This window comes from Larus michahellis, chromosome 5 (genome assembly GCF_964199755.1).
Source record: "Larus michahellis chromosome 5, bLarMic1.1, whole genome shotgun sequence".
Taxonomy (NCBI): Eukaryota; Metazoa; Chordata; class Aves; order Charadriiformes; family Laridae; genus Larus; species Larus michahellis.
The window spans coordinates 45,646,054-45,903,630 of NC_133900.1; the positions used below are offsets into that span (position 1 = coordinate 45,646,054).

The following is a 257,577-nucleotide window of genomic DNA, read 5'->3' on the forward strand; positions in this document are numbered from 1 at the left end:
AGCGGCGGAGGCCTGGAAGGGCCCCACGTTACCACCGGCAAGATGCTGCCAAGCCGCCCGCTCCCGCCCGCTCCCCCCCGTAATCTCATTACCGCTGGACGTCCCCTTCTTCCTCCTGCTTCCCCCCAAACCCGCTGGCAAACTGTAGGGACAGTCAGCTCCTCTCTGGCTGCTGGGTTAATTCTGGGCTAATTAGATGAAGCCAGCCCAGATTGGATTACTTTAGCCTGCATTTGGTCCTCCAGTCCTTGGCTTGCGGCTCCCGGGGGAGCTGCTGGCGCCTCCTGCCTCAATCAGACACTTCTTAACCGCATGAAACACTCCCGGTGCCCCCCGCCGCCCGCCCCGGGGTGGGCGCCGGCACCCGGCCGGGGTGCGCGGGGTGAGGCGGGTGGGGCCGGGACGGGGCCGGGACGGGGCCGGTGCAGCTGCCGGGGCAGAGCGCGGGCAGCACCGCGCAGGGCGAGAGGCGGCCCCGCCGGCCGGACCGCGGGCTCCCGGGGCCCCGACGGCCGGAGCCGCCCCGGCCGCACGTCACGGTGGCCGTCGGCGTCTGCGCGGCCTCCTCGGGGAGGAGGAGCCGGGTGCCACGGGGACGCGCAGGTGGCTGCGGGGTGACGCCGGCCCCGAGCTGCTTGGGAGGGGGGTTGCTCCCCGCCGGGTGTCCGCAGGCCGCAGCCCCCCCGAGGTGGGGGACAGCGGAGCCGGGGGTCCGGGCAGCCCCCTTGGCCCGGAGAGCGCTGGGAGCCCGGGCTGGGGGTGCAGCGTGAGCCCCCCCTGCAAACCCACCCACCGATCCTGGTTCTGGCAGCTCCCCTGGGCTGCGAGCAAGGGGACGGGGAGGCTGGGGAGGGGCGCAGGCAGGGGTTGTTGCGCGGGCTGGGGGAGCCCTGTGGGTGGGGGGCACCCGCCATGGTCAGCTCTTACAGCAGGGTGACAGCCGAGTCCCCGGGCCTTCACAGGAGCGACAGGAGTGGGGAGCGGGAGGGGGTCCTGCAGGAGAGGGGAGCACACACGGTCCCCGTGCCCCTTTGGCTGCAGGTAGCTGGGCAGGCACGGGGGCTGGCAGGGCGGGATGCTCCGACCCCACTGCCTGACTCGGCTCCTCTGCCCTGGTCCTGCAGCACAGCAGGGCCGGTGCACGGGAACTGCGGGAGCTTCGGGCAAACGCACTGAGCTGGGCCAGGGCAGCTCCATCCTGGACCTAGTGTCCCGCCGGGATCCTCTCCCACCCTCCAGCCTCCTCAGCCGGGACAGGTGGCCCTTGGGGTGCCCACGCCCCCAGTCCCAGCCCCATCTCCCCTGGGGCCTGGTGCTGGCCAGGGGGCTGCTGGGGGGTCCTGCCCGGCACGGGGCTGCAGGTGCCGGTGCTGCCCATCCCCGCGGGCTGGGGTGCCAGCGGGTGCCGGTGGCCACGGCTGTGGCTGCCACAGGGCCGTTGACAGAAGCCGTCGCTCAGAACCTCGTTATCAAAGGCCGAGGGCAGGTAATTGGATTCTGCAAATCCAATCAGGTGCATTAGGCAGGAGTTCAGTCCATAACCGCCCAGCCCCCCGGCCTCCCGCACCGCAGCCCACCCTGCCCGGCCCCAGCACCCGCTGACACCAGTCCTGCCCTGGTCCCACTGGCCCTGGAGCCACCGTGGGGCCAGGACCCTGCGCGTGGGGCTGTGACAGCAGCTCCAGCCATGGGGACTCCCCCGTGGGGACGCCAGGGTGAGATCCTGGCTCTGGCTGCGGTGCACCCTCCCCGATGCCCTGAGCCGGGTCTGGCTGCGGTCCCCACTTTGCCTGGCCTGGGAGTGGGGGCTGGTGCGCTGCTGCCCTGCACCACTGTGGTCACGAGTGCGTCCGGCCTGAGCCCCAGCCTCGCTCGGCCCCGATGAGGGGCTCGGCCGGGAAAGCCCCCAGCAGGCGCTTACCAGAAGGAGCCGCCCAGGCCCCACGCAGCTCTGCAGCGGAAATGGAGCTGAATATTTGAGCAGGTCTTTGCTAAAAGCACCGGCCTGCCCAGCCCCGGAGCTTCTCTGAGGCTGGAAGAAGTGCCGGCTGCCGCCCAGGCATTAATTATTTACGGAGAGATGGAGCTGCGTGGCCTCACGTGTGCCAGGCTGGCAAGCATGGCCCTGGGGAGTGCCAGCTGCCAGGCTGCCCGGCCACCATGCCTGGCACCAGCAGGGAGCACGGTTGGGCACCCTGCCTCAGCGTTGTGGGACCCCCAGCCCCTCTGCAGCCCCCCATTCCTGTGGGTCCTGGGCCCAGATGGTGCTAGAGCTGCCCCACAGCCTGGGGGGCTCACAACACTGGTGTCAGGCTGGTGTGACCGTGCAGGGGGCACAAGCAGGGGCAGCATGCGGGTGGCACTTGTGCTTGTGCACACAAATGGGTCCTTTGTGCAGGGAGTGTCAGTGCAGGTGACAGTGGGTGCAGATGTGCAGGGACCCGCTGCCATGAGCGTGGGGGTGTGCATGAGGGGGGTCATGCAAGGAGACGGCATGCAGGGAGCCCCGTGCCGGCATGAGCAGGTCCTGCAGTGACGTGCACCAGCAGGCGTGACTGCCAAGGGTCACTGGCCACGTGTGTTGCCTGGCACACGCTCATGCCCATCCCTGCCCCAGTGCCACCTCAGCAGGGATCGGTCCTTCCTTCCCAGCAGCGCTGCCTCACTCTGCCATCACCACCACAACCAGCCCGTCCTGCTGGTCTGGGACGAGCGGGGGACACGGGGGTGGCACAGGGCGTGCGCAGGGCATGCACGGGGCTGGCAGCGGGCAGGCTGCGCTGGCTGCGGTGCCCGTGCTCACAGCTTTCAGTAGTGCCGGTGTCCAGTGCAGCGCCAGTGCCGGTGCCGTGCTTGACGGGGTGCTGGTGCCAGTGCTTGCTGTGGTGCCAGTGCCCAGCGTGGTGCCAATGGTCAATATGGTGGGGTGCTGGTGCTTGGTGCAGTGCTGGTGCTGCTGCTCGATGGGATGCTGGTGCCAATGCTTGGCGCAGTGCTGGTGCTCCACTGCGGTGCCAGTGCTCAGTGCGGTGCCGGTACATGGTGACAGTGGTCAATACGGTGCAGTGCTGGTGCTCAGTGCGGTGCCGGTGCAGAGTGCGGTGCCGGTGCGGGGTGCGGCACGGCGCTGGCAGTGAGCAATGCTGCCCTGCCCCAGGGCTGCACTGGCCTGGCTGTGACCCCCACAGCCCCCAACCCGGCCGTCCCTCCCAGGAACTGCTGCTGGCAGGTACAAATGGGGCCGGGCCCTCCCTAGACACGGGGGTCACCCTGGCCCCAGCCTCATTTCTCACCTGCCGGCAAGGATGGGATGGAGGGGCGGGCAGGCTCCGGCCGGCAGTGGGTGGGCAAGTTGCAGGGGCCGCGGCCCCCCCCAGGGTAGGGGGGCTGGTCCTGCCCCCCCCCACCCACGGGCACCCCAGCACTGGGGAGGGGGCCAGTGCAGCTCCTAGTGGGGTCCCCTCCGTGGATGCAGGGGGTGCAGGTGCTGGAGCCCAGCCATGCACCACGCCTGGCCCCAAGCAGGAGGCAGGGACAGAGGGACTGTCACTGTGGGGACACACTGGAGGACGCCGGGGCTCAGCTGGTGACGGCTGCACCGCACAAGGCCAAGCTGAACTATTCTGGTTAGTCGTGGGGGGCTGAACCAGCCTGGCCAGCTGGACTGGGCCACACTGGGCTGACCAGGACCAGGAGGAGCTGAGGTGACAGGGGCTGGGACACAGATGCTCTGACCAGGACCAGGAGGAGCTGAGCTGACCGGAACCAGGATTGGGACCGGGGTCCGGGACCAGGACCCACCCAGGAGCACAGGAGCCGAGGGGTCAGGCTGCCTCCGGCTGGTTGGTGTGCCGGGGAGGCTGGCGGTGACAGTGACAGTGCCGCCTCACCCCGGCCTCCCACACTCGATCGAGGGGAGCGGAGGTCGCATCCCCGGCGTGGCCACGATGAGCCAGGCTGCTCCTGCGGGCAGTGCTGGGATGGAGCCCCGCGGGGGACCAGACCCCCCCCGTTAGTTCTGCCCCTGCCCGGATGGGTCCGGTGCCCGTGCCGGAGCGCAGCTGCCTGCCGAGGAGCACCGTGCCGGGGGTTTGCCCGGGCCAGGCCGGTGGGACGGCGGCATTTCGGCTTCGCCGGCATTTTATCACTTCCCGGGAGCCCCCCCCCGGGAGCGCGGAGCGACAGCTCGGCCCCTCGGCCGATGAAAGCCGGGTCGCCGGGGGGGGAAGGGGCGGATATTATCATCCGGGCAGGGGGTGCCAGCCCCCGCCCGGGGGTCCCGCCGTGCGCCCCCACTCCGCGCCCGGCAGCAGCCCCCACCCCGCGCCCGGCCGGCCCCGGGGTCCCGGCGGGGGCCGCGCGGTCTCGCCCGCGCCGGCTGCCCCCGCCGTCTCCCCAGACGGCACTTGTTGCTCGGGATTGGAGCAATAATCGTAACCATAACGAGCCATTACGGCCTTTAACGGCTTCTGCTTTGCATTAGCGGGGCCGCTCCTTCCCCTCCAGAGCCCTGATCCAATCACCCCCCCATTAGCGCGGCTCCAGGCTCCGGCGGGCTGCGCCAGGGAGACCGCCCGCCCGCCCCGCCGGCACCCCCCGCCCCGCCAAGCGCCGCCGGCACCCCCAGCCTGGGACCCTGCACCCCCCCCGCCCCCAGCACTGCCCCTGCACCCACCGCCCTCTAGCCCGGGGCCCCCGTCCTCCAACCCAGCCCTCTGTCCCCCGCCGAGCCCCCTCCACCCACTGCCCCCAGCACAGCCCCTTCCACCTCCCGTCCCCCTCGCATCCACCCGCCCCAGTAGAACCCCCCCGCGCCCGCCATCCCCCAGCTCGCCCCCCGACGTGTCCCCCCCGCCTCACCCCCGCGCCCCCCACGGTTCCGTGCGGACCCTGCAGCCCCCGGGGTCACTGCTCGGGGGGACTCGCCCCTCGGCACAGCGGGGCCCCCCCTAGTCGCCCGCACCGGGGTGGAGGCGAAACGGGACCCCCCCCACTGCCGACCCCCCCGCCCTCGGTGCCCCCGCGGTGCTCTGCTGCCCCCTGGCGGCGTCCCGTGGCACCACGCCCGCGCAAGGGCCTCTGTGATTGGCGGCGGCTGCTGTCTGTCAAGAGAGAGCTCCCCCCACCATTGGCCACCAATTGGGGGTGCCCACCCTCCCCCCAAAGCGGCTCCGGGCAGTTCCGCGGCCGTTGCCCGCAGACGGACGGCACCCCGCCGGTCCAGACCGGGCCGGTCGGGGGTCCCCTCCCGCCGAGCGCCCCGGACGGGCCCTGCGGGTCGGGGTCAGGGTCAGCACCGGGGTCAAGGTCAGCGCCCGTGCCAGCAGCGGGCCGCGCTCCCCGCCGCGCCCGGCAGAGGGCGGCCGCGCTCCGCGCCGGCCCGGCCGTTCCCGGCATGCCTTGCGGCGCGCGGGGCGTGGCGGGAGCTGTAGTCGGCGGCGCGGGCGGTGCCGGCCGCGCCCCGCCCCGAACCCGGAAGTGCGCGGGGAGGCGGAGGAGGTTCTAAGATGGCGTCGCCTCCTCAGGGGGGCCCGATGGCGATCGCCATGCGGCTGCGGAACCAGCTCCAGGCCGTCTACAAGATGGATCCGCTCCGGAACGAGGCGAGCGGCGGCGGGCGGCGGGCGGCGGGCACGGGGCTGGCGCATGCGTGGGCGGAAGAGGGCGCCGCGCCGCCGCTCGGGGGGCGCCGGGGCCGCGCAGGCGCCGTGCGGGCCGGGCCTGCGCATGCGCGGGGGGGACGCCCACGCCGCGGGAGGGCGGAGCCGCGGGGGGGCGGGGCCGGGACACATACGAGGGGGCGTGGTCAGTTGGGAGGGGCGGGGCCAGGCGCGGGGAAGGGGGGCAGGGGGCGGGGCCAGGCGCTGGAGGGGCGGGGCCAGGGCTGGGGTGTGGCACAGGTAATTTACGCCCAGCCCCGGCCGGGGGTGGGACCGGCGACGGTGGGTGCCAGGTGGCCCCGTCCCTGCAGGTGCTTGGCCCCGCAGCTGGAGAGAGGGGCCAGCCCCAGCCCCGTCCCCCCACCCTGTCACAGTGGCAGCTCCGTTACGGGCTCCGAGGCCGGGCCGTGGGGCAAAGCCATGGGTGAGCTGGGCCACGGGGTGAGGCTGGGGACAGGGTGGCTCTCAGGGCTGCTGACCCAGGAGCCAGGTCCCTTTGCATCGACCTGGGGGGATCCCTCCACCCGTGCAGGGGTGGGAGCTGCCCACAGTCCTGTGTGCCCCCCACCCTGCTGTCTCTGCGGGACCTGCCCCTGTGTCCCAGGGGGTTCCTGCTGACCGTGGGGCAGGCAGGGGCTTCTGCGGAGGGCAAAAGCCTGGGGTGGTGTGGCCCGCCGGTGCAGGGTGCCCCTCAGGGTGCCAGCCCCGTGGGCCAGGTGACGATGGTGCATCTCTGCAGGAGGAGGTGAAGGTGAAGATGAAGGAGCTGAACGAGCACATCGTGTGCTGCCTGTGCGCTGGGTATTTCATCGACGCCACCACCATCACCGAGTGCCTGCACACGTGTGAGTCTCCATGGGGCGGCAGCAGCTGCTTGTGTGGCTCTGGCAGTGTGGGGTCCCCCTCCAGGCGGGGGCCAGCAGAGCCTCCCCTACCTGCTGGTGGGTCCAGCGCTGCCCCGGGACCGTGGCTCCTGCCTGGAGGGCCAAGGGGGACATATCCTCCTGGTCAACACAGGGTGTCTGGGGGTGTGGGGCTGTGCCACCGCCCTGACTTCCCCGACACCCCCTCCCTCTGGCCACAGTCTGCAAGAGCTGCATCGTGAAGTACCTGCAGACCAGCAAGTACTGCCCCATGTGCAACACCAAGATCCACGAGACGCAGCCGCTGCTCAACCTCAAGTTGGACCGCGTCATGCAGGACATAGTCTACAAACTGGTGCCTGGCCTGCAGGAGAGTGAGTGTCCTGGCATGTGAGGGGAACAGGATCTGGTGTCCCTGGCACGGGTGTCCTGTGGAGGCTGGGGAGGAGCTGTGAGGGGAAGGGCCCAGGGCAGGGAGAGGAACGGGACTTTTGGGAGGTGCTTCTTTGCTGGCTGTGGGACACTCTGTCCGTGGGTCAAGGTCTTCAAAATGCTGCTGACTGTATCTGTGGTGGCTGCTGCAGCCTGGCTGGAGAGGTGGGGCCGAGTGGGGGCATCTTACTATGTAAAAATAGCCCTAGAGTGATGGAGAAGGCATGACAAATGGCCCCCACTCACAGAGGCGGCTGTCAGGGGGCTATGGGTACCGTGCCCAGGAAGCATGCCGGATTTCTCAGGGATGGGGAGCGGAGCAAGGCGGATGCTCAGCGCTGGCACTGCGCGGTTTGGGAGGTTCAGGTGCAGGGACCGGGGCTCTGCACCGTTCCCTTGGCCGTGCTGGTGGGTGGAGCAGCTGCAGAGCTCAGTGGGGAACGGAGCAGGGAGGTGGGTGCTTCGTCAGGGTGTGTTTAACCGGCTCTGGTCCCTGCTGTCAGTGCTCGGGTTCCAGCAGCCGGCCGTGCTCGGCACAGCGGGGCTGGGCTGTGGGGACGGGAGCTGCGTGAGTCGGAGCTGTCTCCACAAGCAGTGTCCCTGGGGCCAGACGCTGAGTGACGGCGCGATGAACCGACAGTCAGTGGTGGTGAATGTAAAGCAGCATGCAGGGAGGGCAGCCCCTGCACCGCAGGCGCAGCGGTGGGCTTGAGATTAGCCACTGTCACTCAGGACGGGGATGGGGACGGCGCTGGGGACACCTCTCTAGAAATCTCAGCCTGCTGTGTGGCCGCGGGGTGCTGGGCACTGCCACGGAGGGATGGAGGCCTGGGCTGGATGGAGGGGACACAGGGGCACAGCAAACACAGCGTGGGTCCTGGTGCCCTGCCCCACAGCAGAGAGGGGAAAAATGGGGAAACGTGTGAGGGACAATGACAGCAGAGACATGTCTGCATGGGCAGGGACAGGGACAGGGCTTGCTGGCCTGTAGTGGGTGTTGGTGGAGACCCCCGGGGACACAGAGGAGGCAAATGAAGAAGGGTCTGGCCACAAGAGCCGCTGGCTGTTGGCTGTGTTGCCAAGCTGAGGTCAGAGCAGCAGGATGGGACGGGGACAGCCTCGGAACCCCTACATCTGGGCACTATGGTGCGGGAAGTCCTACTGGGCTGGGGGGGACATGGGGCAAGGGGGTGTCCCTGAGCAGCACTCGCCTCTCGTCCACAGGTGAAGAGAAGAGGATCCGGGAATTCTACCAGTCCCGCGGCCTCGACCGGGTGACGCAGCCCAGCGGCGAGGGTGGGCACGCTCGGGGGGTGGCGTGGAGGGGTCTGGGGGCAACCGGCTGCAGGGGGAGAGCGGGGTTGGAGCAGGGGGGGTCACACTGCAGCGTCTCCGGGAGCCAGCCATGGCAGTCAGGCAGTGCCGTGGTGCCGGCGGGGCAGAGGCGGGCTGACTCCTGCCCCCTCCCCACATCTCCCCAGACACGGTTGGGGGCGACCCCATGGGGCTCCCCTACAGCACCTTCGATCACTCCCGCGCCCACTACTTCCGCTACGACGAGCACGTCTCGCTCTGCCTGGAGAAGCAGAGGTGAGTGCTGGCAGCGCAGGCAGGGCTGTGGGGACGCCGGCAGAGCCGCTGCCCCTTGGCGTGGTGGGGAGGGGGGCCGGGGGTGGCATCGGGAGCTGGCCTGCGCTTGGGGCGTTGCAGCATCCTATGCCCCCACCTCTGTGGCACTGGTAGAAGGGGGACCCGCCTGAGCCAGGGAGGGTCCTGCCACCCCCCTGGAGCTGCCCAAACTGTGTGTCGTCCCCCCCCCCGAGGCCACAGCCCTGCCTGGCGGCTGCCAGTGTTAATAGCTGTCGGAGCGGGCGCTGCACAGCTGCCTGTCGGCTCCGACAGCAAAGTCAATAAGCAACAGCTCTGGGGGCTGTAATGGGATCGATGGCTGCAGCTCAGCTGCCAGTCCCGGCCGCCGTGCCGGCCTCGTGCCGCCCAGCCGGCCTCAGCTCTGTGCGTGCGTGACGGGCTGGCAGGGGGAGCACCATGGTGGGTGGGGGGCACCCAGCCCGGGGCAGCCCACACCTCTGCACCAGGCTGTGCCCAGGGAAGGGGCAGGGGGGTATGTCCCGCCGCCCCCCGCCTCCCTGCGCCGTTGCTGGCAGGCTGCCCCTTCTCTTCCCTCCACAGCTCCAGTAAGGACAAGAGCAAGGCCGTGCTGCAGGTGAGCGGGGGTCCATGTGGCTGCCCTGCCGGTTTACCGGGCCCCGAGCCCCCAGGCTCTGCCCAGACCTGGCCCCACAGCCCTTGCTCTGGCCTCGGCTTGGTGCGTGGGGTCCCAGGTGGGGTGGGCAGAGGGGAGCTGGGACCTCGCCGCCCGTCGGCGCTGGTCCCACGGGGCTGGGGGCACCCACACCCCCCTGACCCTCTCTGCCTCTTGCAGCAGAAGTACGTGAGATGCTCCGTGCGGGCACAGATCCGGCACCTGCGGAAGGTCCTGTGCCACCGCCTGGGGCTGCAGCTGCAGCATGTGAGTGGGGTGGGGAACGGGTGGGGGGGTCACGGGCCCTGGGTGGGAATCATGGGCCCCCCCCCCCGACACAGCCTCCCCATGTGTAGGTGCAGATCCTGTTCAACAACGAGGCCCTCCCCGACCACATGACGATGAAGCAGCTCTGGCTCTCACGCTGGTTTGGCAAGGTGGGTGTCCTTCCATGGGACGTGTGTGACTGCTACCCGTGCTGCTGTGGCCCTGCCACAGGGGGAATTTGCTCCTAGAGGCCCTATCCCGGGCTGGGGGGCTCAATGGCATCCGGCAGGGGGGAAGCCTCCCCGAGAGGCGGCTTGGGGCAGCGCTGTGCTGGGGACACGGCGGCGGAGCGAGGAATCGGTGACTCAAGGATGATTAATGTCGCTCGCTGGAGCGGCGACACAGGGCGCCCACGGCCATGCCGCAGCCATCCCTGCCCATGGTTCCCGCACGGGTCAGGAGGGTGACGGGTCCCAGAAGGGGTTGGACAAGTTCATGGCGCAGCCCCAGGCCTCTCCATGCTGCATGCCCTGTGGGGAGGGGTCGCTCCTGCCCCCCACCCCGGGATTCTGGCCTGGGGTAGGGGGTGTCTGCCCTGGGGTGAGGGTGCTGGCAGCCCTGACCCTCTTCCTTGCTTTGCAGCCCGCGCCCCTCCTGCTGCACTACAGCATCAAGGACAAGAGGAGGTAGGGGCTGGGGGCAGGCGCTGCCCCCCCGGAGCGCAGCCCTGCTCCTGCACCCCCTGCCCCGCTCCCCCTAACTTAATACACCTCCTCCTCGAGTTTATTTTTTGAATAAAACTGTGGAAAATCCCCCCCGCGTCCTTCCTCTGTCCTGGGGGCGATGTGCTGGGGGGTTGCTATGGGGTCTTTCGAGGGAGGTGGCTGGGCTGGGGGACCTGCTGAGTCCCCCTGACCCCCAGCAGCGGGGCTGTATGGGGGGAGGACAGTGCCCCCCCTGCAGGGCTGCTGCTGGGGGTGGTGTAGGGTGCATCTGCAGGGTTGGGGGGGGGACACCCACACTGGGTGAGGAAGAGCTATGGGGTGCACTATGGGGGTGTGCAATGCGGGGGGGGCCCTGGACAGTGGGTGCAGCTTTCTGGGGGTGGGCGGCTGGGCTGTTGGGGGGTGCACCAAGGGCAGCGGGTGCAGCGCTTGGGGGGGTATTGGGGCCGTGGTTTGAGGCAGGGGTGGGATGCAGCCCCCTCCCCCGTTCCTCTGCAGCGTGGGGGCGCGCAGCCCCTCGGCCGAGCGCAGTTGTGCGGGCGCTCGGCACAGATTAATCACCGTCACGGCTGCCTGGCGCATGTCCCGGCCCCCCCCTCGCTCCTAGCCCCCCGCCCCCTCCCGCCGCCGCCGGTGCCAGAATCCCAATGAGGAGTGATGGGGAAATAACACGCCTGTCGCCTCGGCGCAGGCTGCGCGCCCCCCCGCCGCCCGCACATAATGAGCCGTAATAAAGTCATGGGCCCTTTGATTGCCTGAGCGGAGGGGGGGGGACGGGGGACGCGCCCCCCCCACCCAGCTCCCCAGCGCTCGCCTAATTAGCCCGCTATTGTGGGGACAATATCGCAGCCATCTGGGCCGCTGCCGGAGCGCGGCGGGGTCGGGCGTGCGGCGGCCCCGGGCCCAGCTGCCGGCGCGGGGCGGCTCCGGGGTCCCCTGGTGCGGGGGTCCCCCGGTGCGGGGCCGGAGCCGGCGCCGTGCTCCTCCTCGCCCGGGCGCCGCAAACACGATCCGGCGGCTGCGTCCCTATTCCCGGAGGAGGAACAGGTGCCGGCTCCCGCTTGTCCCGGGTTCTCCCTGGAAAGCGGCTACGGAGGGGCCCTGAACACCGGCAACGGGTGCCCTTGGAGCGGTGTCCTGGAGCTGGGCCGGACGTCCCCGCGGTCCTGCTGGGGAGCCCCGCACCGTGTTGTCCCCTACAGGCGCCCCGCGCCCCCCCCCCGCAACCCCCCACCCCGGGGGTCCCCAGCCCCGCGGCCGTGGCCCGTCCCTCACCCCCAGCCCCGCACCGGCGCTGACCCCGCGCCCGGGACCCCGCGAGCCGCCGCCGCCGCCGCTGGGGGATCCGGTTACCGGCCCCTCTCCCCGGCCCAGCTGTCGGCCATCCCTCACTCGGGGGCGGCCACGGCCCCCCCGTGCCGAAAGCCGCTGCTAAGTACGTGGTGAAACGCGGGCAGAGGCCAAGGGTCAGCGGGACACTCGTCCCGGGACGGGGATCCCTGGCCGGCCGGGGGTCCCCGGGCCGGTGGGGAGCGGGGGAGGGCTTTGTGCCCCCACCCGGCCCCACAAACGCCCCGCGGTGCCGGGGGCCTCCCCAGGACGGGTGCCGCCCGTCGGCACCCAGGTACGGCTTGGCCGGGCATAGCCGCCGCCCTGTCCCGCAGCACAGGCGATGGCCGGGCTCCGCGACACCACCCTCCGACGCCCACCGGGGCTCCAAACCCCCCTCCCCGGGGCAGCCGGAGGGGCGCGGGGTGGGGGTGCAGGCGGGGGTCGCAAGCTGGGGAGCGGGGAGGGCAGCGCGGGCGTGGGAGCGGGCGAGTGGGTGGACGGACGGATGGATGGATGGATGGCGGGACGGCGGGGGCGGCGGGCGGCCAGGCGGGGGCCATCCCCGTGTCTTTCAGCAGCGGCTCTGGCAGCCGGTTACAGACGGCAGAGCAGGAAGCGGGAGCGGGGCCGGGGAGCCCCCCGCACCCCCCCCCCGAGCTCCGCGCCCCCCTCACTTATCAGCGCCGGCCGCGGAGGAGCCTAATTCAAACCAACTGCGGGGCTGACGTTGGTAAATGAGCCCCTGCCGGGACGGGAGCAGGGGCTAGTGCGGGGGTCGGTGCCAGCGGGCCCCTGCCCGCAGCCCGGCCTGGCCCCATCGCCTGCCGGGGCCTGGGGCTGCACCGTGCCCGTCCCCCCCCCCCCGCCCCCCGCCGCCGTGGGGTGCCAGAGTCCAGCAGGGGCTGGGGGCAGCTGGTGGTGGTGGGGCACCCCCGAGTGCAGGGTTTGCAAGGGGAGCAAGGGGAGATGGGGGGTTCGGGGAAGCCCAGGGGGCAGGGAGAGGCTGGGGATGCAGGGGGAGCCCCAGGCAGCCGTGGAGATTGGGGTTCACAGGGGGAACGCAGTGGGGGGGGCAGGAAGAGCTTGGCTGAGGGATGCATGATGAGCCCAGGGGAGCAGAGGAAGCCCGGGGGTGAGGATGGACTCGGGGGTGTGGGGAGCCCCCGGTCCCTGATGCTTGTCCCCGGCACAGGCTGAGGCCATGGGCAGTGCCAGGGGGCAGCGGTACATGGACAGGTGCCAGGATGGGGTCCCACACCCCTGGTCTGGCCGTGGGGTCGGTGGGGGCCAGCTGCGAGCCATGGTCACGCCGCTTAGCACGGGGTGAAGGCACTTTGATATCCCGTCCCCCGTCATGCTCCGAGGGGGCTAATGGCCCCAGGCTCCAGCCCGGCAGAGAGGGAAACCTGAGCCCCTCGTTCCACCGGCCCTAACCTGGGGGGCGGCACAGGCTGCGCAGCCTTGCTCGGGAGGACCTGGGCAGGGCCCGGTCACAGCACAGCCCCCAGCATGGCTCCCGATGGCCAGGGGGCTGGCACCCTTGGGGCTTCCGCTCGCCTGCCCTCAGGTCCCTGGGGCGACCCTGGCTCTGCAATGGGGACACTGGCATCCCCCAGCCCAGAGGGTCCTGGGTCCAGTGAAGGGATTGGAGCCGGGTGAAGGGACAAATGGCCCCACCTCAGCCCCTGGGGTGACGCCAGGGCAGGGATGTGCTGCCATGGGTTGCCCACCATGCTGCAGGGATGCTCCAGCCGTGCCAGGAGCCTGTGGGTGCAGACAGGTCCTGCAGCCCCCGTCCTGGGCGAGCAGCAACAGGGCAGCTCAGCAGGAGGACTAACTCATCACAGGGCTGCCAGAAGGACGTGAGGGACCCCTCGGAGGGACCCCTCACCCCCACGGCCCCCACAGCCCTGCAGCCTGTGTGGCTGGGGGCCACTATGGAGTGCCAGGGTAGGGGGCACTGGGGGCATGGCAAACCCCAGGGGAATGGCATCACCACTACCATCGCCTATGCCAAGGTCCCCAAGCACCCCATCCTGCTGCCCCCCTCCTGCCCCACGGCCTCTCCCCACCACCCTTTGCTGGGACTCATCCCCCCTTTCCTGCTGCCCCTTGGCATAGACAATGGGTGGGACAGTGGGACCTTGGGGAGCTGGTCCCCACGGGGAGGCTGTGGGGTGGTGACCCCCACAAGACTCTGTAGGTGCCCAGCAGAGGGGCACAGCACAGCCCCCTCCAAAGGGCTCATGTAAAGCAGCTGCCCCATGAGTGCTCACCCCAGGGGTCCCACGGGTGGGCACAGGGGCCAGACTCCCAATGCCACCTGGGCAGCTGGCACATGGTGCTGGCACCGGCCGTGCCACAGGCGAGTGGGGCTGCCACAGGCATGCTGAGCATCCCCGGCTCCACGGTCCCCACCACGCTCTGGCAGCACTGTCTCCCGTGCGCTGCCTCCTGACAGAGACAAATGAGCTGCCCGCGCCTGCCACCACCTTCACACCCCATTGCCGGGGTGAGTGGGGCAGCACCCGGGGACCCGGTGCATGGGGCCAGCCCCGTGACCCCCACACACGGCATCACCATGGCCTCCCGGCTCCAGCCCAGGCACTGCCGGCATGGCAGCACCGTGCTGCCAGGCCAGCTGCCGGGCCGCACGGCAGGGCCCCGCTCATCTGCCAGCCCGCGGCACAGCGGGACCTGCCAGTGCCTCTCTGCGGGGCGCAGGATGGATGGGCACCGTGGGGACACATGTGACAGGGCCCAGACAGCATCACCCCACACCCTGACCCCCGTCCCATGCTGCAGCCCACCCTGGGAGCGCCCACCGGACCCATCGGGGGACATGGCCGTCCTTGCCGGGCACCCCGGTGACCACCAACGCATGGCACGGGCATGCTGGCATATGGCTGTCATGGTGGGAATGAGCTGTCATGTCGGCACGGGGAAATTACCCTGTAACGAGGCACGCTGGAGATTAGGCTAATGAGAAAATCAAAACACAATTTAATTCCTGTCACCGCCTGATCGTCTTTAAACGACGCCGTGCGGTTCTGACGGGCCGGCATGCTGTGCCCGCACGCCCTCCGGCACCGTGCCGGCACCGACTGGCCCCCACCATGCCCAGCGCGGAGGCAGCGGGACCGGGGCGGGCGGAACAGCAGTACCCGGCTTCCTGCCGGCTTCCCGCGGATATGGGCACCGGCGCTGGCACCGGGACGCCCCACTACCGTGGGAACGTGGAGCAGGGGGGCACCTTCCTGTGGACGGAGTAGCTGCAGCTGGTCCTGTCCTGGCCCTGGGGGATGTGGCTGTGGGCATCTGGGAAAGTGGCGTTAGCCACAGGGAGCCCCTTCACCACTTGGCAGCCCCCACCAGCCCCCAAGACCCTGACACCGCCCGCAGCCATGCTGTCCCCACCATGGGACAGGGGGCTGGGACTGGTGTAGTACCCAGGGGAGCTCGGGCCAGCCTGGGCTGGTGATGGGAGCAGCCATGGCACCCAGACCCAGCAACCAGCTCTGCCAGTGTCCCCTTTGGCGTCCCCAGCCCCGGCTGCAAGGAAGAGCCCGGGCCCGGCATCCTCCAGGTGCTGGGTGGCGACAGGGCGGGTGCCCCCAGCAATCTCCAGGCGCGGACGCGCGGCAGGGCCGTGGGAGCGGGGGCGGGAGGGCACCCCCTCACCTTTCCCGGTTTATCTTGGACGGCGGCGTTTCCTCCGGCCCTTTGTCTGCGAGGCTGCGGCTGCCCGCGCCCCCCCCGGCCTTCCTGCGTGCCGTCGGGCACAGTGCGGAGGGGATGCACGCTGGGGCTGTGCTCACACCACGGGACCACCGCCCCGGCACGCCCCACCGGGCTCTGTGGGATGGGACCACCATGGAGGGGGGGTCTCAACGCCCACAGGGGGGCCCCACAGCCAGCCCCGTGCCCTGACCGTCTGTGCGCATGGGATGCACACGGGATGCACACGGGATGCACACATGGGAGGCACAGGGTGGGCACAGGGTGCAGGTGTGGGGTGCTGGCAGACAGGGAGGTGCCACCCAGGTCCCCAGGGCTGGGACAGCATCGGTGCCATGGCGTGGGTGCCATGGTGTGGGTGCCACGGCACGGTGCTCACTGGCCCCGCTATTGTTGCGGCCGCAGCCCCGCGCAGCCTTTGAAGTTGGGCGACTTCCTGCCCCGGTTTTATGGCCCGATCTGTCTGCGCCGCGCGCTTCCCCCGGCCATAAATCACTTGGCGCTGGGAGGCTCGGGGGAGCTCGGCGCGGCCGACCGCACGCCCACGGCCACGGCCCTAGTGAGGGGCACCGGCCGAGCCCATGTTCACCTGGGACCTGCCCGGGGCAGGAGAGGACCCCAGCCTGAACCTTACGGCACTGCCGAGACAGTGCATGGACACACACCGTGGGATGGCATCTGGTGCCCTCGGCTCCAACCGGCCACACTTCGCCCCCAGCAAAGGAGCCGTGGGCACGGGCAGCCGGCTGCCCTGGAGCCATCCCAGCCAGGGATGCTCCCCTCTCCCCTGCAGGGTCCCAGGGCATGGCTGGGCGGGGGGCGTTCCACAGCCCCAGGCAGGGTGGGAGACGCAGGATGGGTGCTCCTGCCTCCCTGCCCCCTGGCCCCGTGCATACTCCCATACGTGGGGCTGCGCACCCCCGGTGCCGGCACCCTGCCCCGGCACTGCGGGAACAGACAACACCAGCCATGGTCTTTCCCCACAGCCCCACTGGACCCCCCTCCTCCACACTGACCCCCTGCCAGTAAAACATGCTGCAGTTCAACGGGAGAGACCCACGGTCAGGGTTTTTAGGGCAAATCACGGCAAATTTGGGAACACGGGCAGCCAGTGAGGGCTCAGCCCAGCCCAATGCACCGCGCAGTGCGGCCGGTGCTGGGGTTGCCAGAGGGTCCCTGCTGCCCCGCTCCCTGTCTGGCCGCCCCCAGCACCCCGAGGCTTCCGGCTGGGCTCAGTGCCGGCGGCGCGGGCCCGGCGCAGCGGTTACCTTGGCTATTCAGAGCATTTCCTGGGTTTTATTGTCTTCCCCTCCTTGTCCCACCTTCCTCGCAGGAAGCCCTCGGTCCCGGTGGAGCCAGCGGCTCCGTGCCCAGCAGGACGATGCTCCCGTCCTGCTCCCTGCTGCGCCACAGGCAGAATCATGGTCGGCTCCCCGGCATTCCCACTCCTGGCCGGCAGCTACCAGCAGCAGCGCCCACCTGGGGGGATGGGGCACTGGGATGTGCCATGAGACCCCCAGCCCTGCCAGGGCATCACCGGGCTTAGTGATCACGGATGCTCCATGCACACACCAGGCTGAGGCCCCACTGCAGCCGTGCTGGCATCAATGCCCTCCCCAGTGTGCCGGCATCATGGCATGCTGGGGCCCAGCAGCATCCATGTGCCCTTTCCCGGTCCAGCCAAGGCTCTGCCAGGCCGTGACAGGGCTGCAGGCAGGGTCCAGGCTCACTCCCACCACAACAGCTCCATCGTCACCGTCCAACTGGGAAGGCAGGAGCGGGATCCCTGGCAGTGGGTAGGGGATGCTGAGCAGGCAGATCCCTGCCTTGCCACGGCGCATCCCTAGGCGGGGGGGGTGTGAGGGATGCCCGACCCCCATGGGGCAGAAAGACCCCTGGGCGATGCCAGGCTGAGGGTACCACGGGAGGGCAGCGAGCCCCACCTCCAGCCCCCCATTAATGCTGCCCCTTGCCCATGCTGGGCTCCAGGCCCCCCCGCACCCATCTGCAGCCCATCCCCAGCCAGGGCAGGGGGTCCTGCTGCCCACGGGGCGGGCAGGGTCCGGTGGGTGTCCCCGGAGACCCGTTCCCAGTGGGGACAAGGCTCATCTTGCGGCGGCTGCCACCCGCCCGGTCCCGCTCTCCCTAAATCAATTCAGTGGGTTATTGAAACGCCGCGTCTCCGTCTGGCGGCTAATTGCATGTGATCCCCAATCACGCGGGCGGCGCGGGCCCCTCTCCCGCTCCACGATTACACAGCACCCGCACCCGGTGGTTCTGCCAGCAGCTCGGTGGCACCACGCACCCGCTGCAGTGCAGGGGCTGGGGGGGCAGGGAGGGTCCCCAGCGCGGCCGAGGGGTCCTCCCAGCGAGCTGAACTGGTGAGCCCTGTCACCATCCTCATCCCCATCCCTGTCCTTGTCCCCATCCCCAGCTCAGGCAGGCACATGCCCATGCCACCTGCCCTGGCCAGGCTGCCATCACCCCACCAGCGCCAGGAACGGTGCGGGGGCTGAGGGGATCGCACCAGTCCCCATCCATCATCCTGCTCTCCTGGCCCACTCCTGCTCCCGTGCCGGGCTAGCCACTGGTCCCTGCACCACCGCCCCAGCCTGTGTCCAACTGAACCCCCCACACCCCGTGGGGCCTTGGGCGGCAAATTCCAAAGGGCACCCGGGAAGATTAATCGCGGGGCTGACAGCCGGGCCAGCCAGTAACCAGATCGCCCCGCTGGGAGCAGGAATGCGGTGCTGCCGTGCTGACCCCACCACCCCTGCCATGGCCCAGGGACTGCCCCACCACACGGGGGTCACCGCGGACCATCGTGGACAGACAGGCCACCGTAGACCTGGTCATGGTGGGTGCCCTGCCCCACAGCCCCTGCCCCAGGCTGGGGAACAGCCCCCTGGCCCCCAAACCCACTGAGGCAGCGTTCCCAGGTCCCCAAACCCACAGCAGCACATCGCCAGGATGCCTGGACAAGCAGGGTCCCCAGTGTCCCCATGACAGGAGTGACGCTGTCACCACAGTCCCCATACGGGCATAGGTGCCATCCCCTGTCCCCACATAAGGAGGGACACCATCCCTGGATGTGCCTTCCCCCCCACCACATGCTTCCTTTCCCGCCGCCCCAGGGGCTCTGCCTCCCTCCCCATGCCCCCAGCTCTGGGGAACAGAGGACCCCCCCATCCCCCCACAGCCAGCCCACAGGACGGGGACAGGCCAGGGGACATCTGGCAATGCTGGGGTCTGTGCAAGGGTAGATACCAGTGGGCAGGAGGGTCCGATCCTGCACCGGCATACTGGACGGCTGGCCCCCACCTCCGTGCCATGCCATGCCGTGTGGTGCCATGCCGTGGGGGCTGTGGGACAGCTGCCGGGTCTAGAGTTACGGTGGTGGCTGGGGGCAGGGAGCGGGGAGGAATGGGGTCCTTGCAGTGGGGTCCCCCCCAGCCTCCCTCCCGGAGGGTCCCGCTGGAGCGCAGGGCCAGACCCTGCCTGGGCAGGGAGGATGCAGGACAGACCGGGGCTAAGAATAGAGCTGGGCTGGGATGGGAGGAGGAGGAAGGATGGGGCTTCCTCTGCGACGGCTCTTCTTCCTCCCACATGGCGTGGCATGGCGTGGCACGGCCCTCACCATGTCCCTCACCAGGATGGCTGGGTCCCCCTGGCTCTGGGGCACACAGGTGTCCCCATGCCCATGTGTGTCAAGTACCCAAATGCGTACACTGATGGTCACACACACGCACGCACACACACACAGACACACAGCCCCCCACACTATCCCACCTGGGCACCCCACACACGTGGGACAGGGCCAGCCTGGGTGTCACCTGCTCCCCCCACAAGGTCCCGCACCCCCAACCCCCTACGTGACAGCCTGTGCTGGGACATGCAATCAGCGTCAGCCCCAGCAGCACCGTGCCCGCTGCCCGCACCAGTGCCGCCGCGTCGCACCCCCCCTCCCCGCCCCCCCCGCCACCGCTGCCGCGTTTCATTGCACTTTTCTTTTTAATTAACCTCTGAGCGGCGCGGCCGGGCTGCCTCCCTGAGGTTAATGATATCAGTGACCCAACCCGCCGCAGCCCATCGATCCCCCCAGTCCCGTGCGCTGCCAGCTCGACGGCCAATGGATGGGTCTGGGGGCGCAGGCTGGGATGCTCTCACGGTGGGCACCCCAGTCGGCCCCAGACAGGGGTCCCTGCTCCCACAGGGTGACACGTGCCAGAGGAATGGCAGCCCTGCCAATGGCTGCTGCAGCCCTGCCATCCCTGTGTGTCACCCTGCGCGGGACGCTGCCAAGGGTGCCCTGCTCACCCTCATCCTCGCCCACCCATCGCCTGGTCCCGTGAGGCCATGGGTGCCCATCCCCGGTGTCACATCCCCCTACCCCTTGGGCCATCCAGGATCCTCCTCCCGGCCTCTCAGCGGCCCCTCGGCAGTGCCGGGGCTGGGGTGTCCCCCCGCCCCCGCGTCCGCCCCGTCCGTGCTCCTCGCTCAGGTGCGCCCTGTCAGCGTGCGGAGCTTTAATCCGGCGGTCGTTCATCTTGGGCGCGGGGCCGGGCTGTCAGCGGCTCAGACGAGCCATTTCCTCACCGCGCTGCCCGGCGCGGGGCCGAGCCGAGCCCCCCGCGCTCATGCCCTAATTGAATCCGCATGGCCTGGCCGCATGGTCATGCCGGCCCCGTCACCCTACGCCCACCCCCAAGGCCAGGGACGTGCCCACTCCCCATGGAGGCTGGGTTCCCCCAGGTGTCCTGGTGCCATGAGGCCATCAGGGGGACAGGGTGTCCCACACGCAGACACCCCTCGGACCACATCCAGACCCCCCCTACCCCGCTCCAGTTGTGCCCAGTGAGAGCAGGCCAGGGTCTCCAGGGGCTGCCAGGGGTGGCACAGCAGGAGAGTGGTCCCTCGGTGTCCCCCTGCCCCGCGCAGCCCCTGCTCCGGCCGCCCCATCCCGGCTATTTGCGGCACGGGGAAGGAAGCGGCGGCGGTGAGACGGTGCTGCCTGCCCGCTTCCTGCCACAAACAGCCCCCCTGCCTTCGTGGCCAGCGGGCGCACGGCCCCACACAATGGCTCTGCCCCGTGGCGGGATGGGGTTCCCACGGCCCACCACCCCAGCCTGCTCCCCCCGCCAACACCCGGCGTGTCCCCCCGCAGCTCCTCTCCCCTGGCCAGCACAGCCGCGAGCCCCAGATCAACACCGGGAGGAAGCCTGACCCCTGCGGGGGTCCCAGTGTGGGGCCACGCAGGGGTCCCCGGCTTCTGCCCCAGGACTCCTGGTGGGGGCTGTTCCCATCACCCCTGGGGAAGGGGGACAGGACCGTCCCCATCAGCCCTGGGGAAGGGGATGGGACGGTCCCCGCCAACCCTGCCGTGCCGGGGTCAGGGGGCGCAGGCGGGCGACAGCCCGGCGGGGGGGCAGCAGCGTTTGCTCCAGCCGGAGGCTTTGAAATGCAACCCCCCCCACTGGCCCATTTGGCTGGAGTTTGTCCCAGGCCCATATGGAGGCCCTGGAGTGGGGAGGGGGTCCTGCAGGGTGGGGGCGGGTGGCAGCTGGGGATGGGGACGGCGGGACCCCCTGACCCTGGCACAGTGCTGGGTGGGGGTCCCCGCGGTATCCTCCATTGTCCCTGCACGAATGCCCCCCCAAGGCCTGTGTCTTGCTCTTGCCCCCGGTGTGGCCAGTCTCTGGCGCCTCGGCACTGGCGTGTGTGCCACCACACGTGTGCGTGTGCCTGCACTGGCATGTGACAGCTCTGCACGTGAGCTGGCGTCTTGGTGCTCTCTGAGCACCTCCCTGCATGGCCGCTGCACGCCTGCGCACGCCTGTGCATGGCTGTGCCCACACACGCAGCTGGGGGGGTGTCTGCTGGGGGGGGGGGATGGTGGTTGTGCACACACAACACAGCAGGCACACGGGTGTGAGCACCCGCCTCCACCTGCACTCGCCGGCACACGCGTGTGGGAGCAGCTGAGACGCGTGCTGTGCCCCGCATGTCATGTGTCCCCAGCCCCACCACCACCCCGGCACTCCCGGGGGGCACAAGCCCCCGACACTCCTCACCCCAGGCCATCCCTGTCACCATCCCCATCCCCGTTCCCACCCCCGCCACCGCTCCCCTCCGTGCTCGCTGCGTAATGAAGCCGGGGTCAGCCCCGCTCTGGTGCGCACGGTGAGGCCGGTGCGTGTTAATGAATAGATCATTTGCCAACAACCCCTGGCGGGGGATCCCCGGCGTCCCCCAGCTCCCGGCACATTAATCCCCGTTTACCGGGGCGAGGTGTAATCCCATTAGTCGTGGCTTCGCCCGCGGCCGCCGGCCCTGCGAGCGGGGTCAGGATTTATTGCCAATAATTGGCCGGGTCTCCTCCCCCGGCACGGGATGCGGCACTGCCGGCGGCTCCCCCGGTGATGCCCCGCTTGCCTGCTCTACTGACGGTTTAATTTTGCACCGAGTTATTCGCCTTATTAAAGGAAAATTCATTTGCAAGCAATTTCCATGTGCAAACTGCTCTGCAGCTCCAGCTCCGGCGCGGGGCTGGGAGCGCCCCTAATCGAGTTACTGCCAGGCGCTTCGGCACGGAGCTGCGTTATTGAAATGGATCCGCTAAATAATAGATCAGGGGCAGAGCACGGTACTGGGGCATAAGCGTATTAGCAGGCTGAGCCGCCGCCTCCCGCCCCTAATCATGTTACCCCGGCATGGGGAATTGCAGGCACGGCACAGGCACCCCAGCGCGGTGTGAGGTGTCCCGCCAGCCTGCTCCGGGGCTGGCTGCAGTGGGGCTGTGGGCACACAGGGCTGGGTGGCCCCTGTGCCACCAGCGTGGGTGCCTGTGAGCTGGGGCACATGGAGCTGTCGGTGCCTGGAGCCGTGGGTGCCCCTGAGACGGGGTGTCCTGTGTGGGGGGACAGGGCAGCCTCAGCCACTGGCAGGGACGGTCTCCAGAGCATGGACACCCTCCTCTGTGCCTCATCCAGGTGCTGCCACCTACCCCCCTCAGCTCACGCAGCCATGGCAGGCTGGGGGATGGCCAGGGAGCCAAGGGCCTTGGCCTTACATGCAGTCCCAGACCCTCAGAGGACCCACAGGGACCACCCCCGGGGGACCTGAGCCCCAGCAGGATGGAGGTCTGGGAGCCAAGGTGGGGGCTGGCAGTGCCATGCCGGGGTGCACAGCCCTGCAGTGCCCCCGGCTCCTTCCAAGCAACTGTGCCCGTCGCCGTCCCTGCTGTCTGCGGGCGCCCGGCCAGCGCAGGGCGCTCTGCCCCGCTCCGCAGGAAGCTCCAGTGTTCCTGCAAAAAGTCAGAGCGCTCTTTTTGTTTTCCACCATGTGTCCTGCTTTAGGGGTGAAAAGCGTTTCCCATCCTGTGTTCCCGGCAGCTGGAGCTGACGCTTCCCCTGCCCGGCGGCGAGCTGGGGGCCGAGGCTCACCCCGCACTGGGGCTGGGGGCCAGGGGGTGGCTGCGGCAACTGGGGTGACAAACCTGCCACAGGGGTGGGGAGCACTGCTTTGGTGGGGGGCACGCCTGCACTGTGTCCCTCCAGCTGTGCCTGTGCCTGTGCCTGTGCCCTCGCCCTGCCCATAGTGGCTGCCGGGGGCTCAGTGCTGGCTGGGGGCCGGGCGGGATCCGTGCTGCTCAGCCCACCCTGGCACTGCCCTGGGCTGCCTCACTGGGCAGCTCAGGGGGCATGAGTGGGGGTCAAGGAGCGTCTGGTCCCCTGGAACATCCCTGGGCACCTAGCTGCTGCGCAGGGGGTTCACCCCAACTGCTGTGGAGAGATGGGCAGGGGAGATGGGGCGGGGGAGATGGGGCAGTGGTGGTGTCACATCCCATCAGGGTGAGCACTGCAGCTGGAGATCCACCTGGGTCCCAGCCCGGCTCCTGCCTGCCCTGCCCGGTGCCCAGGGCCCAGCCCGGCTGGAATGCTCCAGGCAATGCCGGCCCAGGACACTACAGCAAAGCTCCCTCTGGTCCCCGAGCAGCTGGAGTTGCAGGGGGGGTTTGCTCCGTGGGGCAGGATGGCTGGGAGTCCTGATCAGCGCGAGAACAAGGAATTAGCCTGAGCGGCAATTTCCTGGTGCGTGTCACAGGGCATTAGGCTGGATGGAGCCCAGGGCGCGTGCGCCAGCCAGGGCTGGGACCAGGGGGAGAAGGGCTGTGCACGGGCTGTGCCCCTTCCCTGCCCCTGCCTGCTGGGTGCCAGGGGCCTCGTGTCTGGCACGGTGCCCTCATGTCGTGCGGTGCTGCCTCAGGGAACCACGGCTCATAGGGGTCCAGCTGAGCCTGGGTCCACTGGCAGCTCCTGTGGGGCCGGCAGCCGGGACGGGAGCAGTGGATGTGGCTTTCCTGCACCCCAGGACACGCACCGACTCAGACAAGCGGTGGGAGTCGGACACATGTGCAGCAGCGGCAGCTCCACCATCTTCCCTCGCCTCCCCGCATCGTGTTGCCACCGGCCATGCGAGCAAGCCCTCCGGAGAGGACAAAAGCCGCATGCGAGGCAGCCGTGCAACCGCCACCGTGTCGGCCTGCTGTGACCCACACGCCAGCGAGCGAGGGGCCCTGTGTGCCCGTGGGAGCATGGCCCGTCTGGTGACACCACATCGGGACAACCGCGCTCCCTGGCTGGCACTTCCCGGGTGCCTCTCCCAAATCAGTTCAATCCTGGGCTGCCGGAGCCCCCTCCCCACCCCCGCCCGCCACCCGCTCCGGCATTTAATTGCTCCGGCTGCTGGGAAATTTCAAGGTTGAATTTGTCTAACTCCAATTTCCAGCCGGGGGATCGCGTTCTGCCTTTGTCAGCAAGATTGGAAGCCCCCAACCCCTCCCGGCACCGGCACTGCCGGGTCCCCCTGCACCTGCTCCCCCAGCCCGGCACGATTCTCCCACCGCCCCCCACCCACAGGTTCATTTTCTCTCATTACTGCCATGACCCCTGCGCCCTCCACACCGTCACTGTGTCCCCCCCCGCGCCCGGTATCCTCTTGCCAGGCCCAGAGCATCCCAGCAGCAGACCCATGGGGGCCCTGGGCGGGATCACCCCCCTGGGGCGATTTGGCATCCCCCGGACCCGATCCCACCAGAGGATACGGACCCAGTGTCGACAGCCGGGGCTCACCTGCGTGTGCGGGCGTCCCCAGGATTTTTACGAGCGATTGGGATCCCGGAGCTATTTGTACCGGGGAGGGCAGTGCGAGGGGGGGGGATTTATGACCGGGCCGCGCTCTGAAACCCAAAACCCACCCGAAGCGGCCTAATCACTCCCAGACGCAGCGGCCCCTGCGCTTTTATGGGGCATTTTAGAGCAGGGGAGCTAATAAATTTTTCGCGACGGTAAAAGCCCCGCTGAGGACGCGGGGGCTGGGGGGGGGCGGCCGGGAGGGGGCAGCGGGCACCCACCGTCCGCCCCCCGCGAGGGGGGGATTAAAATCGCTGTACAAGGGTGAGGCGCCCCGTCTACATCCCGGTAGCGGCGGCGGAGAGGGAGCAGTGCCCCCCCTCTCACCCCCTAACTCCCCCCCCCCCGTCGGTGGCTCCTCCTCCTCCCGGTGCCCAATTTGCCGCCCCGGCCCCGGGTCTTTAAGGCTGCGGCACCGGGGCCGCGGTGGGGCTGGGGGGGGCGGGGAGCGGCGGCGGGCGCGGAGCTGCCCAGCCCCGCCGAGCGGCTCCCGGCGCCGGGAGGCCGAGCGCTCCCCGCCGCCGCCGCCGCCGCCGCCGCCGGGCCCCCGCCGAGGGGGCGGGCTGCGCCCGCGGGGTTTAAGTGCGGCCGCGGCTTGATGCGCGGGCGGGACGGCGGCGGCGAGAGGGGGGGGGACCCCGGCGGGATGAGGCGGACGCGGTGCTGAGGCGGGTGCTCCCGGTGCGGGAGCGGGGACGCGCCATGACCTCGGCGCGGGAGGCGGCCGGTTCCCCCCCGCTGCACCCCCCGGGCGGCGGCCGCCGGCGGAGCGCCCTGGACCAGCTCCCGCCGCCCGCCAACTCCAACAAGCCGCTGACCCCCTTCGGCATCGAGGACATCTTGGGGCGGCCCCGCGGCGGGAGCCCCCCCGGCCCCGGCCCCGCCGCGCCCCCCGCCCGGCTCCCCGAGAAGGCGGCCGGGCCCCGCGGCGGCGGCTGCGCCCCGTCCTCGCCGCTCTGCGCGCTGGAGGAGCTCGCCAGCAAAACCTTCCAGGGGCTGGAGCTGGGCGTGCTGCAGGCGGCCGAAGGTACCGGGCGGCGCGGGGCGGCGGGGTCTCCGCCGGGACCGGGGGGACACGGGAACGGGGCAGGGGCAGGTGCCGGTGGCGGTGGCGGCGGGCGGGGAGGGGGCGAGGCTGCGCCGCCACCGGGCCCCTGGCGGGGCCGGGGTCTCTCCTCGCCCTCAGCCCGGCGCGGTCCCGGTAAGTTTCCTTCGTGTCCCGGAGGGGCGAGGTCGGCCGAGAGACCCGGCGGCCGCAGGCCGGGAAGGGGCCGGTGCTCGCCCGGGGCCGCGGGTACACGGCAGCCCAGCCGGGGCAGCCCCGGCACCGCTCCCCGGAGCCGTACCGACGGCCGAGGCCCGCAGGGAGGCAAGGCCCGGGGCCGGGCACCGGGAGCCCGAGCGAGCCCCGGCCGAGCCCGCTCCCCGGCCTGCAGCGGCGGGTGAGCTGCCACCAGGACCGAGACAACGGGGCGAGCAGCCGGGAGCTCCGGGAGGACCGGCCGGCCCAGGCCCGGCAGCTTTACCGGGAGGCGCGGGGACCGACCCGGCCTCGGGCCGCGAGAGCCGCGGTACCGGGCGGTGGATCAGTCCCGCGGCGGCGGCCGGGCTGCACCGAGCACAGCGGGGCACCCGGCCCCGCCGAGCCGTGACCGTGACCGTGACCGAGCGCAGGGGCAGAGCTGCTGATCGGTCCCGTCGGCAACGAAAACCCGTTACCGGCGCCGGCGTCCCCGAGCCCCGGCGGGCTCCGGCGCTGGGAACGGCGGATACGGACGGGCCTCGGTTCTTGGGCAGAAACCCGTTACCGGCGGGCCCGGGGAACCGGCGCGGTTCTCGGCGGGATCGGGCAGCCGCTCCCCGTTCACGGACGTTGCGGCGGCTTCCCCGGGGCACCGGGCCCGGCAGAGCGGCGGGTCGCTGTCCCCGCGGGAACGAACTGGCCTCACCGGTCCCCGGCTCGACCCCAGCGGGGAAACACGCCGTGAGGGCGGACGGACGGACGGACGGACCGAGCGGCAACCGGGCGCCTGCCGCCCGCCCCAGACAAAAGTCCTCCATCGACCGGACAGACGGACACAGTCGGGCGGAGCGCGGTGACCGCGATTAACGAAAAATCCCTTACACGGACAGACAGAGCGGAGCCCCCGCCGTTAACGAAAAAAAAACTTATCAGGACGGACAGACAAAAACGGACAGACAGGACGGGGCTCCGTAATTACCGAAGAAACCCCCACCACCTTAGCCGGCCGGACAGACGGGCACGGACGGGCACAGCGCGGCTCTCGCCGTTAACGAAAAAACCTTTGCCCCGCCGGACAGATGACACGGATAGACAGAGCGGGGCTCCCGTTATAAGCCAAAAAATCCCTTACCTAGACGGAGAGGGACGAGCAGAGCACTGCTCTCACGGTTAACGAAAAAACCCTTGCCCGCCCAGACAGACGGACACGGACAGATATAGCCGGGCTCTTGTAATTAACGAAAAAAAAAAATCCCTTCCCCGGCCGGGCAGGAGCGGGCCGAGCGGCGCTCCGGTAATTAAAGAAACCCCCTTACCGGAAGGACAGACGGACACGGACGGAGTAGGGCTCCCGTGATTAACGAAAAAAAAAATGCCCTTACCCGGCCGGACAGATGGACACGGCCGAGCGGATCATCGCTCCTGTAATTAACGAAAAGAAGCCGTTACACGGACGGACAGACGGACAGACGGACAGAAAGGGGACAGCTCGGGGCTCACGGAATTATGGTAAAGAAAAAAAACGTTATCCGGACGGACACACGGACACGGCCGGGCGGAGCTGGGCTGCGGTAATTAACGAAAAGAGCCGTTGTCCGGCCAGACAGACGGACAGGGACGGGAGGACCGGGGCTTCTGCGATCAACGAAAAAATTCCCTTACCCGGCCGGACAGACGGACAGAAACGGGACAGAGCAGGGCTCCCGGAATGGAGGTAAAACCCCCGATACCCAGCCGGACAGACGGACACGGCCGGACAGAACGGGCTTCTCGTGATTAGCGAAAAAAAAATAAAATCCCTTCCCCGGCCGGGCAGGGCAGGGGGCCCGCGGCTAACGGCGAAATGAACCGGGAGCCACGGACACACGGACAGAAAGAGAACAGATCGAGGTTCCCGTAATTAAGGTAAAAAATCCCGTTACCCGGACGGACAGACGGACACGGCCGGGCACAGCGGGGCTCCCGTGATAAACGAGAAAAAAAACACCTCTTTGCCCCGACGGACAGAAACGGGGCAGCGCGGGTTCCGTGAGTGAGGCAAAGCCCCGTTACACGGCGGACCCACGGACACGGCCGCCGGTAACGAACGACCCAGGCCGCTGCACGGACGGACCCACTCGCAGCCCCCGGCGGGTCGGGGCGGCGGCCGGGGGTCCCCGGGATGCGGAGCCCCCGCCGCGGGCAGAGGGACGGGCTGGGCGGTCCTGGGACCCCTCAGCGGCGGAGGGAGCTGGAGCCGTAACAGGGGACGCACGGACCGACCGGGTCCCGTCGTAACGGGAGCCGCGTTACCGAGCGGCGGATCGGTCCCGCCGGCAGCAGAGAGGTTCTAACGGGCTGGGACCGGGAGCCTGCGGCCGCTGTGGAGCGTTACCGACGCCGCGGGCGGAGACGATCCGCGTCTAACCGGAGCTTTCTCTTCTTCTCCACCGGCAGTAGCGCCGGAGCGCGGCCGGATCGGGGCCTCGGTGCTGCGACGCGGCCGTGCCGAGAGCGGCGGCGGGGACCGGGCCCCGGGGGACCCGCACGGACCCGGGTCCGCCGGCACCAGGGCTCCTGAAAATCGTTGAGCCGAAAGCACAGGCGGCGGCCCCCGCTTCGTGCTGCCGGTCCGGCCCCGCCGCCCGGGGCTCCGCTCCCGGCTCCTCTACCGGCTCCCGGTGCGGGCCGCGGGGCAGCGGGCCGGGATCACGGACCGATCCGGCGCCCGGGTCTTGGGGAGCCGCCGGCGGGGAGGAGCCGGACTGGAGCCCCGGGAGCCCCGGACGGCGCCGCCGGCGGGACACGGGTGGGCTCAGCCCCGCGGCGCAGCGGGCGGCGGCTCCGGCGGGACCGGGGCCGCTGCGGAACGGGGCGGGGGCGGCGGGCCGGGAGGGAGGGAGCGGCGCCGGGCCGGGCCGGGCCGGGCTGGGCCGGGCGGCTCGCGGCTCCCGGTACCAGGCCCCGGGCGGCGTCAAGGGCAGTGCCGGGGCTCGGCTCGGCTGGGGTCGGTTCGACCCGGCTCGGCGTTTCGCGGCTGGGAAGGGGCCGTCGCCGGGCGGCCGTGGGTTGACGGGGCGGGACGGGCCCGGCTGGGCTCGGTGCCGGGTGCCGGTGCCGGTTCCGCCGCGCTGAGCCCGCTGTCCCCGCAGGTCGGGAGCCGCTGGGCGCCTTGGGGCAGCGCCCGGCCTGCAAGAAACGGCGCAAATCGCGGACGGCGTTCACCAACCAGCAGATCTACGAGCTGGAGCAGCGGTTCCTGCGACAGAAGTACCTGTCCCCGGCGGACCGGGACCAGCTGGCGGCGCGGCTGGCGCTCAGCACGGCCCAGGTCATCACCTGGTTCCAGAACCGCCGGGCCAAACTCAAGCGGGACCTGGAGGAGCTGCGGGCCGACGTGGCCTCCCTGCAGGCGCTGCCCCCCGCCGCCCTCCAGCAGCTGGCGGCGATGCCCGAACCCCCGCCGCCCCCCGGACCCGGTCCCGGTCCCGCTCCCGGTCCTGGTCCCGGACCCGGACCCGCACCGCCGCCGCCCGCCGCCGCCGCCGAGCTCTCGGAGGAGGAGATCGACGTCGGGGACTGAGGCGGCGACGGTGAAGGCCGGGGGGGCTACCGAGACTGACCGAGTCCCCGAGCTGGACGGGGCGGCCGCGCTGCCCCCGCCCCGGGGGCAATTGGTGCAATTTTTCGCTTTTTTTTTTTTTTTGTCCGTCTTTCCTTTTTTTTTTTTTTTTTAAATTTTATTTTCTATCGTGTCTGTCCCGCCGGCTCGTCCGCGGCCCCGCCGCCCCGAGAGCCCGGGGCACGGAGTTGGGGCCCGGCCCGGCCCGCCCGGGTGTAAATATTTGGAATAAAGGCGACACCTTATTAAGGACAGCGGAGGGGCTCTGGCGGCGGGCGGGACGGACGCACGGACGGGACGGACGCACGGACGGACGAACGGTAATCCCCGCATCCCCCAGACTGTGAGCACACACCGGGGGGCTGCTCTGCTCTGCCGGCTTACCCGGGCCGGGGGGGGCCTCGCCGGAGGACGGGGCACCAGAGACTCCCCCCGGCACGCTGCCCCGGCTCGGCTGCGCCCGTCCCCCGCCCCGGGCTGCAGACCCCCGTGCACCCGCGCTGCCCCGTGTCCCCCGCTACCGAGAGCCGAAGGGGCCCCTCATCGGGTCCGGAATGGCCGGGGGGGTCACTTGATACGGGCCCGGGCGAGGGGAGGGGATGAAGGGTGCCGGCCCCGCGGAGCGGGAGCAGCCGGGCCGGGGTGGGGGGGAGAGGGGGGCGCTGCTGGCAGCTGCCCCCAAACGTGCTCCGTGTGTACCGAGCCGGCGCTGCACCCCGGCTGCGGGTGGGGAGTGGGGGGCGGGTGTGTATGGGGTGTCTGTGGGTGGGTGGGGGTGTGTCTGTGTGTGTTGGTGCGTGTCCGTGTCTCCGGCCCTACGTGGAGACCCTCACGCCGGCTGCAGGGGGGGCGCAGGACCCGCGGGGACGCCGGGGGGAGTATGAGGGGAGGACACACTCCAGAGGCGGGGAGCAGCACTTGCCCCGCCGTGACGGATCCACTCCCGCGCCGCTGCCCCACGCGTAACCCGAGTGGGGCCCGGGCAGCGCCGGGTGTCAGTACCTCGCTTCCCTCACCCCCCCCGCACCTGCCCCGGCCCGTGGAATCCACACCGCCCCTCGTGACGTCATGCCCCGGTGACGTCACTGCGCGAAGCGGTGATGTCACTCTCTGATAAGCGGGGCGGTCCGGGGAGGGGTGGGGGGTGGGGAGGGGACCCGCGCGGGGGATGGCGGGGTGCGGGCAGCCCCGGGGGGGATGGGGGGTCGGCCCCACATCCCCCCCCCCCCCGCCCCCCGATGAGCCGCTCCATCGCGGGCAGCGCCCCCCGCCCTCCCCACGGTGCCCCATCGAGGCGCCCGGAGTCCGCGGTGACGGGCGGCCGCTGGAGGTGTCGGGCAGCTGCCTGCTCCCTGCCCTTGGCGAGGGGGGTGGGGGGGGTGGGGGTGTCCCCCGAGGCCCCTTGTCACCGCAGCTATGCGTGTGTCGCGGCTGCCAGTCCCTCCAGCATCCATATGAGCCCTCGCTGATCTAATTACGCCGGTGCAAACTTCCGAAGGCAGAGCTTCCCCCCGCCTCCCCTCCTTCCCCGTGTCCCGTCCCCCCCCCCCCCGGTATTTTCTCCGGTTTTAATTGCATTGTCTCGCCCCTCCCCCCCGCGTCGCAGCCGCCCGGCTGAGGGGGGGGGTGGGGGAGAAATGAGATTTAGCCTGAAAGTGCCTTTGAGCATCACCCGGGGGGAATTGCTTTTAATTTGACAGGTAGGAGCGGCGGCCCGGGGGCGACACGCGTGGGGCATGCGCGGCTGCAACGCCCGGTGCGGGCAGCGGAGCCGGGGGGGAGGGGGGGCGACCCCCCCTCCCCCCCGGCTCCGCTGCCCGCACCGGGCGTTGCAGCCGCAGCCGTGGGGTTTGCAGACAGAATGACAGCGAGTGACACCCCCCCCCCCCCCCCCGGGAGCCCTTGCTCCCTGCAACCGTGTCACCCCACGGCCTTGTCACCCCGTAGCTCCTGGCCTTGGCAGAAACAATGGCCCCGGTCCCCGCAGCAGAGCTGAGCGTGGGGCTGCCGGCCCCACATACATGTGTGTGCACGCACACGCGTGAGGGGCTGTACGTGCGTGCGTCCCCAGGCGTGTTTGCGCGCCGCCGGGGGCGGACGGGGCCAGCCCCGGAGATGAGCTCACGGCTCCGGGCCCGTTTCCATCAGGCTGATGCGAGGGAACAGCTGGCGGGATCACACCTCCGCGCTACGGGATGGACCCGACCCCACACTGCTGCCTCGGCCCCCACCACACTGTATAGAGCTGGGCAGCCCAGACCCCTTAACCGCACCCCCCAGGCCTGCTCAAGTGTAGTCAGGACCCCTCAGCCCCACACCCCTGCACCCCACAGGCTGTGTGAGCAGTGTGGGGCAGGGATAGGGGGAACTGTCTCAGAGGAGGGGGCTCAAACCCCTGGGATCTCATCCCGTCCCCACAGTGCGAGCCGGTCCCAGCACCTCCAGGTGCCTCTCGGTGTAGGGCGGCTGAGGGACATCAAGTTACCCAGAGCAGGACCCTCACCATGGCCTTTGGGCTGCTGCCTCCCCAGCCCCGGCTCCACCACCCCCTCCTGCCCCACGCCAGGCCACCCCCGTGCCAGCCTCCCCCGGGGCAGCTAATCGCGGGCGGAATCATCGGCCAGGGCAGGCAGCGTCTGGCGTCGCCCCTGGCTGCCCCACGGGACGTTTTACTGTGGGACACGGTGCAGGCACTGGGCACGCTGCCACCGCCAGCCCTGCGCCCCGCCAGTTCCCACCGCTCTGCGCAGCCGCACAGCCAGGCCCACTGGCCTGCTGGGACCACCATTGGCATGGCCAGCCAGCCCGCCCGCACCGCCAGCATGGGCACAGCGTGGGGAACACACGCACACACACATATGGACAGACACAGGGACAGGCACACAGGAGCTGTGTGCCCAGCGTGCACACACCACAGCACAGGGACCTGGAGCTGCCACCGTGTCACAGCCATGACCAGGCATACGCTGGTGGCGGTGCGTGCAGCAGCACACGCGTGTCCTGTCACACGCATGAGCACGTGGCCTGAGCAGGGACCCCTCCACAGGGCTGCAAGACACTGCATGCATGTGTGGAAGCGCCCATGGTGGGACAACCTGCCCAGCACCCACCGCAGACGCGTGTGTGTGTCCCCAGCCAGCAGCCCCCACGGCTCCCTGGAGACCTGCCGGGCCCCAGAGCAGACCGTGCCCGTCACCGGGGCCTCGGGGCAGCAACCTGCCGTGCCCCAGGGCAGGCCGTGCCCGCCACCGGGGCCTCAGGGCAGCTCTTGCGGCAGTGGGCGCTGCCACCGGGGACTGTGTCAGGCTCAGCCCCCCGCTTCTCCCCTCCCCACGCACGCTCGTCTTTTTCCTCTTCCAATTTTCCGGATGATTAACTCGACTGCTGTTTCCTGACAACCTCTGCTGTTGGTATTAATTTCTTTTAACTAGTGATTAATTACTCGCTGTCTCCCGCACTCCTTCTCCCTGTTGCCTATTTGCATATTAATCAAATTCTACTTGATGGCCTGCCTGTCACCTCCCTGCCACGGCCCCTGCGACTTCCGTCACCTGCAAATGACATTACAGCGGGGCCGGGGGCGCAGGGCTCGCACGGCGTGTCCCCGTTGCGACAGCCCCCGCCTCCCGCCAGACCCCCACGCCCCCCCGCTGCCGGGGACCCCGGGAACGCGCGGGCCGGTGGGGGAGAGGAGGCGCTGGGGTCCCCCCGCCCCGGGTCCGCGGCAGAGGGCGGCAGGAAGGATGCGCCGCGGCCATCACCGCTGCCTCGGGGCCGGCCCAGCCCTGCAGCCCGGGTGCCGGGGCTGGGGCGGTCCCTGGGAGCGCTCCCGGCTGCAGGAGCTGGGGGTCCCCGTTAGCTCCCGGGCTAAGGCAGCACCCCGGGGTCCCCGTGCAGGACCGGGTGGTCCCGGTCTCCGGGCAGACCCGTTCCCCCCGGAAAGGCCGGGGAGCTGCGGGGCTGCCGCGGCCCGGTGTGGAGGGGTCGTCCGGTGGAGAGGGCTCGGGGGACGTGTCCCGGGGGGCTCTGCAGCGGGGGGTGCTGCACACCCGGTGCTGGGTCTCCGGTACCCGCGCCCGGGTACGCCCCAGGCCGGGGCACGGCGCGGAGCCGTATCGGGGCGGGGGCCGCCGCCGCCCAGCGCCGCCCCACACGGGGCCGGGACGGATCCGGTTCCCGGAGCCGCCGCCCGGGCCGAGGCCGCCCCCTGCTGGCCGCCGGTGGGACCGGGACCGGCCGGAGCGGCGGGCGGGCAGCGCAGCCGTAGCCCCAGGAGAGTGTTCCGGTGAGCGGCCGGGGGGGAAGCAGCCAGGGGCCCGCCCCAGGCACCGGCAGCTCCCGGCACTGATCCTCCCCCCCGAGCCCCAGCGGATGCAGAACCAGAGCCCGGGGCGGGGAAGAGCAGCTTCACCGACACCGGGAGAGGAGCCGTCAGGCACCCGGGCAGCGGAGGTCTGCGTCCCCGAGCCCCTGGGGCCAGGGTGGCAGCTCTGCCTGCAGGAGGCTGGCTCTGTCAGGCAACAAGGCTGGAGGGAAAGGGAAGGACTAGACGGCTGCCGCTGACTCGCAGTTTTATTCAGAAAAACCCAAATCAGGTACAAAATCCCTGAAGGAGGTGAGGGTGATGGCTGTCCCCAGACACAGCCCCATGCTGCTGCCTGCGGCCCAACTCCCCCTGGCATGAGGCGCTCCAGGGTGGGCACCGACCCACTGTGGCCTCCAGCCCCACGGGACTTGGGAGGAGGCAGGACGCAGGTGTCCCCTGGGTAGGGCTGGGACAGGAGGGGAGGGGGGGTGACAGGACAGGGGGGGTGTGACAGCACAGCCCCCTGCCAGGGGCAGCCCCACAAGGCGCAGCCCCTTGAGGCACTAGGAGCAGGGGGGACCCCCACCCACAGAGGGGGCAGGAGGGGGGCAGGTCCCCCAAGGGCAAGGCACAGGCAGGGCAAAAGCAGGCTCAGGCCCCTGCAGAGCCCCCAGGAGCCATGGTAGCGGGGGAGGCGGGGGGCAGGGTGGGGGTCCCGCTGCCAGCCCCCACCCCAAGACCCCCTGTCCAGCAGAAGGCACCTGGCAGCGGGTGCCCCGGCTCCTCCTTCGCTGGGCACCAAAGCCCAGGGTGGGGCCAGGAGCCACCGCTCATGGTCCAGGCCCCTGGGGGGGCAGAGCAGGCAGGCCCCAGGCTCGGGCAGGAAGGAGCAGGCTCCTCTGCTTGGGGGTCAATGTCCACAGTGGCTGATAACTCCATGGCAGGAGGGCTGTGCAGCTGGCAGGCACCATGCCAGCACACCCAACCCAGCATGGGACAGGCAGGGAGCCACACTGCCCCATCTCAGCCATCCAAGGTGCAGCGAGGGGGCCCAGCTCCTCCACAGCATGCAGGCAGGAAGGCACCACGCGGGGTCCGGCTGCACTGCAGTTTAGCTGGGGAGACCCCCTGGCTACAGGAGCCCCCTGGGGAGGGCACCCACCTCACCGCGGGGCTCCGAGTGCCACCGGGGGGACGGGGTGGCGTGGGAGGGGTGCTTGAGCTGCAGCACCAGCCTGCTTCCTTCCACCTCGGCATCCTGAGGGGAGGTGAAGGGGGAGCTGAGCTGGCAGCAACAACCCCCCAAGGCAGGGACGGGGAAAGGGCAGGAGGGAGCTGAGGAAAGGGCAGGAGGGAGCCGAGCCCAGGACAGGCATGCCCATGTCCCATGCCCGGCACTGCCTGACCCCCTCCTCCGGCCCCGAGGGGCTGTGGGGCTCCATGGCACGGTGCCCACCACTGGCTCACCTGCATGGCCACGTAGGCTGCTTCCGCTGCCACTTTCCGTGTGTAGTTGATGAAGGCACAACGTCTCTCTGGCAGCATCCGGATGAAGCGGATCTCCCCAAACCTGCGGGGCAGAGCGCTAGAGACCCTCCTGTGGCCCCCTTGCAGGGCTCGCCTCCCAGGCCAGAAGCACTGGGAATGGGGACAGGCACAGCACTGGGGGCACGTGGGGGCTGGGGGAGCTCAGCATGGAGACACACTCACGGGCTGAAGGAGCTCTGCAGCACCTTCTTGCTGATCCTGGGGGTGATGTTCCCCACCCAGAGGGGATAGCAGTCCCTGCCAAACCGCATCAGCGTCACCGTCAGCCAGCTCTGTCCTGCACCAGCTCAAGGACCCCTCCAGCACTGCCAGCTCCATGGGAGCTCTGCAATCCACCCGCTGCTGCCCACCACCCCCACTAGGGCACAAGCCCCTGTCCCAGCCAGGCATGGGGCCACCCTGTCCCCACCAGCCCCAGCCCTACCTGGCAGGATGGGTCCGAGGCAGTGTCTGCTGGCTACTGCTCGGGGCCTGGCCCTGGCCCTTCGCCTGGCTCCTGGAGCTCACAACGGTCACAAAGCCACTTGTGTCTGTGTCCTGGCAGCTCCCACTCGCCCACTCCCCTGATGAGAGGCAGGGACAGGCTCAGTGGGCTCCATGGGCTGGTGTGGCACCCACTGTGGGCCAGCCCCAGTCCCAGCATCGCCCTGAGACATTCCCCAGCTCCGAGATCACAGCCCAAGTCACCCCACACCCCCCAGCTGCCAGCTCTGCCAACAGCCCCAGAGTGAAACCGTCAACGAGGTCCCTTACCGGAGGGAGACAGTGGTGGCTCCCCAGCCTCCAGCAGGGACGGGGACACAGGGACCCCCCCTGAGCTGCTCTGGCTGCGGGGGCTGCTCTGCTGCAGGAGGAGAGAAGGTCAGGCTCTGTGGGGCAGCAGCCAGGGATAGTGGGGCCATAGATGGCAGGGCCAGGGACTCACCCGCAGCAGGGCCCGGCAGGCTTCCAGCTGGGCAGCCGCCTCGGCGTTGGCACCATCCAGGCGCAGCAGCTCCTCGAAAGTGCTGGCGGCCTCAGCATAGCGCTGGGAACCAGCAAGAGAGGGGCTGAGCTCTTGCTACCCACGCTGGCCCCTTGCCTGGCCAGCGTCGACACTCTGCCCCTCGTCCACTCCACGCCCGGCTCTGCCCAGCCCCTCTAGCACCCTGCAGCCCCCCCACCCAGCTCACCCATCTCCAGCACCCCACAGCCCCGCTGGCATCCTGAAGCCCTCCTACCCAGCTCACCCAGCTCTGGCACCCTGCAGCCCCCCTGGCACCCTGCAGCCCTTCCCCAACCCCCCTGGCACCTTGCAGCCCCTCCCCAGCCCCAGCACCCTGCAGCTCCCCACCCAGTACCACCAGCACCCCACAGCTCCCCTCCTGCCCACCCCTGGCACCTTGCACCCCCCACCCAGCCCCAGTACCTTCAGCCCCTGCAGAGCCTTGCCCTTGCGGAAGAAGCCTTTGGGCCACCCAGGCTGGAGCCCCAGCGACACCTGCGCATCCCTGAGGGCCTCCTTGTAGCGCTGAAGCTTCTCGTAGCAGTAGGAACGGTTCCCAAAGAGCCTGCAAGGAAAGCAGGGTCACTGCTGACCGCAGCCAGCCAGAATCCAGAGCCCCCTGGAAATGTGTCTCCCCAGCCCCATCGCTCACCGGTGCTCCCTGGGGTTCAGCTTCACGGCCTCCGTGAAGGCCTGCACCGCCTCAGCGTAGTGGCCCTTCTGGGCTGCCTCGTTGCCACGGCCTGTGGGGAGAGCGTTGCTTGCCGCTGACCCCCCAGCCCAGCTGGGGAGCAGAGCTGTGTCCCCTGCCTGCAGTGAGGACATAAGCGTCTGCTGGGTACAAGCAGTGGGGGCTGCAGAGGAGACAGTGGCTATGCCGTCACCCAGCCTCAAGGGAAAGGCACCTTGTGGACAGCCCAGGGCCACAATGGCCTGCAAAGAGCCATAATGGCAAAGCGCCCTGGCACAAACCCTCCTGGGGCAGAGCTACCCATGGAGCTGGGAAGCAGCAAGGCAGAGCCCCCATGTGCCCACCCACTTCTCTCACTGCCTGGGCGGGACTAAGACACTGACCTGCGAGAATCAGGCTCTGCTGCACCACATTCGTGTCCAGGGGTACAGGCTCGGGCTCGGGTGCCTGCAGGGTGGGCAGGCAGGGCAGCAAGGGCTTGGGTGCCACAGGGCAGGCAGGTTCCTCCCCAGGGCCTTGTAGGCTCTAACTTACCTTCCCCGGTACCCTCTTGCCTGGCTCTGTGTTGTCTGTCCTAGCTGGCTTCTCCTTCCCAGGTGCCGGCACCTTCACGCCCGCTTTCTGACGGGCTTTGAAGACGAAGGTGCAGCTCAGGTCCAGCTCATCCTGGGAGAGGCAGAGTGGGTAAGGCGGGCAGAGTCCCAGGCCTGTCCACAGGGCAGACCCTGTGCCAGGCTGGAACCTGCACCAAGAGTCCTCACCTCCATCTCCCCCGCCTTAGCCTCCTGGCCTCTTCCCTCCTCTCCCGAGGAAGCTGCACTGTCCCCAAGGCATGGGGAGGGGCTGGGGCTCAGCCAACCCTCCCCTTCCTCAGCATTGCTGTTTTGTGGGTGCCCAGCTCCCACAGCGCTGTTCAAGGATGAGGTGTTCTGGAAGGAGAGGGCAGGAGATGGCAGCCAGGGCTGTGGGGTTCTGCCTGCCTGCCCCTCTCCCCACAGCGTCCCACCTTCAGAGACCTACAGGACCCCCGAAGGCCACGTGGCCTGGCTGCCGTAGCACCCATGGCTGGGCAGGGACTGAAGCAAGGGCCCGGCACAGTCACTCACTGACTCGTCCTCCTGCTTGCTTTTCAGCTCTTGTTCCAGTTTCTCTTGTTTCTTCCGGTCTTTCTGCTTCTGGAAATGGGAAAGCGAGCTGTGAGCAGGCACCAGCCAGAACAGCGCAGACCTGCACCCAGCCTGATCTAGTTAAAGATGTCCCTGCTTACTGCAGGAGAGTTGGACTAGGTCATCGTTAAAGGTGCCTTCCAACCCAACAGATTCTATGATTCTATGATGCTGCAGCTCTGCCTCGGTGCTGCTGGGGGTAGGAGGGAGCAAGCTCCAGACTGGCCCCAAGATGAGCTTCCCCGCCCAGGGCAACAATGAGGCTCAGGAGGAAGGGAAATGCAGGCAGCTGCCCACACGCTGCAGGCTGGCAAGGTGAACTCCCTGTGGGGCGCACCCACCTTCTTCTTTAGCTTCTTCTTCTCCGCCTTCCTCTTCATCCGCTCCTCCTCTGCCACCAGCTCCTGTGCGTTCTTCTCTGCTTCCTGGGGGAGAAATTCTGTGAGCGCCAGCAGCCGGCACTGTGCCGTGGCCGAGAGAGTGAGATGGCCCCGGGCACGCCAGGCCCCAGCCCCCTGCTTCCCCGAGGAGGCGGGAAGGACTGGAAAACGTGACTTGGCTTAAGTAACAGTCTCGTGGGGAGCAGAAACAGGCAGGAGACCGGCAGCCCGTGGGCAGGGAGGGTGCCCCTCACCTCAGCTGTAAGCTGGTGCCTCCAGGGTGCAGGCAGCCTGCGCATCTTCACCTCAAGAGCGCTTGGAAGCGGATGAGCGGGCAGAGGCTCCTGACACAAGAAGGACTTCTTGAACCCACAGAAGTTGTAGGGGGCGTCGCTGTTCTCACTCGACGCGTCCCAGTGCTGGCTGAAGCCAATCCATTCCTCCTCCTCTTCATACTGCTCTTCCTCCTCGCTGGACTCCTCCAGCCGGCTGGGGGAGTACCAGAAGCCCGGGCCTGCACAGGGAGAACTGGGATCGTCAGCGACAGCTCCCGAGTATCGGGACCCCTAACAGACACCTCAGCCCGGCGACTCCCCGACTCACCGTGGCCGAAGTCGTCCCCGGTCCCGGACGCTTCCCTACTCGCGCCGCGGTTCACAATGCGGAAGGCTGTCTGCGGCGGCACCGGGAGCTGCAGCGGCGGCACCGGGAGCTGCAGCGGCGGCACCGGGCCGGGGGAGGCGGCACTGCCCCCCGCGGGGCTCCCGGCCCCAGCCCCCGCTGCCCCCAGCTCCCCACGTACCTGCCGCCCGCTACTCTCGGCCTCGGCGGCGCCGGGCAGGCAATGCCGGGGACAGAAGGGCGCTGCGGGAAGCGGAGCCAGCTCTGAGCCATCGGAAACGAAACCGAAACGCAGCGGCGGGGCGGGGCCGGACTCTCCCCACCCCCGGCACCCCCCCCCCCCCCCCCCCCCGCCCCACCGAGCACCGGCCTCGGCCCCCCAGGAGTCCCCAGCGCCGGCGGGCCAGCTCACAGTCGCCGGCCTGGCCGCACCGGGACCCTCCGGCCCTACCCGGGGACACCCCCCCACTCCGTGATCCTCCGCTTCCCGGCCCCCTCTCGCCCCGTACCGACGCTCCAGCCATTCGGGTAGAGCACACAGCCCCAGGGGCACACAAAGGGGTCAGCCCAGAGCCTAGAGGCGCCCAAGCCCGGCCCGGCCGGGTCCCGCGTCCCACCAGCCCCCCTCATCGCCCCGGGCCACCACCTCCGGACTCGCCGGAAGTGGGGCACAGCGCGAGCCGGAAGTGGGGCAAGGCGCGGACCGAGGCTGCCCGGGCGTCATGTTGGGTGTGGGCAGGACGGCGGCCCGCAAGGCCCGCACCAAGCAGGGACCGGGGCTCCGCGTCCCCTCCCGCCGTCCCCTTGAAGCCGCTGGGCCCGGCCGCCTCCCGCTCCTCCCGGGAACCCCTCCCTCCACCAGGCGCGGCGGGACTGTCCTCCCAGCGGGTCAGCCCTGCCCGTTCCTCCGGATTAGGGCGGGCGCGGCCTAAGCCTATTTCCTCCCGCCGCCCCCGGGGATGGCCCAGCATGGAGGACGGCGGCCCTGAGCGTCGCGCCGGGGAGCCCTGCCTGCAGGTGAGGCCGCGCACGGACGAGGAGACCCCCGGGCTCTGACACCTCCCCGGGGACAACGGCTGGGCCTCGGGCCCGGTGCCGCCAAACGGCCGGGAGCCGCCGTTCGGCGGTACCGGGCCCAAGGCCGCTCTAGGCTTCTCCTTGACAACGCCCCCCTCCCATCAGAGAGGGCGTGGTCTGACGGGGGGCGTGGCCTAGACGGGGCCACTCCGCGATTACCAATAGAAGGGGCGGGGGCAACACAGATAGACCACGCCCCCTCGCCTCTAGCCCCGCCCATTCGCTGGTAGCCACGCCCCCCGCCTCGACGTGGGGGTCCTGAGCCGTCCGCGGCCCCTCGTAGGTGGGTGAAGGCGATGGCGCCGGTCTGAGCGACCTCATCCTCCTCCTCCTGACGGCCCGCCCGCCCCTGCCTGCCCCGGGGGATGGAGCTACCGGCAGGGAGCCCGCCGAGACAGGTGAGGGGTTGGACCAGGCTGGGGGGTGGGGCATCCTGGGAGGGGTGGGTGGCTGCAGGGGGCAGGACAGGTGACAAATGAGCAAGTAACATGTAATTAGCATGTAACAAGTATGTTACATGCAGCCTGCTGGGACAGATCCTGCGCCAGGAGGGGTTGGGGGCTCCCTGGGCGCCCATGGGGGCAGTGGGTCTCAAGGTATAGGAGGTGGCTGTCCTGTTGTCCCCTGTGGGTGCCAGGGCAGAGCTGGGGTAGCCCTGGGCAGAGGCTGCCCCAGCGTTGCCCTACACCCAGGGTCCTCGCCCCTGCAGGCAGCAGCTCCCTGGGGGGCCTGGCCCGCTCCCTGCAGAAGGCGGAGGCCATGCTGCGCAGCTGCGTCAGCCCCGGCCTGCGGCGCCTGCTGCCCTCATGGCCCCGCGAGCGCAGCTACGGCAGCAGCGAGGAGGAGGAGGAGGAGGAGGAGGAGGAAATGCCGGCCCTCCTGACCCTGCTGGAGCAGAGCTTCCCAGGCCTGCACCGCTGCCTCTGCGTCTGGGAGAACCCCCGCACCGAGACCTTCCGGGGCCATGTACGGCCCCAGCCCGGTGACAGCGCCGCCGCCACTGCCTTCTCCTACCACCCCGTCCACCCACGTGTGGCTGAGCGCGGCGCTGCCCTGCACGCCCTGCTGCAGCACCGCCACCACCTCCGCCTCGTCCGCGACTACAGCCGCCGGCTGAAGGCTGCCTCCGACTTCCTCCGCCGGCTCCTGGTGCTGGTGGAGCGGCCGGAGCTGCCGGCAGGGGAGCTGGGGGCCACCCAGCCGCTGAGGGGGCTCTGCCAGGAGCTGCGGACGCACGCTGGCCACTGGAGCGGGCTGCGGCGGCGGATGCGCAGCGACCCGTGGCTGCGGCCGCTGCTGCTGCGCCGGCACGAGTCGGTGGCGCACATGCGGCGGGTGTTGCTGCTGCTGGCACTGCACGCTGCGCGGCTGGCTGAGCGCCATGTCGAGGCACGGCTGCGGGGGCTGGCGCGGGCCAGCCCCGCCACTGCTGCTCCCCCGGCGCTGCTCTCCGACCTCTTTCAGGGCCTGGAGATCTACAATCAAGTGGTGGGCAACCTGGCCCTGGAGCTGGACATCGCCAGATGCTTGCCCACTGGCATCGCCGGCTGCCACGGGGCTACTGGGGACCGCTCCAATGCCTTCCCCGTGGCCAGGGTGCTGGGGATACTGGCGGCTGAGCGGGGGCAGCTGGTGGCCGAGCGGCTCCAGCCCCTCCTGCAGCTGCGGGATGGTGGCAGTGGGGCAGAACATGTCTGCTGGGAGGACGCCACAGTGCCTTCGCCCCCAGAGCATGGCACCACAGCAGCGGATGCAGGACCCTCTGGACGGGAGGAGTCGCTGGGCCTCGCTAGGGAGCTGCAGGCACTATGCAGGGAGGACGAGGAGCTGATGGGCCTTGTCCTGGGGGCGCTGGTGGCCTCCGCCGACAGCCTTTGGCACCACATCCTCCATGGGCCCAAGCAGGAGAAGCTGGCGGTGGCAGATAGCCCGGAGTCCCTGGAGCCACCGGCCGCCAGCTTGGGCATGGCCACCAGGCCAAGCTCTGCTGGCTGGAAGTCGGTGCGGTGGCTGGACGCCTCCCGTGCACCGGCGGCCGAGGCCCTGCACGCCCAGTACCGTCCGCTCTTCTGGGGGGCCACCAGCACCGTGCTGGGGCACCGCCTGGGGCCACCGCACTACGGGGCCAGTGGGGCCACGGCCGCCGCATGGGAGCTGAGCCGTGCTCTCGCCCAGGGTAGGTGGGGGCCAGGGCTGGGGGATGGTGGTGCAGGGGAGTGGCTCCCTGGTGCCTCTGTGGGGTGAGCTGGCTCTGACACCCTTTCCCCCCACAGCCCGTGTCCCCCGGGAGTGCGAGGAGGAGCTGGGGCGACTCTGCCTGCGCCTGCTCTGCCGGGGCGTCCTCCGGAGCTGGGAGCAAGGTACGGGGTGCGGGGCGTGGGGTGTGGGCTACCACCAGGAGGGTGTCACGGGGCTGCTGACCAGTGTTGGCCCCCGCAGACTTTGCCCGCACCCTGGGCTCGGGTCTGTCCGACAAGTGCTCGGGGGAGCCGGTGCCGGCAGCAGGGCCGGTGTGGAGCAGGACGGCACGATGCCTGCAGCGGCTCTACCCAGCCCTGGCCTTCGCCCTGCGCTGCCTGCGACCCCTGCCCGCCCGCCTGCCCGGTGAGTGGGGCCTCGGCGGACGGGGACTGGCACCCTGGGGGTCCGCTCTGGGTGGACCCCCGCCTGCCAGGTGCCGCTCCCCTCACTGACCCCAGTGACACCTCTCATCGCCTGCCTCCCCCAGGCCACCCCCCCGGCTCGCCCTGCCTGCGCCTGCAGGTGCTGGGCTGCTGCCTGGCCACGGCACAGGCTGCCTGCTCCTGGCTGATGGGCAGAGCCTGCCGGTACCTGGCTGCCTGGGCCCTGCCCCAGTTCCTGCTCGTCACCCAGGGGGACCTGCAGGTACGCAGCGGGCAGGGCTTGGGGACCCATGTGTGGGGCTGGGTCCTGCCCCGGGGGGTCAGCCAGCTCCCTGTGGGGGCTGTGGGGCTGGGGCTGGCCACCGGGCAGGATTTCTCTCACCCCTCTTCCCTGTAGCTGCTGAAGACAGAGACAGACAGGCTGGTGGTGCTGGTCAGTGGGACCTTCCCGGAGCCTGGGGATGCCCCCCCACACCTGCTCCCTGCCCTGCTGTCCCACCAGGAGCACCAGCTGTGCCAGCAGATTCGCTCCATGGCTGCCAGCATCCAGGTACAGCCCAACCACGGCAGGTGGACCTTTGGGAGCCAGCTAGAGCTGTGCCGTGCTGTGCCAGGAGAGACCCCGTGGTTCTGCTCCAGCTGGGCACGGCCTGGGGAACCACACAGTGCTGTGGCCTCAGCGTGCCATCCCCACCTCCCCTCACTTTGTCCCCCAGCTCTTCTCAGGGGACGTGCTGAAGATGTTCTCCACCAACTGCAAGCGGATGTCGGCGGAGATCTTCGACCAGACCATGCCGCTGGGCAAGCACTGGAGGGTCGGCCTCCGCGCCGGTGGGTAGGGGTGCCTCGGTGCTGGGCTGGCCTGTGGGCAAGGCTGCGGGCAGGGCTGACTGGGTGTCCCCCCGCACCTCCGCAGACCTGCCCAGTTCCCCCAGTGAGTACGCGGCGGCGGCGGCCCAGGCGGTGCTGGGCCAGGTGCTGCAGGGCGCCCAGCTCCTGCCCCGGGATGCCCAAGCACCCGCCCTGGCCCGGGTGACCACGGCCTTCCTGGAGGCATGGATGGACCACATCCTGGCCCAGAGGATCAAGTTCAGGTAGCAGGCAGTGGCGGTGGGGCTGGGCTAGTGCGGACAGTGCTGGGGTAGCCAGGCTAAGTGCCACCGGTGCCCGCCCCAGCCTGCAGGGAGCCTTGCAGCTGCGGCAGGACTTCGAGCTGGTGCGGGAGCTGGTGGGCTCCGAGCGCTATGGGCTGGCCCCCGAGACCCGGCAGTCGCTGCTGTCCCTCCGCGTCTTCCAGCAGATGGACGGGGCGATCCTCTGCCTCCTGCAGCAGCCCGGCGGGTTGGCCGGTGTGCCCCCCCGCCCCTGGCACTCCCTGCGCCACTGCTGTGAGTCACTGCGAGGGGGGGGAAAGGGGATGGCCGCGCTTGGCTGTCCCATGGGCTGTGGCCATCCCAGGCTCCGGCAGATGGCAGGGCTGGTGTCGGGAAGCGTAGGGTGGGGGCAAGAGCTACCTCTCAGGGTGGCCGCCACCAGCAGGAGGGTCTGGAATCCCCATCATGGACCCTGACTCCTGTCTCCTCTCCCTGCCCAGGCTCGGACAACGGTGCCCAGCCGCAGGAGCCGGCCGCGGGCAGCCTGCATGGCCTGGAGACCCTGGAAGTACCGGGGGCAGCAGCGGGGACCCCTCCGTCCACCCCCGACGCCGAGGTGCCGGGGCGGCTGCGAAGCGGCGTCCCCGAATCCTACCTCTCGGGCAGCCAGCAGCAATGGCTGTCGCTGCGGCTGCACCGGGCCCGGCGCTGGCGTGTGCCCGGTTTGCCCTGCGTCGGTAACAGCCCCGAGACCTGACCGGCAATAAAACGGTTGCAGACGGTGTCACCGTGTCCGTCTCCATCCCTGTTCCCCCCCAAGAGAAGCAGGGGGGGAGCGAGCCCTGGGGGGGCTCCAGCATCCCCAGCACGGCCAGAGCATCGCTCCCACCTTCCTGCCTGTTGCTGCCTGCACCCGCTCCTGCCTGCAGCACGCTCTAACAGGCCCCGGTTCCTGGTGGGGTGGCCTCTGCCCGACCCCCCCCACCCCCACCCCGCGGTCCGGGCCACCGGGGTTCGGCAGCGGCCCGGTGGCCCGGGCCGGGGGAAGTGGGGGTCGTGGGCTACCGGAGCCCCTGGTGTGACTACGGCTCCCATGATGCCGCCGCGCCCGGTCACTTCCGGCGCGGGGCGGGGTCGGGCCGAGCCGAGCGCCCCTTCCCGGTCCCGGTCCCGGTCCCGGTGCGGCCCCGGTGCCGCCCGCCATGGCCGTCCCCGCCGCCGAACTGGGCGCCGCCGACCGCGCCCCCTTCTCCACGGCAAGTAACGGCACCGGACCGAGCCCCGAACCCAGCGGCCCCCCACCCCACCGGGAGGGACCGGGGAGGGGGCGGAACCGGCGGGGGCGGGGCGGGTCGGGGGTCCTTGGTGGGGCTGGGCGGGGGGTCCCGGGGGAAGCCAGGGGGCGCTTGGGGGGGTCCATCGGGGTCCCGGGGTGCATGGCGGGGGTCCCTCGGGAGGACGGGGATCCCGGGAGAGGCTGGGAGGACATGGTGGGGGTCCCATGGGTGTCATGTGGGAGGCCAGGGGTACGCGGTGGGGGTCCCAGGGGTGCGTGGTGGGGGTCCCATGGGGGTCCTGGGGGAGGCCACGTCGCATCACGATGATGGTGCCCGCGTTGCGCAGGGCCCCTGCCTGGTGGGCACGGAGGAGGAGGAGGACGGGGACGAGGAGCTGCTGGGGGCCGGGGGTCCCCGCACCTGGACCCCCCAGGAGAAGCTGCTGCACGAGGCGCGGCTGAAGGCCAAGGCCAAGCGGCGGCTGCGGCGCACCTCGTCCCGGGACTCGACCCGCGAGTCGCTCTCCGAGGGGGGCGAACCCGGCCCCGAGCCCGGCAGCCCCAAGGGCAGGGCCCACGACCGCAGGTCCCGCATGGGCAAGGGCCGAGGGCTGCCCAAGAAAGGTGAGCCCCCCTACCACCACCGTGGGGCTGGGACCCTGCGTCATGCCACCACTCCCCATGGACCTGGGACCTCTCCTGAGTCCCCCATGGGGCTGGAACCCTGCATGGCTCCATCACTCCCCGTAGGGCTGAGACCCCTTCTGTGTCCCCGTCACTCCCCATGGACCTGGGACCCCTCCTGCATCCTCCATGGGGCTGAGACCCTGCATGGCTCCATCACTCCCCGTGGGGCTGGGACCCCTCCTGCATCCCCTGTGGGGCTGAGCTCCCTCCCCGTGCCCCAGGCTTAGTCCCTGCCCGGCAGGGGCCCACTGGACCCTCAGTGACCCCCACCGCCAAGCCCCCACTCACCCTGTGTGTGTCCGGTGCAGGTGGTGCCGGGGGCAAGGGTGTGTGGGGTGCCCCTGGTGTGGTCTACGGCTACCAGGAGCCCGATGCCCGTGACCCCAACTATGATGAGGCGGCTCAGGTATGGATCTGTCCCCTCCACCCCAGCCCCACACCATCCCCTGCCCTCACAGGCAGCCCCTGCCGGGGTCTGGCTGGCAGCGGTGCAGGCAGGGGTGGCATCATTCCGTCCCCGTAGGGCGACACTGTCTACGCCACTGTGGTCCCCGAGCTGGAGGAGGGGGAGCTGGAGAAGAACGTTCAGCCCATGGTGATGGAGTACTTTGAGCATGGGGACACCAGCGAGGTCATGGTGCGTCAGGGTGGGGGTCTGCAGGATGGGGTGGGCTCGCATGGGCTGGGGTCCTCGGGGAAGGGACAGGGGTCCTTCGGTGACATGGACCCTCAGGAATGGCACAGGCAGGGCTGGGGTTCCTAGGGAGAAAACAGGGGGGTCTTGGGAACAGGACAGGCTGCTGTGGGGCAGGGTCCCTTGCTGGGGGGGACAGGGGACCCTCAGTGACAAGGACCCTCAGGGATGGGGCAGGCTGGGATGGGGAAGGGTCCCTTGGGGAGGGGATGGGGGTCCATTGCTGATGGCGACCCTTCGGGAAGGGGCAGGGTCCCCTGGGGAGGGAGGTCACTTGGTGGTGGGGACCTTCAGGGGTGTCAGGCTGGTGTGGAGGAGACAAAGGGGGTCCCTTGGGGTGGGGAGTGTTCCTGGGGGAGGGAAGAGGTCCCTCAGTGACAGGGACAGACTGGGATGGGGAAGGGTCCCGTGGGGAGGAGCTGGGCATCCCATGGTTGTGGGGATCTTTATGGGGGCCAGGCTGGTGTGGGGCAGGATCCTGGGGGAGACAAAGGGGGTCCCTTGGGGATGCGATGGTGTCCCTGGGGGAGGTCAGGGGTCCCCTGAGGAGGGGCTGGGGGTCCTTGGGTGACAGGGGGTGACGTGCCGGGTGCAGGAGCTGCTGCGGGGGCTGAACCTGGGCAGCCGGCGGCACGCGGTGCCCTCGCTGGCGGTGGCCTTGGCGCTGGAGGGCAAGGCCAGCCACCGCGAGCTGACCTCCCGCCTGCTCTCCGACCTGGTGGGCCACATCGTCACCCCGGAGGACATCGCCTGGGCCTTCGACAAGATGCTGCGGGACCTGCCCGACCTCATCCTCGACACCCCCGAGGCTCCCCAGGTGTCAGCAGGGGACGCGGGGATGGGGATGTGCCGGTGGGGGAGGACATGGCTGTGCTGCGGGATGCTCTGAGGGGATGTGGATGTGCCGGGGGGATGCTCGGAGGGGACACGATGGTTCTGGGGGCAGCATGGCTGTGCTGGGGGATGCTCTGAGGGGATGTGGCTGTGCTGGGGCGATGCTTGGAGGGGGACACGGTTGTGCTGGGGAGGCCATTGCCACACTGGAGGATGCTCTGAGGGGACACGGCCGTGCCATGAGGGGCCATGGCCATGCCGGGGGATGTTCTGAGGGGACACGTCTGTGCTGGGAGGAGCCATGGCCACTTCGGGGGATGCTTTAGGGAATGTGGCCATGCTGGGGGGATGCTCTGAGGGGATGTGGTTGTGCTGGGGAGGCCATGGCCATGCTGGAGGATGCTCTAAGAGGATGTGGCGGTGCGGGGGGGATGTTCTCAGGGAACACCACCGTGCCAGAGGGGCCATGGCTGTGCCAGGGGATGGTCTGAGGGAAGACGGCTGTGCCGGAGGGGCCATGGCCATGGCAAGGAATGCTCTGGGGTGACATGGCCGTGCCAGGGGATGCCTGGTGGCTGCGGGGCACGGACGGGCGGTGGGGCCAGGCGCTGACGCTCTGTCCCCAGATGCTGGGGCAGTTCATCGCCCGGGCAGTGGCCGACCACGCGCTGCCCCTGGACTTCCTGGAGCGCTACAAGGGGCGCGTGGACTGCGAGCACGCCAGGTAAGCGCCGCCCCAGCCCCTGCCACCTTTCCGGCCCGCCGCCCTCACCCGCCTCTCCCGCAGGGCTGCCCTGGACCGCGCCGCTGTCTTGCTCCGCATCAAGCGCGACGTCAACCGGCTGGACAATGTTTGGGGCGTGGGGGGCGGCCAGCGCCCTGTCAAGCACCTCGTCAAGGAGGTCGGTGCCCGGCCACCCACCGGTCCTGTCCTGTGCCTCATCCCTGCAGCCCGCCCCCCCCCCCGCCAAGATGTGCCCCCAGATGTCCCACGGAGACCCCCTTGCCATGTCCCTCTGGATGTGACCCTGGACGTGGTGTCCCCCTCATGTCCCCGTGCCTACTTGGGGCAGTGGCAACTGCTGGCTGTCCCTGTGCCCCCCCATGCCGTGTCCCCACGCTGTCCCCCCTGTGCCACCCTTGTGTCCCTGCTGTCCCCACCCCAGCTCCCTCTGTCCCCAGATGAACCTGCTGCTGCGGGAGTACCTGCTCTCCGGGGAGGTGTCGGAGGCCGAGCACTGCCTGCGGGAGCTGGAGGTGCCCCACTTTCACCACGAGCTGGTGTACGAGGTGAGGGCTGGGGGTCCCGAGTGTCCTGGGGAGGCGGGGACGGGGGGGGCCCACCATGTCCCCACTGATGCCCACGGCCCACAGGCAGTGGTGATGGTGCTGGAGGGCTCTGGAGAGGGGCCGGTGGCCATGATGGTGACGCTGCTGAAGGTGCTCTGGGAAACGGGGCTGGTGACGCTGGACCAGATGAACCGGGTGAGTGTGGGGCACGTGGAGGGGGGGGTATGTGTGTCAGTGGGCAGCCCGCCCTTGGGGCTGACACTGCCGTGTGTCCCCCCAACACCGTCCCCCTCTCCCAGGGCTTCCAGCGGGTGTACGAGGAGCTGGGGGACATCAGCCTGGACGTGCCGCTGGCCCACAGCCTCCTGGAGCGGCTGGTGGAGCTCTGCTTCGACCGCGGCATCATCACCAAGGCACTGCGGGATGCCTGCCCCGCCAGGTACCGGGGAAGGGGGGGGGACCAGAAGAGGGGGCTGGGGGGGTGGCTTCCCCCCTTCATCCTCATCCTCATCCTCCTCTGCAGGGGCCGGAAGCGCTTCGTGAGCGAGGGCGATGGGGGACAGGTCAAGCAGTGAATGGAGCCAACCCGGGGCATTGCCGGCCATCGACCCCACAGCGGGGTGGCGGCTGGGGGGGACAGGGCCTGCTGCCCCCTCCCCGTGAGGCAGGGGCAGCCCCGGCCCCTCCGCGGGACCCCCGCCCGGCCGTGGGGCTGCCCTGGGACCCCCCCCGGCTGTGGGGCGAGAGCAAGGAACACAATAAAGCGGCTTCTGAGGACGTGCTGAGTCTGGCCTGTGTGTGTGGGGTGGGACTCGGCGGGGGTCCTTGTCCCCTCGGGGCCGGGTTTGGGGTGGGGGTCGGGGGGGGCGGTTCCGTGGAGGACGGACCCAGCAGTTTGCCCTCCCACCCGCCAGGGGGCGCCACAGCGCGGCGCCGCGTTCCCCACCCGCCGTCGCGCCGTGATGACGCAAGCGGCGCGGCCGGGCCATGGCGGGCGAGCGGCGGCGACGCGTCGGGGATGGGCTGCGGGAACGGACCCGGGAGCGCGGATCCCGGCGGGAACGGGAACAGCAGCGGGGCCCGGGTCGGGGTCGGACGGCGCTGGTGGTAACGGCGGCGGCGGCAGCGCTGGCGCTGGGCCTGGCGGCGGCGGCGGCTGAGTGGAACCGGTGGAGCGCGGCCGCCCGCCTCGTTACCCCTCACCCCGCTCCCCCCGCCCTCCCCCCCGGTTCGACCGGGCCCCTCGCCTCGCCCCACCGTTTCTGGGGGACTTACCGGCCTCACGTCTACTTCGGGATGAAGACGCGCAGCCCGCGGGCTCTCGTTACCGGTGAGGGATAGGGGCGGGAGCGGGGGCAGGCCGAGCCCCGGGGCAGGGCTTTGCCCTGCCCCGGGGCCTCGGCCTGCCCCGCTCCCGCCCGGAGAACCGAGGCTGACCCGCCTCCCCCCGACCTTCCCCGGTGTCCCCAGGGCTGATGTGGCTTCAGCAAGGTGAGGGGGGAGGCAGTTTACGTCACACCTGCGAGCAGGGCGACGGTCTGTCGCGATACGGTTGGCTGATGCACGACGGGGAGAATTTCGGGGTGCAGGAGATCCACGACGGGGGTTTGTTCCTGAAAACCGAATTCGTTAAGCGACCGGGAGGCGAACACGGAGGGGATTGGAGTTGGCGCGTCACCGCACGGATGGAGGTGAGCGGCGGCGGGGGGGGGGGGGGGGGGGGGGCTATGTTTGCCGGGAAGACAGCCGGAGCGCTGGGCAGCCCCCCCTTCCTCACATCTCCTCCCCCTCCTCTTCCTCCGCAGGGCACGGGCGGCCCGGCCCCCCTCCTCTCCCTCTTCTTCTACGTCGCCACGGATGGGCAGGGAACGCTGGAGCCGCACCTGGAGAACAAGTCGCGGCTGGCTGCTGTGACGGGGACGTCGGAGGAACTGGGAGACTTCACCCTCACCTTCCTCCGCCCCACAGCGGAGAACGGGGAGGACCCCAAATATGCCAGGTGCCTCACCGCAACAGCCCCTGCTGCTCCCCACCGGTTCCTTGTCCCTCATCCCCTGACGCTGTCTGTCCATTTGCAGCTACAACTACCTGGATGCAGCGAGCCCGGGGCTGCACCGCCTGACCGAGGTGGTGCGCAGCAGCCTGAGCAACCGCTTCGTCTTCGCCCCGCCGGGGAAACCCCGCCGCCGCTTCTTTGCCGTCGACACCTTTCGGGGGCTGCCGGGGGCGGTGGGAGAGCCCCCGCGCGGGCGCCTGCTGCTGCACCAGGTGACGCTGGAACCTTCCGGGACAGTGGAGGTGACCTTCGAGTCGGGCAGCGTGGCAGATCGGCCTGGGCGGCTGGCAGGGGGAGCACTATCTGCGGCACTGGCGCAGCACACGGCTGCCTTCGAGCAGCGCTTCGAGGAGACTTTCGGGCTGGGACGCAAGGGCTTCCCTGCCTCGCAGCGGCGCTTCGCCCAGGCTGCCCTCAGCGACATGCTGGGTGGGATGGGCTACTTCCACGGGCGCTCGTTGGTGCAGTCCCCGCTGCAGGAGCACCCCGTGCCCGCCCCCGAGGCCGCCCTCTTCACCGCCGTCCCCTCCCGCTCCTTCTTCCCTCGCGGCTTCCTCTGGGACGAGGGCTTCCACCAGCTGCTGTTGGCCCGCTGGGACCCGGCCCTGAGCCGCGAGGTGATCGCCCACTGGCTGGACCTCATGAATGCCGAGGGCTGGATCCCGCGGGAGCAGATCCTGGGCGAGGAGGCGCGGGCCAAGGTGCCCCCCGAGTTCCTCCTGCAGCACAGCGAGACGGCCAACCCCCCCACCCTGCTGCTGGCGCTGCAGCGGCTGCTGCCGGACGCCCCCCTGCCCTACCTGCGCCGTCTCTTCCCCCGCCTGCGCGCCTGGTACGACTGGTACAACCGAACGCAGGCTGGACCCCTGCCCCTCACCTTCCGCTGGCGTGGCCGCGACCCCCACCCCGAGCGTTTCCTCAACCCCAAGACGCTGGCCTCGGGGCTGGATGACTACCCCCGTGCCTCCCACCCCTCACCTGACGAGCGGCACCTGGACCTGCGCTGCTGGATGGCACTGGCCTCCCGAGTGCTGGGGGAGGTGGCCGAGCGACTGGGGGAGCCGTCCGGGCCCTACCGGGAGATGGAGCAGGCACTGAGTGACAACAGGCTGCTGGAGCAGCTGCACTGGGCACAGGAACTGGGCGCCTTCGCTGACTACGGCAACCACAGCTCGGCGGTGGGGCTGCGCTGGCAGCGGGTGGTCCCGGCAGCTCCAGGGCGGCCCCCTCCGGACCCCCAGCTGGTACGGGAGGTGCGGGAGGCCCCACGGCCCCGCTTCGTGGGAGCCCTGGGCTATGTCAGCCTCTTCCCGCTGCTGCTGCAGCTGCTGCGCCCTGACTCGCCGCGGTTGCCCACCGTGCTGGCCACCATGCGCAATGAGCGGCAACTCTGGACGCCCTTCGGGCTGCGCTCCCTGGCCCGCGACAGCCCACTCTACATGCAGCGCAACACCCAGCACGACCCCCCGTACTGGCGTGGCCCCGTTTGGGTCAACATCAACTACCTGGCGCTGCGGGCGCTGCACGGCTACGCCAGCACCAATGGGCCGCAGCGGGAGCGGGCGGCGGAGCTTTACCGGGAGCTGCGCCACAACCTCGTGGCCAACCTGTACCGGCAGTACACCGAGAGCGGCTTCCTCTGGGAGCAGTACAGCGACAGCACCGGCCGTGGCCAGGGCTGCCACCCCTTTGCTGGCTGGTCCGCACTGGTCGTGCTGGTGATGGCCGAGGACTACTAGGGTGGCTGGCCAGCCGAAGTGTGGGCAGTTGCCTGCAGGGCCGGCCCTGCCTATCTTTCTCAGGTGCGGGTGGAGGTGATGAGCCCACCTCCTCCCCCAAAATAAACCTCCACCACCATAGCCTGTTGCTGCCTGTGTTGGGGACGGACTTTGTGGCTCTGTCCTGCCCCAGCCGCCCCCTTCCTCCCCCCTGTGCTGTGCACTGGGACAGGGCACTGCCCCCCACGCCATAGCAGGTCCTTGTCCCCCTCCCTCCCTGTGGAGGCCCAGCTCAGCCCCAGTAACCATGTCCCCCCAGGATCCGCCCCCCCAGCATGCACAGAGCTGCTGTACTTCCACATCTCTTTAATGGTGAGAGAACGCTACGTGAACTGCCCGTCCCCCAGCAGAGATGGGGACCCCCCCACAGGCAGTGGCCCCAGTCCCAGGGCCTGCGGCACTGGCAGCGCAGGGGTGGGGACGGGGCAGGCGTGGGGGCCCAGTAGCTGCGGACCCTGGAAGCAGTTCAGAAGGGAGGGGGCTCCAGCAGGACCACACTGAGAGCAGGGCCACCACGGGGCCCAGCCGTGCCACATGAGGTACTGGACATGGTGGGACACAGGGGAGGGGGGTCTGTTGGGGCAAGGGGCCCCCGGGGGCTCCACAGCTTTGAGTCCAGACCCCAGGGACGCTGCCCCAAGCCCCCAGCAGCGGGGCAGCACCAGGAGCGGGAGGGAAGAGGCAGCCCCCCACTGAAGCACTGCCTGTCCCGCTCTGCCCCGCACCAGGCGCCCTCTGAGCAGGGGGGGGGTCACACCCATTGCACCCCCCACAGCTGCTCCAAGGCCGGGGGGGGACAGAACGGGCTGGAACGGCACAGCCGTGGCTCATGGCCCTTGGCACAGCCACCTGCCCCCACCCCGGGTACAGGCAGGGGGAGCAGGCAGCGGGACAGGGCCAGGCAAGCTAGCAGGCAGCGGGGAGGGCAGGGCTTGACTGGTGGGCACAGGCTCAGACAGGCAGTGCGGGCGAGCCAGGCCCCTCGCTGTCCCCCTGGCCCGGCAGCCCACAGCGCGGCGGGTGTGTGGGACCGGCCTTGCCCAGGAGGTGGGTGCCCTCACCCTCGCCCTCCTCCTCCTCCTGGCAGCGCCCCACCTCGATGCCTGAGTCCCCCGTCAGGCGCCGGTGCCGGAAATGCTCGCTGCTGCTGCCTTCCTCCTGGGCTGCGCTGCCCTCCTCTTCCTCACCCTCCTCGATGTCGGAGCAGGGGTGGCAGTCAGCCTCAAAGAAGTCCACGGTGGAGGAGAAGAGGGCGTGCTTGTGCGGGGCCCCGCGGGCCGGCGCCTCCTCGGGGGGCAGCTCCCAGCTGGCGCCGGTGCCGGTGCTGCTGGTACCTCCCTCCTCACTGGGTGTGCTGGCCCGGCTGTGCTCCGTCTCATCCGTCACCTGCACCGAGAGCGAGGTGCTGCTGGGGGAGGTGGCGCAGCTCGACTCGCAGGAGCAGCTGGTGTAGTTCTCTGAGCTGGGCGAGAGGGTGAGGCTGCTGGAGCCCAGGCGGCTGCGGGGCCCGCTCAGTTGGGCCAGGATGGAGCTGTAGGGCGGCGGTGGCGTGCTGGGGCGGTGGGCCACCTCCTCGTAGGCAGGCAGCTTGAAGGAAGCCAGCATCCCTGTGGAAGAGGGGGAACACGGGTCAGGGTGGCTCCCCAGGCCCTGGGCTGCCACTGGGACCTGGAGTGTGCAGCCTGGCACAGGGCTCAGGAGCAGAGCAGACACACACAAGGGACTGGGGTCCCCCTCACTCACTGAGGTCCATCATGGAGGTGGGGTAGTTGCAGGCACCGTGGTAGGCGATGAGGTTGATCTCCCGCTGCCGCTGCTGCTGCTGCAGGCGCAGCTTGGCCCGGCGGTGCCGGTAGGCGCAGCAGCAGCTGAAGAGGATGAGGATGGTCCAGAGGAGCCAGAACCCTGCGGGGAGCAGAGCAGGGTCACCCTCCCCTCAAACCCCCCTCCCACGGGGGAGGAGGCCACAGCCCCCAACCTCCCTAGAGCCCAGCTCCCCCCTGCCCCTCAGCACTCACACCACAGCTCGTAGTAGTAGGTGCAGCAGCCAGTCTCCCCGCAGCAGTGCCCGGTCTCGCAGACGTAGGGCTGGTTGTTCACCCCCGGGCAGTACTCCCGGGCCTGCGGGTACAGCCATACCATCACCCCAGCCCGGTAAGGGGGGCTGCCACCCCGGCCCCGGAGGACCACGTCCCAGCACGCTGGCAGCGGCTCCTGCCCGTCGCCGGGCCCGGTCCCCCGGCCGCCCCCCGCACTGCTCGTACCTGCTGGTGCTGCCGGCCCAGCAGCGCGGCCCAGGCCCCCTCGGCGGCGCCGCCACTCCCGGGCCGCTCCATGGCGCCGCCTACAGCCCGCCGCGGCCCCGCGCCGGCTCCGCCCGTTCGGCCGCCCCGGCCCCGGCCCCCGCCGCCCGCAGCAGCAGCCGCTGCCCCACCGCCGCCGCCGCCGCCCCCATTCCGGCCGCCCGGCCCGCCGCCGCCGCCCGGGCCGCAGCCTCCTCCGCCGCCATCACGCCCGGGCCAAAGATCCCGCCCCCCACCGCCGCCGCCGCCCAATCCGCCACTGCCCCGCCGCCGCCCGCCAATCGGCGCCGCCGCCGCCGCCCTGGCCCCACCAATCGGACGCCGTCTGCCCGCGCCTCACGCCCAACAACAGAGACAAAGGGACCGAGCCCCGCCCCCGACAGGATTGGCGGTCGCCGCCACCAACCGGAGGCGTAGCCCCGCCCTCCCGGCCGTGACTGACGAGCTCGCCGGCCAACGGCCACCTCGCCCCGGCGCTACCGCTCCTGCCTGGCCGGGGCCCCGCCCCTGGGGCGGGCGTTGGGGATAGCCTGGCCAACGCGCGACGCAGGCACATGATTAGCGGAGCGGCCGACCAACCAGCGCCGCCGCCCTGTGCCGGGCAGCGCCCCAGCCAATGGGCGCTGCGGCTGGGCTCTGCGCGGTGCCCCGCCCCCGGCATCGGCGGGTCGTACCATAACGCACAGGTTCGGGGGAGCGCGGACTGTACCACAGCGCTCCCCGGTGTGTCTGTCGGTCTGTCCCCACGTCCCGGCGGACCCACACACGGCTCCTTTCCCAACAGCCTTTAATCAGCTCCGCAGCACCGGGCGGCGGCACCACCGCGGGACCAGCCCCGGCATCACCCGGGACACCCCCACTCCCCCAGAACCCCCCCTCAGTCCCTGCTGGGGCCACCCCACAGCCCCCGGCCCCCTCTGTCCATGGCGGAGGGGCTGGTCCCCGCCTCACGTCCCGTCCATCCCCCCGGCCTAGGCCGCGGCCTCCTGCAGCTGGAGGTTCCTCCTGTAGCAGGCCAGGCTGCAGAGGGGCAGGCCGGTGCGGGAGCAGGAGTAGCGCTTGTGGTTGGAGCAGCCGGTGACGCCGCAGAGGACGACGGGGGGTGGCAGGGCCGGGGCCGGGGTGGGCAGCAGCGGCAGGGCCACGCCGGCCGGGAAGGAGACGGTGATGCGGTCGATGGCGTTGCAGTAGTGGACAACGGGGCAGGGGGCCTGCTTGGCCTTGCGCTCCCGCAGCGTCTTCACCTTGGCCTTGTTGGTCTTGGTCAGGCGCTCGATGGTCTGGTTCTTGTTCTCCTCCGCCTTCTTGGCCGCCTGCAGGCGCCGCTTGCGGGCCCGCTCCTCCCGCTTCACCAGCATCTCCTCCGTCAGCTCCTTCGCCTTGTAGCCCATGGGCAGCTCCAGCAGCGGCTGGCTCTGCTGCTTGTGCAGGAGGGCTTTCTGCAGGGACGTGGGAGACACTGTCAACCCTGGCCCTTCCTTTCCTCCAAGGCCTCCAACCTGGCCCCCCTCTCACCAGTTCTGGGGCCTCTGCAGCACCCCATCTCACCTGAGCGGGCAGCAGAGCCAGGTCAGTGTTGGGGCCACCAGCCCCATGGCTCCAGCAGGCCAGGCTGCATCCCTCAGCCCTGCCCCAGTTGGCTCCGTGGACCCCCCACCTGCCCCCGTCACCTGTCGGGCCGTCAGCAGGGACTCGTCCACCTCCTTCTTGAGCTCCCCGTTATCGTCCAGCTCGCCCTTCTCCAGGGCGTCGAGCCAGCGCTCTTCCTCCTCCTCCTCTTCCTCGCGGGCAGGAAAGCAGCTCTCCGAATCCAAGTCTGGCAGGGGTGAGGGGTCTAGGTTGCTGTCCTCATCTGGGCCGGGCAGCAGGGGAGAGAAGAGTCACTGGGGGCAAGGGGGGAAGGTCACCCCATCCTGGGGTCAGGCCGCCCTCGAAGCCCTGATGGGGCGACTCACGCTGCCCTGGGCAGCAGGGCCAGGACAGCATAACTGTCCCTAGCTCCTCTGCAAGGCACTGGGTGCTGCCCAGCCTGCCCTGGCATGGGGGGCACAGCCACACTCACAGCCTCTTTAGAAGGGACCAGAGCATCCCTGCAGGCTCCCCCTCCTGCTCCAGCTTTCCAGTGCTCCCCACCACCCTCCCCCTTGGAGCGCCCCCATCCCGGCACTGCCCCCTGTATCCCTTGCGCTGCCCCCAGGGCTCACCCAGCCAGGCCCGGTACTGCTCGATGGGCACCCCCTCCGTGGGCTCCTCCTCCTCGTCCACCACCATCAGCGGGGAGGGCGAGCGTGGCGCCTCGGGGACCACCGTGAAGGTCGGCACGCTGTGGAGAGAGAGCACGGGGCAGCCCGTGAGGCCGGGACGGGGCCAACTGGGGCCTGGGGGACACAGCCCGGCCCCAGCGAGGCTGAGACGTGGGGACAGGTGTCCAAGCGAGGGGTGGGGGAAAGAGACCGGCCGCCCCCCCGCCCCTCACCTCTTGGTGCCCAGGATCTGCCCCCCCAGCTTGATCTTGAGCTTGAGCTGGGGCTTGCGCAGGCCGGCGGCGGGCTCGGGGGCCGCGGGGGGCGGCGGCGGCCCCGCCGCCTCATGGTGGTGCTTCTTCTTGTGCTTCTTCTTGTGCTTCTTGTGCTTCTTCTTGTGGGAGCCGTGCCCGCCGCCCGCCTCGGCCTCCTCCCCTGCGGGGGACACACACACAACCATCAGCCCGGCCCGGCGACGCGCCACCGACCCCGGCGGGGCCGGAGCTGCGAGTCCCGGACTCCCCCAACCCCTACCCCGGGGATCGCCACCCTCCTCACCGTGCTCGCCTCCCTCCATCCTGCCGCGCCGCCAGGCCTTGCTCATCCGGCGATGCCGCTGCTGGCGTCCCGCCGTGAAGGCGGCGGGGGGGAACCAATTCCAGGGAGGACCCACTTCCTCCCGGCGCGGCGGAACGCACCCAGTGTGGGCGAGGTGACGCCGGCGCCGCCATCTTTGAAGTGGGCAAAGTGGTGGTTGCTGGGAGCGCTGCCCGCGCGGAAACCGCCGCCGCGGGCCCTAAGGGCCCGCGGCGGCGGTTTCCGCGCGGGCAGCGCGTGCCACCGGGGCATGCAGACAGCTGCACTGGCACGTGCACCCCCCCCCCATGTTCCCCCACGCCATGTCCCCCCCCCCCCAACACCATGTCGCCACAGCTGCCTGCGCTGAGTCAGGCCATTGTCCTGCCCGTGCCAGGAGCCACCCGGTACTGGCCCCGCTGCCAGCCCCATTCCTGCTCCGGCTGCCGCCAGGCATCCCAGTGCTCCCCGCAGCCACTCGGGTCGGGATCGGTGCTTCCCGGTGCCTCCCGGTGCGTCCCGCCCCCCTGCCAGGTGCGGCAGTACCGGGGAGGGGTTTGCTCCGGGCTGGGAGCCCAGGAACATTCCTGTGGGAGCCAGAGCGTTCCCGGGACCAGCCACCAGCACTGGCACCGACACCAGCACACAATGTTTTGCCGTAACCAGCGGAGCCGGGTGACGGTGGCCCGTGGCTCGGCGCTGGAGATGGAGATCCGACGTGGCCGATGCCGGCTCAGCCTCCTGGCCGACTCCCCGCAGGTACGGCACCGGCACCGGCATCGGCACCGGTACCGGCAGCCAGGCCGCGCAGGCAGGGCGCCGGCAGCCGCTCCCCGCCTCCCCCTGTCTTGGAACCCGCCGCCCTCGTCCTGCCCGTCCTGCCCGTCCCGCCAGCAGCACCGGCCGCCACCGGCCCAGCCGGGATTTCCCGCCACGCCAGCCAGCTCTCGCCCCGGCAGAGCGGGAAGCGCCCGCGCCCCCGGCATGGCCGCCCTCGCCACCGGCAGCGTGCCAGGCCGGCGCGGCGGGACCGTGGCCCCGGCACCCCATGGCTCCCACTGCTGCCTGGGGAGGCCCGGTGCTGGGGGCCGGTGTGGGGCAGGGGGACACCGGCACCGGGCAAGGGCCGGATCCACACCGGGACCCCTGGTGGGCTCTGTCGTGGCGGGGGCCACTGGACAAGGAAGGACCCTCGCCCCTGCTGGGCACGTGGCCCCCGGCCAGGCACGAGGCACAGGGGGGGCTGGTGCACCCGAAGGGGGTCCCGGTGTGCTCTGTGGGGGCCCTGGTTGCCCCAGTACCGTCTGCACATGGTGGGGGGGTCACCGGTGCACACGGGGGGTCTGGGTGCACTCAAGGGGAGGGTCCCAGTTTCCCCAGTACTGGCTGCACACGGGGAGGGGGGCTACAGTGCACTTGGGGGGGGGGTGTCCCGGTGTACTCGGGGGGGTGGGGGGTCCCGGTGCACATGAGGCTTCCTGGTGCACCCGGGGGGGGGGTGTGTTGTAGTGTACGCACAGGGGTCCCGGTGAGCACGGGGGGGGGGGGTGTCCCGGTGCGCTCGAAGGGGGGTCCCGTTGCACGGGGGGAATCCCGGTGTTCTCAGGGGGGGCGCTTCCCAGTGCACGCACAAGGCTGCCGGTGCACTCGGGGGGGGGGGGTCCGTATGCACTCAGTGCAGGGGGTCCCGGTGCACGGAGGGATGGGGGGGTCCGGATACACTCGTGGCAGGGGCGGTCCCGGTTTCTCCGGTACGAGCTGCCACATATAAGGGGGGTCCCCAGTTCCCCCAGTACCGTCTACACATTGCGGGGGGGCCGGTGCATACGTGGAGGGGGCCCGGTGCACAGACGGCGGGGGGGGGGGGGGGGGATATCTCGCCGCTAGGGGGCGCCCCCCCGCCGCTCCCCCCCCCCGCCATCCTTCCCCACCCCGGTATCCCGGAGCCGCCGTTGCCGCCGGTCCCGCCGTGGGTGGGGGCGGGCGGGGGGGCGGCCCCTGTAAGCGGAGCCGGCGGAGGAATGGCCGGGGGGGGGTGGCGGTGAAAGGCGGCGGGAGGGAGCCGGGGGGGGGGGGAGAGGCGGGCCGGGGGCGGGCGGGCGGGCGGGCGGGCGGCCGCCGCCTTCCTGTACGCGCCGCGGCGGAGCAACGGAGCGGGAGCGGCGGAAGGTACCGGAGGCGGTGTATGTGTGGGGGGTGTTGTTTCGCGCTGCTGCGCCCACCGGGGCCGGTAGGGGGCGGCGGCGGCTGGCACCGGGACCGGCGGGGGGACGGATGGGGGGGGGGGGGACCGGGGGCCCGGTCCCCCCCCCCCCCTCCATCCGTCCCCCCGCCGGTCCCGGTGCTCCGTCGCCTCCCTGCACCCCGATCCGATCTCCTCCGTCTCAGCCCGAACCGGTCCCGGTCCCCGGCACCCCCCGTCCCATGCACCCCTTGTCCTGTCCCCTGCACCCCTTTCTCTTGTCCTCGCACCCTTCGTCCCATCCGTGCACCCCATCTCCCGTCCCCGGCCCCCCCATCCCGCACCCCGTGCCCCATCCCTGCACCCCCAACCCTGCCCCCCCTTGTCCTCCTCCCGTCCCCTGCGCCCCGTCTCCTGTCCCCTCCGCCCCATCCTGTCCCTGCACCCCGTGTCCCCTCCCTCCTGCGCCCCAGTCCCTGCACCCCTTGTCCCGTCCCCCCCCATCCTCAGCACCCCTTATCCCATCCCTGCACCCCCCCATCCCCCTTCCTCGCCCCCCCCCCCCCCAAGCCGCCCCCGCTGCCCTTTCCCGCACAGTGTCCGGTTGTTCGGCGGGAGGGGGCGGTTGGTACCCGGTGGGGAGGGAGTCGGGGGGGGGGGGGGGGGGGGAAGCAGCCGGTACCCGCGGGGGGGCCGATGAAAGGGCCCTTTTCTCTCCGCAGGCGTGGGGTTGGGGGGGGGGGACGCAGAAAGACCCGACTCCTGACCGGCGCTGGATGCGGTGGGGTCTACGAGTGGGGAGCCGGGGTGGATGCGGGAAAGTCCCCCCACCCCCCCCAGCCCCCCCAGAATAACCGGGGGGGTCCCGGTGGTCCCCATGGAGGTGGCGGGGAGGGGGCAACGCCTTCAGATGCAGGAGAAGCTGCGGATCCTGGAAGATCTCAACATGCTCTATATCCGGCAGATCGCCATTAGCCTCCAGGTAGGAATTGGAGGACACCCCCCCCCCCCCCCCAACCAGGACCCCCCGGAACCTCCCGGACCCCGCGGAACCCAGGGTCCGGGTAGTGGCGGGGGGGTCCCAGGAAGGTGGAGAGTGCTCCCCACCGATCCTCTCCTTGGGGGGAGCATCCCCCCATATCCCACTGGTGGTGGTGGTGGGGGGTCTCTCCAGGAGGATGGGGGGGTGGTCTTGACGCGGGGGGGGGGGGGGGCAGTTCCTGGTTGCCACCCCCCCCTCGCCCGCTGCTCGGGGTTATTTATAGCAGGCGGTGACGTCACTGCGGCTCCATGGGCAAGGGGCCCGGGGGGTGCAGGCAGCGCGGGGGGTGCAGGCAGCAGCCGGTACCGGAATGGAGCAGCAACCGGTACCGGCAGTGAGTTGGGGGGGTGTGGGGGGGTGTATGTCTGGGGGTGTCCGTGGTGCCTGGGGTGCATGGCACGTCTTGCAGGGGGGGGGAGCGTGGTGCATCCGTGGGGGCACGTGGTCCCCCTGTGGGGTGCATGATGGATCCGTGGGGCGCGGGGCACGTCTGGGGGATGCATGGCACATGTGTGGGGTGCGTGGCACATCCGGGGGGGGGCATGGTGTATCGGTGGGGCGTGCCATTCCCCCGTGGGGTACACGACGTATCCGTGGGGTACGGGGTTCCCCTGGGGGTATATGACATATTTGTGGGGCGCGTGGCACGTCCGGGGGATGCGTGGCATATCCATGGGGCGCATGGTGTATTTGGGGGGGGTATTGTCATTTCCTCGTGGGGTACACAATGTACCCCACGTTGGGGATGTGGGGTACACGCAAGTGGGGTGTGTGACACATTTGTGGGACGCGTGGTGTGTCTCTGGGGCGCGTGGCACATCCATGGGGGGCAAGGAGTATCTGTGGGGTGTGTGGCTGTGTTGTGGGGCACATGATGCATCTGTGGGGTGCATGTCAAATCTGTGGGGCACATGATATATCTGTGGGGTGCATGGTTGGCCCGTAGGACACGTTATGTATCTGGGGGGCGCATGGCACATCTGTGGGATACATGGCAAATCCGTGGGGTGTGTGGCACGTCTGTGGGGCACATGGTGTATCTGTGGGGTATGTCATTCCCTCGTGGGGTACATGATGTACCCCACATTGGGGATATGGGGTACACGCATGTGGCGTGCATGACACATTTGTGGGATGCGTGGTGTGTCTGTGGGGCACGTCGCACATCCATGGGGTATTTGTGGGGTGCGTGGCTCTCTTGTGCGGCACATGATGTGTCTGTGGGGTGTATGGCAAATCTGTGGGGTACATGATATATCTGTGGGGTGTGTGGTTGCCCTGTGGGACTCATTATCTCTGGGGTGTGTGGCACACCTGGGGGATGCACGGCAAACCTGTGGGGTGCGTGGCGCATCCGTGGGGTGCATGGTGTATTTGTGGGGTGTGCCGTTCCGCTGTGGGGTACATGATGCATCCGTGGGGTACGTGGTTCCTCTGTGGGGTACATGATGTATTCGTGGAGCGCATGGCACATTTGTGGCATGCATGGTGTATCTGTGGGGTGCGTGGCACATCCATGGGGTGCATGGAGTATCTGTGGGGTACAAGGCTCCCCCGTGGGGTACATGATGCATCTGTGGGTTGTGTGGCGCATCTGTGGGGCTGTATCTGTGGGGTGGGGTGGTTCTCCCATGGGGTACATGATGTATCTGTGGGGTGCATGGCTTCGCTGTGGGGTACATGATGTATCTGTGGGGTGCATGGCTTCGCTGTGGGGTACATGATATATCTGTGGGGTGCATGGTTTATCTGTGGGGTGCATGGTTGCCCCATGGGACACATGTATCAGTGGGGCATATGGCACAACTGGGGGATGCGTGGCAAATCCGTGGGGTGTGTGGCACATCTGTGGGGCGTGTGGTTCCCCTGTGGGGTAGATGATGTATTTGTGGGGTACGTGGCACATCTGGGGGATGCATGGCACATCCGTGGGGCGCATGGTGTGTCTGTGGGGTGTCTTTCCCTTGTTGGGTACACGACATGTCTGGGGTACGCGGCACATTTGTGGGGCGCGTGGTGTATCTCTGGGGTGCACGGGATGGGGGACCCCGGCGGGCAGCTGTGGGGGGCCCGGGAGGGTGACCCCAAGGAGCCGGCAGCTACGTGGCCCTGGGGGGGGCACAGGGTGTTGACTTGGTGGCTGCAGCAAAAGCTGGTTTGGGATGGGGGGGTGACAGAGGTGGCCATGGGGACCGTCCCCTGCTGCGTGTCTCTGGTGTCGTCCCCCCCTTGCTGGGCGCCCCGAGCTGCGCTGAGCCAGGGGTGCGTGGCTGGGGACCCCCCGAAATGTGTGCGTGGCTGGGACACCCCCCCCCCCCCCCCCCTCAAGGGGTGCAGAGCTGGGGGTGGCCGTGATCCGTGGAGCCGGTGACAGCCCCCATCCCCGTGTTGTCCCCCGGTCTTTTTGCCTTGCCAGGACACGGAGATCCAGCGGAAGATGGAGCGGGAGCTGCGGCTGCGGGAGGGGGCCTGCAAGCTGCTGGCCGCCTGTAGCCGGCGGGAGCAGGCGCTGGAGGCCGCCAAGAGCCTCCTGGTCTGCAACAGCCGCGTCCTGGCTTACATGGCCGAGCTGCAGCGCAGGAAGGAGGCGCAGGTGTTGCGGCGGACGGCCAGGCGGTGAGCACCCCCCCCCCCCGGGCTTGGGGCTGGTGGGGCGGAAGATGGGGGGGGGCGGAAGATGGCGGGGCAGCCGTCGCAGCCCCCCCATCCATCCTTGCTTCCCCCCCCCCCCCCCGCCTTCGCCCCCGCAGCCCTTCGGATGCCGGCCCCACGGACGAGCGCCTGCCCTGCCGGGGAACCGTCTGCATCTCAGGTATGGTGGTGGCGGTGGTGGTGGTGATGGGGGGGGTGTGTGTGTGTCCCACCACGTTTCCCACTGCAACCCATCATGGTGGGGGGGGCTGGTGGGGGGGGTTTCCCCGCGGTTGCGGGGTGGGGGGATGCTCAGCCCCCCTCGCCGCCCGCTTCCCCCCGCTTTCCCAGACCTGCGCATCCCGCTGATGTGGAAGGACACGGAGTATTTCAGGAATAAGGGAGGTGAGTGAGGGTGCGGGGGGCGGGTGCGGAGGCGGGGAGCGCGGGGTGGGGGAGGGCTGCGCTTCACCCCCCCACCGCCCTGACACCCCATCCCCGCAGAGCTGCACCGCTGCGCCGTCTTCTGCCTGCTGCAGCTCGGGGCGGAGATCCACGACACCCCCATGGTGCTGGTGGACCGGACCCTCACCGACATCTGCTTCGAGAGCGCCGTCCTCTTGTGAGCCCCCCACCCTGGGGGGGGACGACCCCTGCCCTCCTCTGCCTCCCCCCGGGGGGACCCCTGCCTCCCCCCGGGGGGAGATCCTGTGGGGGTGGCCCAGAGGGTCCTGAGGTGAGATGTCACCCCGTCATGGCCACCCCACTCATCCCGTGTTTTGTCCCCCCCCAACCCCCCCCCACCCTCCACCAGCTCGGAGGCCGGTCCCGACTTTGAGTTGAAGGTGGAGCTGTACAGCGCGGGGTTGGCAGGGGGGTCGGCGCAGGGCAGCACCCCCAGGAAGCTGGCCACCCGCCTCAGCACCTCCCTGGGACGTTCCTCCGGCAAACGGGTGCGCGCCGCCATGGACGGGGCTCCTGGCAGCCCCCCGGGCAACGGGGGCACCAGCCCCCTCCTCCTGCCGGCCCCCAGCGTGCCGTGAGTACCCCCATCCCCACCCCCCTCCCTTCCATGTCTCCATCATCCTTTCTCCCCTCACCTGCCGTCCCCCCAGGGGTCCCAAATTCCACCTGCTGGCACATGCCGTCCTCTCCCTGGCTGAGGTGCAGGATGGCTTCCGCACCCACGACCTCGCCATCGCCAGCAACGGTGAGCCCACGTGGCACGGCACGGCACGGCGCGGGTGGTGGGGCTGGGGGCCGGGCAGGGTGGGGAGAGAGGGGTCTGGGGACTGGTGAGGTGCGAGGACAGGGGTCTGGTGGGGTGGAGGTCAGATGGGTCCGGGGTCCTGGCTAGGCTGGGGGGTCTGGTGGGATGGAAGTCAGATGGGTCTGGGGTCCTGAGGGGTCTGGGGGGTCTGGTGGGATGAAAGACAGATGGATCTGGGATCCCGGGGGGTCTGGTGGGATGAAGGACAGGTGGGTCTGGGGTCCTGGCTGGTCTTGGGGGTCTGGTGGGATGGAGGTCAGATGGATCTGGGGTCCTGGGTGGTCTAGTGGGACGGAGGTCAGATGGGTCTGGGGTCCTAGAGGGGTCTGGTGGGATGGAGGTCAGATGGGCCTGGGGTCCTGGCTGGTCTGGGGGCAAGATGTGTGCGGGGTGGGGGGGGGGTGGGGAGCTGGTGAGCTGGGGACAGGGGACTGGGATGGGGTGGAGTGGGGAGAAAAAGGCACGGTGTCCTGGTGGGGCGGTGGGAGAGGGGGGGTTGGGGGGCTAGCAGGGTGGGAGGGAGGGATCTGGGGGACTTGATGGGGTGAGGAGAAAGGAGTCTGGGGGGGGTCCTGGCTGGTTTGGAGGGGAGAGATGAGCCTGGGGGCCCGGTGGGGTGGGGAGAGGGGTCTGGGGTCCTGCCAGGGCAGGGAACGGGGAAGCGGGGCGCAGGTGGGGGTCCATGCCAGGGCACCCCAGGCGACTGTGCCCCCCCAGAGGAGAGCTCCTTCTGGCTGCCCCTCTACGGCAGCATGTGCTGCCGCCTGGCTGCACAGCCCCGCTGCATGGCCGCCCCCGTGACCAGCGGCTTCCTCCGGCTGCAGGTGAGCGCGGGCTGGGGACGGAGATGGGATGGGACAGGGATGGGAATGAAGATGGGGACATGGACGGGGATGGGACAGGGACGAGGACGGTGATGGGACAGGGATGGGGACAGAGAGGGGGACAGGGATGGAGATGGGGATGGGATGGGTGGGTGATGGGGACAAGGACAGGTGGTGGCACGAGCCCGCTGGGTCTCGGCAGTCCCTGCCAGTGGGCTCTGGACTGCGGTGGGGATGGAGACCAGGGGATCCCCATTCTGGGGAGGGGGCTGCCCCCATCCCCCCACACTGGGCAGGGATGGGGTGCGGTGGGGCTGGGGATGACCCCAGGGGTCCGGGGTCAGCCGCACTGATGGTGCCGGTTCCATGGGCAGCAGCCGGGGGCCGAGGCGCAGAGCGGGGCCCGTCTGTACTGCGTCCTGCGCGGCACCGACCTCCTCTGCTACCACGACCCCGGCGAGGCCGAGGCCGGGCTGGAGCCGGCCCTCACCATCGCCGTCAACAAGGTACAGCCGAGGTGGGGGGGCTGTGGGGGCTTTGGGGGGCTGCAGAGGGCTGAGGGCTTCTGCCGCCGCCGCAGGAGACCCGCATCCGCGCGGCGGAGCGGGAGGGGCGCGGGCAGCCCCACGGCATGGCCGTCACCAACCGGTACGGCGGCGAGGAGGTGACCCACACGCTGCTGGCCGAGAGCCGGGCCGAGGCGCAGCGATGGATGGAAGCCTTCTGGCAGCACTTCTACGACATGAGTGAGCGTGGGCGGCACGGCAGGACCCCCATCCCTGTGGTGTCCCCATCTCTGGTGGGACCCCATCCCTGTGGAACCGCAGCCCAGTAGGAGCCCCCCATCCCGGTAGCACTCCCCAGTGTGGTGGGACCCCTAGCCCTCTAGGACCCCATCCCGGCAGGACCCCCATCCCAGCAAGACCCCAGCCCAGCAGAAGCTCATCCAGGTGGGACCCCCAGTCCAGCAGGACCTCATCCAGGCAGGACCCCCATCCCAGCACGACCCCTGTCCTGGGTGCATCCCTATCCTGGCAGGAACCCCATCCTAGGGGGACCCCCATCCTGGCAAGACCCCAGCCCAGCAGAACCTCATCCAGGTGGGACCCCCATCCCAGCACGACCCCTATCCTGGGTGCATCCCTATCCTGGCAGGAACCCCATCCCAGTGGGACCCCCATCCCGGTGGGATCCCATCCTTGGGGTGCTGACCCCGCCTTGTGCCCCCAGGCCAGTGGAAGCAGTGCTGTGACGAGCTGATGAGGATCGAGGTGCCACCACCGCGCCGGCCACCCGCCATGCTGCCCCGGCAGGGCTCGCTCTACCACGAGATGGGTGAGCACTGAGGCTGCTGGGGGGGAACACTGGGGGGGGCTCTGCCTCTGTCTCCCTCCTCTCTGCTCTCCGCTATCTTGCCGCCGGGTGGCCCTGTCTCTGCCCCCCCGGCACTTCCCTAACACTGCTGTTCTCTCCACTGCCCTTCTGCCCCTTCTCTGTCCTCTCTCTGTCCCCCCCCACCTTTTTCTGTCCCCTCACCTGCCTTTCTCTGTCCCCTCTTGCTCCTCTCTGTCCCCTCCCTGTCTCTCTGTCCTCCCTGTCCCTGTCCTTCCCCCCATCTCTGGCGGCTGCAGCCCTGCCTGGCCCGGCTGTGCCCCCCTCCGCCTGCGAAGGGCTCCTGCTGCAGGATAACGCCGTCTCGGAGGAGATCCGGGCTCTGCTCTCCTCCTATTACAGTGACAGGTGACGGGCGGGGGGCCGGCGGGGCGAGCCCACCGCGCCACAGCCCACGGCACCACTGGGATGGCCGTGGGGATGGCTCGGACACAGGGCTCATCCCGGCTGCCCTGGCTCCGGGGCACATCCCAGCTCCGGGGCACGTCCCAGCCACCTTGGCCATGGGGCACATCCCAGGAACCCCAGCCACAGGACACGTCCCAGCTGCCCTGGCTTTGGGGCACGTCCCAGCTCCAGGGCACATCCCAGCCACCTTGGCCATAGGGCACATCCCGGCTGCTCTGGCTCTAGGGCACATCCCGGCTGTCCCAGCCATGGGCCATGTCCCACCTGCCCTGGCTCCGGTGCGCATCCCAGCCGTGGGTCACATCCCAGCCACGGGGCACATCCCGGCTGCCTCGGCCACGGAGCGTGTCCCAGCCACAGCCTGGTCCTTGGCTGGTCCCGTCCCCCTGGTGCAGGAGCAGGGTGGTGGTCCGGGGGGGGTCTGGCTGACCCCCGCTCTTCCCCACAGCTATTGATCCATCCGACGACATCGAGGCGGTGACAGACATCCTCACGCAGCGGGCGGGGGGCCGGGTGCCGGGGACCCCCCCGTGGCTCTCCCTCTTCGAGGAGCCCCCCCTGCACGCCAACCCCTCTGGCCGGGCAACCAGCCCCAGCCCCCCCGCCCGCCGCCCCTGGGGCCGCCCCCGCACCCTCTCCCTGGACGCCAAGCTCAGCACCCTGAAGGGGCGGGGGGCCCGGCGGGCGGCCCCCCCCCAGCACCCCTTGCCCCACGGCTCCAGCTCCTCCAGCAGCGGCAGCAGCAGCCCGGCCATGGAGCACGACCACCCCGGCCCTCTCCAGTCCCAGGTCTGAGCCTCAGGACCCTCGGGGGGGGACATGGCACCCTCCAGCCCCCAGGGTGGCTGTGGAGGGGTGACACGGCAAGGGGTCCTGCCCCAGGGCGGGGTGGGGGGGGAGGGGGTGCTGAGCCCAGGGAGGGCGGGGGGCTCCCAGCTTCTTTTCTTGGGGAGAAACTGGAATTTCTGCCACCCTGTGCCTGGGGGGAGGGGGGAGGCGTGGGGACAGGGTAGGCTCAGGGCAGACCCCTGCCAAAGGGGTAGGGGGGGCTGTTGCACCCCCCAGGGTGTGTGCTGGGGGTTGACACTCCCCCACCCCCACCCCCCAGTTGCAAGGTGGGTTCTGGGGGCTGAACCCCCCGCTCCATTGGAAGGTGGGTGCTGGGGTCCCCCCCAGGGTGGGTGCTCAGGGCAAACCCCCACATACAGTGGGTGTGGGTCTAACCCCGGGGGGTGCGCAGGGCCCCCCCTAGCTCTGCTTTACCTCTCTTCTAACCCTGGGGGTTGCCTGCCTCAGCCCCCACTGCAGCCCCCCCACCTGCCACCCTTCCCGGGGGGGGCAGCGCCCCCCGGCAGGGACCAGCCCTGGCCCCCTCCCCGGGGCCGGGGACCCAAAGCTGCCACCTCATTAATATGCATTAAAAATTTATTTAACAGCCACTGTGTCTGATTAGGGGGAGGCTTGGGGTAGTGGGGGGGTCCCTGGCCTGGCCTCCCTGGGGTGGGGGTCCATGCCCCCCACACCCTGTGCCACCACCAGTGAGGCGGGGGCTGGGGGCCTCCCAAAGCTGCTTATTGGGGTGCAAACGGGGGGCTGTGGGGGGGCTGCAGCCGCAGCCCCGGGGCTGAGAGTGAGTGCGTGTGTGGGGCTGTGCTGGGGGGAGGCCATGGGAAGGGTCTGTTGTGTGTGGGGCAGGGTTGTCGGGGGGGAGACAGGACTGGCAGCTAAGGTGCCATCCAGGTGCCCCCCAAGAGGGGCTGCTGCGTCCCCCCCGGCTACACGGCGTGGGGGGAGAGGTCCTCGTCCTCGGCGGGGGGGCTGGTGCCCCCGGGCAGCTGCGGGTGGGGGGCGTCACGGGCCAGCAGCAGGGCAAAGCCTGGGCAGAGAGAGAGGGTCAGGGGCTGAGCCCGGAGGGGGAAAATGGGGGGGGTTAGAGAGGTGGGGGGGGGTACGGGGGTGGGGGCGTTTGGGGGGTACCTGGCTTGTCTTTGTGCAGGGGCTGTGGCAGGAGGATGCTGTCGCTGGGCTCATCCCCCTGCAAGACAGAGCCCTGAGGGGTCCCCACCGCCCCCAGCCGTACCCGGCCCCCCACCCTGGGGACTCCCCAGCCCCTTTGCCTCCAGCCCCCCCAGCCTTGTCCCCTGCCCTGTCCCCCCCCCAACCTGAGCCTCCAGCCCTGTCCTGTCATGCCCAGACCCATCCCGTCCCCCAGCCCCAAAACCACTCCCAAGTCTTGTCCCCTACCCAACCACTTGACCCAGTCCCAAAATCATCCTTCCCCCCTACCGCGCCCTCCCAGCCCCATCTCGTCCCCCACCCCCAGCCCCAAAAACACCCTTCGGTCTTGTCCCCCAGCTTTCCCCACCCCAACCATGGCCCCCTGTCCCAAAATCATCCTCCCCCAGCCCCATCCCATTGCCCCAAACCCCACACTGCCCCAACTCAGTGCTGTACCTGCCCCGGGAGGGTGTCCTGCTCCCAGGGGGCCGGCCAGCCCCCCTCCTCATGGCCCTTGATGCCGTTGTGCCCCAGGTTGCCCAGGGCTGGCTCCTGCCCCGCCTGCCCCACAGACCCTATGGGGAGAGGGGCAGGCTGAGCCCCACGCCAGCCCCAGCGCCCAGGCAGGGGTCTGGGGTGTGGGACCCCCCCCACAAGCCCCCGACAGAGGAGTCCTGGCCACGCACCTGTCTGTGGTTCCTGGTGGGGAAGGGCCGGATCCCGCGGCAGGCTGGGGGGGCTGGGGCTGCGCGGGGGAGTCCTGGCCTGAGGCATCAGGGCAGGTGTCAGCCCGGGCAGGGGGGACCCCCCCTGGGAGGCTGGGACCCCCTTGTCCGGCCCCACCAGCAGTCCTGGAGACTCCCATGCCGGGGGGCTGGGGAGTGGGAAGGTATCCAGGGGGGGCCCGTCCTCATCCTGGGGGGTGCCAGAGGGGCTGGGGGGAGGCAGAGTTATGGCCTCCTTGGTGCCCAGGGGGGGCTGACAAGGGGGGCTGCTGGGGGGCCCCAGCCCAGGAGTGCTGCAGGGGGGCAGGGGCTCTGCCCCACAAGTGCTATCAGGGGAGCCTGACCCGGGGGGGCCGGGGGGACACCCCATCCTTGGGGGACTGGCAGGGGGCAGGGGCCCTGGCCCAGGCATGGGGGGTGGGGACCCTGCCCCTGCCAGGCTGGGGGGACTCCAGGTGGCAGAGGGAGGGGGGGAGCCTGTCCCTAAGGGGCTGGACAGAGGGGGGGGCCCTGTACCCACAGGGCTGGGGGGGCTCCCCGTGCTGGCACAGGAAGGGGGTCTTGTCCCTATGGGGCTGGCAGCAGGGGATGCCCCTCTCCCCGTGGGGCTGGTGGAGGCACAGGGAGGGGTCCCTGTCCCCGTGGGGCTGGTGGGGGTCCCGGTGGGAGCACAGGGAGGGGTCCCCCTCCCCGTGGGGCTGGTGGGGAGGGGAGGCTGGGGTCGGCGGGGGCTGGGGGGGGGTGCAGCCCTGAAAGCCCCAGGGTGGAGGGGTCCAGGTGAGGGTGGAGGGTCCGGCCGGCGGAAGATGAATGCCGACTCCGTCAGGCTGCGCTGGTACCGCAGGAATGGCCGCCGGGCACCTGGGACACAAGGAGGGGGTCGGTAGCTATCCCTGCCCACCCGGGGGGCAGCAACCCCCACCGCTGCCCCATGTCCCGTGACAGGCAGCACCCGCACCCCCAGACCCGGCATCGTCACCCCCTGCCGTGGGGGCACCTACCGGGCCTGGTGCCGAGGGGGGAGGCAGGCAGCGGGGTGCCAGAGGTGGACCCCGAGCGCTCCCGCTGCCGGAAGAAATCCCGTGGGTTCTGCGAGCGCTGGGAGACCAGGACAGCCGCCTCCTGCCGGCACCCAGAGACCCATCAGTGGGGCCACGCCATGGCCATGTGGCCCCACGGTGTGGCCACGGCCACCCGGGGCAGGACAGGTCGCACGACCCCGGCACTCACGGCCGCCTTCTCGATGGACTCGCTGCGCCGGCTGCGTTCCCGCATGGCCTCCTCGTGCTCCCGCTGCTGCTGCTCCTGCGGGGACAGAGCACGGCCGGGCAGCCTGACACCGGGGTGCTCCCATTCACGAAATGCGGCCCCTCCCAGACCCCCAGCCCGGCCGCCCCACTCACCCATCGCGCCTTCTCCTTCCTCCGCTCCTCCGCCTCCAGCCGCGCCTGCTCCTTCCTGCGAGGGCAGGGAGCGTCACGGGGGTGTGGGGGACATGGGGGCACAGGAGCTCTCGGAGCCATGTGGGACAGGGAGTGATGGGGATGGGGAAGCTGAGGGTGCAGGGAGCTGGGGGTCCCATCACAGGAACCCATGGCAAGGGTGCTGATGGGGATGCTGGCACTGTGGGGTGCAGGGGGCTGTGGGGCCCACGGTCAGAGCACTGATGGGGCTAGGGGCACTGGGGGGTGCAGGGGGCTGTGGGTCCCACCATGGGCACCCATGGTTAGAGCACCAATAGGGCTGGGGGCATTGAGGGGGTGCAGGGGGCTGCGGGTCCCATCGTAGGAAGCCATGGTGAGAGAATTGATGGGGGTGGTGGCACTGTGGGGTGCAGGGGCCGTGGGTCCCACTGTGGGCACCCATGGTCAGCACCGATGGGGCTGGGGTCACTGTGGGGTGCAGGGGGCTGTGGGTCCCACCACGGGCACACATGGTCAGAGTCCTGATGGGGGTGGCACTGTGGGGTGCAGGGCGCTGCAGGTCGCACCATGGGCACCCGTGTGGTGGCCGGGCTCACGTGTCCCGTCCCGCGCCCCTGCCCTCACCGCTGCTCCTCGATCATCCGCTCCTTCTCCCTGAAGCGGAGCTCGCGCTCGGCCGCCTCCCGCCTCTCCTCCTCCATCCGCTCCCGCTCCCAGCGCTTGCGCTCCTCCAGTGCCCGCCGCCGCTCCTCCTCCTTGCGCTGCTCCTCCTCGCGCTGCGGCCGCACCACGCTCAGCATCGGGACCCTCACCGGCCTCGGCACCGGGACCCCCACCAGGCTCAGCCCATGGCAGCCCCTCGAGGCCAAGCCAGCAGCCATGATCCCGGTCCCGGGGATGCCGGGGGGGTCGTTGGGGATGCAGTCAGCACCCATGCCCACCCATGCCCCCCACCCCTCACCTCGGCCTGGGCCCAGAAGGAATCCCGCTTGGTCCGGCGTATCTCCAGCGCCGGGTTGGTCTTGCGGTAGTTGGTGCCCTGCGGGGACCGAGCTGGGGTCTCAGGGCAGGACCCCCGGGGGTCGGGTCGTGTGTGTCCCCCCCCCCCAGTCAGGGACCCCCAGGATGGCACTGGGAAGGGTGGGCGAGAGCCTCATCACCCCACCGGGTGCCCTCCTGGCTGGTCGCCATCCCTGCCTGCATGTCACCCACCAGGACCCCCCACTCACCACCAGCTCCTGGGCATCCGGGGGGGGCATCCTCCTGGTGAGGGCGGGAGCGGCGGTGGGAGCCAGCTTCGCCAGTGCTCGGCTCAGTCCCTCCTGCGTCACCTCCTCGGCACGGCGGGCGCTCAGCACCACGCTGGCCTCCTGCCGCCAGAGACGGGATGGCGTCACCCCCCCACCTCCCCCCCCCACACCCGCCCCGAGCACCCACAGCCCCCCCATGGGACAGATTTGCAGCCTCCCCAGGGAATCCTGGCGCCATTCCCTCGCACGCGCTCGCCATGCTTCAGATGTGGGGCCGGATCCAGATGTGGGTGCCAAATCCAGATGGGGAGCCGGATCCAGATATAGGACCCAGCTGGATCTCCAGGGGCTGGGACATGGGAGCGGAGGGAGGGAGGCCGGGGCGGGGGGGGGGGTGGGGGGGGCAGGATCCCACCAAGCAAGGGCAGGATCCGGCTGGGGAGGGCAGGGAGCCCAACCACAACCCCGGCTCGTCGGCCAAGGCTGGGAACTGGGAACGGCAGCGTCTGAGTCAGCAGAGCCAGGAATGCACCCGGCGCAGCAAGCAAAGGTCGGGGCTGGCCGGGATGAGGTGGGGGACACAGGAGGGCGCACGGGACCCAGTCCCCAGCTCCCCCCGCCCCCTGGGGCGGGGGGGGCTGGGGACTGGGTCCCGTGCCCCCCAGAAACTCACCCTAAAGAAGGCTCTGATGGCGGGCAGATGCCCGGCACACGCCTCGCGTTGGGACTCCGGTGCCTTCTCCCCGACCTGGCACCGGCACACACCGCTTAGGCTGGCACCCCGTGCCATGTCCCTGTCCCCCGGGACCCCGGGTGGAGGGGTAGGATGCTCAGAGCCCCCCTCCCGCCCAGCCAAGCCCTGTGCTCACCCAGTTGATGAGGACGACGCGGTGAGCGCTGGTGCCGGGGTCTTGGATGCGGCACAGCCCGTACATGATGCTGGCGGTGGAGAATTTTTCGGCCAGCTCATCCGGACCCCCAGCTACAAGGAGGATGTTGGTCGGCAAGGGGGGGGGAGTGAGCACAGTGGGACCCCCCCCGGCACCCCCCCCCCTCCTTCAGCATTGCTCCCCTGTTACCTCCAGAGTCCAGGAGCTTGAGGTCATGGTGCTTCTCATAGCCAAAGACAGCCCTGGGGGGGGAGAAGGGGAGGGGGGGTCAGGATTGGAGGGGCAGCAGAGCAGCACGGGCAGCTGCCCTCGTCCCTACAAGGTCACCCGTGACAGGCAACGTGGCCACTCGGACGTCCCCGGCTGCGGCAGGCGGTGGCCACCGACCCGCTCCGGGCAGAGCTGGCCGGCGGGTAATCCCCCCAAGGGCAGTGGGGCCAGTGGCAGTCGCTTTCCTGGGGGAGTCAGGAATTGCCCTGGGGAGAATCCGGGGGCGGGGAGGACGGGGGGAGGCAGCCTGGAGACCTGCCAGCCCGGGGGCACCCTCTGTGCCCCCTGCCGTGCCCCCCCTGTGCCGTCTGCCTGGGCTGAATTCGTGGAAGTGCCGCCGGCAGCATCCGCCCTGGGGACAATGGGGCCGCGGGAAGCGCCACAGCAGCACGGCCCACCCCCGGCCCCCCGGGCTGTCCCCAGCCCAAGCCCCTCGGGGCAGTGGTGGCATCTCCCAGCACCGGGGCTGGCACCGCACACAGTGTCCGGGACCCCTCACACAGACCCTGACCCCGTGGCCCCCACTGGCCCCGTCTTCCCCCTGCCTGCCCAGAGATGGGGAACAGCCCTGGCCCCCTGGCTGTGCCGGGACCCCCTGCCTGGGGCTGGGGGGCCGAGAGGGGGCTGGGGACGCCTCGCTGGCAGAGGCCCTGGCTGGGCATTCCCCGCCGGCTCTGCTGCCTCTTTGTCTCCGCATGGCTCCGATTACAGGCGCATGTGGCGGCATGCTGTGTTCCACGCCGGCTGGGACACGGCATGGCACGGCACGGCTCCGGGAGCAGGCGTGCAGCGTGGCACGGCACGGCACGGCACGGCATGGCAGGACATGGCATGGCACAGCAAGGCGTGACATGGCATGGCGCGGCATGGCAGGGCACGACATGGCACAGCCAGGCATGGTATGGCATGGCATGGCGTGACACGGCACAACATGGCACAGCACGTCATGCTGGCTGCACGCGGCAGGCCTGGCCGGCAGCAGGAACAGGCCCTGGCCCCGGGCCAGCCAAGTTCCGGCACGCTGGCCGGGACAGGGGACAGAGGGCATTGCCCGGGCGGCCGGTGGCCTCGGGGCCAAGCCCTGCATGCTGCCGCAGGGCTGCGAGGCGAGGGGTGGCCGTGGGGGATGGCGCAGCTCCGGTGCCATCGCCCCCAGCACCGGCGTGGCACCGTCCCGGGACCCCCACACCCCGGGGCAGGGCAGGACCCCACTTTCCCACCACGGTGCGGCCCGGGGAGGGTGGGGGGCACAGCCGCACACCCCCCTCAAGCCATAGGGCGCAGCCGGGCAGGGCGCCCCGATCACCCGGGGCACCTCCGGCCCCTTCCCCATCCCCGGCCCACCCGGTGACCGGCAGCAGGAGCCGGTGCCGGGGCTCGACTGCTCCCCCCGGCCCCGGCACTGTCCCCCCGGTGCAGCCCCCCCAGGCCGTGCCGTGCCCCGGGCGGCGGCGCCGCTCCCAGCCCGGCGGCGGCGGGACCGGGCGGGGCGGGGCGGGACCGGGCGCCCGGTTCCCAGCGCGGCTCGGCGGGCGCAGCGACGGGCGGGGCTCAGCCCCGGGACGTCGGGCCCGTCTCGGCACCCCCCTGCCCCAGCACCCCGCGGCCCGCGTTCCGTCCGGGACCCCGGTGCGCCCCGGACCCCCCCCGTCCCGCTGCCGGTGCGTTTCGGACCCCCCCGCCCGCGTCCCGCCGAGCCCGCAGCCACCGCCCGCACTGTCCATGCCGGTGCCCGGTGCCGATGCCCGTTCCCGGTACTAGTTCCCGGTGCCGATGCCCATGCCCGGTGCCTATGCCCGGTCCGGCGCTAGTACCCGGTGCCCCTTCCCATTCCTGGTGCCGGCGCCCCGTTCCCTGGTATCCAACCGTGTTCCCGGTCCCGGTGCCCGTTCCCGCTCCCGTTCCCAGCCTCACCAGTTGGTCCCGGCCCGGGGGTTGCCCACGTCCTCCTTGGCCGCCAGCAGCGCCAGCCGGTGCCTCTCCAGCCCCGGGGCCGCCATCCCGCGCCCGCCGCCCCGCAGCCCCTGCGCCCGCCCCGCCCCCGCCGCCCACGGGCGGGACCGGGCGGCACCGGGCGGGGCGCGGGGCGGCGGCGGCGCCAGCCGGGCGGGGCGGGGGGACGCGGGGCGCTGCCGGGGCCCGCTGGCCGGGAGCAACCGGGACACCCGGCACCGGGACGCGCCGGGTCCCACTGGGACGCGGGTGGGGTGCGGGGTCCCACACCGGGATGCGGGTGCCGTGCGGGGTCCTGTGCTGGGACATGGGTGCAGCGTAAGGATCCTGCACCGGGATGTGGGTGCAGGGCAAGGTCCCACTGGGATGTGTGTGCACGTCCCAGGGTCCCAATGGCTCGTGGGCGCTGTACACAGGGTCCTACACTGGGACATGGGTCCTGTGCCAGGATCCAGCACTGGGAAGTGCGTCCCACACCGGGATGTGGGTGCTGTGGAGGGTCCCGCTGGATTGTGGGTGCACATCCCAGGGTCATGAGCGTCGTACAGAGGGTCCTGCACTGGGATGCGGGTGTTGTACTAGTGTCCCGTGGTGGGACATGGGTGCTGTGCCAGGATCTAGCACTGGGAAGTGGATCCCACACCAGGATAGGGGTGCTGTGCCAGGATCCAGCACTGGGAAGTGGGTCTCACACTGGGATGTGGGTGCTGTGCAGGGTCCCACTGGACTGTGGGTGCAGGATCCCACTGGGAGGTGGGTGCAGGTGCCAGGGTTCCAATGGCTCATGGACGCTGAACAGAGGGTCCTGCACTGGGACATGGGTGCTGTACTAGTGTCCCACGGTGGAACATGGGTGCTGTGCCAGGATCCAGTACTGGGAAGTGGGTCCCGTGCTGTGAAGTGGGTCCCACACTGGGACGCAGGTGCTGTGCAGGGTCCCACTGGGATGTGGGTGCAGGTCCCAAGGTCCCGATGGCTCGTGGGCACTAAACACAGGGTCCTGCGCTGGGATGTGGGTGCTGTACTGGGGTCCCGTGCTGGGACATGGGTGCTTTGCAAGGATCCAGCACTGGGAAGTGCATCCCACATCGGGATGTGGGTGCTGTGGCAGGATCAAGCACCGGGAAGTGGGTCTCGCACTGGGATGTGGGTGCTGTGCAGGGTCCCACTGGATTGTGGGTGCAGGTTCCAGTGTCCCCATGGCTCGTGGGCACCGTACCCAGCGTCCTCCACTGGGACGTGGGTGCTGTGCATGTCCCAGGGGAGCAGCACCCGGGACTGCGGGCAGGATACGGGAGAGGGATGCAGGATGCTCAGCTCGGGCTGGGGCTGGCGTGGGGGGGGGGGGGTCCCGTCCCCCCGTCCCCCGTCGGGCGCCAGCTGCCCTGTCCCGGCGGAGCCGCGCTCGGCCCGTTCCCTTATTTGGTCACCGCGGCCTCCAAATCCCAAAGCCCCAGAGAGGGAAAATATTTGCAGCAGCTGGAAAATGGGGCCTTGGGGCTGGGGACGTCCCCGGGCCCCCCCTGCCCAGGGTGGGCAGGGGGGGCCCGGGGACGTCCCCAGCCCAGGGCCAGGTGCCACATGCCACCCTCCATGGGGGTCCTGGGGGTCCCAGAGGAGGGCCACGGGTGCTGGTGTGCCAGGGGTGGGGACACAGTGCTGGCGCAGTGGGTGTGGGGGGAGTCCTGGGACCTGGCAGCATGTCACGGGGTGGGGGGGGGGGACAGGATGGGACCCACGGTGGGCACAGCCCGCTCCTGCCCTGGGACCTGGGCGTGGGGCCATGGGGCTGGGAGCAGTGCTGGGGGACACAGGGGAGGGCTGGGGACATGGGGCAGTGCTGGGGGACACAGGGCTGGGGACGTGGGGCAGTGCCGGGGGGTACAGGGCAGTGCTGGGGACATGGGGCAGGGCTGGGGGACATGGGGCAGTGCCGCAGGCTGACGGTGCTACTGGTGTCACTGGTTAGTACTGGAGCGCTCTGATGTCACTGTTTTCACCCGCGCGTACTGGTACTGGTGGTTCATACTGGTGTGCACTGGTGTCCCTGGCGTCACCGTGGTGAGTGAGAGGCGGGCGCTGGCTGCGCCGGTAGTCCGGTCTGCGGGGGGTGAACGGTGTCACAGCTGTCGCTGGTGTCACAGTTGTCGCTGGTGTCACTGGGGTTGCTGGTGCCGCTGGTGTCACAGCTGTCACTGGTGTCACTGGTGCCGCTGGTGTCGCCGGTGTCGCCGGTGTCCCCGGTGCCGCCGGTCCCTGCCCACCCCGCTCCCCGCTCCCGGTCCCCCCGTTCCCCCCCGCCCCGTCCCCGTCGGGGGTGGGCGGGGCGCGGAAGAGAGGCGTGTCCCAGAGACCCCGCCCCTCCCGAGGGGCGTGGCCTCCGCGCGCGGCCGGCCGCGAGGGGTGGGGTAGGGTGGTGGTGGAGGGGGGGTGGGGGCCCGGTCACGTGGCGCGCGGCGCCCCCTGGCGGCGCTCCTTTGTCCGCGCGCGGGCGGGGCCGCGGCGGGGCGGGCGCGGATTGGCGGGGGGGTGGCGGGGCGGGGCGGGGCGAGGCCGGCGGCGCGGTCGCGGATTGGCGGGCGGGGCGGCGGGGCGGTGCCGGCGGGGCGGGGCGGGGCGGCGGGACGGGCGCGGATTGGCGGCGGGGCGGGGCGGGCGGGGTAACGGGCCCGGGCGGCGGCGGCGGCGGCGGAGCGGGCATGGGCGGGGGGCGGCGCTGAGCGCGGCCGCTCCCTGCGGGGCCGCTGCCCGGGGGCCCGGTGTGTCCCCGCCGGTGCCCGGTGTCCACGCCGGTGCCCCCGGTGTCGCCGCCGGCGCCGATGGACCTGGACGTGGACTACGAGCGCCCCAACGTCGAGACCATCAAGTGCGTGGTGGTGGGCGACAACGCGGTGGGGAAGACGCGGCTGATCTGCGCCCGCGCCTGCAACGCCACGCTCAGCCAGTACCAGCTGCTGGCCACGCACGTCCCCACCGTATGGGCCATCGACCAGTACCGCGTCTGCCAGGAGGTGCGGGGCACCGGCGGCACCGGGGGGGGCGGCAGGCACCGGGGGGGAGGGGAGGGGGGGGCGGGAGCGCCGAGCAGCCTGAGCGGGGGTCGCCGGGGCCGGCGGCTGTGGAGCGCTCCGGGGGGTGCCCGGGGGCGGGGGGCGGCTCTGGGGGGGTCGGGACCGGGGCGGTGACGGCGGCGCTGCCTTGTCCGGGCAGGTGCTGGAGCGCTCCCGGGATGTGGTGGACGAGGTCAGCGTCTCTCTCCGCCTCTGGGACACCTTCGGGGACCACCACAAGGACCGGCGCTTCGCCTACGGCAGGTGGGACCGCGGGTGCCCCGACTCCCTTCACCGGCACCCCGAGCCCTGCCACCGGCACCCCAGTCCCTGTAATTGACACCCCGACCCGCCTCTGGCACCCTGATCCCTGTCACCGGCACCCCCACCCACCATTGTCACCCCGATCTGCCACTGGCACCCCCACCCCATAGCCCTGCCCCAGCCCTGCCCGTCCTGGGGGACATGGAGCCGAAGGGGCCCTTTGGGCTCTTGCCAGCGCCCAGAGAGCAGCTCTGGCACCCCAAACCCTCGGGGGGGGCTGTGAGTGCCCCCACCCCCCCAGCTGGGGGGGCTGCTTTCGGCACCCTGGGGGCATCATGGCTTCAGCTCGGGCAGCAGCGGGGCTGTGCGCCCCAACAGCCCCCTGCCCCGGGTGCTCATGGCTTCCTGGGAGGACCCGGCACCACCCATGCCAGGGCTGCCTTTTGGGGTAGGGGGAGGCTCTGGGGTGCTGATTGGGGTGCCTGAGGCCCCCACCTCCCTGGGGGCTGGGGGGGGGGGGCAGACCCTGGGTGAGGGTCCCATCCCTGCAGGGGCTGAGCCCCCTATGCCGTGGGGCAGAGCCAGGGGCCCTTTCAGCTCGATAAGTCACCCCACAGAGGGTCCTCAGGGCTGGGTCCCTCCGTGGGGGCTGCTGGCACGGCAGTGGGAGAAGCCTCCGGGCTGTGGCCGAGCGGTCACTGGCCCTCTGGCCCCCCCTGCTCCCTGGGCTGTAAACACCCCTGTTCCCCGTGGCCGCTGACACGTCCGGGCTCTTATCACCCGCTGCACTGTGCCAGCGCGGCTCGGTGCGCTCTAATCTCCCCTCAACACTGCTCCGGGGCCAGGGGCCACAGTGGCCCCACAGGCTGGGGGCACCCCTCGCTGGGGGATATGGAGGGCTGCCCCTTCCTGGGCAGCCCAAGGTGCTTGGTGCTGCCCGCCCCACCGAGGCTGCTGGTTCCCACCCTGCAGGGTGGTGGGTGCCACGTCCCGGCCCTGGCTGGCATCGCCTGTGGGTGACCGGCAGCTCCTGTGCTGGCCGGGGGCCCGCGGGAGGCGGCGGGTGGCGTCTATCTTGGTCCCTGACACGGGCCCGTCTCCAAACGCGCCTCCTGGTCACGTCTCGGCAAGGCGCAGACTAAAAACAAACCAGGTCTGGGGACACGTGGCTGCTCCCGGCCGCCTTATAAGGCGCCGGGGGTGGTGGGGACCTGGGCGCTGCTGGCACCTCCCGCACGTCCCCTGTCACCTTGCCCAGGGAAGCTCCCCTGAGCCACTGGCAGTGCCGGCGCAGGGCTGGGATGATGGGGACAGCGCGACAGCCCCACGCCGGGTGCTGGGAAGGGGTTTGGGGTGGCCGGGCAGGGTCCCTGCAGCCCTGTCCATGCCGGTGGCTGGCACCTACTCCAGCCCTCACCCAGTCGCTCTCTGTGGGCTTCTCCTTGCACCCACTTGTGCTCGGCCACTGCCCCAGCACTCTGTGGGGTGTTTCTGGGGCCAGCACAAGCCCCATGCCGTGCTGAGACAGTCCTGTGCTGTACCCAAGCCGGGGCAGCCCTTTGCTTGGCTGACCATGGTGACTCAGAACCCTCAGCTGCCTCCCTAGTCCCAGCTGCCCCTGTGCGTGGCCGTGGGGCTCCCCATGGCCGTGGGGCAGAGGGGTGGGGGTGTGGGGTCCTGGAGTGGGGGCAGCTGGCTCCAGCGATGGGTGTCCCTGGACAGGGATGGGACCTCAGTACTGTTTCTTGAGCCAGAGGAGGTGCAGGGGGTGGCCTGGGGACACAGAGTGACAGCAAGTCACGCAGGGGCAGGGCTGCCCTCACCCTCCTCCTCCTCCTCTTCCTCCTCCCGGCCGCAGGTCGGATGTGGTTGTGCTCTGCTTCTCGCTGGCAAACCCCAACTCCCTGCGCCACGTAAAGACGATGTGGTACCCTGAGATCAAACACTTCTGTCCCCGGACGCCCATCGTGCTGGTGGGCTGCCAGCTGGACCTGCGCTACGCCGACCTGGAGGCTGTCAACCGAGCCCGCCGCCCCTTGGCCAAGTGAGGCTGCTGTTCTGGGTGGTTGGGGGGTGGTGGGACCAGGGGGCTGGCTGGAGACCGGGCCCCTCCGCATGGTGACATGGCCCTGCTCTGTCCCCCCCAGGCCCATCAAGCCCACGGACATCCTGCCCCCGGAGCGGGGCCACGAGGTGGCCAAGGAGCTGGGTGTGCCCTACTACGAGACCAGCGTGGTGGCCCAGTTCGGCATCAAGGACGTCTTTGACAACGCCATCCGGGCCGCCCTCATCTCCCGCCGGCACCTCCAGTTCTGGAAGTCCCACCTGAAGAAGATGCAGCGGCCGCTGCTGCAGGCACCCTTCCTGCCCCCCAAGCCCCCACCACCCGTCATCCAGATCCCCGACCCGCCGGCCAGCCGCAGCTGGGGCCCCGCCGCCCTCTTCTGCACCCCGCTCTGCGCCGATGTCGTCTTCCAGCTGCAGGGCGGTCAGCGGGTCTTCGCCCACCGCGTCTACCTGGCCACCTCCTGCTCCAAGTTCTACGACCTCTTCACCCTGGAGGGGCCGCGGGGGGGGTCCAAGGAACCAGCTGCCCGCACCAAGAGCCTGGACGGGGAGCGGGGGGTCCTGGCCGAGGGGGCGCACACCCCGCTGCGGACTTCCCAGAGCGATGACACCCTGCGGCCGGTGGCGGGGGACGGCGCGGTGCCCAGTGGTGGTGGCAGCCGTGACCTGTCGGCCTGGGGCCGCGGCTTTGTCAGCATGCGCTGGGAGCTGGTGGCTGACCCGGTGGCTGGGCGGGAGAAGCGGATGGCAGTGGTGTGCATGGACCAGCGGGTGCAAGCGGAGCCCTTCCGTGCCGTGCTGGAGTACCTCTACACCGGGCGGCTGGACCAGGCCCGCAACGACCTCATGCAGGTGGCCACCATTGCTGAGCTGCTGGAGGTCTTCGACCTGCGCATGATGGTGGCCAACGTGCTCAACAAGGAGAGCTTCATGAACCAGGAGATCACCAAGGCCTTCCATGTCCGCCGTGCCAACCGCATCAAGGAGTGCCTGGGGAAGGGGGTCTTCGCAGGTAGGGTGGTTCCTGGCTTGGGATGGGGGCAGAGGGAGGGTCACAGGGGCTGCCCGGGCTGGGGACATCACCCAGTTCCTTCCTCCCCCTCCAGCCAGGAGTCCTGGCTCCCACGGTGTCCTGTGGGTACCCAGAGTCCCAGACACTGTAATCCCCCTCCCACCACTGAGACCATTGTGCTCTGGGGTCCCAGACCCCTCATCCCTTTCCCGTGATGTCCCTGGCAGCCATGTGGCAGTGACACGCTCCCTGGCATGGGTCAGCCATGGGGGGGGCTGCAGGTGGTGCCTGGGGTGTGTGTCCCTGGACCAGCCGTGACAGGGGCTGGGGTGGCCGAGGGGCGCCTGTCCCCACACTGAGGCCATCCCCTTGCCGTTCCAGATGTGGTTTTCCGCGTGGACGACGGGGCTGTGCCGGCACACAAGCCCCTGCTCATCGCCGGCTGCGACTGGATGATGGCTATGTTCCGGGGGGCTTTCCGGGAGAGCTACGCTGCCGAGGTGAGGGGCTACAGGAGGGGGACAGGGACGGTGACGGTGGGAGGGGTGTCCCCGACGCTGTGCCATGAGACTGCTGGGAGAATGGGAGTCCCTTGGCAGCGCCAGCTCTGCCCAGCTGGCTCGGACCCCCTGGGCTTGGCACGCATGAGTCCTGCTTTCCCTCTTCTTGCTGGAGAGAAAGCGGGGAGCCGTGTGGGGCGGGAGGGCTGTGCCAGGGCAGGCGCTGCCGGTGGCCGGGCACAGTCGGTTCTCCCGCAGGCTCTGTGTGCCGGCCCCCCCCGCTACACCCAACACCCCCTGTCCTGCAGGTCTCCCTGCCCGGCACCAACTGTGCCTGCCTGCGCGCCGTCCTCGACTTCCTCTACACCGGCGTCTTCACCCCCACGCCCGACCTGGATGCCATGGAGCTCCTCATCCTCACCAACCGCCTCTGCCTGCCCCGGCTGCAGGCGCTCACAGGTGAGGCCCAGCTGCCCCCACCCCGCCCTCCCCCAGCCCCTGTTGACGTCACCTGTCAATACGATTACGTCACTGCGGGGATGGGGATCGATGTGTCCCCAGTGAGTTATTAACGGGGTGCTTATGTAAGAGCCGGAGGAGCACGGCTTACCCCTGGGGCGCAGCCCGGCTTGCCGGGGTGCACGTCCCCAGCGTGCGCAGCCCCCCCCGCCCCAGGGCACTGATGTCCCCCGTGTCATGTCCCCCCCCCCAGAGCAGTACGCTGTGGACGAGCTGCTGCGAGCCTTCATGCAGCGGGTGGAGATCGATGAGCAGGTCATCATCTACCTGGAGATGACGCAGGTAGGTGGGGGGTGTGAGCCCTGCGGCTGGAGGGGAGGGGGGACCCACAGATCCCCACGGGGCAGGCGGTGGCGGGGCTGGGGGGTGTCGGTGGTGGGGTGTGTTTGTCCGGGGGGGGACATGACACTGCCATGCACCGCTCTGCCCACAGTTCCACAACGCCCGGCAGCTGGCCGCATGGTGCCTGCACTACATCTGCACCAACTACAACAGCGTCTGCCGCCGCTTCCCCCGGGAGATGAAGTTCATGTCCCCAGGTACGGGGCTGGGGGGATGAGGGCAGGGACACGGGACGCGGTGGGGGTGCCGTGACAGGCTCTGATGCCGTGTCCCCGCAGAGAACCAGGCGCACTTTGAGCGGCACCGCTGGCCGCCGGTCTGGTACCTGAAGGAGGAGGACCTGTACCTGCGCTCCAAGAAGGAGCGGGAGCGGGAGGAGCAGCTGCAGCGCAAGCAGCACACCCGCAGCAAGTGGTGCTTCTGGCGGCCATCGCCCCACGTCTCCTGAGCTGGGGGGGTACGGCTGGGCTGGGGGCCGCCTGCTTGGCCCCTCTCCCTGCCAAGGGCTGCCTCCCCCCCGGCTGCGGCCCGTTTACACCCCCTCAACCCCGGCTTGTTTACAGGCGCTGCCGGACGTCGCTCGCTGGGTCACGGCCTGTCCTCCCCGCTGTCCCACCGTGCCTTTCCCCGGCGCGGGAGCGGGGCCGGCCATGCCGAGCCGTGCTGTGCCGGCAGGGCCCCCTCCGCCCCGGCCAACGCTGGTGCTACCTCTGACCGAGCAGTATTGTGGGGCTGGGGGCAGGCAAGGAGCTGGGGGGGGGCTCTGCCGGCCTCGTCCTCCTCCTGGGGACTCCCCCACCCCGTGCCGGGTGCTCCCCCGGGAAGGGCTCTCTGGTGCTGTATTTCCCCCCTCTCCAACAGAGGCGGGTGGGGGGCCAAGCTGTGAGTGGGGTGCAGGGCAGGAGGGTGGGGTGGGCGTGGGGGTCCCTGGGTGCTTGTATGGCTGTAGGAGCTGCTCCTGCCTGGGGGGAGGGCAGCCTGCCCCCCCCCCGCAAGCTCATCTCTGTGCCTTGGACGTGCCCCTGCAGGGCTACGGGCTGTGTCCCGGTGTTTGAGGGCTATCGTCCCCGGCCTGGGGGTCCCGGGGTCCCCGGGCTGAACTGCACAACTGTTTTTACACTTTTTTACCCCCATCCCATGAGCACACCGGCCCTCGGGCCCCCCTCCCTGCCCCCAGGGCCCCCCCCAGCTGCCCCAGCACTGTGAGGGGGACTGCCCATGCCTCTCAGCATCGGCTGTTTTAACCTTTAATAAAGCCTTTTGTAACGGGCCTGGACTCTGCTCTTCTCCCCCCCCAGCCCATGGTGCTCAGCCATTAACCCCCCCTCCCCGCCACCGCGCAGTAAGGAGCAACACAGGGTGGGGCTTCATTCAGGTGTTTTTATCATGGGTGGGGTGGGGAGTACACGGCCGATGAGGGTGGGAAACAGGAGTGTGGGGTCCTGACCCACAGCTGAGGGGGGAGATATAGCACGTGGCGGGGGTATAGCATGGGGTGACTGACGCTTACGTGGCGGGGAGCAGGGGCCCTAGCTCATAGGGGGGATATGTTTTGAGGGGGGGAATGATAGTGGGGCACACAAGGTGGAGGTGGGTCTGTGCCCCATAGCTTGGGGTTGGGCAGCAGAGGGGGAGCTGGATCCCTGGCTGCAGCCTTTGCCCCAGTGTAGCAGGAGGGGCTGGGAGTGGGGGAAGCCCCCTGGCCAGCATCTCTCCTCCCTTCCCCCAGGGCCTGTCCTGCGCTGAGCTCACCCTATGGCACAGGGCTGGGGCCCTCTGTGCACCCCTGGTCCCGCAGGGCCCTCGGAGCGGAGCCAGAGGCCGAGCTCATCCCTGGGGACACATCAGCTCCTGGCTGCGGGAAGGGATGGGGACAGGAGGGCTGGGGCAGGGCAGCCCCTGGGGGAAGGGGCCAAGGCAGAGCCAGGGGGAAGCCCAGGCACAGCATCTGCTCCAGCAGAGCTGGTCTGGGCAGGAGGTAGTGTGAAAGCCAGCTGAGGAGGGGCGCAGGGCGAGAACAGGGGGACAACATGGCAGCAGCGTGGCTCTGCTGCAGTGACCTGGGGGACTATCCTTGGCAGAGAGCACAGTGCAGCTGCCTCTGCCTTTTCCAGCCCAGGAGCACAGCTGTGGCCCCACACATCTGGCCAGCAGCCTTGGGGATGCTAGGTCCCACGGGGACCTGTGTGTCCCCACGGCTCCCTGGGGAAGAGGCTCCTCTCCTCCTCCCAGGTAACTCTGCTGCCCCAGGGTAGGGTGGCTCCATGGGTGCTGCACCCACGAGGCGCCGCCACACCGGCTGGGACCAACTCCTGAGGCTCTCCTGGCCGGAGCAGCGTGTAACACAGGTTCGCCCTGGAACCTCTCCCGTCTGAACCAGAGCTGCCGCTGGGAAGAGGGGAGCCGGTTCTGTTCCCAGCCACGCTGCCTCTGCTGCCTCCTTCCCTCCAGGAAGGGCTGGGGGGGCGGGTGGGAGGACAGCACCTGGCCCAGGGACCCGCAGGGCTGCGGAGTCGGGTCCTGTGTAGCCAGAGCAGCTCCAAGCCCATGTTCCCTGTGCACGGATGTGCCACGCTGAGGGCAGGTTTGCTTTGGGAGTGAGGGGATCCTGGCTCAGCTCCACCTTCACACAGATTTCCACCCTGTTGGGGATACAGCCCTGTGTCGCTGCCAACAGGCCCCATGGAGCAGAAGTCGGGGGGGCTGTGCTGAACCCCCTTTGCTTACGGTGGCTTGGTGCCGATGCACTGTGGTGCAGGGGTAGCCCGGCTCTCCCTGCGTGGCCTCAGCCCTGCCCCTGGACAGACCTCACGGCTTGCAGCCTACACCCGGCCGTAGCGGAAGATCTCGTTCAGGTCGTAGCCGGTCACGGCGAAGGAGTTTCCCTCGGGGTCACAGAAGCGGGCACCGCAGACCTGGGTGTCGGTCACACACTCACCGTGGCAGTGCTCGATCTGCAGCGGGGAGAAGAGCCAGAATGGTGGCACAGGCTGAGTAAAGTACAACCCACCACAGCCAGAAGCCCAAGGACCTGCCTCGGGTCCCTGCCCGCCTGTAGAGGCATTACCTTAGGGCAATAGGCAGGCAAGGGACCATGGGCATGTGGCTGGGCCAGTGGGCCATGGCTCGAGCTTGCCATTTCAGGAGCACAGGAACCATATCCTGGTCAGACAGAGCAGCCTTCCCGGCTTGTACCTCCACCAGTCCAGGACAGGACCGGGGATCACAAGCAGGAGGAAGGAGGACAGCTGTGCCGCCCCATGGCGGCTAAGACTGGGCCCAGCTGGGCTTCCACCGAGCAGCAAGCCCCTCTCTGTGGCCATGGTGCCTCACTGGAGGCTGCAGGACAGAGCAGCACCTGTGCCACGGCCCCACGGGGCAGCGACAGCTTGGAGTGCCATGTATTTGCCATATGCTCCCCACTGAGGGCTGCCGCTGCCCTGACTCACCTCGACATCGTCGGTGTCCGGGTTCCTGCTGAGCTTCCAGACGTGAACAAAGGAGTCCTCTGCGCCCGACAGCAGCTGCAAAGGGAGTGGGACAGAGGCTGTGGGACCAGGAGGATGGAGGGACGCCACGGGGACGGCAGCACCGTGTCCTGGGGCAATGGAGCAGCTCCTGCCTGGCCATCCACAGGCTGCCATGCTCCAGGCTAGTGGGATGCCGGGGCAGGATGCTGCACACAGGCCGGGTTGCCCTACCACAGCCAGCCATACCTTTCCTGTCTCCGGCGCCAGGTCCAGTGCGTAGATCCATCGAGCGTGAGCGTTGACCTCGGCACGCAGGAGGCCTGTTGCTGCCTCATACAGCCGAATCTGCCCGTTTCCATAGCCAGCAGCCACGACCCCGTTCCACAGCTTCACGGAGGAGCAGGTGCAGCTGGGAATAGGGCCACGTTTCACCTCCTCCCCTCTCAGCTGCAGACCCGCACACCAGGGGCTGGCGCCGGGTGTCCCATTCCTGCCACCCTCCCATCCCTCGTGAGACACCGACCAGGGTTGTCCGACACCACCCGTCGATGGGACCGCACTGTGTCATTCCATTTGCCCCCCGGACTTACCCAAAGGCCGGGATTTTGCTGAGCAGGGTGAACTCCTCTCCTGTGCTCCAGACACACAGGGCCCCAGCGTCATCAGCTGTCACCAGGTCACCAGCCCCATCCTGTGAAGCAGAGGTGGGTCAGCCTCCACCCTGGCACCACTCATGGGGCAGCCTGCTCCGCCGCCGGCAGTGAGCAGCTGATTCACACCAGGCAGAAGGATTTTGCTGCCCCAATTGCCTGTGCCGCTAAAGTTGCTGCAAAGCAAAGCCAGAGCCCGCAGCAGAACAAGCTTAAAGTTTAACAGCTCACAGAAACTGCTGACACGTTTTGTGAACAAGCAAGGCTTGGCTGGGATCACACATGGGCATTTCAGTTTAAACATGTTCGTGTTTGGCAATGCTAATTACACATAGGATAAAAAATTTCTAGGAAGAATTACTGCATTCCCTCCCTCTACACCCAAGTCCCGACACTCTTCTCCTTACAGGCACCTGGGATTTCACACGCCAGGCCCCGTCTCTCGCTCGCTAGAAAGCCTTTAACAAACCACGGTGCAGAGTCCAAGAGAGGCGCATTAGAGGACAGTCACTGCAGACAGGGGTAGATGACAGAACAGCTTTCACGTAAACAAGCTCCATATCCAGGCTAATTGGGAACCAGTTCTAAGCAATTAATTGTTCAGGGGAGTCCCAAACGCAGAGAAAGTTAAACGTAACTAATTAGAGAAAGTATAAGAAAGTGTCCTCGTTATGAAGGAAGCAGCCAATAATGAAGAAGCCAATTAGTGTGTCTGCAGAGATGTTGACCAGAGTGAGCTGAACTGAAGGAAGACCCATCCCGGGCCCAGACTGTGTTCTGTAATCAGGTGAAGTTATCTCGTCTGCCACGAGAAAGGTCACTGGTAGCGCTGACATCTTGGGTCGGTTACCTCCCTCCACTGGCAAGGGGAAAAGGTTTGTCCCTTCAGCTAGTGCCCAGGCATGGCTCTGCCCTTGGCTTCCTCATCCCCCTGGGCGCCAGCACCCTGGGCCTGGCCTGGGGAGGAGAAGCAGGTCCTGTACCAGCAGCCAGCACCTTGGGATGGCTCTGGAGACACCAGCAGGACATGTTCTGTGCCCTCTTCTCGCTGCATTCCCACAGGGAGGGTCTGCTGCAGTAACTCACTGCTCTAATGGCAGCAACTTTAATTTTAGAGTGGGCTTATTCGTGACCAGTTTTGCTCATTTTTTCTTGTACCACAACTGGACTTTAGCTTCAATAGCTCTTCTGTGCTCCAGCACGCACCCCGACAGATCACGGGATACTCTGGGCTGGGAATGAGCTGCGTTCCCACAGCCACGCTGTGTTGGGGGATCAGCTCCTTCACCTTTGTTGCCCCTCTCTGCTTTAGCATTTGTGTTCCCAGAGCCTGGGTAACCAGGACTGAGAGTCAGCTGAAAAACATGGAGACTAAGGTGCTAAGAAGGCAGAGACTGGCTGAACGCCAACGGAAACTGGGACGGTGGAATAACTGATGGGGTGGCTGCTCCCAACTGCTGGGGAATCAAAGGGAATAGCCCTGAAATACCAGTGTTCAAGTGCAGAATTCTGAACTATACTTGACTCCAGTTTGCCTTGCCTCGAGGTGCCACACTAAGCCACAGTAGGATGGCCTGCAGGGTCTTTGGAGTGTGGGCTGAGGAAGTGGCCATCCCAAGCCACCTCTTCCCCCAGATGTATCCCAGCTTGACAGGGTAGATCCCCTTCAGGCAGAGACAGCCACAAAAGCCAATGTCCCTGGTGAAGGGAGGGAAAGCAAAGCCACCCTCCAGTCTCCTGCACCGTGGAGAGCAGCCAGCTCTGGGGCAGCTCTGCCACATCACAGCCTCTCCAGACCTTGCCTGCAGCAGGGATTGGGATGGCCACGGAGAGCACTGTCTTCCAGGGTGAGGGGCTGCACCCTGGAATTGGCTCAGCCACAGCTAGGACCTGTGTAAACCTCAGCTTCCCAGAGCTGACACCTGCAAGGCGTTCCTGAGACAGCTGTGGGGCTGAGGGAACAGCTGGAGTCCGTACTGCTCATCCACCCGCCACCAGGGACCCCACCAGCTCCTCTGGCCCAGGTGGCTGCCAAGAGCGCTGACCCCACACATACCGGAGCCTGGCCCAGCTCTGCTGCAATGTCGGTGATGGCATCGCGGTGCTGCTCCAGGATCTCGCTCACTGTGATGTTCGTCCCTTTAGGGGGGATGTCAAACACCAGCACCAGACCAGAGGATGTCCCTGCGGATGGAGCAGAGGAGGCATCAGCTGAGGCTCATTCCTCTCCATCCTGGGAGTGAGCCTCCAGCTCTCACCATGCCTACAGCCATGCCCCTCGCACCCCCTGAGACCTGCTGCCTACGTGAGGCTGCTCCTGATAGACACTGCTCGCAGGCCTGCCCCTCTCCTCAGCACAGATGCTCCCACAGAGCAGCTCCAAGGCCAACCCAGCCCCTTCAGCTGATCCCGCGTCATTACACCATCCCTGGGTCCCACTGACGTCCCCCCTCAGCACCACCCTCCCTTCTCATCCTTCCTCAAACTCCCGGATTTGGCTCACCCACGCAGATGAAGTGTCCGCCAGCTGCAGCAATCCCTCGAGCAAACACTGCTTGTCCTGAAAGGAAACCAAGAGCCGGGCATGACCTGCGGCAGTTTTCAGGAACCGGGACACTGGTGCAGCAGTGTGACGCACCAGGGTGCCCATTCGAGTTTCATCTTTAGGGCTAGTCCTATAGCTGCCACACTGGGTCCCTTCCAAGCCCCTTCGCAGCTGCCTCGGGCCCCTGTCAAGCCAGGATCAAGGAGACAGGGTGACACTATGACCTCTTCCAGACCCTTCTGCTAAGCTGCTTTGAAGGACTGTCCTGGCTCAATCCTAACCAGACCCAGCAGCAAGGCTGCTGGGGGTCTCTAGACCACGAGGAATCAAGCTGCACTACAGGAATCACACACGTCTGGGGAAGGAGAGCAGGCAGAGGGGCTGGGGAGCTCCTCGCTGTGCTCCCACCATAGGATTTACCTGGAGGATGCTCCGTGACATCCAGTGCGTGCCAATAAACCATGATGGAGCCATCGGACTCATACATCTGGAGAGAGAAAGCAGCAGGGTGAGGCCCAAGAGGCTCATCCTCCCAGCATCGTGACTTCGCTTCTCACCCTCAGCAGAAAACCATCTCACCTGAATCCCTTTCTGAGAGGTCAGCACCAGCAGGACCCGTGACGGCAGGACACACCAAGCAGCCTGGAAGGAAAGGCAGCTCAGTAGAAGTCCAGCAAGGGGGAAGATGGGGCAAAAGCTCTCCCTGCCTTCCAGGGGAGGGACAGTCTGAACTTATCCACAGAGGTGTTTGGGTTTCCAGCCCCTCTCATGAGTTACAGGAGGTGGCTCCCTATTGTCCTCAGGGACCTCTCCAAGGTCTCACAAACCTTTCTGGTAGGCTCCTTCCCTCTCCCCATCCCTGTAATTAGGACACTGCAGGCTCCTGCTTCTGTCCCAGCAGCTCTACAGCCATGCACACTCATCTGGGAAGGCCCTTTCTCCCCTCTCTGTAGCTCTACTGCCTCCTCCCGTTTGGGCCTTGTGGTCAATGGGTCTCATCTGCTCAGGTTAGAGCAAGTTTGCATTAAAGTGCAGACCTCTTCTTACACCAACACACCCTGCTGAGGTGAGCATCATCCTCATCAGGGCACAGAAAGCAAAAGCAAAGACCAAGAGACAATGTCATGGCAAACCCCGGGTGCCCCTTGTCATGCTGCACTCCCCTGTCCAGCTCCCACTGGCCCTGGTGAACCCACCGCCAGCACTGTGCTCCCTCCACCCAGCACCAGCACTCTATGCAGCTGCCCCTCCCTGTCACCTCCTCTGCAATCATGCTGGGAGCTGTTTATCGGTTTACAGCGTTACTCTGGCTCCATTTCGGAGGCAGCACGGCACTCCTTATGGCCTAGGCTATGGAGCCTGCTTCCCATTAGGGGAGCAGGGCTGTCTAAACAGCTGCTGCATGTCACAGCCCTCCTGGCGTTGGAAAGGTGGCAGCAAGAAGACAGCAACTAATGAGCCTGCCAGCTCGCTCTCCCCGTGGGAGGCTCTGTCAGGCAGGGCCTGAGCTGTACAAGCCAGCACGGAGGACACCGTGGCCCAAGAAGGGGTGCGGGCACACTGCCTCTACCTGGGTGAGGACGGAGGTGCTGACGGCCATCCCGCCCTCCTTCGCCTGCAGCTGGCGGTGGGAGAAGCCGAGCCCGTCGGTGGCGGCGCTGACCACGTTGACGCTGGGGCCGTGCACGGCGCTGAAGCAGGCGAGCTGCCGGCCGGGCAGGCGCAGCACGCTCAGGTTGTTGTACAGCGCCGCGCTGCTGCTCTTCAGCTGGATGCTCTTCTCCTTGCGGTACATCCTGCGGGAGACGGGGCAGCTCCAGGGACACGACACCGGGGCAGCCCCTGGGACACCGGCCGCGCACCGCCCCCCCCAGCAGAGGCCCAAGGCTGCCCCTGCCCCAGCGCCCTCCCCGTACCCCCGCCAGGGCCCCCCGTCCTTGGGCTCCTCCCCGTCTTTGGATTCCCCTTCAGGGACGCCCCTCCGTGCCCCCATCCCGCCCTCCCGGGACCCCCGCCATCCCCGCTCCTTCCCCGCTCACTCGGTGTCCGCTGCAGCCATGGAGACGGCGTCGCGGCGTGATGACGCACGGGCGCCGCGCCGCGCCGGGGGCGGGGCCGGCGTTGCCGTGGAGACCGGGACGCCTCCCGCCCCGGCGCGGGGATGGCCGAGGTAGGGGGGCGGGTAGTATACGGCCGGGAGTGGGGGGTTTACGGCCGGGGGGAGCGAGGGGGCACCCCGGGACGGGCCGGGGAGCGGGGGAGCCGGGGGGGGTGGTTGTGAGGAGCTGGGGTGTACTGGGGTGTGGTGAGTTGGGGTGTGCTGGGGCATGCTGGGGTGTACCGGGGTGTGCTGGGTCATGCTGGCGTGTATTGGGGTGTCCTGGGGTGTATTGGGGTGTGCTGGGATGAGTTGGGGTACATTGGGGTGTGGTGGGGTGGGTTGAGATGAGTTGTGAGGAGCTGGGGTGTACTGGGGTGTGGTGAGTTGGGGTGTACTGGAGCATGCTGGGGTGTATTGGGGTGTGCTGGCATGAGCTGGGGTGTATTCGGGCATGCTGAGGTGTATTGGGGTGGATTGGAGTGTACTGGCGTATGTTGGGGTGTACTGGCGTATGCTGGGGTGTACTGGGATGAGCTGGGGTACATTGGGGTGTGCTGGGGGTGGATTAGGGTGATTTGGGCTGTACTGGGGTGTACTGGGGTGTGCTGGGCTATATTGGGGTATACTGGGAGGAGCTGGGGCACGCTGGGGCGTGCTGGGATGTGCAGGGGTATATTTGTGTGTGCTGGCTTGTATTTGGGCACGCTGGGGTGTATTGGGATGTACTGGGGTGTATCAGGGCATGCTGGGAATAGCTGAAGTACACGGGGGGTGCCATGGGTAGCACCGGGATGCCGTGTTAGAGATGCCCCCACCGTGGGATGGGACACGGAGGATCTCCCCGCTCCCCCCATACCCCGGTGTTGCTGCCAGTAGCCTGGGAAAGCAGAAACCTCTGGGGTCATGTGTGAGGGGGATCTTGTCTCTGGTCCCTCTCAAGCTGAGAGGGACCTCGGGCTATATCCATCCCAGTAACAGCATGGTCCTGGGGCCATTCTGGCGTTCCCCTGCCTCAGGCTGCAGGAGAAGCAGGAGCTTCAAGGGTTGTCACGTCTCCCTGCAGAAAATGACCCCCCGGGAGCGGGCGGCCACCTCCAAGTCACGCGGGGAGAGATCCCGGCCACCCACTGTCACCGCTGCCCGAGCCGACATTGTCCCTGGGCGCCTGCCTGAGGAGGAATGGCTCTCCCTGCTCAGGGCTGAGCAAAGTGACGAGGACGTTGGGGACATCCTCGCAGAGCTCTTGGGCCGTGTGATGGATGAGTGCTCCAAAGCCTATGCGGCTCAGCAGGTGAGCGCACCTAGACCCTGCTTTTGGGGGGGATCTGGGTGCCTGGGGTGATCGTGGGTCCCTTGCAGCTCTCGCTCCGTGGTGTGGAAGAGGGTGGAGGGCACAGAGTGTCGAGCGGGGCGGGGGGGACTCAGCCCTGTCTCTGTCTGCAGTGCGTGCCCTTCACCGTGGGCCAGGCGCGGGACGCCCTCCTGCAGATCGCCCAGTGGCGCTTCCTGGCACGGGACGAGGGGGAGTCAGACACCGAGGGAGATGGCTCCTGGCAGGAGGACGAGGAACCCGAGCCCTGCACTGCAGACTCCTGGGCGCAGGGCTCCGTTCCTGTCCTGTGTACCCGTCTGTCCCCATGCCCTGGAGAGGTGAGATGGCCCACAAAACCATGCCGTGGCCCCCAGGTGGCCGAGCTTTTCCCGTTGCCTGCATGTGAGACTGGGGCGAGTCAGCCTCATGGCGAAGGGTTGTGCTGTGGGATATCCACTGAGACCCTCGTCCCGGTGAGGGGGGGTCCTCTGGGTGCTGTTGCACAGCCCCTGGCAGGGCACAGCCTCCCCTGAACACCCCCTGAGGAGCCGGGGTGTCGCCCACACCAAGTCACCCCCATCAGGCACCTCGACACCCCCGGCCCACACCAGGTCCCCCTTTGTCCCCTCCTGGGCAGGTCTCCGGTGCACAGCCCCCACGCCAGCATGGAAGGCAGGACCCTCCAGCGACTGCCGAGCCTGGAGCTCCCCCCACGCAGCCCCTGTGTCCTGGCCAGGTCACCACCACCAGCACCGTCCTGCCTGTGCCAGGGCCATCCCGCCCGGAGCTGCTGCGGGACAAGGCGGTCATCGCTACCCAGCCCCCTGAGGGAAAACATCCCCAGGCCTGGCCCCCGCTACGTCGGCCAGCCCTGCTCTGCCCAGCCAGGCCACCGGCTCCCTGCCCACCCTGGGTCCCTGCTGAGCCCCTGGGTCAGCCGGAGCAGGGATCTCACGGGGACATGGAGGGGAGAGGCATGGTGGGGTCCAGCAGCCACAGGCCACCGCTGTTGCCTCCCTCCTGCACCAGCGTGGAAACAATTCAGCCAGGGAGGCCCTGGCGCAGTGTGGGGGTGAAGCAAGAGGGGACTGGCACCATCCTGGGGGTCCCCAGGCTGGGCCCCGGCCGCCGGCCTGAGCGCTGGATCAGGCCCCAGGTGGAGGTGCTGGACCCAGGTGCAGAGGCCAAGCCACCGGCGTGTTCCCGGGGTGCCCGCTGGCACAGCCGGGGACAGGAGCCGGGCAACTCACCGCTGTCCCAGGGGCTGGCTGCTGCAGGGGGGCGACGGCTCCAGCCGTGCCCCCCAGGGTCCCCACAGCCCCGCAGCTCCCTGCCCCGGCAGCTCGGCTCCTTGCTGGACTCTGCTCAGCTGGCCCCCGGCGTGACCATCAGATGGGGCGGCAGCGTGAAGCGTGGGCTCTGCATCCCTGTCCATGGCGAGGAGGAGGAGGAGGAGGAGACGGGGTATCTGAGACCCATCTGCCCCACCGTGCCCTTCCCGGCCATTGCATCCAGGGAGGTCACGGGTGATGGCGAGCATTGAAAGCAGCACACCCGCACACAGCCCCAGCACCCCTGGGGTGCCAGCCCCCCCCCCGGTCCCTTCCCGGGCAGTCCTGCCTGGGTCCCTGCCATGTCCCACACATTTCCCACAACTGTCCCCACTGCTCATGGCAGCTCCAGCACGACAGCATAGCCGGGCTGTGTCCTCTGGGCTCCCGATGTGCCATGTCCCTGCTCCGCAGGGCAGCCACCACCCTGGGCAGGAGCCGCGGCACTGCGGGAGGCTGGTGGTGCCCTGTGGGCTTCCTCCCCCTTGCACTCCGGTGAGCAGACCCGCCTGTTTGGCCCCTGATCCCAGAGCTCCTCTGTTGGGAAACTGGCTCCAGCAGCTCCGTGGCTGGGTGCCCGGCTGGGTGCTGCCCTTGCTCTGCAGCTCAGCGCAGCCTCTGGATGCCCGAGCTCCTGGAGGAACCCCCTGACCTGGGTGGGCTCCCTGCTCATGGCTTTCGGCATGTTTCCGCCTGACCTTGCATCCCCACGAGTTACGGCAGCCAGGGCCAGGTCCGGCGCAGGGCAGGGCACCGATGCGGCGCCACAGGGCAGTGCAGGCTCCTCGGCTTCTCCGTGAGGCCGGGAGCTCGGTGCCCTTTGCAAGCTCTGCTAGTGAAAAGAGAAGTAAAATAAAGAAGTTTCTGTCACTCAGCTCTCGTCCCCTGCCGAAGACCAGCCCTGTGGTTGTCGCACCACCAAGCTGGTGAGTTCCTGCACCAGAATGTGGGGCTGGGAGCAAAGTCCGCAGCAGCCCACGGAGCCACCATCCCTGCCACTGCCCAGTGCTGCCCACGGGGACGTACTGGAGTGGCTGAAGGGCCGCTGCTTCCTCATCCTTCACAGATCCCTGCTGCTGATGGAGAGGAGGTGAGGAAGAAACGGTCGCCAGCAAGACAGGAAGGAAAACTCAGGGAAGCCAGGGCACCCTGTGCCTTGGGGCTGCCCACCGCCTGGGCAGGGGACACCCAGGGTGGTCACATGCCACACCACAGCCTGCAGGACATTTTTCAGCGTGTAACCACACGCAGCTGCGTACCCTGCAGCTCATTTGCCACCAAACAAGAAATGAAAGGGATTTAGCGGGGTGAAATACCTGTGTGTGGCTTTAACGCATGAGCTCTCCCTGGGGTTTTGCCACCGTCCTGTGTCCCCGGGGCTGCGCTGCTGGCCCAGGTCCCTGCCCTCGGAGGCGCGGCCACCTCCAAGCCACTCTGCCTGTGCGGAGCAGCCTGGCTGCCTCCCTGGCAGGTGGCCCCAACTCTGCTCCCTGCACCCAAAGCCACCAGGGCTGGCAGGGCTGAGCCACCAGAGAGCTGTTCGCCAGCTCCAGCAGTGCTCTGGCTGTGCAAGCCCCCCATTTTTTTTTTCTATAAAGAACCCATTTTTGGCTGTGGCGATGCTCAGGGACAGCTGAGCTTGGGGACGGCTCAGCCGGGGCAGGAGCCAGGGAAACACTGGAGGATTTTGAGGCTACGCGGCCAGGGAATGGCAGCAGCTTAGAATCATAGAATGATTTAGGTTAGAAAAGGCCCTTCAGATCATCAACTCCAACCATCGCTTGGGGCCAGTGCTGCCCATCCAGCGCCAGAGGCTCAGAGGCTGCAGGAGCACTGGAAAAGCTGGTCCCATTCCTGGGTTGAGCTACTAAAATCCCCAGAAGGGGCTGACCGGGAGCATGTCTGGGGAAGGGCCATCCATACCTGCTGCCAGCCCAGTCGGGAGGATGGAGACCTTGAGTCAGGGCTGCTCCGGTGGGACAGTGTGTGCAGGGGTCTGCCTGGACACCCACCCCACTGTGTGGCCACCCCCAGGCTGCAACCTCCATCTCCCCATGTGCTCTGGGTGCAGCTTGGCACCCCGGGGCCCCTCGATGGTGCCCCCCCCCCGCCTTGGCAAACCCCTCCAGCAGGTCACTTCTCCTGCAGAGCCATGTCTCCAGCCCTGGCTCGTGGCCGAGTGTCCCCATGCAGCAGGACAGGGACCTTGGGTCTGCCTAGTGGACATTGCCCCTTCTGCAGCAGCTGGCCTTGGGGCTGGTGGGGGCCACCCCAGCCAGCGTGGGCAAGCAGCCCCGGGTTGGCACAAGGGAGGCAGAGCTCAGCCTCCTGCCTGCTCTGTCCCTCCTGAGGTACGAGCCCGGTGAACCACTTTCCTGCTGGCTGTCCCTCCGCTCCCGGAGGGTTGGGGGGCAGGAGGGAACCGTGGGGGGCAGGAGGGGACCGTGCCATGCCAGGGCTGCCGGGCTGGGTGAAGGTCCTTGGCTGACCTCCAGCCCCATCTGGACTCTGTCCCCCAGACACACCCAGTGCCCCAGCCGGACCCCGCGCCCCAGCCATGGAGCTGCCGAGCGTCTGCAGCCACCCGTGCTGGTTCCTGCTCACGCTGCTCCTGGGGCTGCTCCTCTGGGCCAAGAGGAGACGCACCTGGGACCCTCGCAAGTGTCCCACTGACCTGACTGGCAAGACGGTGATTGTCACCGGAGCCAACAGTGGTGAGCGGGGACTGGTGGCACGGGCTGCTGGGGTCGGGGTGGGGCTGGGGGATGTGTGTGAAGGACCATGGTGCCGGGGAGATGCAGAACACGGGTGCCAGGCTGTGGGTCCTGCCTGGACATGGGACCCAGCCACTCTCCTTTTGTGCTGGAGCAGGTGGTAGATCCCTGCTTCCCAGGCATGGAGAAGGGGTCGGGGGCATGTGTGTGGGTGACGGTATGATGGCATGGTGCTGTGGGGCAGCCCACAGGGAATGCGGGTCCCCCTTCTCCATCTGCCGGACCACAGCCCCTGTGTTAGTGGTGCAAATGGCTGCAGGAGTGGCTGGTGGCCGGTCCCTGGGCGTGTACGATGCGCTTCCAGTACCCGGTGCCCACAGCACGCTTTCACCGGGTGCCCTCCGACATCCTCTGCACCCTGCTGACCGCCAGCCGCTGCACTGCATGCCCAGGAGCCGGCTCCCGGCAAGCCACATCGGCCGGCATCCTCTACCCACGAGCAGCTCTGCCTCGCTGGGCTCTCAGCAGCCCCATGCCTGCAGCCCCAGCCCAGCCTCTGCGGCTGGACTCTGCCCTGGCTGGATTAATGGCTGACAGCCCAGGCCACCGCGCTGCCAGCCACCCGGGGCACCACACTGTGCCGGAGACGGAGCTGCGCGCTGGGGACGGGGTCGCTGCTCCCACCTGTATCCCGCTGCAAAGCACGGGATTGGGGCTGGCACAGCCGGGGGCAGTGGGACACATGCAGCTAGGGGTGCAGCAGGGTCCGTGTGTCAGGGCTGGGGTGTCCCCTTTTGTGCCCAGGGACAGGATGTCCCCACCTGGTGCCTGTCTTTTCCCACCATGTGGGAGCACTGATGTGGAGCGGTGCTGGCACAGCGGATCCGGGTGGGTTCGGTGGCCGTGGCAGCCATCCCGCCCATGTGGCCTGGGTTAAGCCACCGACTGAGCTACAGTGACGTGCCACTGCCAGCTCCTTCCCGCACCGCCGCAGTGGCTGTCCTGCCTTGTCCCCATCTTCACCCCCACATTGCCTGGCCCCGGGGTACCTGCCCCACTCTGTCCCCTGCTGACACCCCCTGCTCCAGCGCTGGGCTCCTTGCAGTGACTGAGCTGCCCGGGATGGGGTCCCCCTCCATCACCTTGCCCTGTTCCCAGAGCTGCCCGGACCCTGAGGACGGGAGCATGGACCCCCAGGGACCCCTCACTGTTGGGACCCGTCAGGTACCAGCCCACTCTGTGTGCTGCAGGGATTGGCAAGTGTGTGGCCCTGGACCTGGCCCGCAGGAATGCTCGCACCATCCTGGCATGTCGTAACCGTGAGCGGGGCCAGGTGGCAGTGGAGGAGATCCGTGCGGCCACCGGCAACCCCGCGGTGCTGCTGCGGCTGCTGGACACCAGCTCACTGGCCTCTGTGCGTGCCTTCGCCCAGGCCGTGCTGCGGGAGGAGAAGCGGCTGGACGTGCTGGTGAACAACGCCGGCCTCACCGGTATGCACCGGGGTCAGGGTCAGGCATCTGCCGCTCTCGTCCTTGCCCCGGTCGGGGTCAACCTCCCTGTCCCGCTGTGGTGGACGATGCCTGCCCTGCTCCTGGCCCCACGGTGCCTTGTGCTCCCCTCTTCCAGGGCTGCCCTTCACCATCACACCGGAGGGGCTGGAGAAGACCTTTGCCACCAACTACCTGGGCCCGTTCCTGCTCACCAACCTGCTGCTGGGTGAGCGCCAGGGCTCACGGGGCTGGGGGGGTCCAAGGGACCTTTCCCCTCTCACCCTCTGCTCCATGCAGATCTCCTGAAGGCATCGGCGCCCGCCCGCATCGTCAACGTCTCGTCCTTCCGGCACAGCGCGGGCACCGCTGATGGCCGCTACCTCACCGGGCAGGAGCGGCTCAGAGGCTTCGATGCCACCTACAACAGCACCAAGCTGATGAACGTCCTCTTCACCGCCGAGCTGGCGCGGCGCCTGCAGGGCACAGGTGGGTGCCTTGCCGTGCTGAGATGCGCTTTGCCATGCCGTGCTGTGCCAAGAGGTGCCACACCATGCCTGGCTGTTCTGTGCCATGCATGGCCATACCATGTCTTGCTGTGCTGAGCCGTGCTGTGCCATGCCACATGGTGCTGTGCCATGCCACGCCATGCGATGCTATGCCACGCCATGCGATGCTGTGCCATGCCATTCAACACCCAGCTGTACCCTGCTGAGCCATGCCGTACTACGCCACGTGGCTCTCAGGGATGATTGCACGCTGGTGACATCGGCCTGTCCCAACCACCCCACGCTGCTTTACCCTGGTAAAAACTCCTCGGGACCACCCCATGGGTGGGAGAGCCCTGGCCAGGGAAGGCTGCATCCCTTGGAGTGGCTCTGGTGCCAAGAGCAGGCTCCGAGGCCAGGCTTGGGGCTGCTCCTGCTGCTCCAGGTGGAATGGCAACCAGGGATTTGGGCCCTGGAGGCAGGGACTGGGGCAGGAGCAGGGCCCTGCCCATGCTGGGGTCCCTGCAGCCTCCAGCCCCATCTCCCGGCGCGGTGCTGATGGTGTGGCTTGGCAGGGGTGATCGCCAACACCCTGAGCCCCGGCGTGGTGAGCACCAGCATCATGCGCCACTTCAGCTGGGCTGTCCGGATGCTCTTCAAACTCATCCGCCCCTTCATAAAGGTGAGCGGGGGCAGGTGACGGGGCCCGATCCTGCACGGACCCCTGCCCCACGACCCCAGAGGTGGCGGGGTGGGTGGCTGGGCCCCCTCCTCACCCCTCTTTGCCCGGCAGTCGGCAGAGCAGGGGGCCGTCAGCACAATTTACTGCGCCGTCTCAGAAGAGGTCTCAGGCATCACGGGCAAGTACTTTGACAGCAACTGTGGGCTGGCGTTACCCTCCATGGCCGCCCGCGACGCCGGCCTCGCTCGCAAGCTCTGGGAGGAGTCGGAGCGGCTGACGGGGCTCACTGATGGTCCCCGGCACTGAGCCAGCAGCAGCTCTGCGTGGGGACATGGCAGCAGCTATGCCACGTGGCGCTTGCAGCCACCATGTTGATGTCCCCATGGCTTCCCGGGACACATAGACAGATGCTGTCAGCGGGATGCCAGGGTGGGCGCCATGCTGGCGGCAGCCAGTGCCGGGAGCTGCGCCAACCCCAGCAGTGCCAGCACCCCAAAGCGCAGCAGAGGGGCATCACCCTACATGTGCCAGCCCCTGCAGCCCCTTCCAAAAGGGGAGAGTGGCCACAGGGCCCAGCCATGCTGGGACAGCTGGCGTGCTGGGGCATAGACGGTGCCACTGCCCATGATGTAACTCCTTTATTAAAGAGCCTTGTACAACCAGTGCCGGCTACTCCCAGGTGATGTCCAGGTCCAGCCGCTGCTTCCGCACAGCCTGCAGGAAGCCGTCATAGTCCCGCCGGTGGATGTCCCGGCAGTGGGACAGATCCAGGCGGCACAGGCAGCTGTCAGAGGCCAGCAGCAGCCGCACGGTGCGGCTGGACACCCAGCTCTCGGCCAGCGAGAGCTCCTGCAGCTCCAGCAGGGGCGGCCCCGGTGCCGCCAGCACCGTCTCGAACACCGAGTCCAATGGGAAGGGGACGCTGAGCAGGCGGAGGGTCCGCAGGCGTGGGGCATGGCACAGCAGCGAGGCCAGCGTGGCACGCAGCCCCAGCCCGTGCCGGGCCAGGAAGGTGCCCGTGGTGCTGGCCAGGGTCAGGGAGAAGCTCTGGAGCTGGGGGAGGCTGCGGGGCAGCAGGTTGGTGTCCCAGTGGGACGGCTCGTCCGGGATCTCCCCATCGGGGTCAGTGTCTGTCGGGGGGTGCAGCTCAGCGCTGAAGGCCTGAAGGTTGGGGCAGCTGGCGAGCAGGGCAGCCAGGGAGAGCTCGTCCTGGCAGCAGAAGCCATGCAGGGCCAGGGTCTGCAAGCGGGGGCCTAGGCTCTGTGCCAGCGGCAACACCTCCGCCAGCACCCGGCCCTGCCACCCGGCACAGCCCAGGGTCAGCCGGGCCAGGTGGCCCCAGCACAGCAGCTCCCAGCCACCTGCTGGACCTGGGTTGTCCCCGAGCCATACGCAGGCCTCCTCGACCTGGGGACAGATGGCGTGGATGGTGGCCAGGGCAGGCTCCTCCACCTCCTCCACCCGCCGCAGGGGCAGGGTGAGCTGGGGACCCCCCAGGGCAGCCCCCCGCCCCCGTGCCAGCTCCTCTAGCGAGGGGAAGCCCTCGGCGTCCCCTGTGCTGTGCAGCTGCCACCCGTGGAGGAGGTGGAGGGCGTCCGGCACAGCACTGTGGGCCAGGAATTCCAGGCGCGGCAGGGCCAGCAGCAAGAAGGCCAGTGCTGCCACCATGCCACTGTCTCCCGAAGGCTCCAGACCACGGGCCAGCAGGATGCGGAGCATGGGGCAGCACAGGGACTGTGCCAGTGGGTCATAGGCCAGGTACCACAGGGCACGCGGGGACACCTTCTTGCAGTGGGACACGTCCAGCTCCTGCAGGCGCCGGCAGCAGGAGCCCACGGCCGACAGCACCTGGACGTTGGCCTGTGTCTCCGCCAGCCCCAGCCGGCTCAGCTGCGGCAGCCCCTCCGCCAGGTCCACCAGCACATCCACCGACAGCCGGCTGCAGCCGTGCAGGTCCAGGGAGCTCAGGTTCTGCCATCAGTACATGGAGCCACCTCAGCAGGGGGGGGTGGAGGGGACACTGATGCCCCTCTGCCCCCCCTGCACCCACCCATGGAGGGTGGGCATCCCCTGCCCCCCTTACCCCAGCCCCACGGAGGTTGGGCATCCCCTTTTCTGCTCTCCCAGTCCCATGGAGGGTGGGCATCCCCGTTCCTGCTCACCCAGCCCCGTGGAGGGTGGGCATGACCTGCCCCGCTTCTCAACCCCATGGAGAGGGGGTATCCCTGTTCCTGCTCACCCAGCCCCACGGAGGGTGGGCATCCTCAGCCTGCTGACCTTGCAGCGCAGGGTGACGAGCTGGCCGATGGCGTTGCTGGCGAGGCTGGGGCAGGGCTGCAGGCTCAGCTCCCGCAGGTGAGGCAGCAGGAGCAGGTGCAGCGCTGCCCGCGTCAGGCGCCGGCTCTCGCCCAGCAGCCGGATCAGGTCCTGCACCAAGCTGCCGGCTGTGGGGGGACCACCGTTACAGGGGTCAGCGAGACAGTCCCGGCACCGCTCGCCCATCCTCCTCTTTGCCCGCACAGAGCGGGTCCCCGCACCCCACGTCTCACCCAGGTCATTAAAGGGGCCCATGACGAAGCGGAACTGGTACTCGTCCAGGTAGTTCTCGCTGTAGTCCTTCACCCAGATGCTCTGCATGTGCCGGGCAAGACTCTGCAGGCAGAGGCTGCCCAGCGCTGGCACCTCCTTCCTCCTGGGCATCTGGCTGCTGCGGGGGAAAGGGATGATTGGGCACGGTCGGAGCTGCCCACGGGCCCCAGCAGGCACCGTGACTTCTCAGGGCCCAACTTTATTTTGGGTGCACTTTAACCATTTCTACAAAATTGGTTAAGAAAGTCCTGCCTCAGTGCGCGTGGCCTCACCCAGCCCGGCTGCACTGCGGCACGGCCCATGGCTGGGCGTCTGCTCTGCCCAGGGCTTGTCTGGGGTCAGCGAGCTGCATGCTGCTGGTTTCGGTTTTGTTTGGCTTTGTGCACCGGCACGGTGATTTCCCTCCGGCGGGAAATCCCACTGCGACCAGAGAGGACTAACCGGCACGGTTCCCTGTGGCACAGCATACCCCGAACCCGGCGGCAGAGCAGAGGAGGGAGCACGACAAACAAACTACCATAGCAGCCCCTCGCCAACAGGGACACTTCAAACCTCACCACCTCCTGGCAGGCAGCTCGGGCACCAGCAGCCGGCCGTGGCAGCACCAAGGATGAGGACGAGAGAGCACAGTGCTGGGAAGCTGGGGAGAAGTGTTAATCATGGTGTTAATTGGGGCTGGCAACACTTAGGTAATTGCACTGTGTTAGTGTCCCTGCAATTAGGCAAGAAATGAGGGGCTGCATCTCAATGAGGTGACTAAAGCATCAGACAGACTAACACTGAATCCCAGTTCCTGGTTCCGTAAACTCAGGAAACACCCCAGTGCAGCCAGCAGGGCTGCTGGGGAGGGGTTAATTGGGATGGGGAAGGCTTCAGAAATCCCAGCAACTGGAGAAAGGCAAACATCAGCCCTGCCTCCAAGGGGGCCAGGGACTGTGGGCAGGTCAGACCCTGGGGTCTGGGAAAAGACCCTCCTGGAAGCCGCCTCTGGGCACACGGTGGGTGAAAACGTGGCAGCCGTCACGGATGGACCACGGGCAAACTGTGCCCCTCCAGCCGGGTGGACGGATGAGATAAGCAATGTGGGGATGGGACGTGGACTTCAGCAGGGCCCTGGACACAGCCTCCTGGCTGGCAAACCGAGCCAGCTTCGTGGGCAACTGGGGGTGGAAAACTGGCCGCGCTGGAGGGTTCAGCGTTGCAACCAGCGGGACACAGGCCGTCACCGCAGGGATCGATACCGGGGCCGGTCGCCGCCAGCCCAACGCCCGTTCCAGGCGGCGGCGTGGCTCTGCCCGGCGGCACAGACCCCCGAGACCCTGCCACACCACGGGGGTCGCCTACTCCCGGCCTGCCCCCCCCCCCCCCCGCGGTGGGGACGGGGAGCCGCTCCCGGCCCCGCGCTGCCCTAAGGACCGGGGCTGGGCCCCGACCCACCGGAAGGCCGGGGGGGAGGCGGGGCGGGGTGGGGGGAGCGGCGTTTCTGTGGCAACGGGCCCAGGCCGCTCCCGGGACCTGCTCCCCGCCATGTCGGTGGGGTCCGGGCAGCACTTACCGACGGCTCCACGTCCCGTCCCGCTTCTTCCTCCTCGTTCTCCCACCCGGCCCAGCCCCACCTCCCCGGCGGGCGGGACCCGGCTCCACCGTTATAGGCGCCGGCGGCCTCCGCCCTGCCGTGCCCTATGCTACCGGGAACAAGGCGCCCTACCCCTCCTCTGGGCCGCCCCGCTCGCTGCGGCCCGGCCCGGCCCGGTCCGGTCCCGCCCGCCGCCGGGCAGAGCCGCTCCGCCGCCCGTCGGGGGCCCGGCCTGGCCCGCCGCCCTCTTGTCCTTTCTCCCCCGCCATAGCGTGCTCTCCCGCCCGCACCCGGCCGGCTTCACTCCCCTCATTACGCATGCGCGCCCCCCGGAAGCCCCTTCCGCCCTTCTGACCCCTGAGGGCTGCCCCATGTCATGCCTGACGCCAAGCTCGGCCGGCGGCGTGGCCGGGCGGTGCGGCGGCGCGGAGGGCAGCCCGAAGGGGCCTAGCGGGGGGGCCTCGCTGGCGGGCGGGGGCCGCTGGCTTCCGAGAGCGGGATCCGGTGAGCGGCGCTGGGGAGCGGTCGGGCGGCAGGTACCGGGCGCGGCCTTGGCCGGGCGGGGAGGGGATTCCCCCCCCAGGGTATGTTGGGATGGGAGGCGGGGGGCGTTGTGTCGTGTCGGCGCTGGGGTGCGGAGCGTCCGCCCCTCGGTGCTCGGGTGGCGGCGGGGGGAGGGGGGGGCGGCGGCGGCCACCTTCTCCCCCCATGGGAGGTGTGTGCTTGGGAGGGGAGGCATTCCCTCCTGTGGGCTGGGGCCTCGGCGTTGGGGTGGGGGCGCTCCCCCCAGTGGAGCGGAGGTCGAAGGTCGGTGCCGAGGGACCCCAACCCCCGTGGGGTGTCTGTCGGGGGGAGGGGGGAGGCAACGGTGGGGGACCGCAACGCCCGTGGGATGTCTTTGGGGAGGGGGAGGCAGTAATGGGGGACCCCAAACCCCATGGGGTGTCTTTGGAGGGGCAGAGGCAGTGCTGGGGGACACCAACCCCCATGGGGGGTCAATGATGGGTGGGAGCAGTTGCAGGTGCAGAACAGGGTTTGGTCCAGGGTCTGTGGTTCCCCCCCGTGGGAGCTCGAGGTTCCCTGCCCCCCCCCCCCCCCCCCAGCAGTTTCGTGACAGACTGCTGTGGGATGAGGGAATCTGCACTGTAGGAAAAAAACAACGCAGTCGCTCTGCCTGTGGAAACTCCCCTGCTAGTGCAGTAAAGATAGAACTCCTTTTGCAGTCGTAATCCTTAACGTTCACTTTAAATGTTTGCAGAAGCAGGGAGCGGTTCTGTAGGGAGAGGGAACTCCCGTCCTGGTGGGCGCTGAGCCCCCCCACCTTGGGGTCCCTGCTGCCAGCACCGTGTTCGCACAGGTGGTGCGGGGCTCGCAGTGGCGCTGCCTCTGCTCTCGCTGCAGGCAGTGCCTGTGCTGCAAACAGAATCTGTGTCCCCCTCCTCTGCTCTGGAGGCCCCCAGCCCCCTTGGCGGGGCTGCAACACAGGTGGGGAATGCTGAGCAGTCATTTCTTGTGGCACAAGCATCTACGGCCGTGACAGCATTACCCAGCTCTGGGGGGGGCTGGTCATTTGGAAGAAGGAAACCTTTGCAGGTAGTGGTAGCGGTTGCCTTGAGACCAGTAACTAATACATGAGCCCTCTGTAGAAAGAAAGATTCTGTTTTATGCAGATATTTCCAGCAGCAATTGTGAAAACAGATGAGAGCAGGTCCGAGAGACCAGCGTGCCTTGAGGAATGTTACAGAAGCAGAGCTGTCTGTGTTCAGAGACACTCACATTAAACTCTTTTTTTTTTTTTAGAAAAAAAGCAGTAAGTGTTGTCTTTCACTTTAATCAGCTGTTGTCTGTAGCTGCAGTTTTTTGGATTTGTTTCCAGTGTAATTCACCTTTTTCCTCAGTGTGGTGCTGGAAACCTTCAGTCCATCTGAGAAATGGTGGCTGGCTTTCTTGCGTGGGGTGTGGCAGAACAGTTCCATGACAGAGTCCTATGGGATGAGGGAATCTGCACCGTAGGAAAATAATAATGCACTCTGCCTGTGGAAACTCCTCTGCTAGTATGATAAAGATAGAACTTGTTCTGCAGTTGTAACCCTTAATGTTAACTTTAAATGTTTGCTGAGCTGTAGGTTCTTATTTGTGAAACAGGAGAAAATCTTGTTTCCGAGCAGAGCATAATTTCCAACTCTTCCCAGTAGTGTGTACCACGCACAGAGCTGTTCTGATCTGTGAAGGTTTCTGTGCTGGGGAACGAGAAATTCGTACAGAAAACCTGCATCTTCCCCATCCGGATGAAATTTTGGTTCTAAATTTAAGATTGAGGCAAAACGTTGTTAGAAATGAAGAGAAGATTTAAGAAATAGCATTTAGGAAGGACCGTGAGTTGCACAAGCCGAAGGGGTTAGCTATTGGATTGGAATAATTTGGATTTGGAGGAGGGGCAGGAACGACTCAGCGTTTGGATAATTGATAAATGGACTAATTAGCCTGTGTGCGTTATGGCTGTTTAGTGACCAAGAAGGAAAGCAGATTTGTTATGGCCAAATATTTTTTTTTCCATATAGTCTAGTAAAGATACAGTATAGCTGTTCTAGCTAAGAATTCTGCCTGTTGGGTGCATGAGAGTACAAACTGGAACCCTCATTAGTCAGCAGAATATTTGAATAATTGACTGATCAAATTAAGACTGGGCCACGTCCCTCAGTTTGTGGTCCACGAGGTTGTAGGGTGCGCGTCAAAAGCTGCGTGTCTGCCCACGTATAACACTGATAGTTAGCATTGCTGTGTTTAATCAGTGTCTTGAACTTTTCTGAAGGAATTAATTTTCTCCTCTGCAATGCGAGGGGCACAAGCCCCGTGTTTGAACCGTGTCACGGAGCATCCCTTGCTCTCAGCTGTGGTGGTACTGCCTGGCTCCGTGCCGCTGGCACTGCCACTGTGTCACCCCACGTCTGCGGTGGCCTTGTGCTGGGGAGGTGGAAGGGCCAGTCCCGTGCCCTGGCAGTGCAGAGAGGTGAATTTGTAAAGGGAGAGAGCTGTGTCTTTGCTCCAGGGGCAAAGCCATGCTCCAAGAGGGTGCGAACCCTTGGGAGAGGAGGCTGGCCCCAGCGCTGCCGTGTTCCCCTCCCAGAGACGCCAGCATAATCCCTCTTCCCCACTCACCAGCGCCGCTCTCCCCTCTGCCAGCCTTCCCCAGAGGAGTTTCCCAAAACATTTGCCCGGTGTGTGTGAGCTGAGCGCCTGCACCAGGCTTTCCTTGTTAAATGGGTCTTTTACTGCGTTGAGGCAGTAAGTTTTGGGTGAGAGTGGAGAAACAGGGTGGTGACGTGCTGCTGTCCTGTTGTGGCTGAGCTATCGGGGGGCTGTCTTCTCCAGCTGCACCCAGCGGCTCTGCCAGATAAGAGCCTCTACAGATTCTAAGCCTCTGGATAAATAAAATCTTTCTTTGTGGCTTTGCTGACAATACAGTGTTTCAGTAAATCACGGCTGGTTTCACAGACAGGATAAGCTCCTGCAAGTGAAACCTCTCTGCCCATGGACTCATTGCATCCTGCAGTATTGCAGAGATGAGCTCAAAACTCAGCATGGTGCTTTTTGTTTTTCATTTTTGTTGACAAAAACTCCCGGTCCGTTCCTCTTCGGCACAAGAGGTTCCCTGAGCATGCCTGGTGGAGCTCTCTGACATTAGCCATTGACTTCACCAGGAAGGGCTGGTCTTTAAATAGGATGTGGGTGTTATGTTTCGGTTTTTTTAAGATCCTGACAAGGTCTTGCTGCGTGACCTTGGACCAGTTTCTTCTTTTCCTTTTCTTTCTCCCTCAGTTCCCAAACAAGAAGATGAGACAGTGACTGTGACCTACTTCACAGGCGCTCAGGAGGGTGTCTTGCTAAATTAAATGCAAGGCACTTTTAAGTTCCTTCAAAATGCTTGAGAGGGGGCAATGAGCAATTTTTATTTGTTTATTTTTAATAGAAGGGAGGCTTCAGGAGCTACAGCATTGGGAGCTGAGGCTTTTCTTTGGGTGGTTGTGTTGTACTAATGCGCCATAACGCATGTATGCTCATAATGGCATATGGCACGCCTAAGGCACGCTTGGGAGACCTTATCGCTCTCTACAACTACTTGAAAGGAGGTTGTAGCGAGGTGGGGGGTCAGTCTCTTCTCCCAAGTAACAGGTGATAGGACAAGAGGAAATGTCCTCAAGTTGCGCCAGGGGAGGTTTAGGCTGGATATTAGGAAAAATTATTAGGTTAAATAAGCATTGGAACAGGCTGCCCTGGGAAATGGCTGAGGCACCATCCCTGGAAGTATTTAAAAGCCGGGTAGACATAGTGCTTAGAGATATGATTTGGTGATGGTTTTTGTCAGGGTTAGGCTGATGGCCGGACTAGATGATCTGAAAGGTCCTTTCCAACCTAGGTGATTCTATGATTCTATAAAGCCTCAAATCCCAAGGGGGACTTGTGGAAGCTGAATTGTGGGGGAGTTTTGCACCCGTTCCTAAAGAGTTTGCAAGTCTGTCTTGTTTGTTTGAAAAATACCTAAAGAATGTAAGACAGTAAGGAAGAAAATGGACTGTAAACATGCAGGGACTGTTTTAGCTAGGCATGCAGCTCTTCAGCTACATCTTCCCCTTGGCACAATGAGGAGTGTTCTTCTACTGGGTTTTTCATTGATTATTTTTTATGGCTTGTAAAATGACTCCCAGCCCCAGATAACGCAACCACAGACTGGTGAGAGGTGGCGTCGTGCCTTGCTGCAGGTGCCCTCAGTTACCTGCCCCCTGAGGGAAAGGGGGCGTGCTGGCCAGGAATTCCGTAACGAGTGCAGAAGTTTGTTAAGGATGATAATTGCTCAGAAAAGAAAGCAAAGGCAGTTGTATAAATGCTGAAATGCACCAGCTGCTTTTCCAGCAGTTGATCAAAGTCTCGCAAGGAGTAAACAGTTTTGATTGTTCTAAATCTTGGAGCAATAAAGCAGATCACGCATATATTTAAATCGGCTTTTCTTGGTATAATTAAACCCAGTGAAGGCTAAAAGACATAGACACGCTGATGGCTGGGACTCGATGGCCATGGAAGGGTGCTCAGCTGTGAAATAATGGATGAATACTTTTGATGGAGATGAGCTAAAATCGACTGACCTCCTCCTGCTACCAGGGAGCCGGGGCTGGTCCGCAGCATCCTTTGCTTTTCGGTCCGTTGCCGTGGTTACCATCTCCCGGCAGCACTGCTGGCTGTATCGATTGCGATCCCGTGAGTTTCGGCTTTAGCTAAAAAGAAGATCATTACATTTATGGTAGAGGGAACACCAACTGGAGCCTGCCGCCGCGTCCTTCAGCGGTGGCTGCCTGGTGCGGCTGCGGCGCGGCTGCGGCTGAAGCTGTGCAGTGGTGCAGCTGTGCAGGGCGCAGGCTCGCAGCGCCCGCCCTCCGGGTCCTAGTGCCTTGGATCGATTCTCCCTCAGAAATTAGGGTGGGTGCCCTGCGGCGAGCATGGGGTTGGGCTGGGTCGACAGCTGCGTCCCCCTCTTCCAGCAGCCTGGATACAGCCAGTAGCCCCACCTGTTCGGTAGCATTGCAGGAGACACCCAGTTCTGACAGTTTGTTTTTTAAATAGGCAAGGAGTCCTGAAAAAATCTTCTCTCGGTGCTTGGGTGTCAGCGTGGCCTTCAGTGGGCAAGCTACTGTCATGTCCCAGGTGCTGTGCCAAGCGCTGGGGTGCGGGGACATAAGGCTTGGGTGTTTTCTGCTTTCTCTTCAAAGGTGTTGCTCACCCCTGCAAGCCCTGTCTCTTATCATCAGGCAGTGTCGGTTCAAACGCCTTGGTTTATGTTGTTTACAAGCGACACAGGCTAAAATGCTTAATTTTAGGCGGTGAATGCCTCTAATACCTGGAGTACCGTATCCAGTTCTGGGCTCCCTGGCTCAAGAGGGACAGGGAACTGCTGGAAAGGGTGCAGCAGAGAGCTACCAAGATGATGAGGGGACTCGAACACCTCTCTTATGAAGAAAGGCTGAGCGATTTGGGTCTCTTCAGTCTGGAAAAAAGGCGACAGAGGGGGGACCTTATCAACACTTATAAATACTTAAAGGGTGGGTGTCAGGAGGATGGGGCCAGGCTCTTTTCAGTGGTGCCCGGCGACAGGACAAGAGGTAATGGGCACAAACTTGAACATAGGAAGTTCCACTTAAGCATGAGGAGGAACTTCTTTCCTTTGAGGGTGGCAGAGCACTGGAACAGGCTGCCCAGAGAGGTGGTGGAGTCTCTGTCTCTGGAGACATTCAAAACTTGCCTGGATGCGTTCCTGTGCAACCTGCTGTAGGTGACCCTGCTCTGGCCGGGGGGTTGGACTAGATGATCTCCAGAGGTCCCTTCCAACCCTATGATTCTATGAATAGAGGGAGGGTCAAGTGCCTGCATTACTGTGGTTTGCAGCAGCCCAAGCTGCAGACAAGAACGTTCCTGTGCCATAGGTGTACGGGGACAGGACGAGCAATACTCTGTGTTCCAAAAAGATCACAGTCTAAATATAAAATAGGACACGCTGGGATAAAGACGCATGGAAAGCACAAAGAATTTGTGGGGCTGCACTGGTTGGTGTGGTGGGCCTCAGTCTCACTGTAACAGCACGGTATCTGTCGTTCATTACTGGATGTCATTGCAAAGGAGAACTTCAATTAAGGTTTTTAATGGCTCAGCAGATTTTTCTCTATGTTATTGGCCTCATATAGGTGGCTCTTGGGAGACAGAAATAAGATTGTGCTCCTGCTAGCAGTGGCAGGACAGGAGCTGGAGCTGAGTTTTGCCTCTAGCTCTTGCACCAGCTACGGGGCTAAAATTGGCCTTTCGTATACTGCCCGTCGTGCTGAACAGTGTTGAGTTTCATCACCGAGACGAAACTTCAAAGATGAAGGGGCTTGTGCAGGTGGAACTGAGCAGATAGAGTTCTCCTTGCAATCTTTCCGCTTCTCAGGAAAGAACAGAAAAGCACCCAGGCTGACTTTCAGGTCACCTGGGGGGAGTATGCATAGCTTAGAGTTTAATTAAAAAAAGTCCTAAACTGAGCAGTCCCACTCTGGATTTATATTGCCACACTAAAGGCAGAACCCTGAAGTGCCGTCTTTAGAAATTCTTTTCTGAACACAAGTTTGTTGGAAAACTAAGCTGATTATAAATCAAAAAGCAGCTTTGCTGAAGCAATTTCATGGGGAGATGTGTGTGTATATATAAAATATATACATATTTTGCTCTTCCAATGAGGTGGAATTTCGCTCTTCCTAAATAAATAGTGGGGAGTTTTTAAGCTTCCTGCTCAGTTTGCTTAAACTGAATAAGCTCTTAGTGTTCGAGTTACTCAGAGTGTGGGCTGTTTCTTATCCCAGTTTTCAGCAAAAAGTCTGAATGTTCTAACCTGACTATTCTTTGGCCATTTTACGATAGTTTGTCTCTAGTGACGTGTGTTGCATTGAGAGTTTGAGCAGCTGCCAATCATTGTGGGTCCTAACAAAGCTATGGCTGTGAACAGCATGCAGGATGGCACCTGGATGGCGTGCATGATGTGTCCCTGGGATGGCAGGGTGGTGCGACACCGGTATGTTACCCATAAAGTGTTATGTGTGGAGACTTATAACGTTTGCTACCTTTTTTGCAGGTGAATGAAGATTGCCCCAAACTTGGGCAAGAACGATCTTGATGTGTGAATTATGCCCCAAGCTGATCTAGTTCGGTCTCCCATGCGAATACACCTCTCCTGAGATCATCTCAATTGGATTTGTGAACAAACACACAGGCAGCTTTTACGGTACGTGTTATTGCCTAGTAAATGCCTCGATGCCTGAGAAGGGGCTGGGATGCAAGCGCTGAGGAGTGAGTGCCCTGGCGTTATTGCTGACTGCGCTGGCCCCTTCCCTGGTGTCCCAGCCCCTGCTCAGCGCACTGCCTTTGCCTGCCCTTGCTCTTGAGACTTTTTCTTTTCATCACCAAGACGTGCTAGAACTGTCCCTGCTTGGGGCACACAGTGCCCTTTTATGACAAGACATTTTCTTGTCGGTACTCTAAAAGGTACAGTTGGGTCCGGAGGCAGGTAATCTGCTTGCCAAGTAGGTGATGTGGCTTGGGAATAAACTATGCCAGGGATCCATCAGAGGCTTGGGGTTTATTGTGTGTAGTTGTGAGACAAAACTGGGCGGGAGCTGCCTTGAGCACAGCTGGGGATCAGGCAGTAAGAGGTGAGACCGTAGCCTTTATTAAGGTTGCGGTTTCCTATGAATTGCTAAACTAAATTTATTAAAGGATGTTTAAACAGTAAATTTATTTCAAAGTTTTAACATGAATCAGAAAATTGGGTGTGCTTTTGTGGAAAAGGGGATGTTGTAGTTTCTGGTAGCTGCGGCAGCCTCTGTAAGTGCCAGAAAGATTTATTCATTGTAGTTATTTTGTTTGGTTGAAACAGCAGTTCGTACAGAAATTACAGTGTCTGAGTTTTGGGAGGAAAAAAATAAATAGTTTTCCTCTCTATAGAGCAGGCTTTGGGCTGAAATCTACTGGTTCTACAGGGGCTTTAGCAGCCAACAGCCAGCTTCATCTTACGGGTACTTTTGTTTGCACTGATTGCCTAAGACTGTTTCGAAGTGTTTTAATTACAGAAAGCTTTACACATCCTCATGTAACGCAGTTTCAGTTAACTAATAAAACTACTGTGTAAACTTGGCTTCTTGTCTTTCTGTAAAGTTTTAATTTTCATCCAAAGATCATGTAGTAAATGGGAAGTGAAAACAGAAAATGGTGCGTGGTGCTACGTAACTTTGTTACGTTAAGAAATGGTATCTCCTTGAAGTGTTGATATTGTATCCTCCTGGTTGGCAAAACAGTGATTTTAATGTTTCAGCCTACATCTGTTTGCAAACTCATTTTCAAAGACTCTTGCTTTTTTGTTTGTACTTATTTCAGTATGGGTTTAGGAAATAATGCAAAGGGTTGGAGTTGGTACGTTTCATGTCCTCCTTGTGGTCTGGGGCTGTAAAGACCCTCCAGCGCTGCAGCCAAGCAGCCTCCACGCATCCCCCACCTGCTGACCACAGCGCTACGGCTGTGGGGGTGGGAGGAGGAGGATGGGTAGGCACTGTGCCTTTTGGCAGACAACAGACCTGCTGATAGAGTTGGGAAAAGCCAGGGCTCTGGGCTCGGAGATGTGTCCTCCATCGTCGTGTGGGTATGGGAAGCTGGGATGCCGGAACGGGAGGGAGTGCAGAGCTCTCGAGTGCTGTGGGGACAGTGGTCCCCAGCTAGGCTGGGCTCCTGGCAAGCCTGCTCCGGCAGCGTGCTTTGGCTCCAGTGTGGCGCTTCCAGTGGCAGTGGCTGCTCCCCTGGGGCTCAGGGCGCTTATCAGGGCCCCCCACGCTCTGGGTGCTGGGCTCCAGCTCTTTCAGGCACTGCTGTTGGGATCCCTTTCCTCTGCCTTGCTCTTGGAGGGAACGAGTGTTTCTTGCTGCTGTTGCAGCTTTTCCCTGGCTGCCGCCTGGCCAGTGGCTTGGGGGATGCTGAAGTTTGGCATCTCTCGAGGGCAGGTGTCTTCAGGGGGCAGAAGTGCTCCATCAGCACGCGGTGCAGGTGGCTCTGCCCTCATTCTTGACCTATTTCAGCAGCTGTAGGGTTTCTGCGTTCCGTGGGAAGCTTTCATTCAGTGGGATGCTCTGGTGGAGCATCACTGGCAGTCACTACTGTCTGCCGTAGCTCCAGTCCTTCTGCGTATTTTAACAGGCTCTTTGGAAAATGAAGGCAGGCTCCAGCCTTGGCATTGTAGTCACAAGGGGAGAGTGTGCTTTGATTGCTGTGAGCCTGCCCATGCTACAGCAAGTACCTTGAACATTCTCTAATATTTTAATTTAGCTTTCAGTGACCTGAAATTGAGGCTTCTTCCCCTTTCTTTGTTGGCAGCTTTTGTATAGACTGCAGAGGCTTAAAATTGCCAATAACTTACTGTCCTTCTTGGGGTTAATCGTAGGCTTGTTTTAAATTAAAAAATTTTTGAGTTTTGCATAACTGTTTTTAGCTTTCCAGTGAAACTGTAACGAGTCCCTAGTTGGATATTAGAACCTCAGTATGTGTTCTTCCCGGAAATATCTTCATTGCCAACTCCTTCATGTTGCTTCATTCACCCAGGTTTGATTTCCATCACTGCTGCGTTTGTGGGGAAATTGGGCAATTTGATGTAAGTTCATTCATTGATGCTGGCCATGGGAGCTCGGGGCGGGTTTGCGGTGCCCCACCGCCTGCTGCTTGGTTGTCAGTCATTAGAGTGCCGGCTGCTGAGCTGTTTGGTAGAGTGGGCTCCGTGGGGGTGCTTCAGGGGGAAAAATGGTGTGTACGTGTTGGGGGAAAAAGTCCCTTGTGCTTCAGGTTTAATGTGGAAAACTAGGATTGGGAAAGAAGGAGAAATTAGCTGTGCAGCCTTTGTAGTTTTCTTTTTAAATGGAAAAAAAACACTCTTCCAGCTACAGCTGGTCTCGCTGTGAGGAAGGCCTTCCTGATATTGACTAGTATTTTGCTTGTTTCTGACTATATCCTGTTATTCCAAGGGCTCTGCGGGAAGAACGGCGGTAAGTTCCCGTCCCGTGAGAGGGGAAAGTGTCCCATGTCACCCGTTCCCAGGCTGCTGCAGCACCGTTCACCCTTCCGCGCTTTCTAAACTCCCTGTGAAATTCTGTGGCCGTTTCCCAGTTTCCTTTGTACTTGCAGGAAGGGTTTCTTTAACTTGATTCCCCTGCTTGTCGTTCCAGCCTCTCCTTCGAGTGTAAACAGCCCTGTCGCTCTGCTGGGGTTAACGCCCGTCAGATATTTGTGCAAGATGGCCATGCCCTCTCGTTAGCCAAGGGCTGTGTCCACAGTTCTCATACGTCTCATGCTGCAGCTGGCTGTTCCTCTGGCTCTGCTCCAGCCTCCGCGGCCCAGAGGTCACACAGGAAAACACGAAAAAAAACTTTGGTATTTAGAATCCAGATTTCCTGAGTCTGTTCCGCGCCTTGATCACAAGAACCTTTTTCCTCTGGTATTAAACTAAATGTGTGAAAGCAGCCGGAATCAGTGCTTCCCGCGGGCCTCCTCCCATCCCCAAACACCATTAACGGGTTTCTCTTGATACCGGGGGCACAGCTCCAAGTCACCCTGTGATTGTCTGATCCCACGTGCCTGCTGAGCCCTGAGGTGGGCAGCCCCCATGGTGGGCAGCCCGTGCCTTGCATGAGCACAGTTGTTCCCACGTGCCCCAGCAGCCCTGCCAGCTTCCCTCCTGCCCATCCAGGAGTTTCCTGTCCCTGTGGCCCTGGCTGGGCAGGAGGGACAGTTCGCCGTGGGACAACTTGTTGGAAGACCTCTTGAGCTTCTTTGCTGCTGTTGCTCTGGGGCAGGCAAGTGGCAACCTCTGTTCCTGAGCCAGGGCTGAAGCCAAGCTGTGCGTGGGGCTCTGCGGTCAGGTGTGTGCCAGACTTCCAGTCTCCTGGAAACTTGGAAGTGCACTGCTGCATGTCCCGGTATGAGGGAAGTGCTCCGGGCTTGCCTGGTTCTGCAGAGATGCAGCCTGTGGATAGCTCACTCATTGGTAAAATTCACTGGACCTTTGCTAAAAAAGGGAAAAAAAAAACCCAAAAAAAACCCAAACCCCCAAAAAAACCAAAAAACTCCCCACAATAAATTGAGCAGAGGTAGTTTGTGCTGGAGATGAGCACGGCGCAGTGTCTGTTCTGGGTCAGTCAAAAGTCCATCTTGGCCAGGAGCCCGTCTTAATAGTGGCCGGTAGTGGCTGCAGAGAAGAAAAATATTAGAAAAAGGCAAAATATGGTGGTTTCCTCCAATGTAACCTCTCAGATTCTGGCAGTGAGTTGCTGGAGACATCCAAAGCCGGAAGTGATACTTCCGTCTGTAGTTAAATGCACTTGATGGATTTTCTAAAAGGGAAAAATTTGTGTTTTGTATTTGTTAGAGAGGAACCAGAAGATCCCTGTCTTGTGAGCCTGAGCAGAGCAGGGAGCCCTAACGCGTGCACGCTCCTTGTAGAGGAATGAGGGAAAGTTTGACAGAAGGCGTGTTTTTAGTCTGGGGATTTCTTTGTCCCGCAACTGTTGGATTTGTCTGCAATGTGAAGGGGAGACACCCCCCCACACACACACACTTCATGCTCAAAACCAACCTTCATGGCCGGGGGGCTGCTGCAGTGATGCCTCCTGCCCCTCCTTTTTGTTTATGGATCAGTGCAGGGGGAAGTACCGTGATCCCCCTCCCAAAGTGGTCAGCTTTGTTCATACGACGGTGGGTAGAGAAAGACAGAGTGACCAGATCCGGGACAAACTGCCTGTTTCTGATCAGCCAACACATCTCCCTCTGGTATTTCCAGCCCTCTCTGGTGTTGCTTTGCATTCCTCTCTTCTAGTGAATTGCTCTTCTAGTTAATCCTTCTCCAGACTGGAGGTTTTTCTGAAGAGCTTTGGGAACCTTCACCTGACCGGTTGCACAGGTGCAAAATATATTTATAATGCGTGGGAAGGCTGAGAGAGGCTGGAAATCGGGTTCCTCCTGCTGCACTGGCTCAGCCGCACGGGCGCAGGGCTAGCTGAGGTGATGCTTGTCTCGCTTTTCCACAATTTCATTGTGTTTGACTGGTTTTGCTCATGTTTGACAAGGGTTTTGTTCAAGTGATACAGGTTTTGGCATCTAATATCCTTGATCTCTCTGAGAGCTGACGGGAATGGGAAGATACTCGTGCCTTTTTGTAACTCTCGGGAATTTTGGGGTTGGATTTCTGTATGTGCAACCGTTTCCTTTAAAACAGCATAGAGAAGGGGAAAAATGACTTCAGCTGAGACATTCACGTCTCTGCAGAAGGCTGCTTAGGAAGTGACGGACAGGTTTTAACTTTCCCTTTGTGCTGGCTGCCCAGAGTAAGGCGGAGTAGGTTTGTTGACTGCAGTGTGCTTACCTGATGGATAATTCAACCTGTGCTTTGCATGAGAAACGTAATTGTGCTTCGACAAAACCCCTGTAGCTTTTCACAGTGGTCTGGTGGAGCTCCTGGAGCAGCGGCAGGGTTTTCTTGCCTGGTGGGTGCAGTTATTTGTCTGTTTGCTCACCGTGGGCAGTTTGTAGCTCTGGTGATCAGCCAGCGTCCGGGACTTGCTCTGGTTGAGTTCTTGGTTGTTTCTGTGATAAAGGCCTAGTTTTTAGCTAAGTTTTTTTTTTTTTTTTAATGTTCGTCCCCATCATACGTCTTTAAAGTTTGTTCCTTTCAAAGCAATTGCTGTAGCCTTGAAGGGCCGCCTAGTTCATTCTGTGAGATGTCTGGTCTTGCTCTATCTGAACGTGCCATCCCTTGTTCAGTGCCGTGCTTGGCTTTTTTGTTGTATGTCTGTGGTTTTCAAACTTTTCTGCCTGACTTACAGTTCCTAAAGCAAAATTTTAGCACAGGTACGGGCATTAAGACAGCTGATGAGAAACTCTCATTTCTTGTTTACCTTTCATAGAATACTTAGGAGTCATCTGCAGCTGGGATAAAAGTATTGGTCTCATTCATTAATACAAGTATTTTGATAAATTTGGCCCCATATTGACCCATCAAGAACTTCCTGAACTGGTTCCTCTTCCCCTTTTTAAAAACTACGTGATGACATTGGTTTTTCCCTTCAGATAGTTCATTGCCTTCATTATGGTCACTGCAATCCGGTGCTAAAATAGGATGTAAACAATTATAAAAATTCATGGTGTGACGCCTGTTTTGGAGATGGCCCTGTGTGTTGGTGTCCTGGTGCGGGACAGCTGAGCGCAGGGTCCCGGGCTGCTGGTGGGTGCTGGTGTCTCGCAGCCAGGGAGGAAGCCGCAGCAGGAGGCGGCTGGGCACGGTGGCTTGCCAAAGCCCCTGCGTTGTTAGACCTGCTTGCCATTTCACAGGCAGCAATTAACGCCGCAGACAGCTCTGAGAAGAGGGGCTTGATGACTTTAATTAGACATCTATTCAGATCAACCAGGGAAAGAACAATTATTGATTTTTTTTTTTTTTTTTAAATGCCCCACGATTAACTGTTTGGTCTCCGTGCCTCCCGTCTGCCTGTGCCGCGGTTGTGTGCACACCTTTACCCCGCGGTGCCATACGTGGCCGCGGGGGCATTGGGGAGAGAAGGTGCACGGCGGCCTTGTTTCTCCTCAGACTTTGCCATGGAGGGATGTGGTGCCAGAGGCGATGGGGAAAAGCAAGGCATGGCTGATGGGGACAAACCTTGGCGCCATGCGAGGGGGACGGGAGAGAGCGCGGGAGGCATGCCGAGCGCTGCTATGGTTGGCAGTCCAGGGGCATCTCGGTTGGCTTCTGGCGGGAGGACATGAGGGTGGTGGCCCCTGCCCGGCACCCAGCAGTGGGTGCTGCCGGCACAGCAGGACGAGCAGGAGGAGGTTTTGCCTTCCTTGTTGCCCCAGTGAGCGGTGGCCGTGCCGGGGCCTTACGGTGGCTGAGCCGAGGCCGGTTGCCTTTCCTCCTGCGGCTCCATGAGGAGCCGGGTAGCGTTAGGACCCAGCGAGCTGGCAGCGCCGGTGACAAGTCTGGAGCAGCACTAGCGCAGAGTAGTCTCCATCAGCCGGGCTGGATTTTTGTATATCCCTGTATTAAAGAATCCTCTGCCGGAAAAGGGCTTTTTTTCCCCTTTCTGTGTGACCCAGAGGAACGTCGCCGGGGGGGACAACAGGGATGGTTAGATCGGCTGAAAAGTGAAAAACCTGCTGGCCATGAACTGAGACCGTTATCTGAAAATAATAAATCTTCAAAATAAAGAGAAAAGCCAGCGGCAGCATGGCCCAGAGCAAGAGACACACATACAGCCGGGTAAGTTGGGGGGAGGGAAACTTATTTACAAACTCCTGGCTATGCTGTTAGATAATATTGTAATGTATCTTAATGCTATCTGTTGCAATGAAAAATATATCTATTTTTATACTGAAATCTAGATTGTGTTTCCTCTGTTTTCACATTTCTGGAATTTGATATCTTCATCACCGACAATGTCTGTTATGATATACGGTGGGTGGATAAATAGTCTGAATTATATTAGCGGACGTGTCCTTTTGATGTAAGTTAGTCTGTCTTTGCTGTTAATTATCACTGATAATGCAATGAGGTGTCAGCTGAGCCTCCGGTGATGACAGAATCTTTCTAGGGCTTTGCAGCACCAAGATTCAGGGTTGTTTTCCTTTCTGCATGGTGTTTTTTCCTTCCTCTTTGCTTATTTTCCAGGTTGCATGGTGAGATACTGAGCTTCCGAGTGCCTGAAAATCATTTCCAGGTTTTACCATATTGCAGTTAACCCTGGCCTGTGCGGTGGGCAGCAGAACCGGAGCCAGGCACCGGCCCTACAGCAAAGGCCTTTCTTTGGGAGTTTCTTTCTTTGTCATTTTGTTCTTCCTCGCCAGCATGGTGACATTGTGTCCCAGACACTCGCTGTTTTGGGGACCGGGCAGTGCGTTTTCGGCATCTCTGTCACTTGGTGTGCTTGCCAACTTGGCAGAGTGCTTTATAACTCCGGGGCTGGTTGCAGGGGTGGGAGGGCTGTGCTTCGGCAGAGCGGGGGAGGACAGACCCCTTCCCACCTCCCCGCTTACGCCCCAATCCATGTCCAGCCCGGGGGCTGCCCGAAAAAAACCCTATGCAGGAGCGTGACCTGCGACTGCTTTGCCTGCCTGGGCAAGGGCGTTTTGTGAGAGCACCGAGCCCAGAGCCGCCCGTCACCAGTGGGGCGTACGTGTGTGATTTGGTCTCTGGCCGAAATGATTTGCTTGCGTAGTCACAGGCTGCTGAACGGAGCAGCTGCCATTCAGAAAAAAGGCTCAGGGCTGCCGGCGATAACGTGCGGCTGGAAAAGTTGCTTTACCCACCCTGTGCAGGGTCAAAGTATGTTTCCGTGTGGGGATGCGACTGCGGAGCCCTCCCCTGGGCTGGGAAATGATGTCTGTGGGTGTACCGAGGCAGACTGCTCTAGCTTCCAGGACTCTGTGTTTGCTAAATGTTGCTGTTTTCAGTGGGTAAGAGTGGGGCGAAGGAGGTGAAATTTCAAACTGAGCCTTGAGAGTTCTGTTCTGATAACTGCATTGCATTTCGGTCAGGCAGGATGGCAGCTGTATCTCATGGATGCGAGCAGGCTTATCTGCGTTTTACTCAAATTGCATTTTGAAATCGGTACCGCGGGGACCGAAGCTGTGCCAGCCCTTCTGGCTGGGCTGGACTGGACTGGACTGACTGGCTGTCCTGGCGGTGTCCATACGAGGGTTTTAGGGACGTGTGGTCACACATCAGTGCCGTGGCCGATGTTGTTGCAGTTGGAAACCTCCAAACTGTCCACATTTGACTTCTTGCTTCCCAGCGTTGAGCAGGATGAATCCAGTGCCACAGCGGTGTTTGCACAGTGGGGGCTTCATCCTGGTGATGCCTTGCTGGCTCATCTGCAAGTCTGACAGCAGCAGACCCGCGCTGCTCCGGCTTCTGCTGGGTGAGATGGCAGCTACCCCCACCGTGTCACCGGCTGACGGGTCTGCTCTTAATCCTGGGGTAATCCCCTCCTTTCAATAGGGATGGTATGGCAGCACCACACACTATCTATTCGGTAATAACTAAGCAGAAACTAGAGTTATTTCCAAGTCTTTCCTTATTCCAGCCATGTTGGGTCACGTCTTGAATTTGAGGCTAAGAGCATTTTAACCCAGAGTCGTGAATCTCATCATGGGAGCTTTTCAGCGCTGGTTGCTGTGTTCAGGGTTCGCCTGAAACTTTTGATCTGTACTTTGAATGACAGTTTGAGGTTCAATTAGTCATATCTGCACGGAGGGAGGCGTCTCTGTGTGCCGGCGTAATGATGTGAGTCTGGCTTCTGGAAGGAATACAATAAATATTCCTTGGGTTATCCACTATAATGGAGCGAAACGCTGAAACCGTCATGCTCAGATGAAACACAGTAGTGACCCAAATCATGCTCAAATCACAAGTCAAGTCACTTGGAATTGCATCCATTTTTCAGTGACTGATAACCACCGTCTTCAAATAACTGAGTAAATGGTCTGGAAATGTGTGTAATAGTTTGAATGGGGGTAGAAAAGGGAAAACGTAGTGCCAGGTAGGCAGCTGCGCAGATGGAGCAGGTGGGCAGTCAAAGTGCAGCCTGTGTGGCTCACTCCACCTGGAGGAGGTTTCTTCTCCAGGCCTGTCCCTGTCTGCCTGGTGAGCAGGAGGAGCAGCTCCTCCTGGGGTGTGTGTGACCTGCTCCTCCTGGGATGGTGGCTTACTCCGAGCCACCTGTGTAGGGACTGTTCTGACGGAGACCGGTCTGGTGGCGCGTGGGTAGTGACAGCCGCTCCGGTGGGTCAGCGTTCCTGGTTGCTTCTCTGGCTGCCTGATCCCCACCGCCTCCCCTGTCCCCCTTCTCGGGGCTCCCAACTTGGCCATCGGTACTCTGTGCTGTAGGTTTGGGAGAGTGGGGGGAAGGAATGCCGCCTCCGCTATCAGAGTACACTAATTTCTCATTTAATGTAATTTAGCAGCTTATTCACCCTTTAGATCACCGCTGCATGGGAGTGATGATTGAGCTGTTACGAATTGTCCACACTGATGCTTACACAGATCTCCTGAGGGCTCCTGCCTGATTCACTCTGTCGGCGGGTGAGTGGCCCCAGGGAGTGACTCTGGCCTTGTGCACATACCCCTTCTCCCCACCCATGGTCTATGGGAGCTTCCTACAGTTCTCTGCTCCTCCATCCTCTTTACTCACTGTCAGTGTATCACCACCTTGCTCTCTGTGCCCAAAACTCGGGTATCCAGAGCACTGGTGTGGCCTGCTGGAAGAGGTGATGTGACCAGAGAGGATGCTTATGCCTCCTTTGTTCATTTGGCACTGGCAGAAGATGACCTTTTCGTCACTGGTGGCAGGGGAAGAGTTCCCGAAGCTCAGCCCCACCTGAAGTTTTGTCTGTTGGTTTTCCTGAAGACGGAGCCCGCCAAGAGCCAACGGCAGACTCTGCAGCGTGTGAGGCGCACCTCTCGAGACGCGCTCTGCCTGTTAGGATGAGATCAGCGAGGAGCTGGCACGTTGCGCTGTGTCTGGAGACCTGAGGAAGTTCTGGGTTGTGTCACCGGCTGCTGTGTCGGGCTGTTGTGCCCTGGTGTCCCCAAGGATGACAGTGCCCAAGTTTGTGGTGTCTCTCACCTCTGCCTCCTTCCTCTGCAGCTGGCAAGGGACCATGGCTGCATCTGACAGGAACGGCTGCAGGCGGGCACCAGCCTCCCTGGCCCGTTGCTGCCATGTCTCTGCCCTTCCACCTCCACTCAGGAAGGCCATCGGGTCTCCATCCCGTGGTCATCTGGCTGGGAAGGTAAATGAGGATGCACTATTTCCAGCTTGGACAGTTTCCTTTTAAAACCCGAAATTGTGGTAGTTAATGTTGTTTTGAATCTTCATGAGAATATCAGTCTTGAGTTGAGCCAGGGAGATTAGCCCCTGGCTTGTCCGGCAACACTGGAGAGCTGAAGCAAGACAGTCATCAGCGAAATCAGGTTGATCCTTGCTTCAGTCTGATGTACTGACAGCAGCGTGGGTCACGGCAAGCTGCAACACGAGAAAAAGAAAATATTGATCCTGGTGCGTTGTCCCAAGGCAAGGACAGTGGCAATCCATGGCTGGGGAGCTGGCCCTGTGGCACACCTGGATCTGCAGCTCTGGGTCTGAGTTACTGCTTAGGATTTTGGTTAAAGCAAAGCTGTGTGTGTTACCCAAACTGTGCTCCCCGGCACTGGGGGAGGAGCGTGGTGAGCTCCTGAATTTAAGACCGTGGAGATGTCAGTGAACGGCATGCACTGTCATCCTCACGTTGGAGAAGTGTAACTTGTCCCACAGTCTTATTTCTAATTAGTTAGAAACAAAAGTTAGAGAGCCATCACCTTGTCTTAAGGGCATGAATATGTTAGAGGCTTATTCTGTGCTCTCCCGTGTCTCCTGAATGTTAAGGATTCAGGAAATATTTCTATTAAAATTAGTGCTGGTTGACAAATGGACCTTCAGTATATAAGTTTGGGTGGGTTTTTGCATTGGCCAGACTTACTTTTAGAACATACAGCACTACCTTAGTGTTACCTCTGCTCTTCAGAGGCATGGTTTCACGTTAACATCAAGAACAGTTCTTGAATTTGAGAGTGGATATTGCAGCAATGACCCAATTATCAGGGTATCTGAGTGGGGTAGTTGGTGTGGGATCCGCTTTGATGCGGAGGAGCGTGGTGCTTCTCAGTTTGAACTGCAGCGAGTGGTGCTGGGAGAAGCAGGTGAAGCCCCTGCTGTGACACTAATGATCTTGTGGGGTGATGGTTGAGATCCTGCCTTAAAAAAAGACCTGTGAGTGAAGGTCTGTGGACGTTTTGTGTGAGTGTGCTGTGATAGCGTTATACACGGTACGCTTGAGCTTTCTGCTTGAGCTCTGTGGTCATGCAAAGAGCACTTCCCAGGAGTGGGAGGTGTTTTGGTGTTGGTGTGAGCTGGGGCAAATGTTCTATTTTTTTCCCTTTGTAATGGCTGTGACTGTACCTGTTACCCCAGTGTGATCTGAACCTTTCTGCTCCTAGTCTGTCCTTCCCGCTGAGAGGCAGGTGGACTTGGGATGGTCCTGTTTCTGGTGGGTCCTGGGAAGCTGCAGCTGTGGTGCAGAGCTCCAAGGGGCTCGGTGAGGTCCACCCTAAAGTCCTTTTCTACCCCTCATGCTGTGTCAGCAGGTTCAGGGAGTACAGAATACTTATATACCTTCACAGGCATTGTAAAGTAGAGAAACAGACCTTTCTTTTCCAGTTTTTTTCCACGTCCACCCATTGACCCACCAGATCTCCCTCCATTACTGCCGAAGGGCCTTTTGTGTGACCACAGTGACAGAAAGGTGTTTCATCATTGCATCGAGTTGACCGCATAAGGATGTGTGAGCAGAGGCTTCTACACCCTTATTTATGCACCGTGGGATTTGGAGAAGATCATAAAACTTGTAAAAACTGCTCGTAGAAGGTGGGGAGCCAAGGCGGTCTTGTGCAAGGGCCACTCACTCGCTTTGCGTTGACCAACTTGGCTGCTGGCTGGGGGAGCTTGCCGGCTCCTGCTGAGGAGGAGGAGGACAAGGTGCTGCCGTACATTGCCTGGATTCTCCAGAGCACCATCAACCCCCTGCCCAGCCCGGGGCTCACATTAATCGTCTGTACGCAGAATCGGAGCTTTCTGTGGGGTGGAGGTGGAAGCATGTTTGATCTGGCAGAGGTTTCCTCCAAACAGTTTCAGGGAGCTGCACCCATCCGTGTGTCTCGTGCACGTGGGTTTACAGAGGCCAGGTTGTGTCCCTCGTGTGTGCCCATCTGGGAATTTCCTACTCCCCAGTGAAAATTATGCCTTATTTTACAGGTAAACCTCTGTTCTTAAGCTCCCGGACTGCCCTTAACTTCTCTTCTCTAACTATTCTTAGCAAATTTATTTTTTTGTTCTTTTTTCTTAAGTTGGGCTGAGCACTGACTTGCATCGGGAAATCCTTGCTCTGGGTCAATATGCACCTTAAGGATTTTCCTTTTTAATCGGTCTTATTGTTGCCATTTCATTCATGCTGAGTTTTGTATTGGTAGAAGTTGTCTTCTAGATGCCCAAAAATCATGCTGTGCCAGTGGAGAAGCAGCTTCTGGACTTCAGAAGTGTGATTTGTGCCCTCTCAATTTTGTCAATAGTGAGGTCCCATTTAGGAAGAGGAACGGGGGAGAAGGGTCGGGGCAGGACACCCATCTGGGGCAGGATGCTACTCCAGAAATTCCTTGGTGAGACATTGTAAGCAGAGTGTGTTTGGTAAGAGTTAATCTGAAATGGTTTTTTGCCAATATTACAAAATACAGCCTTTCTTGGGAAGGGAGAATACTGTGGATTTACTAAGCTTTGTGTTTGTTTTTTAAAATGAAACCTTATTTGATTGATTAAAAAAAATATAATAATTTTATATGTGTCTGAAAACTTTTGCCATATTTAATTGCATTAATTTTTGTCATTCAGCACTAATGAGATCACAAGCATGCGAGAAACATGTGAACGATTTGGTTTATTACTTTCTTGTGGTGATGCATATGTTATTAATTGGCTGCTGTGTTAATTGTAACATCTAACTAATGACTTGAGTTACAAATAAACCCTGAGACTGACCCGTGTTCATAGGCGCTGAGGGGAGCTGCGAGGCAAATGAAGACAAAACTTTTTTGAGATGTCACTATCGTTAATGAAATCCATTACCTGGAGGTGAAATATTGTTAAATAAATCTGTTATTTGGAGGTGGAAAGTGGCTTGTGGAGCGGAGGGGCCTCGCTCCAGTGGTGGAGCTGCAGGTCCCGCAGCCTTTCTGACAGCAGGACTTGGGTGAAGTTTTGCATGGCACGTTCATGTCTTTCCCGGAGTATGGAAAGCACTTGGATCCGTCAGCTCTGCCTCTGCACGAGCCTCCCCAGCCCGTCCCTGGGCTCAGCACAAGCGGCCATCGCTCTGCTCAGTTGAGGGAGTGTGCCCACGCTGCCGGTGTGACTGCGGCTGCCGGCATCGCTGGCTTTAAATCCAGGGAGTATGGGCACCGTTAGCAGCAGAGACGATGTGCACCAACAGCCGGGCAGCTGAGGTCCTGGCTGGGCTTATACAGACCCGGTGAAGTCCCTGTTCGCTGCTGGCCCCACTTGAGTAGGTGGGAGAGCAGCGTTGCTTTACAAGTGCTCTCACCATGTTGGGGTACGGATGGGCAGCGTCCTCAGGGAAACGCTCTCTTTGGTCTGGGCAGGGCTTTGGTGGGAAAGGAGGAGGTAAGTGAGGGAAAGGAGCTAAGAAACAGCTAACGCTAGTCTGGCTGTTGGTTTTGACTTACACAGTGTTTCAGCCCTAGAATATGTTCTTAAGATTATTATTTCTTTTTTTAAAAAGCGGTTTAATAGTGCTTTGCAGACTTTAGTTCTCTCCTTCTGAAGTGTGCAAATGTTAGAGATGGGAACGGATGCCAAAGGCTGAATTTCTACTGACCAGCAGCTTTGGGTGAAGTTCTTTTGTTCCCGGGACGGAAGCACAGCGATGCGCCAAAGCCAGCAGACAACGCTGCAGGAGCAGGCAGTATGATGGAAAAAAGTGTCCTTTGTCCAGGATCGGACACATCGCGCTCATTGCAGCGAAGCGCCTACCGGGATTTCCCGGGACGCAGCAGCTGGGACAGCTATCTCTATATGCATGTGTTTGTTTTTTAAGTGAACACCCCCGGTAATTTAAAGCCTTTTTCTGTTTATGACTCGGAGGCTTAGTCTGAACCTAATGCTGCAGCGATAAATTACCTGCCAGAGCATACCGAAGCCATTTATTTACCCAGTTCATGTCTCTGCCAGTGGAGATGAGTTGGAGGGCTCAGCTCGCCTGTGGGCGCCAGGGTGGCCACATTCACTGCCCCGTGGTGAGGAGGGGCTGATTGCCTGGGGTATTGCCCCCCAAAAAAGGGCAGAAAATATCCACAGCCCCTTCTCTTGGCTCTCCGTGGGTGCCTCCGGAGAGAAAACTGGGGTTTTATGTCACCTAGGGGATTTTCAGTTGTTTTAGCGTGTGAAAAGTAACCTTCAAATGCTTTGCCTGTGTGACTTGGGTACGTAGAGAAGAAATAAAGCCCTCTGTCTTACTTGCTTATGAAAATGCTAGAACTCCTTTAAAATGAATCTTTAAAAGGGAACGCTACCTGAGTTGACAGTTTTTTCAGACTACTCAGCAGGTTTACAGTAATTTGCATAATTTTGTGTTTTGCTGTGGTAATGCAAATTATTTTGGTCTACCCTTTCGTACCGCTACAGAGAAAAATCCTGAGCTGGGTATCTATTCATAGTCGGGAAAACTGCACATCCTGGAGGCTTTTACCTGCATTTTGATTTTTCCAGTTGCTTGACTGCAGAGCAGAGGCTCTCCGGTGCCAGGACAGCTGGGATGTGAAGGGCTTGCCAGGAGCTGATCTGCATGATGGTTGTTTTACGCTCCTTTTCAGTAAAGTCTGGTGTTAGTTTTCTTTCTGCTGCACTAATTGGGTAGCTCGCTGCAATCTCAGGGTGGTTTGATGCAGGGAAAAGGTCTTTTCTTTCTGTTAAAGGACTGCTCGCTCCTCCGTAGGCATGGAAAGGAGCCGCTGTGGCAGAAAATCGGTGCCGGAGCATATTGCAAGTGAAATGTGGTGGAACTTCCAAATAGGCTGATGAGGTGATTCACTCGTTTTGAGCCTGCTGCTAATTCTTAGGGGATGGTCTCTGGAGATGGTTTTGCAAGGAACAAAGCTGTGCTTCTTTCTTTATTATGCATCTCTGCTTCATAATTTGTAAAACAGGCCCTGAAGAGGTTTTGCGGTTTAAAAAAAAAATAATCAGGAAATTCTTTTTCCATGTGAAGTCCCAGTTTTTCTTCCCTGGAGAATTTATGCGACTGCTGACGAGGAGGAGAGCAGCCCTGAGAAACTGGTGGTGTGATCTTCTGCTGCGGCTCTGCCGGTAATTGCCCCAGACTGGCAAATCTGGCTTACAAGACTCCTCGCCTCCGCCTCTGCTGCCTGTCCTTTCCTTGTGGCGGGCGTCTGTCTGTGGCCACACTGAAACCTGCTCGAGAGATGGTGTTTTTAAAATCAGTTAGGGCAGCGCACTTGGTGGGTTCATCCGTGACAGAGAATGGGCAAGGAGCTGGAGGGAAGGATGTCAGGAGCCTCCTAAATTGTCTTTGCTGTCAGAGAAGCTGTAACGTGGAGCCTTGCTGTATCCTGTATCCGACTGCTTAAACGTCGAGGTGTTTTGGTTACCGTTAATGTGTGCTTTTTCTCTGATTATGCTTTGGAAAGGGAGCAGGGAGCTCTCCCACAGAAGGCGTTCCCCAGACACCCATGTACCGCCCACACCACCAAATGTGATGTTGTTGCAGCAGAGATGGTGAAATAGTTGATTTTCGAGGCCAGTTTACCTGCTACCGCTCTATAGACTGATGCTATAGAAAAATAAAAATGAAATTATTTGTGAGGTTGTCTGGTGAAAGCCTGGCTGGGTTGTCTCTGCTCCGAGGCTCTTGTCGCGTCCTGTTCAAGGCACCTGAGAGGCTGGTTCCTGCAAATCGTGAAGCTTGTGCTCTGCTCCTCCTGAAACATCTCCCTGGGCTTTTGTCTGACAGTTCCTGCCCCCGGCTGCCTCCTTGGTCGTGCTTCTGCTGGCACAGGTGTTTCTGAGTTTGTCCTGCTTTGCCATCCGTGCTTCTGTCCCAGCAGTGGAGCTGCGAGAGGATGTCTGGAAGCATCTCCAGAAGTTACCTGAGAAACATCCCAATCTTGTGATTTGGAAAGTCACCGGTGCAAGCTGAGCCTAAGATGGAATATGTTATCATTAAAATAACGAAAATCTAAACGCTGGATTCGAATAAAAGGGTCTGCATGCCTGGAGCTGAACTTTGCCGCAGGAAGACAGCGTGATGGTTTTACCTTATGAATTAGCAGTAAACCTGCCCGCTTCCGGTAACTAGGTACATTATTTATCAATTTATCAAATTGGCCGGAGACAACGCTGTGATGGTGCAAGTCTGATATCTTCAGTTTATAATCTTGCCTCCTTATTTCCTCTGTAAGCACGTTCTCTGTTTTAACCTTAGCCAACACATGTTGAAGCCGTGTGTGAACACTCGTAGAATGGATTTTCCACCACGATTTAACCGCTTGGACAAGTGTAAGACCCCTTAACCCTGGGGATCCGTGCCCTGTTCCGGGCGGGTGGTACCCGCAGCTCTGATTCCCAGCTCATGGCGTTTCACGCACCTATAGATCTTACCTGCACTGCAGCTGCCCACAGCTGCCAGAAACTAAACTGGCCAATATAAACCAGGGTGGATAAAAAGGGAAACGATTGTTTTTTAAACTTGCTGAGCAGGAAGCCATCTATTTGAATGGTGAATCTTGCTTTTCCGCTAGGATTCTTGTTTTCTTGCAGTTTTGCTGTCTTTTTTTTTTTTTTTTTTTTTTTTTTAATACCAAGCGGGACACGTTGATTTTACATCTGCAAGTATTTTGCAGAATATTGTTGCTAGTCCTTCTGACAACTGAAAGGATCCAATATTTTGGCTGATATTTGTTTGAGTCTGTAAGCATAAGTTTCTAGATTTGAAGTCTTGTTTTTGTCTATTTGCTAGAAAGCAGTGATTGATTTTGTGTTGTGTTTTTTTTTTATTAAAAGATTATTCTGTGCTTTTGATTTCTGCCAATTGTTTTTGGATGAAAAGTGGAATTCAGCTTTGTGGGGAAAACTGGCATCACAGTTCTTAGTCACAAAACCTCCTGAGCATGATGGGTATATTCTGCATTCAAACCCAGTACATCAGTATGCAAAGGAAGGCAATAATTTGTTGCTTTGTCTGCTAACCGTGGTGATTTGGGTTTCTGCGTCTGCCAGCCAGAAGCTTTCAGAATACGCTGGGTTCTTCGTCCAGGCTGAGGTCTACCTGCTGCTGCAGAAAACCCCGCTTAGCGCCTGGCTGCTGCTGAAACTTGTCTTCGCATCCATCAGCTTGAGAGTGCCCTTTCTCGGCTGTTTTCTGTGTCGTGGTTTGGGGGAGTGAAAGCAGCCTTCTGTTCTCATCTGAATAAAGAGTATATTCTTTCACTTAAGCCAGCCCCAGCAGCAATCAAAACAAAATATTTTCTACACAATAAACAGAACTACTGACAAATGGGGTGATGTAAATGCCAAGCGTTCTTCATTTTAGAGACCGCTGTAAGGACAACGCCGCAGTGTCGGGCTGAACGATGGAGCTTCAGCCGAGCAAGACAGTCAAACATCCCCCTCCCATCTTCATCATATTTAAAAGTGGTCGCCTTCTGAAGGCGTCAAAATTTGCGGAGGCACTATTAGTATAGCATTACTTTTTAAACAATTAAAAATATGGAATTAATTTAGCTTTATGGCAAAATAGTATAAATTTCATCTATTTCACTCAGGCCTCTTTCAGAGGAGGAGGTGTTGGGGTTGGGGGGAAAGATCCCAATGCCTTCCTTGTCTGGCTTCCCATTACAAACTCTGTTACAGTTAAACTAAGACTGAGGGTCTCAAGTGCCTTTAGTGTGGAGTTCCTCACACCTATTGCCTTACGGATGGTCTAAAAGAGTTGATTGATGTGTTAATTTTACCTAAACAGAGGGGTGCGCGTCAGGGATGGCAAGCTTGAAATCTGACGATGCGCCCTGAAATTTAAATGCGGATTAATGTTCATGGTGATAATGACTTGAAAGCCTAGTGCATTTACCAACAATATTTTCTGCTCATCCAGTATCCTGATAGGAAGTGCTGTTAGAATGGGTACCCTGGAGTCCTGGTGCAGAGGGGGGTCCCATGAATCCAGTGGGAGACTCATGTGGGTGGTCGGTCTAACTCTGCAGCCAGTGGAGGGCCACCAGGTCCTCTTAACCCCTGACAATAAGGAGGGGTAGGAAAGTAAACTAGCTCAGAAATGGGGTTTCTGTTCCTCAGCGTGTAACGCAAGAGGCTGGAAAGCTGTAGGCAGTTTCTGCTATAATGAAAGAAGGACAGAGGAAGTGTCGATTAAGGCAAATATGACTGTGCTAACATCTGCCGCTTCACAGCTGTGGTTTTTTTTTTTCCCAAAGCTTATAAAAAAACTTATAAATTTGGTTTATGGGCCCGGTGTGTCTATTAAACACTGAAGCGTAGTAGTTAATGGTGATTTTGCCATTGTTTGTGATGCCTGTTTGGCAGCTATAGTGGAAGGAATTACCTTTTGTTGGCTCCCAAAAAGAAAGGGTGGCGGAGGTGAGCGGGGACCAACCCCTCGGGCTGTGGGTGGCCCCGTGCAGTGTCAGGGATGAAGGGTGCTGGAGGGGAATGAGACACCGATGTCCGAACTGTGGCTCCGTCTAGTTGCACCAGCTGTGTTTAACTTGCTGTGCTTCTCCTCTCTGTCATCAGGCATCCAGCACCGGCACCAGGATGAGCGTGGAAGCGGGCAGCAAGCCCCTCAAGGTGGGCTCCAGAGTTGAAGTCATCGGGAAAGGGCACCGCGGTACCGTGGCTTATGTCGGTGCCACCCTCTTCGCCACGGGAAAGTGGGTCGGTGTCATCCTGGATGAAGCAAAGGGCAAGAATGATGGGACCGTGCAGGGCAGGAAATACTTCACCTGTGAAGAAAACCACGGCATTTTTGTGCGGCAGTCACAGGTATGGTTTTCTCTGCTTGCTGGGCTTGTCTGGGGTGTGCGTTGCTTGGTTAAATAGAGGAAAATGGCCCTTTGCACCCAGGTGGGGAGAGATAAAGTAAGTTTCCTTCTCTCACAGAGAGAGAGTGTGATGTTTCTGGGGCTTTCCATGTTCCATTGTAAGAGGGAACAGAAACAGCTCGGAGCTCAGACAGAAGCCTCGCCTGGAGGCTGGGCTCCTACCAGACCTGGGGTTTGTTCCAATCTGACACGCAGCTTCTCTGCGCCTTTCGTGGAGTGTCTTGATTAGCCCAGTTTATGGGATCATCATGAAATATGTTCAGATGAACTGGGTGAAAAAAAGCGTGGTGAATTCCAGAGAGCATGGAATGGTTTGATTTTGCCTCCAAGATGAAAAGTAAAGTCTGCCGGTTCTCTGCTGCCTCAGAGTTACCGGCTGCATCATCTGTAGCCGATGAAGTTTGGGACCAATATCTGTGTGTTTACCTGGAAGTAAAGTCAGAGAATTTTAATTGAAGAATGTTTACCTTGAAGTATATAAAAAGCGTGACTTGGGTTTAATTGTTGAGATTTTGCTCTTGATGGGTTGTAGGTAGGAACTAGGAGCTTGGCTACGTACAAACAAGTCTCTTGCATTTTAATTTCTCCTGTGTAATCTTCATCAGCGCAAGCGTAGCAAAGTGACGCTTCTCTTGAGTCCCACAGGTCGATGTGCTCCAAGCAGGATATCATGGTGAGAGGCACTCAGCTGCTTTTCTCCTTCCTTGGCACAAAATGACTGGTTTAAGTTCCACCCTGCAGCATCTCGGCAGCAGAGTGTGTAGAGCGCTCTGTTCCACTCCTGCACACCCTCCTGCTGCCCCACCGGCCGTGGTGACTGGCTTCCCAGGCATTGGCAGTGGGTGACTGAGGAAGGATGGGGGAAGCTGAACATGAAATAAGGGGTTTTAGGAGTGGGAGTCCTGGGGTGGATCTCAGCATCCTCTGTCCTGGCCATCAGAAGGGCCTTTAGTTCCCACGTGGTCAGGGAGTGCATTAACAGTTCACCGATGAGAGGTGATGGTCCATCGCTCAGCCTGGCCTGCCAGATGGAAGAGCGAGCGCAGAAGTTTACAATTGAAAGTTCTGATCTGCGGGACCGGAATGCTCCGCTCCCAGAGTGGGTAGCTGGAGAGGAGCTCAGCACACAGGGCAGCCTCTTGGCAGGTCTCTGCCCATCAAGCACTTGTGAAATAAAATGGCAGCGCTGGCAGACCAAGGGAGGAATACGCAGGCAGTTACTGTGCTCCAGGCGTAGCATGGCCCTCTGCACCCGTCGGACATCTGGTGATGTGCAGTGGTACATGTGTCCCACGGTGCTGGCGTGGGCAGGTCAGTGTTGATGTGCTCACTCGGGGCCTTTCAGACGAGTTTCCATCTCGTCTGCTGGCGACGGCAGGGTGGTGGTGCAGAGGTTCCTGTGTATGGCTTTGCACTGGGGTATTTGGAGGTCCAACTGAAGGGTGGTCTGTAGCGTCTTCTGCTTGAACTCAAAACCTGCTGGGTTGCAGGAGCTGTGTGCGGGAGGGCTGAGGCTCATTGAAGGGGCCAACAGCCGCCTCTCGCTGCGTTTCCCCTTCCTCATTTCGGTTTTGAAACGGTTTGGGTCTTTCTCACGTGTCCTCAACTGAGGAGCACACAGTTTGCTTAAAAATAAGCCGCTTTTCCACGGTGATGGTAAGTAGTTTCTCTGCCCACTCTTCCCTGTGAAGAGCAAACCCCTGGTGTGCGTGTACAGAGAAGATGCACCAGTGCCGGTAGCACTCACTGTCCCTCTGAAACTGTGAAAGGTGAACTTGGTGAGCACAGGGCAGTGCAATCTTTGAGGAGTATATCCAGCACGGATTGCGGCAATTCCTGTGCCTGCCTTGTTCAGCAGCTGCCGAACAGGCGCAGGGCCACAGCTCTGTCTTCTTCGGCCTTTTTCTCAAGCTCTTATTGCAGAGCATAGCTTCCCAGAGGGCTTCCAACACGAGAGCTTAGTGAGCCGGTGAGTCAGCCTGCACCAAAACAGAAGACCAGTAGAGGCAGTGGAGAAAGCTGCTAAAGGGTATCAGCGGCCGGTCACCTAAGTGATCATTACAGTTTACGCATTAATTTTTCAAGAACTGGGTTTAAGATAGAAATGGAAAATGGCAGGATTCCGTTTCAGCGGAGTTAATGCTCTGCTTGTGCTCTCTGCTGTAAATCTGTCTGCTGCTTCCTCCCATATTTCATTTCTAGGTCTCCCCAGCATAGCGGGTGGCTTTCCTGCGGTTACACAGGACCACTGAATGGCAATAATAAATCATTTTTCTCAGGGGAAAATGATTTGTAAACAAGAAATGTTTTTCTCCTTGCTTATGAAGCAGATCACCTGCATCAATACAAGCACATCTCCTTAAACACACGTAAAGTGTTTTTTAAGAATTTCCAAGATAAGTAACTTTCTGTTCTCCCCTCCGCTTAAAAACCTATCTCAAAAAATAAGCACCAGTCATACCAGCATCAACAAAGCCTAGCAGTATTCTTTTAATTTATTGCGGAGCTTTAAAAATGCACTGACGGGAACATTTCAAAGATTGAAAGATTTGAGCGGGGGGCGCATTGACTCGCTGCGTGGAGGGCGGGTGTCACGCCAGGAGCGGGCTGTGGAGGGGCTGTTGTGTCTCTGCTTCTGACCATCCCCTCCCTGCTTGTTTTCCAGTTGGCAGAGGGCTGGAGCGCTGTTTCCAGCAGCTGGGTCAACACAGACAGGCATTTCCGAGCAAGTGTTTGCTTGTTATCTTTTGGCAACCTTAACATTTTGCCTGCCTGGGACTTGTATTTGGGCTAGTGATTTTGAACATGAGTATTCTTTTATGGTTTGTGGAAACATTATCATTGATTTTGACACCAAGCGGAGCTGCCTTTCTGCTGCTGCTTGTCGGAGGAGCTCATCAGCTTAAATCTGCTTCTGCAGCACATCTTGTATGTTGTCGCACTTCCCCAGTCTAACCCAAAAGCAAGCCCTGTTCTGTTTTCCTGCCGCCTTCTTGTCATTAGCCATCTCCCAGTAAGTCTGAGTCGTACCTGGTGGAAAACCCCAAGACCTCTCAAAATCCCGCCCTCGGTTTGGATAAACCCCTCTGCACGACCTGGTGCAGCAGATCCTCCGGGATCCCGTTTCCATAGTCCTTGGGTCTGGTTTTGTCATTCCGCTGTATTTAGCAAACATTATGAAAATCTGTTTGTTGCCAAGTTACTCTGAAGATCGGGTGCTGCTGTGTCAGAGACGCACTTCCAGCATGATCCGAGGGGCCACTTGCCTTGTCCTCACTTTTAAAGCTGTGGTTTGAGTGTTCTCAGTGTTGGTGCAGCTGTCATGATTTCTGTGGCGTAATTTTGCTCAGTCTCTCTCTTCTTTTAGCTTAAGAATATGTTTCTGGTACGTGGGCATCTTCCCAAAATAGAAACCTGTGAGTGACAGGTTTACAGATTATTTTTATTTTTAAACCGAACTCCCAGGTTTTCATGGAAGGGACAGGGCAAATACCTGTCAGGAAGAACTCAGGTGGTGTTGATCTTCTAAGGTGAAGGGACAGTTCTCAAGAGCTAATCTAATCCTTTCCAGCGTTATTTTCTGTATTTATCAGGCAAAAATGTGTGCAAAAATAGTTAACAAAGAGATAGCTTTAAACCCTTCAACTCTTAGATAGCTTAACATGGCTCAGACCTGAAGGTATTCCTGCGTTCCCCTTCCTGGGGTTCCCTAGAGAGCCGGGCAGCTTTCAGATTAAAAAACCAAAACAAACCCTCCTCTGTTGGCTGTGTTACATTTTGAGTCACTGAAGTTCTCTGTTTCAGAGAAAAGCACTTTCCCTTATGAAGAGAAAGAAGACTTTTGAAATGACTTTTCCTAAGACAACACACAGAAAAATAAAAAATGAGTTTTCTGTCAAGTGTCGGTAACTTAAGATAACTGTCAGGCCAAGGTTCATGAGCTGATTGCTGTGTAGAGTGATCGTGGGACTGTTCAAGGTGTTCTGGGCTGCCAGATCCTGAATTTTGACTTTCTTTATTCCTTACTTGAATATTCTTTATTCCTTATGCGAATAAAGAATATTTTGCTGTTTTCAGGAAGCCTGTGGAAGGGAGGATGGTTGGATAGCTGAGCTTGGATGACTAAATTAAAAATCTTTGCCAAAAAAAAAAAAAAGCAGTCTGTATTGTTTAAATCTGCTGCCAAAAATGGACCTGTTTTCTCATCACATTCTGTTTATGGTTTGGGTTTGTTTGTTTTTTTTTTTTTTTTTTTTTTTTTTTGGTAATAATAGTTGTTATACTTTTTCCCAGATCCAGGTCTTTGAAGATGGAGCTGATACAACGTCCCCAGAAACACCAGAATCTGCTGCCTTGAAAGTCCCCAAAAGAGGTACGGCTTGTCCGTTTAGCCCCAAAACCTCGCCTGTCCCTTGGTCTGGACCAGGCGAGGTTCCACTACTGAACGTGTGTCGGGGGTCCACGTGCTGGGGAGGTGGGCGCCAGCTGCCAAGGGGTGATAGCAGGTATTCCCAGGGCTCTGTCCCGGCTTCGGGTACACGGTCACCCCACCCCAGCTCATCCACCTCTCCCATTGTCCTCTCTGCAAGGTCCTATGTAGTCTTTGGGGATCACAGAAGGAAGAACGGCACGGAAAAGTTGCTCCAGGCAGCTCTGTCCTTACCATGAACATCTGTCTGGTGGGAAATCCTTCCTGGAGGGGTGGGCACATGGAATTAAGACTTGAACTGCTCTGATGCTGTGAAATTGCAGCTTACAGGTCCGCTAGCCGCTCGAGGCTGTGCCTCTTTCCCACCGCTCTGGCAGTGAAAGCTTTCTGCTCGGCGTTGAGCATTTTTTCTGCTTTTCCCCTTGTCAGGCCGCTCCGCAATACCTCGTTTTGTTTTGTACCTCGTGGGTTGCTCTTTTTTTCCTTCTGACAGGCTTGCCTCCCATTGAGGTCTGTTTTTGTTGGGTAATTATTTAGCAGTACACTTAGGGATCCTAGGAGCTTGCGGAAAAAGCTCTGATAGCTTCCTGTCCTGGATGGCCTGTCGGCGATGTCTGCCAAGTTGGGGATTTCTTGTGAGTGAAGCGTTTGTTGAATGCTTAGCGGTTCAGAATAGAGTTGGGTTTTTTGTTGTTGTTTTTTCCCCTCTTCTGGCCAGTAGAAATTAAAATTCCCCTTCACTTGGCAAAATGAAATCTACCCTTCAGCTGCATGAAACGTGCCCGAAGGCGTCAGAAGGGGGGTGAGATGATTAGCCCGAGGCGGGGGGGGGATGTTCCCGTGAGACGTTAATTTTGCCCGTCCCACGAGTGGAAGGGCAATTTGAATTGGCATTCAAGTCCCTTGGCGTTCTGCCTTCACCTTCTCCTGAAGGGAGCTCCAGGCTCCAACAGCTCACTGCCGCTGCGGAGAGCTTGACTTTGGCACAGCCCAGCCACTTTAATTCATCTCTGCTTTGGATCCTCCAATTAGCATGTGCAACTGCACAGAGGAGCATTTAAAGCAAGCCAGTTTTAATTTAGGGGTGAGGGTTTAATGCAAAAAAAATGGAAACTTTTCTGCTTAGTATACTAGTCCAAATGTTGGGGTTTTTTTTCCGGAGTGCAAGAAAGCCCAGTCCTTCGTGTGCAACTTCAGCCTCCTCTTTTTATGTGCTTGATATTCGTAGTCATTGAAAATATTCCTTAATGTTTATATGATCTTTTCACTCTTTCTCAATTGAGACTTTACAGCTGAAAATTTAGTTTTCCTTGTTAGGATTCGGTACTTGTTTAGGGTAAGGTGCTTGTGTGGAGCCGTGCAAGGATTTTTTGCCCACTGCTTTTGTAGGTCTGGGCTTTCTGAATGTGTGTTCACGGACACAGTGCTGAGCCTGTGCAAAAGCCACAAGCCTGCCAGCGCTGTGAGTTTGCTGTCATTTTCCGCCTCCCTCAGTTATTAGGAGCTAGGAAGAAAAGACAAGTGCTCTTTAGACCCTTACTTAAAGTCTTGAGAATTCAATAGCAACTGATGCTTCCTTGAGCCGGCAGACAGGAACTTAGGGACCAGAAATACATTAACTACATGGAGGCAAGGTAGCTTTAGAAAAAAGCAAGAAACCAAACCTCCGTGTCTAGCACGGCTCTTCAGCAAATGCTGCTGCCTTTTAATTTCACTACATCTCTGTGTGTCCATCCGAAGAATCTTTAAATCCTGTGCCATCTCCCCTCGCATTATGTGGAAGTCTTTCCAAGCCTCTAATCTCTGCTGTCTACTTCAGAGTTGTCTCTGGTTCTTTTAAAACCTTTGTCTGGGGCAACCAGCAGTGACTGCGGCATCCGGAGGTGTACGGCTGCTTACTCACGGCACACCGCTGTGATATTTTCAGCGCTGTCTCTCCTTTCTCAGTACACTCTGAAGTTTGTTGTTGCTGCCCAGCAGTGTTCACTGAACTTCTGCGGTGATGCTCTGGCCCCTTTTCCCCACCTGCTAGCTCTTCCGCTCAAATAGGGAAATGAATAAAACACAAGCAGTTCAGGTTTCCCCTCCTGGTGTGCAGCATCAGCGTTGATTCCTCTGCCTTTTGCTCTCAGAGCCCATTTCGGGGCAGGAGCCCATGAACACCGTGCAGGAGGGGAAACGAATGCATTTAGCTCAAGTTTGGGCGTTGCAGGATGGGTGTCACCAGCGTTTTCCACTTCTGTCTGCCGGCAACAGCGCGGCTGGCCTTGAGTACGGCGAAGTGACACTTGTACTGTGGGGGGGAGCGTTGCCTGCGGGGGCAGAGTGCACACACGAGCTGGAGTCCGGTCGTTGATGGTTGAACTGGTGAGCCAAGGGGCCGAGCCAGAGCAGCACCAGGTCGGGACAGGCAGCAGGGGCACTGGCCAGGTCCCTGGGGTGCCAGCTCCCTCGAGGTCCCGCAGCGGGAGGAGAGGGAGCCCGGGCACGCAGGTTCGCTTGTTGGCTGCGATGCTCCTTGGCAGGGATGCAGGCGCTCGGATGCGGCTGCTTGCCAGGAGTTTCCATGGAAACGGCAGTGCCGGCTGCTGCAGTCTGACTGCGGTGGGTGATGCAGATTGCTTTTCCCATAGATCCAGCACCTTCCTCTCCCAGACTAGCAGAGGTGTGAGGTACAAGGTGGAGGTGGCTCCTGTTTTTTTTTTATTCATGAGGCGCTTCTGCAGCGTTTGCTGTTGGGGTGATCAGTGCTACAGATGGAGAATTTCCCTGGTGGAGTTGCAGCTGGGAGAGGAGGGGGGCAAGAAGCTCCCATGGCCGTGAGCGGCTTGTGGACCTACCACATCTCCAGAAATGGAGCAAAGGATGTAATTTAGCCAAACCTGCTAAATGCAGTGGTTACCTTCATTTCTGATGCACATAAGCCAAGATCTGTTTCCTCCACACTCACATAGGTGGCACTCGTTGTGCTGTCCAACTGTGCACACCGATAACCCAGAGAACGAGGGAGGAATCCCGAATTTGGGGGGTGGGGGTGAGTTTGTTTGAGCAGTGGGGTTTAGCTGGGTGCTGACATCTGACATCCTGCTGTAATGGCCAGGCTCTGTGATGGTGTGCTCCATCAGCCCTCTGTTAGGATGATAAAATGGGAGCACCTCGTAACAGCCGGCACCCCACGAGTTTAGCGATCCGGGGAAGGCCAGCGGCTGAATCATCGGCAAATGCTCCTGGTGGCCGCCTGTGCTGCGGGAGGTTTGCTCTCGGAGAAGCAGGAAGGACCGTCTGCTGAGCTTGAGGACACTTAGGGCTGTGGATGCCCCGCTCGGGGAGGGGACACGCAGGATTCCCTGGGCTGAGGCGGAGAGCGGAGGGAGCAGAGCTGCAGCCAGTCGGTTTGGGAGTGTCTCTGAGTGGTCCCTTGTACGTAAACTTCATGCGCATTCAGGTTCCTGACCGCATACGCACCGGGATGGAAACCTTTTATTTTGCTGTGTGAAGTAAATGGTCTCTGGACCTGTATTTCTGTTGATACTTGCATTAGATTCTCATTTGGAATCCGGCTGATTAGATGTTGTGGTACGAACCGCTAGACTGCCTTGTGTTTCCAATAGGGAGAGTGCTCTGAAGGCGACTCAGGATTCTCTGAATTGCAGTAATTTGACTCAAGAAAAGCAGCATAGCCTGACCTAGTTCTGACAGGTGTGTCTGAATACGTGGCTTTCTCAAACTGTGCCAACGGGTCTAATAAGGGAGTCCCTGTTCCTCCAAACCCGTACCCCATTGTACCACCGTTTCCTGGTTTATCCTCGTCTCTGCTTCACGCCCACTTCCCTAAGAACACCCGTAAATGGTCCTTTCAGCATGCCTCGATGCTTGCTGGACTGAAGAGGTACTCAGTATGCGGGTCAGGCCAGAGGCGTCCTTTGGGCCAAAGCTCATGGTTCTCTTTCTGTTTTGTTTTTTTTTCACAGATTCCCTGGATGCCGCCAAAGCCAGCAAACTGGTGAGTGCTGAGCCCGTGACTCTGCAAGCTGCTGAAACAAATTCCCTTTGCAGCGTGTGATTAGTGGAAGAGGCAGACTTGCACATGCCGCTCTTACTGACTTTTCATTAACTTATATCACCTCTCTAAAAGCTCCATTTTTCAACCCTGCAGGAGCAGCACATGGAAACACACACATACACAAAAGACACGGAAAGGACAGAGTTTTGCCTGTCTTAGTTAGCCCTTTTCAGTTCAGTGCTCTATAATGAAAATGCCTGTGGTAAAGTGCATTTCTTCTGGAACCCATGGGAAACAGGGCCGTATAAAAAGTAATTTTCAAGTAATGACCAGAAATCAGTAAGTTACTGAGGAATAAAACCCCAGTACAGTTTCCTGTATTACACGTTTTAATCTAATTTCAATCAGTGTTACAACATTCACGCCCTGCATGCCTCTTGGCTGTGTTCCTTTAAGTAATGACCCTTACATCCCGCAGGAAGAGCATATTCCTTGAGGTAATTGAAGTTAGCTTCCTCTGGCTTACACGTTTGGCTTACAGAGAAACAGCGTAAACTTCTGAGTAACTTTATTCAGGAATCTCAATGGCTCTTGAGGTATAAATGGGTACATGCTGTATCCAAATGTGATGGGTATTTTCTAAGGAACAGAAAGTAGGAGCGGGTACTTACCTTCAAATACTTTTGACCCCCACACAAGCACAATTAAATAGATAAAACCACAAAAATGGCCATGCACGTATATAGATACTGAGGAATCTGTGGTGGTGCTGGGGACACAGTGAGTTTGGTTTATGTGTGCTTTGGGATAGAAGCTGGATGTTTCTCAGGGACGGACTGGTTCGTCTTGGGTGTAGGCAGCTGTGGAAAAGAAAACAGCTTCTCTGGAGATAAGGGGCTTTTCCATATTGCCCTCTTGTATGCGTGACACCTGCGGTTCTGTGTTAGGGCAGCTTGCAAGCCCAGTCTCATGCGTTGAAGTTTCACGTAATTACTGAGGTGGGAAAACTTTCCCCCACCTCGATGCAGAGCCGTATGCGGGTCCTGGTCAGACTGTGCGGTGTCAGAATCTGGCCGCAGCCGGAAATGGGTGATGGACAGGCGCTTTGAGGTGCTCCGGGGGTTAATCGGGCTCAGATGCCTGGGAGGTTGTGCCTTGACTGCACTCTGTGTCAAGCTGAGTGCCAGAGTAGAGGGTGGAAAAGAAACCCCCCACCTCATGTTAAAGGGATTTAGCAGATTTTGCAGGGGGTGCCTTTTTCTGCTGAGGGGGGGCACGACTTACCTACCGGTGCGTCTGGTCTGATTGGCCTTTTCCATTCCAGGGCCCCTGGCACTGGCGGCATCTTTTCCCCTTGTGTTCTCTGCCTGTGATGCATAACATTTAGTTTCCTGCTTTAATTATGCACTGGAATTAATGTGTGAGTTGCTAGGTGAAACCGAGCAGCGCGCCTTGTAAAGGAGGTCAGACCAGACTACCCTTCCTCAAAATAAAGGCTGCAAAAGGGAGTCGTGAAGCATTGCAAGAAAAATTTCAAAATTGTTTCAGAACATTTGTAATGAAAGACAAATAAAATATTTATGAAGTGGAAAAAAAAAAAATCTTAGAGTTCATGAAATCAGGATGCTAAAATAGTAATTGTTCTCTAAATTCTTTATGCTGCTCACATTCTGAGAAGGTTGCAGGAAAGGAGATGAACCAAAAGGGTTTGCACCCGGAAGGTTTAAGAAACCCCAGGCTAAATATCTAATGGTACCTTCTGGCTGCAAGAGTCACAATTTTTTTTTTGTTTTTTCTTTTGCGTAAGAGGTTGAGAATTTGGTGCTGGCCACTGTTGGAAGCAAAATGTTTTGGCCGATGGAGGTCCATGCTGTTCTGGGCTGGGGATGCTGCTGCTTGATGCGCTGCTGTGCTCTGGGGCGTTTGGTCTGATTTGTCACTATGGAAAATGCTAGAGTTCAAAATTAACATCCTGCCACCTTTTAAATACCAGTGGTGGTGTGACAGGCTCCCGAAGGTAACTTGAGTGATGCCACTGTGATGGGCATACGCAGATTTGTCTTCTGCCTTGTGTGTTAGAAACAGGCGAATTTGGGCTTTGCTGTTTGCCTTCCTGGATTACACAGCTCCTCCCAGGAGCTGCTGCGGCTGGGAAACATGGAAATTAGGTGAAAGACAAATGCTCAGAGCCACTTCCCCAGTAGCTCAGCCCAAACAGGTATCTTTGTTCTGTTGAACGTGCAGCTGTCAGGCTGGATGGCTGTTAAATGCAGGATCCACAGAGCGGGTTGGAGTTGGTCCTGCAGGACTTCAGTCCTTTACACGCTGACACCGTGAAGGGTCCCCGTCTCCTGCGAGCAAGTCTGATCAAACACAAGAGTCGGGCTTCGAGCCAGGGTAACAGCACACTGCAGAAGGGAGCAAAAGCAACTGCTGCCTCTTGAGGAGGCAGAGACCCCGCTCCTCCCAGAGAGGCTGCAGCGATGGGAGCCAAACGAACGCCCGGGGCACAATTTTACCTCGCGCAAAGCCTGAGCTCCAGGGCAAGCGTTCTCCAGCATCACTTGTCGTCTGGACCTCTTAAAGGGTGCTGAGGTGGTTTGCTGAAGGGGATGCTGGAATGGTTTGTAGTCCAAGCAGCAGGGGGCTGGGGAGGTTAGTGTGAGTTACTCCTGTCTTGCGGTGGGTGAACCCCTCCGTGTGCAGGCTGTGGTGTTAGCAGAGCCAGAGCAACCAGGAGCGGAGAACTTCAAGGCAGTGTGGGAGCAGCCTGTCCCTCCCCAAGAAGAGTCATCCCCTGCCCCTTGAAAACTGTCTCTCCAGACCCCGAGGCGGCTGCAGGAGAGTGCTGCAATTGGCCGTGGTCCTCTCGATCCTTTTTTGCCTTATCCATGTATGTGTTGGCTTGACTACGTGGTGACCATTGTCACGGTTTGTCTAAGGAAGAGCTGCTATTTTCTGAGGGTAAAACCTCTGCCGTGCAGTATTTTGGGTGCTTTCCATCTTGAATGTGCACTTAACAACTGGTGCAAAAGGTGTGTTTTCTGTGGTACTGCATCCTGTTCTCTGAAACTAGAAATTCATCCAAGACCTCTTCATTTCGTTGGACACTCCTGAAGGCCAGCTCTGCAGCAGCAGCCCGGTGGGAAGCTGGAAGCTGCTGCGGCTCACAGGCAGGCTGCCGTTTTCTGGGTGCAAATCCCACAGAAATGGGAGTACCTCTGATTTCACTGTCCCTTCCCTAGCCACTTGTTGGCTTTCTCCTGTTCCCACCTCTACTCAGAAGGGCAGGGTATTGAGTTGGGGGTCTTCGTGGCAGGACTTGTCAGCTCTGTGTTTGCATCTTCTGAGAAAAGTGTCTGAGAAAAAAGAGGAAAGTCAGAGGGAGCGTTGTTGGGAGTTTGGCTGGCTGGAGAAGGTGTTCTGCAGATGAGGCTGGCCTGTGCGGCCGGGGAGTCTCATTGATACGAAAATGATAAAGGCTTTGCAAGAAGAAGGCGCAGAGGTACCACGGGAAAAGATTTCCAGCACACTTTGGATGAAATGCAGTCTCTTCCCAGCCTGATTGTATAAACTCCCTGCCGCCACGAAACATCATCCTTTGGGCAGCAGTTGATGCAGGGCTTTGTCTTGGTGTGATCAAGAATTGCATTTTAAAAGCAAAATATGATGTTACTGTAAGTCGTGAACGGTCTTTGTGACCTGAGGCATGGTGGAAATGGACCCATAAAAAATGTGGGGGGAAAAAAAAAGTTGGATACAGCATCTTCTTCCCTTTGCAGTGTCTGACCCATAGGTGGGTCAGTGTGGGTGGTGAGCAGTATTTATAATAGCTGGATTTGCAGTGGGATCCCTCCTCCCCAGGGATTCCAGGTTTCAGTCAGCTAAGTATGATGTTTAACTCTTCTTTGCTAGCTCTGATGGCCACCATCAAGTGAATTAATTTTCCTTTAAGTGTGTCCTGGCATCTCAAAAGATTCTGTGCTGGAGGAGTGGAAGGTGGATCAATGACACTAGAGTAAATCTAGTAAATTGGAGGGTTGAAAACAAAGCCCTGTTGTCTGCTTTCCTCTGTTAAGCCTTCTTACATTTGTTTAAATTTACTTGACTGTATTTTCCTTTCTGATAGCATGTATTTTTGCAGCCCAATGACTTTTTTGAGAAATGTTCTCTTTCGTGAATAGCTAGCTCTGAAACTTGCGACATTTGAACAGGAAGCAGATTGCTTCTCATCACCACTGTTGATATGATGTGAGCTCTAACTTTGTACCCTTTTATTCCCTCTTCATGCAGCGTGGAGTGAAACCTAAAAAGGTGGTGCTTTTTTGACAATTAATCTGTGTGTTGCCGAGTCTCCTGGCCGCATGAAAGGCCCTCCAGTGCATCCCAGTTCATTGTCACCCATTGCTGCCGTGCCTCCATCGTACCATTGCATGTTCGCTCATTGCATGCGCTCCCCTTCGCCAGCCCCCGGCTTGCTCAGAGGATGGGAGGTAAATGCAGCAAAAGCGATTGCTTCTGAGCCAGGCCACGGCGTGGTGGAAAGAGTTTGCATTGCGGTATGGCTGCTCGAGGGAGGCACAGAGGCTGGCAGCCCGGCTTTGCGCTCAATTGTGAGATTTTCTGCTGTTGCAGTTAACCGCGGGCGGGTTTTCAAGTGGGTGCCTGGTGCCGGTTACTGTGTTACCCGCGGGCTGTGCCCAGCATCGCTCCCGACGCGTCTGCGCAGAGTTTCTACATCAACCGGCTGTAAGCCTTGGACACCAGAGAGCCAGCTCACATGTCGCTGCTTCCACCTGAAGGACTGATTGACACACCTCAGCTTGGCTTTCACTGCTTTCTGCCTTCTCTTCCCCTTAATTAACGTCTTAATATATTCTATGATTCTGTGATGATTCCCCGACCTGTGGGTGTTCAAAGTACCAGCTACAGGCTAAGTGCTTTACGTGCTGTGGGAAGCATAAGCCGTGCTCCCTCGCGCTTACTGTCCGACACGGAAACATTTAAAACTCTAGATTTGTTTCGCTAACCAGGTGTGTTATCACAGGGCCATCATCCGGCCCATTATTGACCCATATGTAGCAGGTTTCTACACAATACAAGGCAACATTGCACAAAGAATTTTCTCATGAGCAGTTTTAATTCATAGCTGGGCAGCGATAAACGAGGGAGCTGCTGTAGCGAAGGAACAAACCCCAAGAGTTTGGAAAAAGATACCATACTGCTGAGAAATACGCCTTGGTGACTCGGAGGCAAGTCTCTGTTTTGCTTATACGTGGTATTTGTCCTCTCCCTGGACTACCGCTTCCCATGCTCCTCCCCAAGGTAAGAACACCCCCCCAGACAGCTTGTTTATAACACTTGCCAAAGCTAAAAATCTGTTGTGTCGCTTATTACCAAAATGAACTAAAACTACAAAGGTCTTGGCAGAGAATCATCATTTCCTGTAGGCTGTTTGGGGAATATTTTTTTTGCCCTGGAAATCTTGCCAAGAGAAAAAGCAAATCTGGCCACTCGAGACTTGTAACAGGCGCAGTACGAGCACCAGAGAGAAAGGGATACGGTACCTGCTGAGTCCTTGGCGTACTCGATGCCAGTCAGTGGTATCTTCGCTACCTCTTTTGTTTCCAGCCACTTTCCTTTCGATCTTGGGGTGGAGAGGTGATCCAAACAGCAGCATTTGTCCATGGGAAGTCCGCAGGCGCAGAGCAATGCAGAAGCGCAAGGGGAAGCTGTGGAGGCACTGTAGAGGGATAGCGGGGAACAGCCTTCTCTCCTGAGCTCCTCCGTGACCCCTCTAGTCCGAAGTCTCTGCATGTCTCTGAGGCTTCACGGACGCGATGCACGCATCTGCCCCGCGTCTCGGTCACCGCTGCTGTTCTGCACGCGACTCTGACTTGTACCCAGCTGTTTCCTGTGGCTCTGCTGCCTTGGTGGGAAGAACTTCTGGTTTTGGATGTTTTGTTTCTTTACTTTCCCATCCCCGTCGTTTCCAGGCAGTTAGGTTGATAGCAGGTTGCCATACGTACGCTGCCGTCTGCTCAGAGCTTTAGCTGTGTGTTGCTTTTAAGAGAAGTGGTTGTATGATAATAGCTGTCCTGAGAACCCTTCCTGACTCGCAATGCGTGGAGACAGGCTCAGACAGGTACGTCACAACTCTTCTCAGAGGGACAGGCCAGTGCCACGTTTTTGCTGATGTCACCTCAGAATTTAACGTTTTCGGCCTTTAATAAACTTGTCAGCTCTCCACCCCCCTCCTTTACAGCTCTTGACCTTGCACAAGTGTGTGAAAATTGCAGTCCAGTTGGTATGATCACAAAATAACTAGCATAATTAGCAGATAAATCCTTATTCATGAGATTAAGGTAGCTCTTTGCATGTTAAATATAGACTTTAATCGTATTAAAAGCTGCTGCTTGCTGCTTTTTTGTGCCAGATGGTCCTTATCCTCCCAGCTATTGTCCCCCTCACTGTTTGTACCGTTTGCCTTGGTTTTGCTAGTGTCTTTGAGCTCGTCGGGAGCAGTGGAGTGGGGCTTCTTGCCGCTGACGTCGTGGCTGTTCTGGCCTTTGCTGTTGGTCGCATGGGCCGTGCTCTTGCCAGGGGTGGCAGCCCCCATTGGAGGGACCTTGGTTGTGCCATCTTGAAGCCGGGAGGTCCTTCCCGTTAGCTGCGATGCTGCGTAGTGGTCCAGGGGTGAGGGGGTGTCAGGGGGTGTCCTTGTTCCTCACGTAGGCATCTGCTGTGCATGCCTTGCTTGGGGTGCCGGCAGCTGGTCAGAAGCTGGTGGTCCAGGCTGTCCCCTGGGACACAGGGAGCTGCTGGCCTGTCTCGGAAGGGTTTGCCAGCCCCCGCTGGCGGCTGCTGGTGTGCTGGGTGGGGTGGGAAGAACACCACCAAGCATTTATTTTAACAGCAGGAAGAGGGTGTTTCTCTCCTAATTTTTGCAGCGAAATGGGTTGCGTGCTCCTTTATCTCCTCGGTGCTACCCGGGTCGCCGTTTCACTGACCCTGTGGTCACCAAGCCTGCCTCCTCTCTTGCTGAAGTGCCTGGGATTACACTGTGTCACACAGCGCCACCTTGCAGTGAGACAGAGGTGCCCGGTCCGGTGACCAGGCTGAGAGCAGGCAGAGGGGGGACTTTGTCATCCCGTGAGTGACGAAGCCGTGCCACTCTTGCCCCGGGAGTAAGGACTTTCAGGAATGGAGAGAAAGGCTGGACAGGTTCCTTGAAGTTAAATCTTAAGAAATACAAAGTGCACATAAATTACATTTGGCTCAGGGAGTCCTTGAGCTGCAGATGTTTGGAGAGCAGCTGGAGCAGAGTATTCCTGAGGTGTCCTTCCCCACCTGTCTAGTCTAGTCCCACCTTGTCTGTCAAACGTAGCTGTGCCAGGTGCCTGGCTTGGCCTTCACTGTGCCATACCGGCACAGTTTGGGCAGGTACTCCCTGGGTCCTGGTCCCACTGGGGAGCAGCATCCCGCTTGGACTGTGCGGTGATGGTTGAGCTGTGCAGAGCTCCAGATGGAAGGGGACAGGCCCCGCAGACGTGTCTGCAGCTCCTAGGTGAAATGTGCTCATCTGCAGTACTCGATTGTATCTGTGAGACCCTCAGAGACACTGAGCATGGAGAGTCCCAGGTCAGCCGAAGCAGAGAGCAAGTTCTTAAGTGGTGGCAGGTGGGAGAGGGTTGGTCCCGCTGGTTTGTTGGTCGCGTTTGCAGCAAGCTCAAGCGTGAGTGGCTGTGAGCCCTTCTCTGGAGTGGGAACACACGTCCAGCACTGTCCCCGTATTCCTGAGCTGTGTGACCATCATGTTAATTCTCTTGTCCAGGATGCTTTCTCTCACCACAGGTCACCTGTCCTTTAGCAGAATGAACTAAAGCCAGTTTGATGCCTGGTTGTTGTTTTTTTTTTTTTTCCCCTCTAATAGATTGGCTTTGTCCCAGCATCAGTAACATTCCCGTTCCTTTCATTATCCCAGCTGGCATTCCTTGTGCCGGAGCTGGATCCTCAAGTGTTTTGTTTTGAGCTCTGTAATGAGCGTGGCTTCATCTCCCTCGCTGCTGGGCGTTTGATCTTGCTCTGATTCTTGTCCTTCTGTTTGTCATTGTGCCCGGTCATTAGCCGGGTTCGACGGCAGTGTCTCCGAGCGGGGAGCAGATGGCCCGTTTCAGCCTGATGAGGGCATGGAGCGATCTCGTTCCAGATGGTTTCTTTTTAAAGAAGAGGGGCCAACCCGAGCCCTATTAATCCTTTAAGGGAAAGAGTAATCCGATTATCTCATAAAACGTGCCTCACATCTGAACTGACGAAAGCATGTCTGACAAAAGGGCCTAAATGAACCTGTTCTCTGATTTGTACATGGCTAGCCTTCCTCTTGGCCGGCTGACAAACCGTCGTGGCAGTTCTTTGTGCCTCTGAGGGACGTTGACAGGAACTTGCAGCAAGGGCCCCGCTGCAGAACCGAGGTTATTTTGCTGTTGATCAAGGGAGGGATGAGGAAACCTTGGGAGCTGTGAGCCGAGCAGCATCTGGCGCCACAAGCTGGTGGTGCCGTGTAAATGAGCCAGAGTTAACCCCGGCAGCATCACGGGCTGCTCCTGCTCCGAACCGAGAGGAGATTCGGCAATCTTCTTAGCTGTGTTGGTGCTAAAAGCTCCGTGCTATTTTGCACGGCTTTAGGATAAGTAACTTCTCTTACATATCACTGAACGTTTCTAAAGGACAGCTCTAAAGGATCTGACACGTGGGGTTTTTTTTCCATTGTGAAATTGCGTTTTCTCATCTGTTGCTTCTGCTTAAGATGGCGCCTCCAGAAGGTGTAGCCAGCCCCGTTGTTGGCATTTATTGAATCCTGGATGTGGAAAGAATTTATACATTCTAGATTTAGAAAATTGAGATGTGCATTAGGAGTGGAGTTGGTTCATTAGAGTAGCTGCTGCCCTGCCCTCCCCTTGCTATAATATCCTTAATTCTCTTAAAGTTAAATCGTGTAAGCTTTCATGTGACTCCTTCAGCAATATACGTTCTCTAAGGGGCTTATAGCCATGAATAGAAGTTGCTTTTGTCTGAGAATACTTAATACATATGTGGGCCTTTTGCCTGACAAGTTTGGTTAACGGTTGAAATTGCGCAGTGGAGGAAAGCCTCTGTCCTCTGGGCCGACCCGGAGTTGGAAAGAAGTTCTGCTGGAGCTTTTGAATGCCTTCAGATGACTTAAAACCCACCTCTGTATAAATCAGCTCTTGAGCATGTGCTCAAGCTAATGAAACTTGGTGGTTCTTCATTAATATATGCTATTAGTGCTTTTTGAAATGGCACTTGGCAACCCTTCCCCTCCTGACACCACTTGCTCATCTGCAGCTGGCGGAAGAGCTGTTGGGGCAGAGGGGACGCTGGTGGGATCCTGACCTCGGCTCTTGAAGGTGTCCAGATTTGGTTGCTACCTTTTGCTGTCTGCAGGGGCTCTGTGTAAGAGTCATAGCCAGTTATAAGGAACCAAAAGGCAGTTAGGTTTGGACACTAGATCTGTTTGTTTTATCCCAGAGTTGTTTCTGTGGACGCAGTACTGTCCTGGCTGACAATTCAGTCCTTTGTGGCCCAATGGGCTGACTCTGCTGACCTAGAATAAGCTCTTTCTGAAGAATCGCTATCAAAGCTGAGGAGGAAGGAGCTGGCTGGCGATGGGGCTGGTGAGCTGCCCTGGTACTGATGGGCTGGGAGTATGATTTGGCTTCCAGATTGGTTGTTAATTAGGAAGGTGTGAGCTCAGCAGAGCAGCCAGCCTGAGCATGGAAGGCCAATGCGCATCCCCAAAGAGAGCTCTGAGCATCCCTGAGGAGCAAAATCAAACCTGACGGTGAGCAGATCCTTGCACCAGACGGTCACGGCAGCGGGTGTCTCGCAGAACGGTTTGCCAGGCTCAGGCGTACTCACCAGCAGGCAAGTTCGGCAACGGCAAGCTGGGAACGGAGCTGAGAGCAAAAACCCAAGTGCAAGGCAAGAGAGGGGTGAGCAGAGCCAGTGTGAGAGTGGGGAGCTTGAATCTGATGCTCTCTGCCTCAGTGCCCCAAATTGGTGTGTGTCTGTGGCTTCCCTGGACACTCAAGGATTCATAGTAGGCAAAAACTGCATGGCACAGGGAGACGGGAAAGCACCGCCGGGACCGAGAATAGTCTGTGCTTGGTCTGGTGGTGAAGTGAATGCTCAGGAATGGTGTGAGCGGGTGATTATCCTGAGTGAGTCTCCTCTGCCCTTAGTCCTTAGCTAACAGCTTCTGCCAGCTCAATGCTTCATGACTTGTTGATTTTTCTAATGTGGTCAAAGCTTTTTAGTGTCGAGCTCTGGTTTTCTGAGGGCAAATCCAGTTGGGTTTCGGGTTCAGTTAGTATTTGCTAGCGTGGAAGTCGGGGCAGTGTGTGTCTGCACGAGCTGTCGGCTCTGCCTGGGGGCAGGCGGTAAATGGCAGAGTCCACTTTGCCCTGGGGAGCAGGGCTGGGCTGGAGGATGCCTGCGGTGCGCTGCGGGTGTGCATAATGTAACTATATGTATATATCTTTAAATCCCCCTGGGGAAGCCTCAGCAAGCCTGCAGCAGCAGTTTCCTTTGGGGTCACCCAGTGCCGTTCTCCTTTGAACAACAGAAAATTGTTAATTGCTTGAAAAAGAGTGATTTTAATCTCGGCTTATGTGAAAGATAGTAAAAAGTAAGGTGACTTGGTACATGTAGCTATCTGGATAAAAGTAATTCTGTCCTTAATTAACTTTGCAAATGGGAGCAGTGTCTGTTTGCCTATGAGGATGCATAATTGCGGGTTGCCTGAGAGGCAGCACTCTCAGTTCCTCTTTGAACATTTGCACAGGGTTTTCGTTCTGTGGAGTCAGGTGGGATTCCCCGCCACCGGAGGCTTCCCACCCTTAGGACGTGGCTGGCAAGCTCCTGGACGGAGGGTTCCCCACCGGGTCTGGGGCTCGGCGCTGCCTTTGGCACAGCCTGCGCCTCTTTCTTCCTGGGGTTTAGATACCTGTTGTTTGACGCAGGCAGAAACCTCTGGCTCCTGTCCGCCTGCGGGTTGTGGGGCAGGTCTGAGCTGCCCGTAGCTGTACCTGCAGTGAGGATGTGGAGTGCCGTGGCGTTTGGGCTCCTGAAACCACTTCTTTTGGTTAACGCCTGAAATCTGCTGGTTTGCCTCAGCGTTTCAGCTCTTGAGAGCTTGCCTAAGCACTTCCTTTTGGCTCTTGATCTGAATATTTAGCCATCTCTCAGCTCATTAGAACATTATCTGATTTGTTTTAATAAATTGCTATGGGATCAGAGGCATTTTTGTGAGGATGATCTTTTTTTTTGTATCCTGTCATGCATAGAGAGTGCTAGAGGTCAATGTTACCACAGCTGGAAGCGACTCCATGCTGGAGGGACCAGTCTTTCCTCGGTGTTTATCTTCTGTAGCTGTTTAAATTTTTTTAATTTTTTTTTGCACTTTAGGAGCTCTCAGAGGTTGAGGCAGCCCCATGTGTTGCCAGAAGCACCTTTGTACAAACTTACATCTACAATAAATTTAGAATACAGATATCGCATACGATTTGCACCCTAGCGTATTTTGCAAAGTTTGCACATTTTTGCTGTGCAGTTAAAACAGTAGAAGGTACGTTTGTCTCTGCTCTGGTAGAGAGAAACCACATCTCTTCATGGGGTTATCATCGCTCTCTCCTGGTTCCCCAGGAGAGCCTCAGGTCTGATATAGCGATGGTTGGGTAAGAGCCTGCAACATGTAGGGGTTTGTTGTTACCAGGATCTGGGGTGTATATTAGGCAGGTTTTTTTGACAACCATCTCCTGTAGCAGAAGGGGTTGGGAGGTTGCTGACCTGACTCTGGTTTTTCATCACGGCCAGGAGATCCTATGTACCAACAACACAGCCTGGCCTTTATGATCCTCTCTGCGGTACGAGGGGTGCTGCCTAGAGGAGAAAGGCCAAGCAGGATGCTTCCAGGCTTGCCAGATACCCAAAAATTCTTGATGTTGGTTGAAGAGAGACAGTCTTAACTGCTTGGAGGCTGGTGAAAGCCCAGCTATGCTTTGGGAAGGTAAATTGATAGGGACATAAAAGTAACTCGCATGGGAACCAAGGCTTGCGTGTGCTCCCTCCTGAACAGCCAGTGCAGCCGTTCACCCTCACTCAGGATGCTCTGCAGCGGCAAGCGAGACAGAAGGACCCTCACCCCTGCCCAGCTGTGTCATCTGCAAGGGTCTGCTGGGGTCATCCCCTGTCCCCTGCTGAGCACTGCTGAAGTTCTGCCTCCTTCACCATTGTATTTGGGCGAGGAGTATGGCAGATGCTCTTGCAGCCTTCCGGGACACAGACGGCCACATCTGAACTGCAGAGAGAGAGGGACAGTAGCCTTCATCTTGAACAGAGGAGTCACCCGTGGGTACAACAGACCATGTGTGTTATAGAAGACCTTGATTATAAAATGTGGTCAGTAATTCTAGAGGGTCTCATGTCAGGTCCATGGATCAAAAGTGGATGCATCATTGAAGATACCAGTGATCAATCTTAGCTGCTGGTAGAGAAAATATTTGAAGTGTTAGAGTAAAATGACATACCTTGCTTCCTACGTTAATTATCTTTCTCACTCTTTTTGTGACATATCCGTGTTTGCTCTATGACTTAATCCAGTGGCATAATCTTTTATCCTGTGGGAAGATCTCACAAGCTGCACCCGTGTTCTGTGTTTGGCAGCCAACCGCGTGCTGTTCGAGCTGCCAGTTGAATGATACTTATGGCTCTGTAAGAATTTCACCGGTTAAAAGCAAACCAAACCAAAACTTGGGACTTTGAGAGTCTTAGAGGAACTAAAGACCCAGAGTGACTAACCTCCCCATGCCACTGTGGGAGTTACTGGTTATCAGTAGCGTGGAGGTGGAGTGGGCCCCCACCATGACCAGTGTTTCTACACCACATTTACTGAAGCCTTGCAGCATTTATTTTGCCTCTGGGCCTCGGGCAGCATTTCCTTGTGATGGGGATGAACAAAAGAGTTCAACATCTTTGAGGGTGACATGGACAGTGGCATTGGGTGCACCCTCAGCAAGTTTGCCGATGACACCAAGCTGTGTGAAGTGGTCGACACGCTGGAGGGAAGGGATGCCATCCAGAGGGACCTTGACAGGCTTGAGAGGTGGGCCCGTGCGAATCTCATGAAGTTCAATAAGGCCAAGTGCAAGGTCCTGCACATGGATCAGGGCAATCCCAGGCACAAATACAGGTTGGGCGGAGAATGGCTTGAGAGCAGCCCTGAGGAGAAGGACTTGAGGGTGCTGCTTGATGAGAAGCTCAACATGAGCTGACAATGCACGCTCACAGCCCAGAAAGCCAAACCACATCCTGGGCTGCATCAAAAGAAGCATGGCCAGCAGGTCGAGGGAAGTGATTCTCCCCCGCTACTCTGCTCTCATGAGACCCCACCTGGAGTACTGGATCCAGCTCTGGGTCCCCCAACATAAGGACATGGACCTGTTGTGGTGAGTCCAGAGGAGGGCCATGAAGATGATCAGAGGGCTGGAGCACCTCTTCTGTGAAGACAGGCTGAGAAAGTTGGGATTGTCCAGCCTGGAGATGAGAAGGCTCTGGGAAGACCTTATAGTGGCCTTCCAGTACCTAAGTGGGTCCTACAGGAAGGATGGGGAGGGTAGATTTACAAGGGCAGGTAGCGACAGGACAGGGGGGAACAGTTTTAAACTGAAAGAGGATCTGTTTAGATTAGATATAAGGGAGAAATTCTTCACTCTGAGAATGGTGAGGCACCGGAGCAGGTTGTCCAGAGAAGCTGTGGATGCCCCATCCCTGGAGGTGCTCAAGGCCAGGCTGGATGAGGCTTTGAGCAGCCTGGTCTAGTGGGAGGTGTCCCTGCCCATGACAGCAGGGTTGGAACTAGGTGATCTTTAAGGTCCCTTCCAACCCGAACTATTCCATGATTCGATCATGAAAATGAGACTGCATCTGGGCTCAGGCTGAAGGTGTTTCAACATGGGGAATTCTCACCCTTTCTTTCAGCCAGCTAAAATCCAGCAAGATGACACCTTTCCCCCATTAAGCAGAGCAACCAGCAGCGATCTGTGCCATTAAGCCCAAAGGCTTTTAGGCTGTGCTGGGGGGTCTGGAGCGGGGGTTGGCGTGCAGCCCGTCTCCAACCAGCACTAATGACTTCTAATGTGTAATAAAACCCAGACTCTGCCGTCCTTTTTAGGCAATTGATTGGAGCGTGTAACCTGAACTGGGCGCGCTAAGTGCTTTTCAGTTACCCCAAGGGCTTTGGATCCAGTCCGATAGTAAAATGAGGACGCGGGCTGATGCGTGTGTGATTCAGCTCCCGGCCACGCAGCGTGTGTGATGCCATTGCGGATGGTTGCCTCGGTTGGTCTTCACAGCGGTTTGGAGCAGCTGGTTTGTGCAAATGGATGATAATCCAGATTTTTCAAGGCCAGACTGGATGAGGCTTTGAGCAGCCTGGTCTAGTGGGAGGTGTCCCTGCCCATGGCAGGGGAGTTGGAACTAGATGATCTTTAAGGTCCCTTCCAACCTGAACCATTCTGTGATAATCAACGCCCCGTGTGTTGTTTTTGTGAAATTTGTGTGAACTTTCAGTTAAAGTCTGTACCAGTCTGTATTTCTGTAGCACCGTTGCTGCCCACTTGCTGCGACACTAGAGGACCCAGGAGGGTGGGTTTTGGAAAGCATCACGGTAGGGTTTGGACCTTCTGTTTTTACTGACAAATATTGATACTGCTTTCACGGCAAAAATACCGAGAGAGTTTTTAGTGTATCAAACAGAATAAAAACCCCGATCTGCGTGTTTCAGGTATGAGTCTTATAGGGTAGGAAGTTCCACATGTACAATTAATTACTGAATCCTGGGCTACCTGAAGTGTCCCCTTCAGTCTCTTACAAAGGGTTCCTGATTTTTTAACTTTGGCTGGAGGGAAAGGGCAGAAAAGTTGGAGAGGAGCTGTGGTCTGCTTGGCTCCCGTCCCCACTCCCCGAACCTTCTCCCCTTGCTTTGTGATCAGGATGTGGCTGTGGCGCTCGGACCCCCGTGCTGCAGCCCCTCTTGTCAGCGGGTGCCTGAACCTGGGGTGTCCTGTCCCTATGACTGCTCCTGGGAGGCTGTCTCCCAACTGTCTCACTCTGCTGTTAAGAAAGCTCCTAATTCCCAGCCTAATTACTCCTGGTCAGTTATTACCTGTGGTTCACATGCCACATTGCCTTTTAGCTGCAACAGCTTTCCCCTTTGCTGGTGTCTGCCCCTCGGGTGTCATTACAAAGCGATTGAACCTTCACTTAGCCTTTATTTTGCTACCTTGGGCAGGGAGAGTGTTTTTAAGCTCTTGTAGAGTCATCCTGGAGGCTTCCTGCAGCATAACAGGAACGCAGGGCTGCAGGGAATGGCGAGAGCTCTGCTCTGATGCTGTGATGGGTGAAATCAAGTGATGCTGTTCCTCCCGGTGCCGGGTACAGTGGCTGTCACCTTCCCTCCTTGCCCAGGTGATGCTGGAGTTGGAGGTGCAGCAGGTCCCTGCTTCTGGGGATGTCTTCTGCAGGAGCTGGCTGCAACCGTGGGGTGTTCCTGGGGGGAGTCCTGCAGCAGTGGGGGACGTGGGTCTGCCAGGGGGAGGACGTGAGGCTGGCTGTCCCCCTTGGATGGGCACAGCGGCGGGGCCAAGGAGAAGGAGCAGCCGCCATGGCCCTCCCGATACCTCCATGGAGCAGTGCAGGTCTGTTCGGGTTTGCTCAGCACAGGTCGTCCCCCTGGCCCACGGAAACACTTGGGTGCCTGGAGCATACTCGGTCATCGTAGGGGTGGCAGTTTCCTTCTTTAGCTCTTTCTGACTCCAGCTTTTCTGTCCCAAATGCTACTTTTTAGTCTGAAACTTCCTGTCTTCCATCTCTGGAGAAAATTAAGTTAATGAGCCCTGGGAAGGGGTGGCTTTTGTTGTGTTAGACGGCTTTTAAGAGTCTCATAAAAGCACAGATTTTGATTTTTAGAATATATATTTACACCCTCCCACCCTCCCCCATATACATATATCTATATACATATTCTAATGCGCTCAAATCTCAAAACCTCAGTCCAGGGTGAACATCTGTGCAAGACACCACAGATGTTCATTTTCCTAATTCAGAAGTTTTTCAGAAATCAAAACCCGCTCCAGATGATCGCTCTTGCAGTTGGGTGCAGACCGCGTGTGGCATGCCAAACGGCGGGACTGCCTTGATGCCCCAGGAAATTTTAACTCCAGGAAAGTTGGCTTTAAGGACTTTTTCCAAGGGATTGCAAGTATTGGGCTGAGTGTCCATAACTACTGGTGCTAAAAATACACTTTGCGTGTAGAGGCTTGTATATGCACATACGACTTAAGAAGGACAATGGCTGCTGTTGGTGAGTCCGGGTCAGCCCGAGCTCCTCTCCCGCCTGGTGCTTTAGTGTGGAAGTATTGCAAAATAACGGAATATAAATGGGAGTTGTCAGTATTGGAAAAGAAGGTCCATGTTTGCACACATATGATGTAATATACAAAATAAAAGATGTGTGTGTATGTGAAATTAATTGATAACCTAAGTGCCGGGATCTCCAGCGTGCGGTGGGGTCAGGGCATTGAGATTCGTGAAGAGCTTGCAGTGAGACCTTGCTCCAAGCGTTACCGGTTGCTTTGGCATTTAGACCTCTGTGTTGCAGTTCTGATGGAGCGCTGGGACGACAAGGATGCCAGGCAGGAATTCGGGGTTTGAGCTTGGCAGTGTAGTGAGGCTCAGACATGGCCGGCTGGCTGACGTGCCGGGTGCTAGTGCTTGTTGGCGGGGGCTTTTTTAGGGCAAGAGTTCTCCGAGGCTGATCCCACCGTGGGGCTTTCGCCGGCATCCTTGGCTGCGCAGGGGTGCATTGAGCTCCCTCGAAAATAAATCCCCTCGTTGGCAGGAAGCGCCTGGCTGGGAGTCGAGCTGGGTGGTGAATGCCATCGCCGCAAGATGGACGCGGATCCTCACCGACATAATGTCCATCTGTCCGGGCTTAGCTCCGTCCGTCTGTCCCTGGGCTCAGGGGATTTGCTGGCGAGGTCCCAGCCGCCCCTTGGGCCGGCGTGGCCACGGCGGCACGTAGTCCCCCGGGGCGGGCTGTGGTGCTGTGGGCAGGAGAGGTCTGTGGGGCACGGTGTGTGCATGCGTGGATGCCGAGCGGAGGGACGGAGCAGGCTGGACCCGCCGGCCAGGCGGCCGAGCCCGGGGGTGTTGCTAAGCTACTGAGGACCCCTCGCCCCAGAGGAGCATCGCCTGCCGCCGCTGCTGGCTCGGTGCAGCATCCCCGGTGCAGCATCGTCGGCGCTGGGAGGAGAGACCCACCGGCGGCGGTGATGTAATGAGGCGGTGGTTGGAGACACCGGCGGAGAGAGGACGAGCGGCCGCGTCTCCGGCGGCTGGCATGGACCCTCCCGGCCCTGGCTCACCGCAGCCCCGCTGAGCAGACGCCTCCGTAGCAGCCGGCGCGTCGGGAGAGGCGTTTTGGTGGATTCTCGGGGCGGATGGCGAGCGGATAGAGGGAAGCTGCAGCCATTTGCAAGCGCTGCCGGGCAGCCCGTGCTCCCGAGACAGAGCCGCCGAGAGCCGCATTGTTGTGACCGAGTGTGCTAACAGTCTCTCTCTGCCTCCCTGTCTCCCTTTCTCTCTCTCTCTCTCTCCCTCCGTCTGTCTTTTCTGCAATGATGAGGCAGGCCCCAGCAACACGGAAGGTACAATCTGCTGCTGTATCCACACCGTCATTGCTAACGCTGCTTCTGAATGTACCTTGTTTTGCTCTTTTTTTTTATTTTCCCTTTTTTTTTTTTTTTGGTATGTTAATGCTGCTGAGCTTTGATTGCGAGTTTGACTGGGTTTCAGGTGCCTGTGGACAGACAGGGTGGGGGGGTGGGGTGGGGGAGAGGTTGCTGAATGAGAAGGCAGCATCATTTAATGTCTAGCTTTTTTTTTTTCCTTTCAAGTTTCCGTTCAAGTCATTTCTCCATTTCACCTGTCCGTGCCTGTGTTGCATGCAGCATCTCTGCAGCTCGGCTGGGCTCCGGTGGCTTCCCTGCTGCCGGAGGTGCCGGGGCTTGGCTTGTGGAAGTTGCATGTTAATAATGATAATGTTTTTTCCTGCCTTAGCAATGCAAGCCGTGCCGTTGGGTTCTGCCTGCTTTTAACATTTCCAAATGTTTGTCGTATCCGGGTTCCCTGTCAAGCTGACATTTCGGCAGGTTACAGCACAGACTCTGGTTTGTGCTCTGGTAGTGTCCTATATGTTTATTTTTAGCATAACCAGGATATCACTGTTCAGCTTAAAGAGAAATCTTGAGAATTTTTGCCTGATCTCAAAGAAATGGTGAAAATAAAAATAACTGAAGGCACAAACGTGCAACTTCACTGGCCGTGCTGTGTCAGCGAGAAGACTTTGCCGGTTTATTAACGTTACAGTAAATGCTCTTGATTTATTTACGTATGTGGTTCCTTGAGCTCACCTAATACGGTGAAATACTTTGTTAGGTGGCGATTACTTTAAGAGCTCGTGTTTAATCTGCTTCCAAATGAAAAGTTTTACAAATGCTGATTTTCCTTTGCTTCCAGCAGAAGGGTGGAGCGGTGGGGCCAGCCCAGTGCTCAGCACCCTGTCTGCCCGGGAGCTTTACAAATCTGGCAGACGCTTGATTTAATCCTGCTTTTCCTGTTGTTACCTCCCCTTGCACATGCTGCCTCTGTATGGGATCCTGCCTGTCAGGGAGTTGTTTAGTGTTGCCGGTTGTTTAAAACCCAAAATTTCTTGTCGCGCGTACCCAGCCGTAGCGCAGGTAACATCACCCTGGGAAAAACACCCCCGAGAGGAGCTTGTCCTTCTGTTGCTGGAGTGTCGTGGGGGTAGAGACAGCGTTAATGCCAACAGGTCTTGTCTGGAGAAGGCTTGGTTCCTCCGCGAGGCCGAGTTCCCCGATGGGGAGCGGGATGGCATCCTGCCTGCCCAGGTGGGCAGCGCTGACCTCTGTGGCCTTTGCTCGGTCAATGCCCGGGCATCAGCTCCAGTGGTTGCCAGCCCCCTCCACCCGTTGCTGGAAAACCTTACGGAAACTACGTGGGAAATCTCTGCAGCAGCAATTGCAGCGTGAGAAGTTCTGCTTTTCTCCATCAGGAGCCCTCAGACTTTGTCCAGCAGAAGCGTTCAGCAGTACGGTACCAGTCCTGCCTGGCGTAAGGTGCTGTTAATACAAATGTGCTTGTCCACACAGCGTTGCCAACGTTTAGTGCTCCTGGCTGGATCTTGATGGAGACTCCCGCACGTGGAGCAGAACTGAACCAGGAGGGACCTGCAGAACTTGCCATCGGCCGCCCTACGTTTGAGGCGGGCCATGCCGCTCCACCACAGGCAGTTGTTGGTATCCAAGAGGAGTTTTGCTGGAGTTCTTGCTGCTAGAAGCAAAGTTTGTATCTGAGTGAGTCCGTTCTGAGCCCCGGATGCTCTCTCCTCACTCCTGAGTGCAGGACCTGCCAAGGGAGCAAAGGTTGTATAATGTCATCAACTATTTATGCAGCAACATTACGCAGCAGAGTTCAAAACTGCCATATGAAATATTTATAGCAGCAGCTGGGTGGTGCAGAACATCTCGGGATCCAGGAGGGCCCAAAGTTTTTTGTATTAAGCTGCTACATAGTCTGGAGCCCGGCAGAAGTTCGAGCGTCTGCTCCCAGCTCCCGAGCAGGCCTCCTGGATGCTCCCGTAGCTGTGAAGAGCTTTGTCGGTGGAGTCCTGCTGCCTCCCTCTTGCACGCCGTCTCCTCGCCAGCTGGATGCCGTACCCGAATGGCTAGAAGGGGGAGAAGCCAGCGTGTCCTGGTCCAGCTGCCTTTCTGCCAGCTGCTTCCGAGTGCTTCGCAGAGCACAGTGGATGGATTGCTGACGCGAGGCGTGCTGTGTGACAGACGGATGGAGAGGAAGACAGCCGGGGCGATGGGGAACCTGGTTGCCCTCTGTCCCTGACAGAGAGCAGCAGAGCATTTCTCTGCCCCCCTTCGCCAAGGAGCCGCTCACCTGGGGGATCTCAGAGCTGAAGCTTCAGCTTTTTATGATCTTCACGTGGCGTTACGTGGAGGGGGGACCAAAATGGCCTTCCACCTTATACCAGAGGAGGCATGAAACCAGGATTAATCTCTGCCGTTTAGCGTGGCTAGCTTTTAGAGACCGTTACCAAGAGGCTTCTCCCTTTTTTTAAGGATTTGGTGTCGTTTGAGTCAGGGAAGATGCCCAGCTGCTCCCCACCCCATAGCCCAGCTAGGGAAGGCTTCAGTGGTCGCTTGTTGAGTATTCTCCCCCATGTCCAGCTGCTGCCACGGGCAGCACTAAGCTGTATTTCGAACGCAGAGACTGGGTTGCCGGTGTGAAACGCCCCAGCCTTTGGCTACTTGTGTCTGCCTCGCACCGGGGTGCTTTCGGTGCCGACCGTGCAGAGCAAGAAGCAGGATGGCGGGGAGCACCATGCCTGGTGGTGGTGGGGTCTGTTGAGTTCCCCCCCTGTGTTGGGAGCCACGTGCTTGGCAAGGAGTGGAAGCATCTCCCTGTGCGCAGCTTGCCGAGTCCCCCGGGGAGGGGTGGTTTTCAGGACTGTTTTCAGATTTTTAGTGCCACTCAATGTAATCTTAATTTAGTACGACTTTTGAAAGATGCTGGAGCGTTCCTGAGGAGCTTATACTACTGCTCCTAAATCAGCCCTGTATTTATCTGAGGGTTTTAAGCTTTTACTGTTGTCATTACATTTTCCTGGCAAATTTTGCCAAGCAGAAGATGTTACGGAAGATGAGTATCTTCCCTCAGTATTGAAATGGGCCTGCTGTCGAGTGCAGCCTCTTAGAAAAGGCTAGAAGTGAGCAAAATAGGATTTAGCCCAAGTAATACAGTAGGTAATCGGCTATTTTGAAGTGGTAACCTGTCCAGTTGTAATCCATGTTTTAAAGAAAAAAAAAAAAAAAAAACAACCACAAAAAACTGTAAGATCTCTCGGCGGGTTGTTTAGGGCCTTGGGTGGGAATATGACCATTGCTTCTGAATCTCAGAGAGAAGCTGCGATGGTGGGTGCGATGCTGCGCTGGGCTGAGACAGGTCTGCCTCTGGCTCGCAGGGGCCGAGCGTTTGCTGAAGGGCTTTGTGCGACCAAGTGTCCCGCTCATGGCTGCATCCTTGAGGAGTGTCGTATGGCAGCGTTTTTATTGATCTTTTCTGTTCTTGGTTACTTGAAGCTGTGGATCAGGTAATAGAATAAAAAAAATGAAGCAGCACGTTAAAAGCTTTAAAACATGTCCCGGTGTTTTAAAGCTGCAGCTGGAGAGTAGATGTCCCTGCCAGAGGTTCCCTCTGCCCGGTCCGATGGCTTCCAGCACCCGGGAGCTCCCTGCCCGCACCCGGAGCTCTGCCCATCCAGCTTCCCTGGCTGGCAGAGTCCTGTCAGCCTCACTGTTACCTGTTGTTATATCAGCTGTGGGTGGAGTATCTGTTAATGGGAAAAATATTTATGGACTGATGTGCACAGCAAGGATGCGCTGAGATATGCGGGGCGGCCTCCCCACCCTTCGACACGAGAGCACCCACTTGGTGGTGGTTGTGTTACTGCTATGCTGCATGTGCGAACGGTGGGTGTATCTGGGGGTGCGGAGGGTCCTGCCTTCAAGTCGATGGATCCGTTTATTTCCAGGAATGAAAAGAAAATACGGGAGTGTTTGAGTAGGAGCTCCATGTTAACCCTGCGAGTTTTATGACTAAAGAGCAACAGAGCCCGGGGGCTCCAGCATCTCTGTGGTCAGATGGTTTGGTGATGCTCTGGTCCCTTCAGAAAACCAAAGGGGTGAGGGGAGGGGAAAAAAAAAATTAAAAATAAAAGCCCTTCAATCTCGTACTCAAGTGACCTCTCGGAAAGGAGTGTTGAGCTAAATCCACTCCTTGGCAGTAGAACCTGGTGAACCCTGTGCAGCTCTGCAGTAAGGTGGCAGCAGTTTCCAGGCTGGCCCAGGGCAGCCCAGATTTTGCTTTTGAAGCTGAAGATCTCAGAATTTAAAGGTGCATCTGCCCCCGGGGTGTTCGGAACCCCCGGAGTTGGGGTTCGGGTCCAGGCAGTGACCTTCTCCCCAGCTCTGTGGGCCTGCACCTTTGCTAAAGGGGGAGACGTGGGGCTGGAGCTGGATGAGCGATCTCTGGTCTAGGCGAGAGCATCTGACCGGGAGGCTGAGCTGCCGCCGGGCTCTGTTCCTCTGTTTCTGTGGGAGCTGTGCTAAGCAGGGTTCTGCCTGGAGCTGCCCGGGGAGCGTGGGTTAATGAGCTCGTACACCTGATGCCATGCACACTAATTGCCCTGATGTCTTTTGTTTCCTTTACCTTGTTCTCTGCTGCATCTGCTGCTGCGCTGCTGCGGTCTGTATCTCTGCTCCTGTCTGTCCCTGTATGAATGTCTCTCCTCCTCTGCCTTCCGCTCCCGTGTCCCTCCAGACCACCGCCCGGCGGCCCAAGGTGAGCAGCTGCAGTCGGGGGGGCACTGACCGTCCCCTGTGCGTTAAACGTGAACTCGGTGAGCGCTAACCCCAACGTGCCTTTTCTCTTCTCCTTCCGCCTCGTCGTACAGAACCTGGAGGAGCTCACGGGAGCGACTGACGTGCTCCTCTGGAGCGTGTCTAAATGGCTGGGGACGACCTGCCTGGGCAAAAGGTCTATAGAAAAGTTGTGCTCTTAGCCAGAGCTCGTCTGACCGAGTGGAGCATCAAAGCGGTGTAGAAATGCCCAGTCTGGCTGTCTGGCAGAGCACACTGCTTGGTGTCCCTGTTAAATGTTCCTACTTTCTTCTCACTGACTGCTGTTTCCCAGCTTACGTGGGGAACTTTCCGGTGGGATCTTGAGGGTGTCTGTTGGAGGAGAGAGGTGAGAGCCAAGAGTTGCCAGCCAGGGCTGTATCGATTCCAGCTCAGGGAATTGCTCACGTTTTGAGGTCTGCCCCGAGCCAGCAGGACTTGCCTTGCAAAGGGGCACATGGTTAGAGGAGAGCAAACAAAGGAGATAAATCCTGAAAGAACTCTATAATAGCCAAGTTATGATTTGTAACTGGTGAATTATTTTTTTTTCCTCGTCTATGAAGGGGTACACTGCAGGGAGCCCTGTATTTTCACTGGCATGTACAAGAAACTCAAACCAGGGCAGCGACGGATTCATTCAGTCTCAGGGCAACTGGGATCCTGGCTGCCAGGCATCTAGCTTTCCCCTCCAAAAAATATCTTGTTAACTGTCCTTTTGGCAGTGTAGGGCCAGAGCCCAGGCTGAGGTAGGACCTCATGGGGGGGGGAAAATTGTGTGACAGAAGTATATGAACACAACGTGAGGAGGAGAGTCCACCACTCCTTCTGTAGGTTTAAATTTCCTCTAAAATGTCTCCCCCCGCAACCCTTGAGACACAGCGGGGATTTTGCTGTGAGTCCATGCGATGCATTTGCAGTGAGGCAGAGAAGTGAGCTCAAGGTAAGCAGCTTTTGTGTGCTGGTGTGGATTTTAAGCCAATTTCCAGTCCCAGCTGGGACCTTACCATTTACCAGGGTAAGTCCTGGAGACCTCTCAGCAGATCACGTTTGAATGATGTGCTTGTTCTTGTTCTCTGCAACTTGTGCTGGAGGGGACCTGTGAGTGAATGTCCTACGTGACCTCCTCCTCCTTCTTTGGCCTCACATCTGTGCTGGGCAGGAATTAGATGGGGTATGAAGACACCCCTGCATGCATGTTGAGATTAGAGCTGTTGCCCGTGTTGCCCAGCTGCTCTGGCACTCTGCAGCGTTGAGAGCCCCTCTCAAGCCATTGCATCCTATTTCGGTTGGGCTCACAAATGTGTCCACATCAAATAAAGTCAGCTGGCACGCTGCTTTGTCTGACAGCTTGGACCTTCAGGGGTTGCTGGGGATGGATTTTCAATAGGAACTGTTAGTGAAGGTTGTCCAGTAGCTGTGCAGAGGGCTCTAGGAGATGCCATGCTGCATTTTGGCCCTTTCTGGAAGAAAGTATGTCCCTTGGACCTACCCTAACTGCCAAGGCCAAGTCATGGGTCTCCAAAGTTTCTAGCCCTTCAGGTGTGATGAGCAGTGGAACCATACCGGCTATGTCTCTGGTGATGCTGCTCTGTCTCCACACGTTTTTAATCCCTAAAGCAGCAGTAACAAGAACAACGTCCTTGTTTTGAGTAGTGTGTTTATTGGAGATAGTGCTTGCATTGCATGGTGCTATGGAGACTGTTCCCAGGCTGGGGCTCGCACCGAGTCAGGAGTCAAGTCAATCTTGAGGAGTAAAATAAAGTTAGGAAATTAACGTACGCAGTGTTAGATGGCACAGAGATAAGTGCTCCAGAAATAACAGGTCTATGAGGAGAACAACAGAAGTTTCTGATGGACCTGGTGCTTTCCTTCGGACATCAGCTTCCCTTGGTCCTGTCACCTGAGTTAGATGGCCAGCCTCACTGCTGGATCCCCAGCCAGCAATTAACAGCCTAGTTAGCACGATGAAACCTCACTCTGCTGCTCTGGTTCCTCCAAGTTCCACTGGTTTTCTGTGGACTCTGGTGAACTCTTGCTACTCTTTCATTTTATCCTTCTGTTATCCTAAAATTTGGTGCTTTGTCCCCCGAGCTGGTGCAGTTGCAGGCAGAGGGTGCAGACTGAGACACCTGCTGCAGTGCGTCCCCAAGAAGCTGCTGGTGGCACTGGCACACGTGTGTGGGCATGCAGGCACAGCAGCACCCGACTCAGGCTCCTGTAAAATGCTGAACAGATATGTCCTGTCATGTTTCCAGATGTGGAGGATGGACAGGGGCAAAACCTTCCCTGCTCCTGTCTCGGTGTGCTTTGAAGTTTTGGTGCCTCACCCTCTGGAGCTGGAGCACCAAAACCTCTGAGTGTATGTTTCTACCCTGCAAACACTGCCGAGGACCCTTGTTAGTCCCCGCTCTGATCCCCTCCGACATGCTCACTTGCAAGGCAGGGTCTGCCCTCATGTCCTGGGACCTCGGGGTGTGAGCTGGCCTGGCCATGAAGAGCAAGGACATGGGTCTGTGGTAGGGCGAGGAAGTAAATGCAACACGGTTTGTAGGGAGAGGCAATCTTTTACTGTCCCTGCTACTGCAGGTGGGAGGAGATGGACTCCTCCTGGCTCTGGCCTGAAGCAGGACTTCTGTGCTCAGAAAAAGATCTGTTTTGTTTTTTTAACTATGTCAGTGGTGTAGTAAAACTTTACCTTTCCCTTCAACATCTGTGAATTTTGGTTGAACCTGACTCCTCCTGGAGCAGCATTCACACTGCCAGGGGTCTCTGCAGTAGTGCTGGTCCTCGGCACGCTGCAGGTCTGGGTACAGCGAGGCTGTGGATGGGCTCCATCTAGCCAGAGCTGTTTTGCTGTTGATGTCCCTGCTGTCACTGTGCTCTGGGTCTCATCTGTGCTGGAAATGCACAACCACTGGGAGACAGTGGCTGACCTGGAGAAACCACCCTGGGGAAAGAAAACCAGAGCCGAAGGGGCGTTGAAGAGTCCAGGGAGATGGACCGGTTGTGGAAGCATCATCTCCCTTGAAACGTGCGCATCTAACTTTCTCCCCGACCGTGTTGTTTTGCAGCCCACCCGGACCCCCAATTCTGCGGCATCCAGTGGCACAGCTGGGCCCTCGGGCTCAGCCTCTGCCTCTGGCGGGGAGATGAGCAGCAGCGAGCCCAGCACGCCTGCTCAGACGCCACTGGTGGCCCCAGTTATTCCAACTCCCTCCCTGACCTCTCCAGTGGCACCTCCGGTTCCCTCACCCACAAAGGTAAGCTGTGGCCAAGGTAAGCTGTGGGCTCTGCTGGTGTGGAGGGTGGTAGCTCCTAAGGGTAGGAGGAGAGAAAACCTGCCACCAGTACTGGTAGGAGGAGGATGAGGAAAAGAAGAGCGTCCCTCTGATGGGTCCAGGTGGTGGTCATTGCACAGGGCTTGTGTGACCGCCTGTAATGCTGTGCTGGGTTTAGGCACCAAGGTCTGCAGGAGGAACAGAGCAGCCGGATGGCCAGGGGACGGAGAGGAGTGTGCATGGCTTGGTGGGGAACTGGCCGAGGACAAATGCAGAGGCCGACACACCAAAGCTGGAAAGACACTTCCAAAGAGAAGAGTGCCATAGCTTAACTCGGTTCCCAATGCATGTTCTCCCTTCCCGGGTCCCCATGGGATAGCGTGGCATCAGATCAGTTTGACAGGTGAACATGCTGGGGGTCGAGGCTCTGAGTCAGAGCTTGAACCTGCCGGTGATCTGGAAACTGCCCAGCTCCACCCACTGGCGTCGGATGGACTGGAGCAGAGGGACCAGCAGTGGATGCGCTTTAGGAATGTACCTGCCTTCAGAGAGGTCCAGTATTTCCCAAACTTGGGTGTTTCTAATAATTATATCAGCATAGTTATTCCATTTTTGACCTTTAAAATAGTTTTTCATTACTTCCGTCCTGCTTTGTATTAATTAGTTAAAATTAGAGCTTGTGAAAGATTTGGGGCATGAGGGCAAAGAATTAATAGCATGAGAGGACAAAGAGCTCACTCTGAGGTTGTGTATTGAGGGAAAGGCTGTAAAAGCCATTGCTTGGTGGGAAGAAGGGATGTCCTCACTCCCCCGCATTGCCCAGGAGGACTCTGGTAACGGGTTAATGTAATGGAGCCAAAAACTGTTCTCCTGATAGTATTGGTGGCATATGTATGTCCAGGATTGAGTGAACAGCAGAGGAGAAATCTGTGTGGTTTTCCTATGCTGTTTGATATCACGTAGGACTTTTTCCAAAATCTGTTCCTTCATGTCACCCGGCTTTGTGATTTTAAGCTGGAGTCATGAGTCCTACTGCCAGAAGAAGGGAGTCGTGTCCCCTTCTCCTGCCCTTGCTCGCAGCCATGTGCCCAGGTACCGCTCTGCTGGCATCAGCGTTTCCCTGGCTGTGGGAGCTGATCTGGCCAAAAAAGCACTAGTGAATACAGGATCAGTTTTCCCTAGTGGGAATTCACTGGAGGATTATGTGTCCGCTGCTGTGGGATTGAGCAGGTGCTGCTGAAGAGCACAGGGGCATCTCTGGGGGTGGCTGTCCGGGCTATGCCACTTACAGACTGAATTGCCCTGGCTTCAGGCGGCTGCTCTGCTCTTTGCAAGGGCTCTCGTGGCAGCTGCGCAGGCTGCAAGCGAGGGAAAGTGGGACTGTAAAGTCCAGGTACTGGCGGGAGCCTGGGATCTGCTGTACAGCACCGACACATATTTAAACGGCACAGACACTGGGCTTTCCTCAAAGGTGTGCGGTGACAAGGAACGGGGCGACAGGCACGAGTGGCAGCACCAGGATGTTCCGGCTGTTGTTGTGGAAGAGCTCTCAGGGTGAGGCTGGTCAAACACCAGGATGGGTCCAGAGGGGCTGAGGGACCTCATCCTTGGAGACAGCCAGAGCTTGACTGGATGAGGCCCCTGATCTACTCAGCACAGCTGTGGGCAGGGAGGCGGAGCAGAGACCTCCACTCACGTCTCCCAACCTCAGTTATTCACCAATTCTGTAAAGCATGAGTGTACTTTAGATGTATGGTTTGTGTTAAGAAAGGCCAGTGTAACTGAAGGTATTCTCTGTCTCCAGAACAGCTCAGCAGCACCTCAGTGTCTCCATGAAGGCCAGGTGACCGCTGCCCCGAGGCTCTGGTTTGATGAGCATGCATGTAGAAATCGCCCTGTCAGCTCCGTTAATGGGAAGCTGGGGGTTTTGCCGTGACCTAACTCACTCTCCAGTAACAGCTCACGTGTGGCTGTGCAATACCTGTATGACTTTGTGCTGCTCGAGTGGTGTTTCCCTGCCCGTGTGGGCAGTTCTGCAGTTACAGCATAGCCGTTTAGAAACATAGTGCCAACCTTGCCTGTGTTTTAAGGTGAGTCAGGTGTGCCTTTCCAATTGGAACGTAAGAGGCTTGGGAAAGGGAACCCTTATAGCCAAGGGGGGGAGGTTGTGACCCCTGAGGAGGCTGCGTTTGCATCTTGTTGGAAATCTCAAGCCTGTGTCCCTTTTCCGTGTGCCAGCTTTCACTGCCGCCGCCGTTGGCTTTGGTCTCAAGATAACGCTGCAGGACCCAGCTGCAGCACTGTGTCACTGTGCAGCCTTCCCTGGACCAGTGCGTGCTGGTGTTAGTATCCTCCTTAAGCTGTATCTTTTACTGCCGGCAAAGCTGGTTTCACTCTGAAGCCCAACTAACGCAGCCCAAATGCAGGTAGAGCAGAAGGGGGTGAGTTCAGAGGGGTGCTGGTCAGCCAGCGGCGCTGCAGGAACGGCCAGAGGCACCTGCCTCTGGGTGGGAAACGGGCTAAAAAAAGCCTTGGAGAGGGTCTTGGGGTGCCCATACCAGCGATCTGGGGTGCACAGCAAAGACCGTTTTAGGATTCGGTCTGCCGAGGCAGGAGGATTCCCAGGTTTTAGGCTGGTACCCGTCTCGCCCTTGTAGAGCTGCAGCGGGTCTGACACACCGTGGGTTACAACGAGCACCGGACCCCAGGTAGGGAGCATGGGGGAGACACGACGCCCGCCCCTATACAAACATCTGCTGTGCTCGGTAGGGTGATTGTTGGGAGAGGATGAAAGAGGAGCAGCTCTCACAGAGCGCAGTGAACTTACAGCATGAATGCACAGTTTGAGGTGTACCCTACACGTGTGTGTGTGTGTGTGGGCATGTTTCTGAACTACACGCTAATAACTAAACCCACTGGCTGCTAGAAGTCTGTACCATCGTGCACGTTGTTTTGATAGAACCTTTCTCTAAGATCTGGTTCTGTTTATGAAAATGTGTTTCTTGCATGCCATTGCTCTGCTTTCAGTAGGAGCAGAAGACTTACCGAAGGGTGAACTTGGACACATTAGTGGTGGTGGGGTTTTTTGTTTTTGTTTTTTAAAGGATTTAGCCATCCATAGATCCCGTTGAAGTCAAAAGCAAGGTGCTCAGGACCTTTTGCCAGTCAAAAAGGGTTTTGTCAGCCTGTCAAGGAATATTTATCACACGTTGTATGTGTAGTAAAAATCAACAGATTAAAGTGACGGACGGACTCTGCAGCTGCAAATGTAGAGTGATGCATTCTTTTAAAACTGCCCCAGCAGCGATGCCAAAATGCAGGCTAGCTGCTGATGGGTCACGTTCTGTGTGGGCTAAATTATTGTATCTGGAGCTCTCCCCAAAGGATGTTGTTGCTCCTTTTGGTAATTCTTGTTTTGATGTTGTAGGAGGAGGAAAATTTGCGTTCTCAAGTCAGGGACCTGGAGGAGAAATTGGAGACTCTGAAGATAAAGCGAAATGAAGACAAAGCAAAGCTTAAAGAGCTCGAGAAGTACAAGATCCAGCTGGAGCAGGTGCAAGAATGGAAGAGCAAAATGCAAGAACAACAGGCTGATCTCCAGAAACGTTTAAAGGAGGCCAAAAAGGTGAGTATCCCTGAGGAGCTGAGCAGCTCCAGTACTGGGGCTTGCACAGGGAGACGTGATTCCAGGGCTAATTCAATTGCTGAAAGTGTGTGTGTGTGTTCTTATGAAATGCCAGCTAGCATTAAACTGCCTGCTGTCCTGACTCCTGTCTTCTGAATACGTGCCAGGTCCTAAAGTGGCCTCTGACCTCACATATCGCTGTTCTCTCCAATGTAAATATTGATTTAGGTGATGAGCTGCCAGTGCAAATCCCAGATACAGTCAGATAGTACGCCGCATGTTTAATGCGGCATGTGAGCGTGGGTGCCGACTGCGTCTGGTCCATCACGGCAGTAGCACATGCAGCTTGTCCTAAAGCTGAAATCACAGATTCACTCTCTAACCACACTAGATGTCAGAGCAGACGGAGCCTTTGGACGGACTTTGCACAGTCCTGCAAAGGTACCAGAGATGATGTGTGTCCCAGATTTGCTTTGCTTTTTGCTGCCTGCCTGCCTGCCCCGTGGCCTGGCCTTTGAGGCAGAAACATCTGATCTACCCAAGAGTTGATTCCTCCATCAGTGCGAGTTTCAGTCTGGTGCAGGGTAAGATAAGTTGACATTAGAGGTGGTTTCCTTTAATAGATGGGGATGAAGAGTGTGATAGTTAAGGAGCACGTTGCACATCTCTGAAAGGTCCCTTCCAACCTAGGCGATTTTATGATTACATTATTCTATCTCAACTTGTATAATAAATAAATACCTGATAAAAGATATATATAATAAATAAATACCTGGTAAGGAAGACGGAGACAGACTCTTCTCTGTGGTGCCCACTGAGAGTGCAAGAAGAAAGGGGCACTGGAGATTAAGTTTAAACATAAGAAAAAAACCAAAACTTTTTCCTGTGAAGGTGATCAAACACCGGAGCAGGCTGCTCAGAGAGGTTTGGGGTCTCCATTCCTGGGGATGTATGAGACATGACCAGACCGGACAGAGTCCTGGGGGAGCCAGCTCAGCTGCTCCTGCTTGAGCAGGGGTTGGGGTAGATGGTCTGCAGAGGTCCTGGCCCACCTCAGCTGCTTTGAGTGGTGGTGCCCAGCGACAGGACAAGAGGCAATGGGCACAAACTTGAACATAGGAAGTTCCATCTCAACATGAGGAGGAACTTATTTACTTTGAGGGTGGCAGAGCACTGGAACAGGTTGCCCAGAGAGGTGGTGGAGTCTCCGTCTCTGGAAACGTTCAAAACCTGCCTGGACGCGTTCCTGTGCAACCTGCTCTAGGTGACCCTGCTCTGGCAGGGTGGTTGGACTAGATGATCTCCGGAGGTCCCTTCCAGCCCTACCATTCTGTGATTCTGAGTGCTGGGCGTGCTCTTCCCTGCTCCAGTGACAGGGGTGTAAGTGGATGCTCCCTTCCCCGTACACCATGTCTTTCCTGGCCTGCTCTGGAGTGGGTTCCTCTCTCCGGTGGCTTCCTGGGGAGGTCCTGATCCTGACTTTCTAATGTAGACTTTAATTTGTTAAAACTCATCTCCCTTTAGCTAAACTAATACATTTTGAGCTCTTGCCCTGCAGGGCTGTTTGGTATGAGTCCCTGCCAGCGAAAGCCACAGGGCTTTGGAGCTAATGAGTCTTAGCGTTGCTCGTTATCGCGAACATTTCTCCTGTGGCCGCTCTGCTCTCGCTGAGCCCTGCCTTGGGGTGTCATTTGAAATGTCTGCTGCAGGTTGGTGATTTCCCTCTTTCCCTTCTCCCCCAGGACAGGTTACCTGCTCTTCGCATCCGTGCCTGGTGCTCCCAGGCAGACTGCAGGAACCAGCCATGCTGGCAAAGGAGCTTTTGCTTCTCTCTGCCCTGGTTTTCCGGGGTGGATTTTTGGTTTGTGTCCCCAGTGATTTATTTGATTGTCTGCTCCAGTACAAGCCTAAATATTTTCTGTCTTCATATCTGTCACTCCTCACCTGCAGATCGTTTTTCTGCCGGGCGCTTTGGTGGATAGGAGATGATGTGAAGCAGGGGAGAGGCCTCAGGAGAGGGGAGATGGGCACCCTGGATCACTGGCAGTGGACCTTCCCCTCTTAGCCCAGATAAGCTGTTGTTAACTGAACTGTGTCCTCCTGTGAGAGAACCGTGAGAGACATAATTGTCTGAGGCTTGTTGTTTGTGAGAGGGGTCTCTCCATCATCGGCCTTGGGATTCCAGGCTCTTCTCACCCATATGTGCTTGACTGCAGGAAGCCAAAGATGCCTTGGAAGCCAAGGAGCGCTACATGGAGGAGATGGCAGACACCGCTGATGCGATTGAAATGGCAACCCTGGACAAGGAGATGGCAGAAGAGCGAGCAGAGTCCCTGCAACAGGAGGTGGACTCCCTGAAAGAGAAGGTGGAATATCTCACAATGGACCTGGAGATCCTGAAGCACGAGATTGAAGAGAAAGGTGGGAAGGGGTCAGCTTTCAAGTGGTCTCAGCCTGGGTCCCCCTGCACAGGGGAGTTCCTCACTGGAGACCAGAATGCTTGACTGCTTCGGAGCAGTGGTGGCTCCTCTCTGCCATTTGCAGTGGGGCTGCGGCTTTTGCCTCTGTGATTTCCTCCGACAGCCATTGGGGCTTTCTGCTGCGTCCCCAGCCCTGCTCGGCAGGCACAGGTAGGACCACCACGCATGGGCAGGTCAGCAGCAGGCAGCAGCTCAGCTTTGTCTTAACTTGGGTCCCAGCCTCACTGAGAAGGCAGAGATGGAGCTGCTGCGCTCTTGAGTCTGGGGACAAGTGTTCCAGTCCTGGGCTTAGAGAAGCTCAGACTTAGTTTTAATGCTTGTCATTTTCCCTGGGGACAGTGCATGCTACCCCAAAAGATGTTTGACTGGGACAGGCTTTATGTGGGAGGTAACACAACCGCTTTTGTTGCTCACTGATCCAACCTCTCAGCTTTGCACTGAGATGAGCTTCAAAACCAGTGCATTAGCCTTGTTTTGGTTCCCCTGGCGCCTTTTAGCTCTTGCTATTCAAGGTGAACTTTAAAAATTACACACAGCAGGAAATGAGCCAGCCGTTAAACACTTGTAGTATTGGAATTCACCTGAAAAAAATGAAACCTGCTGTAGAAGCAGCAGATGATGAGGCAGGCAGGCTGAGGGATGTGACAGAAAGGTAGGCATGTCGAGGGACCGGGAAAAATGTTGGGAGGACAAGACTAGTCTGCAGGGAGATGTGGAAATTACTGAGATGAGCAAGGTCTTTGATTTGAGTTTACTTTTGCTGAATTATGAAGGCTGGGAGGGTTGAGAGCTGAGACTGCTCACGGTATCCAGTGATGCGTTGCTCTGCCATAGCCCAGCAGCTGCCCTGGTGCAGTCTGCAGGTTGGTACAGTGGTTCTTCATCTGCACTGACTGGCTTTGGTGGCACCAGGGGAGTTTCTCGGCCTACGAGCACCAGTGTTATGCACCATGTTTCAGTTTTGCCCTGCTGCAGGAGAGGAACTGATGTGTTTCCCCTTGGTGTGACTCTTACTGGTGTTGGTAATGTCACTTAGTGTTGAGAGAACTGGATCTGTTTCGCAGCTGCTATTTCTGCGCAAGCAGAATAATGCTTCCTTTGTACTGCAGGCTCGGATGGAGCAGCATCCAGTTACCAAGTCAAACAACTGGAAGAGCAAAACGCAAGACTCAAGGAAGCTCTTGTAAGGTAGGAGAACACTGTTGGTCCCCAAAGGCTGGAATGCTGATGAGGAAGTTCCTTCCTATGAGCGCCCATGCTGTCTTGGTCTAATAAGAGTTTGTGTCAGAGCACTGATCCAAATACTTATTTTCCAGAGCAGCTGATGTAACACTTGCTTAGCTGGTCTTGGGTTGTTTCTGAGCTCTTGTGCTCCTGTAAGCATGCAACAGAAAAGGGAGGATCTCTTATCACTGGAGACCAATGTAGATCTGAAGAAAATGAAGCCACTTCAGAAAGCTTCTGTATTTCGTTTCTCTGTGTATGCAGTGCTCTGCTTCTGCAGCACAGCTGCAGGTTTATTCAAGCAGCCTGGACAGGACAGTTCTTGCAGATGCCTCCTGCTCAGGTTCTGCTTTAGGTTTCTTGAGCCTGCTCAGCACTGGGACCTGGCTGTTGCCTTTCCCTGGGCAAGCCCATCTGCCAGGGCTTGGGGCTTTTCTTTCTGGAAGCCACATGTGCTGCAGCGAAGAGTTCAGATGGGATCCCTCTGGTAACCACACCGCTCCTCACTGTCCCACCTCACTCCTGCCATGAGGAGGTGGGTTCAGTGGCTGTGGTTCAGTGCGCTCAGGGTGCTGCGTTGCCTTTGGTGCAGAGAACAGCCTGTGCTTAAAGTAGGCCAGGAACAGGTAGAGGAGGTGGAAGCATCCCCTCCTGATAGGAAACACAAGAAAGTGCCTTGCAAGAACTGCCAAATCAGTGCATGTTTTGGGTGGGAGGTATAAAGAAGGTCCAAATAAGAGGGGCTCCCAGCACTTGCACTCCCTGGGCAGAGCCACTTTGGGGCTGTTAGCAGAGCTGTTCACACAGGGGCTTCAATATACACATAAGCAAAGCTCTGTTCTCCGTTTGTGACAAAACGCCTTTCCTTGCCTGTGCTTTGTCTTTTTTCTGCTGCTGACCTTCTCTTTTACATTGTGAAAGGCTGCGAATGTGACTTATTTTTCTTTGCTCACTGGGTTCTTCCTTTCTGTGCTTTAGCCTGTCCCATTTACAGCTGTTCTTTCTTGTCTGTCTCACTTGTGCTCTCTGTTGTCAGTTTTTCTACATTCTCCTCTTCTGTTCTCTCCATCCCCTATCGCTCTCATTCTTTCAAAGGAAGGTGGCATCTCAGGCACCGATTCACCCCTACCGCTTGCTGTTAATGAGCTGTTCTGTAGGAACGCTGCTCATGTCCCCACCAGGGAGGGGCTGCCGGAGCCTCCAAAGGAGCTCTGCTTGTGCTGCTGATGGGCAGTCAGGGCCAGTAAGGGCAAGGGGTCTGGACTGTGCTGGTGCCCACCAAGAGCAGTGTCTGGGAAGGGAACAGCTTCTCTTGCTCTGTTACCTGGGCCTCTGCTGGGCTTGTGATGGGTCTGGTTGCTCTCTGAAAGGATGCGGGACCTGTCTGCATCAGAGAAGCAGGAGCACGTGAAGCTTCAGAAACAAATGGAGAAGAAGAACACAGAACTGGAGTCTCTGCGTCAGCAGAGGGAGAAGCTTCAGGAGGAGGTGAAGCAGGCAGAGAAAACAGTTGATGAGCTAAAGGAGCAGGTGAGTCCATTGCGGGAAGGATACATGGGAAGGGGAAGTTTGGGGCTGTCTGGGGCATTGACCATCTGCTGTCAGGCAAGCTTGGGCCACCTCCTGGCACAGAGCATTTTGTCAGTTGCTCTTGGAGAGCCACACTCGGTGATACACCTGCAGGGACTAATACTTCTGGGCCCATGTGCAAAAGCAAACCCTGTTCCAGCAGTGGAACTGTGTTGGACTGTGCTTGGCCATCGGGTGGCTCTTGAACATAGGACATGGATGGTACGTCCTGCTTCCCAGGGCTGGTCTGTGTTTGCTGCTTGCTCGGTGCTGAGCCGTCACATCTGCCATGAGGCTTGTTCCTGGCCAGGCTGAGACATTGGTGCAGGTGTGGGCCAGCCATGAGGAAGCCCCCAGGAAGGATCTATATTCACAGCGGAGCAGCCTGTGCAATTCCTCTGAACTGCTGGAGGGACGCTGGCCTCACGTGCTCTGAGCGTTAGCCTGAGTTATGTAGAAGGTGGGCTGTTGGCAGAGATGATGCATCTTAATGCAGAGGCTGAAATGCCCATTCCTCCTTTAATACTGTAAGCGTATAACCACTCGCTTAGGTCCTCAGGGGAGGCAGAGAGCTTGGAAAGCACTGTCACAAATCTGCAAAGACTCAACCTGAAGGTCAGCATCATTTATGCTGACCTGAAGCGGTTCAAACTTGTGCCCTGATGCTGCGGCTAAGGAGACAGTAACAACTCAAGGAGCCAAAGCCAAGCCTGTCTTTTCATGTACCCCTTCCTTCTGGGGCTGCTAGCTGTTCTGGTTTGAGTTGTTTGCTCACGTGAGGGATGCTGTTCTCTGCTATCAGGAGGGAGCTTATGCACTATTTGACAAACCCTCACCCCGGGATGGGGAGACGAATTTATCAGCCACATCCCACATCTTAAAAGGGTGATCCCATGGTGGTATAAAAGGACTTTTGAGCTGCTTGCTGCAGCGTCTTGAGCTCCAGGTTGGAGTGTGATGTGGTGCGTGCTTGCAGGTGGATGCTGCTTTGGGTGCTGAAGAGATGGTGGAGACTCTGACAGAGAGAAACTTAGACCTGGAGGAGAAGGTCCGGGAGCTGCGTGAGACTGTTGGGGACCTGGTAAGATGGACTCCTCTGCAGTAAGGGCTGGTACTGAAGGGCTTGCCCCTCTTCCTGGTGTGGGGCTGGGCTGATGTGAGGGGCTGGTCCAGCAGTGCCAGAGGGGACTGGGGAACCTCTCTACAGGCATTGCACTGGGTGCCGCTTCCGAACGGTGCACAATATGCCCCTTACACCCCGAGGTGCCCCTCTGTTCTGAAAATGCCCAACTGCCCTCGCTTGCTCAGCTGGGGTGTAACTGTGTCCCATGCTGCCTCCTCCTTGCCAGGAAGCCATGAACGAGATGAACGACGAGCTGCAGGAAAATGCCCGGGAAACAGAGCTGGAGTTACGGGAGCAGCTGGATATGGCGACAGCGCGGGTCCGTGAGGCAGAGAAGCGTGTGGAAGCTGCGCAGGAGACCGTGGCCGACTACCAGCAGACCATCAAAAAATACAGAGAGCTGACTGCACACCTTCAGGTGCGGCCCTTTGCTGTCCCCCTCACAGCAGCGGGGCAGTTCTTGCTGGAGCTGTGCTCCTCTGGGAGCCCACCTTGGTGATGAGGAGACCGAGCAAGTGTAGGCAAGAGCATTCCCAGGGGAGGTAGGCAGGGACGGCACGCTGCCTCCTGTTCTCGTGGGAGATGGGCAGAACGCAGGTGGCTGGTGCTTGGAGAGCGGGTTCCGATTTGAGCTTTCCTGGGGACCTCCAGCAGTGCCAGCCCTGCATGTGCTTCTCGTGACCTCTGACAGCCCTGCCTGTCCTTCTGCCTGTATCCAGATGGGGCTCGCTGGCAGAGCCCCTGCTGAAGTCAGCACTGTAAAATACTTCTGAACACATGGCTGTTTCAGCCGTTTGCCGTGCTGTGCTGCCTGTGCTCCAGGCTTGGAAGCCGAATCCTGGCAGAGACAGAATAGCGTCGGGTTGTTCCAGCACTGGGCTTAGTTCTCCTGGGCTTTGCCGGCAGCAAAAGGAGATGGGTAATGAGTCTGTGTGGATTCCTTGGCTTTAACACAGCGTGCGGTCAGCCAAGCCTTTGGAAAGCACTTGCATTCCTCTTCCTTACTTGCATCCATCATTGTGCATGTTGCACAATGAGACCCCGGTGCTCCCCCCCAGCCCCTCCACGAGCAAGGGGGCATTTGGAGGTTAGGTGTGGAGGTACCGCAGTGGGTGTGGGGTCACAGATGTCCTCCGTGCTGGTTTTCTGTATGTCTCACCGCAGCTTCTTTCTGTGCTCAGGACGTGAACCGAGAACTCATGAGTCAGCAAGAAGCATCTGCCGAGAAACAACAGCAGCCTCCTCCCGAGATGTTTGACTTCAAGATTAAATTTGCGGAGACGAAAGCCCATGCTAAGGTAGGGCCAGCACGAGAGCTGCGCGCCAGGCGTGTGACCTGGATGGGGTGCATTCATTCCCTCCCATGTGTGAGGCTCCTGAAGCACTGGCACCGAGGCATGGCACCGGTGTGTGGGTGCCAGTCTAGGGGTGGGTATTCCCTGCCTGGTGTGGGGCTGGCCCTGGCTTTCAGAGTTGGCCTGTGGTGCTTGTGCCAGGCATGGAAACAAGCGACCGTCAGGATGTTTCTCTCTCCCAAGAGAAACATCAAAGTTCAAATACTGCTGTGCAAAAAGGGATGTTTTCTTGTGAAGGAGCGTGCTCGGAGCGGACAATGTAAGCATTGTTTTTGTCACACTGTGAACGCTGGCTGGAAAGAAAGAATGCTTGTGAGCACAGATACATGGTGTACTCTGTACATGGGGTTAGACCAGAGCTCCAGACTGGTCCCTGGGCACATCCGCAGAGCGCTGGTTGTTCGTGATGAGAAACGTTTTCTGTGACAGCCAGGGAATAAGGTGTTAGCTGTGTCCCAAGAGGAAAGAGGTTCTGACTTTTTAAAATACGGGCTGGCATGCGCTGGTCTGGGGAGGGGACCGATCCGGCTGCCTTGACCGTGTGTCTCCTGCAGGCCATCGAGATGGAGCTGCGCCAGATGGAGGTGCAGCAGGCCAACCGGCACGTCTCCCTCCTCACCTCCTTCATGCCTGACAGCTTCCTGCGCCACGGCGGGGACCATGACTGTATCCTGGTGCTGCTTCTCATCCCTCGGCTCATCTGCAAGGTGGGATGGGTGCCTCGGCTCCCACCTGCCTCGGGGAGTTAGGCCTTGTCAAGAGCTTATGTTAATTCTTCCTTCGAAGCTTGGAGCTGGAGCTATCTCCTGAGCTGGGCTGATGCCGCTTGGGCTGGCTGGGAGACAGTGGCTGTGCCACAGCTCTGTGGGATATATATCTTTTCTTTCTGTCCCACTTGAATTTGGGATTTTGAATGTTTACTAGTTTGAGAACTTTCAAAATTGTCTGGGAAGAGGGAGGACGAGGAAGAAGGAGTCCCTGCCCGGAGGTGGTGGTAGGTCAGTGGTTGGAGCACTCAGCTGTGGTACTGGTGGGTCAAGGCTGCCAATTTGGGCAGGGCAGGCGTGTGAGCCTTGGTGTCTTGCAGCACTGACGAGGGGGTTGGCGCCCTGCTGTCCTGCTCGGTCCCCTTCTGGACTGCAGAAATCTTTCCCAGGAAAGCTTGCTTTTTTGGGGGTGTTGGGGGTGTGTGTGTTTGGCTGGTCTGTGGCTAAGCAGAACAGATCAGAGCAAGCGTAGGAAGACTCTGAAGGTTTGCCCTCTTCCCCAACAGGCTGAGCTGATCAGCAAACAGGCTCAGGAGAAGTTTGATCTGAATGAAAACTGCGCAGAGCGCACTGGCCTCAGGGGCGCTGCAGGAGAGCAGCTGAGCTTTGCTGCAGGGCTGGTCTATTCCCTGAGCCTCCTGCAGGCTACGCTGCACAAATATGAACAGTGAGTACCCGCCCTTCTCCTCACCCTTGATTCCCACCCGCTTCACCGTCTGGAAGCACAGACAACCTCTGCAGCCTCGCAGCAGGGCCTGGTCCCTCTGGGATTAAAGATATTTTGGCAGCTAGGGGGGACGAAGGCTGAGGGATCCCATTTGTTGCCTTGTGATGGGGGTATTCACTTCTCTTGTAACTTCCTCTTTGTTTTCCTCCCAAGAAACGTGAAGGGATCCAATGCTCTAGCACGTATTGCACATTCTTCAGCTGTGACTGTGTCTTGAGGCCAGAAGTAGCCTTGCTGCACTCATTTTTCCATTTGTCCTGCCAGGAGATGCATCACAGGCTCTTGCTGAGCTTGATTGCATCTGGGGTTGGCTCTGGGCTTCAGTCCCCAAGAGCAGGCTCTCCCCTGCAGCACAGGGCCCTCTTCCACGAGTGCCCAGGGCTTAGTCCTGTGCGGAAGGTTTCACGGGGTGTCAGCCTGAACTCTTGATCAGTGTGAGCCCGTCACTAGGCAGGGCCCTGGCAGCACCACGGAGCCAGGGCTTTCCTTGGAGACTGGGAAATACCTTTTCGCATCAAAACGGCTGTGGCTGGGGAGGGTACTTGCCTTGAGGCTTGCTTGCCTTGCTCCCAGGAAAATGGCTCAGTGTGAAACAGGGCACTGAAAGATCCCTTTGCTCCTGCACCAGCACAGTTGATAAACTTGTAGGGTCTCCTCCTGCCTCCAGCACTGGCTTCTGGCTTAGAGACTTGAGCTTTTCTGTTCTGGGGCTCCCTTTCCTGTAGCTCCCAGGCAGCCTATCTCACGCCCTGGTTTTCTATAGATGTTTTGACCTTTGTTAACCACTCTCTAGCTAAGGGGGTCCAGGTGGTGGTCCGGAGGCATTCCAGGGGTCTGAAATTGGCACCGAGAAGCAAAGCTCTGTATTGATGCTGCCTGGAGTGTGTGCCTGTCCCAGCCAAGCCGACTGTGCCTGCCTTCCCTTACCAGGGCCCTGAACAAGTGCAGCGTGGAGGTGTATAAGAAGGTGGGGATGCTGTACCCCGAGATGAGCGTCCACGAGCGCTCGCTGGACTTCCTGATCGAGCTGCTGCACAAGGACCAGCTGGATGAGACGGTCAATGTGGAGCCGCTGACCAAAGCCATCAAGTACTACCAGGTGGGTCTGCGGAGCTGAGAGTGACGGGCTCTTGGCCGTGTTTGGGGCATTTCTGACTTGCAGAGAGGGGAACTGGTGCAACCGCACCAGTGCGTGCCACAGCTGGAAATCATGCCCTTGGATACGTCGTTCACGTGGCACATTGATAAGCTGTGAATAAGCTCCTTGGTAGCGCTCTCCTTTGGATATTTTTCATCTCCAGAGCATGCAGGACTTGAGCCTGTGAGTGTGTCACTTGGGGGCTGTGTTCTCTGTCCCTGGGAGGACGCAGTTCTCCCATCCTAGGTTTCTGTACCTCTGTGCTGTAGGTCAGGGTCGCTGAGCCTTCGATTTAGGGGCCACCAGCTCTTTCAGAGGGCAGGGTGTTGAGAGAGGATCTGGTTGGGGTCACTGCAAGAGTTTTCACTTGCAATTAAAAATTAGGCCAAATCCTCAATGTTTGGGGGTCTTTGTTACGTATTTCCTCGTTTGGTTTGTTTGCTTGCATGTGTGGAAACATTTGAGGGGTGCTGATCTCTGCTGATCTCTCTCCACCTAGCATCTGTACAGCATCCACCTGGCTGACCAGGCTGAGGACTGCACGATGCAGCTGGCCGACCACATCAAGGTGAAGTGGCGAAAAAATAACCTGACTCTTTCCTTGTTGCGTGTTTTCTGCCTTTGCCCTTTCTGCTCCCCACTGAGATAATTTTCTGACTTGAAAAGCCTCTTCTGCCCCTCTCCCCATTGCAGTCACTTTTCCCCAGCTCCCGCTACTAGTGGCAGCACAGAGGTGATGTGGGCTCCCAGGTCAGGGAAAGGGGAAGAAGGCGTGGGGCCATTTGCCCTGCAGACGTCGGGGTAGAAAGAGAAGAGCAGCAAGGAGAGTGTGGAGAACCTAGTGTCTAAGAGGGAGTGTTGTACTGCCCTGAGCTTCTAAGCGAAGTACCAGTGTCCTGTGCTCCATGAAGTAAAACAAAAACTGACTGAATACCTGTCGTGATTCAACCCCAGCCAGTAACTAGGACAATGCAGCTGCTCGCTCGCTGTCCCCTGGTGGGACGGGGGAGAGAATCAGAAGAGTAAGAGTAAGAAAACTCACGGGTTGAGACAAAGACAGTAAAAAATTTAATAAGTAAAGCAAAAGCTATGCAGGCAAGGAAAGCAAAATAAGGAATTAATTCACTGCTTCCCATCGGCAGGCAGATGTTCAGCCATGTCCAGGAAAGCAGGGCGCGTAACAGTTACTTGGGAAGACAAAACACCATAACTTCAGATTTCACCCCTCTTCCTTCTTTTTCCCCCGGTTTTATATACTGAGCATGACGCGGTGTGGGATATCCCTTCGGTGAGTTGGGGTCAGTTGTCCCGGCTGTGTCCCCTCCCAGCTTCTTATGCCCCCACAGCCTACTCGCTGGTGGTGGTGTGAGAGGCCAAAAAGGTCTTGACTCTATGTATGCACTGCTCAGCAACAACTAAAACATCCCTGTATTATCAACGCTGTTTTCAGCACAAACCCAGAACGTAGCCCCATACACCAGCTACTGTGAAGAAAATTAACTCTACCCCAGCCAAAACCAGCACAATGCCTCCACTTTTTTTCCTGCTCCTGTAAATCCTGGAGTCGTGGCAAGGTGGTGTACGGAGGGTCTGTCCTGAAACACCTGAGGCCAAATCCCCAGTTTTCCCTAGAGCAGCTCTCTTGGCCGGTCTCTGCTTTGCCCCGAGCTGACAGTACCTGTGTTTGTGCTCTGCAGTTCACCCAGAGTGCCTTGGACTGCATGGGGGTGGAGGTGTGCCGGCTGCGAGCCTTCCTCCAGGTAGGACATGCCAGAGCTGCTTCTACAGGGTTGTGGCAAGGGTTGTGCTGGGTTCCCTGCCCACTGGTCTCTCCGTCAGTTTTTCTGAGGTCCGTTCTCTGCACCCTAGGCTGGGCAGGAGGCGTCCGACCTTGCCATCCTCCTCAAGGACCTGGAGACCTCATGCAGTGACATTCGCCAGTTCTGCAAGAAGATCAGGCGCCGCATGCCTGGGACGGATGCTCCGGGTATCCCTGCGGCACTGGGCTTCGGGCAGCAGGTGAGCTGGCTGGCAGAGCAAGGCACCCTAGCACTGCCCGGCGTGGGGCCATCTTAGCCACATACCGGGAGCTGTGGGCTGTACTGGGCTAGCACCAAATGCTGATAGATCACTGCTGTCCTGGCTGGCTCCAGAGCGTGACTGTGACGGTGTGTAGTGCCCTGCTTAAGGAGCAGCTTCCCACTGCTCAGGCAGAAGATGGTGCAAGCTGAGATGGGAATTGATGTCTCTGGGCTTTGTGTTTCTAGTTGGGATGGAGATATGGACTTCTAACCTAATCTTCTCCAGCCTTGAGTTTCTTTCTATCTTTTCTGGTGTTTCCCATCTTCCCAGTGATGCTTCATAAGCAAGTTAAAATCTCAATACCTTCACACTAGGGTGAGGCAAGTGTTGTGCAGCCAGGAGCTTCCCCAGTGCCTGGCAAGCAAGCTGGAAAGCAGCCCATTTGTCTCTGCCTTTCCCAACCATCCTCTTTCTGCCCAACTTTCAGGTGTCAGACACGCTGCTGGACTGCCGCAAGCACCTGACGTGGGTGGTGGCCGTGCTACAGGAGGTGGCCGCTGCTGGGGCACAGATGATTGCTCCTCTGGCGGAGAACGAGGGGCTGCTGGCGGTGAAGCTGGAGGATCTGGCCTTCAAAGCAAGTGAGCAGGTGAGAAAACCCCTTCTTGACTCCCCCTCGTTCCCTGCTGCAGCGAGGTAAAGCCAGGACCCGTTGTCACTCCAGCGCTACAGACCTGCCTGTGAGCAGCTCTGGAGCCTTGAGGAGGCTTGGAATGGACTCCTGGGAATATGGCCAGGGAATAACGCTAAAACGTGGAGGGCTTTGTGGTCCCCTGCTCTGTGCTGTCCTTCCCCGCAGCTGGCCTTGCTTTCCAGCTGCACTAAAGGGACTAAAGCCACACTGCAGCTTCTTGAGGCCTGTGGCACATTGTAGGGAATGGGAGGGGGCTGTAACGGTGGCTGTGAGCTCAGCCTAGGGGCACCTGCCACTTTCTTCCCATCTTTTGCAGATCTACGGCACCCAGGGCATCAACCCCTACGAGTGTCTGCGTCAGTCCTGCAGCATCCTCATCGCGACCATGAACAAGATGGCCACGGCTATGCAGGAGGGAGAATATGATGCAGATAGGCCACAGACCAAGGTGGGCTTCAACGGCAGCAGGCGTCTTGGGCAGAGCTGGAGCATCTGAGCTGCTCTGTAATCTCCCACAGTCCTGCTGCTGCCTGCCCTGGCAGGAGACTCTTCTGGGTGCGATGGCGGGGTAGAGAGCTGGGGAGGTGCAGCAGTTGCCTGCAGAACGCAGGGAGGCCAGGAACGGTCCCCCTCTTGCCGTGTCATCACATCTGCAATTACTGGAATTCTTCTTTAAATACCAATTTTGTGTCTTGTTCCTCTGGTCTCCATTGCAGCCCACCCCACCTGCTGACCTACGGGCAGCGGCTCTTCGGGCAGAGATCACTGATGCCGAGGGGCTGGGGCTTAAGCTGGAGGACAGGGAGACGGTCATCAAAGAACTGAAAAAGTCTCTCAAGATCAAGGTAAGCTGTTCTTCAGCTGATCTCTGCCTTGCTGGCAGGTCAGCGAAGAGCTCTGTGTTGCTGTAGTGGTCATGTTCGTGCTCCAGGTGGCTTGTTGCCTGTGGAACTGTCTCGAGTGCCAGCCAGATCTCCTCCTGGAAATATTGTTCCACTTGTCAGGGAGGTGCCTCCCTGCCAGAGGCTGTCCTGGCCTTTCTCCCACAGTGTTCTGGGAGGGGGAATGTTGGTGATGGGTTCACGTGCCTGGCTACCAAGCGTATGTGCAGCGTGGGTAGGAGTTGTGATTTCTGGGCAGGCTCCCACCAAGTGTTGCAAGGAACTTTTCTTAGTGCCCACCATCCCCAGGGCCCTGGAGTTCCCTGATTTCTTTCCCTGCCGCTACAGGGCGAGGAGCTCAGCGAAGCAAACGTGCGGCTCAGCCTCCTGGAGAAGAAACTGGACAGCGCGTCCAAGGATGCGGATGACCGTGTGGAAAAGATACAGACAAAGCTGGATGAGACCCAGACGCTGCTCAAAAAGAAAGAGAAGTAAGTGTGAGATGGGGCTGCTGTTGGAGGGTCTCTGATGAGGACTGGATGGCTGGTGGTCCCCTGGGCTGGCTAGGAGGCTTTGCGGAGGATCCGCCGGGGAACCAGCACGTTCTAATGGTGCACAGCAGAGCGCAGGCTGGTAGAGGGGTCCTGGGAAAGGTCCTGTTCAAATGCTGTTATGGAAATGGCCGTTGTCTTGGCATGTTCTTACTGCCCTTGCTGTGCTCCAAGCGTCTCTTGCCACCCGTGGTCTGTTGGCAGAGCGAGCCTGTGGACAAACAGGGAGGTGCAACCTGCAGGCTGGAGGGAGGACTGTCTTGCAGTGTAAAAGCTGGGCAAAACAGCTACGGAATGTTGAGTTCAATATGGATAAATGCTTCTTCTGTGTGCTAAACTGCAATCTATAGTGGAGGCTGATGGGGCTCCAGCTCCTGGATCAGCAGGTCTGTGTTTGAAGCACAGCAGCAGCAAGATGCATGACAAAGCCAGAAGCTCTCTGCTCTACTTGCCTTTTTCCTTCAGAGAAACGTCTCTGACTACACCTATGACTCTGTGTGCTCTTCCCAGGGAGTTTGAGGAGACCATGGATGCTCTTCAGGCAGATATCGACCAGCTGGAATCGGAGAAGGTGGAGCTGAAGCAGCGCTTGAACAACCAGTCAAAGCGAACCATCGAGGGCCTGCGCGGTGCCCCTGCCTCTGGAGTTGCCTCCATCGTGTCTGGCATTGCCGGAGGTGCGTAACCAGCATCCCCAGAGCGCTCGAATGGTTCTACGGCTGGTGTGGGGTTTTTACAGGCTGGAAAGGGAGCCTGGGACATCCTCCTGATATAGAATCTGGGAGCTGTGGAGTGGGATGCTCTGCAGTGTCTGTGTAAAACCTGCCCAGGAGTGCTGGAGCTCGTACTGCTGGCAGGAGCGAGCAGCGCTTCCGAACAGTGCTCCGAAAGTCTGCTGCTCTGCCTGCCCGGCCTTCCCACAGAGAGCCAGAGCCCCTGGCATGGCTGGCAGAGGGGCGAGGACAGGAAGCATTCAGACTGTAATGATGACTGGAGAACGCGGAGAGCCTGCAGCTCCCCAGGGATGTCCAGCAGCTCCGTGCCTGGGTGGGCAGGGCAGTGGTTGGCAGCTCTGTGGAGCCAGCCTGGGGTGTCCCTGCAGGTGGCTGGGGCTGAGGGACCGGTGGTGGCAGAGCACCTTGCTCTGGCTGCTGTGGGTGGGTGAGTGCCGGTACCACCTGGCCCAGCCCGTGAGCCTGTCCTCCCACTGGGATGCTCCCATGGAGACGCAGTGGTCTGTGCCTTCCCACTGGCGTGTCCTTGCTGCCGAACCCGCCTCTCCAGGGCATAGATGGGCTGTTTGGGCTCTGCTGCTCTGACCCTGGCTGGCTCGGAGAATGAGACGCGATTTCTCTGCGCCTCCTGGGCTCTCCAGAAGCCCAACGACAAGAGGTGGGTGGTGGTGTGGGACGGGTGCTTGCTGAGGTTGCGGGTCCTTGTGCTGACTAGCAGGGGTGTTAGCACCTTCCTTGTCACTCTGGAGGAAATGTCCTATAAAAAATGCCTGGTGGCAGGAGCGGGTCTTTGTCAGGAGCTCTGGCTGCAGGTGCAACTGAGAGCTCAGGTGTCCTTTAGGTCTGTGACCAGGGTGGCTGTGGAGCAGCCTGGCCCTCCAGCCCCAGCATGGCAGTGATCCGGTGGGTCCAGGTTCCTGATCCTGATCTGGGTTGGGTAACACCTGAATGCTCCTTGAAGCAGCAGCTCCTGGCCCTCTCCCCAAGTCACTGTGACCAAGTCACTGAGCTCTGGCTCTCGGGGACACTGGCAGCACGTTCTCGGTCCCAAACACCGTGTGCAGTGCTGTGAGCACTGTGCCGGCACCAGCCTGCTCACGAGTGCTGCATTTCATCAGGGAGAGCTGAGGGCACAGACACCCCAACTTTTGGGGGTGTAGTGCTCAGCGGGTACAGCAGGGCAGTCTGCGGGAGCTGCTCCTCCACCCCTGCATGGGGAGGCTCAGCCGGAGCACCTTGGAGCAGGTCAGTGTGGATCACCGTGCCTTCAGCGACCCACAACAAGAGGCGGCTGTTGTGGGCTCTGGATGAGCCGTGCCGTGGGTGCACGTGTGTCCTGCTTGGGTTTTTCGCAGCCACACACATGGCCGGGGCTCGCCAGCTCCTAGCTGGATCCTGCAGCGCGGCACATGGAGCCCCACTGCCCTGGCAGGGATGCTGGGACAATTGCTGCTCCCGGAGTCAGGGGATGGGGGTCGGCACAAGACACAGCCGTGGGTGACCAGAGCTCCTCTGGCCATGGCTCCTCTCAGACTTGATCCTCGGCTTTAATTCTGCTTCTTCTTGTCTTTCCTCTGGCTCCTCTCCTTGTACTGCAGAGGAACAGCAGAGAGGTACAGTACTGCACCCCAGCATGCCACTGCTCCCTGCCTCCTCCGGCCCCCAGAAGTGCATGCCAGGGGGGGACTAAGTGTCCCAAGGCACCCAGCATGGCCCTGGGACAAGGCTTGGTTTGGGAGCAGGGGGAAGGACGCCGGCCCTGCTCGAGGGCGGCGCTTGGCTCAGATGCCGAGCAGCCTGTGGCACAGGGGAGCTCGCGGCTGGTGCGCTCCTGGGCAGCACAGGGAGTCCAGGAAGGGAGTGATGAGCATGAAACCGCTGTGGGCGCAGAGTGGTGTGACTCCTGCAGCGGAGAGACGGGTCGCCAGAGTGCCCAGAGCACGGCACAGCTCCACATCTTCGGGATGTGGGCACCGGGAGTGCCTGGTGCCAGGCTGCTGAGGAGACGGGGGGATAGTGAGGTGCTGGCCCGGCCAGTTGGTGTCTTGGCCTCCGCGGGAGCAGGACGGGAGTGCCGCATGTTCGTGATGGCTCTGTCGGTGCCTGGGTGCACACTGGCAGACGCTGCTTCTCCCCGCGCTGCAGACACTTGTCCCTTTGCTGAGCCTGTCCGCATGTCCAGTGCCGCCGTAGCAGTCCTGCCCCGCGCTCGTGTGTGACAGTCGCTCACTCTGCTGCCGTTCCTGCCCGTCTGCAGGTGTCGGTGCCGGCCAGGTGACAGGAGGTGGCTCAGGACCCGTCCAGGTGAAGGACTCGCCTCTTCTTCTCCAGCAAATCGATGCCCTGCAGCTTTCCATCAAGCACCTCAAGAACGAGAACAACCTGCTCAAGGTGAGGTGCCTTGTCCTGTGGCGGGTCCCCGGGCACTCAGACGTGCCGTATGTCGGGAGGTCGAGCAGGAGAAGAGGGAGGACAAGGTGTGGGGTGGCTGGGGGGAGCGTGGTGCCATTGCAGAGGGCAGGGCCATTGCCCTGGGGCTGGGCAGAGCAGCCTGGGGCTCTGGCTGCTGCCAGCACTGCCGGCGGTGACGCGCTCCCTCCAATGCCGCAGGGCAGCTCTGCCCTCCGTGCCGTGGGTTTTCCTGGTGTCGGGGTTTAACCCCAGGCAGCAACTAGGACTACGCAGCCGTTCACTCACTTTGCCCCCGCAGGGTAGGGAGGAAAAAAAGAGGAAAAAAAAACCGAAACAACCTTGTGGGTTGAGATAAAGACAGTTTAATAGAACAGTAATGGAAGAGAAAATAATAATTATTATTATAATGATAATGGTAAAAGACTGTACAAAATAAGTGATGCAATACAATTGCTCTCACCACCTGGTGATTGATTGCCCAGCGCATCCTGAGCAGTGATCGCAGATTCCTGCCCCCCCCGGCCAGCCCACATTTATATACTGAGCATGACGTGTATGGTATGGAATATCCCTTTGGCCAGCTTGTCCTGTCTATGCTCCCTCTCAGCTTCTCCGGGAAGCTGCAAAAGTCCTTGACTTAACGTAAACTTTACTTAGCAACAACTAAGCCAATCTGTGGTATCAACATTATTCTCATACGAAATTAAAACACAGCAGCTACTCTATCCCAGTCAAAATTAACCCCGTGCCAGCTGAAACCAGGACACTTGGGAAAAGAAACCGGGGAATGGTGAGAGGCGTGTTGGACTCTGCTTTACAGATTGGGGCTCAGCAAGGAGTGGGATGCAATCCACGCGGAATGCTGTGTGCATGAGATGTGGTCCCCATGGGATGAGCGGGAGGAAGGGCAATTAGTCCACCGCATCTGGTGGTGGTCAGGTGCACGGCTGTGGGGCTGCAGCGAGCTCTCCGCTAGTGACGAGCTTTGGCTCCTTCGTGGAAGGGGCTTTGGCTCTGGGAGAAGGGTCCGAGCGCAGGGTCAGTGGCTGGGAGCCAGAGCGGCCGGCAGAGCCCGGGGGTGCTGGTGGCATCACTGCCCAGCCTTGGTCCCATCTTCAGTCTGGGGACTCCAGGTGCCGGCTCATGCAGACTGATTAAGGCGTTTATTGATTAACGAACGCACTGTGAGGAAATTGGCAAAGCAGCAAATAATTTAATTAACTGGATAACGTTCCGCTAATATTAATTCACAGACATATAATTATGCAGATTATTATGCACAACTGTGAAGCTGTTAATGATAGCTCTTAGATCTAATGAGTCACGTAACGTGGCCACTGGTGAGTTACGGTTCTGTGAGTGACGACCTGTTTCCCTGTCCCCAAGTCTTACGTGTGCTCAGCTGGTTGTCCAAGGGCTTCCCCCCGGTGTCCTGGTGTGTTTGGGACATCAGCGCTGTCCCTGGGCATCTGTGCTCCCACCCTCGGAAGATCCACCCAGGGTGGTTTTTGCTACAGTTTTATGCCCTATTTTTGTTCGCGTGGGCCCTCCTTTCTGCTGCCTTTACATCTCATTTTCTCTCCTCAATTCCTCCCAAACAAACACCCTGCCCCTAATGACCTTCTCCCCGTCGGTCCCAGGGAGCCCGCATGAAGATGGAGCTGGCCAGCCTGACGCCTCTGCAGGTGCCCAAGATCTCCCTCCCCAAGAACAGGCAGGGAGAAGGTCTGGCCACACAAACGCTGTATCGCAAGACCAGCCAGCTCCTGGAAACCCTCTATCAGATGAGCGCCAACGCCAAGGTTGTGGACATGAAGCAGACCAAGTCAGGTAGGTCCTACACAAACGTTCCTTGGATGAAGCATCTGAGGAGCAAGGAGGTCGCGGGCAGCTGTGAGTCGGAGGGAGCTTGGCCCATGGTTTGTGAGCAACCTCCGCGTCTTCCCTTTGCGCCGGGGAGGGACCGGCACCTCCTTCCCATCCCTCTGGCAACTGGAGCAGGGTTTGCTCCAGGGCGGAGCTTCAGCCTACCCGTTTAGACCTGCCTTCAAGGGATCTCCTCTGGTGGCCATAATCCCAGGTTGCTCACCAGGCTTCCTTTTACAGCAGGGAGTGGTCTTGTGTCCCCGAGAGGCGGCTGTCCCTGTCCCCCTGGCTGCGGACATTCCTGTGTCTGGGCACAGCGTGGCACCGGTTCATCACGCTGGGCCTGGCTGGATCTGGAGCCCCGGGGAGGGACACATTCCTTCCCCTCCTTCCTGTAAACCTCCCTCTCCCCTGCGTCGGCATTTGGGTGACCCGACATGGCGGTGGCTGTTGCCTCGCTCATGCTGCAGTGCTGGGTCTGTGCCCAGCCATGGGGCTTGAACTCCCTCGGGGCTGGGCGAGACCGGCCCTGGTGCTCCGTGTTGCGAGTTTTTGGGGGGTAGAGAGAGCTGGATGAGCACCGGTGCTGCCGTTACACCCGCGCAGCTTTGTCCTGGCGCTGGGACAGCCCCCTGGGGCACCTGCGACTCTCACCTCCTGTCTTCTGCAGCACGGAGCTCGTCAGCGCGGCTGCTGGAGCAGACGGCCCGCCTGTGGTCCCTCAAAAACAGCATCGAGACCCTGAGGGTAAGGCAAGCTCCTGCCGCGGGCAGCTTTCGGCTGCTGCGGGGGCGAGGTGCTGGCGTGGGAGGGTGGGTGTCCCGGCGGTGCCCCAGACCCTCCTGTCCTCCCCCCAGGCCCCGGGCACATGAATGGGCACGTCTCAAGGTGGGCACCATGGTTGACACTGCCGTCCTGTTGGTGCTGCCAGCACCTTGGCATGCCTGATGGCACCTCGGTGTGCCCCATGGCACCTCCAGCTGCAGCAGTGGTGGTGGGGGGACAAGGTGCTGCCCCCTGGGTTTGAGCTGTGTTTAAGCCCCCCGTCTTGTCCCCAGGGATGCAGGGTGGGGAGGGACACTGCAGGGTGGTGAGGGGCTCTGCAGCTGCAGGAGCGGGTGCAGGGCAGCAGCGTGGTTCTGGAGGTGACCTTGTCATGCCCTTTGCCCCCCCCACCCAGGATGACACGATGAGGGAGACAGTTCAGCAGCAGCTGGGTGCCAGCGTCCCCACCAACTTTGGCATCTTCCCCTCCTCCTCCTTCCTGAAGGTGAGACCCTTGGTCCTGGGGGGGTGCGGGGCAATGGCCAAAGGAGGGGGTGGGTCGGGATCCTCCATGCCCCATCCCCCGTGCCCCATCCCGTCCTGCAGGTGTCCCGGTGGGGTTGTCCCTGGCTGCAGGACGGGGGAACAGGCACCGTCCTGGCTGCCCCCCGCCCTGACGGTGTCTCCGTTCTGTCAGGCCAAGCAGGAGCAGGAGGAGGGCATGGCGTACTACGGCAAAGTGACCTTCCCCTGCCCGCCGGGGCACAGCCAGGCGCACCGCCTGCTCCTCACCCCCGAGCTGCTCCACAAGCTCCAGAGCCACTTCGTCTCCTAAGCCGGGAGCCACCGCTGCCGCCCCCCCGCACAGACTGAGGTTCATGGCACGGAACCCGCCCCCGGCCCCTGAGTGTTTTCCCCCCCCCCAACGCCTGCCGGAGCCCGGGCCCTGGCAGCCCCCTCCCGTCGTGCCGCAGCCCCCCTCACTGCCCACCTCCCCGGGGGACACGAGCCGGGACCCCCACTCCGCTGCTGCCAGCGCTCTGACACTACGGTCCCCCATCAAACCGCCCCCGGGACCCCCCCGCGGCCCGAGCTGCGCACCGGAGGGGGGGGGCAGAGCCCCTCACTACTTCCCTCACTCCCGCCCCGCGGGGTTGTTGCGGGGCCGGGGCTGGGCCCGGGACCGGAGCTGCGGCCCCCCCCCCCCGGCCTCGGCACTCGCGCTCTCAAATAAAGCTGCTCTGAACCGGCCCGCCGCCCCGCGCCTTCCTGCGGTACCGGGGGGTGTGTGTGTGTGACCGGGGGGTATTGGACGGACCGGGAGTGCCGGGGGGGTGCCGGTTCCCGCCACGTGCGGCGGCAGCACGAAAGGCGCCCGCACGCGCGCGGCGTGGGATGGCAGCGGAGCGCGGGAAGTGGGGGGGGAGAGGCGCGCGGCTGGCCCTCATTGGCCGGGAGGCAGGAAGGGGCGGGAGCCAGCGGCGCTTCTCAGGCCTGATTGGAAGAGGCCGCGAACGGAGGCGGGAGGGCCCCGTCCCCTACCTGATTGGCTGGGGGCGGCTCCGTCGAGGGCAGCCTGCGTTGATTGGCGAGAGGGCGCGGAGGGGCGGCCTCTGATTGGCCGCGGGCGGGGTGGGCGGGCTTCCGGCGGGGTGCTGCCAGTTCCGGGCGGCGGTGGCGGCGGCAGCAGCAGGATGGTGAGTGTCAGCTGGGTCGGGACCGTCGCATCCGCCCGCATCGGGCCGGGCCGCGGACGGCGGAGGCCGGGGATGGGTGTGGGCGGGCTCGGGGCGCCGGGGAGCCCGGGCCGGGGGCTCCTGTGCCGCGTTGGGGCCGGGGAGCGCGGGGCGGAGGGGCGGGAGCGGGGCCTGCGACCGCCCCGATCCCGCCGTGACCGGTGCCGGTGCAGGTGCTGCTCCACGTGCTGTTCGAGCACGCCGCCGGGTACGCGCTCTTCGCCGTGCGGGAAGTGGAGGAGATCAGCCTGCTGCTGCCGCAGGTACGGGATGCCGCCGGGTAACGGGGGAGGCGGGGTGGGGGGGGATCCGCTACCGGGAGGGGGTGGGGGGAGCGGGTCTGTCCTGCCCGGGCGGGCTGGTCCGGTGCCGGGGGCCCTCGTACCCTGGCGCTGCCGACCTACCCGTCGGCCGGGCAGCGTTCTCCGGGGGCGGCCCCGTTCCCGCGGGGTGCTCCAGTGGTCCCCCCGTCCCTCCGGGGCCTGACCGGCGACCCCCGCAGGTGGAGGAGAGTGTCCTCACCATCGGCAAGTTCCACAACGTGGTGAAGCTGGTGGCCTTCGCCCCCTTCAAGTCGGCCCAGAGCGCCCTGGAGAACATCAATGCTGTCTCCGAGGGTGAGTGGCGCTGGGGGGGGTGTTGGGGCACCGGGGTCCTCCATGCGGGGAACCACGTGGCCCCGCTGACCCCCGACCCCCCCCTTCTCTCGCAGGGATCCTCCACGAGGACCTGCGGCTCCTGCTGGAGACCTCCATGCCGGCCAAGAAGAAGAAGGCGCTGCTAGGAGTCGCCGATGCCAAGATCGGGGCGGCCATCCTGGAGGAGCTGGGTTACCAGTGCCAGACCGGGGGGGTCGTGGCTGAGATTCTGCGGGGTGAGCCTGGCCGCAGGGTGGGAGACAGAGGGGACACCCCGGTGGGGTCCCTCCTCCTGCTGGGGGGAACCCACTGCCATCGTTGCTGGCCCGGAGCTGCGGGTGGTGACGGCTGTGTCCCCACGCAGGGATCCGCCTGCACTTCCACGCGCTGGTGAAGGGTCTCACCGCCCAGTCGGCTTCCAAGGCCCAGCTGGGCCTCGGCCACAGCTACTCCCGGGCCAAGGTGAAGTTCAACGTCAACCGCGTGGACAACATGATCATCCAGTCTATCAGCCTCCTGGACCAGCTGGACAAGGACATCAACACCTTCTCCATGCGCGTGCGGTGAGCGGGGTCCCCAGGGTGGGTGGGCAACGCGGGCCCGTCTCCCCACGCTTACCGCAGGCAGCTGCTCCTCCGGCTGCCTGTACAGAACGGGGAGGGAGAGCAGCCCCTCCAGCGCGCCCCGGCCTGGGCAACTGTGCCATGGCTGGAGCGTGCCCAGGGGGACATGTGGTGGGGCAAGGGGTGAGGGACATGTTGGGGGGGCCGGGCTGTGGTGCTGATGCTGTCCCCGCAGGGAGTGGTATGGGTACCACTTTCCCGAGCTGATCAAGATCGTCTCGGAGAACTACACCTACTGCCGGCTGGCCAAGTTCATCGGGAACCGCAAGGAGCTGAGCGAGGAGAGTTTGGAGGGGCTGGAGGAGATCGTCATGGACAGTGCCAAGGCGCAGGCCATCCTGGAGGCCTCCCGCTCCTCCATGGGTGAGTGGGGACAGATGGTGGGGGCTCTGCTGGGCGGTGAGGTGCAGGTGCAGTAGGAGGGGTCCTGTCCGCCCTGGGAGGTGCCGCTCAGTCCTACAATGCCCGTTTCGCCAGGAATGGACATCTCCCCCCTCGATCTCATCAACATCGAGAGCTTCTCCAGCCGCGTCATCTCGCTGTCTGAGTACCGCAAGGGCCTGCAGGAATACCTCCGCTCCAAGATGAGCCAGGTGGCTCCCAGCCTCTCAGCCCTCATCGGGGAGGTGGTGAGTGTGAGCACGTGCGCGGCCCAGGCTGCCCCGGGCCGTGGAGATGATGTCTGAGTGAATCTGTCAATCCACTGAGCCGTCCTGCTGACACCTCTCACTGCTGATCCCCGGCCTGGGTGGGCTGCACGAGGCCCTGGAGCCGGGCTCCCAGGGTGGGGGCAGCCATAACCCCCATCCTCTTCCTTCCCAGGTGGGTGCCCGCCTCATCTCCCACGCCGGCAGCCTGACGAACCTGGCCAAGTACCCGGCCTCGACAGTGCAGATCCTGGGGGCCGAGAAAGCCCTCTTCAGGTACCACTGCGGGGTGGTTGCGGTGATGGCAGGTCTCTGGGCCGCTGGCTGTGACGCGCCAAGCCCCCGACGCTTCGGCTGCGTGTGACCGGCCAGCCCCAGTCTCTGAGCGACCACCGTGGCTTTGTGTCTCACCCAGCGGGGCCTTGTGGGTGCCTAAGGTCGGGGCCGTGCCCCGGGCACCCCCGGAGGTTAGCGGGGTGTGGGGGGAAGGTGTCCGTCCTGTGCGTTGTGCTGTGTTGCCTTGCAGCTAGGAGCCGGGGCTGCTGGGGGAGGAGGGTGGCCGGTGGTGGCTCCAGTCGAGGGGTGCCCTCGGCCCTGCGTGTCCCCACACCGCCCCTGACAGCTCTGCCGGCCGCTTCCAGGGCTCTGAAGACGCGAGGGAACACTCCCAAGTACGGGCTGATTTTCCACTCCACCTTCATCGGGCGAGCGGCCGCCAAGAACAAGGGGCGCATCTCCCGCTACCTGGCCAACAAGTGCACCATCGCCTCCCGCATCGACTGCTTCTCAGGTGCCCGCAGGGACGGGGCGGGGGGACGGGGACCCGGGCAGCCTCTGCGATGATGGGAATATTTTTCGTCAACAGCATCTCACTCTGTGAATGGTGACTCCTGTGGTCTGAGCAGAGCCATGGCGGGGGCAGGCGGGTTCCGGGGCGGGCAGGGTAGGGGGTGCTGAGCCCCTCTCTTGTCCCCGCAGAGGTTCCCACCAGCGTCTTCGGGGACAAGCTGCGGGAGCAGGTGGAGGAGCGCTTGGCCTTCTACGAGACAGGGGAGCCGCCCCGCAAGAACCTGGAGGTGATGAAGGAGGCTGTGGTGGAGGTGAGGCTGCGTGGAGTCAGGCAGGGCCCTGCTGTCGGAGGTGATGTCAATCTGCCATCCTGACCCACCGTGGAGGCAAAAGACTGATTTAATGAGGCTGATCCGACGGGGGCCGCTGGTATGGGTCCTGGTCCGGGAACCTCTCCCGCGCTGACGAGCTCCCTCTCTCCTCCGGCAGGCAAGCGAGGTGGTGGCTGAGGTCAAGAGGAAGCAGGAGAAGAAGGAGAAGAAGAAGAAAAAGCGGGAGAAGGAGAAAATGCGGGAGAAGCGGCGGTTGGAGGCTCTTGCTGCGGCTGCAGAGGAGAACTCTGTGCTGGAGACAGAGGTGAAGGCAGGGGGCTGCAGGGTGGGTGGTGGTTTGTGGGATGGTGCCCCAGCCCCACAGGGGTGAGGGAAGCAGGATGCGGAGCAGCCTCCCAGCTTCCCGGATCAGGCACAGCTCCTGCTGACCCTGGTTCCCCCTCAGGAGAACAACATCGAGCCAAAGAAGAAAAAGAAGAAGAAGCAGCAGCAGGAGCTGGAAGCCGAATCAGAGCAGGAGATGGAAGCTGCCCCGGAGCCAGAGGAGAACGGGCTGGAGGAAGAGGCCTTGCCCAAGAAGAAAAGGAAACTAATGGTGGAGGCTGACCAGGAGGAGGAGGAGAAGAAGAAGAAAAAGAAGAAGAAGAAGGAGAAGGCCAGGGACTCAGAAGAGGAGGACTAGGGGAGCAGGTGGAGCTGGAGCTGGGCCATGCTCCAGCAGTAAGGACTCATGGACTGGCGGGAGGTCAGCCTGACGCAGCCTCGTGTGTGGCCCCTCTCCTGGCCACTGGCCTTTCGTGGCAGCTGCGCGCCTAGCCGTGTAACGCAGCGGGGTGGCCGCATTAAACACGGTTTGGCACCTCGTGGTCCTGGTGGCTCCCTTTGGCCAGGCCGAGGCGGCAGCAGCCCCTGGGGCAGCGCTGGAGCCTCGCTGTGCCTTATGCAGCATTGCCTCCCCAAGCCCTCCTTCCCGTGGGGTGGCTCGGGCTGCGCGTGGGTCTGTCATGGGGCCGTGCCCACCGCCTGCATGGGGCAGGAAACGCTCGGTGTGGCTGAACCTCAATAAAGGGCTGAGGTTGTTGTTGTTCCTCTTCCGTCTTGTTTTGCTGCAGCTGATGTGGCTGAAAGGGCACAGTCAGGAGACCTCAGGACACCCCTGAGGGGCTGCGGGGGCTCTGGCATGGCTTTGTCTCCCCTCACCCGGGTGGGAGGTGACCATGCTGTCCCTGCTTCTGGTACGGGGACTCCACCTTCCCTGGGGGGAAGTGATGGCGCCACGTGTGTTGGAGCATGCCTGCAGACCCCCGTCATGCTGCAGAGGCCACTTTTATTAGAGGGAAGCAATAAATTACCGGGCGGGCAGGGTGGGAGCAGGGAGGACGAGGCGAGCGGCCCTAGACATCCAGGGCAGCTATCACGGCTTGGGTGAAATCCAGGGACGTGGCGTAGCCCCCCATGTCCGCTGTGCGCACCTGCAAGGAGAGGGGAGCGTTAGCCAGGAGGGAGGGGGCCCCCACAGCACTGTGGGGACCCCCTGGGCATGTGCTGGTGCTGTTGCTGCAGGACCAGGCCCCCCGAGGCTCTTTGCAGCCCCTGCTGGGAGACTACCTAAGGTGTCCTTGTGCCTCAGGGAGGAGGCACGCTGGGGACAGCCTGACAAGGTGCACCCTGCCCCGTGCCAGCTGAGAGGGACGTTGTCCCCCCCGAGCTCTGGTGCACCCTGTCTGTGCGTGTGGGCACAAGCACGTGCTGGGCCTCTTGCCTCTGGTTCCAGCACAGACCTTCTCAGCTACTTCGGTCCCTCCAGGGGTGTCCCAGCGAGCCCCCACCACAGGAGATGGTCAGTGACAGCCCAGGAAGTGGCTGCCAGCCCCTCTGCCAGTGCCTGCTTCCGTGCAGGTTTTGAAGGGGTGGGAGAGGCAGGAATTGGAGCAGCAGAGGATTTCATGGCAGCCACTCCCTGGGCTCACCGACCCCAGCAGGCCGGAGGGGACAGTGAGGGGCTGGCAGTGGTGGTGCAGGACCAGTGCTGAGCCCCAGGCGTTCCCCTGGATGCAGCCCTGCTCCCACTGCTGCAGGCAGGGCCCGGCCATGGCCCTGCGCTCGCTGCCAGCTGGGCTTCTAGCCCTGGCCAATTGCCCTGACCCCACAAGCTGCCCCACCACCCCCAGGGGCTTGGGCCAACCCTGAGCCTTACCGGTGCGGTGCAGGGCAGGGGCAGAGCCAGGTGGGGAACAGCACCTGGACCGGGGAGGTGTGGAGGGAAATGTCGGACCCTTTATTTGCAAACATGAATACAAAGCGCAGCATTAAATACATGTATGTCCCAGTCGCTCTCTCACACACACAGTGCCTTGCCCTGGCCACAGCAGCTGCCTGCCAGGGCAGAGCTTCCATGGTCCCACCAAACGCTTTGGCATCGCTGCTGGTCCCCAGCCACCACCCCGGGGAGCCACGTGGGCTCCAGAGGCTCATACTGCTGGGCAAAGAGCTGCCATGGAGGAGCGCAGCAGTTTGGAAGGTCCTGGGCTCTGCCTGCTGCGGGGCAAGCATTTGTTGCCCACGCAGGCGCTGCCCTACCCGGGGGTGGCCCAGCTCAGAGCCCCAGGCAGGTTCCCAGCTTTCAGAAACCAGCCACAAACGCATGAAGTGGGGGCAAAGAGAGCAGCCCCCGCCCGCCATCACCACCTCACACCCTGCACCGGTTTCCAGGAGGTGACAAAACCTCACAGCCAGGATTATGCCAGCACGGGGAACCTCGCTCTGCGTGAGCAGCTTGCCCTTGTGCATTCTGGATGCGGGGCATCAGCCCAGCCCTGTGGTCCCATTTATTGCTAAAGTCTCCGTGGGCAGAAGGCTCCTACAGTAACCGTGGTCCCGCTGTCCCCAAGAGCTGCCTGCCGAGGTTGGGATGCTGCCCGCTCACCCCCAATTCGCCCCAGCAGGCCCCGAGAGCCGCACTGCTCTCATCGCACGGAGGGCACAGTGGAGACGCTGCCTACGTGAACTGGAGAGACCCCCAGGGATCCTCACTCCGAAGGGAGCGCTGCCCTCGGTCCCTCCAGCAATCCCCGCTGGGGTGACTGGGGGTGGTTACTAGGCTCTGGGCTGGGCAGGAGGAGAGCCGCCCTCCTCCTCCTCTGCCCCCGGGGCACCAGGGAACCTCGGCCAGGGCGAGCTGCGCCAGGCGGGGAAGGGGGAAGGACGCGCTGCTGGGCTGTAAGCTACGGGAAGCTGCTGCAGGGTGCAATGAAGTCCCCGACTCCCCGGGGCGAGTGGGGTTCCTAGGCACCATAGTGGGGGTGCAGGTTGTCAATCACAGACTTCACGAAGTCAGAAGTGGTGGAGTAACCGCCCAAGTCCCGTGTCCGAACCTAAAAATCCAACACAGGGGAAGGGGAGAAACAAGGGAGAAACGTGATCGTGAACTGAGTGAAACAAGTGCCAGAAGGGAGAGGAGAGCAGCTTCCCTCTATGCACCCTGCCAGAGACCCCTGAGGGGCAACACGTGACAAAGTGGCCATCTGATGTCCCCCAGCCTTGCCAGACCTTCCCTAACCAGCAAGCACCGCTACGGGCAGCAGGAGCAATCCCCGAGACAAGCGCAGAGGGTCCAACTGCAACCAACTACAGCCACAGCTGCACGCACACGGGATTCGGAGCTGGAAAGAGGCAAGGAGGTGGGAGAGGAGGTGGGAGACGCCCTGGTCTGTCATGGAGAACACAGAGGAGCTCGCTACCATGGACACTCACACAGCTACAAACACGCAGGCAAGGCCAGCTGCCCAACACTCACTTTTCCGACTTTGATCACCTTCTTCACCGCATCCGCGATCAAATTGGAGTGAAATTCCAAGCTGGAGAGAGGAAAGGAGCAGCGGGTCAGTACCTCCATCAGCCCCCGCTGCCCCCCCACCACACCCCCACGTGAAAGGCACCTACTTGAGATGCCGCAGCATGTTGGCAGCGGAGAGCAGCATGGCAGTGGGATTGGCGATGTTCCTGCCCACGGCCTGGGCGAAGGGGTGGCGGGCACCCTGCAGGAGGAGAAGCCATGGTGATGGACCATCTTCCACACCCGTCCCCAGCAGCCACCCTCCTCGACAACCGGAGGTGCTGGTATAGCACAGCAGCCTCCGGGGAGCTGAGACTCCTCACCATCTCAAACACGGCATATTCGGCGCTGTAGCTCTCCCCTGGAACCACGCCGGCACCGCCCACCAAGCCAGCTGCCAGGTTATCGATGATGTTCCCGTAGAGGTTTGGCATGACCAGGACATCAAACTGGTAGGGGTTCTGCACCAGCTGCGAGGAGGGAAGAGGAAGATGTGAGGCCCTGTGCACCCAACATGGGCTGCAGCCTGCTCCACAGCCCTCAGGACAGGGCTACACCAACCTGGTGGAGCAGCAGAACCCGCCGCATTTGACAACATCCCCAAACTGTGCTCAAGTGACAGCTGGGAGCACACAGAGCCCTGCTGAAACCACCTGGGAGCCACAGACCTACATCACCTGGCAGAGTTTTGCAAACCCAGATGAGACATCATTGTGCCAGGGGAGGTTTAGACTGGATATTAGGAAAAATTTCATCACTGAAAGGGTTGTCAAGCCTTGGAACAGGCTGCCCAGGGAAGCGGTCAAGTCACCATCCCTGGAGGTATTTAAGACGTGTGGATGTGGCACTTAGGGACATGGTTAGTTGTGGACTTGGCAGTGTTAGGTTAATAATGGTTGGACTCGCTTATCTTAAAAGGTCTCTTCCAACCCAAATAATTCTGTGATTCTATGCTTCTAAATACCCCTGCCACCCGCAGCTCTTGCCCTCAGCTGGAGCAGAGCAGGCAGAAGTCTCCTGTCTTGTGCAAGGAGCAAACCTTGGGGCCAGGGCGGGCACCTGGACCTGCCAAGCTGTCAGTGGCAGCAGCTTTTCAGGTTTCGTATCTTCATGGCTCGGCTCAGCAGCAGCAGGCGGTGCAGAGCGGCTCTGGGGCAGGGAAGCAGGATCCTCACCTGCATGCAGCAGTTGTCAATGATCATGGTGTCAAATTTGATCTTGGGGTAGAGTTCTGCCACTTCTTCACAGCACTGCAGGAACAGCCCATCGCCCAATTTCCTGAGAGACAAGAAATACATCAAAGGGTTTGCAGGACAGCAGCGTGTCTCGGTTTCAGCTGGGACAGAGTTAATTTTCTTCCTAGCAGCTGCTGTGTTTTGGATTTATTATGAGAAAAATGTTGATACCACAGATTGGTTTAGCTGTTGCTAAGTAATGTTTACGTTAAGTCAAGGACTTTTGCAGCTTCCCGGAGAAGCTGAGATGGAGTATTAGACAGGACAAGCTGGCCAAAGGGATATTCCATACTATACACGTCATGCACAGTATATAAACGGCAGTTGGCCAGGGGGGCAGGAATCCATGATCGCTGCTCGGGACAGGCTGGGCAATCAATCAGCGGGAGGTGAGAGCAATTGTATTGCATCACTTTTTTTTTTTATATTCTTTTACCGTTATTATTATTATTTTCTCTTCCTTTACTGTGCTACTAAACTGTCTTTATCTCAACCCATGAGGTTTTTTTCTCTTTTTTCTCCCTCTTCTCCCTGCCACACTACGGGCGGGGAGCGAGTGAATGGCGGCGTGATCCTAGTTACCGGCTGGGGTTAAACCGTGACGCAGTGAAACCACGACAGCAGCAGGGAATCCAATAGCAACTGGTGTCCCACTGCAGCAGGGCAGGGGAAGGCAGGCAACCCTAGAGCACCCCACAGCACTGCACAGCCACGGGTGGTGAAATCGGGGCCCAGGGGGAGCAATGAGGGATCAGCTTTCAATGCCAGAGCTTCTCCCCTTCTCAGCTGACAGCCTCCAAGATGCAGCTGTCAGGCCTCATGCTGGAGACGAGACCATACAGAGAGGAAAAAACCCACTATTCCCGGGGAAAGCCCAGCCTCTCTGGAACCAGACTGGCACTGCTCTGATCGGGATCAAAAGCTGAGTGTAACAAGGTCCCAGATGTGACAGCAGTCGTGTGTCTGACAATTAGATGGGGCTCCAAACCTGCTCCTGTGGCACTCACATGATGTTGGCTTTGTGCACAGCTGTGACCTTAGAGCGCCCTTTTTTGGTGGCGTAGTCAAATGCGAACTTGGCAATGCGCTGCGACTTGGCCCGGGTGATGATCTTCAGGCACTCGATGACTCCCTTTGCACTCTGGACAGGAAAGAGAGCGTCAGCAGCCATCGCCATGCAGCGCAGCACCCTGCACCCTTCCTCACCAACACACACCACGCTGACAGTCCCGGCACCTCAAGACAGAGAGGAGGTGTCTTTGACTGACAGTGGATCACCCCTCATCAAGAGATTCCTTAATACCCCTGTCCCCCTTCTTTGGCATTATCCCCCCTGCAGCCCATCACCATCCTCGTTGGGTCTGTGCGTATTCACATCCCTAAATACTCTTCTAATTCCACCACTGTCACTTGGTACATCCCTGCTGCTCCAGCCAGCTCCTCAGTCATGCTGAACAGCTCTGGTATGGAAAGCAGGAACGTGTCCCCAGTAGCAAGGAAAGCCACACATCCCGGGGCAGGTTTCCCTGTCCTTCAACAGGGCCAGCAATAACCCCAAGCAGAGCTCCTGCGTGCTGGAGGGGGGCTCTTGTACCTCATGTTCCAGAGAGCTGTACTCCCCCTCCGTCTGCTCACGAATGATCACGAGGTCCAAGTTGTTGTGGCGTGTTTTATAGCCTGGTAAGCTCTTCACGTGGACAACATTTGCAAACAAGTCTAATTTGCGCCTGCGAAAGAAGCAGCAGCAGAGTCAGCATTTCATCATGAGCTATTGCTGGGGCAGTGACTGTTCCCTGCAAGTCCTAGGGGTAGCAGCTGGTGATGGTGCAAACAGCTCCCCACCTCCCAAGATGCCTTCCCATAGCTCTGTCTCTGTCTCTCTCCATCCATCTACCTTTCCTCTCACAGATCATGAGCAAGCCACACCTCGTCACAGCATGGCTTTGACAACCCTCTGTCAGGCAGGCCACCACTGTCCTTTTTCCAGCCACGCACTGTCTCCTCTCCAGGACCCCCAAGGAAGCAGGCAGCAGGATCACATTCAACAGAGACAGCTCCTGGTCCCTCAGGATCTTCTGCTTCCTGATAACGTATTAATTTCCCATCTGACCTGTACTCACTTCCTTTGGCACCCGGTTCAGGGGCAGAACAACACGACCAAGCGCAATGCTGTTTTCCCAGCAACTGACATGTCAGTCAGGGGACCGGGCTTACCTGAGCCTCATGTCGTAAGAAGCCAGCTCTCCCTTGTACTCCATGGGGGTGTGGATCTTGCCTGTGGGACAACACGGAGCAGGAGTAAGAACACAGAGCACGGAGTGCACTGACAGCCGCTAAGGACACTGCCTGAACCCAGGCGACAGGGCAGCCAGGGTCGGAGCAGAGGGTGCTTCAAGAGCACCTCAGCCAATTGTGGAGACTGATCTTCGCTATATAGGCCCCTGACGAGGCCCTTTGCTTCTCTGGGCCATACTAGGAAATCTTATTTCAAAAGCAGAAGCAGGACAGAACCTCCCCTTTGATAAGCTCAGTAAACCGAGCACGGTAATTTGCTTCTAAGCTTAAAGACAGCACGTTTCCTTCTCCAGGACCTAACCACAGAAATTCCTGCCCTCTAAAAGCACTTAATGGCATCTGAGATAAGGCAATATTTCCTGCAGGCAGAGCCGAGAGCCCCTCCTCACCGGACAGACCGCTAGCGCAAGTCCTTACCTATAAGGGCCACTTTGCTTTCCTTCATGGAGTCAACCACCTGATCCAGTTTCTCTTCCGACGCCATGTTCTGCACCTCACTCAGGTGATGCTCATCGAAGACCACCGGCACGCTGGCAGCCTGCCAGACAGATGCAGAGACGGAGCCACCCCCCCGTCAGATCAGAGACTCGGCAGGGAAGTTACGCTACACATTACAGAGGGCCGCTGACGGGGGGCTCCAAGAGCTGGGGCATGGAGCCTCAAACAGTGTTGATAATACAGTGTTTTCATCGCTGCTGAGCAGTGCTTACACAGAGTCAAGGCCTTTTCTGCTCCTCGTATGGCCCCGCCAGTGGGCAGGCTGGGGGCGCACAAGAAATTGGGAAGAGACACAGCCAGGACAGCTGACCCCAACTGGCCAAAGGGATATTCCACGCGATACGATATGCTCAGCATATAAAGCCGGGGGAAGAAGGAAGGGGGGGATGTCTGGAGTGATGGCATTTGTCTTCCCAAGTAACCATTATGCATGATGGAGCCCTGCTTTCCTGGAGATGGCCAAACACCTGCCTGCCCGTGGGAAGTAGTGAATGAATTCCTTGCATTGCTTTGCTTCCCTGCGCGACTTTATTTATTAAACTGTCTTTATCTCAAACCACGAGATTTCTCACTTTTAGTCTTCTGATTCTCTCCCCATCCTGCTGTGGGGGGAACGAGCTGCTGGCTGGGGTTAAACCATGACAGTTTGCAAGACTGACGCTCAAGGTGAACCTATTTATGGAAAAGGTGAGATCCCAGGGTTTTCACAACCAGTTCTCTTCCACACCAGAGGAAACTGACCAGGGTCAGTCCTGGAGGGTCTCTGGATCAGGAGCATCTTTAAGCAATTCTGCAACTGCTGTTCCTCCCTTCTCCGTCCACCCCATCCCGCCAACGGGCAGAAGCTGTTACCTTGAACACTTCCTTGACGGCGTGCATGAGCTCTGGGCCCACCCCATCTCCGGGCAGCATGGTGACCTGGAACGTGCTCTCAGACTTCGCATTTTCTGACTGCACAGAAAGCAAAGAAGAGTCAGACCCTCTGCTATATCCCAGAGCCTAATCCAATTGGGACCCCTATCTTGCAAGCTGCAAACTAGTGGAAGTTACTCACAATATGGAGAATATCCATACCCACAGCATGTTTTTTAGTAACAAAAATTTACCGCAGTACTAACAGTGAACTTTAACTTGAAGAGCTCCTGCTCCTGTGATGTTATGATCACCCTGCACAGCAGAGACACCCGATACCCTGTAATCCACTGGCAAGCTAAAGACCTTTTCCTCATACAGCGTCTCATACAGCATTTCCAGGTATGATCTCTCCCTCTGTACAGCAGAAATCCTTCTTACTAGGAAGTAACAGCACAATCTTGCATTATAAGGTTTCTCTCCTTCCTACTTCATGTGCTCAGGATCTCCTAAGATTCCCATGTGAGTCTCCTCTTCCTGCTGTATTCACATTGTCTCACAGACTTTTGTTGAGTATGATTTTTTTTGGGTCCTGAACACAAAATCAGCCTCAAAGATAATTCTCGAGATGTTCCACATGCGATCCACCTCCAAATCAATGCTGCCTGCTCCCCCACCGTAGCTGCCTCCTGCTTTTACATAATCCTTTTACTAATCCCCACCTTCTTTAGCCAGTAATTTCCTGTACAGAGCTGATCTCCAGACGTGGGATTTCACAGAACCAGCCTCACGGACTAGACAGTTGCAGTTAGAGACAAGAATTTCATCCAACAATTTAATTAGACAACAAGAGGAGTAAACAAGTAGCAATGTCAACATGACTCAAGAAATGTACATGCATCAGTGCATGAAGCAGAAGCAAATGGTAATCATATAAATGTAAAATAAAAGAACGAGTGTGAAAAGAAAGATGAGATGAAAGACTTTTGATTTTTAGAATCAAGTTCCAGGGCAGAAAACCTCGCCTACCATTCAGCAACTAAATTTCAAGAAGCAGTAAAGCATCTGCAGAGGGAACCGTGGCATGGGGCCAAGCTCAAGGTCAAAGAACAGTCTCAGTGCCGAGCCCTTCCCTTTAGTATCTTAAACAATAACGTAAGTCGTCTTCACTTATAAATGGGAACTGGACATCCTGTCACTCTGAAGGTGACAAACATAATGTTAATTCACTACCTGGTACTTGGGTTGTTTCTTCTTCCCACAGAAAACAACTCATCCCTCTATCGCAACTCTTATTTCCTGACCTGAGTCTAAATAACGCTTGTATGTGCTAAGCTATGACTTACTCTTACCTTATTCAATCTCTAATCATCACCATACTTTATTTCATGTATTTTTTGCCATTAACTGCTACAGGTAAGTACAGTAATTTTATGATTAAACGACAAGGACTGAATCAAAACAATTTTCACTACCGCCATCAATGCTGCGCTCTGATTAATGGTTTTAGCTGCACGTAGCAGAAAAACACTCGCCATTGCAACCCTGCCAGCAGCCCCCTGCACCCATGCAAGGCTGAGCTGGGTGCCAAAGGGCCGGAGAGGAACCTCTGGAGAATGAAGGAGCAAGCACCGAGACCATGCTGCTCCAAGAGTGAGAAACGCTGCTTCCGCCAAGTGAACACTGCCTGGGAGCCGGTGGCAGGGAGGGCAGGGGTGGCATGGTGCTTTCCAAGCACACCCACAGGGTGCACGGAAACAGAAACCCTTTCCTGAACAAAGCAAGCTCAATGCAACTCGCAGGAACCGTCCTACACCTCCTAGGTGGTGACAGGATCCTGCGACAGCTTTCTGCTTCCTCTGGCTACATAAAAGTCCCCCTCAGGAGCCCCCGCTCTGGGCCCCTCACGTGCCCAGCCCCGCAGGCCACGAGCACCCGCAGCCCCAGCCTAAAAATAGTGAGAATGTTTCCAGCGCCCAGGAACCGCCGCTGCCTGCCCCTTGCCCTCTCCCATTCCCCCGCTCCCCAAGGCACCTCTGCGCCCTGCTGTGAGTGCTGGGGGCTGCCCGCACTCAGTGTGGGCCCGGGGGCTCCAGGACCCCCATTCTCACCTTGGCCCGCGGGATCTGCTGGAGGCCGGTGGAGGCATGCAGGCCTCTCCAGGTCCCGAGGCTCTGGGCACGCAGGAGACCCTGGGGCGGAGGAAGCGGGAAGGTGAGATGCAGGGAGCCCACAGGGAGCCCCAGCTTAGATGTGCCCCCCACCCCCCAAACCCAAACTCTTCTCCAACACCCCCCAGTCCAGCCTGAGCGCCTGGGTCTGGGCTTAGCCCACCCCCCAACCCCCCCATTCCTCCCAGGCTGAACTAATCCCCACGGCCCAACCTGGCTACACAACCCCCAGCACAAACACACACCCTCAGCCCATACCCTACTCCCTGTCCCAGACTGAGCCCCCAAGCCTAGACTGACCCCTCACCACTGGACCCTAGGGCCTGTTCCGGACTGACACCACCCCCCCCACAGCCTAAACTGACCCCTCACCCTCCCCCGACCCAGACCCCCTCATCCAGTCTGTCCCCCACAGCCCGGACCGACCCCACCCGATCCAAACGGACCCCTCACCCCCCGAGCCCAGACCCTAGCTCCATCCCACATCGACCCCCCCACCACCACCCCGATCCACACCAAACCCTCACCCCCAGCCCAGCCGGACCCCCGCCCCGATCCACACCGACAACCGCCCCCCAGGATAGACAACCCCCTTATCCAGTCTGACTCAGACCTGACGCCCCCCATCCCCGATTCTCCCCCATCCCAGACCTACACCCCGCCCCATCCCCGGTCTGACCCCCCCCGGCCCTCACCCTGGCAGCCGCCCGCCCCGCGCTGAGCGCCGCCATCTCGCCGCCCCACAATGCACCGCGGCTGCGGCACGGCGTGGGAACGTGAGGCGGAAGGGGCGGGGCCGAGCACTGGGGCGCCCGCGAGCGGGCGGGCGGGCGAGCGAGCGGGGCAGGGAGGACACAGCCACCGCCAAGGACCCGCCGGAGGACCACGGAGACGCCCGAGACCCTTCCCTTCCCCTCAGGGCACCCCTGGGGACACCCAGGGATTCCCCCCCTTCCAACCCTTCAGGCCCCTGGCACCCCTCCCCGCACCCCAGTACCCCCCATGAACGCCCTACGGGCCCCCCCATGCCACCCTGCCCCGGGGCCCCTGTCCCCTGGGAGCCCCCCCACCCCCCTCCCAGGCTGTGGGGGGACAACGGGGACGCTGAGCATTTCTCACCAGGAGGCAGGACAGCGAGCTCTACTCTTTATTGAGCAAGAAGGGAGGGGGGTATAAGGCAAGAGGGTTGGGGCCCCCCCTTACCTCCCCTTACCCCCCGGGCAGCCGGTGAGGAAGACCTGGGCCTGGTGGTGGCTGCAAGGTGGACACTGCCAGGGTGACCACAGCCCTGGTGCAGGACACAGACACCCATCTGCCACTCTGCCCTCGTCCCCAGTCACAGGCAGCCTCCCAGCAAGGTCGGGGGTAGGGGGAGCAGCAGCCTGGGCTGGGGGGCGATGAGGCTGAGAAGACCGGAGTGGTCCCAGTGGCAGGATGGGGGGCCTGGAGCCCCCCTGGGAGTGGGCAGGGGGCCATGGCAGGGCCCCCCTCGGTTGGGGCTCACTTCTTCAGGAGCTGGGCTCGGGCCCGGTTCAGCTTCTCCACCACGGCTGTGTCGGTGCTGGCCGTGCACTTGGACAGCACAAAGTTCATCTCTGTCTCATTCTTGTGCTCGATGGCAGCATCGGCCGCCTGGTCCAGGTCCCTGCAGCAGAGCGGGGGAGCTGGGGGCGGTGTGGGGACAGCAGCCCCAGCCGCCGTTCCCCCATGTCCTGGAGGCACCAGCCCCAGCAAGGGCAGGCACCCCATGCAGCCCCCTGCAGAGGGCAAGGCCCAGGGTGCCCCCCGAGTGCTGCCCACATGCTCCTGGGGGGTCTCATACACCCCTGTCTCTCCCTGAGGCCCCCAAGCCCCCAGCCATGCTGCACAAGGACTTAGCTGCTCCTGGGAACAACCCTGCCCCAGACACCCTGAGCTGCCCCCACGCTCCCCCACCTGCCCCCAGGCTGGGGCTGAGCTGACGCACCCCACCAGGACGAAGGCCTTGACACGCTGCTCAGGGGTCACTCGGGGCGCGTACTTCTTGGCCTCGTAGCGGTTGTGGTGCTTCACCGAGATCTCCACAAAAGGCTGGAGAGAAAAGGATGAGGGTGGAAGGGTGGGGGGCTGGCGGCTGGGCTCCCCTGGCCCCCAGCTTCAGCCTTTGCCCCATGTCAGCCTGCCCAGGCTGCTCCATGCAGTGCCCTCCTGCTGCCGCATGGCGTGGCCAAGGCCCACAGCCACCCACGGGGCAGGGCTGGCCCCCCTCCAGCAGGGAAAGCTCTTACCAGGTACCCGATAGGCGATTTCTTGCTCTTGGAGAACTTCTCCATCTCCTCCCAGTCGCCGCGGTTGGCCAGGGCACTGATCTTCAGCCACCAGTACCTGGGATGCAGGTCAAGCCGGCTCCTCTAGCTGCCAGGGCCCTGCAGCCCCCCAGCCCCACAGCATGGCTCCTGCCTGGGGCGAGCCCCCGGCGCTGGACAGAGGAGCCCTGCCTTGGACCGACCTCTTATCAGGGATCTTGAAGTCCCGGTAGAGCTGCTCCGCTCGCTTGTGGTGGCCGTCCAGGATGAGGTTGGAGACAGTATCGTGCAGTGAGAGGTCGAGATAAGGCTTGTCAAAGTCTTCCTGGAGGTGTCGCTGGAGCCGCAGGAGCTTGATCTGATCCTCTGTGGCCTGCAGAGCAAAGTGACAGCCTAAAGGGTCCCTGTCCCAGCTCTGCCCCTGGGGCCCAGAAGGTCCCTGCCCCAGCAAGTGATGGCAGCAGCCCACCCAGCCTCAGCTGTGGAGCAGAGCAGGGGGACCTGCAGTCAAGCAGAGGTGGCCCAGCGAAAGCCCCATGCCCACCAGTGATGCCCTGCTCTGCTCCTGCCCAGCCTCAGGAGAGTAGGGAGGACCACACGTCACCTCCGTGCCTGCACTGACCTTGGCAGCAAACTCATTCTTGGCTTTGTAGTACTCGTCCAGGGCATTCTGCAGAGCTCCTACTCGGCCCTCGATGCGCTGGGGACAGAGAGCACAGCCACTTCACCCCCTGCCAGCACAGATGTCGTGCTGCAGGGATGGGGCAGCACCCTCTGAGCCCCACAGGTAGGTCAGGAGGGGTGCCCAGTGCCAAGACACGGCCAAGGTGGAGCTCTGACTCTGCAATGCTTAGCTTTGATCCCCAGAGATGGGTAGAGGGCTGGGCCCTGCCTTGCTCTGGGTGGGATCCTGACCTCCCCCGTACATGCAGGTTGGGCTGGGTGTCTGCTAGCACAGAGCCTCCAGGAGATGATGGCCCTGGGCTACGAGGCGAGGAGCCCACTTTGAGCGTGGGGAGGGTGAAACCTCCGCCGGCTGCAAACACCCAGCGGGTGCCGCTGAACTGCATGGGGCAGAGGCAGCCACCAGGCATGAAATGTCCCCGTGCCCCTTCCCCAGCACACTCCCTCTCCCTGGCCATGCAGCTCCCTGGGTGAAGACGAGCCAGCCCAGAGCCTGCCAGCCCTTCCTCCCCACTCCTCCTGCCACTATCAGACCTTCTCCGAGTAGCTGGAGTGAACGTGGAAGTTGCCAAGTTCCTGGTGATTGTCGTCCTGGTTATACAGGTCCTTCAGCGTCTCCCGCTCCTGGTGCTTGCAGAACTGGGGAGCGATGGGGTGGTTAGGGAACATGAGGGCAGACACCACGGTGGCTCCCAGGGGCCACGCGCACAGTGGCAGCCCCTACCTGGCGGTACAGGCTCAGAGCCACCGGCTGGTTCTGCAGCGTCATGAAGAAGGTGCCACGATTCAGCTCATTCTTCAGGTGGAGCACGACGGTATAGACTGGAGCAGAAAACTGGGTTCAGGATGGAGGGGATGGGGACCCTGCCCCAGCATGGCTGGCCCCATGGAGCAGCACCAGGAGGGGAGTGAGGGGACATCCAGGCACAGAGCAGAGACCCATGCTGAGGGTGAGCACTGCCCCATAGGACTCAAGCAGCTCCTACCACCCTCATCCCGTAAGGCACAAAGCCATGAACAGGCTTCTCAAGATCCCGTGTCTCTCCCCTCCTCTGCTGAGCCCCTCTTCCTCTCAGCCCTGACCCTTACCCAGATCAGTGTCCCCACTCTCGATGGCTTTGCTGAGGGCCAGCTTGCTCCGCTTCATCTTCAGCAGCAGCGGGACCTGCTCCCCAGAGCGTGGCTCATACTCCAGCAGCTGCAGGCAGCAAAGGGGTCATCAGCATGTGGCCACCGCATGTGACCCCTCCAGCCATCCCACCACCCAGCTGGACACGGCACAGCGCTAGCCAAGAGACCTTGATGGCCAGCTCTGTCCTGCCGCAGTCATAAGCCCGGGCGGCAATCTCAGAGTAGGAGATGCCCGGCGTGTCGCCCAGCTTCTGGTTGATGGCGTGGGCCACCTCCTCATCGGACTTGTCCTTCTGCTGCACCTGGAAGGGCATGACCAGAGAGGTCTCTGCATGGCCACAGACAGGCAGAGCCTTCCAGGATGCATCCTTACCTTGTAGCAGGCCCAGTGGGCCAGGATGCGGCTGACGCCCTGGATCTCCGAGAGGCGCAGGTACTCGCAGATCCTGATGGCCAAGGGGTAGAGCCGCCGCAGGACCAGCCTGGTGTGACACACCGGGGGTCAGCAGCACGGCCCCACACATTTCTGAGGAGTTGAGCAGCTCAGCCAGCCTCGCAGGGGGCCCCGAGAGCTTGGAGCCTGCTCTGCCCCTGGCCAGGGGGATGGGGACCATGGGGATGGGGACTTCACTGTGCCTGGACACTGCCTTGGCCCAGGCTGCCTGGGGACAGGGCCAGGGCTATCCTGCCCAGCTCTTGGGGACCCTTACCTGTCCAGTAGGACCTCAATGGTGAGCCGCTTATATCTGCGGGGAAAGTCAAGGGACATCTTGAACTGCAAAACCCCATGGAGCACAGGCAACGTGTGCTGGGTGCCTGCCCGCTTTGTGGCAGCATCCCTGTTGGCACCCCCAGGCCAGCCCTGGCACATGTGGCTGTAGGGCCAGTTCAGATCTGCAAGCACCCCAGGCCAGCTCTGTGGGGTGTGATGAGCATAGAAGTCCCAGCTACAGACTCCTGCCATGGGGCCCAGGACACAGCTGGTGCCCATATCCTGCAGGGCTGGCAGCTGAGCGTCTCCGCACCTTTCTCCACCCCATCTTGCTCCACCTACAAGGTGGTTGCCCCAGCAGGGCCCAAAGCCCCAAAACAGCACCGATCCTGCCCGGGCCAGATCCTGCACCCACCCCAGGGTCACCATTCGTGTGCCCATCCCATGGAGGATACTGGGTGAAGGTGAGGGGGATGCCGATCTGGTAGTCCCGGATGGCGTTGAGCACCCGCAGGTCCTGGCACATGCGCACGAAGCTCTCCGGGGGGAACTTGTCGATGAAGCACTTCCCGAAGGAGGCTGCCTGCAGGAAGAGTCAGGCGGTGCTGGGGCTGTGCCGGCCATGGCACAACCACGGGCCAGCGGGAAGCTGTCTTCAGCTGCAGCCTCCCTTCGCCTCACTCACCCTCAGCAGTGACTTCTGGGTGTCCGGCTCGTGCTCGTAGCCAGCCGCCTCGATGCACTGGCTCACTGCCTCCGGGAGCAGCTTCTGGTCCTTGATCTCCCGCAAGTACTCATCTGCCTTCTGGCTCTCCTTCTGCAGGGGAGCACGGCCCATGGGGAGAGTGGCAGGGTGCTCACCAGACAGGGTGGGCCCTGAAAGCCCCAGCACCCCTGGGACTGAGGGCGAAGGGAGCCCTTGCCCTGGCACATCAGCCCCATCAGGGATCTCTGGGATCTCCCCCTTCCCGTCACCACGGGATAATGCTGACAATGGTTTGCATCGGAGCCACCCCAACCTCCTCAGGGGTAGGCAGGAGTGGGGCAGCAGGCCATACCTCGTACTCCTTCTGTGCCTCCAGCAGGAGTGCTCCCGGGGCCATGGAGGCGATCTTGAAGATCTCCTGGCTGGCCTCTGCAAAGACAGGGAAAAAAAAACACGTGAGAGGCTGCCCCAGCCCAGGCACGTCACCTCACCCACTGCACCCTGCTGCCCCACCATCCCTGCCTGCCGCTCTGGGACACCAGGAGGACACCGTGGAGTGCCACCGTGCTGGCACTGTCCTTCAGCAGGGCGGGAGCACGGCCACCACCGGCCCAAGGAGCTGGGCAGAGCTGTGTCAACGGACAGCTTGAGGCTGCTCTTCCAGCCCTTGCAAACGCAGCCCCCAGTAAATGCCAAGCCAACAGTCCAAGAGACAGAGACGGGGGCAGCTGCCAGGACACGCAGGTCCCAAGGAGCTATTCCCCCACACAGAGCCACGGCAGCTCCTGGGACCTCCGCTCTGGAAACATGAGGGTGGCAACAGCGTAGGAGGTGAGGAACAAGCGTGCTGAGCTGTGCCAGGCTTCTGCTCAAAGCACAGGGGCTCTGTCAGCAGGAGGGGGAGGTGGCAGCCTACAGGGCTCTGCTCAAGGACACAGGGGCTCGGCAGAGCTGGCAAAGGAGGTGACCAAAACTGGCACGGTGCTGGGGAAGGAGGGAGCCCAGGGCAAGGCAAGGGACTGGATTGAGCCCGGCACTAGACGGCGGGGTCAGGGCACAGCTCTACTCTGCTGTGCCCTCCTGAGCCTCCAGAAAGGGCTGGGCAGGCCGGACACCCCCCCTCCGCCACAAAGCTGGCACAGTCATGGGCACTGAGCAGTGTCAGAGAGACCTGCCTGCCTGTGTGCAGGAGGTCCCACTCAGCGTCGACACCTGGCGCCATCTCACCTGGGATCTCATGCAGGAACTCGTGGGAGGTGCGAGACAAGATCCGGACCCCGTCCAGCTCGGGGACCAGGTAGGAGTCTTCATCCAGGACAAACCTGCGCTCCCCGCTAAGGGCTCACGGGAAGAAAGCAGCTCTGGGTGCAGCCCATCCCTGCTGAGGGCCAGCCTCACCGATGCCATGGACTGCCCCCCTGGAACCCCTGTCCCCCCTGGCTCATGACCACCCTTTCCACAGAGAGGCAGGAGGGCATGGGATCAGCACTTGGGGGGGCAGGAATTCCCCCACCCACAGGAGCCCATGGGGAATTAGGACCAGAGCAGACCTTGGCAGGGACCTTGGCTCTTCCCTGCTGCAGGAGCTTTGGTGGCTCCCAGCACCAGTTCTGCTCTCGGAGCCGAGCAGGAGTGGATTCCCCTCAGCGGGAAGGCTCCGACAAGGAGGGCAAGGGCCAGTGGGAGGAGACAGTAGGGGTTTTTGCTGCTGTACAGGAATGGAGTGGCTGGGGCGGGGCAGGGGAGATTGTGGCAGAAATGCAGAGGAGAGGAAAAAGATCAACCTCCTCTGACTGTCCTGGGGGCTGCTGATGCCAAGGGGGGCTCCAGGGACACCAGTGCCTGTGACAGATGGCAGTGGCCCAAGGAGGGACCATGGATGCTGTCCGTTTGGGCTGGCCTTTGGAAACACCACCGGTCCCTCTTCCCCAAAGGATACTGGATGCACTCCGTGGAGTTCCCTGCCACCATCAGCTGCCGGTCCCAGGCCACCACCACGGCACGCTGCCGGCTCCGGGGACGCATGCACCTGTTGGGGAGCCCCAGCTTAACCCCAGCCCTGCTGCAGCCCCCCACATCTGGAGCGGGGACACGAGAGGGTCCCTCTTGTCCCAGAGAGGCAGAAGGGAGGCCACAGAGCCGAGCAGACTCTGACAAAGGCTTGGGGTACTGGAAGAGCACGGGTGGGCACAGCCCGGGGCAGAGCGGGCCTGGAGACCACTCACCAAACCATCTGCTTGGGTGGGGATCGGATGCTGCTGTTGAACTCGCAGAGCTTCTCCTGCGGCAAGAGAGAGATGGGTCAGGGGGACAGCGGTGCAGGGACAGGTGGCATTTTGTGCGCACTGGGGCCAAGAGCTGAAGGGAGCTGCTGGGGGATGAGCAGCACAGCCCAGGCTGTGCCAGGCCCCGGAAGCGTGGGTGCCATTCCGTGAGCAGGTCCCATGGGAACACCTGGCCCAGTGTCCAGCTCTGGAGGCAACCAGAGCTGCGTCTGATCCAGCCGAAGGGTTAGGATGCTGCGTGAGCGCTTAAACAGAGTGTGAGAAACATTCCTCCATTGCTGCAGCACACGCACTGCCTGCACGTAGAGCAAGTAAGCGAACGAAGGTAAAAGGAGTGTCGGAGGACATGGAAGGCAACCAGCACCTCACCAGCACGACACCACAACGTGGGGGAATATACAGGGCGGAATCATGACTCGCAAGCAAGCCCCCGACGCCGAAGTGACCACAGCAGTGATGATAAGGCTGAGATTGCCCGGGAAACAGTATGAGGACCAGCAAGTTTGGGTATGGAAGTAACAGAACTGTGACCAATAGGGAAAAGGTAGATAGCAGTGGGCTGTTTATCTGAGGGGAGTTTGGACAGAGAAAGGGAGGTGCAAGGCCAGCAAAGAGGTGGGTCCAGAAATAGAAAAAAGTGTGGAGTAAGGTAGAAAATCAGGCAAAGAAAAAAAAGAGAGTGGATCTCCGAAGTGCAGGCACCTGTGGGGGCAGTGAGGCCAACCTGCAGCCCTGAGTCCACAGGGACCCCAAGGGAACCTGCTTGGACACTCCACCCTGCTGGGTCCATCTGCCAGCCAGGGAGAGGAGGGGTGGGCTGTCACCCTAATGCCCTGCAATGAGGAGAAGGGAGACGCTCACCTTCAGCGTGGCCAGCCCCATCCAGATGTAGCCGGTGTCGGTGAAGAGCGCCAGGCAGCGGTAGTTGAAGGACACGGCCATTTGCAGATAGGCGCCAGCAGAGGGGCTCATGCCAGGGGGCGTCTGGGACAGGGAAAGGGTGAGGGTCACACCTGGGGGGCACACTCTGGGACGCAGGAGACGTGCCACACACCGATGCCAATGCTGCCTAGGGACTAGTCAGAGCAGGTGTCCCTTCCCACCCTGTGCCCACTCAATCCTCACCCCTTTGCCCCTGGACAGGATGGGGCCAGATGTCCCTGCTGTACACACCTTCCCATGGGACAGTAGAAGGAAGGACCTGCCAGCAAGTGCTGGGGGCTGGAAAGCATCCCATGGGACAACAGGGGACAGGGGAAGGACCTGCCAGTGAGTGTGGGGGACTGCAGACCACCCTGCTCCCTGTGACCGGCCACCACAGCTCACTCACCACCACAGAGCAGGAGGTGTTGTCCAGGAGGTAGAGGTCCTGTCCGACTGCCAGCAGGACAATGGTGACTCTGTCCTGCGACAGCACAGCCCAGCAGGAAGGAGGCTTCTGAAGACCTGCCAGGCACCAGCGTCAGACCCCTGCACCCAGCCGGAGCAGGGGGCAGCGGGGAGGGGACGCACCGGGAACCTCGGGCATCCTGCGCAGCTTCAGGTCGTCGATGTTGGTGGTCAGGGAGAAGCGGTGTGCCCCAGTGAGGATGGCCACGCCGGTGCCGTACTCCGTGTGGAAGACCTTCGCCTCCAGCACGTGGTTCTGCAGCACCTCCTGTGCCACGGAGAGAGCGCTGGGGCCAGGCCAGGGCAGCCGGGGCTCGTCACCATGCTGCCGCTGCTCTGGGAACAAAACTACCCCAGGGAGGAGCGAGCCCACCCCTGTGCTGCACTGCTGGTAAGTGTCCCAGCCCAGACAGGACTCACTTCTGCAGCAAAGCAGAGGATCATTCCGGCCCCAGGGGACATGGGGACAATTGCCAGCTCATTCCCAAAGGCAGGCAGCCCTACAGGGAGGCTGGGAGAGACCCACACTCCCCACTGCGCCCCATGGGGCTGGGGGATCGCTCAGGGGGGTCTTGCAGCACTTGATTCTCCATCACACAAACCCAGCCCTGGGCATCTCTTGAGGTCCCCATCCTGCCCCACTCACATTGCCCATGCTGAAGTGGCGCTTGAACTCGCAGAAGAGGTTGTAGATGAGAACGGTGCCATCCTCCTGGATGCACAGCAGGTCCTCGCTGGCCGTCCAGCCCAGCTGCACCAACTGGCCACTCTTCCACTGCGGGCAGGAGACACATGAGCATGCCATGGGGCTGCTCACCTCCCAGATGGCCAGCCCAGTCCCAGAGACATCCCTCCAGGAGACACACATGAAGCCAACAGCCATGGTTGGGCATCTGCAGCTCTGACGCCCCTGGCTGCCCTGGCTTTGTAGGGCCCTGTGGTTGTGGCAGGTTTCCTTGTCCCTCCATGTCCTCACTGCCCTGTGTCCACCCCAGCCCCAGACAGCAGGAAAAGGAGGACGCTCCTGCGGTGCCAACACTGCGGCTCCTGTCCCCACCCCAGCCCCTTCTCCCAGGGCTGGGCAGCCTTCCTCTACCTACAGCTCTCCCTGTCCCCCCTTGCACACATCACCACTTCCGAGCAGCTTCTCCAAAGCTTTCAGGAGGCTGTGGGAGCTGCATGGAGCCATCACCCTCGAGAGCTTGGGGTGCTGAGGACACATAGCAGCATCTTGCTTCCCCGTGGAGAGACCAGAGGAGATGCCCAAGGGCATGCGAGCGAGTGGCACAGCAGAGGTGACTGCCAGCCTAGCAGCCCAGTGATAAACCTACAATACCCAGCCCATAACCCAGCTGTATGGCCTTCAGTGCCACTGGTGATCCCTTCCGCAGTCCCTCTGCCTGGCTTATCGCTGTGAGGGACAGAGAGCTACAGCCTCAGGCATCCTCTGATGGGCAGCCAGGACTGTCCCAAGCTCCCTGGCACATCACAGACCTCCATGGAGCACCTGGGGCACAGCTTAAAGGAGGGGGCGGCCGCCCCCAGAGCAGCTCACCGGGATGCTGGCCAGGAGAAGCCCCGAGGCTGAGTAGATCTCCAGCAGCGGGCGGGCACTGGGGGATTTCTCCTTCCGGGCGTTGTTCTTCAGCAGAGCTGTGGGTGGGATGGGACAGTCCGTCTGAGCCATCACTGCTGGGGGTCCAGGACAGCCCCTGCCCCAGCGGAGGGTCCCGGGGGGCCGGGGCCTGACCCTACCTATGGGTCCCCCATACGGGGCGGCCGCCACCAGGCAGTCCCGCAGGTCCTCCTTCAGGTTCCACTCCATGGTGTACAGCTCGAACTTCCTGTGGGCAATGGACAGATGGATGGGGGCCCTAGGGACAGTGCCCACCCGCTGACCAGCCCCGGGACCCCCACTAGCCCCAAGACCCACAGCCGCCCTGGGACCCACCGACCAGCCCCGGGACACCCCAGCCAGCCCCAAGACCCATGACCAGCCCTGAGAACACGCGAACAGCCCCCTGGCCGGCCCCAGTACCCACCCGACCTCCCCCGGGACCCCCTGGCCGGCCCCAGGGATGGGGAGGGGCTGCCTCTGGCCGGTACTGGGCCCAGCCTCTGTACCGGGCCGTCCCCCGCCGCCCCTCACCGGTAGAAGGCCTCCTCGCCCAGCGGGTTCCAGTTGGCCGTGTAACAGTCCATGGTGCCGGGACGGGACGAGCCGGACCGGGTACCGCCGGCGGAGCGGCCTCGACCTGGGCTTCTCTCCTGCGCTTCCGCCCGCCCCGCCCCGCTGCGACGCCGGCGCGGCCGCCGCCATCTTGCGTGAGGGCAGGGGAAAGATAGGGAGGGGTTAACCGGGGACCGCGGCCATCTTCAGTGAGGGCACGGCGCGTCGGCGCCGCCGCCATCTTCAGTGAGGGCATGGCCGCCCGCCCGCTTTTGGGCCCTGGAGACCCCTGTCCCCGGGGGTATCCCCTGACCCCATCCCTGGATTAACCCCCCCTCAGCACCCCGGGGGCCCCTGGTCCCCTCATCCCCAGCACAAGTGTCCTCCTGCCCTGGGCACCCAGGATGCCCTTGTCCCCCAAGATGTCCCCTGTCCCCCAAGGTTTCCCCTGGGGATGCCCCTGGGACAGCTCGGGGACAGCCCCAAGCCCTTCCCGCAGGCAGAGCGGGCACGCCGATGCGGGGGGAATCTCCCGTGTTATTCGCAGCCCTGTGGTGGGCAGGGGGTGTGGAGTGGGGGGGCTGGCAGGCGTGCGCGGGCCCGGCCGGCGGGCACAGGCAGGCTGGCATGCAGGGGCACGCGTGCGGACATGCGGGGCACGGCCACCCGTGCACACACACAGGCAGACCCGCGTACACACACAGCCCAGGCGGCTCTCCCGCAGGACGCTATATTTATTTCTAGAAAACTAGGGATGGGCCCTGGCAGCCCAGCCAGGCATGGCCTCCCCCCACCCCAGCTGCCGACCCCATGCGAGTGCCACGGCGGTGACAAGGCTGAGGGGGTGCCACATGCCGGGGCCAGGGTTTGGGGTGCCGCGGCGGTGGCTGGCGTGGCACGGGCTGGGGCCAGGGGTGACGCAGCCGGCGCCTTGTGCGCCGGGGATGTGGTGGGACGTGCCGCGGCGGCGTCAGGGTGCGGTGGCAGCACCTAGCGTGGCGGGGCCGCGGTGCCACCGGGCAGGTCGCAGCGGTAGTGGAAGATCTGGAAGCAGAGGAGGCTGCCGAGCAGCGAGGGGCTGAAGGTGCCCACCTTCTTGAAGCCCTGGCCCTCGTAGAGCCGCTGGGCGGCCACCTGCACCATGGAGGTGGAGAGGACCACCGCCCCGTAGCCCCTCGCCCGGGCGAAGCGCAGCACCTCCCCGCAGAGCGCTTTGGAGATGCCCCGGCCCCGGTAGTCCTTGCTGACCGACATTCTCTTCAGCTCTAGGGCCACCCCTCTCTCAGCCGGATCCTGCGCCGGTGCCACGGCCACCATGCCCACCACGGACCCCCCAGCCTCCGCCACCCAGAAGCAGGAGTCGGGCGCCCGCAGGTAGCTGGTGGAGATGTCGCAGAGGTCGGTGCACAGCGCATCTTGCACGTAGGAGGTGCTGAAGGAGCGGACCACGGGCCAGGTGGCCGCCAGTGCCAGGGCCACGGCCGCCAGCCCCAGCACCCAGTAGCCGGCAGCTGCCCGCACCGCTGCGAAGAGGACCAGCAGCCCCAGCTGCGCCCGTGCCGAGCGCAGGATGTGGCGGTAGCCGGCCGGCGCGTGCTCCAAGATGCCGCGGGCGAAGAGGGTCCGCACGGCGTCGTAGTCCTGCTCCCGGTACTGCCGGATGCGGTAGGACGCCATGGGCTGCTGGCACCTGTGGTACGGCACAATTGGGGTGTCGGGGCAGTGCCGGCCTTGGACACGGAACCCCTGGGCATCCCCAGACCCCGTTGCTGGAATGGCACTGGCAAACAGGCAGGGATCGCTGCCTGAGCACCGTGCAGCTGTGTTAGCTCCTGTGGGCACCAGCCTGCGCTCTGCGTCGCCCCACCAGCATAATTACCCTCTTCCCACTAAAAATCCCCAGCACCAGCCTTGCCTGGGGTGGGCACCCAGGAACCCCGGCCCCTTTTGGGGTTCCTGCCCTGACCCCCCTGCCCCATGCCTCCTCCCACCCCTCTTTTTCCCCTTGGGGATCCCAGGAACCCCTCCAAGCATCACCTGTCTCATCCCGGTTTTCCCTGCTTCCCCCAGGGCTGGAGCAGCAGCCATGCCAGGGGGGTGGTCCCACATGGGAGTCTCCACAAGGGCAGGAGCGAAGCGGGCTGGGGGCTCCTGTCTCCCCCATGATGGGGACACAGAGACGCTCACCCTGCCCCAGGCTGCAGGGAGCGGGTTCAGCATGGGACACCCAGGAGTGGGGAGCAGGACCTGGGCAGGGGGGTGAAAGGAGGACCAGGAGGATCTGGGGTTGCCTGCCCCCCCCGACTCCCCGAGCAGCACCAAGACCCCGGCACTCACCAATGGTGGTGCTGGCTCCCCAGGAACCACGGCACAACAAAGCCCGGGCAGAGGTGGGCGGCTGCCTGGGTGCCTGTCCTTTGCCCTGTGCTGCCGTGGGAGGAGCAGGGCAAAGGGACATGGAGGGGGAGATGATGGACACAGGGAGATGATGGACACAGACCCCCCCCGGGGGCTGCTCGGGACAATCAGTGGGTTTGTGCCCCGGATCACGGGGAGGTGGCGGGGGGGTTGAGCCTGAGTGGGGATGGCTCCCCCTGCCCCGGGGAAGGGGTTGGGGGCCCTGAGCTGCCGAAAACACCGCGGGGGTCTGCACTGGGGGCTAAAGGGGACCGTGGCCTCACCCCCCCCCAACTGCCAGGGTCCCGGTACCCCGCACACCCCCCTTGGCAAACTCCCAGTCCCTCCCCCCCCACCTGCTGCTACCAGCTCTGCTCCTCCCCAAACCCGGGACTGCGGCTGTGCAGGTCCTCTGAGCGAATGCAAATGGGGGGGTCCCTCGCCAGGCCCTGGGGGTCCGGTAACCCCCCCTGCACGGGGGTGGGGGGGCCCTTTGCTTCCCTCAGACCCGGCGCTGGCCTGTGCGTGTGGCTCCCACCGCTGTCGCAGAAAGATGCCGGCTCCGTTCAGCCCATCGTTCTGCAACCTTCGGGGATGTCGCCCAGCTTTGGGAGGTTGGCGGGGGGCTGGGGGGCGGGCGGTGGTGTGTGCTCCGGTGACGGCACCGGGCTGTACCCCCCAGCTCGGCCCTTACCCGGGCTGACGGCGGCTCCGGGGACGTGACAAGCGCAGGCGCCGAAGGAGAAGTGCCGCCCCCGCTGATGCCGGGATGCTGCCATAAACCGAGCCCTGAGAAGGTTATAGGGTCACGCACAGCCTTGGCTGGGTGATTAGCGGGGGGGTTCATTCATGTGCGGGGATGGGGGTCCCGGGCAGTGACGGGGGACGGGCAGAGCCCGTCCCCCGTCACTGCCCGGGTCCCCCATCCCCGCCAAATGGAGGAGATGCTTCGGCACTGGACCCCCGCGGTGGGGAAGCCTCGCTGGGATGAGGAGGGGGGGTTTCCAGGCATATTTAACCCCTTTGCCAGCTCCCGAGGGCTGCTGCAGCCCCCAGCCCCCTCCACCCCCAGCTCCCTTATTGCAGGTGGGCTGAGCCCCATGGCACCCACTCAGACCAGCCCCACCGGGGGACTTCGCCCGGACCCAACCGCAGGCAGCGGCGGTGGCCGGTGCTGCCAGGCTCCCTGCCAGGGGGTTGGGGCTCGTTTTATGGCCAAGTCACCTTTCATGCCTTAAGCGAAGGCCACCGGTGTCCAAGGTGGGGGGCACAAGGAGCCCTTGGGGATGGCCAGCCCCCAGGAATGCGTGTCCTTGCCCCAGGGGACTGGCTGGCAACCAACTGACCACTGTCGCCTGCCCTGGGGAGCCCCACCAGCACAGCAGGTTTGGGAAAAATGTGGGAGGGGTGTCCCTGTGGTCTTACAGTGCCCCATGCATCCCCATTCCATGGGGATGCCATGGGGCTCCTCGTGGTGATGGGGACCCCCATCATTCCGCTGGGGTGGCCACCCCAGGACCCTGTGCCGACATGGGAAGAACGACCCAGCCCAGCGCTGCGGACGGTCCTTTATTTCTCCACCCCACGCAGGGGCAGCACCTGACCCGCAGGCACTGCGGAGCAGCCAGGGAGGGTGGGGGGGGGAACGGCTTGGGGGGAGGCAACACATGGCCGGGGGTCTCTCTCGGGTAGCCACATGCTCCCAAGGGGACACAGTAGCATCAGGGCCAAGCAGGACTCAGCCTGGCCCCCTCCCGGAGACTGAACCCCACCATGGGGCAGGGCACCCTTGTGCCCCACAGACCCCCCCCCACCGCATGTGGCACAAGGGTCCCTACCCCCCGTGTCACCCCCGTGCCGGCGTGCAGCACACTCCCTGAGAAGCAACGCCCACACGGCTCCATGGCAAGGCACAGCCAGGGGTTGGGAACACGGCACCCACCGCCCCACGGCGGCGCCGTGTCCAGCAGGCACGGTCAAGAGCAGCATCCCACAGCACAGCCCGCGCGGCCATGCCGGTGCCGGGGCACGACGGCCGCCCTCACCGGCGCTGTGGCGGGGCTCAGGGTGTGCCGGGCAGGTCGTAGCGGTAGGTGGTGATGGTGCAGTTGGCCAGGCGGCCGTAGGCGGTGGGCAGGACGTAGCGGCGGTGCTGGCGGAAGCCCAGGCGCTCGTAGAGGGCCCGGGCCTCGTGCTGCAGCATCAGGGTGTTGAGCACCACGGCCCGGTAGCCACGCTGCCGGGCAAAGTCCAGCGCGGTGCGGGCCAGCGCCTTGGCGATGCCCAAGCCTCGGTAGTCCTTCCGCACCGACATCCTCTTCAACACCAGCTCCCCGTCAGCGCCATTGTCGGCCGGCCGCACGCCCACCGTGCCCACCACCCGCTCGTCCGCCTCCGCCACCCAGAACTGGGCACCGGCGCTCTCGGCGTAGGCAGCCCCGATGTCCCGCAGGTCGTCCCCGAGGCAGCGGTCGATGTAGGTGCTCCAGGCGCAGCCCAGGAGGTGCCGGGCCAGGGCCAGCAGCAGGGTGAGGGCCAGGACGGGCAGCAGCAGGGAGCGGGCACTGGCTAGCAGCAGGCAGAAGGTGCAGCCCAGCGCCAGCAGCGCCCAGGGCTGCCGCAGGACATGCAGGCACAGCGCCGGCGCGTACTCGCTCATGCCGGTGGCGAAGACCTCGCGCACCGTCTCGTAGTCCTCCTCGCAGTACGGCCGGATCCGGTACTCCACCATGGTGCCAGCTGGGGCGGGAAGTGTGTGTGTGTGTCGGGGCTCAGCTCCAGCAGGTGTCCCCCGCCACTGGGGCAGGTTTGGGGGTCCCACTGCCTGCAGGGCCGGGACAGTGCAGGCAGGGAAGCAGCTGCCCCCAGCCCCGCAGAGCCCCCCCCATCCCACAGACACCCCCTTGCACCCCATGGGCCTGTCCTGTCCCCCTCCATCCCCCAAGGGACCCTTCCCCATCACACCTGGGAGTGACCCCCACACACCTCCCTACAAGCCCGCCCCCCTCGCATCCCGTGGGCCCCCTCAGCCCCCCTGTCAGACCCCTCATGGTCCCAGCACCCCCTGCATGCCCCCCAATACACCACAGTTCCAGCACCCACAGACCCCCCACCCGGACTCCCCCCAGGCCCGCTATGGTCCCAGCACCCCATGGACCCCCCCACCCTGGACAGCCCCAATGCCCCCAAGGTCCCAGCACCCCACAGACCTCCCCACACTAGACTCCCTCATGCCCCCACCACCCCACGGACCCCCCATCCAGACCCCCCCCCAATGCCTCCATGGTCCCAGCACCCCACGTCCCCCCACTCTGGACCCCCCCAGGCCCCTCACAGTCCTGTCCCAGCACTCCATGGAACCCCCACGTGGACTCCTCACACATCCTTCGTGGTCTCAACACCCCATTTGCCCCCCACCCTCCGAACTCCCCCCAATGCCCCCACGGTCCCAGCACCCCACGAACCTCCCACCCTGGAGCCCCCCATGGTCTCAACACCTCCCGGACCCCCCACCTTGGACTCCTCCCGGACCCCCCACGGTCCCAGCACCCGACGGGTCCCCCACATTGGACCCCCCCCAATGCCCCCACGGTCCCAGCACCCCACGTCCCCCCACGCTGGACCCCCCGCCAGTGCCCCCGACGCCCCGCGCTCCCGGCCCCGCACCCGCGCCGCCGCCAGCGCCCGCCTGACGCTGACAGGGCTCGCGGCCCATTGGCCCTCGCGCCTTTCGGGGGCACGCCCTTCCCGCCGCCACGAGCCAATCGGCTCCCAGTAAAGGCGTCCCCGGTGTGACGCCAGCGGGCGGGACAGCCGGTCATGTGGGTTAGACCTAAGGGAGGCGTGGCCATAGCGTGGGGGCGTGGCCTCCGCCGTTGAGCGGCAGGGTGAGGGCGGGGCCACGTAAGAGGCGGGGCCACGTAAGGGGGCGGGACTTGCTGTGTCCCCAGGCGGGGCGGGGCGGGGCGGGGCGTGCGGCGGGATCCGCCCCGGTGCCGTTGCCGGTGTGCCGGGCCGGGGCACGATCAATCCCGGTCCCATCCCCGCGGGATCCGTCCCCGGACAGAGGCCCATCAGCAGGCGCACGGGCAGCAACAGCCAACTTTACTGAGAGGCGTCCCGCACAGCGGCGACGCCGGGAGCTCCCGCTCCGGATCCGGCCCCCCCGCGCCTTCCCGGTCCCGCCGGCCGCCGGCTCGGGCTCCAGCCCTCGGTCCCCGCGCCGAGCCCGCGGCCCCGGGCCGTCCCGTCCCCCCCCACCACCACCAGCACCCCCGGTCACGGTGTGCGGCGGTGGGCTCGCAGGCGGCGGAGGCGCTGGCGGCGCAGCCGCAGGTCGGGGGGCAAGGGGCCGCCCGCGGGCAGCCGCCCCCGCAGCCGATGCCGCCGCGCCCGGGCCAGGCGAAAGCTGCAGGGAGTGGGCACGTTCTCGTAGGAGACGTGGCACGGCTGCGTGGCCGCCTCGTAGCCCTCGGCCCGCGCCGTCACCTCGTACTCCCCCGGGTTCAGCAGCCGCCAGTAGTCCCCGTCGAAGGCTGCGGCAGCGGGGTGGGGCCCGTGGGGCATCGGCGCTGCCACACACCCAGCCCCAGCCCCGTGCCTTGTCCTTATCCCCACCCTCTTCCCCTTCCTCGTCCCTGTTCCCATCCCCATCCCCGTCCCCATCCCCAATCCTATCCTCCGCCCCACCCCATTCACATCCCCAATCCTATTCCTGTCCCTACCACATCCCTATTCCCAACCTCTTCCCATCCCCATCCCATTCCCCTTCCCATTGCTATCCCTGTCTCATTCACATCCCCAATCCTATTCTTGTCCCTGTTCCAACATCATCTCCTTCCCATCCCCATCCCATCCCCATTCCCAACCTCATCCCATTCCTATCCCAATCCCCTCCCTACCCCATCCCCATTCCCATCCCCTCCCCATCTCCACCCCCAATCCCATTCCTGTGCCCATCCCATCCCCATTCCCAGCCTCATCCCATTCCCATCCCAATCCACAATCCCCAATCCCATCCCATTCCCGTTCCCATCCCCATCCCTGTCCCACTGTACCCGTCCGGACGTCGTGGTTGATGCCGTCCACAGAGATGATGGCGTTGGCAATGCCCTGCTCCGTGTCTCTGTCCCGAACCACCCCCTTAATCCCACGGTGCACCTGGGGACCACGGGCCAGAGCAGGTGTCAGCGGGGCAGGCGTGCAAGGGGCACACATGTGCACACACACACACACACGTGGTGCTGTGTGTGCCCAGCCCCTGGTATGGCACATGGTGTCACGGCACACGCAGCGGGTGGCGCACACCCACTGCACAGGTGTGCTACAGGCGGCACCGGCACACCAGGCACACGCGTCTTGCACACACAAACCCGTGCAGGGAGCGCACACACCCCACGCATGTGCACTTGCCACACGCATGCCGAGCCCATGCGCTATGCCTGTCGGGGACATGGAGGGGGGACGTGGAGCTTTAGGGGTGTTTTGGGACCCCTGAGCCACTGCTGCAATCTGCTTGGCCTCTGCCGAAACCCTGACCCCTTGGTGCCCACGTCCCTTGCAGCACCCCCCAGTGTTTTCCCCCCCCACAGGACCACGGAGCCACCCAAGGGGGTCCCCGTCCCCGACCTGCTCCATGTAGAGCAGCAGGGACTCCCGGTTGTTCTCCCACTCGGCCGGCAGCTCGGAGGCGTGCGGGAACTTGTCGCAGGAGAGCTCCACCGTGATCTCGAAGCAGTTGGTGTGCAGGTAGCTGAAGTCGTTCATGCCTGCGCAGGATGCAGTGTGGGGAGAGTGTCAGGGGGGGTCCCTGGCTACCCCCCTCACCCCATCCCGGCCCTCCCACTCACTGCCGGGCACCGTGTGCCAGTTGGCCCCGTTGATGATGTTGCCAAAGCGGATGAAGTCATCGTAGTGGCAGAGGCGCCGCTCCTCGCTGGCCATGGCCAGGTTGGAGGTGGCGTAGACAGTGGCCAGCCAGCGGAAGACCCCGTCGTCGGCGGTGGGGGTCAGCTCCTGCGCCTTCCAGTAGGTGCGGGTCATGTCGAAGGGGTAGGTGACCACCAGCTCCCCCCCATGCAGGTTGGCGCTCAGCACAAAGGGGTACCGCTGCATCCAGTCGATCACCGCCCGCGTCTCGGGGGCCACCTGGGTAGGGGGACACTGTGTCAGAGGGGACCGTGGTCGGTCCTGGTGGTGAAACTCCCGCTGGGCTGGGGGAAAGGCTCCCATCGTCCTCTCCTCAGGGTGCATGGATGAGACCTCATGGGTCCGTCCCTGGCGCAGCCCCCCCATGGGTGGGCATCACCCAGGTGCACTGTGTCAGGAGGAGGGGTGGGTTTCAGGGTGCCCATGGTGTGCTCACCGTGGCATTGGCAAAGGTGTAGTACTCAGGGATGGGGATGTAGTGGTTGGGGAACTCATGGGGCACCAGGTCGTTGTCCTCAGCATCCCACAGCGCTGTGTTGAGGTCGGCGAAGTTGTGGTTGAGGTCGATGCCCTCGTAGGTCCAGCGGCCCATGGCCCAACCTGACAGCTCCGAGCCCTGTCGGGGGACAGGGTCACCGGGGACCAGCGCTAGAACGGCCCCATGGCGGGTCGGTGCTCAGCACCCTGGGACTGGGCAGCCCTACCCTACCAGCTTGTAGGCGGTCTCGTAGCCGTCGGGGTTCATGGAGGGCAGGAGGTGGATGCGAGTCTCAGTGACCAGCTGCACCACGCGGGGGTTGCCCAGCCGAAACTCCCGGCACAGGTACTCCATCAGGTTGAGCAGCAGCTCCCGGCCCAGCACCTCATTGCCGTGCATCCCCGCCACGTAGCGGAACTCTGGCTCTCCTGCCAGGCACAGTACACAGGGGAGGGGGGGGCCTCGGCCGCTCTGGTCCTCTATACCTCATGCCAGCCTGGGCATCCCTGGTCATCCCGTCCCCATCCTGTACCAGCCTGGGCATCCCTGGCCACACCATCCCCATCCTGCACCATCCTGGGCATCCCCGTCCATGCTGTCCCCATCCTGTACCAGCCTGGGTGTTCCCAGCTGTCACCTCCCCTCCCTCCCCCGCAGCCGCAGGGTACCTACCCACTTCGTGCTGCCCGGGGTTGTCGGAGATCTCCATGACATACATCTTCAGGCCCAGGTAACTCTTCCCGATGCTGTAGACGCGGGTGATGTCAGGGCACTCGTCGTTCACTCGCTTCATCAGCTGGGGAGGGCACAAAGCTCTGGGTCAGGGTCCAGGAGCACCTGGAGCCCTGCCCCATGCCAGGGTGCCCCCAGAGGTGCAGAGACTGCCATTGCCCCACACTGTGCTGCGCCCAAGGGGGTGTGGAGCCCCCCTGCCCCATGCTGGTGTGGCAGGGCAGGCACCTTTCTCATCTCCTTGTAGTTGTGATGGCGGAAATCCAGCTTGTCGGTGGGCAGGGGCTGGCTGTCCCAAGCGTAGATGTTGTTTGGGTCTGCGAGGAGCCGGGCGGGCACCAAGGGGACAAGGGAGGGACACAGTCAGAGATCCTTTACGAAGTGGGAACAGCCCAGACCCCAACTCTGGGGACAGCCCTGGCAGAGCGTGCCCATCCCAGATGCTTGCAGGTCGGGTTGAGGGGTGGCGGGCAGCAGGCAGAAGGCAGCGGGCACCCACCTGGCAGCGGGCAGCCCAGGACCTCTGCCCGCAGGCAGATGGTGCCGTTCTGGAACCAGGTCTGGGGGTTGATGCGCAGGTAGCGTGCCACCACCGGTGAGGGCAACAGGTTGAGCACTGGCGTCTCGGGGTCCTTGTTCCCGGGGAAGACCTGGAGGGAGGGATGGATGCAGCCCCTGTGGGTCCCTGTGCCGGGGGTGGACCTGGCTGGGGGCTGTGAGGATGGGGAGCTGCAGCAGAGCCACCTGCCAGGGCCCAAAGGGTTACAAGCGCCGCAGCCATGTCCAGCCCTGGCCTCCCCTGGCCCCTCTCCAGCCCCTAATGAGGAGCAGACAAACGGCTGCGGCGGGTGGTGCCCCAAGCCCGGCACCACTGACGAACAACCGACGAACCGGAGCCCCAGTGGTGCCACAGGGCCTGGGGCGCCCGTGCCGCTCTGCACCCCCAACCCCATCACCCCAGCACCCAGAGGGGAGGGTACCCCCGCATGGTACCCAGGAATGAGCACAGGGACACCAAACCCACCCCTGGCACAGCCTTGGCATGGCAACCCCCAAAGGGGCCACTGGCATAGCCCTGGCACGGGGACCCCAATGCAGCCACTGGCACAGACCTCGCAAAGGGACCCCCAAACACCTCCCTTCCCCAGCCCTGCCACAGGAACCCCCAAACCCACCCCGGCACAGCCCTGGCATGGGGACCCCGACCGCTGGTCCCTGGCTGTGGGAGCAACGTGGCCGGCTCTGGCAGCCCCTATATCTGACGCCTCCCTGAACACAGGCGTGCCCACGCCGCGGGGGCTCGCACACCCCCCTGTCAACTCCCACACGCTTGTCCCTGCATGGGCAGCACCCAGAGGCGCACACCCGAGCACCAGGCTGCCGTGTTCGCCTTCGGGCACTGCCGGCCGTGTGCCGCGTGTGCCCCCGCCATGCTCACACGCGTGCACCGGGGGGGCCTGGCAGGCGGCCGGAGCGGCAGCCGGGGACAAGCAGCCTTTGTGCCTGGTGCCCAAGGGGGGAAGTACTGGAGGATGCTCACGGGTGGAGAGGCCAAAGGCAACAGAGCTGGGTCCCAGCACGGTTAACCCCCCCCGGCACAGTTAACCCCCCCATGCCCTCGCTCTGCTTGGGGAGCCGGCCAGGCTGGGGGGTCCTGGGGGGGATCCCTGCTCCCACCAACCCTGCCCGGGGCTGCTCCCCATGGGGGCACCTACCGCCTCCTCGGTGCCGTTGCGGCACGGCTGCCATGTGTGAGTGTCGTTGCTGACCTGAACTTTGTAGGATGTCACCCAGTCGTACCTGCGTGGGGGAGAGGGTCAGCGGGGGTCCCAGTCCCCCACCCAGCCCCCCGGGGGACGCCTTACGTCCAGATGGAGTTGAGCCCCTGTGTGATGACGCCGGTGAAGTTGGTGAGCCGCCGGGCATCCACCTCTAGCCACTGCTCCGTGTCCTCCTGCCCCGCGCACCAGCCGCCGTCGTAGAAGTCCCCGTCGTACAGCCCTGACTGCGGTGGGGGGAGTGTCAGGGACAGGAGGGGGATGCAGGGCCCTGCTTGGGGCATGTCCCCACTGCCCATGTGTCCCCAGCCCCGCGCCACCCCTGTGCATCCAGCTGCATGGCACCACTTGGCTGGGGGACCAAGTCCCAAGTTTAACGGGACCCTTCAAGGGGCGGTGGCAGGGTCCCCCCATCCAACATGGAGGTGGGTCCGGTGGTGCTGGCAGATCTGGCTCCCACCGGCCGTGGTGAGGCTGGAGGGGTCCCTGTGGAAGAGCCCCTGCTACATGTGTGCCATCCACACGCCATCTACATGCCACACACACAGTAGGCACATGCCATGCGCATGCCACAAGCCACGCAAACATGCCACACACGCCATGCCATGCACATGCCACGCACACGCTGCGTGTCCTACCTGGATGTTGAGGCGCCCGCGGTGGGCGCCCAGGCCGTAGCGCTTGTCACTGGAGGATCGGAGCTGGGAGTCCAGCACCCGCAGGGACTCCAGCCCCAGCGGGGGACACACTGGGGGCAAAGCAGAGGGGGCCGGGCTCGCTCAGAGACCCCCGTGCACAGCTGCCCCCACACAGGGATCCCTCCCCAGGGCTGTCCCCGCTCTGTGTCCCTCCCCATGTGCCCAGGGGCAATGCCTGGCAGGTCCCGTGCCATGTGCCTGCTCAGTGAGGCTCAGCAGCCCGCCTGTGCTGGCTCCGTGCCTGCCACCCCCCCTGGCCCCACTCCCAGGCTTTGTGGGGCCGGAGCGGAACACACAGGCGAGACCCCAAGCTCCAGCTCCTGGAGCAGGAATGCAGCCGGGCTCTGCAGCCACGGCCACGACCGCAGCCAGGGCAAACCCTGCTCCATGTCGTGCAAACCCCACTCTGCGTCACGCAAACCCCACTCTGCGTCATGCAAACCCCGCTCCCCGTCACGCAGAGGGGCAGGGGGGAGAGTGGGGGCGTGGGGGGGGCAGGGGAGCCCTGCCAGCATCCCCACTGCAGGATGGGTGTGTGTCCACACATGCGTGTGTGCGTGCATGCGTGCGCACAGTTTGCAGGGGGCTGTTTCTGTGCCGTCGCAGTGTTGCCGGTTGTGCGTGTCCAGGGTGTGCATTGTGTGACAGCACGGAGACCATGCGTGTGATGGCATGTGCCTGGCATGGGTGGTGTCGGTGACCCCCCCGGAGCACAGGGGAAGGGCTGGAGCTGCTCCCCACATGTGTGGGTGCATGTGCCGAGGTGTGTGGGTGTGCACCCCTGCACCGAGCACCCAATGTGGGTGCACACTGTGGAGGTGTGTGCATGGCGTGGAGGTGTGTACACATGCATGTGTGCCCATGCAGCCCCCCCAGGACCCTCTGCCCTGTCCCCCGGCGCTGAGCATACGTACGAGGCTCCTGTGGAGCAGCTGTGTCCTTGCCCGGAGCCTTCGGCTTCTTCTTCACCACTTTCTTCTTTACCACTTTAACCCGCACCAGCTTCTTCCTGGGTGCCGGGGCTGAAGAGGGGCAAAGGGACCCCCGGGGTGGTGGGGTCCTCAGGGACCCACGCACCCATGCATCCCATCACTGCCCACACATATGCACACCCACACACAGTCCCTAACACTCATGGGGGCACCCTGGGGCACCCCCTCAGTCTACATGGGCTGCGGCACTGCCCCGGAGGTGTGCCCGGCCCCCAGCACACACACACACACACACACACACACACACACACACCCCACACACGCATGTGCGCACACGCACCCTTGTGCACACACACTTTAAACCACTCCCCTACACACACACACACTTGTGCACACACATCCCTGCACACCCAGCCGTGTGCTCACACACACACACACACACACACACACGCTTGTACACACACGGGTGTGCTCACACACACTCGCACACCCCTACCCGCCCCGAGCAGCCCCCCGCCCCCCCCGGCGGCTCCTACCTTTGGCCCCGGGGCCCCCCTCCTTCAGCCGCCCGCGCTCGGGGGGGGCGGAGCTGGAGGGGGCTGCGCTGCCCGGGGTCCCCCCCGCCGCGCTTTTTGGGGGGGTGGCCGTGGTGCTTTTTGAGGTGCTCGCTCCGGTGCCCTTCGGGGGGGTCGCCCCGGTACCTTTGGGGGGGCCCGACGTAGTGCCCTTCGGGGGGGTCGCTGCCGTGCCTCTCGGAGAGGTCGTGCCGGTGCCTTTGGGGGGGCCCGTCGTGGTGCTCTTCCGGGGGGTCGCTGCGGTACCTCTCGGGGGGACCGCCCTGGTGCCTTTGGAGGGGCCCGCCGTGGTTGGGGGGGGCCTCGGTGCCGTGCCTCTCGAGGGGGCCGCCCCGGTGCCTTTAGGGGGGGCCGTCGCGGTGCTTTTGGGGGGGCCCGCCGCGGTTGGGGGGGGGCTCGGTGCCGTGCCTCTCGGGGGGTCCGCCGCCGTGCCTTTTGGGGCAGCCCCCGCGGCGCCCCCGGGGGTGCCCGTCTGCGTGGCTCCGGGGCGGACGGGCTCGGTGGGGGCGGCCGCCAGCCCCCGGGGACGTAGGGGCTTGCCGGGGGGCGCCGCCCAAGCGGGCGGCGGCGGGGGGGAGAGCAGCAGCAGCAGCAGCATCAGGGCGAGGGGGAACCCCAGCATGGCCGCGGCGGAGCGGAGCAGCCCCCGGCCCTGCCTGCCCGGCGCTGCCTGCCCCGGCCCAGCCTGCCCCGGCCCTCCCCCGCCGCTCTCGCCGCCCCTCCCCGCCCCCGCCCCCCGCCCGCTCCCGCCTGGACGGGACCCCCGGGGGAAGGCGGGGGGGGCGGCACCGGTCGCTCGGGGCCGTGGTGGAGCCCGGCCGGTCACGCACGCTCCCACACCCCCGCGGCCCCGGGTGGGCTCCCACCCTCGCGGCCCCTCTACTTTCCCGCTGAGCACGTCGCTGCCCCCCCCGACAGGAAAAGCGCCTTCGGGCCGGGCAGGGTGGCAGGGCAGGGGTCCCGCTGGGCTGCCCGGGGGTGTTGGGTAAAACTGTCCCCCGCCTGTGACCAGCTCCCCCGAGAGCCCCTTCGAACAGGGGACACCGCGTCCAGCCTGCTCACCCAGCGGTCCTTGTACCGTGTCCCCACCGTGTCCCCACCATGTCTCTGCTGTTCCCAGCACCGTACAGTGTTCCCGCTGTCCTCGCACCCTGTCCCCACTGTGCTTGCACCCCGCAGTGTCCCCACTGTCCCCAGCACCGTATCCCCACTGTCCTTGCACCCCGCAGCGTCTCCACCACCCTTCAGTGTCCCCGCTGTCCCCAGCACTCTGCGGCGTCCCCACTGTCCTTGCACCGTGTCCCTGCTGTCCCCAGCACCCTGCAGTGTCCCCGCTGCCCCGGCACAGCCGGCGTCTGACCCTGTTCCCGGGGCTGAAGGGGAGCAGCCGCTGGGGCCCCCGGAGCCGATCCTGCAGGCAGCCCCCCGGCATCGCCGCGCAGGGCGGGGGGATGCTGGGCGCCGGCAGGATGAGGCCCCGGGAGACGGATCCCTACCGGGGTGCGGCCTCTCGCCGGCCGCGGTCCCACTGGAAACCCACGGTCCCTTCCTCCACGCGCGCAGCAATGTGCCGGGATGCCGGGCACACGGGGCTGGTGGTGCCCGCCATCCCCCGGAGCTGCCGGCTGACCCCGGTGCTCCCCGTGCCTCTGCCGGTGAATGCATCCCGGCTGATCCCGGCGCCGGTTCTCCCGGCACGGAGACCCCGAGCGTTTCCCGGTGGAAGCCGGAGGCAGCTGGAGCGGCTCAGCCCTTTCCGACAGGGAGGGAAGGGAGAGCTGCGGGGGTGTGTGGGGGGGGGTCCGCCATCCCCGCCTCTCCGCAGCCGTCAGTGCTGCCGGCCGAGCCCGGGGACCCGGGAGGCCCCGGGAACCGCCTGCGCGGAGCAGAGCCCGCCCGGGCTTCCCAGCCAAGTCCCGGCACAGAGGAGGCGCCGAGCAGCGGCGATTCATCCCCGGCCTTGCCAGGCAGTGGGGGATGCCTCTGCCCGGCAAGGGACCCCCCCGCGGAAGGTGGTGGCCCGCAGTGCCCAGAGCCCCGGGGCATCCCCGGTGGGACGGCGGGAGCGGGGCACCGGGCACTGCCAAACCACTGTGCCAGCACCGCGGCAGGTGTGAGCGGGCCGGGCCCTCCCCTGCCCTCCCCCGGCATCTCCGGCCGGAGCCAGCGGTGAGGTCCGAGATGTGCGCGGTGCCGGAGCCACACAGGCAGTGCCGGGCTCGGCACTGCCCACGTTGCCGCTGTGGGGAAGGAGCGAAGCACCGCAAGGACAGAGGTGTGGGCAGGGGCTGGCAGCCCGGTGGGATGCCCAGGGTGGGAGGTAGGGGTCCGGGTCAGGGTGCCCAGGGGCCGCCGTCCAAGTGAGGGGGAAGGTCTCTGGGTTCTGCCTCTGCTCTCACCCTGAGCAGGATCCTCCAAAAAGCCATCATGCTGCTGCTGGCACTGCCATCAGCCTCCCATGAGCTCATTTTCCACCCCAAAAGGACTTTCCCAGCCTGACTTTTATTTCTTTTATTGGGATTTTCTACAGCTTCCAGCTGCAGGGTTGGGCCAAGTGGGTGGGAAGGAGCTGGCTGGGCTTGGGCCACTGGCACCCTTTGGTGGCAGCTCTATGTTCACCCAGCTGGAGCAGGCATGGGAGCAGAGCTGGCAGCTTGGGGTGCTGGTCCCATCGCCAACCCCATCCCTGTTCCTGTCCCTTCCTAAAGGTCTCCATGGGGCTGCTGCAGAGCTTGCTGCAGCCCATGGCACTTGCAGCCAGCCCAGGATCCTCGGATCCCCATGCCCAGCGGCTGCGAAGGCAGCACAGGACTTGGGGTGGCGCAGGAGGCCATCCAGCCGCAGCATGGCTGCGTGTTCCTCCTGGCTGAGAGCGTCCCTTGGGACCTGCCAGCACCAAACAGGGCTGTGCTTGGCTGAGGACAGAGTGGGACCGGGTCCTCCAGCCCTGCAATGCCACGGCATGCTCCTGTGGGACGGGGCCCTCTGGCCCTGTATCACCTAGGGATGCTCCTGAGGGATGGGGTGCTCTGTCCCAGCAGCACCTGGGGTGTTCCTTTCCCATCACTGGCTGGGAGTGGGAGTGGGGGACAGCTGGGACCAGACTGGCGCTGGCGCGGGGCCCAGATGTCTGGCGCGCAGGATGATGCTTTGTTACATGCCTGTCTCTGGGGGCTGGATGGTGGGAAGGGTTTTGCTATGAAGCTGAGGCATCTCCCGCATCCTGCCGAGGGCTCTGGAAAGGGCCCAGGAGGGGAGGCTGCCCTCACTGGCGTGACTCAGTCCCCACGTGATGGGACTTTCTAGGTTTGCTGAAGACCTGGCACCTCTCTGCACCCTCCTGGCTGGGGTGCTGGGCGCAGCGCCCGGCTCCGGGGCAGGAGAGGCCAGCAGGGCTGGCCCCGCTCCCGGTTCCCCAGGGCCAAAGCACACAGCTCGGCAGGCTCCGGCGCTCCGATTCAGCCTCGCTCAGCACTTCCAGGGATGTTATGAATTTCCCCATGCAGCTTGGCTGGGAGTCAAGTCGGCCGCGTCCGCACTGCCGGCAGCTGCCAGCTCCTGCTGCGGGAGATGCCTTAAAGGCGCCATAGCCTGTCCCGGCAGGGATGCCGTCGGATGGCTGCCTTGTCCCCCCACAGCACCCCACAGCCAGAGCAGGGGTGGCAGTGGGGCCAAACCCACCAACTCGGCTTAGGAACTGGTGGCACCACCAGTGCTGGTGCTCCTGGGAAAGTCTGCTGCTTTCCATAGGTGTGGAGAAGTCCCCCCTGGCACCCCTAGTGTCGGGGTGTCCCAAAACAGGAGTTTCTCCCTTAGGGTGGAATGGCTGAGCCCTGGGGATGCCGGTGCCCAGCACCCGGTGCCAGTGCTGCTGCCTGCCTGGCTCGCTGCCCTGGCATGGGAACCGCAGGCTGTGGCTGAGGTTGGGGCTGCCAGCCAAGGCAAACGCTTTGGCAGCCACCAGGCTGGCCACGGGGCTTGTGCCCAAACCGCTGGGCAGTGCCACATCCACCCAGCGGTTCCCCGGGCGGGTGGCGAAGCACTCGGGTGCACGGGATGGGTGAGGGATCTCAGGGCTGGGTGAGGGGTCCCCAGGCCAGCCAGGTCCCATCTCTCCTCATCCCTGTCCGAGTCCCCCGTCCCAGTGGGGGGATGTGGGCTCCGCAGGTAGGCAGCGTGGGACAGAGCCCTCCTGCATTCCCCGCACTGGCAGGGATGGAGGCGGTGACAGTGGGGAAGGAGCAGGTCACTGTGGTCTGAGGAGGGGTGAGGTGCTACCAGGTGCTTTGTGAGGGCTTCCCGGGTTGCTTGGGGCTGTCCCCGGCCACTGCTGCCCTGCACGAATTGCCAGATCCTTCTGCCCATGGCTGCTCCGCAGAGCCTTGGCACAGAGGCAAGAGTGTCCAGCAGCCGCCCTGGGTCTGGTGCTGGGTTCTGCCATGGCCCCCTGGTTCCAGGGAGGACGGGCTCCAGGGCTGACCCCTTCCCGGGGGACGGTGTCACCCCAGAAGCTCTGTCTGTGACATTGCCCACCCTGCTGCCCCATCCAGGACCTGGCCATGCTGGGCTGGGGGGACACTGCCGGCCACAGGATTGTCCCAGTAGGAGCAGAGCTGTATAATCCCGAGCAGAGGCTGGGGGTGCCGGGGGGGGCGGGTCTCAGTTGCTGAACACCCTCTGGGAGCATCCCTGGAGGGCTTCCCGGCTGCAGCGCCGGTGATGCTCCGTGCTTTGGCGTCTCTGCAGGATGGATGCAGCTCCTGGGGCTGCGCAAGGATGATGCAGCTGCACGGCAAGAACCAGCAGCTTCTGGAGGCAGTGGCCTGTGTTGCCCTGGCCTGCTGCCTCTGCCAGGCAAACCTCCTCTTCTTCTACCTGCTCCTGCCCCTCATCTTCCTCTTTGAAGAGCCCATCGGAGGATGAGGATGGCCCTGGATCTTGCTCGTGCTGCTCAATAAGGAGCCCTGCCTTCGCCAATGTGCCTTTTCTGGGCATGGGTGGAAGGGTGGATGTGGGCAGCCGGCCCTGGCAGCAGCTCCATGTCCCCCCTGCTTCTCCCTGCAGCCCTTCCTGCTCCCCTGCCTGTGGTGTCAGTCCCCTTGCCCTGCAGCGTGGCACCCATGGCAGCATCCCCTGCCTGAAACAGCCACCCTGCTCAGAGCCAAAACGGAGGAGCCGACCCCTCTGGGTGGCCCGTGCTGACCCCAGGGATGTGTGTGGGGTGTCTGCCACCAGTGTGGTGGTGGTGGGCTCTGTGGAGGCCCCACGGACAGGCTCAGCTCCCAGGACTTCGTGTTGGCAGCATCCCTCTGTCCTCTGCCCACTGCCTCCCACCCACATCCATCCAGGACACTGGTGCTGGGACAGCCTGGGGACCGGGGACCATCTCCCCCACCTCCATGGTACCAAGGCAGCAGCCAGGGATGGGAGCTGGCACTGATGGTGTCCTTACCGGGGATGGTCTGAGCAAGCTTGGCTCCAGAATCGGCCCCTCCAGCCCCCCCGGGCTCTGGCCAGCCCCTTCCTGCTCCCCATGGGCAGCTGCAGTGGACGAACCCCACAAAGCACCATGGGGTTGCACGGGGCGGTTGGGAGCCATGGGGGGAGAGTCGGAGGAGCTCTGGGCAGCAGGTCCTGCCCAGGGACATGCTGGAGGGGCCAGGCAGCCCCGTGGGTGCAGGGGGAGCTCTGCTCAGACCCCTGAGACCCCGCGATGGGATGGACCCAAAAAGGGAACCCAGGGAAGCAGTGGCAGGACCAGGGGACATCCAAGTGGCCTCGGTCACGTGCACCCTCCGGGCATGCACAGCCACTGGACATGGACATGTGGGGACACGCACATCCCGGCAATGCACAGCCATAGGACGTGCACACGCACACTGGGTGGACAGGGATGGGTACGCCGTGTCCTGGACACGCGCGACTGTTTGACACAGTGACTCGGTGGCCCCAAACACTCCCATCTGTTGGACACCCACAGCTGGTAGACATGGAAGCGCGCACCCATGGGCCACCCCCACACCCGGGACATGGATGGACACCAGGGGACATGTGCACAGGGACACATAGGACAAGCACACCCCTTGTGAGATGCTGGCAGCTTTATTGATGGTGGTGTTGGTGGAGGAGCTGGGCCCATGGTGGTGTGGCGGTGTGGAGGCGGTGGTGGTCTGGGGTTTCAGGGACACTGTCTCCACAGATGCCTGGTGCTGGAGTCACCTCAGTGGTGGCAGCTGCATGTCCCACTCTGGCATCGGCTACTCCCGTACCGGTGGTGTTGGCTCCACAGCCTGTGGGGCCACCAATAGCACATCCCTGGGGGTGGCAGTGAGCCCTCTCCTGTACCAGGGTCAGGCCCACGGGCAGGATTTGCCCAACCAGCCGTTGGGGACGTTTTCGCAATCCCAGCTCCCTGCTGGGAGATGCTGCTCTCATTCCCTCTCTGCCATTTTGGACTCACCATAAACAGCCAGCAAACAAAGCCTTTTTACAGCTGGTGATATTGAGGTATTCGGGGATGATGCCAGGAAACTCCTGACCGGAAGGACATCTTCTAAATGGGCCTTTTCTTAAGCACTGTCAGGGCTTTGCCTGCAGGGAATGAGAGCTGACAGGCAAAGCCCCTTAAAAAGCTACACTTGGGGAATCACGACATCTGTAACAGTGGAGAAAATGCTGATTATCCACTGGATAGTAAAAAAAAAAACCACCCATGCTCAAGACATCTCTTCTTTTCCCATTATGGTGTCAGGTTTTTAACACGGTGGTGGTGACACGGGGCCGGTGCTGTTGTGGGGACTGGGGCCGGCCGGTAGCCATGGAGGCCACGGGTAGCCAGGTGGCACCGTGGGGACATTGTGATGTCACTGCGGTTGGGCAGGTAACGCGCCTCGCCCCGGCACCCCTATAAAGCAGGGCGCAGAGCGTGACCCCCAGCAGCACGGGGTGGCCGGACACTGCACTCATCCAGCACCAGCATGGCCCGCGCCCGGCGCAGCAGGAGCCGCAGCAGGAGCCGACGCCGCCGACACCGAAGCCCCAGCCGCCACCACAGCCACCGTCGACGTCGGTACGGGAGGAGCCAACGCCGGCGTAGGACGAGCCGACGCTGGTATGGGAGCCGCCGGCGGCGTGGGACGCGCCGAAGCCGACGCTGAGCTGGACCCAGCGCTGGCCGTCTGCGGAGCCAGTGTCCCTGAGAGCCCCGGCCACCACTGCATCAGCGCCGCTGCACCACCGCGGCCCTGGCTCCATCAATAAATCTGAAATGATCTCATGATGGGTGTGAGTGTCCCTGGTGTCCCTGTGTGCCAGCTGCGTGTCCCCTGGTGTCTTGTCCCATGGGTGGGCGTCCATGTTTGCTGGGAGTGTGTGTCCCATGGGTGCACATGTCCAGGACCAGCACACTTCTCCAGGGATGGGGATGCCCCATCCTGCTGCTCCTGTGCTGGGTCTGACCCCCTGTCTCCGTCTCCCAACCCGTCTCCCTCTCCCAGCCCATCTCCGTGCCTCAGCCAAACTCGACATACCAAACCCATTGCCATGTCCCAACCCATCTCAATATCCCAACCCATCTCCATGTCCCCAGCTCATGTCAATGTCAAAGCCCATCTCTATAGTTCCGCACATCTCCATGTCCACCACCCATCTCCATGTCCCCAGCTCATCTCCATGTCCCCAACCCACCTCCAGGTCCAAGTGTGTCTCTATGTCCAAGCCTGTATCCATGTCTCCAAACCATTTCTACGTCCCCACTCATCTCCATGTCTCAGCCCATCTCCACATCCCCGGCCCATCTCCATGTCCCCAGCCCATCAAGGTGTGGAAGAAAGGACCTTGAAGCTGCTCTTGGCGCTGGCAGCCCCCGCTGGCAGATGAGAGGAGACTGTGCTGGAGAACAGTGTCATCCCCCTCCCAGGGCATGCTAAAGCTGCCCTTTCCCCTGGGAGCTCTTCCTTAACCGCGTTGCACTTTCCAGAGAAAGAAAGGGGAGGAGACCAGAGCAGTCCTTGAGGCTGGACCCCTCCTGAGGGGTGGGGGGGACTAATGGCCACGCACAGACGAGTGTGAGCAAGGCAGTCTGGCAGCAAGGCTTTGGAGACGAGATGGTGCACCGTCATCAGCTCAGATTTACAAAGGAGGGGAAGGACGTGCAACAGGACGATAGGAAAGGTCCTTAGACAGGTTTAGGGTTTGTTTTTTTAATAAATAGATAAAATAAAAGCAGGAAGTTGATTTTTTTCCTCACCTTTCACAACCGAAACAGCAGTGTTATCATGGCAGGAGAAGGCAGTGCACCCAGCAAGTGTTTCACCAAGTGTTACTTTGTCCCCTTGAACACTTTCTCACTGGTCTGGCTTTGCTTTCTGTTGCTTTGGGCTGCCCTGATTCATTATCAATATATTCATAAGTTATTAAACATCATTACAAGTTTCCGATGTCTTTACTAATAATGTATTTGTCCAAAGTACTGACAGTTCCCGTTCCTTTTAAATTCCTTCCCAGTTTGGTCCAGAGCCCTGCAGCGATAATTCACCCCACCGAGCCCGGCTCAGCCCCCGGCTCCTGTCCCGGGGGCAGGATTTGCCCGACCAGCCCAGCCCATGCGGCGGTGATGTGGGGCTGGTGCTGGTGCAGGGGGATGTCGTCCTCCTGGGGATTGGGGCTGTTCGGTAGCCATGGAGGCCACGGGTAGCCAGGCGGCACCGTGGGGACATTGTGATGTCACTGAGGTTGGGCAGGTAACGCGCCTCACCCCAGCACCCCTATAAAGCAGGGCGCAGAGCGTGACCCCCAGCAGCACGGGGTGGCCGGACACTGCGCTCGTCCAGCACCAGCATGGCCCGCGCCCGGCGCAGCAGAAGCCGCAGCAGGAGCCGACGCCGCCGACACCGAAGCCCCAGCCGCCACCACAGCCACCATCGACGCCGGTACGGGAGGAGCCAACGCCGGCATAGGACGAGCCGACGCCGGTATGGGAGCCGCCGGCGGCGTGGGACGCGCCGAAGCCGACGCTGAGCTGGACCCAGCGCTGGCCGTCTGCAGAGCCAGTGTCCATGAGAGCCCCGGCCACCACTGCATCAGCGCCACTGCACCACCGCAGCCCTGGCTCCATCAATAAATCTGAAATGATCTCATGATGGGTGTGAGTGTCCCTGGTGTCCCTGTGTGCCAGCTGTGTGTCCCCTGGTGTCGTGTCCCATGGGTGGGTGTCCATGTCTGCTGAGGTTGTGTGTCCCATGGGTGTGCATGTCCAGGACCAGCACACCTCTCCAGGGATGGGGATGCCCCATCCTGCTGCTCCTGTGCTGGGTCTGACCCCCCTCTCCATCTCCCTTCCCACCTCCCTCTTCCAGCCCATCACCACTTCCCCAGTCCATCTCCGTTTCCCCAATCCTTCTCAATGTTCCCAGCCCATCCCTATCACCCAGCCCTTCCCCATGCCTCCCCACTACTTGTCCCCTCCCTGAGGCATGTCCAGGGATTTCGGGCCATGAAGGTACCTAAGAGTGATCCTGAGCCACGTGGGGAGGTGCCCCCTGACAGCGATGCTCTGACTACATGGGACAAGGAGCCTGGCCTTTCCCCTGGTCCTGGTGGAGCCACCTGCCACAGTGCCCCAGGAGAGAGGGGCTGTGTCTTTTGTTCATTTTTGTTCACTTTTAAGAGAAGACTTTTGTGGAATAGTGTGAGAATCAGGAGCTGCCTGCTGCAAGTCCCCAGCAGGGCATTGGCACTGTCCCCATGTCCCCGGCAGGGCACTAGCACTGTCTCCGTCTCCATATCCCAGGACACCAGCATTGTCCCCATGGCCCAGGACATGGGTGCTGTGACCCCTCCGTCTTGTATGGCCCCTGTGGCCTCACAAGAGCCAACAGTGACAGGTGCTGGCAGACCCTCGGGACGGGCCAAGCGTGGTGCCTGTGTGGGGATGCCCCGGTGATGGTTGGTCTGCATAAGAGATGAGTGGGTGCAGCCCTTGTGAACATGAGCTTGGGGTCCATCTCTCAGGGGGAGCCCAGAGACCTGCCAGGAGCTGGTAGCTTGTGTGACAACGGTTGATGAGACCCAGGCAGTTGAGGAGCAATGGTGGCCAAGCGCACATGTGAAAGAAGCCCCTGGGGAGCGCCAGCTGGCAGAAGGCTATGTCCACTCTAAGCTCTGCACCCACCATGAGTGAGGCAGCTCTGGTGGGAACACACTGCCACCCAGGTGCCAGGCTGCGGGCTGTGCCCTACTCCTCTGCCAGTATCAGAGGGCAGCAGTGAGCACACCTGTGGGAGGTGTGCCCAGGGAGAGGAACTCCTCTGCTTAGCGACAGAGCTCCAGGAGGAGGTGAGTAGGTTGAGGAGGATCAGGGAGCGCAAGAGAAAGACTCCTGGAATCACAGCCTACCTTCCTTGCGATGGGCCTGACTGGCAGACATGGATTCCCTATCTTCTCTCCACCCGTCTGAACACGGTGACTCAAGAGAAAGGGGGGAATGGTGACAACCTCCTGCCCGGAGCAGCAGGCACATCTCCTTGGTGACCATCCCATCTTCCCAGGTGCCCTTGTAAAATAGGTACGAGGCTCTGCAAGTGGAACTGAACAAGGATGAGGATGACGGTTCATCCAGCTTGGAGGTATCGCCAAGGTTAAGTTGGCCTACACCCTGCATCAAAACCCCTTCCATAAAGAAAAATAGATGGTCAATGTCATAGGATACTGCCTTCTGAAGGGAACAGAAGACTCGATACGAAGTCTGGACTCACGTCGGAGAATCTGTTGTCTCCCTCGGGCCCGGGTTAAAGATGTGAAGAGAGAGCTTCCTACCCTGGTATGGGCCTCAGATTATTATCCATTATTGATTTTTCAGGTAGGCAGCGATGAAGGTGCAACAAGAAGTCCGAGGGCAATCAGGAGAGACCTGGGGCCTCACCCCGGCACCCCTGTAAAAGCAGGACGGGGGGGTGCAGAGACGCACTCCTAACTATACCTATGCATCTAAGCTCACGTTTAAAACATTTAGTGAGGTTACCTGATTAGCATGCTCGTTATTCACAAAGGGGTGTGTATTTTAGCATTGTAATGACCCAAGGTTAGTTTGGGATACACTCTTGGCTCGACTTTGGCCCAGAAGTTATATTTTTTTGCTATTTTATGTCTTAAGTCAGCAACTACAAAAGAACACGTAAGACGCACTGTTTCGTTTCACACCCTGTGCAGGGTTAGGTACCTTCTGTGATGTCTCGACCATGTGCCCAACCAAAACTTCTCGATAAACTTTGCTCTTTCGACATCACCCCCACCCCGGCACCCCCCCATCCTCAGGGTGCCCCGTCCCTGTGGCTGAGCCCCCCCTGTGTAGTGTGTCTCCCCCGCTTCCCCCCCAACCCTGCAGGGTGTCTTACAGCCTGGGCTCTAAATAATTCAGGAGACAGAGTGGTGCGGGAGCTGCGCCCTCACCTCTCATGCGAGGAAGCGAGCCACGTGCTGAAAAGCTGCACATGGGATAAATGAATTTACACCAATTAGCGAGGGCTGTCAGGATGCAGCATTGTTTGGCCGGGAAATTAACCGCGACCAAGTGGGGAGGGGGGCTGTACTCTAAGTTGACTCCCCTGTGATGTACTTCAGAAAACGGAATCTTTCTCTGAGAGAGATCAAAGCCCTACGAAAAGGTTACGAAGGTTTTGTGAAACGGGATACTTCGCACAAACAATCGGTGCCTTACCGAAAACTACACCCTCGAAGAGGAACAGAAGGCTGATAAAAGGCAAACATCCCATTGCGGGATGCGCCGAAAAGCGTCTGAAAACTGGACAACTGCTAAAATAAGCGTGAAGTCAACAAAGATCCGCGCTGGCTGGGGGAAAGGTAAAGGCGGCAGGGGGAGATCGCGACCACCGACTCAATTAGAGACTGGGCAGACCTTGTCGTCCCCCCGCTGTATTGAGCGCATCAATTAAAGGACACTGTAGCTTTCTATGAAAGCCAGGGGTATTACTAACCAATAGACATTGTTAAGATAAGGCACTAACCAACAGTTATAACTGAAGGCGTGTATTTCTATGTTTTGAATCACATAAATACACCAAAGTTTTTGTAAACCGGCGTGCTAGCTTTGCGGCTTGCCACCTAGCACCCATCTCTGCATGCAGATGACATCAATAAATAGGTCTGCTCTGCGCGTGCGTTGGCGTCTTGCACGCTGGGTAGGTGGCCCCGCTTTTGGGACTACGCCTTGGAGCCCCTGGGCCCTGGAGAGTGGGGTGCATGGGCTGGGCGAGCTGCCCGGGGAGGGAAACGCAGCGCAGGGAGGCTGGGGAGCACCCACCCTGCGCCCCCCCGGGGAACAGCTTCGTCTGGCACCCTCGGAGCGGTGCAGAGAGGAGCAGGGAGCAGGCAAAGGTGGGATTTAGTCATGTCTCGCCCCTGTGACCACCCCCGGCAGCGGATCCAGCCCAGGTGCTGCAGAGGGGTACGTACTGGGAGAGGGAGCGGGGATGGGACATGGCTCTGCCCACAAGCTGCTCCATCTTAGGGACCAAGGAGCCCCCCCTGGGCTCCTCCTAGGCCCTGACGTGGCCTTCCCAGAGACATCCATCTGTCCCGGAGCTGAGACCCTGACCGATTCCAACACTGGTCCTGGAGCCGCAGTCCCCGGAGCTGCACGGCACCTCTCCCCTCACTGAGGGACTGGGGCTCACCCAGGGGGGATAGGACAGGGCCGACAGCCCCCATGCAGAGGGGTTCGCCACCACGGTGGGCTCTGGCAACCTCTGCAGGGACCTGCCGGCTGTGGGGCAGAAAGGGCGCATATTCCCCTGGTCCCTCCGGGACCCCTCCCCGGCCTGGCACAAGGAAGGCTGCATTGGGGCGGGGGTCTCGGGCACTGCACGGCAGCCAAGCGCGAGGGTCCAGCCTTGGCCAAGCAGCACCAGCAGGCGCGTGATGCTGAGGAAGAGGATGACGGGTGGGAAAAGCATGGCAAGGAAGGCAGCCAAGGCTGGCAGCAGGCGGGTGAGGAAGAAGCCAGCTATGGGGAGCACGGCTCTCCGGAGGACAAGCAGGGCTGGCACTACGTGGTCCTGCAGCACAAAGAGGGGCAGGAGCAGGACGAAAAGGAAGAGCAAGGTGGAGTGGAGCAGGAGCAGGATGAATGCTGCCGTGAGGCCGAAGGAGAGGAATATATATTTCTTACCAGTTTGTAACAATATACAATACACAACAATTTGTAACGTTAAACAATTTATAACTATTTGCAAGTTTAATATAACACGAGGGGGACGCTTGGGTCCCCCGTGGTGGGGCTGGGACTTCTGGCTCCTGTCGACCTTTCCTGGAAGACTCCCAGCCCCACAACGAAGACCACTAACAGAAAGCACAACAGTAGGAAGGTGTCACTTGTGGGGACAGAGGAGACACGTGGCAGGGGGTTGATGACCCACTCACCCCCATCCCCAATCCCTCTGCAGTGAACCCAGGTGTCCAGGCCCCCTTACCCATAAACAGCAGGGCCACGTCTCCCCAAAATGTGCGATGTGGCCGGACACTCAGCAGTATTCTGGATGTGGCCATGAAGAAGTTTATTGCAAGTTAAGAGCTGAGGGGACCCAGGGGTAAGTGATGGGACCCAGGTGTGCTGGGACTGGGGCTCCCAGTAGGGTCCAGGAGTTTGGGCAGCCCCAGGCATCCACGGGGGGTGGGCCAGAAGGACCCAGGTGTGTGGGAGGAGGTCCTCGGAGTGCCCAGGCACGTGGTGCGCCAGGAGGTCCTGCCCCGCACTCCCCAAACCTGCATCCCAAACTTCCACCCTGCACCCCAAAACCCTGCCCTTGCACATCCAAAACAGACCTCCACAAAATAAAATCGCTCAGCAACCCCCCCACCCCCTGCAATTGCACCCTGCGTCCCAACCAGACCCTGCACCCCAGACCCCCTCCCACTCCCCACAGCCATTGAGGTGCTGCTGAGGAGGAGGGGGACACCCCAAAACACACCTCCATCAGCTGCTCCTCCACCTTCTCGGCTCCAGCCTGGCAGGACAGCGCTGCGGGGCAAGGGAGGATTTTAGGGATCCCTCGCTGGTGTTTGGGGGATCTCCCTGCCTGGAGAGATCCCTGCAGCAGCCTCTGGAACGCACCGCCACCTCTCCCCAGTCGCCCTCAGGGCCAGGCAGACAGCAGAAGAAGATGGAGGAGATGACCCTAATCAAGCCCAACCAGCATAAAACTGCAGAACTAGTCCCTGTTCTCCCTCTGAGCACTGTGTCAAGTCTCAAAGTCCCTCTCAAAGGATATCAGCGTTGTCACTCTCCTCCCGAGGAAGTGTGTTGAGGCTCGGTGTCACGCAAAAGGAGAAGGGCTTCTGGGGGTGAGGGCTGTGCCCATCCACCAGGGCTTTGGGGTTACCTGTGCTGGAGAGCGCTGAGAGAAGAAAGAAGCTCCGTTGAGAGAGACAGCGGAGTGATGATGAAGCACAGCCATCTCTCTGCGAGGCGGGAATGGCTGCAGAAGTAACGGCAGCAAAGAGCTTCAGGCATTCAGAGCGCTCCACAGCTGTGACTTGATTTTACCTGGCCTGTCCTGGCTCAGGTTTTCTTCCCACCCTTCTTTCACATTCTCTTCATCTCCGTTTCCTCCAGCTTCTGTCCCTGTACCTTTCTCTGTGCCATGCCCTCCCACGTTCGCTATTGACTTTTTTCCACCCTGTTCTCTTGTGTGAATGGTCCCCCTCTTGTTCTCTCCTTTCACACATGGCCGCGCTGCTTTTCTGCTACTCCTTTGGCTTATGCCCCATTTCTGTACCCTGTGCCCACCAGGACCACAACGCTGGCAAAGCTCTGGGGGGTTCCTCTTCTGGCTTTGAGCCAGGCTTGCCACACACAGTTCAGCCTACTAACTGTCAGAAGCAAATGCCTCGGCAGGTCCTAAAGCGGACAAACTTACGCCAAAATAGATACACTTCTGCTTCAGAAAGAAGGTGCTGATGAAGAAATGCATGGGAACACACTGCCTTCAGGTGGAGCGTGCTGAAAAACAGCCAAGGAGATAAAAGGTATCACGCTGAAGTATAATGGCTCCACTAAGGGCAAATCGTGCCTGACAAATGTGTTATCCTTCCTCAGTGGGGTTACAGTGTTGGTGGATGAGAGAAGAGCAACTGACATCATGAAGTTCAGCCAGGCCAAGTGCAAGGTCCTGCACATGGGTCGGGGCAATCTCAAACACATATACAAGCTGGGCAGAGAATGGATTGAGAGCAGCCCTGAGGTAAAGGACTTGGGGGTGTTGAAGGATGAGAAGCTCAGCACAACCCGGCAAAGTGCACTTGCAGCCCAGAAAGCCAACATCATCCTGGGCTGCATCAAAAGAAGCGTGGTCAGTAGTTTGAGGGTGATGATTCCCCCCCTCTACTCTGCTCTGGTGGGACCCCACCTGGAGTACTGCATCCAGCTCTGGGGCCCCCAACATAAGAAGGACATGGACCTGTCGGAGCAAGTTCAGAGGAGGGTCATGAAGACGATCAGAGGGCTGGAACACCTCTCCTATGAATATAAGCTGAGACAGTTGGGGTTGTTCACCCTGGAGAAGGCTCCAAGGAGACTATAGCAGTCTCACAGTACCTAAAGGGGCCCTAGAAGAAAGCGGGAGAGGGACTATTTGTAAGAGCAAGTAGTAATAGGACAAGGGCAAGTCCGAGGGCAAGACAAAGAAGTCCAAGGGCAATGAAGAAAGATTTCAAGACCCTGGGACGCCTGGTCAAGGGATCAGGAGCACAAGTTGTGTTCTCGTCTATTCCCCCAGTTGCGGGGAATGATGAAGGGCTAAATAGAAGGAGCCAGCAGATCAATGCCTGGCTTCGAGCTTGGTGCTGCCGGCAGGACTTTGGGTTCTTTGATCATGGCCTGATCTACAAAACGCCTGGCCTGCTGGTAACAGGCAGGAATACCTTGACCTCTAGGGGAAAAAGGGTTCTAGGACAAGAGTTATCGGGGCTCATTGAGAGGGCTTTAAACTAGATTTGAAGGGGGGTGGGGATGGTACTGGGCTTGCTGGTGAGGTGCCAGGGTGTAGTTGCTCAGCGCTCGTGGGCCAGTGTGCTAGTATTTCTGAAAGCCAGAAGGCACACCACATCTCAAGGGTCAAAACTACACACACAACTCCCTCTCTGAAATGCTTATACACCAATGCACGCAGCATGGGGAATAAGCAGGAAGAGCTGGAGGTCTGTGTGCGGTTGCGGGGCCATGATCTCATTGCAATTACTGAGACGTGGTGGGACAACTCGCATGACTGGAATGCTGTCATGGATGGCTATGTCCTTTTCAGGAAAGACAGACCAGCAAGGTGTGGTGGTGGAATTGCACTTTATGTGAGAGAGCATTTGGAATGCATTGAGCTCTCACTAGGGGCGGATGAAGAGCGGGTCGAGAGCTTATGGGTGAGGATTAAGGGACAGGCAAATATGAGGGACACTGTTGTGGGTGTTTATTACAGGCCACCTGATCAGGATGGGGAGACTGATGAGGCTTTCTACAGACAACTGAAGGTAGCCTCGCAAGCGCAGGCCCTGGTTCTCATGGGGGACTTCAATCACCCCGATATCTGCTGGGAAGACCACACAGCCAGGCATGCACAGTCCAGGAGGCTCCTCCAGTGCATTGATGACAACTTTTTGACACAGGTGGTACAGGAGCCAACAAGGAGAGGAGCACTTCTAGACCTCGTACTGACAAACACAGAGGGATTGGTGGAGGACATTAAGGTTGGGGGCACCATAGGTTGTAGTGATCATGAAATGATTGAGTTCAGGATCATGGGTACTATCCACAAAACAACAACAAGAAGTAAAATTACAACCTTGGATTTCAGGAGGGCTAACTTCGACCTCTTCAAGAAACTGCTTGGAGAGATCCCGTGGGCTAGGGCTCTGGAAGGCAAAGGGGCTCAAGAAAGCTGGTTGATATTCAAAGACCACTTCCTCCAAGCTCAGGATCGGTGCATCCCTAAGAGAAAGAAATCGGCCAAGGGACGCAGGAGACCTGCATGGTTGAGCAGGGAGCTTCAGAAAAATCTCAAGTGGAAGAAGGAAGTTTATAATAAGTGGAAGAAGGGACTGACCCCTTGGGAGGATTACAAGAATGCCACCAGAGCGTGCAGGGATGAAACAAGGAAAGCCAAGGCCGCCTTGGAATTAGACCTGGCTAGGGACATCAAGCACAACAAAAAGAGCTTCTACAAGTATATTGGAAGCAAAAGGAAGACCAGAGAAGTTGTAGGCCCACTGCTGAATGAGGCAGGAGTCATGGTGACGGAGGATGTGAAGGCAGAGTTACTGAATGCCTTCTTTGCTTCAGTCTTTTCTGCTCGGCCCAGCCCTCAGGAGTCCCAGGCATTGAATAAAGTAACAGGGAAAGAAGACGACTTCCCTTGGGTTGAGGAGGAGCGAGTGAGGGACCAATTAGATCATCTAGATATTCACAAGTCCATGGGCCCTGATGGGATGCACCCGAGAGTGCTGAGGGAGCTGGCAGAAGTCATTGCTGGGCCGCTCTCCATCATCTTTGAAAAGTCCTGGAGAACAGGCGAGGTGCCTGGGGACTGGAGGAAAGCCAATGTCACTCCAGTCTTCAAGAAAGGCAAGAAGGAGGAGCCGGGGAACTACAGGCCGGTCAGCCTCACCTCCATCCCTGGAAAGATGATGGAACAGCTCGTTCTGGGTGTCATCTCAAGGCACGTGGAGGAAAGGAAAGCTATCAGAAGTACTCAGCATGGATTCACCAAGGGGAAATCATGTCTGACTAATCTGATAGCCTTCTACGATGGCATGACTAGACGGATAGATGAGGGGAGGGCGGTAGATGTGGTCTACCTTGACTTAAGCAAGGCGTTTGACACGGTCTCCCACAGCATCCTCATAGGGAAGCTTAGGAAGTGTGGGTTAGATGAATGGACAGTGGGGTGGATAGAAAACTGGTTGAAAGATAGAGCTCAGAGGGTTGTGATTAGGGGCACAGAGTCTAGTTGGAGACCAGTGACGAGTGGTGTTCCCCAGGGGTCAGTACTGGGTCCAGTCCTGTTCAATATATTCATCAATGACCTGGATGAGGGGATAGAGTGCACCCTCAGCAAGTTTGCTGATGACACCAAGCTGGGTGGGGTGGCTGACACACCGGAAGGCTGTGCCGCCATACAGAGAGACCTGGACAGGTTGGAGATTTGGGCAGAGAGGAACCTTATGAAGTTCAACAAGGGCAAGTGTAGGGTGCTGCACCTGGGGAGGAACAACCCCATGCACCAGTACAGGTTGGGGGCTGACCTGCTGGAGAGCAGCTCAGCTGAAAGAGACCTGGGAGTCCTGGTGGACAACAGGATGACCATGAGCCAGCAATGTGCCCTTGTGGCCAAGAAGGCCAATGGCATCCTGGGGTGCATCAAGAAGAGCGTGGCCAGCACGTCGAGGGAGGTCATCCTCCCCCTCTACTCTGCCTTGGTGAGGCCGCACCTGGAGTACTGTGTCCAGTTCTGGGCTCCCCAGTTCAAGAGGGACAGGGAACTGCTGGAAAGGGTGCAGCAGAGGGCTACAAAGATGATTAGGGGACTGGAACACCTCTCTTATGAGGAAAGGCTGAGGGATTTGGGTCTCTTCAGTCTGGAAAAAAGACGTCTGAGGGGTGACCTTATCAACACTTATAAATACTTAAAGGGTGGGTGTCAGGAGGATGGGGCCAGGCTCTTCTCAGTGGTGCCCGGGGACAGGACAAGAGGCAATGGGCACAAACTTGAGCATAGGAAGTTCCACCTAAACATGAGGAGGAACTTCTTTACTCTGAGGGTGGCAGAGCACTGGAACAGGCTGCCCAGAGAGGTGGTGGAGTCTCCGTCTCTGGAGACATTCAAAACCCACCTGGACATGTTCCTGTGTAACCTGCTCTAGGTGACCCTGCTCTGGCAGGGGGGTTGGACTAGATGATCTCCAGAGGTCCCTTCCAACCCTATGATTCTATGATTCTATGATTCTAAGTGGTAATGGCTTTAAACTGAAAGAAGGTCCGTTTAGATTAGATAGAAGGAAGAAATTCTTCATTCTGAGGGTGGTGAGACACTGGAGCAGGTTGCCCAGAGAAGGCATCACTGCCCCATCCCTGGAAGTGTTCAAGGCCAGGCTGGACGAGGCTTTGAGCAACATGGTCTAACGGAAGGTGTCCCTGCCCATGGCAGGGGGGTTGGAACTAGATGATATATAAGGTCCCTTCCAAACCAAACCATTCCCTGATTCTATGATTCTATGGGCAGGGACATGGAGATGGACTGTTGACATGGAGGTGGGCTGGGGATATGGAGATGGGCTGGAAGAGGGAGGTGGGAAGGGAGATGGAGATGGGGGTCAGACCCAGCACAGGAACAGGCAGGATGGGGCATCCCCATCCCTGGAGAGGTGTGCTGGTCCTGGACATGCACACCCATGGGACACACAACCTCAGCAGACATGGACACCCACCCATGGGACACGACACCAGGGGACCAGGGGACACGCAGCTGGCACACAGGGACACCAGGGACACTCACACCCATCATGAGATCATTTCAGATTTATTGATGGAGCCAGGGCCGCGGTGGTGCAGCGGTGCTGATGCAGTGGTGGCCGGGGCTCTCATGGACACTGGCTCCACAGACGGCCAGCGCTGGGTCCAGCTCAGCGTCGGCTTCGGCGCGTCCCACGCCGCCGGCGGCTCCCATACCGGCGTCGGCTCGTCCTACGCCGATGTCGGCTCCTCCCGTACCGGCGTCGGCTCGTCCTACGCCGATGTCGGCTCCTCCCGTACCGGCGTCGACGGTGGCTGTGGTGGCGGCTGGGGCTTCGGTGTCGGCGGCGTCGGCTCCTGCTGCGGCTCCTGCTGCGCCGGGCGCGGGCCATGCTGGTGCTGGACGAGTGCAGTGTGCGGCCACCCCGTGCTGCTGGGGGTCACGCTCTGCGCCCTGCTTTATAGGGGTGCCGGGGCGAGGCACGTTACCTGCCCAACCGCAGTGACATCACAATGTCCCCACGGTGCCGCCTGGCTACCCGTGGCCTCCATGGCTACTGGCCGGCCCCAGTCCCCAGGAGGAGGACATCCCCCTGCACCAGCACCAGCCCCACATCACCATCACCATGTGAACAAACTGACACCAAACCAGATCCACTTCTCTTTCAGAAGGAAGGTGGTGATGCAGAAATGCATGGGAACACACTGCCTGCAGGTGGAGGGGGCTGGAAAACTGACAAGGAGATACAGGTATTGGGCTGAACTGTAATAAATTGGAAAAGAAGAGATGTCTTGAGCGTGTTTTTTTTTTATTATCCAGTTTTATGAAAGTGGATAAGCAGCATTTTCTCCACTGTTAGAGATGTTGTGATCCCCGGGGCAGGAGCTGGGGACAGAGACGGGATTGGCGGGGTGAGTTGTCACTGCAGGGCTCAGGACAAAACTGGGGAGAAATTTAAAAGCAACGGGAACTCAGTCTTCACTGGCAAGGGCTCCAGCCACACTCCCGGAGTCACAGAAGACAATGGCAGGGGTCGGACAGAACTGCCTATCGTAAGTGAAGATCAGGTTCGTGACCATCTGAAGAACCTGAAAGTGTACAAGTCCATGGGACCCGATGGGATACACCCATGGGTACTGAGGGAACTGGTGGATGAGGTTGCTAAACTGCTCTCTATTATATTCCAAAAGTCATGGCAGTATGGTGAGGTCCCCACTGACTGGAAAAGGGGAAACACAATCCCCATTTTCAAAAAGGGAAAGAAGGAGGAACCAGGGAACTATAGGCCAGTCAGTCTCACCTCTGTGCCTGGTAAGATTATGGAGCAGATTCTCCTGGAGGCACTGCTGAGGCAGAAGAATAACGAAGAGGTAATTGGGTACAATCAACATGGCTTCACCAAGGGCAAATCGTGCCTGACAAACCTGGTGGCCTTCTATGAGAAGGTCACAACATCAATAGACAATGGGAGAGCAACTAATGTCATTTACCTGGATCTGAGCAAAGCCTTTGACACTGTCCCGCATGTCGTCCTGGTCTCCAAGCTGATAAAATATGGGCTTGATGGACTGACAATTCAGTGGATAAAGAACTGGCTTGACGGCCACACCCCAAGAGTGGCCGTCAATGGGTCCATGTCCAAGTGGAGGCCAGTAACAAGTGGAGTCCCTCAAGGATCAGTACTGGGACCGGTCTTGTTTAACATCTTTGTCAGTGACATGGACAGTGGCATAGAGTGCACTGTCAGCAAGCTCGCCGATGACTGGAAGGAAGGGATGCCATCCAGAGGGACCTTGACAGGTTGGAGAGGTGGGCCCATACCAAACTCATGAAGTTCAACAAGACCAAGTGCAAGGTCCTCCATCTGGGTCGGGGCAATCCCAAGCACTGATATAGGCTGGGCAGTGACTGGCTTGAGAGCAGCCCTGAAGAAAAGGACTTTGGGGTGCTGGTGGACGAGAGGCTCAACATGAGCCATCAGTGTGCACTAGCAGCCCAGAAAGCCAATCGTATCCTGGGCTGCATCTGAAGAAGCGTGGCCAGCTGGTCAGGGGAGGTGATTCTCCCCCTCTACTCCACTCTCGTGAAACCCCACCTGGAGTACTGCGTCAAATTCTGGAGGCCCTACTACAAGAGAGATACGGACGTGCTGGAACATGTCCAGAGAAGGGCCACCAGGATGATCAGAGGGCTGGAGCACCTCTCCTATGAGGACAGACTGAGAGAGTTGGGGTTGTTCAGTCTGGAGAAAAGAAGGCTCCGAGGAGACCTTATAGTGGCCTACCAGTGTCTTAAGGGGGCCTACAAGAAAGCTGGTGAGGGACTTTATAGGGTGTCGGGTAATGGTAGGACCAGAGGGAATGGATTAAAACTAGAGATGGGATGATTCACATTGGACGTTAGGAAGTTTTCACCATGAGGGTGGTGAGACACTGGAACAGGTTGCCCAGAGAGGTGGTGGAAGCCCCATCCCTGGAAGTTTTTAAGGCCAGGCTGGACGGGGCTCTGAGCAACCTGATCTAGTGGGAGGTGTCCCTGCCCATGGCAGGGGGGTTGGAACTAGATGATCTTTGAGGTCCCTTCCAACCCTAACAATTCTATGATTCCATGATTCTATGGTTCTAACTGTCAGTACTTTGTACAAATACATTTTTAGTAAAGACATCGGAAACTTGTAATGATGTTTAATAACTTATGAATATATTGATAATGAATCAGGGCAGCCCAAAGCAACAAAAAGCAAAGCCAGACCAGTGGGAAAGTGTTCAAGGGGACAAAGTAACACTTGGTGAACACTTGCTGGGTGCACTGCCTTCTCCTGCCATGATAACACTGCTGTTTCGGTTGTGAAAGGTGAGGAAAAAAATCAACTTCCTGCTTTTATTTTATCTATTTATTAAAAAAACCCAAACCCTAAACCTGTCTAAGGACCTTTCCTATCGTCCTGTTGCACGTCCTTCCCCTCCTTTGTAAATCTGAGCTGATGACGGTGCACCATCTCGTCTCCAAAGCCTTGCTGCCAGACTGCCTTGCTCACACTCGTCTGTGCGTGGCCATTAGTCCCCCCCACCCCTCAGGAGGGGTCCAGCCTCAAGGACTGCTCTGGTCTCCTCCCCTTTCTTTCTCTGGAAAGTGCAACGCGGTTAAGGAAGAGCTCCCAGGGGAAAGGGCAGCTTTAGCATGCCCTGGGAGGGGGATGACACTGTTCTCCAGCACAGTCTCCTCTCATCTGCCAGCGGGGCCTGCCAGCGCCAAGAGCAGCTTCAAGGTCCTTTCTTCCACACCTTGATGGGCTGGGGACATGGAGATGGGCCGGGGATGTGGAGATGGGCTGAGACATGGAGATGAGTGGGGACATAGAAATGGTTTGGAGACATGGATACAGGCTTGGACATAGAGACACACTTGGACCTGGAGGTGGGTTGGGGACATGGAGATGAGCTGGGGACATGGAGATGGGTGGTGGACATGGAGATGTGCGGGGCTATAGAGATGGGCTTTGACATTGACATGAGCTGGGGACATGGAGATGGGTTGGGATATTGAGATGGGTTGGGACATGGCAATGGGTTTGGTATGTCGAGTTTGGCTGAGGCACGGAGATGGGCTGGGAGAGGGAGACGGGTTGGGAGATGGAGACAGGGGGTCAGACCCAGCACAGGAGCAGCAGGATGGGGCATCCCCATCCCTGGAGAGGTGTGCTGGTCCTGGATATGCACACCCATGGGACACACAACCTCAGCAAACATGGACGCCCACCCATGGGACAAGACACCAGGGGACACGCAGCTGGCACACAGGGACACCAGGGACACTCACACCCATCATGAGATCATTTCAGATTTATTGATGGAGCCAGGGCCGCGGTGGTGCAGCGGCGCTGATGCAGTGGTGGCCGGGGCTCTCAGGGACACTGGCTCCACAGACGGCCAGCGCTGGGTCCAGCTCAGCAGCGTCGGCTTTGGCGCGTCCCACGCCGCCGGCGGCTCCCATACCGGCGTCGGCTCGTCCTATGCCGGCGTTGGCTCCTCCCGTACCGGCGTCGACGGTGGCTGTGGTGGCGGCTGGGGCTTCGGTGTCGGCGGCGTCGGCTCCTGCTGCGGCTCCTGCTGCGCCGGGCGCGGGCCATGCTGGTGCTGGACGAGTGCAGTGTCCGGCCACCCCGTGCTGCTGGGGGTCACGCTCTGCGCCCTGCTTTATAGGGGTGCCGGGGCGAGGCGCGTTACCTGCCCAACCACAGTGACATCACAATGTCCCCACGGTGCCGCCTGGCTACCCGTGGCCTCCATGGCTACTGGCCGGCCCCAGTCCCCAGGAGGAGGACATCCCCCTGCACCAGCACCAGCCCCACATCACCGCCACATGGGCTGGGCTGGTCGGGCAAATCCTGCCCCTGGGACAGGAGCCGGGGGCTGAGCCGGGCTTGGTGGGGTGAATTGTCGCTGCAGGGCTCTGGACCAAACTGGGAAGGAATTTAAAAGGAACGGGAACTGTCAGTACTTTGGACAAATACATTATTAGTAAAGACATCGGAAACTTGTAATGATGTTTAATAACTTATGAATATATTGATAATGAATCAGGGCAGCCCAAAGCAACAGAAAGCAAAGCTGGACCAGTGAGAAAGTGTTCAAGGGGACAAAGTAACACTTGGTGAAACACTTGCTGGGTGCACTGCCTTCTCCTGCCATGATAACACCGCCGTTTCCCTCGTGAAAAATGAGGAAAAAACCAACTTCCTGCTTTTATTTTATCTATTTATTAAAAAAACCCAAACCCTAAACCTGTCTAAGGACCTTTCCTATCGTCCTGTTGCACGTCCTTCCCCTCCTTTGTAAATCTGAGCTGATGACGGTGCACCATCTCGTCTCCAAAGCCTTGCTGCCAGACTGCCTTGCTCACACTCGTCTGTGCGTGGCCATTAGTCCCCCCCACCCCTCAGGAGGGGTCCAGCCTCAAGGACTGCTCTGGTCTCCTCCCCTTTCTTTCTCTGGAAAGTGCAACGCGGTTAAGGAAGAGCTCCCAGGGGAAAGGGCAGCTTTAGCATGCCCTGGGAGGGGGATGACACTGTCCTCCAGCACAGTCTCCTCTCATCTGCCAGCGGGGGCTGCCAGCGCCAAGAGCAGCTTCAAGGTCCTTTCTTCCACACCTTGATGGGCTGGGGACATGGAGATGGGCCGGGGATGTGGAGATGGGCTGAGACATGGAGATGAGTGGGGACGTAGAAATGGTTTGGAGACATGGATACAGGCTTGGACATAGAGACACACTTGGACCTGGAGGTGGGTTGGGGACATGGAGATGAGCTGGGGACATGGAGATGGGTGGTGGACATGGAGATGTGCGGGGCTATAGAGATGGGCTTTGACATTGACATGAGCTGGGGACATGGAGATGGGTTGGGATACTGAGATGGGTTGGGACATGGCAATGGGTTTGGTATGTTGAGCTTGGCTGAGGCACGGAGATGGGCTGGGAGAGGGAGATGGGTTGGGAGACGGAGACAGGGGGTCAGACCCAGCACAGGAGCAGCAGGATGGGGCATCCCCATCCCTGGAGAGGTGTGCTGGTCCTGGACATGTGCACCCATGGGACACACAACCTCAGCAAACATGGACGCCCACCCATGGGACAAGACACCAGGGGACACGCAGCTGGCACACAGGGACACCAGGGACACTCACACCCATCATGAGATCATTTCAGATTTATTGATGGAGCCAGGGCCGCGGTGGTGCAGCAGCGCTGATGCAGTGGTGGCCGGGGCTCTCAGGGACACTGGCTCCACAGACGTCCAGCGCTGGGTCCAGCTCAGCGTCGGCTTCGGCGCGTCCCACGCCGCCGGCGGCTCCCATACCGGCGTCGGCTCGTCCTATGCCGGCGTCGGCTCCTCCCGTACCGGCGTCGACGGTGGCTGTGGTGGCGGCTGGGGCTTCGGTGTCGGCGGCGTCGGCTCCTGCTGCGGCTCCTGCTGCGCCGGGCGCGGGCCATGCTGGTGCTGGACGAGTGCAGTGTCCGGCCACCCCGTGCTGCTGGGGGTCACGCTCTGCGCCCTGCTTTATAGGGGTGCCGGGGCGAGGCGCGTTACCTGCCCAACCGCAGTGACATCACAATGTCCCCACGGTGCCACCTGGCTACCCGTGGCCTCCATGGCTACTGGCCGGCCCCAGTCCCCGCAGCAGCACTGGCCCCATGTCACCACCACCGTGTTAAAAACCTGACACCATAATGGGAAGAGATGTCTTGAGCACGGGTTTTTTTTTAACTATCCCATTTTATGAAAGTGAATAATCAGCATTTTCTCCACTGTTACAGACGTCGTGATGCCCCAAGTGCAGCTTTTTCAGGGGCTTTGCCTGTCAGCTCTCATTCCCTGCAGGTAAAGCCCTGACAGTGCTTAAGAAAAGGCCCATTTAGAAGATGTCCTTCCGGTCAGGAGTTTTCCAGGGTCGCTGCCGAGTACGTCAATACCATCATCTGACTCCTCCACTCTATTCTTGTGAGACACCACCTGGAGTACTGCATCCAGCTCTGGGGCCCTCAACATAAGAAGGACATGGACCTGTTTGAGCAAATTCAGAGGAGGGCCACAAAGATGATCGGAGGGCTGAGCCAATGAAGACAGGCTGAGAGAGTTGGGGCTGTTCAGCCTGGAGAAGAGAAGGCTCCAGAGAGACTTTGTAGAAGCCTTCCAGTACCTAAAGCAGGACTACAGGAAAGATGGGGAGGGACTATTTACAAGGGCAGGTAGTAATAGGACAAGGGGTAATGGCTTTAAACTGAAAGAGTGGAGATTTAGATTAGATATCAGGAAGAAATTCTTCACTCTGGGGGTGGTGAGGCACTGGAACAGGTTGCCCAGAGAAGCTGTGGATGCCCCATCCCTGGAAGTGTTCAAGGCCAGGCTGGATGGGGCTTTGAACAACCTGGTCTAGTGGGAGGTGTCCCATGGCAGGGGGGTTGGAACTAGATGATCTTTAAGGTCCCTTCCAACCTGAACCATTCAGTCCCAAAGTTTATTCAGAGGTTTCGATTGGACGTCACAGAGGGTACCTAACTTTGCATAGCGTGTGAAAAGAAAAAATGTCTTATGTGTTCTTTTGCAATTGCTCACTTAGACATAAGATAGCAAAAAAATATAACTTCTGGGGCAAAGTCGAGTGAAGAGTCTATCCCAAACTAACCTTGGGTCATTACAATGCTAAAATACACACCCCGTTGTGAATAATGAGCATGCTAATCAGGTAACCTCTCTAAATCTTTTATACATGAGCTTGGCTGCATATGTATAGTTAGGCGTGGTGAATGAACCATTATTACCCAATCGGCTCTATTTTATCGTTATAAATATTGGGCGGTGGGAAACCCACTGTGGCGTGCTGGCTGCTGTTAAATGCCCAGCACCCAATTCTGCAGAACTGAAAT

At 61.4% G+C, this 257,577-nt stretch overlaps 22 protein-coding genes and 2 non-coding genes across 74 annotated transcripts; 13 read left to right on the top strand and 11 right to left on the bottom strand.

Annotated features, from left to right (window-relative positions):
- Positions 1-5,174: 5,174 nt before the first annotated feature.
- On the top strand, positions 5,175-10,298 carry PCGF1 (polycomb group ring finger 1). Of its 6 annotated transcripts, none has more exons than XM_074587030.1 (9): positions 5,175-5,603; positions 6,400-6,505; positions 6,745-6,897; positions 8,180-8,251; positions 8,437-8,545; positions 9,146-9,179; positions 9,399-9,485; positions 9,575-9,655; positions 10,128-10,298. In XM_074587030.1, the coding sequence occupies exons 1-9, from the start codon at positions 5,508-5,510 to the stop codon at positions 10,173-10,175; spliced, it is 786 nt and encodes a 261-aa protein (XP_074443131.1). In that variant the 5' UTR covers positions 5,175-5,507; the 3' UTR covers positions 10,176-10,298. The 6 variants fall into 6 exon arrangements, with proteins under 6 accessions (XP_074443131.1, XP_074443128.1, XP_074443130.1 ...); XM_074587027.1 differs by having other exon boundaries at positions 5,189-5,603; positions 9,146-9,281; XM_074587029.1 differs by having other exon boundaries at positions 5,189-5,603; positions 9,146-9,281; positions 9,581-9,655.
- Positions 10,299-24,944: 14,646 nt separating this feature from the next.
- LBX2 (ladybird homeobox 2) lies at positions 24,945-29,890 on the top strand. Its single transcript, XM_074587034.1, has 2 exons — positions 24,945-25,498; positions 28,846-29,890. The coding sequence occupies exons 1-2, from the start codon at positions 25,174-25,176 to the stop codon at positions 29,274-29,276; spliced, it is 756 nt and encodes a 251-aa protein (XP_074443135.1). The 5' UTR covers positions 24,945-25,173; the 3' UTR covers positions 29,277-29,890.
- A 3,979-nt stretch (positions 29,891-33,869) lies between these two features.
- On the bottom strand, positions 33,870-39,657 carry TTC31 (tetratricopeptide repeat domain 31). Of its 5 annotated transcripts, none has more exons than XM_074587039.1 (17): positions 39,522-39,657; positions 39,194-39,255; positions 38,995-39,064; positions 38,646-38,905; positions 38,353-38,436; positions 37,952-38,020; positions 37,607-37,774; positions 37,380-37,511; positions 37,229-37,292; positions 36,807-36,897; positions 36,578-36,719; positions 36,095-36,196; positions 35,923-36,013; positions 35,594-35,732; positions 35,332-35,406; positions 35,089-35,191; positions 33,870-34,879 (listed from the first exon to the last, which is right to left on the bottom strand). In XM_074587039.1, exons 1-17 carry the CDS (start codon positions 39,640-39,642, stop codon positions 34,754-34,756), a joined length of 1,899 nt encoding a protein of 632 aa, XP_074443140.1. In that variant the 5' UTR covers positions 39,643-39,657; the 3' UTR covers positions 33,870-34,753. The 5 variants fall into 5 exon arrangements, with proteins under 5 accessions (XP_074443140.1, XP_074443139.1, XP_074443138.1 ...); XM_074587038.1 differs by having other exon boundaries at positions 38,995-39,082; XM_074587037.1 differs by having other exon boundaries at positions 35,923-36,010; positions 38,995-39,103.
- Positions 39,658-39,779: 122 nt separating this feature from the next.
- On the top strand, positions 39,780-44,591 carry CCDC142 (coiled-coil domain containing 142). Its single transcript, XM_074587035.1, has 11 exons — positions 39,780-40,029; positions 40,373-40,487; positions 40,799-42,265; positions 42,363-42,449; positions 42,529-42,693; positions 42,818-42,975; positions 43,111-43,263; positions 43,430-43,544; positions 43,630-43,807; positions 43,890-44,101; positions 44,308-44,591. Exons 1-11 carry the CDS (start codon positions 39,982-39,984, stop codon positions 44,562-44,564), a joined length of 2,955 nt encoding a protein of 984 aa, XP_074443136.1. The 5' UTR covers positions 39,780-39,981; the 3' UTR covers positions 44,565-44,591.
- A 342-nt stretch (positions 44,592-44,933) lies between these two features.
- LOC141743902 (programmed cell death protein 4-like) lies at positions 44,934-49,365 on the top strand. Its single transcript, XM_074588946.1, has 11 exons — positions 44,934-45,063; positions 45,431-45,707; positions 46,079-46,176; positions 46,294-46,407; positions 47,060-47,281; positions 47,925-48,022; positions 48,086-48,200; positions 48,481-48,588; positions 48,673-48,783; positions 48,888-49,027; positions 49,112-49,365. Exons 1-11 carry the CDS (start codon positions 45,010-45,012, stop codon positions 49,161-49,163), a joined length of 1,389 nt encoding a protein of 462 aa, XP_074445047.1. The 5' UTR covers positions 44,934-45,009; the 3' UTR covers positions 49,164-49,365.
- A 193-nt stretch (positions 49,366-49,558) lies between these two features.
- MOGS (mannosyl-oligosaccharide glucosidase) lies at positions 49,559-52,510 on the top strand. The gene is made up of 4 exons (XM_074587042.1): positions 49,559-49,918; positions 50,059-50,279; positions 50,394-50,587; positions 50,667-52,510. The coding sequence occupies exons 1-4, from the start codon at positions 49,576-49,578 to the stop codon at positions 52,381-52,383; spliced, it is 2,475 nt and encodes an 824-aa protein (XP_074443143.1). The 5' UTR covers positions 49,559-49,575; the 3' UTR covers positions 52,384-52,510.
- A 201-nt stretch (positions 52,511-52,711) lies between these two features.
- WBP1 (WW domain binding protein 1) lies at positions 52,712-54,875 on the bottom strand. Its single transcript, XM_074588947.1, has 4 exons — positions 54,687-54,875; positions 54,441-54,543; positions 54,166-54,327; positions 52,712-54,029 (listed from the first exon to the last, which is right to left on the bottom strand). The coding sequence occupies exons 1-4, from the start codon at positions 54,756-54,758 to the stop codon at positions 53,374-53,376; spliced, it is 993 nt and encodes a 330-aa protein (XP_074445048.1). The 5' UTR covers positions 54,759-54,875; the 3' UTR covers positions 52,712-53,373.
- Positions 54,876-55,496: 621 nt separating this feature from the next.
- Positions 55,497-57,680, bottom strand: INO80B (INO80 complex subunit B). The gene is made up of 5 exons (XM_074588948.1): positions 57,527-57,680; positions 57,202-57,403; positions 56,930-57,048; positions 56,396-56,577; positions 55,497-56,164 (listed from the first exon to the last, which is right to left on the bottom strand). Exons 1-5 carry the CDS (start codon positions 57,570-57,572, stop codon positions 55,697-55,699), a joined length of 1,017 nt encoding a protein of 338 aa, XP_074445049.1. The 5' UTR covers positions 57,573-57,680; the 3' UTR covers positions 55,497-55,696.
- Positions 57,681-57,943: 263 nt separating this feature from the next.
- RTKN (rhotekin) lies at positions 57,944-68,728 on the top strand. Of its 7 annotated transcripts, XM_074587051.1 has the most exons (14): positions 59,655-59,713; positions 60,449-60,708; positions 63,185-63,384; positions 63,519-63,580; positions 63,751-63,804; positions 63,904-64,021; positions 64,214-64,438; positions 64,515-64,609; positions 65,387-65,493; positions 65,868-65,999; positions 66,074-66,239; positions 66,724-66,828; positions 67,125-67,233; positions 67,742-67,885. In XM_074587051.1, the coding sequence occupies exons 2-14, from the start codon at positions 60,538-60,540 to the stop codon at positions 67,746-67,748; spliced, it is 1,551 nt and encodes a 516-aa protein (XP_074443152.1). In that variant the 5' UTR covers positions 59,655-59,713; positions 60,449-60,537; the 3' UTR covers positions 67,749-67,885. The 7 variants fall into 7 exon arrangements, with proteins under 7 accessions (XP_074443149.1, XP_074443148.1, XP_074443153.1 ...); XM_074587045.1 differs by lacking the exon at positions 67,125-67,233 and having other exon boundaries at positions 67,742-68,728; XM_074587046.1 differs by lacking the exon at positions 67,125-67,233 and having other exon boundaries at positions 65,871-65,999; positions 67,742-68,728.
- On the bottom strand, positions 68,705-75,895 carry LOC141743278 (uncharacterized). 2 transcript variants are annotated; one of them, XM_074587043.1, is made up of 14 exons: positions 75,765-75,895; positions 73,770-73,822; positions 73,560-73,672; positions 73,364-73,438; positions 72,670-72,810; positions 72,402-72,479; positions 72,065-72,216; positions 71,420-71,474; positions 71,247-71,321; positions 71,018-71,138; positions 69,978-70,877; positions 69,748-69,866; positions 69,271-69,328; positions 68,705-69,169 (listed from the first exon to the last, which is right to left on the bottom strand). In XM_074587043.1, the coding sequence occupies exons 1-14, from the start codon at positions 75,848-75,850 to the stop codon at positions 69,069-69,071; spliced, it is 2,127 nt and encodes a 708-aa protein (XP_074443144.1). In that variant the 5' UTR covers positions 75,851-75,895; the 3' UTR covers positions 68,705-69,068. The 2 variants fall into 2 exon arrangements, with proteins under 2 accessions (XP_074443144.1, XP_074443145.1); XM_074587044.1 differs by lacking the exons at positions 73,560-73,672; positions 73,770-73,822; positions 75,765-75,895 and having other exon boundaries at positions 72,065-72,256.
- Positions 75,896-78,481: 2,586 nt separating this feature from the next.
- Positions 78,482-84,827, top strand: LOC141743280 (rho-related BTB domain-containing protein 2-like). Its single transcript, XM_074587053.1, has 9 exons — positions 78,482-78,814; positions 79,014-79,117; positions 80,976-81,161; positions 81,265-82,196; positions 82,578-82,696; positions 83,005-83,155; positions 83,409-83,497; positions 83,649-83,754; positions 83,836-84,827. Exons 1-9 carry the CDS (start codon positions 78,623-78,625, stop codon positions 84,003-84,005), a joined length of 2,049 nt encoding a protein of 682 aa, XP_074443154.1. The 5' UTR covers positions 78,482-78,622; the 3' UTR covers positions 84,006-84,827.
- Positions 84,828-84,918: 91 nt separating this feature from the next.
- On the bottom strand, positions 84,919-92,317 carry WDR54 (WD repeat domain 54). 2 transcript variants are annotated; one of them, XR_012587004.1, is made up of 11 exons: positions 92,262-92,317; positions 91,793-92,018; positions 90,802-90,864; positions 90,643-90,709; positions 90,181-90,237; positions 89,734-89,861; positions 87,618-87,718; positions 87,274-87,436; positions 87,007-87,081; positions 86,285-86,511; positions 84,919-86,199 (listed from the first exon to the last, which is right to left on the bottom strand). XR_012587004.1 is itself a non-coding variant. In XM_074587054.1 (10 exons), the coding sequence occupies exons 1-10, from the start codon at positions 92,279-92,281 to the stop codon at positions 86,380-86,382; spliced, it is 1,032 nt and encodes a 343-aa protein (XP_074443155.1). In that variant the 5' UTR covers positions 92,282-92,317; the 3' UTR covers positions 84,919-86,379. The 2 variants fall into 2 exon arrangements, 1 of the variants encoding a protein (XP_074443155.1); XM_074587054.1 differs by having other exon boundaries at positions 84,919-86,511.
- Positions 92,318-92,372: 55 nt separating this feature from the next.
- Positions 92,373-95,837, top strand: C5H2orf81 (chromosome 5 C2orf81 homolog). Its single transcript, XM_074589088.1, has 4 exons — positions 92,373-92,392; positions 93,387-93,614; positions 93,767-93,973; positions 94,273-95,837. The coding sequence occupies exons 1-4, from the start codon at positions 92,384-92,386 to the stop codon at positions 95,176-95,178; spliced, it is 1,350 nt and encodes a 449-aa protein (XP_074445189.1). The 5' UTR covers positions 92,373-92,383; the 3' UTR covers positions 95,179-95,837.
- Positions 95,838-97,485: 1,648 nt separating this feature from the next.
- Positions 97,486-100,999, top strand: LOC141743287 (retinol dehydrogenase 12-like). Its single transcript, XM_074587097.1, has 6 exons — positions 97,486-97,680; positions 98,931-99,170; positions 99,307-99,396; positions 99,468-99,656; positions 100,231-100,337; positions 100,449-100,999. The coding sequence occupies exons 1-6, from the start codon at positions 97,524-97,526 to the stop codon at positions 100,641-100,643; spliced, it is 978 nt and encodes a 325-aa protein (XP_074443198.1). The 5' UTR covers positions 97,486-97,523; the 3' UTR covers positions 100,644-100,999.
- On the bottom strand, positions 100,919-104,822 carry LOC141744141 (uncharacterized). The gene is made up of 6 exons (XM_074589474.1): positions 104,635-104,822; positions 104,482-104,542; positions 103,484-103,566; positions 102,887-103,044; positions 102,615-102,781; positions 100,919-102,308 (listed from the first exon to the last, which is right to left on the bottom strand). Exons 1-6 carry the CDS (start codon positions 104,820-104,822, stop codon positions 101,007-101,009), a joined length of 1,959 nt encoding a protein of 652 aa, XP_074445575.1. The 3' UTR covers positions 100,919-101,006.
- A 104-nt stretch (positions 104,823-104,926) lies between these two features.
- DCTN1 (dynactin subunit 1) lies at positions 104,927-191,358 on the top strand. Of its 33 annotated transcripts, none has more exons than XM_074587065.1 (33): positions 104,954-105,086; positions 112,154-112,303; positions 131,529-131,777; positions 136,130-136,208; positions 140,237-140,268; positions 144,562-144,582; positions 158,037-158,054; positions 162,820-162,840; positions 165,968-166,156; positions 169,602-169,799; positions 172,016-172,220; positions 173,389-173,467; positions 174,874-175,033; positions 176,049-176,153; positions 176,422-176,613; positions 177,377-177,493; positions 178,105-178,257; positions 178,824-178,984; positions 179,975-180,143; positions 180,682-180,750; positions 181,880-181,942; positions 182,052-182,201; positions 182,692-182,853; positions 183,215-183,346; positions 183,615-183,743; positions 184,128-184,270; positions 184,841-185,007; positions 186,663-186,677; positions 187,322-187,455; positions 189,117-189,306; positions 190,013-190,089; positions 190,523-190,612; positions 190,805-191,358. In XM_074587065.1, exons 3-33 carry the CDS (start codon positions 131,550-131,552, stop codon positions 190,940-190,942), a joined length of 3,786 nt encoding a protein of 1,261 aa, XP_074443166.1. In that variant the 5' UTR covers positions 104,954-105,086; positions 112,154-112,303; positions 131,529-131,549; the 3' UTR covers positions 190,943-191,358. The 33 variants fall into 33 exon arrangements, with proteins under 33 accessions (XP_074443171.1, XP_074443178.1, XP_074443175.1 ...); XM_074587057.1 differs by lacking the exons at positions 104,954-105,086; positions 112,154-112,303 and adding exons at positions 119,073-119,362; positions 167,979-168,017; XM_074587070.1 differs by lacking the exons at positions 144,562-144,582; positions 158,037-158,054 and adding an exon at positions 167,979-168,017 and having other exon boundaries at positions 104,927-105,006.
- A 68-nt stretch (positions 191,359-191,426) lies between these two features.
- On the top strand, positions 191,427-195,957 carry NOP56 (NOP56 ribonucleoprotein). The gene is made up of 12 exons (XM_074587094.1): positions 191,427-191,804; positions 192,017-192,106; positions 192,346-192,460; positions 192,556-192,717; positions 192,846-193,044; positions 193,280-193,467; positions 193,582-193,733; positions 193,927-194,027; positions 194,393-194,541; positions 194,730-194,851; positions 195,030-195,176; positions 195,318-195,957. The coding sequence occupies exons 1-12, from the start codon at positions 191,802-191,804 to the stop codon at positions 195,552-195,554; spliced, it is 1,665 nt and encodes a 554-aa protein (XP_074443195.1). The 5' UTR covers positions 191,427-191,801; the 3' UTR covers positions 195,555-195,957.
- LOC141744280 (small nucleolar RNA SNORD56) lies at positions 194,586-194,656 on the top strand. The gene has a single exon (XR_012587391.1). It is a non-coding gene; the product is annotated as a small nucleolar RNA SNORD56 (small nucleolar RNA).
- LOC141744279 (small nucleolar RNA SNORD57) lies at positions 194,887-194,955 on the top strand. The gene has a single exon (XR_012587390.1). It is a non-coding gene; the product is annotated as a small nucleolar RNA SNORD57 (small nucleolar RNA).
- Positions 195,958-196,179: 222 nt separating the features above from the next.
- IDH3B (isocitrate dehydrogenase (NAD(+)) 3 non-catalytic subunit beta) lies at positions 196,180-206,545 on the bottom strand. Of its 2 annotated transcripts, none has more exons than XM_074587095.1 (12): positions 206,454-206,545; positions 205,699-205,779; positions 203,588-203,686; positions 202,655-202,775; positions 202,157-202,217; positions 201,537-201,669; positions 200,950-201,083; positions 199,883-199,985; positions 199,031-199,177; positions 198,815-198,909; positions 198,669-198,729; positions 196,180-198,246 (listed from the first exon to the last, which is right to left on the bottom strand). In XM_074587095.1, the coding sequence occupies exons 1-12, from the start codon at positions 206,487-206,489 to the stop codon at positions 198,157-198,159; spliced, it is 1,161 nt and encodes a 386-aa protein (XP_074443196.1). In that variant the 5' UTR covers positions 206,490-206,545; the 3' UTR covers positions 196,180-198,156. The 2 variants fall into 2 exon arrangements, with proteins under 2 accessions (XP_074443196.1, XP_074443197.1); XM_074587096.1 differs by having other exon boundaries at positions 196,180-196,344; positions 206,454-206,543.
- Positions 206,546-206,872: 327 nt separating this feature from the next.
- On the bottom strand, positions 206,873-217,273 carry VPS16 (VPS16 core subunit of CORVET and HOPS complexes). Its single transcript, XM_074587098.1, has 24 exons — positions 217,100-217,273; positions 216,706-216,794; positions 216,506-216,603; positions 215,597-215,725; positions 215,074-215,218; positions 214,892-215,007; positions 214,423-214,545; positions 213,502-213,557; positions 213,216-213,305; positions 212,504-212,598; positions 211,629-211,705; positions 211,256-211,387; positions 211,026-211,153; positions 210,569-210,604; positions 210,232-210,340; positions 210,026-210,160; positions 209,817-209,925; positions 209,452-209,549; positions 209,262-209,366; positions 208,666-208,743; positions 208,247-208,416; positions 208,026-208,122; positions 207,725-207,828; positions 206,873-207,403 (listed from the first exon to the last, which is right to left on the bottom strand). Exons 1-24 carry the CDS (start codon positions 217,150-217,152, stop codon positions 207,259-207,261), a joined length of 2,517 nt encoding a protein of 838 aa, XP_074443199.1. The 5' UTR covers positions 217,153-217,273; the 3' UTR covers positions 206,873-207,258.
- Positions 217,274-217,820: 547 nt separating this feature from the next.
- On the bottom strand, positions 217,821-220,344 carry LOC141743282 (N-acetyltransferase 8-like). Its single transcript, XM_074587055.1, has 2 exons — positions 220,212-220,344; positions 217,821-218,810 (listed from the first exon to the last, which is right to left on the bottom strand). Exon 2 carries the CDS (start codon positions 218,795-218,797, stop codon positions 218,111-218,113), a length of 687 nt encoding a protein of 228 aa, XP_074443156.1. The 5' UTR covers positions 218,798-218,810; positions 220,212-220,344; the 3' UTR covers positions 217,821-218,110.
- A 712-nt stretch (positions 220,345-221,056) lies between these two features.
- Positions 221,057-223,225, bottom strand: LOC141743905 (putative N-acetyltransferase camello). The gene is made up of 2 exons (XM_074588950.1): positions 223,184-223,225; positions 221,057-222,256 (listed from the first exon to the last, which is right to left on the bottom strand). The coding sequence occupies exon 2, from the start codon at positions 222,246-222,248 to the stop codon at positions 221,580-221,582; it is 669 nt and encodes a 222-aa protein (XP_074445051.1). The 5' UTR covers positions 222,249-222,256; positions 223,184-223,225; the 3' UTR covers positions 221,057-221,579.
- Positions 223,226-223,600: 375 nt separating this feature from the next.
- CPXM1 (carboxypeptidase X, M14 family member 1) lies at positions 223,601-231,336 on the bottom strand. Its single transcript, XM_074587056.1, has 14 exons — positions 230,600-231,336; positions 230,046-230,153; positions 229,072-229,181; positions 228,521-228,660; positions 228,371-228,455; positions 227,155-227,305; positions 226,884-226,972; positions 226,596-226,719; positions 226,155-226,351; positions 225,882-226,061; positions 225,367-225,664; positions 225,146-225,285; positions 224,575-224,677; positions 223,601-224,052 (listed from the first exon to the last, which is right to left on the bottom strand). Exons 1-14 carry the CDS (start codon positions 231,258-231,260, stop codon positions 223,796-223,798), a joined length of 2,643 nt encoding a protein of 880 aa, XP_074443157.1. The 5' UTR covers positions 231,261-231,336; the 3' UTR covers positions 223,601-223,795.
- Positions 231,337-257,577: the final 26,241 nt, after the last annotated feature.

Coding starts and splice junctions, on each gene's coding strand:
- PCGF1 (XM_074587027.1), top strand. CDS start 5,508: ATGGCGTCGCCTCCTCAGGGGGGCCCGATGGCGATCGCCATGCGGCTG. Junction 6,506..6,744: donor CACCGAGTGCCTGCACACGT/GTGAGTCTCCAT, acceptor CTCTGGCCACAG/TCTGCAAGAGCTGCATCGTG. Junction 9,282..9,398: donor CTTGCTCTGGCCTCGGCTTG/GTGCGTGGGGTC, acceptor TGCCTCTTGCAG/CAGAAGTACGTGAGATGCTC.
- LBX2 (XM_074587034.1), top strand. CDS start 25,174: ATGACCTCGGCGCGGGAGGCGGCCGGTTCCCCCCCGCTGCACCCCCCG. Junction 25,499..28,845: donor CGTGCTGCAGGCGGCCGAAG/GTACCGGGCGGC, acceptor CTGTCCCCGCAG/GTCGGGAGCCGCTGGGCGCC.
- TTC31 (XM_074587036.1), bottom strand. CDS start 39,642: ATGAGGGGGGCTGGTGGGACGCGGGACCCGGCCGGGCCGGGCTTGGGC. Junction 36,898..37,228: donor GCAGAGCCTGATTCTCGCAG/GTCAGTGTCTTA, acceptor CTCTCCCCACAG/GCCGTGGCAACGAGGCAGCC. Junction 35,192..35,331: donor CTGCAGAGCTCCTTCAGCCC/GTGAGTGTGTCT, acceptor TCTGCCCCGCAG/GTTTGGGGAGATCCGCTTCA.
- CCDC142 (XM_074587035.1), top strand. CDS start 39,982: ATGGAGGACGGCGGCCCTGAGCGTCGCGCCGGGGAGCCCTGCCTGCAG. Junction 42,450..42,528: donor CCTCCGGAGCTGGGAGCAAG/GTACGGGGTGCG, acceptor TGGCCCCCGCAG/ACTTTGCCCGCACCCTGGGC. Junction 42,694..42,817: donor CCTGCCCGCCCGCCTGCCCG/GTGAGTGGGGCC, acceptor TGCCTCCCCCAG/GCCACCCCCCCGGCTCGCCC.
- LOC141743902 (XM_074588946.1), top strand. CDS start 45,010: ATGGCCGTCCCCGCCGCCGAACTGGGCGCCGCCGACCGCGCCCCCTTC. Junction 47,282..47,924: donor ACACCCCCGAGGCTCCCCAG/GTGTCAGCAGGG, acceptor CTCTGTCCCCAG/ATGCTGGGGCAGTTCATCGC. Junction 48,201..48,480: donor TCAAGCACCTCGTCAAGGAG/GTCGGTGCCCGG, acceptor CTCTGTCCCCAG/ATGAACCTGCTGCTGCGGGA.
- MOGS (XM_074587042.1), top strand. CDS start 49,576: ATGGCGGGCGAGCGGCGGCGACGCGTCGGGGATGGGCTGCGGGAACGG. Junction 50,280..50,393: donor GCGTCACCGCACGGATGGAG/GTGAGCGGCGGC, acceptor CTTCCTCCGCAG/GGCACGGGCGGCCCGGCCCC. Junction 50,588..50,666: donor GAGGACCCCAAATATGCCAG/GTGCCTCACCGC, acceptor GTCCATTTGCAG/CTACAACTACCTGGATGCAG.
- WBP1 (XM_074588947.1), bottom strand. CDS start 54,758: ATGGAGCGGCCCGGGAGTGGCGGCGCCGCCGAGGGGGCCTGGGCCGCG. Junction 54,328..54,440: donor CTACTACTACGAGCTGTGGT/GTGAGTGCTGAG, acceptor TGCTCCCCGCAG/GGTTCTGGCTCCTCTGGACC. Junction 54,030..54,165: donor CACCTCCATGATGGACCTCA/GTGAGTGAGGGG, acceptor CCTCTTCCACAG/GGATGCTGGCTTCCTTCAAG.
- INO80B (XM_074588948.1), bottom strand. CDS start 57,572: ATGAGCAAGGCCTGGCGGCGCGGCAGGATGGAGGGAGGCGAGCACG. Junction 56,578..56,929: donor GCAGTACCGGGCCTGGCTGG/GTGAGCCCTGGG, acceptor TGCCCGGCCCAG/ATGAGGACAGCAACCTAGAC. Junction 56,165..56,395: donor CCCTGCTGACGGCCCGACAG/GTGACGGGGGCA, acceptor ACGTCCCTGCAG/AAAGCCCTCCTGCACAAGCA.
- RTKN (XM_074587045.1), top strand. CDS start 60,538: ATGCGGGAAAGTCCCCCCACCCCCCCCAGCCCCCCCAGAATAACCGGG. Junction 64,439..64,514: donor CTGCCGGCCCCCAGCGTGCC/GTGAGTACCCCC, acceptor CCGTCCCCCCAG/GGGTCCCAAATTCCACCTGC. Junction 65,494..65,867: donor GCGGCTTCCTCCGGCTGCAG/GTGAGCGCGGGC, acceptor TTCCATGGGCAG/CAGCCGGGGGCCGAGGCGCA.
- LOC141743278 (XM_074587043.1), bottom strand. CDS start 75,850: ATGGCGGCCCCGGGGCTGGAGAGGCACCGGCTGGCGCTGCTGGCGGCC. Junction 73,673..73,769: donor CAAGCTCCTGGACTCTGGAG/GTAACAGGGGAG, acceptor TCCTCCTTGTAG/CTGGGGGTCCGGATGAGCTG. Junction 72,217..72,401: donor CCTTCTGGGCCCAGGCCGAG/GTGAGGGGTGGG, acceptor GTGCGGCCGCAG/CGCGAGGAGGAGCAGCGCAA.
- LOC141743280 (XM_074587053.1), top strand. CDS start 78,623: ATGGACCTGGACGTGGACTACGAGCGCCCCAACGTCGAGACCATCAAG. Junction 82,197..82,577: donor GGGGAAGGGGGTCTTCGCAG/GTAGGGTGGTTC, acceptor TTGCCGTTCCAG/ATGTGGTTTTCCGCGTGGAC. Junction 83,498..83,648: donor TCTACCTGGAGATGACGCAG/GTAGGTGGGGGG, acceptor CTCTGCCCACAG/TTCCACAACGCCCGGCAGCT.
- WDR54 (XM_074587054.1), bottom strand. CDS start 92,281: ATGGCTGCAGCGGACACCGA. Junction 92,019..92,261: donor ATGGCTGCAGCGGACACCGA/GTGAGCGGGGAA, acceptor CGTCTCCCGCAG/GATGTACCGCAAGGAGAAGA. Junction 86,512..87,006: donor CGGACACCGACGATGTCGAG/GTGAGTCAGGGC, acceptor TCCCCGCTGCAG/ATCGAGCACTGCCACGGTGA.
- C5H2orf81 (XM_074589088.1), top strand. Junction 93,615..93,766: donor AAGCCTATGCGGCTCAGCAG/GTGAGCGCACCT, acceptor CTCTGTCTGCAG/TGCGTGCCCTTCACCGTGGG. Junction 93,974..94,272: donor TGTCCCCATGCCCTGGAGAG/GTGAGATGGCCC, acceptor CCTCCTGGGCAG/GTCTCCGGTGCACAGCCCCC.
- LOC141743287 (XM_074587097.1), top strand. CDS start 97,524: ATGGAGCTGCCGAGCGTCTGCAGCCACCCGTGCTGGTTCCTGCTCACG. Junction 97,681..98,930: donor TGTCACCGGAGCCAACAGTG/GTGAGCGGGGAC, acceptor TGTGTGCTGCAG/GGATTGGCAAGTGTGTGGCC. Junction 99,171..99,306: donor GAACAACGCCGGCCTCACCG/GTATGCACCGGG, acceptor CCCCTCTTCCAG/GGCTGCCCTTCACCATCACA.
- LOC141744141 (XM_074589474.1), bottom strand. CDS start 104,822: ATGCGTAATGAGGGGAGTGAAGCCGGCCGGGTGCGGGCGGGAGAGCAC. Junction 103,045..103,483: donor GAGCTGCCTGCCAGGAGGTG/GTGAGGTTTGAA, acceptor TTTCCCCCGCAG/CAGCCAGATGCCCAGGAGGA. Junction 102,309..102,614: donor TCGTCACCCTGCGCTGCAAG/GTCAGCAGGCTG, acceptor TACTGATGGCAG/AACCTGAGCTCCCTGGACCT.
- DCTN1 (XM_074587057.1), top strand. CDS start 119,330: ATGGCCCAGAGCAAGAGACACACATACAGCCGG. Junction 140,269..144,561: donor CCGCCAAAGCCAGCAAACTG/GTGAGTGCTGAG, acceptor CTCTTCATGCAG/CGTGGAGTGAAACCTAAAAA. Junction 180,751..181,879: donor AGCTGGCCGACCACATCAAG/GTGAAGTGGCGA, acceptor TGTGCTCTGCAG/TTCACCCAGAGTGCCTTGGA.
- NOP56 (XM_074587094.1), top strand. Junction 192,461..192,555: donor CATCAATGCTGTCTCCGAGG/GTGAGTGGCGCT, acceptor CTTCTCTCGCAG/GGATCCTCCACGAGGACCTG. Junction 194,028..194,392: donor GCCGAGAAAGCCCTCTTCAG/GTACCACTGCGG, acceptor GGCCGCTTCCAG/GGCTCTGAAGACGCGAGGGA.
- IDH3B (XM_074587095.1), bottom strand. CDS start 206,489: ATGGCGGCGCTCAGCGCGGGGCGGGCGGCTGCCAGG. Junction 203,687..205,698: donor AGCAGATCCCGCGGGCCAAG/GTGAGAATGGGG, acceptor CTTTCTGTGCAG/TCAGAAAATGCGAAGTCTGA. Junction 198,730..198,814: donor AACATGCTGCGGCATCTCAA/GTAGGTGCCTTT, acceptor TCCTCTCTCCAG/CTTGGAATTTCACTCCAATT.
- VPS16 (XM_074587098.1), bottom strand. CDS start 217,152: ATGGACTGTTACACGGCCAACTGGAACCCGCTGGGCGAGGAGGCCTTC. Junction 208,744..209,261: donor ACTCCAGCTACTCGGAGAAG/GTCTGATAGTGG, acceptor CTCTGTCCCCAG/CGCATCGAGGGCCGAGTAGG. Junction 207,829..208,025: donor AATCGCCTATCGGGTACCTG/GTAAGAGCTTTC, acceptor TTTTCTCTCCAG/CCTTTTGTGGAGATCTCGGT.
- LOC141743282 (XM_074587055.1), bottom strand. CDS start 218,797: ATGGCGTCCTACCGCATCCGGCAGTACCGGGAGCAGGACTACGACGCC.
- LOC141743905 (XM_074588950.1), bottom strand. CDS start 222,248: ATGGTGGAGTACCGGATCCGGCCGTACTGCGAGGAGGACTACGAGACG.
- CPXM1 (XM_074587056.1), bottom strand. CDS start 231,260: ATGCTGGGGTTCCCCCTCGCCCTGATGCTGCTGCTGCTGCTGCTCTCC. Junction 228,456..228,520: donor GGGCTCAACTCCATCTGGAC/GTAAGGCGTCCC, acceptor TCCCCCACGCAG/GTACGACTGGGTGACATCCT. Junction 226,720..226,883: donor ACTACAAGGAGATGAGAAAG/GTGCCTGCCCTG, acceptor TGCCCTCCCCAG/CTGATGAAGCGAGTGAACGA.